We start from the raw sequence: 224,716 nt of genomic DNA, 5'->3' as shown, positions 1-224,716 counted from the left end.
TTTGTTGTGATGTTTTGTCCTAGTTTTGCATAAGTTGTTACTAGCAACATTGGTGCCTTCAACTAACCCTGCAATATCTATGCATATCTTGCTGCATTTATATTTGAAGGATTAATATTTATATATCAAGTATTATCATGGTTTTTTTTTCATACCTATACAAATTCTTGACTGCTGTGGAGCTGCTAGAGCCAAACTAGAGACTGATGGGAGTAGGAGTGGGTCAGTTAAGGGCATGAGCGTTTTGAAAAGCTTTCCTTCACCAAAATGACAGACAAATTGCTGGTGTTCCTGCATTAAAGTGTGCAGCTCCATGAAGTAAAAAGTGACGGAGCACTGCCTATTGCCCAAATATTGCCCCATATTGCCAGTCAGCTTGACGAAAGATGACTTAAATTGAGCCAAGTGCTGACTGGCTACCTGGAAAGATAACCCAGCCAATTAAACATCTAATATCAGCTGGACTTCAACACATAAGGTTAGACTGTGAGGAGAAAAACATTGTAAAAAAAGGAAAGTCTTCAAAGTTACCATGTCCAACATCCAAATACCTCAGTAAGAGTATGCTCTTACTTAGCAAGTCTTTTCTCTGTAAATGGTTATTAAATATTTATGGGATGAGAATACAATCACAGTGAGGGTATGAGAAAGTTGAAAGAAATAATATTACTAAATTTAGTCAAAGTCAAGAATCCATAACATATTTTTTTCACCCCACTGTGGTCCTAACTCGAAGCTCAGTAGGAACACTCCAAATGTCCCGATCAGACATCGGGGAGTCTGAGGGGTTGTTCTGTCGCAAAGTCAGTCTCTGAAACCACACACACACACAAAAACTTGCAAAAGCGCACACAGGGTCAGTGCAACCCCGCGCGGACTGCGCACAGGGTCAAAAATGTGTGGGGTCCTAATGAAACCATCTCTATTTTTTCACAACATACTTCTCTCCTTGTGTGACTTCATTCCATCACAAACTAAACCTGCAAGGATATTAAGAGAAGATGCGCTAAGATGTCACATTCATCTGCTCAAACAATTAAATCCACATATAAACTACATGGGAATGTCCATTGAAATACTGTTCAGTCACAGAATTTCAGTGGAATAATTATCAGCAGGCTACAATTTCATCAAATTGTTATGAAACGTTTGTGAGAGGAAACCCAAAATGATTTAATTAAGTTATATAATTTTTTCAAATCGTATCAAATTTACAAATGAAAATTAAATGCTTTTAAATATTAATTATACAAAGGAGTGCTTGTGTCCACAGGATGCTTCAGGATGATACAAGCTGAGCAGGTGTTTTCATACTTTTTTTGAACAGTAGCTGAACTCCACCCAACTTTCCTCTAGAAGAAAGGAGCTGGGAAATGAACAGGAGGCAGGACAACACCTCCTGTTGAGCTCTAAAGAAACACACAGCTTGGACTTAAGAGGGGTGACATGGAAGATGCAGAGCTGCATATTAGATTGAGTTTTAGTAGATGTGCAGTTTTGTGTTTAGGGGGAAGCAAAGGCGCGTGTTCTTGGTTGGAGGCCTATAGACACAGTTATATACATTTCTATGAAGAAAATTAAGTAAAACATGTTTCCTGGAATGCTTAGGGCTCTGTGTAATGTACAGGACAAAAACCAATTCAAAAGTAAATAAGTAGTGTGACGTCTGACGAATGTGAAAAGAAAAACAAAGACGATTCAAACAAGGGGTCATGGAGTGGAAGTCTATGCATTTATGTTACCTTTTGTAAGCTCCTCGTTATGAAGTCAGCTTTGAGCTAATTTAAAAGGTGGCCCTGAAGATATGGGCTACTTTATGTTATCAATACCAAGATTTTAAATAGCACAGCTTCAAATATTTTTTTAATAAGGCGCCAGATAAATGTTGTAGTGACAAGAGGTTTTTGTTGTTAAAGCACAGAGACAAACGCTCCACTACAAGCAGCATTTCTCCCCATCTGCCAACAAAGACAGTCATGTCTGTAACGCAGGCAGCTGCAAAATTTACTGAGAGGAAATTTGACTAATTAACCAGATAATATAACCTTGTTATATTCCCAGTGTAACTCTTTAATGAGCATTGCTGAAAGAAGTAATATTCTGCGCTGTAAGCATGCTTACCTTTCATTAACTTGATTATTGTTTCAAACATCACAAAATAAATGCAAACATGGAGACGTCCAGAGTGAACAGAAGGCAGTTAAAGCAGAAACAAAGGGTATAATATAATATAATATAATATAATATAATATAATATAATATAATATAATATAATATAATATAATATAATATAATATAATATAATATAATATAATATAATATATTAAAGTGACCTTGGGTGTTTTGAAAGGCACTAATAAATAAAATTTAATTATTAACATATGAAATGTATTAAAATTAATACAGTAATACTGCATGTTAATGACATAAAATAATGTGATGACTAAGTTTCCTTTAAAAGATAACATGTTCTTTACTAGATTAGTAAATAAAAGAATAATCTAAAATTTAATAAAACCTTGAAATAAATAAGGTCAAAAGGGATGAGTTGATGTCAGAAGTGCTGATATGTTACTTTTTGATTTTGAAAATGTATTATTTGTTTTGAAACGTGCCAATAACAATGGAGATTATACTTCTCTACGTTTTTAATCAGAGTTTAAAACAGATGCTCAGGGGTTGTGACTGACCCAGGAGGGTCCGCTCTGTTTAACAAGATTTTTTTCTATCCAACAAAGAGTGCTAATGCTAACCCAAAATAAACAAATTAGGAAAGAAAATAACATTTACGTCAATAACTTTTCTCTAAACTGGTTCATATGTCTGAACCACTTTAGGCACTTTTTTTTACCCGAAATTCTTGGTTATTAATGTAACTCTGGAGCGTGTGCATTCGTGCACCACTGTCCCCCTCAGACTTCAAGGACTTGGCCTTGTCCACCAATCTATTTCTATTCAACCTCATTCAGGTGTTTTAAATCTGAATTATTCTAGTCCAGTTTCCCCCCTCAGTTTTCTAGCAAATATAACCTTTGGGTCAGCTTTCCAACTTGACTTAAGGTACATCTTAGGAGAGCAGGAAGCTGTCAGGAAAATGAGATGGAATTTCTTGGCACTGTCCAAATATTGAACAAAACTGAATAAAGAATTTCAACACTGGCCAGGAGAGTTAAGTGTCTCTACTAAAATATGTCCTGTGTATGAGTCTGACTTCCAGTATTGATTTTGAGGTGAAGAATATCCCTCTCACATGAGAACATCCTCATGTGAAAAATCCAGGGACCCTTTTGAAGCCAAGACGGCCAAAGGAAGAGGAATTTATTACTCAAGGTTAGGTTCAAATGAAAAGGCCCATTAGATATGAATAGTATGTAACTAACTCCCCAAGGTGACCATAGGGAGTATTTTCAGAAGAAAATAGCAAACTGAGATCAGATGTGTAGTAGTGTAGTATATTCAGGAAAACCAGAACACCAGTGAACTTCTAGAAGCTTCTGGAGTCAAAAATAAACAACATTGTTCTGGACATTATAAAACCAGTTGGTATGCGAAGGCTTCAAATGTTGATAGAGGAGAGCAGACAGCCACTATGTCCTTGTTGCTGGATGCAGGGTCACCTGCTGTCTCAGCAGAAGCCTACACCGCAAGCCACCTCTCTCTTCACTGCCTGAATTATTCACAAGCGCTGTGTACACTTTGGGGACATGAAGCCCGAGTTTGTTTTGCGTGTATTTTCCTCTTTGAGTCCTTGTTTGAACTTTCTAATGCTAATTTATTTCTAGAATTTCCAGAAGATATAGGAGAAGTTGTGTACACAGGTGTGTGGGTGACTGAAATACAAAGTGCATCCATGTATTTCCACAGATATGTTGCTTGCGCACTGAGTTAGACTTGGTTTCAGAGGTGGCTCTATTATGCAGTCGTCAGAGGAGAAGCTCTGAGTTTCATTGATGCTAACTTGTACAGACAGGGGGCGCTGAATTATTCAGTAGACACTCAGCTTTGCCTCCCGTTCATCCCCCTCGCCCCAGTAAATCTCTCTTCCTCTCCATCTCCACTAACTAACTACGCCATTCCCTTTAAATTTCCTATTTTCGTCCACAGTCGTCCAAACCTGGCTCCCGCTGCACTTCCCTCAGCTGAGCCCCTCGCCTTGTAAATACTGCGTCAAGAAAGGTTAGGTCCAAGACATTTGAGCAACAACATCTATATTTAGAAATCTCCCCCTAAATAAAGCATAACAATGGAAATCAATGCAGTACAACGTAGTTTTCTTTTGGGGAATTCTGGAAAGGGGATGATTCTACAGACAAACAAAAAGTAGAGCAGAGTGAAAAGCGTGAGTGCACCTGAATTCAGACACTTTGGACATTGTGTTGCAAAATTACCTCTTGCTGCAATTGCAATCTGGTAGAGACCAAAATGTCTGGTAGAGAGTTTGGTCTCTACCAACTAGAAACTAGATGTCAATTTCTAGATTTACCCATCTAGAAACTGATATCTATTACCATTCTTCTTTGCAACATAGCCCAAGCTCAGAGAGATTGACAGCAGAACATCTGTGAACAGACTTGAGTGAGCCATGCTACCCAGTGAATGTGATTTGATCTAATCTCTTTCACTGAATATTTGCCTACATGTTTGGGGTCATTGTTCTAGAAGCTGAACTTCGACCCCAAACACAAGTCTTTTTGCAGTTTAACAGTTTCAATAGTTTAATAGTCCAATTCAGAGAGAAGAAAAAGATACTGGATTTGAATCCCAGTGTGTCACATTTTTCAGATTTTTAACTGCAAAACATTTTGAATCCCATGTATCATAGTTAGGTTTTATACTTTGTGCTGGCTCAGCATGCAAACTGTTAATAAAATGCATTGAAGTTTATGATTTTTATGTGACAACAGTTCAAGGCGTTTAAATACTTTTCGCAGATTTTGCATTTAAAAGAATCCCATCGCTTGCTTAAAGATGAAGCCAGATACAAATCATTTAGAATGACTTTATTGCCTCCAGGTGTTACTATATTGAAGGCTAATAAGGATCTTTACTGTGCACAGCTTTGACAGCTGATATAAGCAGGGCGGCATTCAAACACTTATTTAATTGCCGTTTTTATGGTGCATTTCAGAGTGCCACCATAACTTTTGATTAGCTGAGTTTATTGGGGGTGGGGATAGGAAAAAAAATCCTGTTTGAGGTACCATCGCAGCAGTTTGATTATCTTTTCATTCCTATCTGCGGAGGTATAAAAACATGATGGATGACCAAGGAGAAGCAGGCACAACAGTGAGAGTGAGCTCCGTCACCCCCTCTGGGTGTAAGATGGCTTAATAACTTGCATCAAAGGCAAAAGAGCAGACTTTATATTGTGAGACAGAAACATCATAAACGATGCAGAAGAAAAGATCAGGCCTGCAGACTTCCTGAAAACGTTCTGATTTGAGGTTTAAGCAGTCTTGCAAATCCGGTAAAAGCAGACATCGCTTGTAACAAGTTAAAGCTACTCTCACTTTTCCTCTCAGGTAGAGGACATAAAAATAGAGAGCAGCATCTTAGGAAAATGAAAGCTGATGAGAGCACCTCCTTCTGTGAAATAAACAGGGATGGAGGTTTCATAACATAATAAAACCCTCTGAATAGAAAATGCAACAAATCCCGAATAAAACCCATTTACCTGACTTCTTAAAAGAAAAGAAGTGTTACACACTTGAAATTAAAACGATAAATCCAAATCTTTTCAAACAAATTCACACAGTGTCTAATTCTCAAGACTAATAAGTAAAAAAAATGACACAAAGAAGTAAACCAAACTGGAGACATAGAAAAACTGAACTCAGAAAAGCAGAAAATTGTATATTTTTGCCAGCCTCAAGCAATTAGCTTCAATGAGCATTATTTTTACAATATACAAGTAAATATGTTTAAATTATCCAATAATAGCAAATAAAGATGATTATACTTTTGCAAACTAATCTCTTTTTTTCATATTAAGCAGGGCTTTCACTGTGTGTCTTGTTTATACAGTATTTTTGTTTCAGCTGTATATAAAATAACTATAGAGAAAGAAAATCAAATACTGACTAGAAATTGCCATCTTTTCCTTATAGTTTTTGGACAAACACGTGCATTTTTTTTTTTTTTTACATCTAAAATGCACACAAGCATCTGTGTGAAGACAGTGTGATCAATACCAATAATAGTACTTGTGTTTTATTTATACTAGCCTGCAGCGTAGCCAGAACATCAGGATAACTTGCTGCAGAGAGGATTCAGTCGAGTTGTGTTTACGTCCACAAAATTGGTTAAAGTAAAACAAGACCTCAGCACTTCGCATCAAAAAAATACCGACAAAAAAAAAATAAGTCGAAGGAAGCAGGAACGTGAACTGCATAAAAATTGTTTTCCTTCATTACTTTCTCTCAATATTAAAAATAAAAAAAATAAACATTAAGTGGAATCTGTGATTGAATTCTTACCAAATCTCCTTCAGTTGTAGCCTGAAGAAAATTTTAGTGTTGAACTAAAACACAGTCTGGCAAAGCGAAGGCTGAGAAGGAAGCAAGAAGCCGAGGACAATGAGGCTTACATATAGTTGGCTGGATTTGGTTCATTCTTCTCATTCAGACAGACTTTGGCATTCTGCATGGCTTTGTTTAGCACGTCCCCATTCTCCACTCTGTGTAACGGACACATAACTTGCACCAGCATCAAAACTATGGAAACTATCGACAAAAACATTCAGATGAAAAATGTTCCTTCTATTTAGATTATATTTGTGAAATGTTACGCTCTCTTTGAACTGAAACAGACTCCAGAGCATTCATGTTTATACATGATTGTTGATTTCTTTATTTCATTGCTTCCAGCAGTTTGACTTCCATCACTGGAAGTTAGATTTCTCTATTTCTGAAGAACTAAAGCCATAAAAATAAAAAATAAAAAACAGTTAATACTCAACTGATAACAAATAGAGATTGCTTAGAAGAGGCAAATTAGCTTGAAGCAAATGAGAAATTTGTTTCCTGGGCAAGACAGAGTAAGACAAGAATGTGATGGATCTGAGTCACGAGGCAAAAGCCTTTTGATACCCTCAGACGGGTGCATTACCCCAGCACAGGCAATGAGAGCTACATATGTGTGTATGTATCTTAACTTGAACATTTGTCAATGCGTGTGTCTGCATAAAGACCCTGAAATGAGACCAATGACTCCACTGAGGCACGGTACTCAATATACACATTTCATTAATTACAAGACCAGTTTGAAATGATCTGTACTGGCTCACAGATAGACAAGAGCCAATCAATAGCTGTGTGATTAGAGGAGTTGGTTTACATTTTCACCAATCAAGAGACTCCATTTCCATCGGCTTGATGAACAGAGCCCAGCCTACATTGAGACAGAAAAGCATTCAAGAGCACAAGATGGACTGAGGCTAATGAGTGTGGCTCATGGGTTCTAATTAACATTCTACTGATTCGGAGAAAAGCAATATGCAGAATAGAAGGAATGATTTGGTGACTGAAAATAGCTATCCCTAAAATAGGATGTAACTCAACAAAACAGGTTTTATTACTACTCTATTCAGTAGTAATACCCAAGTTCAACCCCACTCAGTTATGCAAAACAGAGTAGGGTTTTGTTGATCAGAGAACTGTCTCCGATCACCATGCATTTCTAATTAAAACCCAGACGATCTCTAAGGAACGCAACAGGCTTGAGTGTAATGATACATGAGATCTGATAATCAGGATCCGTAAAGCTTCATCATGTCAGAGAGCTGGGAGAAGAGACACGCTGGAGACTCCCGATTATACAGTGTGGATGTTTGAGTGCGAGCTTGCGTGTCTACATCAGAGCAGGTGGTCTAGCAGTCACACTTCAAGGTGGGATCGATAACCTTCCCCCTGCCGTGCAACCAAAGCATCCAGTTTGCTCTGGGCTGTGGAGCCCTGTGAGAGGTCCTGCAACAGGTCTGGGGAGAAGAAATAAATGTTCTGCTGCAGAGCAGAATGTAATTTTATGCTTTCCTTCGTGAAGAGTGGGAACAATTCCAGCATAAAGAACATTCAGTCGACAGGCAGGCTTGACTTGAATTGCAAATTGTATTACGGAAATTACAAAAAGTAAGCTTAACTATGGATTTTACATTTATGGTGCTGCAAAGCATTTTTAAAGCTAACAGTATAAAATGTCTTGTGAAAGTAATACTTGAACTTTCCTGTAATTGATCATGTCACAACTGAAGACTTTACAGATCTAATGTGATTTTATGCAAAGTAATAAAATACTTTCAAATAAAGAAGATCTGTGTGTGTGTTTGAAGTTTTTGCAAATAAAATTAATCTTCCACCCCCTTGTTGATCCTAAATAAAATGAATTGCCTTCAGAAGTACTCTATTAGAACATACAGTTCACCTGTGTGTAATTAAATCCTGGTAGAAAAAAGGCCTCAGAGGTTTGATAGTGAACATTAACAAACAAACAGCATCATTAAACCAGGGAACATAAAGTTCTATTTTTTTGTGTGTGGGACAAATTTTGACAAAAGCTTCTCTGACCTGTCTAAAGTATCCAACCTCTCACCCAGCTGGTTGTTATTTTGCAATCAGAAGGTTGTAGGTTTGATTCCAGCTTCTTCCTGTCACATGTTAAAGGCTCTTAAAGTGATTTACATGTGAGTCCAAACTGGTGAATGTTATGTAGCATAAAGCACTTTGTGTGGTCAACATACCTGGAAGGTTCAGTCCCCTAACCCTAACCCCTAACCCTAATCTAACCCCTAACCCTAACCCTAACCCTACCCTAAACCTAACCCAGTCCCTTTATCTTTCCACTTGAAAACCACTACTTTATTTTGTCAAATAAAATCCCTCTAAAATCCACAGAGGTTTGTGGCTGAAGCATGAAAAAATGGGAAAGACGTCAAGAGATAGGACTCCCTTGGCAGCACGCTGCATGTTAAGCAGCATGTAAACAATGGAGCACAGAGTGCTGCCGCCATTTCCTTGCAGTACAAACTCTACAGGGTTGCTGACAGCAGACCGAGAACAGCTGGGGATCAATAGGGTAAGACACACTTTCTGAAGCCTCTTATCGCCACTCTCAAAAGACGGCAGGTGTATCAGCTTCACATCTAAGCCGTGTACACATACAGTGAAAAGTTTACCAGAACTACCAGTGACGCACACTCATAGACACGCACATTGCTTTGCTTTCATTCTGTTCAAAATGTTCCGCGATATTTCTGTTTGAAATAGCATGCCAAAGGGTATCTTTTCCAGTTATGAAAAAGTCTCACCTTGGACTCCTTCCTCTTTATTAACTGGAGTGCATCCTCAGCCAACAATATTTACATGCAGCTGAGATTTCAGCAGACTGTCGGGTTTAGTCTGTGCTTATGCTGTACGATATACACAACACAAAGGTCTCTGGGAATTTATTGCCATCATTCTTTTTTTTTCATTAAAAAAATCAGATATTCCCTTTGTAGTCGTGTACTAGGCATGTTCCTGTGTTCAAATAGAAGATAAAGAAAAAAGACTGCCATTCAAAAACCATAAAAAGTGTTCTCCCTCTTAGTTTTTCATACACATCACAATCTTTGTCTCTTTTTCCAGTTTTGTGTCTTACACTCTTTGCAGCCTTTGGTGGGGACAATGTGTTTAAGCCCCTCGCTTTGAACATTTGTGGAGTCGCTTAAAAAAAACTAAATTGGTTGGGTGTTATATGGGTCTCTTTGCATTTTTGTGCAATGACGAAGGCTTGCAATGAGGGCAGAGATGCTCTCCTTCGTGGAACGACTGCAATTCAAGAAATTACAATATCAATATCATCAAAAACTTATCAGTTATCAGTTCACAATCCCTCACAAACAGTAATATATTTCAGGCACGTATTTCTCTTAATTATAATGATCCTTGCTCACAGTTAAGGAAAAAATAAAATTCTGTTTCTTTGAAAATTTTTATTATAAAAGGAGATCACAAATAAGATGTTTAAAACTGAAATGTTATGTTTTGGTCATGTTAATAACTACATCATGGAGAAGACGTTGTAAGCCACAAAACATCACTGCTAAAGCAGAAAATGACCGTAGACGGAGTGTTTCATCCAAGCATTTTAATGAGAAGTTAAGTGGACTGAAAACTGTGGTTTCAAAAAAAGGCACAGAAAGAACAGAGATAACTGGAGCCTTGAGAGGACAAAGAGGCAAACCTCATTAATGTGTTTACTGGAAACTCTTAAGGCATAGACTCGATGCTCCAAGAGTCACCACACACAAACAACAGTCTGTGGAGTATTAAAAGGAACATGAGGCTCCAGAGCCAACAGTGAAAATGAGCTTCAAGCTGACCACCTCCACGCTGTGCTGCGTCAATGAAGAAGTTCATGCGAAATTAAACCTGAAGAAGTAATGAGAGCATATACTGTGCAGTACATGGACTTTTTAGCAGTCAAAAACGCCAGCATTAAAAATTCTTCGTCCATTCAAATGAACTTTTGATAATATTCTAATTTATTGAGATCCACATGTAAGGTCTGATTAAAACGCATAAAATCTGAGACGAGCCTGTAAGAAGGACAGATGATTAAGGTGGCAGTGGTGTTGAAATTCTATGTGATTTAATCTTGTTTTTTGTGATGTGTTGCTCTACGTTTATGATTAAACTCTCAAATCTTTCCCAGTCAGACAGCTTTTTATGGCTCAGAGGGAAGTACAGACATGTTAGTAGAAAGGACAAATAAATTATTTATGTCTAAGAAAACTAATCTCAGTTGCCAAAGTCTTTTCACCAAGGTGAAATCACAAATACTAAATAAAACTGATAGAAAGCTTAAAAAAAAAAAACTTAACAGAGAGAAAACTCTTTCTTGTCCCAAAGGAGGTTTGTGGGAAGCAACTCAGCTTTTAGCTTGGCTTGGAATGCAAGTTTTTCCCAACAGTGGGGTTTCTGGCAAGAAGCTCTGACCCTCCAGTAACCTAATCGATTCACTAAAGAGAAGCCTGTATTCCCCAGCAAACTTTGGACTTCATCAAGACGGGAAATGAAGGAGAGGAAGAACAAGAAGCGCAGATTAGAGGAGACCTCAATGGAAGGATGGGGGAAAAAAAACAAGGGTAGAGATGGGAGAAAGAGGAAGGCACCCATCACAGACAATAAAAGTTTGTCAAATTGATTTAATAGAAATAACTGGTACAAAATCAATTTATAAACCCACTCACACACAGAATACACATCATTTGTCCCAACAGGTGACCTTTACAGTCCGATCGCTGGATGAGATGAGCTGCTGATTAAATCTGTACACAGAAGGAGGATTTACACCCAACTGAAGCAGCCTTGTGGTGTTGCACACCCTGCAACCCACACATGCATACACATACACATAGTGGTCCAATTGGTTGTCATTGGGGCACCAAGTCCATAAAACATTTGGTGGCACCACAAGGAAAATCCTTGGCTTCAGAAATATATCTGGGAACGGTTTCGGTCCTCTTGGTGTATATATGCTTTAAGTGCAATCTTGTTTACGAACAGAAGTGAAAGAAACAATGCTTGTGATTTCTATTTCAAGTATCCTCTGCCCTGCTGCACCTCAGTGTGCTGACCTATGCATAAAGAAATAGGTTGATAGACATCGTCAAGTTGCTTTTTATGCTTTTCTATATGTTATTTTGGTTTTAAACCCATTAATATGAAACTTTGAAATATGTATGACCTTTTAATTGTTTTTTAACTGCAATTTTTGTAGCCACATCTCAAAAAGTCAGTACTATATAAGGAAGATGGTGTGGAATGTAGGTCTGCAGAGTCCTGTACATAGAATGAAGACTAGATTTTAAAAAAAAATCAACCAGATATTTTCAGCTGGATAAGGGGATGATTCTTAGCAACACCACAAAATTAAGGGCTTTTTTGGTACCTTTAAGAATCTAAGCATTATTTAATCCTTTTACTGATTTCATTTGTCAGCAAAATTATTTAAAAAGCTCTGTCAACAATTAAATGGCTAGTTTAAATCCGTTAGGGTGCCAGTTTGTTAGATCTCTAAGCTACTTCTTCATTTAGTGTTTATGCTGACTTCTTCCTCTTCACTGGACAAACTGCTATGCAAAGTTTTACTGCATAATCTCAAATTTGAGTTGTGTTGCATGCAATTGTTCTCAACTTTAACATTTGAAAACACGCACTCTTCTGTAACTCTGAGCTGCATTCTTGGCTAAGTGGATTTCTCCATTCTCATGCTTTGACTATTCTGAGGTATCTGTCTGAAACATCTGAAAATGTTAGATGGGAGAAAGTCATGATGCCAACCTTTTAAATACTGTTTCCGCTGTTCCCCAGGAATAACCTTTCCACCACCTTAACTTCTTCTGTAATCTCCTTTCTCTGTCATCTTTTGACACAGCATGGGCGTCACAGAGTTTGATGGAGGGGAGGCACGTTTTATCATTTGTCTCCACTGTCAAATAAAAGGTACTGCTAATTGGTTTTCTGACATTTTTAGAGCACAATAGAGGGAAAAAGTGTGTTTTTATATGGCATTGTTTGCAGTAAAATAACTATATTATGAAAAAAAATGGCTACTATAAACTTCAACGGATTCATGCTTCCTCAGTTCTTTTTTCTAGACTCAAATTTCTTTATTTTGTTCAAATGATTCAAGTAGAAGTTTCAATATAAATTTATGGACTCTTTTTGGGACATTTAAGAAAAAAAATATTTACCTTGAATTTGACTGTATTGTAATGTGTAACTTAGACAAGCTCTATTTAAAAATCTTTAACACTAATATTGGTTAAATCACAGACAGGTTACTCTTCAAAGCAAAGTTTGTGAACCTTTTAAACTTCTTCTTTCTAATACTTCGAGAAACACTGCATGTCTTCTGTGCTATCCTATTTTTAAGTCTGCTGTTGGCATAATGCACATCTGGTTGATAAGAAGGCAAGATTGTTCCTTGGCTGCAGAAGATGACACAGATAGTAGCTCAAGGGTGCCCTGTCATAACCTCATTGCTGCTACTTAATTAAACCTGGGAGGAAGCTTGAGTTATGTCTTTACCTCTCCTTTACGATTATCTCTCTCCCCTTTTTTTCTCTTCATGTCTGCGCTCTCGCTCCCTCGGCACCGTTCGCTGCAGGAGGGTTGAAGGGCACAAGTCGCATTACAGGCAGATGGTGTTCCATGGCAGCAACAGCTTGCCACATCCTCACCGCTGGGCTAATAGGCTGAAAAGCCAGAATGCTTCTAGGGGTTCATGCTGCAGCCAAGGAATTAGCAAGCACTTAATATTCATTCCATAAGCCCCAAATTTCATTTTCGCAAAGGTCAATTTCCCAGACAGGTTGTGGCAATCCACTTGTCCTCCCTCTTGCCCCCTTCACAACCCCAAATTCCACTTGCTCTTTTCCAGGGTTTGAACCTTTGAGTGTGGGAAAATCTCCAGTCACCTAGCTGCCAGGCAACAGAGTCCCACTGGGAGGAACTGCCTAAAGTAAACATGCCAACTCTGTTTTGTCAGTTTTTTATTCAGGTGTCACGCATCAAAGCCAACACAGATTTTCTCTCAAAGAAAATACCTTAACCATCTGAAGAACAAATGAACTTATCCAGAAGTGAGATACATTTGATCAATAGGACTACATTGAAATTCAGCCTGGATTTAAGTAGAGGATTTAAACAAGGACTGAAACAAGAAACATTCATCATTACGTTTTGCAAAGTTCAACCACAGTACTAAGTTTTTAAAGACTAGATGACTAAATCTTTGTGCTTTGTCCACACCCAATTAACTACAACTGAAGACAAAAGTGTCTGAATGGTCAGCAAGTCATGTGAAAACCAAATAAATATGCTAGTTTTTGCTTAGGACTTCAATGAACTGTTCCACACAAAAACATTCTTATCCAGAGTAAGTGAACTAGTGACGACAGTTGTATGTGTTGAATTGCCTTATCACACATATTGTGCCAAAAACATTAATGTAATGCTAAGATACTTAGCATTGATTCATTTAATTTTTGTTTTGAATGCAAAGTGAATATTTTTTTCATCCATAAGTACAGCTTAACTTGATGTCAGGAAGAAGAAACATGTAGTTTTCTATTTCTTACTCAATTACCCTTCGTTATCATGTTATTTAGGAATGGATACTCGATGCACTTAAAATAGAAAAATTCAGTGAACCTGTGACTACCACATGCAACTTTAAAGTTGATTTTTAAAAGGACAGAAGCTAGGTGATGTCATATGTCATATTTTATGTGTTTGCCTTACTAAATTTTACATCATCAGTCCAGTTATTTCCACCCTCCCCAAAATTTAGACCTCATTTTCTCTTGTCATTGTGACCAAATGTGCTTGAGGCATCCAAGTCTATATATAGCTTTTTTTCATCTTACCTCTTTTCCAATATCCCCGTGTGACCCCGTTTTTATTGTCGACCTTTTCTCTCTCACTCACCCCTTCTCTCTCTGTCAAGGTTGAACTTTATAGAAGCCAGAGGTGTAAAAGATGGCGAGTGGGCATTCTAAAGACCGCCTCATTGTGTTCACGCTTTATTGTCTGGCAAGACGGATGCAGAGTAACGACCTGCCACCAACACATGGGGAGACCTATTCATTCCAACCGAGGCCATATTTCACCAGGCAACAGTGCAAGTGTGCATGCGTGTGCATGCATGAACTGCATGGCCAACGACTTTCTGAATGTTAACGTGTCTTTTGTGTTTATGCCTTCACTGAAGATGAAAGTATTTTGTCTGTCATCTAAGTGCAAAGTCGACATCACTTACTGAAACTGTTCACCCGGAACACAGTAGCTCTGTATTCTGAGCATGTTTTCATCTTCAGCTAGAACATTAGAGAACTAGCCCCAAAAGGCCCTCCTCTGTCTATAGATTCTTTCTTTATGGAGTGTTAAATGTGGGGTGAAAATACATGCCAATCTCCCCCAGAGGATACCTCTTGATTTAAGTAGCAACTTAAACCTCCGATGTCTAATAGCTGGTTCACAGCCCTGCAGGGAATCTGCCTTTTTACGACACAGAAATAACCACACTGGCTGTAGGACATATATATATACATACACTCCCTTCTTATCCTGGCATGTTGATTTAATGGTAACTCAATAAGTATAGTTTTATTCAGTGTAGGTGTGCTGGTGTGTTTTTGTAGAATAGAATAGAATAGAATAGAATAGAATAGAATAGAATAGAATAGAATAGAATAGAATAGAATAGAAATATCCTTTATCATCACACAATGTGGAAGCTCTGAGCAACAGCAGCAAAGTAACAGACAATAATACCAAATAGACTCACACAAAGATAGAATATAATATGAAAACAGAATAAAGGATCAAATGCAGTGCAGTAAGGGAAACATTTTAACATGTTATATCAGCTTTTATAATCTGCAAGATGCATTAAAAGACTTCATATCATTATATTTCAGAATCGTTCTTCCAAACATTAGTCCTCCCTAATTGTGAACGGAACAGAGAAATAAAGCAGAACAAAAAGAAAATGTGCAAAACAATTGAAGAAATTAGTTTGCCTTGTGAATGTCAAATATTTTTAAGCATTTTGATATAAACTATAATAGTATAATGAACATACCAGGATAATATAAAATACACTGAAATATCTTCAAAATATTCCATCATACTTTACAATGATTTGATTTAGGTAAAAGTATTTTTATAAACTTGTTCACAACTCCTGAACTTCTGTTGTTTTCTTTTAACGTAGCACTGCAACAAAATTCACCGTTCACTATTCGCCGAGTAAGACAATCAGTCATAATGTCCTCTAGCAGTTCCTGATTTGTGCAGAAAGAAAATAATTCAGGATAGCTTGAAGGATGACAGAGTAATCTGAGGATCCTACAAATACTAATTATTTGTGCGAGTGATGACGCATCTGTATATCATCATTACTCAGAATCTAACGATCCAAGCAAAAAAAAAACACAGAAAATGATCTTAGTTAGAACAGGGAATGTCTGTCAGAAATTTACTCTGGTCAGTTTTTTTAATCTATGCCATTAAAAACAGATGATAACACCAAATGACAAGAGAAGATAGTTCAAAACATTTAGCAAGAAAAACAAGAGAAGAGACTCTGAAAACCATCATAACTGATGGTGATTTAATTTTGTGAAGATAATGTAATTAGATCACGGGTTTAATTTCCTCGTGATTAAAAGTTCACTTGATCCCTAATTAGAGCTAATCTTTGCCCTCATTTGCCTCCTTCGCTCTGTCATTTGCTGCGTTCGCGATGGATTGGCGTAAAATCAAAGGGGCCGAGCACATTAACAGCATCAGGCGCAATAAAAATGATATGTCAAATAATTATGAGTCACAGCAATATAACAAGTATAATGTACGTCAGTCTAGAATTCATTTTTATCATGACAAATACTTCTGTGTTGTGTGCACATATGCACAAATGGCAGTACTGGTGTTCTTTTATTTCTGTTCATCCTCCGGTTTTGGTGTTTAAATTGTCATTTTTACTGGGTTTTCTTCTTTTCACTGATTCCTCTGTTTCCCTCCATGTTCCCCGAATCAGTTCGTCTTTTCCCCACAGCTCCTCCATCCGTGTTCCCCAAACAGCAGCAGAAAGTTAATTACGCCTCACCTGTTCCTCGTTCGTTTCATCATTGTCTCCTTATTTAAACTGTTTTCATTCAGTTTAAAAAAAATCTCTGTTGAAAATCTCTGTTGTTTAGCTTCCCATGAAGCAGAATTAGTAGTTTATTGGGGTAACCGTAGCGTCATTAACCTCTTCTTATCAGGGTCTGTCAGCCCAGCAACATATGCTCCAGAGCAGAAACAACCCCATTTTCCCATCTTTTCCACCCCAAATAAGATTTTTCACTCCAAATCCTTTGTGTCCAAACTGCTGTGTATTCAAAAGCCCATTTGAAGTCAAAACCTGTACACTGAGTCTGGACAGCAGAAAACCAATTTCAGCCTGCTGTAGATAATCCTTTTATGTTTGTGCATAATGCTGTACGAAGTGTACTTAAAGCAGTCGAGTTATCTTTATCTGCTGTCCAGCAGGTGATGTTTGCAGTATTTATTAATATAAAATTTGCTCTCATAATTGGTAAAGGCTTTGGTCTGTTTGCTCAGATACGAATAAGTGGATTCATTTGAGTATTCACTTCTTTTTTTTATTTATTTGAGCTATTCTGTCTTCGTCCCGTTATTGTAATCCTTTTTCTTCAACATGAAAGAGTGCAACAGAGTCCAGACTGTGTCAAGCATCAGACTTGTTATTGAGCTGACAACCAGCTGTGTAGTGCAGGTGTTTTCTTTGATGTTAGGGTAAGATAAGCTGAAGAAAACGCAGTTATATTGAACTTTCACCATATTTCAGGATCCCTTGTCCTCATGTTTTATCATCATTCCTGTTTTTTTCCCCTCATATTTTGTTTGGGTCCCATCAATGAAACTAGACTTTAAGAACAAAATTAGGGTTGTTAATTATTTTTTCTTCAGGTTAAGATCTTTGTTTCGAAAACAAATAAAGAATTAAACTAGACGTGACCAAAGAAGACACTAATAAAATCAAACTTTGTGTTTTTGATTCAGACAGAGGACAAGCCATTCGTCAACATCCAGTCGGTTTTGTGTTTTGTTACTGAGTCTTAATTGATAATTGATCTAATACTGCACCAGAGATATAGTTTAAAACAGCCTGCAAGTTCTCTGGTGTTTCAGTTGGCAGTAAGTGTCATGTCCTTACCGATTACTTGGAGTTTAATCTGGAAAATTAACCGTGGAAAACATTAATTTAAGTGACTGCATTAATTTTATTAATATTGCTGACACTAATTTTAAACAGTAACTGTTAATATGGTCGTCTATGTTCTAGCATCCCTCTTATGTGTATATGTGCATCAAAATCTAGCTATAAAATGAAATTAAAACATTTTCACAGTAATAGCAAATTGTTGTTTATTGTTTTAGCAGAATGATAGTTTGATCTATTTTACCTTAAAGCTACACCAGGTAGATTACATGTTTATTTAAACTCACAAACTAGTTCTTTTATTGACAGCTATCATCTCAGAGCACCATTCCTGTCCTTTTCTAGATACCAGTCTCATAAACAGTCATTTTTCATGGATTTCCTTCATTGAAACATTAAAGCAGAGCTCTAAAAAAGGTAGTCTGCTTTAATTCTTAAAATACACCTAAAACATATTTCCTGTCCATACAGCTTAAATCTGACTCTCCATTTTAGGGAACAAAATATGGAAGAGACTGCAAAAGCATGTAGCGTATCATGTCATGATTAAAAGAGCAGATGCCTTCCTTCTGTGAGTATGCTGTTTATTCACTACACAGTGCAAATGCAAAGGAAAAGGTTTTTCTGTGTGTGTGTCCAATGGGCACGAAGGGAAAAAAAAAATCTCTTTACGTTACCGCAGAGGAGCAAACAAAAGGTGGAAATGAGATTCATGCATTTCTGGAAGCGTGAAACCACATTAATTAAATGATTATGTACATGCAGCGAGGCTATTACAAGCGTGGTCACCTCCTGTGTTATTTTCGCCAGAAAACTTGCTCCGTACGACAACCCTGAAACCAGAGACACTGCTGTTCCCTTATCACAACAAATCATGGCAAACTGTTCACTGGGTTCCAGCCAAATGCACACAGTGCATCCCCTAAAGGGCAGGACAAACAGACAGATGTGCTTGCAGGTACATGCACACGCACACACGTACGCATTCACACGCACGCACACAGGGGGACAGAAATATATGTGTCCATGTGATAGAGCTTATCTTAAATTGAATAAACACAGGCATATAACATTAGGAGTTGCCTTTATGGCCTCTTAGGTTTACAATTCTAGGCATTTCCGCAGAAGGTCTTCAAGATAAGCCCTTAGGAGACAAACGATCACTGTACAAAACAAACCCCAGAGGAGGTCCAGACAGCTGGGTCCATAGAGGCCAAACTGTAGCAGGTCACATGCAATGAATCATAAACAGCCGTTTGAATAAAAATACTGAGATTTCTTTAGCTACATGCCTTACACCAGATATTTTCACCAAGCAGCCACCCTGCAGGGTTTCACCAGACGGGAGAACAGAAAATTCTCTGAAATGAATAAAACAAAATCTGTCCTCGAACGGCAATGTGCTGGGGCTCATGTTGAGAGTGTGTGTGTTTTTGTCACTAGCATTCAATTTTTCAACAATGAACACTGACTGATGCAGTCAAACAAATTCCTAGTGCTAGACTGAACCTAGATACAGTTGCCAGTTTATTTTTTTTCTTGCTTTCACAATGTTCTGCCTCAGTGAACCCACTGCACTGTAATCTAACATGGACAGGTGAAGAAATTGTCTTTAATTTAGGTTACACATTCCCTTTTCAACTAAAATGCTCAGTCCTTCCAGTAATTAAATATCTGCTGAGGCGTACTAGTCGTAGATTTTGTTTGCTTCTGGTCAAGGACAAAAGAGTCTATCGTGCTATAAACACCAGCAAAACACAGTGGTCCAAAAAGGCTCTTTTTACAAAGAGACAGCAGCGGCCACAGTCAGTCTGTAAAGTCTGGCAGTCCAGCTGGACATTTTGAACAATAAAGCATAAACTCTCTACAGTAACCAGAAGAAGGAAGAGAGAAACAAAGAGATAGAAATGAATAGAGACTTTCATTGTTTGCGCAATTAAATTTCAAATGGAAAAGACTCTTAAAATTGAGTCTATACAGCTGCGTGGAGGAGTCTAAGTCTAGGGAAAAGAGCAACTAATGAGATTCAAACCTTGACATTGTCATCTGCCTCTAATTCAGTGATTAAGGACCTTGTTCATCAAGCAGGAAAAAGTGATTCATACATCATTATTTTTGTATAAATGGATGATAATAGTAACAAGCCAGTACTTTTAGGCCCTAAGATGACGTAACCAGCAACCTTTGTAATGTGTAGATAGGAGTAATACTCACAAGATCAATAAATGGTCATTAGCATTTGCTCTGTATGTTTTCTGCTGCTGAAGCACTTCTTCTTGATCTCAACTCAATTTTGGATCAGTCACTAGAAGCATGACGTGTAATGTGTGTGTGTGAGTGTATCTCAGCATTCCTTACCTGGTGAGGCCCATTTTTCATCAAATACTACATTGTGAGGAGCCACAATGTAGGATCTGGGGCACAAAACTTGGAACCCATAAAAATAAGTGCTGTTTTGGGACTAATTTCTTTCAGGTTTAAGATTAAGATGTCAATTGAGTCTAGGTTAGGTTAGGGTGTGGCATGTATTAATAATGGTTTGGTTTGGGTACAGAAACAAATAAAAAAAATGAATGGAGGTCAATTCAAAGTCCTTGTAAAGATACAAAGACATATTATGTGTGTACGTGTGTGTACATTTACTGTAGTTGTGACTGCCACTGCGGGGGATCATGTCATCATTTAATCAATTTACATAGCAGAACTTTCTAACGAAAAGAAGAGTAAAGCTTGCCCTTCAGGTTGTCTTATTTTAAAATAATGTGTGACCAAGCAGAAAACATAATAAATATAACCCATCTGGCAGAAAATACATTTTGAGGTGTTCCTATAACACTACAACATATGATAAATTTACTAAAAAAGGTAGTTAAAAATCTCTCATAAATGGCTAGTAATATCAATTTACATTTTGCCAAATTAATTCAGAATTGTGTGAAACAAAAAAACAAAAGTACCTCAGATGTGAATGTGAACCTACATAACTTCCAAGTCACGCAAATGTCCATTCCAAGCAAACAACCATCGGTGTTTGTGGTGGCCCAGGATAAGAAATAGTGCGAAGTTTCGCTTAGAAATTTAAGAATGTTTAAAATAATTAAGATTTAAGTTTAAATTGAAATGCTGCTCACTTGCTGGATGCTCTTTGTTAAAATTAAGCGATCACACACTTGAGATTACCGTGAGCTATTTTTATTCCTGGTTGGTAAATGTGAACCTTACACATTCTATAAATCCACATCTGATTGATTAAGTCATATCCCTCCTGACTAATCAACCATAAAATCTGAGCAAATGGGTGACAGAAAGATCACCATCCAGTGAGCATGGCTCCAGACTGAGAACAGGAGCTTCTTGACTTCTCGTCTAGCAAAGTGTTGTAAGTTCCACCTATTTAGATTGTGTGAAGTTTCCCCAATAATATTTTTCTGTTTCATAATAGAAACAGAAAATAACAAAAAAAATGACGCTATTTCTCTCTATGGTGTAAATAGAGAAAAATGAGAGAGAAAAATTATAGTCCAATTTTGGGGACCGTTCACAAAGTCAACACCATGTGCCACCAGGACCAGCACTGCTTCCCACGTTTAGCTTCTCTACTCTCTGATTGGACAGCTGTTTGTGCCAAGGCCAGAACATCGTCCAAGCAGAACATCGTCCAGGTTTCAGGACTCTATGTGCCCAGATCAAATCTAGCACATTCCAACTAAGGTACTCCATTTTGTTCTATCGAGGCTGTTGTCAACTTTTAGACTTTTAAGGAATTTTAATGACTTTCAGAATCAAATATATCTTCTGTTGTTAGGTATTTGCTTTTGTTTTGTTTTACCTAATTAGTGACAATAAAATTATGTTCACTCTTCAGACTGATTTTAGAAGGTTTTGGACTTCGGCACCTTAATTCCACTACATGTTACAATAACATTTCAAAGCTCTTTTGACAAAAATTATATATATATTTTTTAGGAACTGAGTTTTGCGAGGTAATTAATTTCACATGCACACTGAAAAACCGGTCTCGAGTTTAACAAACTTTTCTTTCAACGAGCAAAATAGAAAATCCTGATGAGAAAATATATATATTCTCAAATATGATATTCTCAAATAAAGGTGAAGGATTAAGGGGAAGACTTTACAATTCTGATAAAGTCCATCCATTAAGACAAGATTGTGGCGCAGGTAATTAGGAATACTCTATGTGATCTGCAGAAACTGAGGAATAAGTAGATCAAGTTAATCCGAGTTCAGTGGATGAATTTCAAATGTGAAAGAAAACCTTCATGCCATTGAGGGTGTTCCTGCTACCTGACCTCTCTATCCACTGACATCACATCAAATCGATTTCCTCTCCTCCTGCAGTGGCAGTTGGCTCACTTCCCTCCCCTTATCAACATGATGATTACACACCCCTGTGACTTCAGTCACCCAGACCCCACCCTAATACCAGTAAAGAGATTATGGGCAAAATTGATTTGTAGCTTCATACATTTCCCCCTGGTCAGTCAAGCATTTTTTTGTCCCTTCCACATGCCCTTCATCAATCTATCCACATTCAATTCAGCCTGTCAAATAACTGCAGCAAAGCAATTAATTATCATTTGAAATGGTGATTCATTCTGTTAGGAATCAAATAGGTTTAACTCGCAAGCTGGGGTGTCTAACTAAATCAATAGAAGAAGTAATAAGAGCATTGTGAGTCCGGAACACACAAAATCCACAAAATGGGGATCATTTTTATACAAACGTAGGTCAAGGAGTTTTGTCAAAAATCACCGCAGACTAAGTGCTTCCAACTGCAGACACCTGAGGGAGACAGATCCAAAGACCCTCCCACCCCCAAGCACGAATCCCCTGGAGCACCACAGGGACAACAGGAGGACATGCAGAACAGAACAGAGATGAGCATCTACAAACTTAAGAACCATGAAAATATTGCCTTAGTCCATTTACATACATTTACTGAAAAATTAGACAGTAACTGAATTTGATCATTTCTGGCAGGCTGGGCACTGACTTACTGCAGTGTGCCCTACAGGTGAGCTGTTAGATAATAGATAAGACTCAAAAGAAGCTCTGTTTGCATCACTATCTGCTCTTTCACATATTGATTTTTATGTCCATGGGATTTTTAGAAAAGACATATAGCATTTCCTTTTTTATATAAACTCCAGATTTTTGTAGTAGTTTCAAAGTATTTTGTTGTTTAATGATGTGTAATTTTGCATGGCTTCAGTTAGTATTAGTTGTAGCACATTAGCTCAGTTGTATCCTGTCTTTCAATGCTATCAAACAGGAGACAGCATTCTTCTTCCCAGGAATTTTTATAGCGAAACTGTATGATATTTAGCAAATGCAGGAAATAATCTACTTAATTAAAGAAGTAGGGCTCCTGGAAATATTTTCATCACAAATTGTATGCTTTGGTGTTTGAAGGTAAAATATCATCCCAGTGATGCTACTATGCTGTATAAAGCTAAACATTCATCCCACCAGCCTTTTCCTCAGTGACCTGGCTGCTTTGCTTGTTCAGATTACATAGCTTACACTCCGGCTCAGCATAGTAATCACTATGTGGGACGGGATGAATCAAACAAACAGCTTCTTCCCATTTCTGTATGCAGACTACAGCAGGGAAAGACCCTCAGTGGAAATACTCTGCAGCACCATAAAACAGCAAACTGCCTGCTCCCAAAGCGTGTATTACACATGGACTCAGTTTTCATTTGTAGCTTTTAGAGTTTTTGTGAAAGTTTTGAGTGGATGACATGATTTGATTTGTCCTCATTTAACTTCTTTGGGGCGTAAGGAACAGACAATTACCATTTTTATTTTTGCCTTTCAATAATGAAATGGCATGAATGGGCAATTTCAGGAGATAAATCTGCATTGTCTGTTCCTATGGTGCCATGTCAAGTTTCTTGCAGTAAACCCGAGGGCAAGAGAGTAAGTCCTGAAAAATGAGCGCCCTCTACTGTAAGGTTTGGCTATTGTGGCAAAATCTCAAATGACAGCAGTCGACATTTTTCTTCCTCTTGAATAACAAGGAGCTTGTTGTGCTTTTCATGGCATTTCCTGTAGCTGGGAATCAAAGCAATAGTGAAACAAGAGAAATTACTAATACTTATGACAGAATCCTAGATACTTTAGTGAATGTGTCCATGTTTTGAAATTTAACTTTTAGTCTTCATCAGAGTTAGAATTTTCACAATTACACTGGCAAAAATCACCTCTACAAAAGTGGAAATTTTTACAGTTTGCTTGTCTGAAGTACGAGTGTTAACAAAATGTCGAAACAGAAAGGCATGTTGCTGCTCATTGATCTGCAAAGGGTTTTAATGATTGCAAATAATTTCAACTCACACTAAAGAAGACTGACACAAAACAGCTAAAATAGTGAGGAATAAATTTAAATCAAGGTCAGATTGTAGATTGCTCAGAGAAAGTGTCAAAAATGTAAATAGCTGAAGTTAAGACTTCAGAGCCCTCAATTAGCATTTAAACTGTTGAAGTTCATAAAAATATATTTTTTTAAAAATCCTGGACAATTCTACTTGTATGATTGCCAGCATAAAGCCTCTTTAAAAAAGCGGGCATCATGGCTTATGGTTACAAAGTTATAAACCACAAGAGTTCTGGAGCAAATGCTCTTTGGACCACTGAAGCCATGGAAAACATATTTAAAACACACAGAAAACACATTTTATGAAGAAAACAGCAGGAGAATACAAAAATAAACATACTGTAGTTTTGTTAAGCTTTAGTCTGGTGCCTCCAAACTTTTAAAACCTCCTATGCTCTTTATAAAGCTATTTCAAAATCCCATCATTCCCTCTGTCCTCAAGCCCTTTATTTATTTTTTTTAATCCTTGTCCTGCCTTGGATTCATGTTTGCATACACAGACAAACACACCAACGCCAACACATTTAAAGGACTTCCAAAGTTTAAGGTGGGGGCTGGGGTGGATTTAAAGGAAAGGGGTGTAAGAGTGTACACTTTGTGTTGCATAATTGATGCTCCCTATTGCCTTACGTCCTCACCGCTGTGCTGGCAGAGCAGCAAACAAAGCTTGCTCATTAACTATTCACTGGATAATTTGAACAGAAAAATGATTCTGTGGATCAGCAGCACCTCGTAGCCCTGAGGCATCTGATTTCTGAGTTGTTAATAAGACATGTGCTGTCTCCACTGGTCATATTTTAACTTGACAGCAGATCCACCCACGTGCGCTCAGTCAGTGATTAGATGATGACAAACTATGATTGTGTCGACACAGACACTGCATGCCAAAAAGCATGCTGGACTCTATTGCTTGGGAAAATAAAATATGAATAAGTCTAAAGGAATATATCAATATATTGTTTTCATAAACAGGCTATATTGTGAAGCTGGAGAAGAATAGCAAAGAATTTAATTAATTTAATATCCACAAAACAGAAGTTCTACAAAGTATTTATTTTTCCAAATCTGGATAAGTATTTTCAATAAAAGACAGTTTAAAAAATACATTTGTACCAACATAGATATAATAAAACTCAGAAAGACTAAAAATCGCTAAGAAGATTAAAAGCTGATTAATGTCTCGAAATGTGTGGCTTCTTCCCTCAGCATCACTATTGCGATACTCAGAGGTAATCAATGACAGAAATTTATGTTTTCACCCACCTGCCGGCATCGCCATCACGCTTTCTGCATTAAAAATAAATCATCCTATAAGCTCAGAAATCAGGGCTTTGATTTCTGAGACAATGAGAAAATTAAGCAGTGATCCTAACATAACAAGCTGAAAAACCTTACCTCAAATTAATGAGATGTTGAAAGTTTATTTGCAACAAAGAGCTTCAGATCACAGAATTCAGAGATGGATATAATTGTATAGTTGCAACAGCAAAGTGAACTGAAAATTTCATTTGGGATCCCCTGATGAGTTTCCTTTTTACTTCAACCTTTTATTTCTGTTTTATTTTGATTATTTTTTACAGCTGAACAAAAACTCAAAATTTTGTCACCCAGAAAATTTTTATGTTACAAATTTCAATGTGATTTTTTGATGCAGAAATATCATGTTATAGGCATCACAGTCATAGAAAACCCTGACAACTTCACAGTTGTGTAGTAGAGAGCTGAAGGTTTTATTCCTTATGAAAACAGATGTTCAGAGTTTGCGTCATGGAAAGTTGAGTGGAAGGAAAAATATAGCAGAAAAGCCGAACACATCAGTGATAGTAAAAGCATTGACAGTTGTTAATTCAACATTTTTCTTGTTGATGTATTGCTTATTATTGACAGAGAACAAATTTTCTCTGCCATTTTCTGTCTTTTTCATCAATATTCCATCCCTATAAATCAACTCCCACACATTTATAACAGCAAATGTTTACCATGATATGGTCTTATCATCAGTTTGCGTCAGACCAGAGAGCATTCATTGGGTCAGATTTCCAACCACATAGGGTTGGTCATTTCGCCTTGCCAATTACAAGAATGCTCATAAGGAAAACCATGACGAAGAAAATCCACATGAAGAACCTGTCCATCACCTTCGCAATCTTCTTCCACTCTGCCCCCTTGGCACATGTGGCCTTCTGCTCTCGGAAACAATTAGCAATGTACTCCACGTTGCGGACCAGCTTGCTGTCCACGTTAGGAAACCCGCTGCCAAAGCTGCAAAACACACAGGGCCCAAAGGTCACGGTGGGACCCTGAGGTGGAGGCTTTTTGTCTTCAAGACAGCATGGAAACTTTTGGTCCTCCAGATGACACGAAGGCTTCTGGTCTTCCATGCAGCAGTCGCTCATTGTGATTTTACCATTGGAGCCTTCATACCTTCCAGGTGCGGATCTGGAGAGATGGCTGCTCTCTTCTCTCGTAATGTGGTGCTGCACTTTCACTCTGTGCTGCTGGTGCTGCTTGGAGGGTTGGAGCCGGGGGTATCTGTGTTGCTTCCGGTCCTCTTGGCTGCCGGGGCCCCGGGGTTTCCCATTCGCTTGAATGTGGGAGTTAACCTGAGGGTGGCAAAAGTCATCCTGGAGGTAGTGAGAAGATGAGGAAGAAGAGCCAGAAGCACAGTTCTCGCCCACTTCATACACAAAGAAAATCTTGGACATGTAGTCTATGATAAGCACTTTGGCCCAGTGTGGGACTGGTTTGGCCTCTACACCACAGAAGTGAATGTTCATGATGAAAATGGTGAGCGCTGTGGAGGCCGTGACCATGGTCATGGTGGCAATGTAGTACTTCCCTGTGGAACAAGTACAAACATGAACAGAATGATACTTTATTCAGCGTACACAATAATAACAATACGCTCTCACCGATGAGAGGCACACTTTCTGATGGTGGCATGCTCTCAGCCACCATGAGCTGGAACACAGTGAGAGCCAAGAGAACCGTCACCCCGAGGGAAACCTTCTCCCCAGAGTCTGCAGGCAAGTAGAATCCCAGTGGAGCCAAGAAGGAGATCAGGAAGCATGGCAGGAGGAGGTTAAAGATGTAGAAGGAGGAGCGGCGCTGCAGGAGCACTGTGTAGGTGATGTCTGGGTATGGATCGGAACAGCAGCCGTACATTATCACGTTCTTCGTGGCCGGCATACCGTGGCATTCCCACTCCACATTTTCCACAAAATCAGAGAGGTCACCGCTATCCATGCCCATAATGATATCTACCTGGAAGCGGAGAGATGGATGACAAAGCAGAAGTGGTGCACTGAAATTTGAGAAAATAAATATCTACAAATGTGTCACTACAGAAAATAAATCCCACACAAAATCCCCATGTTTCTTTACCTGGTTGCCATTGTACGTCCAAGAACCGAAGGTGAGGTTACATTCCTGGCTGTCAAATGGAAAATAAGAGACGTCCACAACACAGGAGCTTTTAGTGATGGCCGGAGCATCCCAAGTTATCTCTCCGTTGTAGCGCAGCCTGACATTGGTGTCCATCGGTCCTGAGAAATCATCATCAGCTCTGAAGGTAGAAAGAAAAGTTGACTCAAACAAAATAACTAAAAATGGATGACGCGTTCAATGTGTAGTTTTGATGATATTTCATCCAAACGGGCGACCAAGAACATTTTCACAATTTTTCTCAGATGGATATCTGGCGTGAACATGTCTTTGCGTTGGACGACGTACTGGCGTACTTGTTATAGAGGACGAGGTCGGGCCGCCACACCAGACTGCTGGGAATGTGGATGACGTCCAGACCATCGTAGTCTTCTGTGTTCCATCTCAGGTAGGCATCGTGCCACGTCTGCCTAATCCACAGGTAGGCAATCAGCACCTGGTTCCTCTCATCCTTCACACACACAAAGGCACAAAGATGAGACAAGCCGTTTAAAAACACAGTGAAAAAGCACTTGGGTAGAGCAAAACATTTAAAGTTAGATCTAATATCTGTGTAAGAAGTTATATCTAATCTGAGTAGAAGGAATCTTCCATCCCGTCCACTTCACATGGAAGTGCATGTTAGAGAACATTAGTGAAAAGTGTGCCATTAAGGCCAAGGAACACAACAGCCAGATCAGAAATAAAGCTGTGGAGAAGAATAAAGCACCCTTAGGCTATTAAACAATACCACACCTTTTGAACATCTCAAAAAGAACTATTCAAGTCATTCTTCAAAAGTGGAAAGTGCGTCTTATAATTGCAAACCAACTGAGACAAGCTTGTCCCCCTAAACTGATAGGCCAGGCCATGCATGGTAACTCTGGAGGAGCTGCAATGATGCACAGATCAGGTGGTTAAATCTTTTTTGAAGACTTCTGTCTGTCTATTGTCCATTTGTTGTTAGATACTGTATTTTTAAACCTGATAAGAACCAACTGTGTAAAAATGATTATAAATTTGCTCATTTTGATTTGAAGATGAAACTAAATGTCTCTAAAAGACTTGAGACTGGGGTGAAGTTTCACCTTCCAGCAGGACAGCGAGTGGCTTAGATAAGCAGATTTGTGTGTTGGAATGGCCCAGTCAAAGTCCACTCCTAAATCCAGCCGAGAATGTATGGAGAGACTGAAAAATCTATGGTCACATTCTGCTCATTCAGTCTGACTGATGTGCAAAACTGATAGAGACAAACCTTAAAACAGTTCTAGCTATAAATTGCAATAAAGGGGATTTGATTTGCAAAGTGTTGACTCAGGAATGGAGTGTGAGAGTTAGAAAGATTGTATGCAAATTCAATCCAAATGTTGCGGATTTTATACTTATAAGACGCAATGTAAGCTAAGCAAATTTTTGCTTCCACTTTCACAAATTCAAGAGCATTAATACTTTATGGTCTGGGGGCTGTCAGGGTAGGACTTGGATTACATTCCCTGCAGGAGCCTGCAGTAGATTCCAATATGCTTTGTATAATCTATTTTGATTCAAAGAACATCATAATCAAGAATGGAAGTGCCCTAAACATCCTGCAGAAGCTGCAAAAAGACATGACCCCTTAATTTCTTTCCACTTGGCAAGAGACACTGCAATGTTCAAGACAACAGAAGTCCAGAGTCATCTATCAATATCAGGTGAAAGAGGGCCCATAAGCAAAGAACAGAGAGCCGCATCGAGTAACAAAACACCCTCACTCAGAGTTTTGCACAGCTCTCTTTCATGTGTACTCTGATATAACAAGCCAACAGCAACACACAGCTCGGTAGATAGATTACAATAAGGTGGTGCGCAGTCTCTCTAAACGCATTCACAATTCAGCTGGTGATTCACCGAGGGGTGACACGTCACTGAACCTGAACGGGAATCTGAACCAGTTGTATACAAGTAGGCCATACAGGGAGGTTTTAACAGTTACAGGTCTGCCTCGCATTTATTACCGTCAGCGGTTAGAGTTCCGAGGGATCTGCTGCATCAATACGCAGTGACAATAATTCAGGGAAAACTCACACTCTGGAACACTCAGCACAAGTAATCCGTTTTATTTCCATGTGATTCATCTCAACTTGTTGTGTTTTCTCTTGTTTTAACAAATGAACTTAATCAGAACTATTATGTTGTGCAGCAATGGGACTAATATCCTGGCATTGTTATCTTGTCATGCTACTGAAAAACATTCTGCCCAGAATCATCACTTAACACAACCACATTTTGGACACAAAACTGTGTTTGAAGATAGATCATTTGGGATTTTTAAACACTTTACGTGCTTCAGAGTGAAAATGTTTGATATGTTTGAACGCTTTAATATGTGCAAAGGCAGGCAGAGCAGACAAAAATTGTACTCATGTAAGAGTACCACAACTTCAAAACATTTCTACTCAAGACTAGAAAGCATTGGGTAACTGATAAAAGCATCAATCATTTAACATATAAAACCTACATAATAATCAGATGGACCAAAACATAAAGTTATATGAAAATGTTGGAAATTTCAGGGCAAAAATAAAAATTACAAAATTAGGTAAAAAAATAAAAATAAATAAACTTTGCTTTATTTTTAATAAAGCAAAATTTCTGAAACTTTCCATATAAAACTTATGAAACTTGAATAAAATGTGGACGTGTCCTGAATTTTTGAATTGAACAAGCTTGTTCTTCATTCTATTAAGTATTCAGAAGTGTGTACTTCTTAATGAAATTTCAAGTAAAAGCAGAAAGCGCAGCATATTGCACAGCGGCAGCACAGGGTTAAAGCCTGCAATTCATGAACAGAGGCCTCAGGCCTTCAATTGGCTGTCCCGCTGCAGCACAATAAAAATAGATAGTACATAGTTGTTGTTTTTTCCAAAAGTAACTCAAGTAAGTGTTAGTTAATGCGGTTAGTTATTACCCAGCTGTGTATATGTGGCATTTTAGTGTACAGTATGAGACATGCTTGTAACCCACTACCCACCATGTCTTTGATCTGAGAGAGGGTGATCTGTAAGGTAACGTTGAGCGCTCTGTCTGTGTCCTCCACAGGCCGCAGGGCGCTGGAGTAATTCTCCATCAGGTCGTTCAGGAGCTTCTGGGCATAGTGGCCTTGAGCGCAGTAAACCACTGAAGGGGCAAAATAAGATGAGGTTCTGATTTAGAAGAGATGATTACAATTGTCTTTTTTCCAAGCTGTAGACCTTGGGTTGTTATTATTTCATAAAGCTGGAAAATCGATTTTTTTATTGTTGCCAACTTCTATATTCAAATTGTATTTTCAACAACATGTGATTGAAACAAATGGTGTAAAGGCAATATGCACCTATTAAACTAAACCTATTTGATGATAAAAACTACTGAAAAAATGTAACTAAAATAAGAAAAGCCAAATGTGTAGGAGAAAAACACAATGTTCCCAACTTACCTTCAGGAAGCAGCACTGTCAAATAGATCACCTGGATCATCTCAAACATCTTTAGATATCTCCCAGATCTAAGTTAAGGTGACTTAAAGAAGAAATCCAACAGCTTCCTTCCCCTAAAAGGCTTACATGACGCCCGTTCAACCCCAGTTGAACTCAGTTGTAGATAGCAGGGCACCGTTTCATCTGGCCGTCCCTGCAGCTCTCACTGCTTGGCGGGGGAGGCAGCATGTCTGGCTGACGGGGACACGGAAACAAACTCTGGCTATCATATAGCAGCAGCAGAGCGAGGGAAACAGGATGCCCACAAATCATCGCCTCACTACACATACAGAATTTTTTTCTCCTTTCAACTACGCTGTACATCCAGCTGGGCCGCAGCTCTGCGCATGCAACACTATTAAACCCTGCAAGAAAAAAAATGTGAAATGCGTTACTTTCTAAGTGACCTCATTTGGTATAATTGTTTTCCAGGGGCTTCATCATAAGGCTATTCCATTTGGACCTCAAATTTAGCAGAAAGATTGTTGTAAGAGTCATTTGCAGCAGCATTTCTTTCTAAGGCCATCATAAATGTCATACATGGCTGAAACTGATGTTTGTCAGAGATCACTGCCCTGTTGAAACACCCAATCTTCATGTTTCACCAGCATAGATGTTGATTTGAGCAGACTTTAGAGGTAGTGTTTCTTCTTCATAATTCCATCTGCGCAGTATGAATGTATATATATTCCTGAGCCTGCAGGTATAATTTGGAAAAAATCCACAATAAGTGTAAAATTAGAGTAAAAAACAGAAAATCATTCTCACCTATAAATAAATAAAATGATCATTAACACTGAATTCAATGCAGCAATAATCAGTGTATATGCAATTCTAGACAGATTTTTTTATGGACAAGATGAATTCAAAGGTAATAGTTGCAATTCAGTAACTTCAGATTTTACAACATAGCAATCAATATTGAGCCTTAAAGCTAAATTTTGAGAAGTCATGAGATGCCTACATCTAGTATGCAACAGAAGAAAGCGCCTGGGGGCAGATGAATTTTGCAGAGCAGTAAAATTAAATCCAAACATCTCATCACTTTGTTGTGCGATATTTGGAGCAAGCAAGGTGAAAAAAGTTCTTTTAACTAGCGGGATTTGTGGATGGATTCAGAAGCACAAGTTGGTATTGAACAAGTCATCTGTTTGTACCTACTTTGTATCCAAAGAGGCAAAAACCTGAAAACTGGATTCAGCTCACAGACAAGTTCTTAAAAAGGATACTGTACATGATCTGAATGCAAAAGCAATTTTATGACTCCAAACAATTTAGGGTATGCTTAGCCACTGGATGTTTTTAAATTGAGGGGTCTGCACCATTTTTACTGCAAAGTAAACCCCTGCAGGTTGAATCCTGGAGTTAATGTAGTGCGTCAGCCTGGTTTTTTTATTCAAATGCATGCAGAAGCAATTAAATGTATAAACCAAGGTTGCCTTGAGCATAAATAAATCCTCTGTTTATCAACAGTTAAGGTTAACCTTTTAAGGAAATGCATACATCAAGAATAGGTTATCGTATACTTTAAATATCGTCCCAATAAACAGATCAATGACTTTTGAGATATTGAGGTTCACCTTCTAGAATCAATAGGATCTGATGCCGTCAAAATTCCAAATCTAAATCCAAAACATTTGCAGAAAGACTTGAAAATTGCACTGATGTGCCTGAGTTTGAGACATTTTGCAAAGGGTGCAAAACAATCAAGAAATATCCCAAATGACTTTTTTTGTCTGTAGTTGCAGCAAATAGTAATTCTGCACAGTAATGACTCAGGATGCTGAGTATACACAATGTTTGAGGTTTAAATATTTTTGCACAGCATTGTATAACCAGACAACAAACAACATTTTCAACAGAAAAGAAACAGCAAAGCACAGACTAATTTACACAGACTTTAATCTTTTTATTTACAGATGAGTCATTGACATTTATTTGTTGATGCAATTAATTCTAGACTTGTCACAGGTCGTGTTGAACATCAATTTTGTTTGCTTTTCTCTCCGATTAAAAACAAGAAATCAAATGCATCCATGTTCCTAAATAAAAGTGTTTTAAAAAGAAAAGGAGAAGGCCAGATGAAGAAAAAATATTTCAAGCTATGTGGCAAAAGTGGAGGAGAGGAATCTCCAACAGGAGCTGCCAGATGTTGACGGATGGGCGGGGGGGAAACTTGGCATGAGGATGGCTACTGTGAGAACACCTGCAAGACGCTTAATGAGTTGTTTTCAGGAACGCAGAATAAGCCCACCTACACGGTGTACTACAGTCAGTGCTGAACTCCTCTGTGACAGAACAAAAATGTGATGGTTTACTCTGATGCTCATCTTTTCTTCAAATTAAATATACTGACACTGCAATATATCATTAGCCAGATGCTCTGTTTTCTGCACACTGTTGATGTCAGAAAACTGATTGTTTTAATAGTCCAGAGACACTAAACCGAATGTTGGGAGCAAGAATTTTTAAAACTGAGATTTCGTTTTTTGTTTTTTTTTTCTTCTTTTTTTTTTTAGAAAACAAGCCAAACGTTTATTAAATAAGAATCAGGAGCAAAAACTAAAACAAAGCTGCTTTAAATGGCCTGACCCTCTACAACAAAAAGGTTAGCATGAATGAAAATAAATGCACTGCATAGGCAAGGATAAGCCGCTGACAGCCGCTTTTTGGACAGAGCCAGAAAACTGGGACAGAATGACAGATGTAGGTGGAGTTTGGTTTCTATTTTGTTTCAAAGTGGATGTCGATTTGATTGTATCACTAAGTGGAATGTTGGGTGGCCTTAAAGAAACCAGAGGTAAGATCTGACAGAGCAGATGATTGGACAGAGGAGATGTCACACGGTGAGGATAGAGAGGAGAAGAAGGGGAATGTGTCCGATGTAAAAACAGAGGGGAGGATCGAGCAGGATTCGCCTTCAGACAGCAGGAGTTTGGAGGAAAGAGGGTGTGTACGGTTGAAGACAGACGTGTGGATCAGGAGGAACACGAAGGGCGTCGAAATTCAGTTACTGAGGAGGAGCTCTGTTGCCGTCTCCACGTCCCAGGATTTTGACGACAACGCCACTATTACTGCATTCTGGAGACATAAACAAAGGCTGGTTTTAATCTGCAGCATCATGCAGCACTGTGACACACACAGTGCTGCATGATGAAACTTAAAGTTTACTACAGCAAGCTCACTTTTTCAAAGCCCATGGCACAGAGTTTGTCTATTTTGCGTGTGTACTCCGGACTGGTGACGGGAGCTCCTGCGTAGATGTGAGACCAGAGTTTTGCTGTCTGTTTAAACATCTCTGGATTCTGCTTGTACTGAGGGGTGAACAAACAAACAAAGAGTTTATGGAAGGGGGCTCAGCAGACAGATTGTCAACAACTCAAAGGCTTCTTGTTTTGTCTGTTTGGATCATTGGGGAAAAATGGTCAGCTTTCTCATTTTATGCCACCAAATTCATGAAGTTTACAAACAGATACATGTTTTACATCCTACAAAAAAAAGAAAGCAAATGTTCGACACAATACAACTGTAATGTCCTTTTATTAAAGATTTTCTAAACGCTTGAGTACTTCTACATTATTGACACATTATTAAAGTAATTGCATCTTGCTCAGTTCCAAAGTGTAGTAGTTCTTTACTTAAATGACCCAGTTCATTATTCAAATAGCATTTATAGCAGCTAATAGTTTTCAAATATACAAAGGATAAAGTCTTCAGTTCAAAATAAAGCAGGCATAAAGCCAGATCTGCTCTTTTAAAGTTTCAGTTGCTTTACTGCTGAATAACAGATTAATTTGTGTCCTTTACCGACATCAAAAAAGTGCACTAAAAAAATTATTTTTATTTTTTGTAAACTTAGAATCATTATTGGTGCTGAGAGTCCTCAACATTTATTTGCAAATTAATTAATACGGTGTCATGTTGTAAAAGAAAGCTTGTTATGACATTTCTGAACAATGTCAGAAATGTTGCAAAAAAAAACAAAAAAAAACGTGTTGCTCCAAAAGCCAAAAATACCTGAAAAGATGCATTTAAAGTCTGTTGTTGACTCGTAATAAATTTTTAATCTATCTATTTGTATCCAATGGCATGCCAGAGATATTTAGCCAGAAACCTTTTGAAAGGCAATAAGAGCAACATTAAAGTTGACACTTGAACACCTAATGCATCCAAAGAGTCTGGTGAAAAGTTCATATCTTTACCTTTGTCGGAAAGAATTCAACAAGACCTTTAAAAATTAAAGTTCAGCTAATACATTTAAAACCTACACTATAGTAAAGGAAACCTCGGATTACAGTTTTGTGCACCTTACTTGAATAATGTGCTGCATACATGAACTGATAAACGAGATGTAGCAGCTCCAACTGTTTTTCTTTTACATTCTAGCATAAACATTTCCAAGTCATTCTGTAAGTAATGAGGTCAAACAAAAAGATGAAGGTTAAATGGTAAGGTTTAATAGTTTGCGCTGAAAGAAGCCACACAAATAATAAGTGAAAAAAACTTTGACCTGAAAAAGTTTTCAGTACAAATACAAACAAGGCTAGTTCATGTCTTGATATGACCAAACAGTGAATTTTAGACAACTCCAGAGTCATACATAAAACTGAAAAACAAATACACACACCTGATTGGCTACCACAGCATCCTGTGGATCATCTGGTTCTGCTGCTGCCAGTAAGGCTTGTAATGACAAGAGGACCGTCCTCAGTGTCATGGCTGCTGCCCTGAAACATCATCACAATGAGCACAAACTGAATGAGCTCCGAAATGACATACAAGTGCTTATACACAAGTGCACTCAACAGTATGACTAACCATTCATTCAAGCTAGAGTGGTGCATTTGAATCTACGCAAGATGAAGCAGAAACTATGGTACATTTGAATCAGCTCCATTATTCTAACAAAATATTGAAAACTGCCAATAATTAAGGCATTACCAATAGCAACACTTCATTATATAGATCATCTGAGGAGCATAAGCAAATCAGCAGTGCAAATGCATGGACACACAAAGGAAATAAACACGTCAGGCCCCCGTCCTGTTATGGTGGGGATTGGTTCGCTCTATTCACTATGGGAAGCATTTTGTTGGCATGGCTCTAGTCCATCTGTTCCCTTAAGGTTTTGATATATTCCACCAGTGTTAGAAAGTGAGCTGCAATGTATGACGGGAACCTCGGCATGGATACATTAATTTCCACAGGATATTTTTACTTAAAAGGCGAGCTTATGTTGCTGTAAGGTACATGGTACAATCAATCATGTTCTCTTTCAAAAATTATGAACAGCTGCTCATTCTTTAAGCAGCTCTAAGTGTTTCCTTCACTCAGATTTTTACATTTAGGATGCATCTTAGAACTAATGGGCTAAAGATGTGAAATAGCCACAATCAACTTATTTAGCCCTAATTCTTTACTCTATCTTACATAGTTGGAAAAATATTTAAAAAAAACAATTTAAATCTTGGCAATGATTTACTCACCACTGATCTTTAAGGATGTCCAGACATATTGCACCTGTGACTGAGCTGATATTGGGATGCCAGATCTTTGTGATAAACCGCACCTTAGGTATTGAAAAAAGCAAGGAGACATACACAGACAAGCAGAGTGATGGGAATTTCTTTATGCACCAGGAAGATCATTAGTTGCAGCAAAACAAATGAAACCTTACCTTGGGTGGATTGAATGGATACGTCTCTGGAATTTTAATTTCTAGTTGATATCTACCGCCTGTCAAAAATAGAACCAGTAACACAATAAAGGAAAGAGGTTGGAATATCTAGAAAATTTAAAACAGAGATGAAAAATGTTAAAATTAATTTAGTAAAGAGTAGTGCTACAAAACTATCCATAAAGGTCAGGAACGTTGCAATAGCGATACTGGTTCCAGTAAATCCACATTTTATTCACCAGTCTCTTCTTTTCCATCATCAAGGAATAGTTATTTATTTTTCCAAAGTGGAAAAATTCAAGTGTGACAGCAGCAAATTATGTTAAGTGGAGAATGTATAGTCACTCAAAGGTAAAAAGACTAAAAACTCTAAAATACTCAACAGTAAAAATATATTCTCAAAACAGAAAAACAATACCGTGTTATTTAAAAAATTTATACGCTTTGTAGGTTAATTCAGAGAAGATAAATGTACAACATATCCCTGGGTATATAAGAACAAAGACAACAGCAACAAGAAACATGTCTCCGTAACTCTGATCCCGTTATGGATCAGACAGCATTAGGGTCATTAGAGTCTTGTCATCTGTTCGAAATTATAATTGACGTGTACAGCAATAATGCAATTACTTTTGCAATTCAATTTTACACGCAGATCTTGCAAAAATGCTTGCAATTCAATAAATTCTGCCATTTTAGTTCACAGTAGAGCTGCACATGCACATTTTCTTAACACACACATTAACATGACACTGCAGTATAATTATCTTATATTCCAAAATGGATTCTGATTGCAATTCAAGGAAATGTGGCACAGCAACAATGAATTTTTGGCAAGCAGTTTTAATGTTCAGCCCTTGAAATGCTGCAGTCTTTCAACAATGTTATCAAAGCAGTTGCTTGACATCATGATGACAATCATGATAGGGATTAAATACAGTTCTTTGCACCTAATAAATTGTTCAAAAATTACAAATTTTGATGCTTAATTTATATTGGCATGTCTTAAAGTGCATCAAATTAGAATGTAAAGAAGAACAGTAATTAGCAGATGCATCACTCTGGGAGGAATGAATTCACACAACGCCTATGCCAACTGAACCCTTCCACCCTTAATACCAACCCTCATTCCAACCGTCCTTCCAACTTTTCTTCCAACCCTCATTTGAAACCCTAATAATTACCAACCCTCCTGCCAAAGTTAATTCCAGCCGCCCTTTGAACCATAGTTAAAACTCTCCTTCCAACCCTCTTTGCAACCCTAATCCCAATTTGCCTCAAGCCCAAAACCAACCCTTCTCCAAACCTGCATACTTTTAGAACTTTTCTCCCATTAGTTTTTAAGGTATTTGCTGTGTTAAAGGCAAATGTTTCGAAACAAATAGAGTGAATCAATGTTGACCAACTTGACAATTATCTGTTGAGGCAACAACAGTATTTTAGTTTACAATCTATAGCTCCCATTCTAGAATGAGCACATTGTCAATATACTAGTGATAGCCCTCTTGCTAAAGTTATCATTTTAGAAAAGTAGATTTGCTTTTCATATACTTTAAACCAAAATATTGCTTCTTGCATATTCAATTAATTAATTTACTTAGTCAACAAGCTAAAAGAGTGACAGCAAGAGAGCTGAAATTTTAGCTAAAATACTTTTGACTACATTTTATAAAAACCTAATAAATTTAGTCAATGTTAGATAGCATGCTACTAAACATTGCTGCTACCACACTAGTTTGAACAGTTTAATGCCATCAAACATGGTATGTGACCCACAATCATTAGCATAATAAGCTTCAGTTTCTAGTTGTCCTTTATTCTAACAATTAAAAGAACCTTGAAAAATGATTTATGGCAATACCCAAAATCAATCCATAGATTTCAGCTTTTGCTAAAAAAAAAAAAAAAAAAAAAAAAAAGCTTTTCAAAATATCAATTTAATGTAGCCTTACTGTCGAGAAAGTTGTGCAATTTGATTTTTTTTTATTTATTATTATCCAGAAAAGTTGACAGTGTCTCTTAAAAATGACCTCACCTTCATATGGCGTGTCAGGAGGCCCTGCTATTTCTCCTTTGAGTTCTGTGAAGTTCTCATCAACCAGGTCTACCTTTATTTGGTTTTTGCTTGTCTGGAAGAGTAAAAAAGAGCAAACACTGGCAGTTAACCATCCACGCTGTCATAAGAAATCCCTCTTTAATTGCCAACTCATGCAACATCAGGATTATGAGAGGTTGCCCACAACTTGTTGCACACTCACAGCTCTATGAGTAAGAGTGATTTCAAATGTTGTGTATTGGGGTAAAGATAACACGTGGGTGATGTAAGCTTTAATTATTACAACTCTCAAACAACATTTGCATGGATTTCCCCGGCTAGCTTAGCGACCACAGAAGGTACCCTACTTAATAATATCCTCAAGAAACTTGGTAAGCTAACATATGCTGGGAACATTTTAAAGCAATCGTTACTCTCTACACTTACGATCACTGAGGCACATTATGGTGAGCTGACGTTTGTCGCCACTTATTATCATAGCCGAGACAGTTAGCTTACAGCTAGCCACTTTAGTGAGCAAGCGTCACTCATTCAGCCACAGAAAGTGAAATAAAATCAGGTCCGACTCAGAGTGGCAAACACGACAACCAACCTCTTCGCTCTTCAGGACCTCCTTGAACTCCCGTTTTATCCTCTGAACAGCAATATTGGCCATGGTTCCCCCAGTGTTCCTGTCCGTTTGGTTGGTTGGGGCCTCGTCGCCAGTCCGACCAGTCAGCTAGCGCTAGCTGCTTCTACCGACAACAGCTCCTGACTTTTTCCTTTTAAAATGCACGGACTCAAAAATAACAGCTGGAACGTTGTTCGCCTCCTGTCACGTCGGTCCCCGGAGTTGGTGGGAAGCTTAATCTGGGGGAAGTAGCTCAATGTGAGTCTGTCATCTCAAATATGAAGCAACAACACAATGGTTGGTAGAACAGAAAACATTTTAATACCAAAACTGCATGCAGTCTAGAGGAGACAGGGTCATGTGATCAACACCGTCAACGCTCCCTCCCATTGGTCGATCAGTTTACAATGAAAACCTATTTATTATCATTATTATTATTATTATTATTATTATTATTATTATTATTATTATTATTATTATTATTATTTACCTTTTAAATTTCCCCCAAAAAACCTCAATTTAAAAAGCTGTTATATAACAAATAATGAAGTGAGATACAAATAGGAAATAACGTTTTCAACAGTTTGCATGTTATTTATTTGAAAAAGCCAAACTGTGGATTTTTTTAAAATCACTGTTTATTTATTAATAATTAAAAATAAATTAAATGAAATAACAGGTAGGTAAAATAACAATGTAGATTACAATAATTTACATGGAAGGCTAAATGTTTTTTCTACTTTTGGTCCCACAGACTTTAAAAGAATGTACACCATCTTGTTGGGAAAAGCAAGCTATTTTATGTAAGTCAAATTTTCTTTCATCACATTTTTTTTTCCACTGTACAGTTTAGCAGCACTTCATATCTGAAGTTTCAAAGTGACAAAAACTAACAAAAACTCTGCAAACACAACAGGGTCATGTCTTTCATGCATAGTTTCCTTCTGGCAACTTCTTTGTCTATAAAAGGCCTTAACTCTTGACTGACACCGGTGCAGTTCCATTAAATCCTTCAAAGATCTGCTGTGGCCTTGCAATTTATGCTTCTTCTTTGTTTTCTGAAAGCAGACTTCCAGACTGACTGTTTCATCTCAGAGTCACGTAATAACACCAGATGGCGCTGTTGTTCCATCCCAGGAGAATTACACAGCGTGACGAACGCTTGACAAAGGACGACCAGACATCTTCGTATAAAAACTAGAACTACACACAATTCAATAAAAAATTATATCAGAATAACACACACACAAACAAAATTGTAATTAATGTACAATTCTCATGAAGTTATTTCATGTTGTTTTCAGTACTGAATGGCAGGTTTAGAAATTGCCAATATAGTAATCTGTAAAGGCATAAATAATCACACACTTGAAGTAGACTAATATTTTTTTTAGAACCTGGTTAAAAGACAGCCTTTTTCAGTGATTTTATGTTTGGGTCATTTCACAAGCACAAACTTGAATGTACTCTGGATGTGAAGCAACATGCCAATAAAAAAACTGATATCTTCATGGTGAAACACGTTACTGGCATCATAATGTTGTGAGGACACTTTTCCTCATAAATGACAGGGAAGCAGGCGAGATTTAGTAGGAAGATGAATTAAGCTAAATTTGGGGCGATCCTGTGAAAAGTCGACGTAAGGGTTCTGTTTGCAGAAAGATCACAACTCAAAGTGACAACGAGATGGTCAGGATAAAAACATATCAATGTGCAACTCAAGGTTTCTGCTTTAAGAAAAAATAATAATAATTGTCCTCCTTCTATGACACCACTATGCATTTGTCTATCAAGTAGAACAAAAACACAGTACATTCAAGTCTATGTCTGCAAAGTGACAAAATATAAAAAAGTTAAAACAATGTATATTTTCCTTTTGCCATGACTGTCTAAAACTAATTGTTTTGACATGTTTTGTGACATACATTGCAAGTGAACTCATTTGTCACTGCAAGATGAACACACAGGTAGATTTTGTGGTTCTTCTCTGCATTTTTTCTAGTACAAATTCAGGTCCTTACTACAGTTAATATCTAACATCAGGACAAAAACAATATGCTGATGCTTTATTTCTTCTCCTTCCGTTCTCTCTCCTCTTCTTCCTCCCTCTGCCTTGTTTTTTATTCCTCTTGCTAATAACAATGAAGATGATGAGTGCAGCCAGCATGGCAGACGTTATCAGAAGGCAGCCCCCAAAAACCAGCATTGGCTTGTTCTTCAACATCCACTCACAAGTCAAACATTTTTCCTGCTGCTCAGGGGATCTACACAGTTGTGCTGTGCTATTGTTAGAAGAACCACCATTAGCGATGATTTCTCTGTACAATGCGACAGAGGCCTTGGCTTTGGATTGGTGCTGGGTTGAGGTAAAAAGACCAAACAGAGGGGCATGTCGATCTTGGAGCTTCCACACATAGAAACCATGCAAGTTGACTCCATCAAGATGATAAGCTGAGAGTAAAAAAAAAGAGAAAGTAAAAATTAATTGTATTTTTATTTTTTAATTCTGAAGGGTTTCTTCATTAGCCAACATGGGAACAAAATACTTAAAACACATAACTGTATGGCTCACCATCAGCAAAATGTGGAACAATAATCAGAGCTGTAGTCTCAGCAACTGCCTCTCCCTTTCTTTATGGTTTGATTATTTTCATGCCAACTCATTAAGTCTGACTTTTATGGTAGGAACCAATACGGTCATTAAAGCAATATTACCTATGGGGACAGATCTCTGTTTCAACATCTGCAACATAAGACTGTTCATGTGTTTGTTATACCCAATAATTCCACAAGACATGAAGATAATTTACCTTTGAGAGCTTCCTGTATATAACTCCTGAGGTAATGCTGCCTGAGGTTATCCTCAACTGAAGCTTGGTCATCAATCCCACTGGCTGTGACAATGATAGGCAGAGTTCTGCCATACCTCTGATTCACCCATTTCAGCATCTTCCGTAAACCCCAGGGTACCAGAGCTTGCCCCAAGCTGGAGGACGGCCAGGTAGGGTCCGAGAAAGTCACACAATCATGCTCAGGTGCTGGTTTCTTTTGGAGGATGTCCTGCTTGTGAGGATTTGGAGAAACTAAACGTGTTGTAAAATGATTCAAGGCAATAAAACTCAATGCCCCATTCAGCTCCTGTCTCTCAGCTGTGGTAAAATGAAGAAGAGGTGATTTGGGAAGTCCAAACACCCTTGTTCTTTCATCCAGGTATTCCCTCATTTCATAGGGGTATTTCCCCTTTTTCTTCTCATCTTTTGCTTCAAGCAATGGGTCCAAGAAGAATCCAAGTTCAAACAGCAGAAATCTTTCCGTTGCCACTGTATGTGACTCTAGAAAAGGGTTACCGGGGCTGGCCCAATCAGCATGTAGAGCGAGAGACACCAGTGATCTCTGTTCACCAAAATACTCCCTCTCATGTAACCTCCAGGCTTTGGCATGGGCTATCAGCAAATTATGAGCAGCTTGATGCCTCTCTGTGACATTGGAATAAACATCTATGAGTCTGTTTGGCTCATTGATGGTGATCCAGTAGTGAACCCAGGTACCCAGCTCCTGGTAACAAAGTGCTACATATTCTTGAAAAGCTCCTACTGTCGTGTAATTCAGCCAACCGCCAGACGCATGCAGTGGCCCTGGCAAACCCAAGTTCGGAGCTCTGTGTGTTGGGTGGTACAGGATGACCATAGCTTCCAGGTTTAGCTTCTTGATCTCTGTCAGCACACAGCGGTAGTACCTTTTGGAAGTACAGAGGAAGATGTTATTTTTTGCACTCTGGATGACAAATCAAGTAAAAGGAAGGTCAATTAATTACTGGGAAATGCAGTTTCTTACAAAGATTCTCATATCCCTTAAAGTGGTTTCCATTTAGACATATTGCAACCACACATTTCAATGTATTTCTTGCAGGTTTATACACTAGACTAACAAAAATGTAAATGTAAAACAAACCATTCCATATTGATATGTAGTTGTGGTAACAATATGTTGTCAGCATGCTCTTCTACAGTGGAAACTGGTAAGTTGATCAGAATTAATGTGAAGGAACAGGAAAATATTATATCAACTATCCTATACTAAAATAAAACTAAAAATTGTGCTGCTCATTTGTATCCTTGACACCTGAAAAAATACTTTGATGAACCACCTGTTGATGCAAGTATAGCTGCAAGTTTGTTATGGTATGTCTCTACCTGCTGTGGACCTCCAGAGACTGGAATATTTGCTCAGTCTTCTGAAAACATAACTTGCTTGAAAACTGATCTTCATAGATACTTTCAACCTAACCCTTATGAGGCCTATCATTCATTTTGATGGATTGAACAGTGCAACTGATAACATTGAATTGTATTTTTGAGCATAATAGTAAACAGGACTGAATAAAAATGCAAGCCATGCAAGACATTTTGAAAAAAAAAATACTCAGGCGTTTCAGAATGTAATGTGACAAAATCTCAAAACTTAATGTAATATTAATATTCTGTAAGACACTTAAAATTTCAACAATAAAAATGTTTCCATTAAAATGTATTAAATTAAAGTAAGCAGAATCTTTCCACACTCAGAGGTTAGTGTGTTTGTTGAGCTCTACCTCAGGGCTTCGGTGTTTACATTTGAGCGGCTTCCCTCGGGTAAAATGAGAGACCAATTAAGAGCGAAGCGGTAATGAGATGCCCCAGTGGATGCAAACAAGCGGAGATGGTTGCGGATAGCCAGATAATCTGTGCACTGGGCAGTTCTGGTGTTAAGCTTCACCCCTGGGAGTCGCTGCAGCGATCCGTCCCCTGTGAGGTTCCAGCTGTATACGTGAGGGTCAGAAAACTGTGGGGAGAAAGGGTGGAACCGGACCTGCAAAACAGCAAAAAAAATAAGAAAAAATAAATGAATGATCTACCAAAGTTTGTTTTGCTTTCTTTAATTATAACTCGTAAAACAATGCATTTTACCTGCAGTGTGGAGTCTGCTATCCCCCAATGAAATTTACAAGGAAAATGGCCTTTAACATCTGTTGATAAGTTTTCATCAGCTGGAAAACCATTGTCATTGACAATTTGCTTGAAGTATTGAGCGGTGGTCTTGGGAACCCTGGTTCTGTTTGGTTGATTGAAGTCAATGTAGAAAAGACCTCTTCTTACACTATAGCCATAATTCCACTCAAATCCATCCAACAATGACCAGGCTGAGTAGCCAAATACCTGCACACCATCAAACTTGATGGCTAAAATAAAAATAAAAAGACGTCAGTATTTATTTTCTAAGAACGATACGTGCTATTTAAGAGTTTAGATCCAAGAGATTTTCTATTTACCCTGTAGGACTTGGTTGATAAAACTTTTCATCAGATATATGGCAACTGTGTCTTCCCTTCCAACGCTGGCATCAGAGAACCACCCCCCTTCTGCCACCAGTACCCTCAGGTTCCCGTATTCTAGTTTTATCCAGCCCAGGAGGCGTCGTAGGTCTGGGGTGATGCTCTGCCCATTGTGTAACAGGTTCTGGCCAAGACGGAAATTGTTTGGCCCAAACGACAAAGCAAAAAAGTCAGCTGTTTTCTGCACCCAGAGCTTCTCTTCAGGGGTGAACATGGGCATGAGACCGGCATATTTTATTTTGAGAGAGACTGGATAGTCCCCGGCACCAAAGATGGGATCAGCAAACCAACCAAGAATGGCCTCCATGGACTGCTGACAGAGAGCAACGTTGGCAGCTGTGGGCTGGCCTCTGTGGGGTTCAACCCAGTGGGAACCTAAAACAATGGATACTTTACCCCTCTGAGTTGGGCGGAAGTGAGTGTCGTATGTCTGCCATGCTTTGGCGTGCGCCTAAAAACAACAAAGACTCAGTAAGGATGTTGTCAATTTGTTGGCAAAACAAGAAAACAGTACAAAAGTAGTTCAACAAATAAAATTAATCCTAGCCTTCATGTGACAGCCTGAATATATTTTACGGTATTTTGTAAAACTCCCACAATATTATGCACTTTGTATTCAAAGCATTAATACAAAGGTAATGCTGAGGTTAGTCATGCTAGCTTTAACTTTTAACATGTGCGCTTGCTGCGTTCGGAGTATTCCGGTTCAATTAACACAACAATAAGGCGACCCACATACATTTTCTGACAGGTAATCAGAAGTGCAGGTGTTTAAGATGGCAACTCAACCAACGTAATCTCTGCTCTGCGCTCCCGAGGCTGTTTATTGGCTGCCATGGCAAGGACCCTGCGTGTGACGTTAAACTGACTGTTTGGGAGCAACAAAAAAAAAACAGAACAACCATCTGTTTTCTACATTTTTCCCAGAAAAAAAATTGCATGATTTGTTCGTAGAACGTGGCAATATTCAGAGGAGAGTGTTCAGTGTTTTTTGTCACCAACTGGGTGTGTGACGTGTTTCGTGCGCTTAGGAGCGATCAGAAACGGCAGAGAACAGATTCGAGGTGACGCAAGCAGTTCTCCGGCCTCGCGGCAGGGGGCGCTCATGATCCCAGACATTGTGACTCCACAACTGCAGAATAAGAGACAGTAACAGCTAGCCCGCCATAGAGTAACGTCAAAATGCAGCGATATATTTATTGTTTCTGCGCTGATACAGAAAGACGTGGTTTTGAGTTGTACTTTAACGTTTTTCCCTTTGCGATATTATTAATTTCGCGCATCGCGAAATTAATAATATGGTAATATTAATACATGTCCAAGTTTGATTGAGTTCACGGAATTATACTACATATAAATTACAGAATAATCTTTTTGCCCTGCAACGCATGCGCGAAATTTTCTTATGTAAACAATAACATGCAGGGGGTCTATATTTGTAAATCTGATTATGATTTAAATCAGTGCCTCACCAACTATGAATCTCACCGCATCACTGCTTGCAACACAAAGTTGCATCCTTGAACCACAAACTTCAGTGTATTTTACTAGGTGTTTTTGAGTTAGACTGATACAAATCATTACATAATTGTAAAGTGGAAAAAATATATTTCATGCATCTTAAAATATTGCACGCATTTGTATTTAGCCTCCTTTGCTCTGACCAAATAACGTTCAAGAGGAATACTTTTGCAGGGCTCTCTACACAAGACTCTACATCAAATTCTTTATTTAAAAAAAATAAGTGGTTTGACATTCATACATATTCTGCTACCATATGATTGTTAAGATGTCATGCTAATATATCAAATAATTCTTTTTTAAAAGGGAAAAAAGAGAGAGATACATTTGTAACAGCATAAAAATCAGTATGAGGAAGTGGAAAATTGCTATTTACTTATTCTATCTACTTGGTGTTAGCTGGGAGCAGACCAGCTGTGCTCGACTGCATAAACGTAAGTGAGTATTAATGAGGCGTATCTCCGTGACTTCCTGACACACACGCAGATTCCCTCCACCACAAAAGTGCTGATGTGGTGGACTTTGACCCCAGTGTCTCTTTAAGTGTCCTGTTTACTTATCACAAAACCTGTCAATATGAATATAGCCTACCAATCATCAGGCAGATAAAACCGCCAGTGAGTGGGGATGTTTCGTGAATTATTGCCTTAATTATATGCAGTAGTCATGTTGGATTAAGAGACTTGTTAAAGTCAGAAACAGAGCAGTGATCAAGTCTGTGTTTGCTACTCTGTCCTGTGACCTCACAGTCATTCTGGAGATATTCATTGACTATCATAAAATGATAAAGCTGTAAGAGTTCAAAGTTTGCTCAGACTGTGTGTAATCTTATAAACTGTACAAAGAAAGTTGTTGAGTAACCCTGCACGACTCACCCTGATCAGGTTATGGGCTACAGTGAGAGAGCTGGAGACCCCCCTTTTTCTCCAGGAGCGTGCACGCCTGTCCCATATCCTTGCACCGCCACCAGGTATGGGTTGTGCATTGTGAGCCAGTATTTCACACGGCTCCCAAAAGTACTGAAACAAAACGCTGCATACTGCTCAAAATGCTCCACTAACGTGTTATTTTTCCAGCCTCCATATTGATCCTGGAACACCTGTGGTAAGTCCCAATGGTAGAGAGTCACAATAGGCTCAATTTTCTTTTCCAGGAGCCTCTCTATGAGGCAACTGTAGTGATCCACAGCAGCTGCATTGGGCTCACCAGTGGCATTGCCTTCAGGGAAAAGTCTGGGCCAGGAGAGGGAGAAAGTGTATGATGTTACGCCGAGATATCCCAGTGCCTCGACATCTTCTTCCCAGCAGTTGTAGCTGTCACTTGTCACATCTGCAGTCTCTCTTGGAAAATCATCACTGGTAGAGGAGTGGGTGAAATGGTCCCAAATTGAGACGCCTTTCCCATCCTGATTCCAGGCGCCTTCATTTTGGAAGGCCGATGTACCTGAACCCCAGATGAAGCCCGGGGGGAAGGTGTCCTGAAGAAAAGACTGGTCTTTGCTAATGGGGCTCGGTTTAGGTTGCTGCCAGATACTCTTGCCTTCCCCAGGAGAACAGACCGCCCGGTCCCAAGGAAACGTCAACAACAGAAGGGAAACCAAAAGGTGTGTGTGACAGGAAGGATGGCTCAGCATACTGAAGGAGTCCACTTTGTCTTTAAAATCCACTTTGAAGACAGCAGGTGTCAGTCAGTTTTACCGTGATAAATCCTTTTCTAGCTGAACGTAGATCCATGGTAAGTGAAAGACAAGCAGAGAAACAAAGAGAGAGGGACATTGGAAGCCTCAAGGTGCTGCTGTGTCCATCTGACAACCTGGTTAGCCTGCAATATCTGTCTCTCCCTCTGTGTACTTCTGCTCCCACTCAGCCCCTCCCTGCAACATAGATTCACACATACAAAGGTTGACTCATACCCACGCAAGCTGCTATTATTGTCTTACAAGATTAATTTTTACTTAAGTAAAGCAGTAGAAAAGTTTTGTTATATCATGAAATGTAAAAGCAAAGAGTAAGACCTCATTACACTTTGTGACTGTATTAATGACTTGTTTTTCTTTGGGGTATTTTTCTACACAGAACATCTCCGTGTCAATAATTAGCTTGTACTCTGCTCCTGAAGAAATGCTCCTAGAGCTGGAAACCCCGTCTTCGTGATGAGGTTTCAATTAATAGTTGCCAAATGTTCATGACGAATAGACAAATTAAGTTCATTTTTTGCCAATTTACAAGAGCTGATCCAAGTTGTTTTCCTTTTTCATTGTTTTTCTTATTGTAAGAGGTGGTAAGGACATTTGCTGTGTTCCCATCCAGATCTGATCTAATGGTGACAACGGACACACCGCGTTATGTGACTTTATTGGATTTAGCTCTCCTTTCTGTATATGTGCCAGTCAGTCACCCAAGGCAAAAACGCACAGGGTGGCAGAGGAAATTGCTGGGATATGTGTGTCTTAAAAATAAAAACAGCCTTTCCATCACAGTTAAAGCACATCAAAAAATTATTTCACCTTGTCCAGAGGAAGAGATTGTAGTAAGGCAAACAACACAGTCACTCTGCTTCAAGGGATCGAGGCGTAAGCAAATTAAAAAGTGATAAATGTCTATTTACTATCCCCACTGACATTATTGGGTGACCATGACGCTAAAGGATGGAACTGCTGAAACTGAGTTGATCTGTCATTTGTGGAACTTATGTTGCAACACTTCTCTTGGAAATGAACCAAAGCTTTCAATCTTATACCATTAACAATTAAGAAGGAAGATATCTTAAATTAATTATTTTAATAATTAAAGAAAATAGAACTGAATGTTGAAATGCACTAAAATAATCAGATTCCAGTATCTTTACCGTCTTGTCAAGAGGCAGAAATTTATGTCTGTAAATGAAACAGGAAGTGAAAACGGGATGTGGATGTGAGAGAAGAAGCACAGCGGATTAGGGGAGCTTTCATTTCTGTTTCCCATCACTGTGGCTATTTAGTGCAACACTTTTACAAAGAGCAGAAGCCAATCTGACAGTAGAGTTGATGCTTGACTTTTGAGAAAACGTTTTTGTTTTTGCACCCATTTTGTGAAAAAAACAACATTGTTTTGAGTAAATTGCACTTTTTCCCCATCTTGGAGAATTCAATCTTCTGTGACTAAGTTTTGGATTAAAAAAATACATCTGAAGCTGGCTGAGGTTTGTGCACTCTTTCCTCTGTTTTTACAATTTTATGTTTGTCAAAGCTGTATAAAATGCTTTTAATTTGAACTGTTTAGCATATTAGCTTTATTACCAGGAAGATATTGAAAACGCACAGAAAAGGATTAGGATTATTAAACCACTATGACTTGCAGAAGTTTTCACATGCTTTGAACTTTTTCAATGTAGAAGCAAACCTCATTTTGGCTATAATCTAAACCATTCCATTAAAGCCCTTACTGTAATTTTAGGGTTCTTATCCAAAACTCACTGTAGTCAGTATGAAGAAAATCATGAAAAACTGTTATATGGTTACATGTATAGCTATATGGTTTAGAAGATTTTGGTCAGTACCAACAATGTTTCCTTCAGAAGAACTTACTATGATGTCGTAACTGCAAATAATTTCCTGTAATGATCATAGTATATAGCCCTGATACAAGTCTATATATAAAAAAATTATGTTAAGTCAATGATGCATTTCTTTGACTGTATTTGACTGATGTCATGATAGTTTCTTTAAGAACAATTCTGAGTGTTTCCTTTTTATTCATTAATTAGTGTTAGTTTTCTATGGGTGAAACAATAGCATCCTCTAGTGCAGAGGTGTTAAACTCCAGTCCTCAAGGGCCGGTGTCCTGCAACTTTTAGACGGGCCTCTGCTGCACCACACCCGAATAGAATAATTAGGTCATTAACAAGGTTCTGGAGAACTGATCTACACAAGGAGGAGGAAATTAAGCCATTTTATTCCAGCTGCAGGACAGTCTCACACACAACACCACTGCTCTATGTTTCTAGATCTTATATACATATATATATATATAGTATTGTTTTACATTTACTTGAGTATCTATCTGCTCTTACTTGGGTAATATTCTGCTGTTTGGTTTTGAGAGTTCTGGTATATAATCTTGTTATTTTTTTCAGTACTGTTAAAATTTATATTACATATTCAGTATTACAGTATTTTCTGAAACAAGAATAATAATAATTAAGACCATACATTACTTTCCTTCCACTTCACAATTAAGGATGCCTTTGTTTTGATCTACAGGAGAACCAATAGGATACACTAATTGTAACATGGCAATATTTGAAAAAGTTCAAGTATTGGGAGGCTTTTTGTTAATTTCAAAAAGTATTTAGTAAAAGCAGGATACATTGAACATTTCTTCTACAATAAAAACTTGAATCAAGGTGAAGTAAGCAGGAAATGTTGCAGGAACACTGTCACAGTGGTATTAATCCACATCTCCCATTTATCCAGACAGGCAATGGGGTCCTGGACTGCATTCCTCTGGGCAGCGGCTGTATTGGTGGTGCTGCAGATGTGTACTTCATCCCATGACAGCATCATAGACCGATCGTCTAGAAACCTCTCCTCCGTCCCGACAGACCTGCCTCTTGATGCCGAATATATCGACCTGTCATGCAACCACATACATCAGCTCCACAAAGGGGAATTTAAAAACACAACCCTCCTTCGGTTCCTGAACATGTCGTGGAATGGTTTGGAGCTCATTGACACAGAGACGTTTCATGACACGCCACTTTTAGAAAATCTGGATCTGTCACACAATGTGCTGAGGAACCTGTCAGACCAACATTACTTGTCATTCACAGGAAATCTCAGAGTGCTGAACATGGCATGGAACAAGTTTGAGAACATGACTTTGGGAAGAGAGTTCAGTTTCCTAAGAAAACTGGAGAGTTTGACACTTGGAGCAAAAGTCATCAGCTTGGGGGATTTTAAGAACATCGGTAACGTGACGTTATACTGCTTCACCCTGTCTCTGGAGGAGGGACTTGATTATGAAGCAAACAGCTTGATGGATATTCATGCTGAAAAAATTCAAGTAGATCTAAATGGCAGAGAAATAACCCAGAATGATTTGCTTGCTGACATGTTGTCATTTTTTGTAGAAGTAGAAGTCAGAAATATAAGTGGGGGCTATGAATATGTAAAAACACAGCTTAGTAAAAGAGCCATAATTTCCACTCGCACTCTTTCCATAAACAACATTGTAATTGATTGGAATAGTTTAACTCAATTAGTAAATGCCACTCTGTACACATCCATTGCCCATCTGAGCGCCTCTGATGTGGCAATAAATCAACCCCCATTTAAAGACACCCCTGTGACAGAGACATCTTCATTGCAGTCCTTCACAGTCTCACGAGTAGCTGTAACCTCCTTTTTTTTCTCTCAGGAGGCCTTGTACAACTTTTTCATCAATCTGCCAGTAGAGCACTGTGCAATCGTAGAGACTTCACTGATTCACATGACATGTCCAAAAAAACAGAGCCCCATCCTTGAGTTGGATTTCTCTTTCTGTGCGCTGTCTGATTCCATCTTCTCCAGATTCGAAGGTCAAGAAGGTCAAGTCAATTGCAAGACTCTGGGCAATGTACAAAATCTCTTTCTGGTAGGCAATAATCTTAAGGATCTTAAAGTAGTGAGTCAAAGGTTGCAGTACATGAAATCTCTGCAACACCTGGACCTCAGTATCAACTCTTTTGTGTATGACGGTTCCAATGGATGTGTGTGGCCACCGAGCATCACTGTTATGAATCTTTCTTCTGGGGGTCTAACAGATAATGTTTTTAATTGTCTACCAGAAGGGGTAGAAACTCTGGACTTACAGAACAACCAAATTTCTGTAATATCACAGTCAATCCTCAAACTGCAAAATCTCTCTTCTCTGAATCTGAATGCCAACAGGCTCCGTGACCTGCCGGGATGTGGCGACTTGCCAAAAATGACTGAGCTTCTGCTGAAGTCAAACTCCCTCCATGCACCTTCATTGACAAACCTGAAAAGCTTCCCTAATCTGAAAATCCTGGACGCAAGTGACAACCCGTTCACCTGCACCTGCCCTCTGAGGCACTTCATTCGCCTTGGCATTCAGACTGAATATGAGAGTGGCCACTCAGGTCTTGAACTGTTAAACTGGCCAGAGAGTTATCACTGCATCTACCCTGAAGCAGTCAGGAATTCCACGTTAGAAAGCGTCCAGATTCCTGAGATCTCCTGCAGCGCCAGCCTCCTGGCAGCCACCATCCTGGTTCCTTCAGTGGTACTGATCGTCACAGTTTTCTTTCTGTGCCGACGTCTGGATGTGCCTTGGTACGTGGGCATGATCTGGCAGTGGACCAGAGCCAAACATCGAGCAAGAATGCAGCAGCTTCGACCCGAAGACATGGTGGGTATTGAGTTCCATGCGTTTGTGTCCTACAGCCAGCACGATGCAGACTGGGTGAAGAATTTCCTGCTTTTGAACATCGAAGCTCCTGCAGGAGGGCTCAGAATCTGCCACCATGAAAAAGACTTTGTGCCAGGGAAAACAATTATGGAGAACATCATCACATGCGTGGAGAAAAGTCGCCGCTCAGTGTTTGTGCTCTCCCCTCACTTTGTCAAGAGTGAATGGTGCCATTATGAGCTCTACTTTGCCAGCCACCAACGTCTTTCTCAGGGGTCGGACAGCATTGTGCTGGTGCTGCTTGAGCCTCTGCCCCAGTATCTGATCCCATCCAAGTACTACCAGCTTAAGTCTATGATGAACCGCTACACGTACCTGGAATGGCCTCAGGACAAAGCCAAACACAAGCTGTTCTGGGCTAATCTGAGGGCTGCTCTGCAGACTGACCTGCCAAGTAAACTAGTGGCAGAAACAGAAGAGTAAGTCCGTAATTACCAAGATGAGTTTCACTGATTGTTACAGTGAGATACAAAAGACCACAATAAATGTCTGGCAAATATATCCACTTTGGTCAGATTTTACATAAAGAAAAAAAAAGTCAGACAGTGGAACTAAATGAACAAATTAATGGATGGATGGGCAGATTGATTCAAGGAACTTGTAAATAATGGGACAGGGAATAAGGGATGGAGCTACAAATGTTTCCCCAAATTACGCTTTCTTTTTCCAGCCAATCCTACAAAATACAATATATTGATCAGATTTTGTACTTTTCCAGAGTGCATATGTGCACTAAAGGAAGTGTGAACCATAGAGCGTAATAAAAAGATTGTTAGACTACAACAGTGCTTTCCAAGGTGAGCACCAGGACCAAACTTAAACCCATGAATCAAAACAGCAGTGAGGTCTTCAGGTGATAATGGAAAAACATATTTATCCTGAAAATGTCAGAAGAGATAAAAGAAAAAGTCCAGTGTTGCTTTTGCACCCCTCTTTAATTGATTTAATAGAAATGCTTGCTGGTTGTGATTGTGAAAAGTCTTTTCTTGTTATTTGTGATAGTAGAAAAGTTTGGGAATGACTATGCTTAAGCATTGGTAAAAATGTGCAGGTTTTATTTTCTGCTCTTTTTTTCACGTTGAAGAATTACTTTTTTTATATAAATACACTTGCATGACATGAAATAATGTATTATCTGAATGTTGACCAGTCAGACATTTAATGGCAACATCAATATACGCATACAGTCTGATCAAAACAATAAAGAGTATCAAAAAGCATTTGAGTCTTTACTTGACATAAACACCTACACAAAATGTGGGAAGGTTGTGGACGTTACAGTTCTCTAAAAATGACAAAAGCACAACAGACACCCAAATTCATCCCAAACAGACTGTGAGAAGAGAACAGTTCAACTGTTTGAGTTCTAATATAAGCCCAACTGCACTAAATTTGTGCAAAAAGAGTCAGGCCAGGTGTTAAGGAAGAGACTGGATGATGATTATTTTCTCATTAATGCAGAAACGGTGAAGCACACTGAGTAGATTTTCGCCACAACGTGACACCTGCCTCTCCATGGCCAGGCGAAAATCCTCCTTCACTCCCTTGGTGATCCCTCGAGTCACAGTATGGTGTCTGCAGGAGGAAAATGAGAAAGATAAACATACAAATGGTCAAAAATATACTGATGGACAAAACGGACATTAATATGAAAAACACAACAAAAACACAGTCATGGTAACATCATGTTGCTTCTTTCCTTCCACACACAAATAAGACAATTTACTTTAAACCACTTATGTTGAATATTATAAATAAAAATGCTATAAAACATGTCCACAAATGGGATGAGATTGCTATGAACTGTAAAAAACTAAACTGACTGTGCAAAAACAGAGACATCATCCTCAGATAACAACATTGATGACCACAGAAAAAAGGGGAAATGAATTAAATTAACAAACAGCAACAGAAAATCAAAAAAACAACCAACTCTTGATGCAAAATGTCCCAAATTAAAACTGGGGAGGGGATGACGAGCCTTAAAGCTGGGAATGGAGGAAGGGTGACTGGTGTGGGCGGGATGGGGACTGTGGGAGGAGGGGCCTGGGGTACCTGTCCATTGTCTGCACCCCTTGGAGCAGAAGGGTATTTAACTCCACCCCCAGGGCGGGGCTAGGGTTCCTGAGGGACAGCAACATTCAACAACTCTGTCAGTGAGAGTTAACTTAAGAATCTACAACTGCTACAGCAAAGAACCAGAGAGTTTAAATACTGCTTTATAGTTTAGCACATACAGTCACTTACAAAAATATTAACAGCTGAACATTTTCATATTTTGTTTGGTCACTATTTCAAACATCAATGTATGTTTCTGATAGACCGGAGTAAATGTGAAATGTAGGAAAAAGATGATGAGTCTCAAGTCTTTTGCCGCCTCTAACAAAGTCTTGTACTGAGCTCAATGCATCTTCTTATTAATTTTGACCAGCTGTCCTTTCACTGCTAAAGAAAAACAGCATAATTTCCTCAGTGAAATGGTGTGTGCAGGGTGAGGTGTAATGTTAGTTTTCTTCCACATATAGCATTCTGCAAGTAAACCAAAAAGCACAACTTCCTTTAACTCCACTTGTATTTGGTTTTAATGAGAAAAAACACGAAAAGGTTAAACATGTATGAATATTTTTGCAAGGAACTGTTCTCCTTTCTATAAGGTGGCTCCAATTAACAGTTAATTTCGTCCAAAGCAACAATTTTCCCCACAGGCCAAGTCTATGCAGCTAATCTGCTTTCTTTAAAAACATCAACAGAAAGGGGAAGTGGAAAGTCACCATGCAAACTGGAAAACTTCCCTATGGTTGCCTCTTACTTAATCAGCATTCCCTGATTAGGAAGCAGCTCCAACTGAATCCTCCCTCCCTCTGGAGTCCGCAAGTAAGCAAACTCCTCCAGCATGTCGATGTCTGAGTGTAATAATGAGTTTAAGTAAACCAACACACCGGACATGACAGAAAAGCTGATGAACAAACAGGCCACGCAAATGTGTCCTTATCAACTTTGACCGTATTGTGTTTGCAGTGACAGATAAGGATACTGGTGACATAGTTGAAGAAGTTCTCATATTGGAAACTCCCTTGTTGACAGATTTTATCAACAGCCTTTAAAAATAGCATCTCTCCCTGTGGCCAGTCATGCTGCAGCAGCACCACCACGTGGCCGAGAGACAGGTCGTCACGGCTGTCTGTGAAGGCTCTGAGCTGGTAGATCGAAGAAAAAGAGGAAAATGGATCAAAGGATCACATCTGAAAGAGATCAGTGGCTGTCAATGATTTCAATAATTCATTTAAAAGATTCTACAAGTACCTTAAAGCAAGCAAGCATCAGCTGGAGACAGAAAGGTAGCACAGCTCTGCTGGTGCAGGGAAGCAACCGAAGGTCATTACCTAGTTTAGGCAGATATAGAAGAATTATTTGGATGAATAATTAACTAATTAAACATTTTCATCATACATTTAGTACTTTCTACATTAGAATCATTCTTTTAGTTTACTTATGAAATTCAATATTCTACTCTTAAATGTTGTGTTTTGATGAGCTGAAACAAATTAATCTTTACAATGTGTTCTACTAACTCAGTGAATTGAGTTACTGAAATAAATGTACTTTTCTATCACCTAATTTGTCAAAAGATTGTAATAGTACAGAATTTGAACAGGATATAAATTCATATTCAAAAAGGCATAAACTGTTCACAACAATGAAAGTATATCAAGGTTCTACAAACTTCAGGTTAAAACTTCCTATAATATCATCCCTTATCCTCTCAGTGCACACTGTAGATTAGCTCAAAAGATGAGTATGTTAGTTTTTTTTCCATTCTTACAGAAAATAATATTAACAATTGTAAAAACCACTGATATTCATGGGGTGGAAACAAAAATAAGCCGTACTCTTAAAAATAGTCTTAGTAACCTACGGGATGGGTAGGAAGTTGTTTTAAACACATTATATGTTTTTGTTGAAAATATTGGTTGTAATACTGAAAACCTGCATTATTTTTAGTCAGAAAGATTACACCAATAAAACGATGGCCTAAACTCTAATAGAAATTCAGATTGAAACCCACTAATAAACATAATATGATAAAACTATAATGCTTACCTTTCCTGGTCTTGGATTTAATTCTGCTCAGATCTTCTTGTGCTTTGGTCAATTCTTGGTTTGGGGGGACCAGCCCACTCACCACATCTAGGAGCTTTTCACAAGCCATCTGATCAACAAAATACAACACAATTTATATAAAGATGCAAAGGCTCATTAAATTAAACAGGAAAAAATATTTTTTCATCCATCCATTATATAACAAGGTTATCCTTGTGAGGTTGTGAGGGGAGCTGGTGTCTATTGCCAGCAGTCAACAGGCGAAATTACTAATATTATTGCCACTACATAATTTTCTACTATTGTACAAGCAAAAGTGACATTAATACATGTTTAGCACAAAGGTGATATGCTGAGCCACTTAGGCTACATCCACACAGCAGGGAAATGTGACCTATATCTTACTTTTTCATACTCTTTCAAATGCTAAAGTTGGTCTCCTTTTGTGACTGCACTTCAAATAGGTCACAAAATGTGGACAAATCAAAAACTACTTGAAATATAATGCTCTATTAATTTACAGGAAAATTAAAAAGTTAAGTTCCAAAAAAAAAGTGCATAAACAGGAAGATTTTTACCAAATGGATGACGATTCCCATTATAATCCCTGATTGTTACGCTTGTAATGTAATTGTGCATTATGTTTCTCAACCAAAATTTTATCAGTTAAACATGACCTGAAAGATGCAGTTTTGACCTGTACTGCCACCTTCAGGTCAAGTGTAGGTAGTTTTCTTTCTAGGACAAAGTACATGGCACTTTGCTGATAAATTATTGTGACATTAAACCGGTTACACATTAGCTCATTATCCCTAAAATACACAAAGTTACACAATTAGCTAAATCAAACTGGAAAAAAAAAAAACTTTCATCCAGAGCTTTGGGCTAAAAGATGGTAAGACTAAAGACTGAAATGCATTTTGTGTCAAATTTTTTGAACTAACCCATGTATGCGAACCAACATGCACCTGAAACAGTAGTCGAGTGAAATGGTGTGCATATGTTTACCCTGTACTCTCCCAGTGCATAGTGGCAGGATGCCTGCTGTATCAGGGCCCTGTGGTGCTCCAGGCTGGCCTGGCCTGTGGGGCTCTGCTGTGCAGGTTGAGGCTGCTGCACTGACGCCATCTGATGCAGACTGGAGACGGCCTTGCGATAGTGTCCCTGGAAGCAACAACCATATGCAAACAAAATTAGTACAGACAAATAAATCTGCTAAGGCAGACATGGAAAAGGATAAACAGATATATAATGAAGCAAATATGTTTATCTACTTAGTGTAATAAGCCCTCATAGTTTATTACATTTGCTCTAGTGAATAAACAATATTAACATTTAAATATATGTCTTAGTTGCTAGTTAAATGTCCCTTAAATTCAATCTGTCAAAGGATTTCTGCCACAATTGGCAAGCTAAATTCAGGATCTAAGATCTTTTTTAAAGAGTTGACTTACATTAAGACTTACATAAAATTTGAAAAATAATAACTTAATCACCAAATAACAATTTATTTATTTCACTTGTCACTGAGTACTTAAGTTAAATAAGCCCTAATACAGTTAAATCACTGTTTCCTTGGCATGTGTCATAAGTATTTTTTTTTAATTCATGACTTAATATCTACAGTAGTTAGGAAACTGTTCTTTTCCAGGGTTCATTGCTTCCCTACATTGTGGGACTTGTAGTTTTGTCACTGTAAAACAACAAATTCTTCAGCAAGAACTACAAATTATTCAACAAAACAATGCTACCAGAACATATCTCAACCACCTCCAAAGAATAAACATACCATATATAAAGTATAATGATAAACAAGCACACACAACTAAGACTTAAACATATTTAATTTAACTAAGACTTAAACACATTTAATTGTTTTCTATATAAACACAAAATATTTCATATTTTTGAAGGCCTAAAATGTAGATTGAATTATTAAATTAATTAATTTTAGGAGGTTGCATAAATCTTGATATTAAATCAATACATCTGCATCTGAAAGTAACAGAAGACTGTCAGCAAATATGTTGTGAGTAAGTTCAGATCAGCTGACAAAGTAAGAGAACAAGGTTTTGAGCAAGATCCTTGCCTGGTGTATAATCATGTCAGAGAGGAAAATTCTGAACCAGAGCCAGCTTTCTGTCTTCCATGCTGCACAGATCTTCTTGAACTCTAAAAGACATCAAGAAACAGTCAGTTTAAATAAGTAGTGATTCAACTGTCTGATCTTATGAGCAATCTCGGTGAAGAGAATAAGAAACCCCAAAAACTACAGGAATCCATTAGTGCTGCTTACCAGCTTCCAGACCATCGTGAGAATGAAGCAGGTCCCAACTTTCCCTCGCTGTTCGGAAACTCTCCAGTGTTTCTGACCAGTTGGGCATCTCTGCCTTGTTGACCAGAATGTGTCGGCCGCGGCCTTTCCCCAAACCTTCTTCATCATCGGAGCTCTACAACAATATGTACAGAGAAAAAAGGAAATCACACTCCGAGTGTGTTTATGTGCTCCTTTCAGTGCTAAAATAGCATTTTAAAGAAATATACCAAATTCTTTATTTTCTAAGAGAATCTCAAATCTGTTCTGACCATTGTTTTCTCTCTCCCGTCAGCCAGTTTCCGTTTCTTATGTGCATGCTTCAAAGTTGCTCTGTCCACCTCCACATCACTGTACACCGAACTCAAGTCCTCCACCAGGATCCATGGTCCTGAAGTCATTGCACCAACCCCTTCAAAAAAGACATGTGCATATAAACTTATATGATGATAAAGAAACACAGCAAACTTTAAGTGATTTTAGTGCAGAGACTGACCCTGGAATAATGACGGTTGTACAGCAGAGACATAGAGGAAGGCACTGCGGAAAAGGACGAGTGCAGCACAAATGACCACCTGACTGCAGTAGCGGGACCTGGTTTCTCCTTCAAGACCAGGCAGATAGCGACACAGCTCTTTCACCCTTTGCAGCATGTCGATATAACTCCTAGCACACACAAACACGAGGACCACATATTTTATCACTTACATAAAAACTTTCATCTCAAAATTTGTTTTCTATATAAACACACCACAAGAGTCTATAAAAGAGTGAAAAATTTTATAAATTCGACATTTACTGAATATTTTTCATGACTTTCCCTGAGTAAGTCAAAGGGAGTTTACCTCTGTCCTTTGTCTCCCTGCCACTCGCAGCGAGCACCAACGACAGTGACGATATCAAGCAGCCTCTCCCAAGGTTCTGCTACGACTGACGATTTCTCAGACAGGCCATCAATCACAAACCGCTGGGAGCCACGAGACACTCCAGGAGACTTTAGAGTTGCTCCATCTTGGCTACCTAAAGAATACAAGCCAAATAAAGGTGTAAGAACATCGAAAGTTTGATAGATCTGCTAAATTTTGGCAGGAAGGTGTACCTTGTAACTGCACATCAGATGAAGGTCCACGGGTAACATAACCAATATAGAATTCAGCTGCTTTTAGGATATATTTCTGCATCAGGCTTGCAGGCAGACGCATGTCCATGTTGTTTATGACCAAGGGAAGCACATCACATACTACAAAAAAAAAAAAAAAATTGTGTTAAATTTTTTTTTTGATGATTCTCCCTCAAATGGCTTGGATTTCAATCACAACAATAACTGACCAAAAAGCTTTCTGAAGCAGTTGACAGGAGACTCGACATTTTCTGATGCCTCTGCCTCCAACAAAGTCTCTCCTAAATTAACCTAACAACACAGAGCAGACCGCTAAACAGGTTACACTGGATTCACATCTCAAAACATCAAGAGTTGCTGGAAGGTGTTATTACACACCCCGTGCTGGACGACAGACTCTGGAAAGCGCTTCAGAAGGAGCAGCAGCATCTCTGCCTTCTCCAAAGTGTTGAAGCATTGCTCTGTGGCTTTCAGCAGCATCTCACACTGCACACGGCCTGGCAGCGTCTCAAAAAGAGCTGGGCGAGGGACAAGGACAAGCACATATGGTTAACAGTGCTAAATCTTAATAAGAATCTGTGAAATAACTTTTAAAAAATGATGTACACAATGAGCTTAAGTAATTGTGCAAAGAAGAATAGAAAACAATCCTCAACTTTCCATAAGCTGGTAGGTACTTACCCCCAAATTACAAAAGCTACAAATGCCACAATAGGCAGTTCTATAAAGTACTGATAGACTGCTTAACAGGTTCTTAGGACACTTTTCAGTATGTCAGTGCGAAATACATAAAAAAGGGAAAACTTAAAAGCATCTATTATTTTTGTTCCACTCTTCAATTCTTTACTACTTAAAAGAAAAGTCCCAATGAAAGCAATTTATTGTTGTGGTGTGACAAGCTGTGATAAAAGTTCAATAAGTATTTCTATTTTGCAAGGCATTGTTCTCTCACCTCTTAGAAATTGTGCATGTTTGTCCTGAGAGTCACTGCGGAGGGCGGCTGTGATGACACTGATCTCACGCCACACAATCGGCTGATCTGGAAAGTTTATGAACCTATTGGGGGAGCACATGGTTGCCAACTTTAAGCACAGACTGGACATAAGGTGGCAAATGAATGCCGTGCTGTAACTCACATGTCATACAGCAGTCTCCCAGCCGAAGCTGTCCTCTCTGCATTGCGTTCAATGATGTACATTTCATACTGGAAAAGCAGCAAGCGAACTGAGCTTCTAAGCAAACATGACAGATGTACGTTTTGATAGAAATGGATGCTTGATGTTACCTGTATGTTGAAATCTGTTGGGTACAGGGTTCTGGCTGTTATTAGCCAGGCTTTGGCCGCGCAGGGATCATCAGAAACCAACTCCCGGGCTCTTTTAACCAGAAATTCACAGTCTTTTTGCGCCGACATTTTAGTAATCTATTTTTTTGTATTAAATTATACTAATAAACAAATAAACCACACCAGCAGTCAAGACTGAGGCGTAAGACATGGATTCTCCACATGCGCAAATACCGGTACATTAAGGGCTGTATTAAAGACTAATAACGACAGATAGCCGCTCTCTGCAAAATAGAAATAAGATGCTAGCAAAAAAAAAAACGTTATTTAGCTAACTATAGCTACCCGACTTTAAGTTGATGTCTATGCAATAACCAGCCATACAGAAATCCTAAATTATAAATATGTCTTGCATAAATATAGAAAGCAAATACTACACTTAGAAAATAATAAAACATTAAAAACCACCGTGAGTTAGCCAAACAGAGCTAACTCTTCTATTTAGCCTAGCTAAATAGAAGAAAGCTAACATCTTCTTCTATTTGTTTAAAGACAGTTGGAATTGATACTGAAGGTGTCCCACCGCCACCTTCTGTCCATTGCACAATTCGCAGACTGTTCAAGTGATTTACACACATAAATATAAAATAATTTAAATAGAAATATTTAGAAACAAGTGTAAAAAGTTAAGGTATTAATATATAAAATCACACAAAGAGTTATTTATAGTGAAAACAATTGAAATAATAAATTGATCTTTAAATTAGGAACTCCAAATCTCCAAGTAAAAATAATTGCAGTTGAACTGGAACTACCAATTTAAGCCATTTTCTGTTTCCTTTTGAGCGAATGGACAAAACAATAGTTCTGCTGAAGTGTCTTTTTAAGTTACAAACCCATCAGTGCCGCGGCTGCAACGTTTCTATGGTAACAGTAATCTTGCTTTACGGCACACTGCTGTCAAGCAGGTCAACCGAGTTAGCACAGTGAGTTAGCTAGTGTCTCCGAACAGCGCGAAAAATGTGTATATGTGCGTCGAACTCATATAGATAGATTGATAAAGCCATTCTACTCATTATCTATGTCAAAAAGCTTAATTAAATGAGTTTCAAAAGGATAACATTTGATCTTAAATCTGTGTGAGCCCCAACGGTAGATTCAATTTCGCAGCAATGCGCATGCTCAGAAGCTTTCTTGGCGTCACGACACGTACTTCTACAGTAACTCCAGACGCGACCTACACAGCGTTGGCCTGTTTACCTTGCAAAACCGACCCACCTGTCCAGGTACAGGACAGCAACCGATCAGCGCATATAGCAAGTAAGCACTCATTTATAAGCTTAACTTATAAGCGGGAAGAGACCACTTCACTGCTTGGCACTGAGTAGCTGTCATTAGGGTTTTCAAAGCAGCCGTCAGTCAGCACCTGACCATTTGGACTGTGCCAAACCTAACATGCTTAGCAGACAGGTATTTTATCTGTGGATTGTAGCTTGTTTTCTGAGCGTTGTCCCAATATTTTCTGAGCATGTATTGACTGAAAATCACTATATGCGAAGAGGTAAGAAAGAGCAGGGTTGAACTAGCTTATGTTGCTAAGTTCTCTAGCCTTCTGTGTGCTCATTGGGATAAGCATGATAGCTGCTAATAATTTTTGTTATTGTTATTGGCATACAGACACGCCAAAGTTACAAATACGCCAAAGTTGGTTAGATAGGCCAGTCTTCTCACTACGTATGTAAAAGGAAAACAGGCGTGACTGGACATGTTTATGAACTCTTGAGGAATAATGCTTGCCGCATAGAGTGGAGAATAAAGATCCAAGTGTGACACAATATCTGAATGTGGGTTTGTCTCAGTATAAAACGGGTTTTCTGTGTAATTTTACCACAGTTGGCAAAATCCCTGTAGTTCTATTCTTCAATCAGCAAGCATATAAAGAAGTATTTTTGCCAATTGTGACAAAGTTACAGGTCAAGGTCGGATATTCAAAAGATGATCATTTTCAAAACCAGCAGAGCAAGAATTGCAGCATCAGATGTGCGCATGTAACTATTGGTCTGAAATTGAAATTGGCCTATATTTATTCATGCAAAGTAGAAATCATCAGGGCAAAACACCTGTGTGAAAACTACTGTGTTATGGTGACTAGTACCTGCATGTTGTTCTGAGCTGAAACTGTCTAAAGATTTTTGGCTTGATATTTTGGTCAAGCCAAAATCTTCATTATCTTCATAATCTGTTTTTAGATAACGTAAATATATTTTGCCTCTTGTACTCTACTACATAAAAACATGTTTTAAGCAAGTAACTAAATTCTCCACTCTTCTAGATATTTATTTTGAAATGTGTTTTTGTTTGTTTGTTTTTTTTTTATTTAGTGGAGCTGATTTGTTGCTTCTGGTAGGAAGAGACATATGTTTAAAAATAGTGTTAAATGTTAATGATTCATTTAATACTGTACATGCACGGTGCTTTTAGCTCTGTACTTGTGGTGTTGCTTTCATAGTTGTCCTGGCTCTTCCTATGACTTTGGCCCTAACTTATCAGTCCGTTGTGCAATAATCCTTATCAGTGGGCTGTTGAGGCTGCTTGTTTGTACAGGCGCTAGTCTGGTTGTAAGAGTTTAATTTCTGTCTGATGATGGTTGTCATGAAAGAATTTTATTATCAACAGGTATGCAAAACGAAACTCGTGAAATAAACCACCTCAGATACAATGAAGCGATACCACTGTTGAAATGTTTTTAAAACAGGTTAGAGATTTTTTTTTCCAGAGTTGGTCTATATTGTTAAGTCCCAGTTTATGTTGTAAAAAATGAGCTTTTTAAAAGATTGTGTTGATACTCCTTACATTTTTGTAAAATGACAAACTTGTTGGTTTATATTGCAGATGTGACTGGATATGGTAGGCAGCCTGTTGCTTTGTTTTATTGCACAAAGTAATGTGCAGCTGTGAAGTGGAAGGAGCAGAATATATGAATTTCAGAAAATGCTTTTTTTTTCTCTCTCTCTCCCTCTTTTGGTGAAAAAAGCATGATGCTGCCACCACCACGTTCAATCATTAATGCTGCTCAAAGCTTGGGAAATTGTTTTATAGCAAGACTTTTCTTCCTATAGCTTTATCCCTAGGTGTTCCGCTGTGCACATTGGGTTTTATTATTGTAAATTATTTATAATAATTTATTTTGTACCCATAATTTGTTTTGTACATAAAAATACAAAATAAAAACAATACATCACAGTTGTGTGCTTCTTTGTTGTGATTAATGACATAAAATCACAGTAAAATGCTTATGTTTGAAGTTATAATGTGTGTAGAAAAACAATGGTTTAATTAAAATGTTTTTGTAGTTCCACATAAATGTACTTGTTGTAAACATGTTGTAATGTGTGTTTCTAACATATTGTTTCAGTGCTGTACAGAGTTGATGTGATGCCGGAGGATCAGGCCGTGCACTGAGCCTCTCATGGCTGTCAGCACCATGGACTCCGAGACGACCCGAACACCTAAACCCGGGGACGCCCTGAAAAAAGGAGGCTCCTCCCTGTTGCCTGATGGGATTCTCGGTGCCACCTTGGGTTCTCATGGAAAGCACTATGTCTGTGGCTCAATGGCAGCTTTTACCAACATTTTGCTGACCTTCCCGGTTCAGAAAGTGTTGTTCCGCCAGCAGCTGCACGGTGTGCTGGTGACCGAGGCGGTGCAGCAGCTGCAGAGGGATGGGCTGAGGAATCTGTACCGGGGCCTGCTCCCGCCACTGCTCCAGAAGAGCACCACAGTGGCCATCATGTTTGGCCTGTATGAGGACTTCTCCAGAGTACTGCAAAACCACGTTTGCAGCAGCGGCATGCCAGAGCTCGTCACACGAAGCTTTGCCGCGGCGCTGGCGGGAACCACAGAAGCCATCTTCACGCCGTTTGAGCGCGTTCAGACTCTCCTGCAGGATCACCGGCACCATGGGCGCTTCAACAACACGGCGCACACCTTCCGGACACTTCTGACCGAGTACGGCGTCCGAGAGTGTTACCGCGGCCTCGTGCCCGTACTCCTCCGTAACGGTCCCAGCAATGTGCTGTTCTTCGGCTTGCGGGGGCCCATCAAGGAGCTGTTGCCAGAAGCTAATAACAAGGCAAGTCATTTGGTAAATGATTTTGTGTGTGGAGGGGTGTTGGGAGCAGCTCTCGGCATTATGTTTTACCCGCTAAACGTGGTCAAGGCGCGGGCTCAGTCTCAAGTCGGTGGAGCCTTCCAGCCGTGCCGGAAGGTGCTGTTAACGGTGTGGAGAGAGAGGGGGGGGAGCGTGGTCATGCTCTTCAGAGGAGCCCATCTCAACTACCACCGCTCACTGATCTCCTGGGGGATCATCAACGCCACCTACGAGCTGCTACTGAAGCTCTTATGAAAGGAGGAATCGACGTGATGAAATGGAAGATGTATTCAAAGGGAACGCCGACATGAAGAGGTGGGAGGTGTGTGGAAGGAGAATTGATGACGTAAAGTCTGTGTGGTTGATGTCTGACAGTGTTATTCCAGGACTGAGAGAAGAGAGGGGCCAGCTAAGAGTATAAGATAACCACCTGCCATTGTTACTTTTCAATGTTGTAATCATAATAAAATCAAGATGCACACTTCAGCCTTCACATAATTTGTGTCAGGGTCCAAATGGTAAGCCCTGGTTTGGTCTGAGGAGTGTTTTTTTTTTACAGCATCGCTTGATTTCCTTCACTGTTTTGTAGAAAAATGTATTTCTCTGTATATGCTGTGTGCTGTGGAGTTTTGAAAGTGACATCCCTCGGTTCTGTCGACCAAAAGCACTTTCTATGTCAAGCTAAATTTCTGCCACTTAAACACTTTTGTGCTTTTGACCATTGAAATGTCCAGAGACATGTCCAGAGTCCAGAGATTTGTCAAGAGGAGATTCTTAGACTTTTGCCTGTTTGTTTCTTTCTATCCACTTATTACAAGCTTATGCTGAAAATATTAAATTATTAAAGCCTATGAAATTTCTCACTTATTTTTGGAATAAGACACAAAATATGAAAATGTCATATTTTGCATCCCTAGTTGATATGCGTCCCATATCAACTAGGGATGCACTAATTGGTGCAATTGGCTTGTTCTGATCAGCCATTTCTCTTGATCAACTGATCAGTCATCACCAGGGCAAAATATTCTACTTTTGTTCATTAAGTGTGTCAAAACTAATCAGATTTTTCAGTCTTTAACTAGCAAATTACACTGATATACAATTCTGATTAAAGATTTTTAAAAAAGTGCTTTAAGGCATTAATCTTGTAATTTGTTTTCTGTTGGATTCAAACCTACTTTTTGTTGTTTTTTGTGTGATTGTCTTCTGGGAAAACAAAATCAAACTCAATTGACATGTCAGGTTTCAATGACGATACCGCTAAAGATCAAGTTGAGACTGATCGGTGTGTCAGTAGTTAATCTGTGGTTTGTTTTTACTTGTTTTCTGAAGAGCTACAGCCAAAGGTTCTTTGAATTTAAACAATCCATACCCATATTTTCAAAAAAAAATTTATTTGAAAGTAATAAAATTATATCTAGACTTTGTGAGCAACATGAAAATATACCCAATAATAATCTTGATGTGCACCTTTCCTCCTTTTAAAAGTTTTGGACCCTTTCTGCAATACTAAATATTGAAATAAGTACCATTGAATGTACATTCTCCCCAACTGGATTCTGAAACCTCCCTTGTTTTGTCCGGCCGATACGTTTTCCTCTCATGGTTGCTCTCCTCCCTGTCTGTAACATCTGTTGACATAATGGGCTCAGATTTCAAGCTTGAGTAGTTTCAGCCACCACACCACGGTTCTGAGCGTGCCCGACAGCCCAAAGAGGAAAGGCACGTTGCTTGGCCATTTGAGAGACTGAAGATTAATGGCGGAGAGTGAAGACAGGGGCAGAGGGTAATGCTCAACGGCACAAAAAGCTCAAGCTGCCACATAAAATGGACCGTTTGGCCTAATTTTTCAAATGTTTTGCTTCTCCTTTCACTCCTCCCCTCAATGTTCAAGCTTACATGAGGTTTTTTTTTTTTTCTCGTTTCAAACAAAAGCTTTTTTATTTCAGTTTTACAGAAGAGTTCTCCCTGCCGGTTTTCAGTGACTTTGCTTGTAATTGTTCTGAAAGTCAGTACATTACTTTGAAACTGTAAAGTTATTCATTGCAGATAAATCAAGTCTTTGATATAAATAAAAACGGATCTGTGTAGTGTTTCAGGACAAATGGGGTAAGTGTTACATTTTTTTGAAAAAAAAAAAAAGTGCCACCTCTTTATTGTTTACTTTAGAAGTTTTGCATCTTTTTTTAATGTTTTATAATCTAATCTTGATTTATTTTTCTACAAATCTACTGTCAGCTGTGTTTCTTCTTCTTAAAGGAATTTGTTCACCAATGTTTTCTAACAAACCCCAGAGGGGCCAGAACTAATTAGATGACTTGTGAAGTCTTCTAAAGAATTGTTTTGAGAGGAATCGGAGCAAAGTCGGCTAAATACATGAGAGTACCACAGTTTCCTTAACGTTTTACAAATACTTTTTCAGGAAAACATTTGGTGGAACCATCTTTTGTCGTTTCACCTCACGTTTTTGCTCGTAACAAAATCTTAGTAATACCTTATAAAAGAGTTCAGTTGGCAGGTGAAAAAGGTCAAAGGGCTTATGAATGCTTTTGCAAGGCACTGTAATGGGCTAGTTATGGAACGCTATCAGACATGCATTGTGAAACTAAATGAAAGATTTTTGTTTATTTGTGACATCTATCCCAAATCCTTTGTATCCACTGAGCCTCACTGTAAAATACATCACCTGTCTAACCTGCCCTTTGCCTGAGATGCACTCTAATCCCTGCTTTCTGATCACTCACACAACCTGCAACTGTGTGCTACCGAAAAGATGAGACTTGGCACTCACTCCCAACACAATGACTAAAATAGTGTCAATGTGATCATATATTTTATGTTTTTTAATCACCGAAGAAGTTCTGGCAGTAGTCCACGCTATTGATTGTCACTCTTCAGGTGGCTGCATCAATGAGTCAGACAACAGATAAAAATCAGATTAAGGACAATCTGATGTGAGGACTTTGACTCGATAAGGTTTGAGCGCCTGAAGCTCCAAAGCCTTTCAGCTCCTGGTTGCTGTTCCCGCTGACATGGTCATCAAGGGGTCACTTGAATTTGAAGGGATAACATTTTTGCCTTCGATGTCATGAGTGTTTTTAATGATAGAGGCTAAAATGCTTGCCTGGATTTCTTCGAATAAGGAGTGAGAGATGAGAAGGATGTCAAGGATAAAGAGAGACGCTTCAGTTCACAGATAAACGCTGCCTTAGCAGACGGGAAAGCGCGTTAACACCGGGAAAGAAATCCAACAGTAATCCTCATTTACTGCATTAGAGGTTCAGACATGTCAATGCAGACAGTGAAGCTCGGGTTCACGCTCGCATGCGTTCCTCTTCTTATTTTCACTTCAAATGACCGCAGTTTGCTTGCCAATTTAACATTTACAAAGGCTTCCATAAATAAGGCATATTATGAATAGATCAGGGGAACTTGAATTCTCTGATAAAAACATCAACAGAGTCAAACACTGAGTAAACAAACAACATTAAGGTCAGTGTGTATTTTATTCCCAAACAGTACAATTCTTGTTACATTGACTTTGTTGGAAGTAAATATGGAAAAGGGACAGTGTGTGTAGAAACACATAAATGTTTCATATGAAACTCTGTGCGTACAAACGAAAGAGTGTAGCAGACTCTTCTTGCTCTTTGAGTCTGATGAACAAAAAACAAAAAAAGAAGAGACAAAACACAGTTGGGGCATCATAGAATGGCTTGTTTGTGCAGTGATTGATAAAACTACCAGAAAAAATGGCAGCTGGATTTAGGAGATTTGCCTTCATACCCTTAACGTTTTCCTTCGTCACCTTGCAAAAAAAGACATGCCTCTCTTCACCAGCGGACTGAATGCTTAAGCAGCCTTCGTTTTGTCAAATCCCCTTGCCATATTTACAGGAGCGGCTACTGACTGATTAGTCTTAAGTGCCTTCCTGTTGTCAAAAGTGGCTCAAGTAAATCCTTCATGGTGGATAGCTCATCAAGAGAGCTGGCTATGTCTTGTGAAATGGCGAGCTGATTAGCGAACACTTCACATGAACAAACTGATCAGGCAATGTAATCCTTTTAACGGCGATTCACAGAGATCAGTAGAAAACAGTCTTTACATTGGCAAATGTCATGCAAATCTTGCAAGTTGTTGCAACTCATGATGCAGAGCGTTTTTCCAAAGCGAGACCAAAAGCCAACATTCCAAGCAAAGTAAAACTCCCAATATGTTTACACAAGTATAATGCATCTGGTGATGGTTTTAATGTTAGAATGGAAATAAATTTTAAAAAATGGCACACATCGTGCGGGGCCCGAGGGGTTTATGATTGCATAGGCGTAAACTAAGGTGGGACACAAATGTATATCTACAATTCTGACCTCAATCACTTCATCTGTCAGTGTTTCATTGATAAAGTGGTGTACAAAGAAGAGCAACCCAAAGCAAGGAATATTTGTGGCTCAGTGTTTTTAAGACTTTGGATCTTTGCTACATCTGGACAGAGTTTAACAGTCACCCATGTGCCATCTACATAAATAAGGTCCACTGTTTCACTGCCTAAGCCCCCATCCCAACATACCCAGACAACATACATAGATGGAGGCGTTTGGGTGAAAACAAGAATGTTCTAATACTGCATATATTTGGGTAATGGGAATATCACAAAGAAACTACACAGCATAATTCTGGATGGGGGGGAAAGACAGGAAAAAAAAACCCACTTCATACAAGGTTATGTCTTACAAAAGGTGCAATCTGTAACAGTCAAAAGTGCTCTCCCTGCTGTTATAAGAGTTTTGTACCACATCTATTTGCGATTGTGAGATTTAAAACCAAACCCTTAAAAAAGGTGTAAACCTTACACACATAAAAATAAAACAGCTATTTATTGAAGTTCAAAACTGTAATAAAGTATATTTTCTAAGTCTTGTAACCGCACTGCAATAATAAACGTATTAAAATGACAATTTACAGATTACACCTTGAAGAGTGAAGAGTTTGTTCAAAAGCAACAAAAGATAGCATAATACTGTCTCAAAGATGAAGGAAAATAAAAAATGAAAAAAAGAAGAAGAAAGAATTCCAGTGACATCCATATTTTTTTTAAGTTTCACTCACCAGAGATCTGTACAGGGCAGATAATGGTGCAAACATTGTAAAAATAAATACATAAATACGTACATTGATAACCAGTACATACATACACATATCGTTTAATAAAATAAGAATAAAGTAATTATAAAATTCATATGTACAAATGCATAGTCCATGTGTTACAAAGAGAGGCAGACTTCTCTCTAGCATTATGTGAGGTGTCAGTGTGTGTATGTAATTTGTTGTGGTGTGCATGGCACTTGTACAAAAATACTGGAGTTGCAAACCAATTTGCTATGTGCAGATTTCTCTTGTCTCACCTCAGGAGTCCATTGTTTTGGAGACTGAAGGTTTGGGTCAAAAATTGAGAGGCACACGGCCAGGTGTGTCCGTGGTTTCCAGCGTGCATGTCCGGAAGAGTTGTGTGAGTGCAAACACTGATGATATGAGCAAAGTGCAGCGTTTGGCAAGCAACCTCACTCCATCTTCCTCTCCTTGACTCTGCCCCGACCCCACACTCCTACCACCATTCACACCACCGGTCCCAGCTGTTTCAACAGCCCCAACAAACTCTCGGTACAGACCAACTATCTCCTTCAACTTGTCCATAGGCTGCTGCCCATCGTCATCCTCATCCTTGTTGACAAGTCTTGCTTTATGGCAGAGATCACAACCAGGACAGGGGTTTGTTTTCAGGCAGGCAGCTGACAGCTGAACCAGTGCGCTGAAGCTAGTGGTTAAAGAACGAAGAGCCTCATCTGGAGCCCAGCCAACACGTGTGGCTCGCTGACATCCCGATGCTAGTCGACGAGCCTCTGCCTGGAGAAGACTCCTTTCAGGCTCTGTCATGATGATAGGACTTATTCCAGTACAGCTCTGTCCTACAGCAGTATTGTCTTCTGTTCCATTGTGATTTAGGTCTGTGCTCTCCAGTTTTGAGAATGGTTGAGGCTGGTCAAACGCTCCTCTTTCTAATACAAGAAGAAGTTGATCTATGTCTTCACGGAGCAAGGCAAAGCCACCCCTTAGTCCTCCATAGTTCTTGTTGGTAAGAGAACGAAGACGACCACTGAGTGAAACTGTAGGTGAAACTGGACATGAAACCAGAGGACTCAGTTCAGAGGATGCAGTAGAGAAAGTAGAGAGTGGCCGAGGGTTGTCCCTCAGAAGTGACAGAATGTTGGGTTTTGGAGAGGGTGTTGTTGGAGAAGATGCCTGAGCAGGTTTGGGGCGTATGCGGCGAGAGAACTCATAAACCGTGAGTTCCTCATCAAAGCTAACCCCGTCTTCAGTGTCTCCACTGAAACAGTTGGCGTAGACAGTGCGACAGCCGCAAGACTCCCGATGTTGTTGTGGAGGAGTAGTGTCTGCTCCAGAGGAGGTCGGTGAGTCCCCTCCAATCTGCATGCTTGTCACTCCTCCCAGGCCAACAGCTGAATGAGGCCGTGACTGTGGCTGCTCTGAAGAAACACTGCCACTGTGTGGACTGTTATCTCTAAAACTTAGATTAGGATGTGAGCCATTTGCTCCACTGGCCTTTTTCATATGTGAACTTACTTCTGGAGCCTCTTTGATGGTTGCGATGACAACCTCTGCTCCGTCATCTAAGATGCTTCCTTTACTTCCTGATTTTGAGGCTATTGACTCTTTGTCCTTTACAGGGGTTTTGTTTAAGTCTGACAGACCACTTGCTACAGACAAACCGGAACCAAAGCCAGATGTGTCTCCGTTGATAGTACTTGTGGAGGGGTAGTCCAGATTTCCTAAAATCTCCTGGGAACGAGTCATGTACCATGGTAAAGACTGGATCTTTCCTCTCAGAGCAGAAGCTGGTAGTCTACCTCCAAGGCTGGAGGAGCTAGTTCTCAGATCAGATCCTGAACCAGATCGACCAGGTTCTCTGCTGTCAAGGCCTCCAACACCTTTACAATCGACTGAGGTGGGTGAGGTGCTAATAGTGAGCGGTGCATCTGTATTTTTTGGTGAAAGGCTCTCATGGCTCAGAGAAACCCTCCTAGGTCCTGACTGGATGCTGCCGTTGCAATTGTTCCATGGGTGGATCCCATTGGGTGTACTGATAGCATCCTTAAACATCCCTTTATTTGGATCGGTGGGAGACACAGGAGAGCTAGCAGGTAAAGATAATGGATGAAAATTGATGGAAGAAGTAGGTTTGGGGGGAACCGGTGGAGGAACAGCTAGCTTTGTGCCCGAATTGGAGCGAGGGATAGAGTGTAAGCTTGGTGGACTTTTTGTTAGAATGTTTGATCCATTGACTTTATCATCAGTTCTTGGTGTTTCCTTTTTATCCGAAATTAATGTTTTGTCACCAGTAAGAACATGCGATCCATTCTCGCACAGCAGATTTTTGTTTAGTTGCGAGTTGTTTTCCTGTTTGTTAGTCTTTTCCTCTGATTGTAGTGTTGTGTTGGTTACTGCCTGTTTTTTACATCTCACTGCTGTAATCATTGATGAAGGAAGAGGCAATCCACCTAATGTGACAGACTTGTACTCCATTGTGTCTGGCTCCATTTCCAAAAGCTCAGAAGACAAATGTCCAGAGGCATCTCCATTGCACTGGGCATATGATCTTCCATGTTGGGGTGACTTGGGAGCCATCATCTGAGGTTTGGGAAGCAACTGGGGTTTAGGTGCCAGTGGTGGTTTGACTTTCGTTTCAGGTTTCTGGCATGACTTCGAAGCACTCGGTTGTGGGTGAACAAGTTGGTTTGTGGAATCTTTTAGCAACTGAGAATCCTTCTTTATTTTAGGTGACTGAGGTTTACTGGCGAGGGGGGATGATGGTTCTTTTCCTTGGACAGGTGGAAGACTATTCCAGGTTCCACTCAAACGATTGGCATTTCGCCGATCAGCCAGTTCAGTATCTGTAAGAGACAGAGAAAAAGAGCAAACAAAATAGACAGACTGTTATTATGTAGCTCAAAGATGTCTTTGAAAGAAATTATTCTTGTGTTTTCAAATATTATAGTCGCTTAAAAAGACTGTGCCTCTATCAATTGACCTTTGCGAAGAATTAAATAAAATTTGTCTTATTGTGAAAATGACTTCTAGAACAAACCTGAAATATCTGGAACTGGTGGGGTAAATCTATCCTGTGCATCAAAAAACTCATCTTCTGATTCTGAGACGTTGTCCTTTAACAAAAGAGCTGGTTTTGGATTTGGCGAAGGAGTAAGAAAGAGACTGTCCTCATCTTTAGACAGGCGGTGCTCAACTTGTGCAGATTTACTTCCAGGAATTGAACTTGTTCTTACTGGGACTTTGGGAGGAGTCTTTTTCTTTCTTTTAATGGGCAATCGTTCAAAAGGTGTGCTGTCAATCATTCTCAGATCTCTTGAACTAGGGATCTTAGATATGCGTCTCAGTTTGTGGATACCCAGGTCCTCTTCCTCCTCCTCGTCATCATCGTCATCGTCATCACTTGTAGCTCCTGCTGGGCTGGGTAAGAAATCATCCTTGGAGAGCTCTGCAAAGCAGAGGAAAGAATTATCATTGCCACTGTAGTTTAGGTTTGTGGGTCGCAGAGGCCCTTGACGCTTTGGCTCAAGGAGGTAAGGGTGGTGCACATCCAGGTTTGAAGGATCTTCACCCGGGCTTGAGCCACGAAGAGCATCCAGGCGAGAAGGGGCTTTGGCAGCAGCATTGCTTTCATCCAACGCAGTGCTCAAGGAACTGCTGGACAAGCTGGAGAAGCTGCTGGTAACTCTTGGATCGGTGTGATACCAGCTGGTCTCCAGGTTCATTTCTTCATCCACAACCTTAAATTTACGTAGACCACTTCCTGTTGCACCTACTTCCTCTTCACTCTCGTTTTCCTTGCCTTCTGTTGTAACTATTATTTTCACTTCCTGTTTGCCTTTGTCCTCTTCTCTTTCTTTTCTTTCTTCCGCTTTTCTCTTTTCTTCCTCGCCTCTTCTCCTCTGTTCCCAGTCTGTACTTGCGGGGTCTGAGCCTTTGTAACTCTGAGAATCCATTGGGTCATCATCATCTGTGGAGTCATCTGAATCACTGCAGCAGCGGGACACATAACCTAATGCACAAACCGAAGACAAGCATAACATAAAGTTTTATGGAAGCACAGGGTTGAAGAAAATGATGTTCAATTATAACATGATATCACAACAATTATCTTTATCCATACATGTATTGCCTAATGATATACCCTTCTGAAACCCGGAAGAAATGCTCTTATTTTTAAATGTGAGAAATTTACAACTAAAGTATATTTTGTTTGTTTCTTGATGATCATGAGGCCTCGATTGTTCTAAAAATACAATTCTGTGAGATTACCGATCACTTTGCGCTCTGGACAAAATTTACTGTGACATCTTTGCTTTTCCTTCAAACATATTTGTATGTTTTTCGCTGATTTGCAGGGGATAAATGTCACATTTACAAAAAGGTTTGTCTGATTATATTTTTTACATAACAAACACCAGCCCTTTTAACATGTGTTTGCACCCCTTTCTTAGGATTTTAGAGTTTAGACACATTAAAGTTGTACTTCTCAGGACAGTGGCCTCTACAGAGGAGAAAAACAACTCTGTGGGTCTCAGGAGGCTATCGTATATTTACATCTGATATGGAAAATGCCAAAAAGGCCAAAGCCAGAAAGTGATAGATTTAAGTGAAACAGGGTTTTTTTGCTCACTTGTTAGGGATTCATAGCACACTCCCTCTATTACGGCGAACCTCCCACACACACCTTCTTCAGCAGGAATCCGGTGCACCCTGACTTTCGGGCGCCCCAGACGGAAGACATTAACACTTGGATCCACCAGGAGTTTGCAGTAGCCTCCCAGCAGACACCCTAAGTCTTTGGCAGCCATAGAATCCATCAGTAAGGCAAATGGCTGAGAGAGGGGAGGGCATTGGAGAACATTAGGTGAAGAAGGCAATTAAAGCCAAAGGGTAAGAAAAGAAAGGCGGAGAAGTGGGAGAAAGAAGGAGACACCGTCACCTTTGTGTTAGAGAATTATGTACATTAGCTCCCAAAGCTTATGCATTCCTGAACTCGAGGAAGCGTACTTGACCTATATTTATTCTAGCATGAAATTTGGCACAAAAATAGAACCTAAGTGCATATGCATGTTTTTATCAATGTCAGTGCCAACATGTTTATGAATTATACAGTATCTGGATGAACAGGTTCACTCGTGACTTTCCTACCTTCATATCATGCAGTGAAATGCGTAGCAGACTGACTTTGTCTGACTCAGACAGCAGCTCCACTTTGCTGATGCTGCTGAACTCAACCAATGTGGATATCATGTTGATCTTGTGGTTAATGACTTGACTCAATCCATACTTGGCACCTACTAGCAAGCTGACCATCACTTCCCTGTCCTGAAGCTGAACACAGGTGAAAGCACACAAAAATACAATAAAAGGATATCACAGTTATAAGGCATATCAAGAAGCCAGGTGCTTAAAAGTACACCTGTTTATTTGAACATGATAGCAAATCACTTCATTTAGACATCTAAATGGAAAGAGGACAACTTGTTGAAGCTTAAACCAAATATCACGATTGGTAAGAAACTGGATTAGGAGACAGACTGGTTTGAGTATATCAGAAACTGTTGAGCTTCTGGGATTTTCATACAAAACTATTTTTGGCTTTACAGAGCTTTGCTTAAATGCTACAACCTACATAAACGTTGCTGGCCACGTCTATCCCTTTATGATCATAGAGTACCCAGCTTCTGATGAATACTTCCTGTTGCACAGTGTACCATCTGGTGACAAATCTCCTTTGTCACTCGATGTAAATCATCCAGAGCACATTTTGGTGAAAATGGGAGATTCTTAGCCTTGATGTGTACTAACAAATCTGTTGGTACAGATTTGTACTAACAAATGTTATTATTTGACAGCATAGACCAAAATCTCTGACATTTGGTTACCTTACCTTACCTTACCTTACCTTACCTTACCTTACCTTACCTTACCTTACCTTACCTTACCAAAAATAAGTATGGTTGTTAAGCGAAAGTCAGAGGCTGAATAAGGGTCTAACACAGAACTACCATGATTTATCTAGTGAATTGTATAATGCTTATATTTTAGCAATTGGACTCACCCAACTTAAAATAGGTTCTTACCATCATTGTGGCCGTGTAAGACCGTCCACCATAAGAAATTAGTTCTCCAAGCTGAGTAAGGTAGGCCACTCTAGCCTGCGTAGCCGATATTACCTGGAACACAAAAGTAAAAAAGAAAAAAAAAGAAAACATAGAAAAATCAAATCAGAAATGTGATTTCTTCCTTATCTGCTTAGATAAGCTCTGTCTTATCTTACTTAATTACTCCGTTGCCCACTATTTATCATTTTCTAACGCCTTTACTTTATAGGATATTTACAGCTAAAATTCTCCCAAAACCTTCACAATACAGGCACTTTAATCTTTAATGGCTTTCTGTCTTTTTCTGTCACTCATCTGTTGTTCCTTGTCTACCTTCTGTCGCGGCTCAAGCAGGGACTGGATTTTTTTGAGGTGGTAGCTAATCGCCTTCCTCAGGTCCTTCTCCCTCATGTTGCTCAGCAGCGTGGGTGAGATAAAGCTGTCCAGGCCAAACTCCTTCCTGCCAACAACACATACACAGGACTGAAAATCAAACTTATAAAAAATTGCTCTGGTTGCCAGCACTATTTGTCTTATTACCATGAATAAATTATAACTATAAGAAGATGTCATTGTAAAGGCAACTATGAAGCACTTTTATAATTGAAAACAACATCAACATACTAAAATATTGATTTATTTAATAAAAACTATAACTGTCTTCTTACATGGAAAAACAAAACCCTTTGTCAGTAGCCTGCTTTCTGAAGCTAACATTACCATTGTTAGTAATTTAACTGGATTTTGTTTGACAAGCGCAGCCTTAAAGGTAAGAAAGTTTGCATGAATTCCAGTATGTGTACAGTTTGTGCTGTTAAACCTTTCCATGCATGTCAGTAAATGTAAAGCATGTTGTTTTGCTTGCATAATTGCATAGAAAACTATAAAAATGGACAGAATCCAGGATGTTGTGCAAACAATTTGTCCAGGTTTCTGAAGTTTCACTGCTGTTCACCACAAAGAGAGAAATTCATTGATGCTATATTGTAAATAATTTTCCATAAATAATAATTAGAAAGACCACATAAACAAGATAATCGACACAGTGACGCTACTTACAAGAAAATGTAAAATTCTGTTTTAATTCTAAATACAAACATCATATTAAGAAGATGGTAAAATTCCTGATAAGATAGTTAACAGTAATAATTTGGATTTTTATTTATTTATTTTTTATTATTTGGACAGACCTGTCAGATTCTCCTTTATCATTATAACCTCATCACGTCATCACGGAAAAAAAGTTTTGCTTTAAATCTGCAATACTAATGAAAGAATACAAATAATACTAGAATTTGTATCAGACATTTAACAATCCCCCTTAACCTCCCGCCCTTTCCTTAAACCCAAAATCAGGCCATGACCTTCTTTACCAGTTAAAAAGCACAATTACATCTTCACACGCCAGCTTTAGATCCCTAGAGCGGGTGTGTATTTAGGCTGTTGTCCTCAATATGTTCCATCTCATTACTAAATGACGTATCAATAAATTAGTATCTTCAGTCTGGACTAATCATAATCCTGAAAGCAGCGGAGGACCTCACTTTTTAGATCATCAAAATCATACACGCTTCAAAAAGACAGCCAGCAGTGACCTTCATGTTGTTAACCTTAAACTGACCCAGACTCACACATAAGACTCACGTAATGCTCTTGATAGATGTCCGGGTCTGTCCACAACTATCAAGTCTTTCATGCATGTGCAAGGCAGCCAGACGGAGCGCCGTGTTGCACTTCATCTCCACAGCAAAACGTTCCTGTAGCACATCTCCAACACTCTGAAATCATCAACAACCACAGTGAAATGCGTACAGACACTGCATCACACATGCATGTGAAAGCATGGCACATTGCTGTTTCTGCTCTAATGTACCGCTGGCATCTACTTTACGGCAAAGGTTTGAAAAAAAAAATAATAGGCAACTCTAGAAGTCTTTCTAAGTAAAACCAACAGTGGGAACTCCAAACTGTCAGGGAAAACAAGCACAGCAGGATGTAAAGACTGTTTTTAAAACATTAAATCAGCATGACATAAGTGGCACTCCTGTGGCTTTTATTGTGCAATGAAAATATGCACAGACTGTGTATGGCTTTGCATATGTTGGTTTTACAAAGAAGCCTAAGAGCTTCGCATCATCAAAGTGGCAACTGCTTAGAACACCAAATATGAAGATTGCTAGAGATTCAAAGAGGTGCAGGAATAGAGTTAAGCAATTGTTACACAACAGAAGAGAATCATAAGAGACTGGGACCATCTTGAAATGATCAGAGATTCACAGTGCAGCTTCACAGTTCTAACAAATCCTTCCACTTTGATGATTATATTTCTTAGTTTTGGGGGATTATTGAAATAAAGCCCGTTGATTGAAGTTGTGAACTAAACAAAGTACACATAATTTTTTCTTTAACTTTATGAGGTATGAAGGTTTCTCCAAGTTAGTCACTAAAGCTGAATAAAAAAATATAAGTAGTGCTGTTGACAGGTTTCTCTGACCTGCAAAAAGAGATACTCAAAGGCTAAGGAGTCCTCCTGTAGCATGTCTGTGGGGTCTCTGGGAATGAAGCAAACCCTGAACAGACATCTATAATCATGTGAGTCTTTTTTCTGCACCACCTGGTGGAGACAAAACATAGCATGTCCTAAATGCATTAAACTGACACTCAGCTAGAGTGAGCGTTCTTCTCTGCTCACCCAGGATGCATATAGGTTTGTCAGCAGTGCAGATCCCTTACCTTTTGTATGAGCTCATCTTCATGCAGTAGCAATAGTTTTGTGATGCTATACTGTTGCTCTAGTACCAGACCAAAGTATTCAATCACCCGGATGGACAGTTTTTCCTTCAGAGTGAGAACAATGTCCTGGAAAGATGGAAAAACAAAATGTCAACCAACTAAAGCAAACTTGCTTTTTTCCCCCCCAGTCTGCTGATGCCAGATGGACGATCTCAGCCCTCTCCTCACTTTTCCCCTGGCTGGGAATTTTAAAAAAGTGAAAACCAAGCAGGAGAGACGTTGTAAAGTGAAAATAAGCTTAATCCCACTGGTGGTGAGTTTTGGAAACAATTATCCTAACATGCAACCTCTTCCGGACACATTTAGTAATTATCATTCCATAATCAAGAGAGTTTGTGGCAACTGCAGCCAGTGAACACACTACAAATTACAAAACACACCCACATTCCCTTAGAAACCTGTTCACTGCAGAGACCCGCTCTTGCTGGTTTCCATACAAAACCCTTCACCAGATTTTCTCAAAAGAAAAAAAAAAGAAAGACGTGCTTTTTCAGAAAACCAAAGCTGTACCAATCATTGGACTTTCAGCAGGATAATAATCCAAGAATATGGCTAAATAATCACAGAATTGATTCCCAAGACTCTGAACCTTTGTAATGGGTTTCATGATGTACAACATCAATGTTCAAGATGTCTGACTTGTATTAAGATTGACATTCATCTTGGTCTTTTGAGCAACAACATGGATCTAATTTTTACCACTAGCTGATGTCTAAATATTTTCTGACAATGCTTCATTGAGCTCAGAGGGATATAATGATGGTGAAAACAAAAACCCCTACCTTGACCGAGGTTGTATTGTCAAACTTAAAGGCCTTAGTCTGGCCATTCTCGAGATAGACTTTCAGGACATTAGGAAGGAAGAGAAGAGAGTTTCCCTTTTGGAAAAAAAGAAAGAGGAAGCATTTAGACATGTAATTAAACAAATAGCAAAATGCATAATTAAAAACTAAATGCATTTCAAACGTGAGAATGAACTATCCAGAAAAAGATGTATTCATTAATTCCTTTTTGGAAGGGTTTTTTTTTTATTTGTTTTGTTTTGTTTTGTTTTGTTTTTGTCAGAGAAACAGTTTTTACCTGAGTGTGCCCATTGACCACCACCTCCTCTGCAAAGCGCACTTTAACTGGATTACTCCTCAGACGAGCTCTCTTCTCTGCTGACATTATGGATGACTTTGGATTCTGCAAAACAAGAGCTGTCAATGAAACAAGCTCGTCTCATAGCCAGCAGTGAAATAAGAAAATGCAGCCTGAGAACACAAATTGTTTTAAAAAAATCATCATTTTCACATTGTAATTCAGTTTAAAGAATGAGGGACTTTGCAAACTTACTATCTATCACATGTTAGGAAAAAAAGACTTGTTTTAAATGTCAAATGTGGTCTTATGACTTTATGTGACATTGCTAACGCGTTGAGGTTTTTCTTTGTACTCACTGTCATGTGCCGCAGAATAGTCACATTGATGCAATCCTCCAATTCCCTGTGTGGACAAAACCAACAAATAATAACACGGATGCACATACGTCTTTCCACACCTTTCTACATATTTAACTTTTCCACATTTTTGTCAAAGTACAACCACAGGCTTGTAATAAGCTGTTTTTTGTTTTTTTTTATAATTAATAATCTGAAATCGTACCTTCTGGTTCTAGAAGGGTGCTGTCTTAAACTACCTTCCAACACCTGGCATATCTTGGGATTGAAATTTACGCTTATTCTTTGCAAAAGAGTTCAAATGCAGTCAGAATAAATTAAGTTTTGAAGGCTCAACAAAGATTCTCAATCAGATGTAGGCCTGCACTTTGACTTGGCTATTCAGACACATGAATATGCTTTGCTCAAATCTTAGCTCTGGCTGTATGTCTAGTGATGCTCCAAAGGTTCTGTTTGAAGTTGAGACCTCTTTCCCCTTTTTACAAACGTTTGTATATTTGAACAGGTTTTCCTCCTGAACTGCCCTGCGTGTTGCTTCACCCATGTCTTCCACAGAGTTATCTCTGACCTATCTGGTGTGCTCCTTCATGATGCTGTTTGCATTCTAATGTTCTCCAACATTAGAGCTTCTGAGGCCTTCACAGAACCCCTACATTTATACACTGCTCAAAAAAATAATAACACTGTGTTCCCTTTATTTTTTAGATGACAAACAGGTGGACTGAATTGACTCTTCAATGAACTTCTTAAGGCCACTGTTTGGGCTGGATTTTATTTATTGGTATTACAGAATAAAACGTTGAATACAGGTGTTAGATTTTCATTCTATTAAAAAAAAACATGTTTTCTGTGAATTTTCTTGAAATTAAATATTGCAGCGTGGTGAAATGTAGAAAAGTACAAGGGATGTGAACTATTGTCCAAAGAGGTCTTCCACGTAAACATGAATTCTTAGAAAGCGTAACCATGAAACAGCTCAGATGGTGGATTTAGTCATCGTTACATCAATAGTCTCACCTCAAGATGTTCTCCACCTGCTCTGCACTCAAATCCTCCATCACTTTATCATTTATCTGCAGCACCTGGTCTCCTGGGAATAGGATCCCATCTGCAGGGCTCCCTGTGGTACACACACACACACACATGCTGAACACAAACCCTGGCTGCACACACAGCAACATGCACAAGAAGCACACGTCACAGATTGGTACACATGCTCACTGAACAGGGCTGACTCAACAGTGTTGGGCTGAGCTCTCCAGGACGTGAGGGGTTACAGTTATTCTGGGTTTCTTCCAGTTCGCCTCTGCTCTGCCTACTCTGGTTATTTATACTCATTTGTCTTCAGGCAAGAGAGAGGCACAGCAGTTTCATCTCACTCTGTAGCAAACGCACAGTCACTTGCAAGCCTACAGAACATATGGGATTGTCGACACACAGGCACATAGCTTCGCAAAGCTCTGCCTACCAGTCATTTTATAGCCCCTGAAGGAATGCTGCGACCGTTCACACAAACACACTGCAGCTCCACCCTCCTCTCCTGACATCGCAATCTATATCCTCATTCATCTGCTTTCTTCCTCTTTATTTTTTAAGTCACTCTTCCTCATAATTTCCTCTGGGCTTCACTCTTTTTCTGACTCCTCCCATCTCAAAGGCCACACGCATCTCTCTCCTCTGCCTTCCTTTACATTTTCGCGCACTTTTTTTTTATATGTCTGTGTCGTGTTTGCACTTAATCCGTTCACTGCTGACAAATCCTGCTCTCTGTTGGATGTCCCCAGTTATCACCTCCCTTTCACCTTCTTGCCATCTTTCTTTGGCAGCAGACAGCAATTACAGAGATGAGGGCAAGGTGGGAGTCTCCTCTGGGCTTTTTATCAGCTTATTTTACAAGATCGACATCAGAGCGATGGATCAGCATCTCCGCGTCTTACCTGCTCCTGATACCTCCAATCAGAGAGGTTTAAATGAAAAGTGATTGAATTTGGGAAGGATGAGCAGGTGGCTCTGCTGTTTCTGTGGCCTGCTCTGGCACAATGCCGAACACGATGGGCGAAGGCCAAGAGAGACTCACCGCGTGTGTGTATGCGTGCATTTGTGAGTGCAGAAACACACAAAAATGTGCAAAAATATGACTCGCTGCAGGCAGAACACAGTTTCATAAAACTGGTGGCTAATTTGGAGAGAAGAATTTGAAAACAGATGACACTCACCCACATAAACAGACATGTGACACACACGCAATCACTCAGTCTGTACCTGGGGCAACATCCCTGACCAGCAGGGGGCTGTCCGTGGTGAGAGTGAAGCCATGCCCGGTGCTCCGGTCCAGGACAGGGTCTCTGGTGATCTGCAGAGTCAGTTTAGCCTGGAAGCTCTGACTGGTCAAACTGTTGGAACGTTGCGACCGGCCATCGCCGAGGAGACGCTCTCTGAGGAGGTCAGAAAGGAGGACAGGTCACCTGGCTGAAGGTGGCAATACTCATCCACAGACATTAAGTATCAGGATTCCTTCTAAAGCAAATTGCAGAAAGCAGCCTGAGCCTTGGTATGGGTGAATATGTGTTCTGGGAGCTCTTGTTTTAAATTTAATGCCAACAGCTTCTTCCAAAATAACTCAGGGAAACATGTGAAGGAAGATATTATTGGTTATCTTTCTTTAGCAAATCAGTAACGTCAGAAAATCTAATAGAGGCTATGTCTTCAGGAAACAAGAACAAGAACACATCTTTTGCGTTAAAAGGCATAGTTTAGGGATTTTATTGTGATCAGTCGTATCAGTAAAAGAAAAAAAAAAGTTACTCTGTACAAAAGCAGTAAATGGGCAAAGATTTCATGGCCGCAGGTAAAAACTAAACATAGCTTTGTAATGTGTGTTAATGCTGAGCAACAGAAACAGGACTTTCGAGCAACATGTTGTTATCCAGAAAGGCAAGTCTTGCTTTCTTTTTTTCCTTTGGTAAAATGTTGCTAAACCACATTCTAAATGTGTTACAGCAGAATGACTCCATGCACAAAGACTGTCTACAATGAGCCGCCCTCTAGTCAACAGATTATCTCACATCAACACTTCAGTCAACAATAGAAAGAAACTTCAGAAGAAGAATTTTGTTACATAGAAAGAGGGAATTTAATTTTTAGGGAAGAAAATCAATAGAGTCTGATGTATGTTATGTTTTCCGTGAAAAAGTTTGAGTTGACTGTTTGCGTATTTAAATTTCATAAATCGTGTTGCAGTTCATAGAGTCCTGCAGTCACCTCAGCAGAATGAAGTTTGCATTCACATAAAGGCAAATAAACACCTTCATTCAAATTGAACAGTGTCATCCTCTCTTTGGGCCTTATTTTTCTGGTCAATTGATCTCAACATGGCAAAGTTTTCCCAGGAGCATCTACCGGGAGGAGTTCCTGGTATCTGCTTCCCTTCCTCCTTCACTGAGAAAGAGAAAGCACTTCGCCGACTACAAGAGGATGGCGAGTGTTTAAGCGCATATTTGTGGTTTACTGAGGGATGTGTGTGAGAGGGACAGTCAGAGATTGAATATGTACTCGGCAATGTACATATTATGTGTCTTTTGTATGGGCGTGGGAAGAGATCTACTCTGTGCGTACACCAGGCTAAGAAACGAACCTTTAAATTTCCCAGCTTTATGTCACCAGTCTCTGCATTTTCTGCATTGTAAGGAAAGTTTTACAAAACTGAATAAAGTTGCGCTAAGAAGCATCTGTAAGGAGCAACAATTTTACGCATTTTTTTTGAGGATAGATTAGTTTGTGATGGATTTCACCTCAGTTTACTTTACATTATCGTTTGGTTAGAATTTGGGGGATTTGTTCATTATTTATTGGCCTATTTTGCACCACCATGTTTGACAGTTGGGTGTTTGTACTGAAATGCTGAGTTGGTTTTTACCAAACTGCTCTGTGGCCAGGTTGATTAGTCTCTTTACATTGCCCCAATGTTAGAGTGTGTGCGTGCATCATTGGCTGTTGCGTGTGTCCCAGTTGTAACGCACCAGACATTTTTACTACATCTGTCCAAAGGACATTATTCCAAATGTCTTATTGTTCATTTGGATGCAATCTTGCAAGCCTATGGCTAACTCTCATATTAATTAGATAAAAGAGTCTTTCAACAGGCACTCTTCCAAGCAAGCCCTACGTACTCAGTCTTTTTCTAATTGTACTCACAAACTAAGCCTTGTAAGGGCTGAGATGTGGCTCCTCCCGGGTGATTTGAAATTTCTGAATTTACTGATACGTCCCTTCCTGGGAAGACAGGCCTCTTTCTAAAATGCTTTCCGCTTATGGATTCTTTTCCCACTGTGGAATTGGGAAGTTTGATTTGTTTATGAAACAACAAGGGCCACATCTGTTGTCTTTCATTCATTGCATTGCAACACACACAAAGCAGCAAACTGTCAAAGATAGACATCTGCAAATGATGCAAAGACTGACAATTTGAAGCTTCTCGTATTTTTTGAACACGTAAAAGATTTCTTTCTTTAACCACAGACACGTGTGATGTGTTGGTGTTTGCTCTTCTGCAAACACAACCATCACACAGTTTTTTCCACAGCTATTTTCTCTTTTTTTATTGTCCTGGTTTCTAGAAACTTTCTCAGGTTTGAAAAACCCATTTTTAAACAATCTTCTCTGCCTCCTGTTCTTCCTGTTACCTGCTCAGAGATTCCCGAGTGCGTCGAATTATTGTTCCCACCACCTGCTGCACCCGATTGGTCCTCCGAGCTGGAGACCTGCTCCTGCATCGCTCATTCTCCTCCATTTATCTGAAACAAAAAAGAAAAGAGTGAAGGGAGATGCTTGAGAGTTGCTGACATGACCACAAAGAAGCAAAGCAGAAGTGGAAAAAGGATGAAAGAATCTGGAAGGTTCAAATCAATTAGAAGCCACTCATTGGGTTTGTATCTGAGTCAGTGACTGGGTTGTCTTTCGGTTAAATTTCAATTTCCATGCTCCTTCATATGCAGCACACGTTGTCTGGCTTGAAAGCAATACACAAACAGATATAAACAAAAGAGAGTCCGATCAGGAGAATCGAGTGGAGCTTATTTAGCATGAGCAACAGCACACGACTCGCTCAACAGCAACTGAACCGTCACACAATGGTAGGATTTGCATTAGAAATGTCAACAAATATGCCAAACTCTGCATGTTTGCTGCAGCTCAGCAGCTGTGCAATTTTATGCTTAGCTTGCCCTTTGAAGCGGCGAGCTGTGGTGACATGGTGAATGATGCAGGGGCTCGTTTTGGCCCTCAGGGCGGAAAGCTGTTTAGCGCTGACTTCAGTTCAAAAGTCAACTCTGTTCCTTCAACTGCTTTTCTCTCCTGTAGGCCATTTGATACACATTTATTTATTTTATTTTTTTGCAAATAAAAATCTGCTGATACGCTTCAGTAAAGTTAACAAATTGCTTTCAGAAGTTGCCTTTTGAGTAAATAAAGTCCCCCTGCAATTTAGTCTCCTCACAAAACCAACCAAAACATGGTCACCAACAAGATGAACAAGAGAGGACAACGGTAACTGGAGGAGCTGCAGAGATCCACAGTTCATGTGGAAGAATCTGTTGACAGCATGACTGTTTGAGGGTTTGAGAAGGTGTTTTCTCTAATGTGAACTTTATGGTAAGCATGCATAACAATATAAGTGTTGCAGAGGACTAACACATTATGCTCAGAGTGAAACCTTTTGATGGCTACATGTTGCTATGAGGATTTTTTTTTTTCTTTAGCAAGAACAGAAACACTGGTCTGAGTTGATGGGCAAAAAATGGGCGGAGCTAATTAAAGAAAATAAACCCAGAATATTTGGCCAGAATGGTAAGAGACTCAACCCAGACCTGATCAATGTGGCTAACGATGATGGATGTGTTCCTGAAACCTAACCATCCTTGGAGAAACTCAGCCAAGACATTTTGATCAGCTTTCATAAATGTGCAAGCCGGCTTCTTCAAGCCAAGCCTTTTAGTTCAGATCTTGAAAGTCTCACACCAAACTTCTGGCAGCCTGCCGCTTTTGTTCGCAGCATTTCAAAAATGTGCCTTTTCAAATAAACGAGTAAAGCTCGGGGTATTTCAGTGAAATTACCCTACTGTGCTTTGAGGTCTAAGAAAAGAGTAGACACTGCAGAGCAGTCAATAGTTGATGCAAAGAAGTGCTGCTGTGAGTCCAAACAGCAGGGTTTACGCTAATTTCGCTGGTTGTAGGCCAATGCTGACTAACTGTTCTCCCTGCGTTAGCAGCAGTAGTAGTCCTGTCCCATAAGAGGATTAAACGCCCTCGTAGGCCACAGGCCTGAACTGGTCAGGGTGTCACTTTGGCACACTGAAGCATATTGATGTGGATGTGGAGGACTGGGTGAGACAGGATGACAAACAGATGGCCGTGTGGGGCCGAGTGTAATCACGGTCACTTGTGCCGGTTTCAATCAGGCAAGAGGCACGAAATAATGGCTTCTGCATCACAAACAGCTGATCACAGAACACTTTCTGGCTTCTGCTGAAGACATTCAGATGGTATGTAACTGTTACAAAAACATCAGCACAAAGCGGCTGCAGAAATGTTCTAACTTCTTTAAAATAGTACACTCAGGTTTGTGACAAGACTTTGAGAAGGTGCTACTCACAGAGACTCCATCTAATCTCACGAAGCTTGAGGAATTCTGCAAAACGTAGTGTCTTAGATGAGCAAACCTAGTAGACATATTCCAAAAGTCTTGGAGCTGGAATCACAGCAAAATGTCATTCTGTTATTCAAAGTATGGTCACGGAAGGACTAACTCCACACTTTTTAAATTTTATTTTTTGAATGAAAACAAATCTTTGACCTTAGAGTCGTGCATTCCTTTCTGTTGGTCTTGTTAAATACACTATTTTGGTTTGTATGCTTAAAAGTATGAAGAAGTGAACACATAAATATCCAATATTAATATAAACTAACTGATCATGAGCAGTTAATTAGCAGTGACCTAATGGATGCTCCTCTGACCAATGCTCTGTTTCAGTGGCCTGTGTTTTTTGGTGGACAACCAAGTTTTGTCTGTGGTTGACCCAGACTTTTTCTATTGTCACATGATGAACAGAACAGAAGAGAACAGAACAGAACAGTACGCTGTGAAACCAGCAAAATATTTTTTTACAACCTAACTGCTTTAAACCTGCACACAACTTTGAACCTGACCTGTCTGGAGTGTTCTTTGCAAAACAATTTTGCCCGTGTTGCTTTCCACTTTACATTTATGTGACAGTTTGAGTTTGTCTATCACGTAAAAGGGCTGTAAAATATGTTAAAATGTGATCAATTCTGAAAATGTTCAAGAAAGACATTTCAAAGGTGATCCATACAAGAGGCTTTGTGGTGTTTAAATGCAACAGTCATTGTTGAGCAAGACTGTTATTTTTTCTGCTGCTTCTTCACCCATGTCTTTCATTTTCTCCTTTTGCTCTATAACCTTCTTCGTCCTTGCAGAGTCAGGTAGTCGTCTCCGATGTCAGTCTCTGTGGAGCAGCAGCAGCAGCTGAGGCGGCCGGCCTTTTCTTATGTGCATGCTCTCCAGCAGTGGCTCCACTGCTTTTGTTCTCAGAAACTACCAGCCTTACCAAAGCAGCTAGTTAGCACTTGCAGTGATAAGAAAAGCATGCTGACCCAGCATTTCAGCCTGCATGTTCCTGAAAGTAATTGTGATAAATTACAAGAGCAACCTAAAGGTTATGAAGTGTGGTTTGGGACTTTTAATCACAAATATTCTCTCAAAAGCTTCTAATTTTTCTACATATCTCACCAAAGAGCTTGATGGTTAAAACATAGTGAAAGCGTCACTCACTGAGATGTAGCTAGCCTCTTCAGGACTCCAAAACATGCATGCCCCCTTGTCTTCTGAGACGTCAGCCCTGTGACCCCTCCGGGACTGGCTGGAAAAGGGTGGACAGGGGTCCTTGCAATCATCGGGGCCCAATCTTATTCTGGCGCTGCCACCTGTGCAGGACAAAAAGGCTGTCAGGAAAACACGGCAAAATCTATCAATGGAGCGTGTGTCCAAGCTTATATTTGGAACTAGACAAGGTGTATCTGATTTATATTTGAATCCTATTTATAAGTAACAAAGCTACATTCCAGTTGTTGATGTTTTCAATGGTGAAATGCAAGTATGTCAAGCCAAAGCAGATGTGAGCCCAAAGCAGCTATGTGGCTGTGGTTTTCCAGGAGGCCCCTCCTCTAAGTCCCAAAGGCTTCCCTTGCTTGCTCTCTCTCTCTCTCTCTCTCTCTCTCTCTCTCTGTCTCTCTCTCTCTCACTCTTTTACCCTCCTCTCTGTCTTTCTCTATGCACAGCGCTGTAGAAACAAGGCACTCCGTCTTACATTGTCTGGATGCTTAAATTAAATTTTCATACAACCCAGTTTAAGTCAACAGATTTTACTGGGAGTGTTCTGGAAAGCCAAAAAAGATGCAGTTTAGAGAGAAGAGACCTGGCAGGCAAAGAGAAATCTTGGCTGGGGGTGAAAGAAGACAAGTCTTTCATGTAAGCATCAGAGCAGATATGGCTGAAGCCTCAGCTAGCCTCTGGTCTGGGGAAACAAGCACGCCTAGGGAATGCTTTGCAGCCAAATAAAAATAAATACGCTGAAAACTGTCAATTTTGTCCTTTGATATTGACCGGTGAAGTCAACTTTTGGTGCAAAAAGAGGGTGCAAATCAAGAAATGACTGCCTCGTCCATGTAACTCTTCAATCAGTCCCACACACAGCTCCTTTAGGAGGCCCATGTGTCCCACTAGAAAAGCCAGTGCAGGACCAAGGCGCACAGAGAGCAGAGCACATGAATAATACATGGACCTAATGCAGCTAGCTCAGCCTCCAAACGCCTCCTCCTGCCCCTCTTCCAAGACAGGCAACAAGGACAGTGGCCTGAAGTAGGAGAAAAGCGATGGAGAGGTGGAGACTGAAGAGGGGCTGAGGAAAGGGGCAGCAGCACAGAAAGAAGAATTAGCTAGGGGAACTAAAAGGAGAAAAAGGGCAGGATATTGAGCGAGAAAGGGAAAGGGGGGAGAATTTTAAAGAGGGTGAAAAGGGCATGGCAAAGAATTGAGAGAGCAAAGCTGCAGGAGATTGTGAGGGAAAGAACAAAAGTTTCTGCAGTGAGAGGCAAAGGAGGACTGGAGGAAAAAAGGGGGTTGTGAAAGGGAGGACTGCTCCAACATCTGTGAACAAACAGCGCCTGTCAAGAGAAACTAATAAATCAGCATCTGGTCAGTAAATAAACATTGAAAACGCAGCTGAGACACTGTCACTTTGTTCCTCTGAACTTGCAGAAACGAAAGATATGTTTCCAGTGTCGAGATAGCGTTCTTATATTTCAAACCTGACTCATGTATATTTGTGCATCCAGAAAGCATATGATGAGTTTGCTTCTCATCTGAATCGATACGTATTCTTAACATAGTCCTCTGTTGACAGGACTTAACGTTCCCAGGCTCCCAGTCGTTCTCCCTGTAACTTCACGTGGAGGTTGAAAACTGGATCTGCCCTCAGCAATCAGAGCTTGTCTGAGTCCTCTTGTTTCTATGTCTGTGCCTCGTTTCTCTGAGACAACCAACCCCCCACTCTTACTGCTCGTTTTCCCACACAATGTGTCTCTGTCTGTGGCGAAAACAGTCCGTGATTCAGCCCCCGGTATGAGCCCACATGCACTTCACAGAAGTAACTCCACTCTCTCCTCGGGGGATTCAGAAGTGGTACTAAAAGTGTAGTTTCTGTAGAACAGAAAACTGTTCTAAACTCAATTAGTGCTGCCGGGTCGTTCAGGGTCACAGCGGGCTAGAAAACCCTGCACGGACGCTGTCTTTGCAAGTAAAATTAGGCCATTAAAATGAGCAAAAGCATTAAGAAATTGCTCTTAAACAAAGCCTTAGCCAACTCCCATAACTGGCTAAATGAATTTGCTGCAATAAAAGAAATATAGCTGAAAACAAACAGACATGCTTAATGAAACGTACATGTAGAGTAAAAATAATTGAATAATCTCATTTTTTGACCTCAGAAATTGTATTACTTCAGATTCAACAGTAAGATTTTTTTCTCTCTTTTTTAATTTGATTTTCAAATCTCGCTTTTATTGTTGTTTTTATTACTGTTGTAGCTGTACAGCATTTTATAAACCAGTGTTGGGTTTGCGCATAATAACTTATCAGTGTCCAATTTCATACCAGCAAAAAGCCCATTAGTTGTTGTTTGCTCAGTAGAGTCTAGTAAAGGCGCTCCTTTATGTTGATGAGGTGACCTTTTTCCAAGAAAATTATTCTTGCCAGTTTTGCTACTGTAAACAAATATTGCTATCAGCCAACGACGTAAATAAACATCACAGTCTCTGAATGTTTCATTTATTTATCAAAGAAAAAGAGCCATACAAAACAACCTGGCGCTACCTGAGAAAAAAATATTTCCCACCTTGCTTAATCTGGGATTCATTGGAATTGGCAGTGTTTTGTTCATTTGGGGAAGTTGTGTTCAGTCTTACATAGATACTTCCTGCAGATGCTTTTCATCAGATTTCAAAGTCTTGCAATCATTAAGGTTAGTGATCATGATTCAACAGTGAGAAAGAGACTGGGCATGAAAGGCATCCATGGGAGAGTTTTAAGGTAAAAACCATTCCTAACAAAAACATTTGACAAAACACATTTTGGTGAGCCCCAAGACTTTTGGAAAAAATGCCCTGTAGACAGGACGAGGCAAAAGTGACACTGACTAAAAGTTGTGTTTCTTGATATAATAGTGTGTAACTATTTCAAAAAGAACATCAATGCCGACAGTGAAAGCTGGTGGTGGTAATGTTAATCTTGGTTTGCTTTGCTTCAGGATCTGGAATTGATGAAACCATAAATCTGGCTCTCAACCAGAAAATCCCAAAGGAGAATGTCGAGCCACTAGTTTAAGCTCAAGCACAATATGGTGGGAAAATTCTTCAAAGCACTTCTGCAAGTTCACCTCTGAATTTGTAAAAGCAAATAAATAATGTTTTGACAAATGAAGTTTTTGGATTGGCCTATTCAAAGCCTGTATTTCAATTTAAGAGGGATATTTGCGTAGTCATGATAAGACAACCATACCTTTGACACAAACTTCAGAAGAAGTAAAGGTCATTCAAACTGTTCCTTACAGAAATCCTTGTGTTGACATGTCTGAGAGGACACCCCATAGTATAATCCATTCCTCATCTCCTTTAACACCAAAACAAATTCACGACCCTCAAACCCTAATTTAAACTTGTAGGACATTTTTTTTCAGGCTCCACAAACCTGACGGACCCCAACGGTGACATAAATCTTGGACTTCAGGTCCCACAAATCACAAACAGGCGTATACATGTAAACTCCCTCCCCGGTGGAACACAACACACCGGACACAGCTGCGCCACAGGGGACTCAGGGCTGGAGCAGCAGGGGTTGGTTTAGCAATTCAACAATTCATTTAAGCTCACAGTTGTTGCCAATAAAGTTGGACACAGACTTCTGGGAACACTGAGTCCTGAAGCAGCACACTTGGCCCAAAATACGTGTGAATATGCGTATCGCAAGAGGTGAATTGGGGAATTTGAATTTATGTGAAGCAGCTGAGCTGTTTCAAATTTCATAAGTGGGACAACAAGAAGGCGGCATGGAAAATAACTCATCGAGGAAGGAGAAATCCACCTTTTCTACTTTTCATTCAAGGCTTATTGCTGTGAGTAAGTTAGCATTGTGCCGAATAAGTTGCAAAACAAAAAGAAGCACAAATATTGTCAAATTTTCAACATGAAACAGTAGTTTAATTCCAAAAAAAGGTTTCAGAGTTGATAGGAAAATAGCGAAATGCATGACAATTACAGAAAAAAACTATTAGAGACCACAAAAATCATTAGTCTCAGATCAAACCATGTTCATGTCTTGTAATGGCTCAGTCAAAGTCCAGATTTCATTTCAATTGAGAATGTGTGGCGAGGCTTGAAGACTGATGTCCATAGATTGTCTATAATTTATTTTTATTTGCTAAATAGCATAACATTTCACTATAGATTCACAAAGCAACTGAAGACATCCAGCAAAAGACTTCAAATATGTCTTACAAACAATTAGCCTAGGGATGCTAAACATGAATACATGTTTAGCATCCCCAGTGTGTAAAATGTTTTTTACAAATTTTGGGTTGTAAAAAACTTTCAATAATAAGTTTATATATATATATATATATATATATATATATATATATATATATATATATATATATATATATATATATATCAGTTCGCGCTGCTATAAATTTTGTTGGCGCCGATTATCTTTATCAGAAGGACATATTTTTGTCTTTTCCAGGGAAAATGTTAAATCCCCCAAAACTATCCCAAGCATACTAATCTGCAAAAAGCTCTATTTATTTTATGAGCTTGGTTTTATGTATCTTCATTGATGAAAAGATTGCCACCATTGCTTTGCTGAACTCTGCAGCGTATTTCCCTGTCTGTTGCTTTCCAGACATAATCACATCTCCTCTTTGTTCAGTCCGTCAGCTCGCTCCATTAGACGGATGAAGACGGCGAGCTTTCTGTATGCCAGTTGTTTCATTTCCCCTTTTCATTGGCAGCCTGGCAAGACTTGTGCTTCCCCAGCTAACTATTAAATAATGCGTTGTTTAATGCGATGCATATCATTACAGATTCTTGTCAGCGGTTCTGGGTGTTTATGAAAAGACATAAAAAAGACCCACACTGAGAACATCTTGATGTCTGAGGTCCTTGGATGCAAGTCTAAAGAATCTGGCTTAATTTGAGTCAGTGTCAATTTCCTTCAAGTCTGGGGATCCTTAAAAAGCAGCACAATAAAGGCTTATCTTTAAGAAAATAAAATATGAGTGCCATTGAGTTTGCAGGAGGCAGCTTAAAATCTATGGGCCCTGGAACATTAAAGTATAAAGACCAGAAAGTAATTTTTAATTTGTATGAACCTTCTGTGTTTGGTCTGCTTTGTTATCTTTATTATTTCTCTTTATTTTGTTACATTCCAATATTGTAATGAATTTGTTTAATAACTGAAGTCTTCATATCCAATTTTACTAAGTTGTCTTTCACTAATCAAATTGATTTCCATCAAATGTTGTGTTCCTTACACTAACATTATGTGACTACAGGACTATGTTTTCAACCGGCTTCCTTAGCAATGTCCTTTCGTTGCTTATTTTGTGGAGAGTGCCGATGACTGTTTACTGGAAAAGTGTCAACTCAGCGATCTTTTCCGTTGTCATAGATATACCCACATTGTTATTACATCTTATCTTATGTAATAACAAAATTTTTTGATTAACTGAATTTTGTTGGTTGAGAGTTGGTGATCAAGATAAACATAAACGAGTCAAAGTCAAGTCAATACTTGAGATACAAGTCTGTGTGAAAAATATCTGATATTCATTTCTTGATTAAATTAACTTTAAATGTCATTGTACTTTTAAAAAAAATGTAATTCCTCTTTCAGGTATCCTTGTAGCCGTTGTGTACAATATTGACACCGATTTACACTTTGCAATCCATGCATCTAGAACAATTTAGTGAATTCGTATTTTCACCTGTCTTATCTGAATGTTTGCAGTATAAGTGAACGCTCTTCTCTTTCATCCAGAGTTGGCCTACATTGTGGCACCACTGCTGCCAGTCAACTCAGCAATCACAATGAAGCTGCAACATCAATGAGGTCATCTCCCCGTTTTTCCTTCACATGTGTCAAAGTGCCACAGTTTGGGCCACAGATTCAATCCAATGATTTAACCCTGCATAAAGTAGATCAACAAATTACTTTAAACAACAACCAGTTCCTAATGTTCATGAGTATGGAGTGTTTATCGGGCTGATCTACCTCTGAGTAGACTGGAGCAGCAATCATCATCCCTGCTTCACAGTCTGGCCTGCAGACATGGAGGGAGACGGGGGTCGGTGGGGGTGAGGGGGTGGGGGAGCTGCAAAAAGTGGGACAGAGCTGGCGCTCGCAGATTGAGGCATAACGCTGCCGTGAAAGCATCAAGTCTGTCCTGATGTGCGAGTTCTGTCCGTCGTGATTTTCCTTCGGCACAGTGACCTCCCATCACACGCTGTGTATGGCGCACATTCCTGAATCACACCACTCACACAAAGCCCGCAGCATGTTGGGAGCGCGCACGCGCTCAAACGCACGGGAGCGCAAGAGCGAAAGCAAAACACCGAGCATCCATTTTTTTTGTGTGTGTGTGTGAGAGAGAGAGACAGAACCAAAACAGCATGCGGATCTGATTAATTTATTTTAAGAGCACCGGCGTGCATGCACTGATGATGAGGATGATGATGAGGATGGGGGCTGGTGGTGAGGTATGGGGGGGGGGGCAGAACTCTGAACCGCTGTGAGCTCTCACATTGTATCATGTCATGCATTAAATGAAGCCCCCCACCCTCCCAGAACAGCAAAACGCATCGTTCCGGTCTAGTTGTGTTGCACAAGAAGAACAAAATGTGACTAGATGGACTCGACTGCAAAAACACGGAGGGAGAGAAAAGACGGGGACCACCGTTCTTACTATGGCTGTGCGTCGCCTACGCCCATTCAAAAAGAGTTTTACAACCCAAGATCCTGACATCACCTCCACTCTCCCCACAGCGTGTGATCCGGCAGGATTTAGTCAGTGCCGTGCGTTTCCAATGGTTTCCCTGCGCAGAGCAGAGCGTGTGTTTCCATTCCTGCTGCACCAACCATGTGTTGGCGAAATGTGGCGATTTAAATATGGTTGATCGGTCAGTTCAATGCTGCCCGTACTTCTGACTCATATTTAAGACCTTACTGACTCAAGATGTCAGAACGAGTTCATCCATAAATGCTTTATGATGCTCTTAGAATGACCGATATGTTTCCCGTCACACTGACCAAACATTAATTTAGACAGGTGGGCGCAACCGTGGCCCCAATGTGGGCAGAACAAAGAAAGAGAGAGGGGGAAAAAAGGGTCAGTGTTTCGTTGGCTAGTTTGTAATCTTAATCGGATTTAAATCTCTCATAACCCCGAGACACACCGGATGGAACCCGCAGTCGGCGCTGATGTGGACCGTCAGTCGTGATCCGGTTCCACGGCGTGGAACGTTAACGCGAACGGCGAGGATTGGAGGCGATCGGTGCCGCCGGTGCGTCACATCCAGCCGAGCGCTCCCCTCCATCAGAAAACAACACCGGGAAACACCGAGAAAGACTCACCTCGTGGTCTGAGGAGGACCCAGACAGACGGACCGGGGTATGCGGAGGGGGGGCTTAATCCCCTCCCGAAAAGATCCGGAGAATTTCAAAAAGCTGGGGGGGGGAGAGAGGAAGGACGGTGGTTGATTGCGAGAAATCCAGCCGGAGCGGAGGATGATCCTGGCGGCGGCGGCTATACGCTGGATGCTGTCATCGCGCTGGGACTCTCCTCTCTCTCGGCTTTAATCCGCGGCCCTGAGCTCAGAAACAACCCACCCCCTCCCTCTGTCAGCGTCTCTCCTCCCTGCCTCCATCCCTGTCTGTCCGGAGGACCCGCGCCCCTCCTTCACTAGAAATAACCCCCCCCCCCCCAAAAAAAAAACATTGTCATGCTTTTATTGTCAAAAACATGACAATAAAATTCATGCTGTTAAGAGAACTTAATACCTTTTAAACTGTAATGCTTATCTATGCCATATATTTCCCTCATATCTCCACCTTTTTTTTGTTTTTAGTAAACAGTCTTTAAATGTAGTGAATAAATATAAATAAGTTGTACATTAAATAAAAATAAACGCTTCGTTAAATTCAATTAGCTCTCTTTTTCATTAACGCGGCATTAATGTGTAATTGATAAATAAATAATGGCCCATTATTTGTCAGTCATATATCTTATAACCTACAAGATTAACTCAAATTGCGGGATTTGCTTTTACTGTGCATACTGGAACCAGATATTGGCATATAATATGAAAACCGCACAGACTTTTTTTTCTCAGTGTCAATACCTGCTATAAGAACAAGCTAAATCTTCGAACGAAATATAATATGCAGAAGAGTACATGTGCATGAGACACTGACAGTAACAGATGAATTGGAAAAAATACATTTAGAAAAAAAGATGAAGACAATGTCAGCAAAAATACAAATTTGACTAGTTCCTCACATTGGCTTATTTTTCCACCTCCATGTAACAATTTAACTTTAGTTCACACAATAATTCAGTAAAGAATTTACCCCATACATATTTCTCATAACTGCTATTTCCAATTAATAGCCTATACAGTTTTTATATGTTGATTTTACTCATTACAAAACGACAAACAAACAAAAAGTTTTCCAAACTAATCCCAGCCAAGCTAACCTATGAAAACTGTACTCGGTTAAGTCGAAAAAGGCCAAATAGTCAAAAAGACCTTATCCAATTCGTGTACGATTCAAACTTGTTGAGAAAATATATTATTAATATACTGGTTTCACCGCAAGAGGGCAGTGACGCTTCTCAGAAAAAGAAAACGGGAACAGATTTGTCCCTCCGTGCGCACCGTACCGCTCGGTGTCCTTGTTTCCCGTTGCGCATTTCCGTTTCACGTGAAGGCAGAAGAAGGTGAAATTTTCAACCAGACAATACATCTGAGGCCAAACCACAACAACAATGTTCAAACTCGAAGGACTCGGGCCTAAAATGGACCCAGAGGAGATGAAGACCAAAATGCGGGAAGACGTCATCTTCTCGTTACGAAACTTCCTCATTTACGTCTTTCTGCTCAGAGCCAGTGAGTACAGACAAAAATGGCATCGAGGATCCGTCTATTTCCGTTTCTAAGTAATATTTAAGTAAAAAGCAGCTTTGTGCATTTAATATTTGAACAGAATTTTATCATTATTCTTGTTTTATTTTGAAACAAACGCTGAATCAAAATGCACAATATGTTCATTTTAGGCAGAATAGTATATGCAGATAAATTACTAATGTTTTCAGCATTTGTTGCTGTTATGATTTTACATTCACAGCTAATGAAAACATGTCATTTAAGATTAAAATATTAAATCAAGCAACTGTTAAAGTGCTAAAAGAAATTAACACAGAAATATTTAATACCAGATTAAAAGTTGTTTTCAAAAAGGCACTTTAAATCTAACAAATGAGCCTCATCAGAACAAATATCTGGTTTCTTGAATATAATTTGGTGTGGGCATTTTTTTTTTCATGTGTACTATTCGTAAACGTAATTTGAATGCATTGCATCAGAAATATAAGAAGTTTCCTAATGTTGCTTTCAAGCAGTCCTTTGCAATTGTGAAATTACACACTTAACTTGGAATTTGTTATATTGTGCAGGTGTGTTTCCATCATTCTGATATTTGTAGACCAACACAACTGATATTTTTTTTTCTTGACTAAAATACGTCAAATAAGGCAAATCTATTATTCTCATGAGCAAAGAACCACTTTCGTACTTTTTCGGCTGCCAATTGGTTGGCAGGGTGCAGCATCAGGTGGGATTGGGGTCGCCTCACATTACTCTTTGCTGCACAAAGCTGGTAAAGCTCTCTTCATTCTCCTCCTGTTATCTCATTACAAAGGTTTTAAGCCACAGGAGCAGCAGTTTTGAAACTAACATTTTAATAGCTTTGTGTTTTTGACAGCAGTAACCAACCCAACCTAAATCCAGAGAAGCACTATTCCTGCCAGATATCTTTCATTAATGATGGATGGAGTCTGTGTGCTGCGTAGTTCTTCTCCAGAGTATGTCATGCTTTTATATTTTGTCGTTTTTGTTTATGCTTTATGCTTCTTGTGTTCACAGCCCCATATGTGTTAAAGAAACTGGACAGCATATGAGTCAAGTTCCCTGGTCCATGCATCCATCCACAGTTTTCTACATCAGAGACGGTGAGGACCTCCTCATGAAGCCAGCTCGGCCTGATCCTGGATCTCTGGAAAACCACCAATATTTTTCCTTGGCTTCATCTGAGACTCTTGCTGTTTTCATGTTCAGTTTGTGAACTTTAGTCTTATTTTTTAAGTTTAAACAATATGTAGGCTTTGTCTTTTAGTCATGTGTCTACCAGTGTGATTATTCAACAAATAAATTATTTCTTTATTTGATTTTGTCAGTTTAAAAGTGTGAAATTAATTATTGCAGTTATGTAATACTGAATAGAATTTACTCTTTCTTGGACTGAATTTACACTGTGCTTTCCTTGTTTTACTGACCGGGCATACATTTTCATAATGTCCCCTAGGAAGTTGCATTTGCAGTGCACACTAAATAGCCACCAAACTGATTCCGGTTGGATATTAAACACTGTTTCTGTTAGGTTTAGTAGAGTTCATTTAAATTAGATTGGGGGTTTTTCCACACACCCAGTTTCAAAGCATAGATCATGAAGTAAGGATCATTCTACAAGCTCAGTTTTGTGTAATCCATTTAATAAACTTCTGTGTGTTTGCGATCATTTGCCCATTGGTGTGAAAGGTTCACCACTCTAACCTAAATTGTCATCTTCATAAGAAAGAGCATTGTTTAGGATGTTCAGAAAGTACCAGAGCTCAAGTCTGACAAACTGGAAGATCCCAAAATATTGGCACCCACAGTTAACCAACCCAGTTTATTAGAAACATGGATTGAGAAGGTGCCAAACAAGAAAAAAAAAACACCTACTTCAAGATTGACATTTGCCGATGCCCATATAGACAACCAAATATCTGCTGATGAAGTTTTATGGTGAAATAAATTATTCTTCCATTTATTTGATAGCAAAACTGGCACCATAAAACTGGTTTTATGGTTCAATCATTTCTCATAAAGACAACCTATTTATGGCCAGATTTACTCCTCGTTGGAAGATACACAAATCTGCTGACTTCTTTGAAACTTATAAAGGGTCATATATTCAAATATTACTGTAGATTTTTGCAAATATATTGTGCTTGAACACACAAGTTTAAGAATTTCACAGTTTTATCATTTTATATTTCTTGAGTTTGATCTTGTTTCTTCTACTTGTCGATTTTTAATCTTATTTATTTTTACTTTTTTGGGGGGCCATTTGAAAGTTGATTTCTTTTACCCGATGTTGCACTTCCCCACGTTCACCACTTGGTGGCGGTGTTAGCTGAAAGTCAATGAGTGAGACCGCAAAGGGACTGGAGGCTCAGACAATGGATGCGATCATCTGAGCGCTCAGATTAAGTAGCGATGTAATCACAAAGAGGCATGGGACTGGACATAAACCGAATGTTTCGGCAGCAGCGACAGAAAGAAATGTGCTGACATTGACTTTTTCCGTATTTTTTATTTTTTGGGGGAGGTAAAACTCGCGCCCGCACCGCATCCCTCCGTGTGATTGTTGATCCAGGCCCGCCCATACGCCACAGCATCTCCGGGAAAACCGAGGACAATCCTCACCTATTTATTACAAGACAGGAAGGTGAGTCTGCTGAGGAAGCAGCATCAAGATGAGAGGTGGACAATATTAGTAACCTGTGTGCAAATATGGTTTCTATAACGCAACGGATGCTCGAATATTCGTAATTAAGAAGCTCCACTTGCTGTGATGGACTTTCCGGGACATTTCCAGCATCTTTTCAAACAGCTCAACCACCAGCGCCTGCACGGCCAACTATGTGACTGTGTGGTGGTGGTTGGAGGTCAGAGCTTCCATGCCCACTGCTCCATCCTGGCTGCCAGCAGCTCTCACTTCAGGGCTCTCCTCAGCTCCATTGATGAGGGCTCGGGGGCTCAGGGAGAAAGATCCCGCCATGTGATGGAGCTGGATCCCGAGGTTGTGACACCAGAGGCCTTCTCCACCCTCCTGGACATGATCTACACCTCCACCCTCTCCTTAGGAGCCTCCAATGAGATGGACGTGTTGTTGGCTGCATCCCATCTCCACCTCAACGCCGTGGTCAAAGCCTGCAAACTGCACTTGTCCAGGAAAAACTTTCCTGCCTCAGCACCTAAAGGCTGGAGGTCAGTGCAGCAGCAGCAGCTGCAGCAAAGTCTGTGCTCCCAGGTGGCGACCGTGCCACAGCATCTTGTAACCTCAGCCACAGAGGAAGACTCTGAGATGGAAGACATGGGAATGGAGGTGAGTCAGTCTGGAGAGGATGAAAGCCAAGGCATGGAGAAGAGTGAACAATTCACAGCTCCGTCTTTAAGGCAAAAACGCAAGTCAGATGAGGAGCTCCTTGGTGTCAAGAAGAGGATGTTTAACTACAAAGAGTGTTCACCTACTGTGACCAGGAGCACAGAGGAAGGAGGAGAAGATCTGTCATCATCAGGCTGCCAGAAGACGATCGGCAGGCAATGGGACAACCGAGGTGATGATGAAGACGAGGAGGAAGAGAAATATGAGGCAACCAAGGGGGAGTTGGAAGAAATCCAGCTGCCGACTCAGTCAGACAGCAGCACAGGAGGGGCAGGAGTGTGGAAAAAGGCTGAAGATACAGATGGAGACACTGGGGTTAAAGTTCAAGTTGGAGAAGAGGAGCAGGATGAACCAAAGATACTGATTGAGGTGAAAATGGAAAATATGGGCTCCTACTCCAACGACTTAGAGACAATGCCAAACAACTCTCCTCCATCGCCACTAGAGGCGCAAATTGGTGATGAAAAGATTAACATGACCGACCCAGCAGAGGCTGATGGCGTAACGTTATCATCACAGCTGTGCACAGATGTTCACACAGATACGTTGACGGGGTCTGGGGACCTGGGTGGGGACACAGTGGACGGTGAAGGCCTGGACAGCTTCTCTGAACTAGCCTTTTCCTGCTTTCTCAATCCCAGCAGTGAAAGTGTAATGGGCGCTTTGGGAGAAGAAGATACTCTAGCTAGTCTGACAGCTGCTGCTACTGCTGCTGCTGCTGCTGCCAGTGATGCTCCCACAGTTCCCGAAGATGCAACGACACAGAATCAAATGCCAGACGAAGCAAGTACGTCTTCTGTCCAGCCTTCTGACTCTTCGTCATCTCTTGTTTTTCCAGTAACTCCTGTCCCTTTGCAGCAGATTCTCCCAACTCAGAGCTCTGGATTCAGTGATACAATCATCCTCCAACCCAATCAGAACTCCTTGGCAGGGTTCTTGAGCGGCATCAGACCTAGTCTCAGTCTGGACGCATCGCTCGTCCAACCCTCGAGGGCCGGGAAAAGCTCTGGGGCTCCGACTTTCCGTCGCATCGCCCCCAAAGTATTGCCTGGATCGGAGTCTTGCACAGACACTCCCTCTGGAACAGCAGGTGATGGTGCAGATAGGCCAAGCCTGACTAGAGCTTCTGAGGATGTACTCTCGAAGTGCAAGAAAGCAGCTGCCGAGGACCACGTGCTGCTGGTGGAAGGTGAAAAGAAATATGCCTGCAAGATCTGCTGCAAGACCTTCATGAACCTGACGGACTGTAAGAAGCACATTCGCGTCCACACTGGAGAGAAGCCCTATCCCTGTCCAAAGTGCGGCAAGCGCTTCAGCCAGTCCTCCCACCTCTATAAACACTCAAAAAACACCTGCGTGAACTTTAAGGATGATCAGGCCTTCTCAGACTCTCTGCTTTAATCTGTGCAAAAAACACAACCTGGTCGAAATCATGAACAATCATAAAATTCTTAAATTTATAAATTCATGTATTTTCCTGTCCTACACTGTATGATTTCCTATTGTGGTTCATATAAATTAAGGCAATGATGTAAAAATGCTATGAAGACATTATAACTCAGGCCAGAAGAAGTGAAAAAAAAAGAAACTGAAAGTAGAAATGTTGTATTTGGTCTTCTTTTAATTCTATGACTCAATTAGATGGTAAAGCACCAATTTTGTACATCTAAATGACAGTTAAGTTCTTTTCTTCACTCTTAATGCAGAGCAGAAGTGTTTTTCTGTGTAGTAAGTGCAGATCTGCAACATCAATGTCTGAATAAAGTACTGATCACCATGTACAATGCTCATTTTTGTAAGAAACTCATTTTAACAAGAGAGTAAAACATCTTTTCTATATTATTTCAGATGGTGTTTTGAAAGATCTGTACTATTAAAAAAAAAAGAATAGTAAGACTCTGACTAGACACAGAGGGTGTGGTTAATCTTCTTTCGAAGAACTTTACTACATGTACTACTAGGATGATCAAATCCAACTCTCAAGGTGCTAGAACATGTCGAGACTGCATTAGCACTCCCACAACTATTTTCTACCTCACTGTACTGTTTTCATTTCATCTTCCTGAAGCAGCAGTAGGCACAGCGGTTCCTCTTCAAAAGCGGAGTTCGCTCGGCATGTCCGAGTCCTGCAAACCTCCCAGCAGGTTCTGAGCAGTCAGTGCTGACATGACGCCTCTGGTGGAGTAAGTGGCGCTGCCTATGTGAGGTAACACAACTGCGCAAAGAAAAGGGGACAGAAAAATGAAGGCCAATCATTTGCATTTTTGCTTATAAATGTAGGACACAACTGCAAACCATAAACTCCAGTGCATTTTGTGGAGATTTTATTTGACTGACCAACACAAAGTAGTGCAGAATTGTGAAGTGGAAATAAAATTATTTATTTATGCCAATTTAAAAAATCTTTACAATAAAAATCTGAAAAGTGTAGCAGATATGCATTCAGCCTGCCTGATTCAATAACTAAATAGAAGCGCCTTTGCTGCAATTACGGCTGCAGGCCTTACAGCTCAAACTCAGGCAGACTGTACAAAGCATTTACGCAAATCAATTTTTAAATAAGATATATTTAGATTTAGGTCAAGGTGATGTGCAGTGTTCATTTTTCCCACATAAGAGTGTGCAATCCCTTGTGCTGCTGTATCACCTTAAAACCCATAAAAATGCATTGAAATTTGTGGTGACAAAATGTGAAAAAGTTCCCGTGGCATAAATACTGTTGTACTTACCACAGTTTTTCAGGGTAAGAAGCGGGTGGTTTGTTGGGAGAGGCTCAGGTGTTGTAACATCCAGTCCGGCTGCAGCTATCTGTCCGCTCTTTAGAGCCTCATGCAGGTCTTCCTGGTTCACCACAGCTCCTCTAGAACAAAAAAGTCATTACTTCGCCATCCTAATGTATCAAAGCAGCAGCAAAGATAACAGAGGGCGGTCTGCATCTACAAGCCTGGCCCTCCTGTACAGTCTTTAAATGTCTACCTGCTTGAGTTGATGAACACTGCAGTTTTTTTCATCTTGCTGAAAAATGCCTTGTCACACAGGCCCTGAGTTTCTGGTGTCAGTGAGCAGGAAACCACAACGAAATCACTCTCTGACACAAGCGTGTCCAGGGGAACTGCTCAACAAAGAGGAGACGGAAATAAATGTAAAACGCAGATGATCGAATGCACACTTTCACTATGTATCGTTTCCAGTGGTTTTCTTACCAAACTCTCCATTCACTTCTGCGGCGTGGGCTTTGGCCGTCCTTCCGGTATACAACAGTCTCTTAACCCCAAAAGAAAGGAGTCTCTTAGCTATGGCCATACCTGGTCACAAATATTCAAGGAAAAGTCTCACGTTTACAAGATCAAGTCATACAACACCATGTTATTTGGATCGCACGGAATCTGTCACGTAGATCTCGAGCTTCCAAGCAGCAACAGGAAAACAAACCAATGCGTCCCAGTCCAATGACTCCCACAGTGCTGCCCGACAGGCCGTAACCGCACAACCAGAGAGGTTTCCATGAGCTCCAGCCACCACTAAGACAAGAAAAAAAACACCTCGATGTAGTGAGAATGTAAATTCAAACAGTTGCTGCCATTTTGGGTTAAATAGTAACAGAATCACTAATAAGAAAAGCAATTAGTATAAATGAGTAACCCAGTGAGGCTAACTTTTTGACCTCCTCCACTCCCTCTGGTAACCGGCGAGCAGTGGCCAGGAGGAGAGCCACGGTCAACTCTGCGGTGGCGTCAGTCAGGACATCCGGAGTGTATCCGACACGTATGCCGCTGTTAAAAAGGGGTGGGGGGGAAAGTTTTATAGCTGTGAAAGCATGAAACATTTCCTATCAGTATATCGGTTTCATTTACTGAAGCTCACCGCTTTTTGATCTCATCTAGAGCCAAGTGGTCGAAGCCCACAGACATTGTGCTGATTACTTTCAGGTTTGGTCCTAAAATCAGAGAGGGAGCGACTGAAATGTTGTGCAGACTTTGTTTTAACACTCGATCAGAGAAAAAAAAAAGACTAAATTCTTCAAGAAGTTACAGTGTCTTGTGGGTGTACTCATAGCCCTATATGGCTTTTTTGGGGGGAGGTCTGAAATGAAGCAGCGCACAACTGTGAAGTGGAAGGAAGAGAAAACATGATTTCAAAAGTTTTTTTGTTTCTAATCTAAAAAAGTGTCATGCATTTGCATAGATCTGCTCGGATGCCGCCGAATAAAACACAGCGCAACCAGTTCCTACACGGCTGGAAACTAACGCTGCACATCGCTGTGAAAACATCGCCCACACTGTGAAACATGGAAGTGGCAGAATCATGCAATGGGAATGTTTTTCTTAAACATTCACACCACATTTTTGTTTGGAAATCCTGGTAAAAAACAAGTTTCTTTTTCCTGCCACTTTGTGTTGCTCAGTACTTATAATTCATTTAAGTACGTTGGGGTTTGCGGCTGTAACATGGTGAATAGTTTGAACTGTATGGACACTTTTTCAAGGCAATGTAAATGAAACAGAGTTACTGACATCCGGCACTGTGATAAACTAACCAAAAGAGTTTAAGGAAATGAACAATGCAGTTTTATTTTTGAAGAAAAAAAATCTATAAGTTGTTGTATATCAGAAACATTAAATCTTTTTTTTTTTTTTTGCATTGATTGTTCTCTTAATGTTTTAGTCAGATTTTTTCACCAATTCTCAGCAACAACCACATGGGTCACTCTCAGTTTAGTCATATTTAGCTATGTCCAGGTGCACTAGTTTTGCTTTCGAGTAAAAGCAAAAAACATATAATAGCAATAAAAGACATCTTTTGTGGTTTAAAACATTTAAAGAGCTACAAAGAATCCGTAGGAGGTACTGTGGGTATCATGCCACACAAATGCATTATTCTAAGATGCATGTGGACAGTTGCTTAGATCAGGTAAAAGAGGAGGACTGCATGGTCTTGCCGTCAGAGCGACGCCTACCTGCAGCATCCAGAACCTCAGCATCGATCTTGTCTGACAGCAAACACAGAAGACCATGAGCTCCCTGGACTGCTTTAAGAAGCTCTGCCCTCGGGACAGGCTCATCTGAGTCCCACTGGGACACCTCACATCTGTTTGCGTGGAGACAGATAAAGAAAAAAAATGACAATGGGATTTGTTTGTCACTATCATAAACTAAAAGAGCACAATGAGTTGTCAGTGGAGGATCGTATGACAGCACTGCAAACTTGTTGACCTTTCATGTGACTTGGGGTCAAATGATCTCAACGCACATGAGCGCTGGCTAGCAGGTTTTGAGTTTATTATGCTGCTTATTCATCGAGACTGCTGTAAAACTCTTCTTACACTCCGGTCGCTCCTGAAAGGATCTTCATTCCCTCCTGAGGGATGCGCCTCGTTATGAAAACCTTCATCACTTCCCTCACTGCTCTCATCACAGTTCAGCGACACGGGCTGTCTGAACTCTCCGTCGGGTAGAAAACGACCGACTGTTGCAGCTTTAAAACCATTCAACCTTCAGTCAGCTGCGCCACTTCTTCTGTAAGAGGCACGACACAGGAAGTGCCTAATTTTATGCCGAGTGCGCATGCGCAGAGTCTTTGACCCCTATCCCCCGTGGCAGCAAATCGCTTCCACTTCAGATCAGTGTGTGAAGTTTGTGAGAAGAAGAAGAAGACGAAGAAAAAAGACAGAACCTCTTGATTATTATAGAAAATGCTGCTAATGTTTTATGAGCTCAAAATGTTCTGTCTTGCACAGAAACATAACATCCAAACAGAAATCAAACATAGACACTCAGTAGGCTTAGGCTACCTGTAGATTACAGCAAGTTAAAGGCGTTGTTTCATATAAACATAATTGGCTATTTTATACTTATAGATAGTTGGAATGAAAAGTACATATTTATGTCTTTCTTACTTTTAAATATGCCTTTGATTGTTTGATCGTTTTTTTAAAATTATTATTTCATATTGCAGATTTCTGCATTAGTTCCCATTGGTCACCAGGTTTTTTAAAAAATAATTCTGTACCTTTTATTTTTTGGAATAATAATAATAATAATAATAATAATAATAATAATAATAATAATAATAATAATAATAATAATAATACGGGTCATCTGCGTTAATATAAATGCTATATCGTTCTTGTGTACTTTTGCTGTTAGTAAGTTCCTTATTATTCACGCCTTTTCCTATATGAAGCACAATGGTGGCAGCATCATGCTGAGGATATATCGCTATCAAATCTGGCAGATTGCAAAGCACCGACACAAAGCAGTCAGAGGGACACTGACCACAATATTTGCGGCTATGACAGATGGTCCCATTGGGCTAAATAATACAACCTAAATCACGTTGGATTTTTATTTCCAGGAAAGACATTTTGAAAAACACATTTTTTCCCCCCAATGTCTGAAACATAAAAATGCCATCAAGATAGATGGGAGTTTGTTCATGAGGGCTTGAAAGATTCCTTCCACTCAACATCTGAATCGTCTGTGTGAATAAAGTGACTGTCAAAAGGGTTAATTATTTTTAAAGGCTTCCTGTGAGTGGCGTCACCTCCTCCTCCTCCTCCTCCTCCTCCGTCTCCTCCTCCTCCTGCCCGGCGGAGCAGCGGCCGCTCGCTCGGCTGTAAATGGTCTGTCGACGGCAGCAGAGGGCGGAATAAGGAGCTCTGGGTACGGAAGACGCACCCAGACGCCCAAAACAGGAAATTAGAGCGGAGGGCCCAGTCTGGAAAGGTAAGGATATCGACGTATTTCTCGCCACGGGTTCCCATTGCCGCTGCCTTTGGAAGAGCGCGCGCAGCCCCGGCAGCAGGAAAGCCTGGTTCTGGGTCGGCTCGGTCCGCTTGCAGCTGGTTCACGGATTCCGCTGCGTGTTTGTTCTGCTGCTGCGACGAACCCCGGAGTTCCTTGGAGCGCACCTGTTCACCAAAGTGTTGACTTGCGAAATGTCAGCAATACAAAATGAGTATATTTATCAGCAGGACCGGGACTTTAAAAACCCCGTAATTTCTGCCGTGCGTTGCAGGCGCTGCTGCTGTTCATGCAGTGATGGGCAGCAGACCACAGTACACACTGTGCTTTGCATGAATAACGGGGACAGCTGGCCAGGAACTTCTGTATTTATTGTCATCTGTTGATATAGCTGCCCAGTTATTGTCATCCTCCGATATTACTCACTCTTCTTCTTATCCAGACTACTTTAAGTGAACTTAAAGTAGTCTGTAGTCTTAAAGTAGTAGTAATCATTTATTTCTACTTCCCTTTACTTGTAAAATGTTATTCTTAGGCTATTGTTAACCTTTCGCCCATTGGTTGAAAAGTTGTATATAAGTGAATTAGTTGCATTGCAATCATCATTGCACTGGACTGCAGCATTTGCAGTGCATTATATTAGGTGCAAATATTATGCTTTAGTGGCTCATAGCAACTGGTAAAATTGCAGATGTTTAACAATACTTTAGCAATCATTTGTTTTTCTAAAGGTACAGCTCCAAATTGATCAAACTATTCATTTTCTTATTTAAAAGCTGATCCTAAACCCATCAAACCTTTTCTGGACACTCAGCCAGAAAGGTCCAGTGAGCATAAAGGTTTTTGTTTTTTTTGCTGATACCAACTTCTGATTTTCTTTCACCTACCAATTCTGATTTTGACTGATTCTTATCAGTATTTAAGCTATAGAGAAGCTATTCTCTTGACAGGCTCTCTGTCAAGAGAAGCTACCTTTTCTTGATAGAGAAGGTAACTTTCAGTCTAACACAAATGTAAAGATTCACAAAATTATCCCCATTTGTGAGTCAAGCTAAAAAGAAACAGTTCTAATCATCACTGACTGATTGATTGTATCTTCATTATCCTCTCTTAGCAAGTAAAGCCTGGTGGCCCGCCAGACTTATAATACACTGCGGGAAACCCTGAAAGATCATCCTCAGGTCAGTTCTGCTAACTTATAATGTCCCTTCTGTCACAGCTGTTACACAACCCCAAAGCATCAAAGAACCAACACCATGCTCGTACAATCAGTGTCATCAAACGGGTAGTTTTTATTTCTCATAATATAGAAATGCTTATTTAACCCTTTTTTTTTCAAACTCAATTAGGACTTTTGATATATTAATCTGCAAACATCTGCAGTATTTGGGAAACTGCTCTGTAGTAGAAAAGTCCTCCAACATTTCCAAAGTCTGATAAATCAGCCAGATATCATAGTCTGGAAATGTTCCCCAGAACAGAGGACGTGCAGATAAAATATTGACAAGCTGAATATTTTAATAAGAACTTCCACCATTTTCAGTTCAGAAAAACATGTACTTTACTGTACTTTTTTCTGACCTTAAAAAATGTCAGACATTAGAACATCTGCTCTTTGCTTAAATGGGAATGATTTTATAATTTCTTGAATTTCTGTTGAAGTCCTTGTCTATATCAAACACACTATGACATGCTCATTTGTTTCTTTGTTCTAGTCAAAGAAATTTACAGGTCAGGTATCAAAGAAACATAATAATCCGGTTCAGCCCAGATTCAGCATATTTCTGGTTATAGCATCTTGAAGAAACTCATGGCTGCATATTATGAAAGGAGGTTTTAAGTGTAAGAGATGTGTGAAGCAAATTTGCATCGTCTGAACTTTCAAAATAATGTTTCATAGCCTTACCACATTAATTATTCTGGATTATTATTATTTTTTTTGCCTTGCATGAAATCACTTCTGATGACTCATGTTATGTACTGGCTTTTAGTTCATGTTGACCCAAAAGTTATTCCGTATGGCTGTTTAGTTGTTGTTATTGCTCTTTACTTACTTCATTGCACCACTGCCAAGTATTTTATCGCTGTTGCATCTAACTTGTGAAATACTTTGTGTGGCATGAGCTGTTTGAAATGCCCTTTATAAATAAATTTGGCATCGACATTAAAAGCTATTTAATTCCAATTGCTCTCATCTTACTTACAATAGATAAATTTTTTCTTGAGCAGCTTTGTGCATTTTTTTCGACATCAGTTCTTCTAAAGCGGCTTCCTCTTTACAGTGACAGAAGTGTTGTTTCCCCAGATATTTTTGTTAAACCATTTCTTATAAGGTTAGACCTTTAGCCATGCTGAAAGATACAAAGATTTAACTCATTTTTAAGCTCTGGATAGTGTAGTATTATCATCAAAAATGCAGTAAACAAAAGCATATGTTTGACCAAGAATGTTATTTAATGTATCTAACCTAATCTTATTATCTGCTTGCAGTTTCAGAAAAAAAAAAAGAAGAAGTGCCCTAGCACCAACGGCTTGCTGTTGGCTGAGGAACCTGCAGAACCTGTCCGGGCCTGCCAGAAACCACTGGCCCGCCGGAGTAAGACTTGTACTGTGCAATGGCTCTGTTGACCTTGCACAGGATCCCATCCATCTCCACCTCCCCTGTGAGTCTCTACCCATCTCCATGTTTACAGTCTCCTCAGATATTCAGTTGTTTACTTTATCTGCATATAGATCAGAGCGTGTGTGTGTGGGTGTGTGGGTGTGGGTGTGTGTGTGGAGGGAGGGGGTGGGGGGGCTTTGTGTTGGGGGGCAGATGAAAGAAAAAACAACCCCCTGAATGTGTCTCTTTGTGTATACCCCCACAAAGTTTGCCTAGAGGATGATGAGCCCTTTGTTTATTCATTAACCAGAGATTTGATTTTGCTGATAGATCTTACCTCAGGAAACATTAATAGAGGCAAATGAATAGCGTTATTTCTGTCTGAATGCTTTTTTGAAGCTGTTAAACACATGCACATAATCATGTAAAGACATTATCATTGACTATTGTTTTTCCCTATCTTCTCTCTTTCACTCTCTGTCACACAGTCATGGAAATAATGTCAAAAGTCTGACTGTTCTGTTCTTTGTCATCGCCCACTAAACCATAAATGACTTAACTCTGGCTCCAAGTCTCATTCCTTGCATATTTTGTCACAGAGTCTAATCACCAATTATCTTAACTTGTTTTCTCCTTTTTTTTTCTTCTTCAACCCCTCCTCATCGTTCCCCTCCTGGCTCCTGCCCACTTCTCTTTAATTTTCTTTTCTTGACTCTGTCTGGACTTGTCAGTTGCGTAAAAGGTAACGTTACTGTCTCATGTTTCTTTCCATGTAAACTCGTTTTCTCCAGTGCTACTACTATTTCTCTCTTGTTTCTCACCCCTTCTCTTTTCTTGCTACATGTTTCATCTTTATATTTCTTCTTCTTCTATGATTTGGCTGTTTAGTTAAACCCCACCTCCAGCTTCCATTTTAACAACGTTTACGTATAAGTAACATGTTTCTCTTTAATGTTCACGATGGGAAAAAAAAAACAAAAAACAACAGAATTAGTGTAATATTTGTTTGCCTTTAATCAGAAAAATATGATGGGAGGTCACTTGAAGCAGTGTGCATCAATGTGTAATGTTTTTATATATGGTAACTATAAAAATGAGAATGCAGTATATGAAAATATGTATTGCAAGAACTAATATCTGTAAAAGACAGAAAAATGTTGGTGCATTCATTGCAATGGGCTCCGTCCTTGAAATATACAAATTACCAGATAGGATTAGAAAAAAGGATTTGAAATTATTTTTATTTCAGAAGTCCTTTTATTCTGACTGAATAACTGAATTCTACTTTCTTCAAAGTCAACAGTTTACATGCACTAAGATTTGCTTGGTTTTAACAGTTTTGGAAGGTTTTGTCAGCTTTTAATAACTTAATTTACAACATTTGTGTTAATTGTAGCAGATCTGTGGATGTGTGTTAAGGCATGACTCAGACTATTTCCCTGTGAGGCAGCATGGAAAATTCAGAATCAATCAGAAAATACGTGTGCCTCCACAAATCTGGTTTCCAGATTCCTGAAGGTGCCACATTGATCTGTTCAGACAAGAGTAAACTGTGTGAAAATGTCCTGCCATCTTACAGTTCCACAAGGAAACTGGTTTTGTGCAAAGACCTGTCAGGCCTGTGTGTGCGTGCGCATGTGTGCGTGCGTGTGGGGGGAGGGAGGGAGACAACGAAAGAAAAAACAACCAGTGTCTTTACCCACAGTGAAACAAGTCCAATACCGGCACGCGCTGAAAGGCCTCTCAAAGAGAAAGAGGCCATTACTCCAAAAGCAAGATTTTAAAATCCAGATTGCAGTTTGCAAATGCAAGTACCGATACTACTTTTTGGAGACATGTCCTTTGGTTTGATAAAACCAAATAAAAGGGCATGTCCATAATGCCCACTCTTACATTTGGAGGAATAAGAAAGAAGCTTGAAAGCCTGAGAGCATCACTCCAGCTGTGATGTACAGAGGTGGCAGAATCATGATGGATGGGCAATTAGCTGCAGAATGAACTGCATTGACCGAATCATGAAGAAATCAAATTAAATAAAAATATTAAGGTGGTATGAAAAGCATCATTCATGAAGTTAAAACATGGGCTCAAACAAGTCTTTAGTGTCCATGTGGGAGAGTGGCAGTATCACTGTGCACAGCATGTTTATCCTAAAGAACTTAAACATTTGTTTAATGCAGCAGTAAAAAGTTTTAGAAGGTGGGAAACATCATGAAAAAAAATGTAAGTTGTTTTAGTTCCCAAATCGGCCAGAAGCAACTTTTTCAGTAAAATCCTGTTTTAGAGATAGAAATATTAAACTCTTTTTATTAAGTGTTCTTTTAGGCCGCTCATTATCTCGCATCTTATGTTTGCTATAAGCCCAAAGCAGGAAGACGTAAACTCTGTTGAATTGATTCGTTGTTATATTGGTACTGCATTATTCACCAGTAGCATTTCATATAGCATGTATATAGTCTTGCAGCCCCGGTGAAGGACAAAGAATGTTTTGGTGTGGCCATCACAAAGCCCTGATCTATAATAGAAAATATGTAGGTAGAGCTGAATGAAGGTGTGTGCGAATGAGTTGGCCTGCAAAACTCACTGCAGTAAAGTATGATATATAGCACATATATTGGAAGGAGCTGTTTGCCCTTAGTGACGCAGATTAAAGGTAATTAAATCAAATATTGTAAACCTTTGAGTTTGAAGGAAGAAATTTAAAAACTTGCAGAAGAAAAGTATTATTCTTGAATTTTGTCACGATAAAATGAAAGAGGGGAAAGCTTACCACATATGTACATTCATCCACGAACCCTGGCTGAAAACGACTCCAGCATGCACAAGCATGATAAATGCTATACGTACAGATCCATTCACTAAATTAGACTATTACTGCAAAGCCCATTTATTTCATGGTCATCGCATTATATAGATTAATTAAACACAGATGCATGTTTGAAGCCTTTCTTCCTGTTAATTATGATGATTTTCCACTTACAGTTAATGAAAACATGACATTTACAATTAAAAAATTTATCAAAGCAACAAGCTATTTTAAAAGACAATTTTATACCTGTCTAGAGGTTATTCAATTTTTTTTTATTCTGACAAATGAGTCTCATCATAATTTATTTTCTAATTTGCTGAATTTGACTATATTACTCTGCCACCTTTCTTATGTTTTCTTTCCAATGTATTTACTCTGAAGGATGAAAGCTTCCAAAGAAGAGGACGACTTCAGAAAAGGTAAATATCTTCTAATTTTCCAATAACCCTAACAAGGTTGTTTGAATATTGTCATATAAAACTAATCACTTTGTGTCTTGTCTGTTTCCAGAGAGAGCTTTGCTCTCATTAAAGGCGCTGTCCTTCTGCTGGAAGATGACGATGCTCGGGGTTTCAAAGATGACTCTTCTTCCCATGACGTGACTCCTGTGAAAAAAGGCAGTGGAGCGTCAGAGACACGACACAGACACCTCTATGCCATGCTCGAACAGCTCAGACCGGAAGACACCATCAAGCTGGTGAGCCACGGTGTTGAAACGCATGTTACGTACAGCTCTAGAAAAATTACGAGACCACTTAAAATGATCAGTTTCTCTAATTTTACTCTTTAAAGGTATAGGTTTGAGTGAAACGAACATTGTTCTTTCAGTCTATGACAACATGCCTGTGAAATTCCAAGCAAAAATTTCCGTGTTTATTTGCAGAAAACAAGAAATGGTCAAAATGATAAAAAAAAAAAAGACACAGTGCTTTCAGACCTCAAATAATGCAAAGAAAACAAGTTAATATTAATTTAGAAACAACAGTACTAATGTTTCAACTCTGGAAGAGTTCAGAAATCAATATTTGGTAGAATAACCTGGAGGTTTTCAAAGGGGTTCAGTGCAGTGGTCTCTTATTTTTTTCCAGAGCTATATATGGAATTAGTAAAGCCTAAAACTTGAGGTGTGGGAAGAATTTGGCTTATTTCTTTGTATTAAATAAGCTACAAGGTTGGTGGTTAGATTAAAAAAAAAAAAAAAAAACCTTTTGCTGATGCTAATTTAACTGTTCTGGAAAATTGCTATATTATTTTTTAGCTATGTTTCAGACAGCCTCTTCCTTGTTCCTTTATCCTGGTGTTTTTCTACATTATCTCTGTTTTAAGGAGAGAAGTCGGCTCATGTTACTTTGTATCATGTAGAGCCAGATAAATATTTTTGGATCTGTCAGGCGTCATGCTGCCTAGAAAGCATATTTATTTTTCCGCATTGACTCGTCCTGTGGCTCTGTCCTCCTGACTACTTTTGTCACCCAGGCGGTGGAGCTGGAGTCGGTCAGCCCGGTCAGAGTCAGGTATCTGATCGTCGTCTCCACGCTGGCAAGCAAACAGGAGAGCATTCTGCTGGGCATGGATTTCCCCAGCTCAGAGAGGTGAGGGTAACTTAGATGTTGGTGTACTGTTCCACAGACAGTGCACAGACTAACAAAGTTTGCTTTAACCCTGTCAAATCCAAATTCCTTACCTGCACCGTGTCTCATTGCAGCACTCATTGCACTGTCGGCTTGGTCCTGCCAATATGGAACAACACACAAGTGTATGTGGACGGAGATGGGTAAGAGACATTTATAAAAAATATAGGACTAAAGGATTTGAAGTGAAGCCAGTCTGCAGTCTGGTATTTGGGATTCCTTCCAGAGACATGTTATTTATAGAGTTGACTCACTTGCTATGAACTACACTTGCTCACTCTCTCAAAAACTCTTACATAAACATGAAGCTCATGTGTTCACGGAGAGTTCAGCAGCTGAAAGCTTTAGTGGTTCTGCCGTTGTATTAAAAGCATCAAGTGTTCAAATGTCTGTGGAGGAGCGTTGTGAAACGGGCTCCAGGCTCACATGGTGTGAGAACTCTCTGCTGTGTATTAACTGATCCACCATCACATCCTGAGTGTCACACAAGATGCTTTGATCGGTTGCCATGTCGCACCAGCGTGTTCATCCCTTATAAGGCCAGATCACACCTCTCACTCTGGCGGCTTTTCTTCTTTCTCGCTGCCTTCACATTTTCATTTTTCACTTTGTTCACCAGAAACGTCACTAATTTGCACCGAAAACGTCTTTCTGCCTTTTCTCGCTGCCTGCGTTTTTCCAGTATTTGTTTCTTATCAGATTTTTCTTCCTCCTTATCAACGTCTTCTCTGGAGTTTATCAGAATTCATATCTGTTTGTTTTTTTTTTGTTTGCTTTCTTTCTGCAGTGGTTTTAGTGTGACATCAGCAGAAGACACCAGAAATTTTAAACCAGTTTCAATGCAGACCATGTGGTGAGTTCTCATGCTGACACAACATAAGTAAAAACTACAATAACAAGGAGTTTTAGGGAGAGGCCAGGATGAGCTCCAATTTCATTTTTAACCCCCAGGCATTTCATCGCTTTTTATTTCATGCCAATTCTCAGAAAACTGAGTCAAACTGGAATAACAAAAACACATGGGAAAGAGCCATCAAGTGCCTACCTGTTACCCCAACTACACTCTTAACCTCGTTTGGTGGTGTTTTCACTCCTCACAGAGACCACTGGTCTGGGGTAACAACACATTGGTCTCAAGCTACCACATTCTACAGAAAAAAACATTTAGTTTTGATCTATGTCATTTTTTTGAAGAAATTAAAAGTATGGGTAAGCTCCCTACTTTCAAAGGAGCTTACCCATTTTGCCAATTGTTTCTGCAATCCTTTCAATTGATTGCAGCCCAATGAGCGATTTTCCTGACGTTCTGAGGATTAGCTATTCAGTTCCAGCATCCCAATCCTCACTTGGTCCTGACCGAATGTGAAAAACTTTAATGGTGTGAATGCATTTGCCTTAATGTGACAGTAAAGGACAGGCACAACCATGCAGTCATAGATTGTACTATAGTCTTTTTATAGGTGAGCATCTGTATTTAGAGCGACCTGCTTGCACTCACGACTGATTTAAATTCTCCACCCATTTCTTCTCCTTCAAGGTCAATCCTGCAGGTGCTGCATGGCTGCTGCGAGCGGGCAGTCAAAGCGGCCTTAATCCCAGGCTGTGGCCTAGAGTGGGCCCAGCACTACACCCAACACATTGAGTCCGATCGGTTCTGCCTGAACGAGTGGGAGGCTATGAACGACCTAGAGTCAGTGCGCAGGGACAGTAATGGACAGAGGTTAGAGGGCTGTTTTTTTTACTTTAATTTTATATTAGATTAGTGATCTGAAACACTCCAGCCTGAGGTGAAACAGGAAACTGTCTTCATGTTATTTACTTAGTTAAAGGTTGAAATACAGCCATTTTAAACGGCTCCACAATGTGTCATGCATGAAAGATCTTATCTGAATAGAAAGTGCATTTAGGCACAAAGAGGCATTTATAAACAATTCTTACTCTGCAGATTCAGTAAATGATGATTACATTTGCAACTGTTCTTAAATATATCTGAACTGACCTATTTGCATAGAAGTTGATCAACGTTTAGTTGTAATTGTGCTTTGTAACTGATTTCTAGTTTGACATGTTTCACCTCTCCATGCAGCTATAAATTTGAAATGAGTTGTACCGTTTGTCCTCTGTTCCTGTTGTTCAATGCAAATATGTCACAGTGTGTTAAAGCTTCTCTTTCCTTGTTTGAAAAGCTCTGCAGACAGAGTTTCCAATGAAAGGCTCATCAAAGAGCACCTGAGAGACATCATGAGGACCGAAGACCTGGACAACCTCACGTCTAAAATGGTAGGACATGTGAGCGAAGGACCGAGAAGAAGTTCATCCTGAAACAGCAGCTTCTCAGACCAGCAAGAGGTTAAATAATTAATGAATGAGCAATTTTTATTTTTTATTATTTTTTTTGTGGTTTCTGCAGGTGCACACTGCTTTGGAGACCAGGATAGGGTTTGATATGAGAATCTACAAGGAGTACATTGATAATGAGATCTTGGTTACCATGGCTCAGATGGACAAACCCTCAAAAATATTTGATTACCTTTACCTGGTAAGTGTTTGTGTACCATAAGGCTGTAGTAAAGCTTACCACCATAAAGAGGGCTTTATGGTGCTACAGAGGTCAACAAACTGATAGGCGAAATAAGCTTTCGCCAGGATGTTGTCACATGACCTTAACTTCCCCTTTGTGGGAGATTGTGTGTCGACAGCGATAGGGAAGACAGCTCTGCAGGCCCTTTCCGCTTTCTTGTCTGTTTCACTAACTTTCCTTTTTAAATTATTGTTGTTTCAGGGCTCTGAGTGGAACGCTGCTGACTTTGAGGAGCTACAGAAAAACAAGTTGGTGTTTGTTCTTGCTACCAACTATCCCTACAGATCTGTCTAAATGGATCTGTGTCAGATTGTTTAATGATGTGTTTAACTCAGAGCTATGCATTTTGTTTTTGGTGAGTCAGTAATCGGCTGCTTCTTGTTTTCAGTGTCGGCTACATTCTGAACGTCACAAGGGAGATTGACAACTTCTTCCCAGAATCGTTCTCTTACATGAACATCAGAGTGTATGATGTGGAGGCTACTGACCTGCTCTCTCATTGGCCGAACACATACAACTTCATCAAGTCTGCAAGGTGGAGCTCATTCACCAAACACAGTTTAAAACTGATAAGTCATTAGGATACCTTGACTATATCCACAAATCTGGTGGAAAAGTGTCTCCCATGCAAGTGTGCTCTCTCTCAAAATACAAACCAAAGACAACTATTTAGCAAAAAATAAAAACTACTAATGCTTTAAAATGGCAAGTACAAAACCAAATTATATGTTCTAGCTAGCCAGTGGATCTGGCCTTTATTTGTACTTCCATAAATTTCCAAAACCCTTTGATAATTCTCATTGAGAAGCTCCATCACCAGATAAAACCAGATAAGTTGGCCTGTTTGATGTTTACAACATTTAGGTGAGATATGTTGCATTTTGGACTTTGTCCTGGATTTGTTTGAACCCTCGACACAAATAGATAATCTCTGAGACAAACATTGACATAAGTACGTTGATGGTATGAAGTTCTTTTTTTTTTTATCTAGGCCACCTCTTCAATTTGAACTGAATAGAACTCTCTGTCGTTTGACCTAAAATTTCACCTGACAGACATCAGTAAGTCTGTCGCAATAAGCAATTAATCAGTTAATCATCTGATAAACTAAAATGAGCTCAATAATTTCCCTTCTGATAGAAATTAGAAAACAAAATTGAAGGGCGATTTTGTTTAGACATTATAGTCCATTTTATTTATGGTTTATACTGCGTGTGCTTTTTATTTTTGTTTAATTTATTGTTTTTGTTTGTTGTGTTTAACTTTGGATATTTAAAATATTTTCCAGTTCCAGAAAGTGGCATCATTGTAATTTCTGTGACAATTTATTGTTCAGTAAAATTTATTGTTGTAACAGGCCTACGCATCAGCACTAAAAGAGACAAAGACAACTTCTCTATTTTTTAGGTTGATTCAATTTTAGAGTGTCTGATTTTTGAAACTCTGAGTTCACTTTAGCAGACTCGTCTGAAGTTTGCCCCTGTAAGCGGCGTCTCACATTGGACCGTGTTGCATTGTAGTTCTGCCTCAGTTTCTGCAACGCTCTCAACCTCTTGATTGATTGCCCCTCCTCTGTGTGTCACAGGAAGAGCGGACAGGCGGTGTTGGTGCACTGCAAGATGGGAGTGTCTCGTTCTGCATCCACGGTGATCGCCTACGCTATGAAGCAGCAGCACTGGTCTCTGGATGAGGCGCTGTCTTACGTTAGGGACCGGCGGTCCATCGTCAAGCCCAATGACGGTTTTCTGAAGCAGCTGCAGACCTACAGCGGTATCCTCAACGCAAGGTGGGATCCGACTCTGTGTGAAACGCCATGTTCTCTCAAAAGAAGGGCTGATATAAATGTTTGTCCATTCTGATTTAATGAAAGTAAGGAGCTGTGATGTGTTCGTCTTTGCAGCCAGCAGCGTCACAACTCTCTCTGGAAGCCAAGACAGAAGTCAATCCGAAAGGACAAGGGAGAGCAGGTCGACAAACCAGGAGGGGAGGACAATGATGAGGACGAGAATGATGAGGACGAGGAGGATGAAGACGAGGAGGATGATGTAGACAGCCCAGATGAGAAAAATAATTCAGAGGAAGAAGAGGTCATTTTATCTTTATCAAAAAAAACTATTCAGCATTTTAAAACCGACTGAATGATCTCTTTTGATTCTCAAATACATTCAGGTGTTTGAAGAACCAAGTCCACAATCAGACAATCTCCAGCTTCCCTGGCAGGAAGGAGCAAGTCCTGTTATCACCATAAACGAACCAGACAAGGTGAGCCGATTACAGTTTTTCCACTTATGGCGCAGCTGCAGACATCATTTTTCTACTACGTCTCTTTATTCCACAGGTTGTACCAAGTGTGAGCCGCAGTGGCAGGATGAACCTCTTCTCTCTCATGCAGTCCATAAGCGAATTAGATGACATGGATAATGAACACAAACCGGTAAACAAGATGCTTATTCTCATCCTGACTACAGTTTAGTTTCAGTAAAACAATTTCCTAAAATAGTGTTTTGGGACCAAATTTTGTTGGAATTTTCTGCAAACATGCAGATTCAGTTTGTCTACTGATGGGTAAATTTTATCCTTCATGGCATCATGTCTCTTATGTAAAATTATTGTTAAAGAGAACCTACAATGCTTGAACTTTGTGTAGGAACAAAGCAAAAGAAAAGTTGTTTTAGTATTGAATTAGAAACAGGTTTCTGTTTTACATTCAGAAACAGAAGTAAGAACTTTCAGGAACGGCTGTGGAAATGTAACTTGGTGACAAATGCCCCACAAAATATTATTGTGTTCCTCATAGTTACCAGAGTTTGTCTGGTATAGATATTTTGAATTTGGAATAATTTTTTCACTTTGAAAATCACACCACTACATATTAAGAACTATTTAAATAGACCAACACAAAATATCTTATCATTCTGAAAGGGGAAAGAAAATATAGTTTTCATTTTTTGTAAGTAAAAGGACTCCTTTCCTCCAATATTCCTAAATGAAATCCAGTTCATTACCTTGAAAATAGTAAACAGTCTGTGTGATAAAATATCATCATAGGTCTGTGGGGAAGTTTGAAGCAGGATTAGTTTATAAAACATGAAATGTTTCTGCTGCCTGATCATTAATATGTCATTTTAAAATGTCCAAGTAGAGCATTTCCATATTTTGTTTATAAATTCAAAGACTATATAAAAATATATAGTCTGCAAACATACAGATTCATACCGACGGGTAGAAAAATTCTACTAAAAGAATGACCTTCATGGGTTTGAGCTACTAGATTTCCCACATAATTAAATATAGAAATTCACAACAAACTGTTTATTCTGTCCAAAGCTTCCTGGCAGTCCGAGACGCTCTCCGAAGCAGCGGAGGCGCAGCCAGGGCCGACGGGGGCTCGTACACCAAAAAGCTTGCTTTGACGTGTCACCAGAGCCGCGCTCCCTGCCAGACAGCGGTCAGAGCAAGAACTGAAGCCAACAAGGAGCGGGACTATCAGAGGGACACGAGAGGGACAGGGATCAATAAAGGAAATCCCAACAGTGATGAATCCGGGAAACATGCCAAGGAAGCTATGATTTGTTTCACCAGCCCATCATTGCACATCTGAGCTCCTACTAATACCTGGTTCGTTTTGATGAGGTTCTCTCTGCAGTATTGCTGTACCTGTGGCAGTGGTGTTACGGTTATAAAGTGTTGTCATTCTGACTCACAAGAGCCTCCTTCTGCCCTAATGGAGCTCTCCCTTCAACACTGCAGAGAGCTCTATGCAATACGTGTAATCTCTCGTTCTCTGGCAAACATCGGGTTTCAAACTGCCACTTCTTCACATCTTTTTCTTTCCAAAAGATATTTCTTGATCTCTGATGGAAGGATTTTACTGTATCTAAGCTGTGCATTACGGACCACGTTAAAAGGCCAGTTTTATGGCGCATGCCTGATTGCCAAACTGTTTTTCTACATACCAGTGAATATATTTAAATGAAAAACTAATGTAAGGAACAATTGTAAACCATTTTATTTTTATTCTAACGTGTACACCAGGACTGCATGAGTGCCTTTAACCTGAGAATGACATATTTGCTGGTGTTTTTATGTTTTTACTATGAGGAAATTGTCCCATCTTGTATTTTTCCTACAGTGTCTCACTCGGCTTCATCAATGACTTCCAGAGGTTGTGCTCATTTACAATACATATATAATTGCTGGTGATCTGGGTGCATGTTTGTGATTATGTACCAGCCTGTGAGACCAAATTGTTCAGGTTTTTTTGTATTTATATGGACTATATTATCAGTTTATTATCCACCAGATGCTGATGTGGAATGTTATTTCATGCTGGTGTTCTTGAGTACAACCAAGCCAAGGCTTAATTAATTAAACCTGCATGTGCACAAATGTAAAGCATTTACATGCACTTTATATTCCCACACTGTTCACACTGCCTGAGGCAACCCTGCACTGTACCGTGATTGGTAACTTTAAGTTGCACCCAAAGCTGGTCTGTTGTAAGTTCTTGGCTTTCTCCACCTTCACTCTTGTTTACAAAACATTCAGAGTGACAAATAAAAAAATCACACTCCAAACATTTATTCTCTTTATTAAACCACAAGAGCTCAGGTAAAAGACATTATTTTTCAAATTCTCATAATTTTGCCATTTACCATTGTCTTTCTGATGTAAGTATTTGTACAGTAATAACAGAACTTGTTTTAGATACAATAACATTTATAATACCCATATAACTGACAAATGATGCTCAAATTTAGGTCCCAACATATTTTCTTCTGGGTTCACTGAGGATGACTCCTCCCTGCTTCATTGCAGCTCTGAAGGCTTGAACCTGCAAGAAGGATATGCATTTACTTTGAAACAGTGTGAATTAGTGACTAGCTAATAATGCAGAGTCATGAAACGTTTGGACACATTGAAAAAAAACTGATACTGTGTCACTGAATACTGACCCCTGCTGGACCTTAAAAATACCTGCAGGCAAATTAGTTGACGCTGTCAACCAACACTGATTTGATGACCTAGTATATACAATAAGTCATTATATTTTAGATTCCATTATTTTATATCTTCATTTTAATTTGAAATATTTTTAGATACAGTTAAATAATGTGAACATGTATCATGTGAAAATCCGAGTACACAAGTTGTGAATATGGATGCATGCAGACAGATTTTTTTCCTACAGACTAATTTTAAAAAATACATTTTTCCAACATTTTGAAATCGAGTCTGTTACACTTTTTTGATAGAACTTCTCCAGCAGTAGAAAATATTCGCTCACGCGGAGCAGATGAAGCTGGATTCTAAAGTGCAAAGAAATTGTATGGAAAGGAGAAAGAAGTTCAGTAAGTGATTCCATCAGCTTTAGATGGCAAAATAGCTTTTCAACAAAAAGTTTGGAGAAGAAAACAAAGTGTGGTCCATTTATTTACTGCCCGTGTATTAGAAGAACTAAAATAATGATTACTCTTCAGTTGGGAAATTCAAGTTTTAGCCATTTAAAGTTGTAATCTTAGTCCTAGAAAACATGGATAGCTACTCTGAAAGTTTGACCCATCTATTTTCAATTCAAATCATTTTTACAAATAAAAAACACAATTGTATTTAAAACTAAAGGTCATCCATCTCCTAGAAATAGTAAAATTCATTGCACAATGTCAGTGGAAGTAGTTAGTACACAACGAAATGCAACAAAGAAAAAAAACAAAAACATGAGGCCTTCAACGCAAAGTAATCCACCAGATTCTGCAATACTCACTCCCTCGGATCGGTACGTCCAGGGAATGGCCCGGTACACCATCCTCATGATGCCCGCCTGCTGGCATCGATGCGCCAGCACCTCGCCCACAGCCTGACATGCCGCCACGCAGTTTGTGGACGCCAGCTCCTTCTTCACGGCCCACTCTTTGGTCGAACAGGTCAGCACTGGGACGGGTGAAGTGCAGGAGAACACTTCTGCTGTGACGTGATGCTGACTGCGAGAAAACATCAACCTTGAAAAGATGAAGAAAACAGAAGTAGATGGTGTAAAGATTATTTTTATTTAAAATGTTATTCTTTCAAGATGAAAAAACATACTTTGGTCATTGAAAAGAATGAATTTGGGTATGCACGTTTACTTTATTATGGGTGTTTCTAATCCAAACACAAACAAAATATCCAATCCTTCACCAGGAAAATGAACAGTTCAGCTAAATCAGGAAGAGTCCAAAATTAATATTATGCTCAAGTTCACAGTGAGTGGATAAAAGCTAGAAATGCCCTAGAAATGAACACAAACATGCAATACAAGCTTACAAATATGTTTATATATATATTTTAAAGGTGCGTACCTTTTGTTTCAATATGTCTGATACTTTGTTTTAATTACACAGACAATTAATGTATTAATAATAATATCACCAGTCAGGAATCAAAATTGCCTGATCAGCAAGTCAAATACTGACGAATATTTTCTTTCCTCTGTTCTGAATAGTTGTTGTCGTTTCATACTGTAGCTGGAGATTTCTTTACATAAATTGTAAGGAATAAGGTGTCCAATACACATTATTATTATAGACATCTAATATTTTATTTCGATGTCACTTCTAATGCCATTCAGGTAGTTTCATGTGGCGTCAACATCACACACTGGGGCCCCACTTTAAAAGGGGGATCCACAGATCTCTTTCTACCTGTGGTAGAACTCCTGGTGAGGCCAGGTGGTCTTCCAGCCCCGGTCCTTCACAGCCAGCGCCATCTGCTCCAGGTTCCGCGGGTTTCTGTTCACGAAGGTCGGGTTGACGGCTTCGTTTTCATTCGGGGTGGGCTCGGGCCGAGCTGCAGCCTGACTCAAACGCCGAGCTGGCACCAGGAACAGCTAACCAGTCAGTAACAGCAGCGACTCGATGGCAGCAGGGCTGTTTGTTGACTTACCCGAGTGCGTAGAAGCGACACCAGAACCACACCGCTGACTTTGACCCATCAACAGCCGAACACTCCGATTAATTTCCCTCAAAGCCATCTCTGTTTGACCTCTGTTAGACAGTCAAATTCAGTTTTTCCGTGGACATCAAGGCACACTTTGTGCCCTTAGATACTTTTAAACCAACTCCCCTTTTCCTACACACTATTTTATAAGTTTTCACCGTGACAGAGGGAGCGCCATCTTTGAGACTCCAATCATATCCGGTTCACTTGACTGGGTGTTACTTGAAAAGAAGCACGGGGAGAAACAATCGATTATTCCGAAAAATAGAAACGTGGGAGGGATAACTGTGTGACACGTCTATTTTTATGCCTAATTGTTTATAAACCAGTGGGGGGAAAAAAACATTTAAATTTACTCTTTCTTAAAATTTATCTTCAAACAATAAGGAAGCCCCTTTGGTTAGATTAACACCGAATTTATTTATTTGGACTCAAGAGGCTGTCCCCATGAACACCATCATTATCCTGAAACATGGTGGTGAGGGCATCATGGTTGTAGATGCTCTCAATTCAATCTGATTAAGTGTACTTTGTCAAGGACACCGGCGAAAATGTGTACAATGCTGGTAGCAGGATACCGCAAAAGATTTGCAGCTTGAATGGCAACAAAATCTGAAGGCACCATTTAGCATTTTATTTTGGGCTTTTGGTCCAAATGGTATTGAATACAAATGCATACCAAGTTTTTCTTTTTTTTTTTTTTAGGATTTGACTTGAAATATGTTTATATACCTGAGTAAAAAAAAAAGTGAAATTTAAAGCATTTTAGAAATAACAGGAAAGAAAACAAGAATAATTTAACCTCTAACTTTGTCATCAACTTCATTGAAAGCTTTAAGAAATAGCTTTAAATGTTTACAGAGTATTTAATTTAGGAACAAGATGATTTTCAATGCCGACTTATTTGTTTTAATGGTCACAGTAACCAGACTTGCGGACTTCCCGCATTTTTGATCACTTTATAAAACCAACATTTTACAACAGAAAGAGTGAATTAGCAGCAAGTCTAGTCGCTTGAAAAAAGAAAGTAATCAGAAAACAAACTTTTATTTAATTTTCAGTTTATTCAAATGTATACAGTTAAATGGCAAAAACAAACCAAAAAAAAGACAACATGTCAACTGAATGGTTTTGTAGTGGCGTGACAACAGCAGCGGTGATCTAAACATAACGCCTACATAAACAACTCCAATAAGGCACTAAACATGTTGGGACATGATCATGAGGGAAAAGAGTTTTTGGTTTATGAATATCATTCAGACTGAAACATTCATCAAGTCATCAGTGTCAGATTCCCTTAAACAGCAAAACAGACTCATTTGCAGATGTGCTTTCCCTTTTCTTTTCATAATTCATGTTTGTAATCAATTTAATTTGAGAGTATTGTGTAACACTGTTTAAAATATTACAAAGGGGATCCGAAAGAATATTTTCATACAACAATGTCATAATCAAGTGGACACATTTTGTTTTTCTATTGATGTAAAAATAACAGTCAGCATTATTCATCATGATTATTGTGCAAATTAATTTAACCATTTCATGGCATACAGGCAAAAGAATACCATTAAGATTCACTTATATTTCTGTTAATTGAACTGATTTGTACTTTTTGGCCCATCATATAGCAGCTGAAGCGTGGATAAGAGAGTTGAAAGAGAATGGGCTGAGTTTATAGCCCGTCCCGCTGTAGAACTTATTCTGAAACTCCACCCTGCAAAAGAGACGATGTAAGGATTAAAAAGAACAAAGCCGCGCAACACATGGCTCTGATTTTACTGTTAAATCATCACCAGAACTATCTGTGAAAAATAAATTCAGTGAAACATTTTTCTCTTCCTTCCACACGTCCTTACCAGTGCAGACGAAGCGCGTGCAGGAAAGCCGAGAGCCCCTCCATGACCAGGAGGATGGAGACGGTCAACACGGCGAAGGCGGCGAAAATCACAAAAAGCAGAGCAGATCCGACGTAGCCCTCCCACTTCAGCGCCAGACGCATGACCATGACCCACAGCACCTCGGACAGCTCTGTGGAGACAACAGCAGTGACTCACAGTCACAGAGCCACGACTGCTTGGAAAAAACAGATGAATACCAGACTGGGCAGGTTTGACTCCAAAGAGGAAGTCGTGTGTGTGTTAGTACTAACGTGCATGAGCCAAGCTAAGGGCCCAGAGCCGTAGGTAGGAGGCCGTGTTGGAGATGCAGCCCAAGCAGTACTCGATGGTGTGGATGGCCTGATGCATGAACACATCTGCAGCATCAAACTCCTGCAGGAGACGCGGTTCGGATCGTCAAATTAGAAGCATGAGTGCAGCAAAGAAAATTCAATCTGCTTCATAAATTCAATCAGTTACCTCCTCGTCAGCCGGGCCGCCCTCCACCTCCCCCTGCCGAGTGTTGACCGAGCCTTCGTCATCCACCAGCGGCTGTCGTTCCTCGTCCTGATATCACAAAGAGTCCAAATCTAGCAAACCGTCCACTTCACAGTCTAAAGATAGATAAAGCTGGCTGAACCCTTAAGACTTACGATGCGTCGCCGCCGTTTGGATTTGAATGCGACATATTCACACAGGGGTTTCCCCAGCAGGAGGACAGGGACTGAACACAGGGCCAGCACCACCAGGACCTTCTGAACTATAAGCTGCACAGGGAGAACAAAAACATGTTCAACAACACAGCAGCCAATGCAAGAAATCTACTCATATTAGTTTATACAAATACCTTGGGAAAGTAGTAAACATGTTTTGTCTCATAAACTGAGCAACAACTGCAGCACTGTTTGCTATTATGGATGAGTACATAATTGGATTCATGTGCTTGTAATAAACTTGGAATCTGATCTCGGACAGTGATCTGATTAAGAGCATGACGTTTACAGAAAAAAAACCAAAAAAAAAACTAAAAAAAAAAAAAAAAAAAAAAAAACAAGCATATAGTTAAAAAAAAAAAAAACCATTTTGTACATTTCCAGCAAAATGATCCAAATTTTCAAATAATTTCATTGCATTACAACCTCAAACAAAACAAAGAAATGCACAAAGTGGAACGACAATGATAAACATCCAAGACATTCTATGAAAATGTCCAATTAAATGTGGTAAAGACACAGCCTAGATGCTACATACATCCATCTGGCTACATCATTCCTCCTGGTCCTACAGCATATTGACTCCAGGCAGCAGAACATGAATCCACAGAATTTAGTGGTAGAAAAATGTTGAAAAACATATATTATTTTGCTTCATTTTCAAAATGATGTACCTTGTTGTGTTATTCTATCACATAAAGCCTCAACACATTGTAGTTTGTGGTTGTAAAGTGATCTAAATAGTTTTTGGAAAGCAAAACTCCGCATGTATATTTAAAAAAAAAACATATGCAATATTTTCACCTTGAAGATCATAAGCAGAACCTTTATATTAAACAGGGAAACAAATAAATTCAGCATCTTCCGGAGTGCTGAGTAAATGAGCACACTGGCCTCCATTACATACAGTATGTGGCTGTTGTGTTGGAGCACACACCTGACCCGTGTACAGCTGGGGGTTCTCTGGGTTGTCTGTGAACAGGAACATGTCTATGAAGTGGATCAGTATGCTGGGAGCGATTCTGGACTTAGCAGGCGTGTAGACGATCCACTTAAAGACCACCATGAAGACAAGGTACCCGAAGAGGCACAGCATAAAGAACAGCTCTGGGATCAGCACAAAGAAGATGCTGCTGATTTTGCCAAAGTGCCTGAAGAGAAACAGCGAGACGGAAGTGAAAATTAACTCTGCAGGAAACAGAAACCGGGGCAGACAGATATGAGAGGAGGAGACAGGTTTTTTCTTTTTAGAACAGAGAAATAATCCAGATCACTGACCAGTAGTTAAAGAACGACAAGCAGACTCCAAATGTCATGTGAATGATGCCGATGATGACAGACATCTTCATCTTGTACGAGTTTAGGAAGGTTAGCTTGTTATTAGCCAGACCCCAGACCTGACAACAATAACAAAAAGGCAAAATAAGACTGGCTTCAATTCGGTATTTAATTAAAAAGGAATGATTAAGGATCTGACGGCTGTACAGGGTCGATCCCAAAGGGATATGGGCTGGTGAAAACCCCGGTCACGTTAGGATCCATGGACAAGAACTGGTTCCCCTCCAGCACCGACGAGCTGAAGCAGATAACATGAATGTAAGGAATACGGTGGGTTAGTGATAAAACAAAGAAAAACTGGGTGGTTCAACAATTTTATGACTTGTCCTCACTTCCAGATGTTGTTGTCAAACATTGGGCCGACGTGCCACCCCGAGTTGAAAGTTTTCATGCCTCGGCTGAAACATTCGTTGTAAATGGCTCCTGTGTAGATGGAGAAGAGGCCCATCAGCAGAATCAGATAACGTCCTCCAAACATCATCCTCCATATCTGGAAACAGAAACACGTTTCGCTTACAGCCAAAACCTGGGAATGCCCCACTCCAAATGTCTTAAACTTAATTAAAACCACTTTCAGAAGAGCAATGTTTCATTGGATGTATGCGTCACTTGACTAATCTCCATTTTATTAGGAAATACGAATAAAACACAGACAGGATATAAGCTCTAACTGGAGGTGAATTCAGAAAAAAACTTTTCTTTGAAATATTGAATTCAATAACTATAGCTTAGCAATGATTTTTAATTTATTGTTCTAGTTTCCATGAAAAGTTAAACAACTAAATCATTTAATCTGATTTTTAGATAAAATCTAAAACTGTTTAAGAACCTATTAAAGCAGAAATAGACTTGGTTAATTCACATTCATATCTTGTTTTCCAACTATGACTCTACGAACATCAAGTAAAAAAATGTAATTTCTGAATTAAAAGTTGAATTATGCTCTAAAGGCATACGTTTAGATGCATCTAAACGTATGCTATAGGCGAGCTAATCTAAAGAATGAAGTGTACCTCATTGTTGTTGTTTTTGAGTTTGGGGTCTTTCTCCTCCAGGACCATCCAGAGGGCAGCCAAAGACATGAGTAATCCATGACCCACATCCCCAAACATCACAGCGAACAGGAAGGGGAACGTGATTATGGTGTACACCGCTGCAGAGGCACAGGGAGGGGAAAAAAAGAAAACCATTGAACAAACTGGTTGCTTTTGATCTAATTTAACAGTCATTTATTTGATGGATAAAATGACAGACAGACCTGGATTGACCTCCCGGTAACTGGCCACACCGTAAGCGTCAACAATGTTCTGGAAACCAGCTGTGAAGGAGTTGAGGGGGAACAGAGTGGGAGGAGGGGTGGAGCAGGGCAGGCGGTTGTAGAAGGAGTCCACGCCGCTGCCACTCTTCCTCTGAAGAAGGAAGAAGAACCAGAACATCAGTTTTTTTTTTCTTTTTACTAAATCTAACTTCCAGCAGCGCTGCATGTCTCTAATTTGCTGCTGCGTCCATCTCACCCCTCCTTCTCTGAGGGCGCTCTGCAGCTCCGGCAGCTTGGCGGTGGGACACCAGGCCTCGGCGATCAGGCACTTATCAGTCACAGAGGGGCTGCAGAGGTTCAGCACCAGCTGGATGGCCTTGCACTTCTGGACCCGGACCTTCCACTGAGGCAGGAGAGCCACGGCTCGCTGCAGCAGCTGCTGCAGAAAGGCTTCGGTCTGAGACAGCACCTGAAAACGCGACGAGGAAGTGAAAACAGGGAGTTTAGCAACATGCTGCCCAGAGAAGACATAAAAAAAGGAACATTACCGCACAGTGTAAACACATTTGGCACTTTCGGGGTTTTCAAAAAGAGGAAATGCTGGTATTGATGCTGCAACAAAAAAAAAAGAAAAAAAAAGCACTCACTGATTTGATGTCTTCAATCCGACCTTGAAGGCCCTCCAAAATTTCTTCTCTCTCTGTTGTGCTCTCTGGATATGCAAATGTCTGCGTGTGGAAGCTGCTCGATGTAAAAAAATAAAAAATTCAGCCTGATCCGAAATGAGAGAATACTTTAACTAGAAAGTAAATAAATAATCCGATAGATGCACAGGTTTCCTCACCAATCACAAATCTTCTTCACTTTCTGTCCGATCTGATCTCCCCAAAACGAGATCAGGAAAACGGTCCACTGCACCATTTCCCCCTGAAGACCGAGAGGCAGAAAAAAAAGGTCCAGTGGGAAAACAGAAACATGTTACGTTTAAATGAAACTAAATCAGAGCTCCTGTCCCCAAGCTCTTACCGTGTCTGGGTGCTCAAGTCGGTCATCCATTTCTCTAAAATCCACGATGATGTAACCGCGACATGCCCGCCACAGCAACCGTTCAAACGAGGGGACCTTCCAAGGATGGACCACTCCTGCAACAAAGCTGAGGCACAGAGGAAGATGGGATTCAAAAAAAAAATCTAAATCTTCGAGGAAAAACTAGAGGAACCCATCAAGGTTTTCTTACTTGACGTTAATATCCAAAGCAGAAGAAAATATCAATGATCAGATAAAATAAGTGGAAAAATTGGTCGATTGATCTGTGCATCGCTAAAAGAAGAAGAAGAAGAAAAAGCAGAGATCTACCTAAGGCGGATATCTTGGCGGTGATCAAACAGGCCGTGGCTTTCCAAAACAGGTGGTGGTCCCTGTCAACGAAAGGTGGAAATTGTTTTTTTTTTTTTTTTTTTTACCTTTTGCTCCATCATTTTAAAGAAGCTCTAATAGCAATGTCTAGATATCAGGTGTGGAAAGACCTGCGTGGCTGTGAGCGAGTGCGTTTGCGTCAGGACTCCTTTGTACTGGGAGAGCTGCGTGAGCTGAGCCCGGAGGCTGTCTCTGTTCCTGGACACCTGGAGGCAAACAAACGGGACATGCCCCACCAAAACGTTACATCACAACGCCGCTACAGAAGCTCGTCAGCACGAACTCGCAGTGGTGTTTTTGTTTTCACCTCTCTGAGCTCTCTCGCCAGCCTCTCACTTTCCTCCTCGATGGTGATGAGTTCACGCGGCTGAGGGGCCGAAGGCACCGGAATCGGAGGGGGCAAGGGGCGCTGCAGGGGCGGTTTCAGGGAGCGATTGATCTCCTGCTCCAGAAAGGCTGAGGGACAATGCCAAAACACAAAATGATGCAAATAGACTAAAAATATACAACTCCCAAAACATCACGCTACATCTTTTCAGGATTCATAGCTGAGGGCTGAGACAGCCACTGAGAAGCATTGGTCTTGTGGTAGGTGAACTATTTCTGCCTTTGCATGGCCAATATCCAACTGATGTCGGATCATTATCCTGCTGAACGGCCCTGTGATCAGTTTTTTTGTAATTCACTACTCGAGCCCTTTTTATTTAAAAAGTCAGCATGCTTCAAAGATTTCTTGATTTCTTGCACATGCCTGAGCCTTTGGAAGAGAACCAGATCCTGACATTTTGTTACAGAAAAGCAAAGCTCAGTTTTAATCTGACCAAAGAACACATTTCCAGTTAAAAGTCCCAGTAGATTTTTACTTCCTCTCCACTGTGAGTGGTGGCAAGACAGACTTCGGTCCTCACCAGCGATCTCGCAGTTCCAGTTGTTTTTAAGGTATTGATTATTACTCTCACTGTTTGTATGTGTATCTATAGGTCAGGCAGGTTATTATGTCTTACCTATTCAGTCTTTTGAAGAATGGTTGAGAGAGGAATCACAATATATATTTCACTACAGAAAGTCAGAAATGAATAACTCAACTTCTGACAATGCTTAAATTGCAATTATTTAATACTAACCGGGGTTTCAAAAATGATTACTTATTTTCTAACATGGCACTTTTTCCCCCTCACTCAGTGATTGTCCTCAGGTTATTTTTCTTTGAGATTATGTTCCCGTTGTACTATACGAATCTATTTTAAGGCTTCTGACGCATCTCTATCACGGTGTGCCTGTATAACGTAGACGGGGGAAATGAGTCGATCCTTACAAAAAGTCTTCTCGAGCTCTTCACATCGCCTGACCTCGCTGACAAACTTCCTCTGGAAGGCATTCACGTTAGGATTCAACTGGAAAGATAGAAAAAAAAAGAGGAAGACGGCAAGAGGGGTTATTTGTATTCACCTTGTCACAAAGAAGGAAATAAAATGTCGGTGTGTCTAGCAAACCATTCAACTTAGAGTAACTGAAAGGAAGGCAATTCTTTTAACAGTGATATTACTCAATTGTTTTAATAGAAGACAATATAATGAAAATAAAGACAAAATCAATCAGCAACTTGCAGATAAGAAAACATTTTTTTTTTAACTCAGATCCTATATCACGTCGACGCAAAAGTACAAATGATCACTGTATTTGACTTACATCTCTAAACTCCACCAATCCCAGCTCTCCCAGTTCGCTCACACAGTTATAAGCCGAGCCGGACTGGAGGAAAAGCTGCACCAGGCACACCTCCTCACTTCGAAACAGGGACCCCATAACTGCAAACAAGAGAGAAAACCAGTAGCACCTCCACTTTCAAATCGCAACACGAAACAAAATACTGTTGTTTGGGCAAAGAAATATGAACACTTTTTGTTTACTTTCTGTCCTTTATTTAGCACAGGACAGAAAGGCATTGATTTGTCAAAAAGAAAGTCCAAAAAGAGGATATGACTTTGGCTGGTGCACTAAAAGATCAACTGACAAAGCAGCAATTTATGGGTGGAAGCTTACAAAAGGGAAGTAGCAGGTTCTGCTGTGGAGATCATCAGGTGGAATTTCCAGTTTTGCAAATGTATGTCAATAACATGATGAGTGTAATTCCACTATTTATTTATTCTCCAAAAATGAAAAAATAAAATAAAAAAATCATGTACTTGATGAATATATATATATATATAGAGTATATTATTCTATTCAACTGGATTGAGATGTTTGAGAGACATATGTATTTTTTACCAAGAGATATTTGGTCTCTTTAATTATACTTTCTATGTATTTTTGAAGGGTCTGGTTTTGTTCTGCTCGACTAACAGAAATCACCTGACAGAAATCGATTTCAACAACTCAGTGTGATGAATAACAAATGCATTAAGGGTGAAAAAAAAGTTTATTATTCTTAATAGAAACTTTTTTCTGGGGACAAAGATCTTGTTGATAGGTTGATTTTTTTCCCCCTCCACATTTTCTTTCACAAATGACAGTTTTGAGTTTCGTTTTCACCAAATTCAGTTCCAGAGAAACAAAGCAATGAAACAACAGCTTCAAATGAATAAACTTACCGCATTTTTATCGTCCTGAGAAAACGGGAATACAAATCTACAGTATGTTGGTTTTCAAAGCGACAGTAACAGCAGTGAAGGTGGGGAAAGTAGCTCCAGGTTAGCGGTAAACAAAGCTAAATCAGAGCTGCCTCACCTGTCTTCCTCCTGGACACCTCTGTGTCTCCCGAGGACACTCTCTGCGGCCGTCCTGGACGGTACCGATGGACAAACCTGGACAAAGTGGAGACGTGTTTCTAGGTTCCGAGGTGAGTTATGTTCTCTCGGCTCCCATTTCCCGTTCATGAGAGTCACGTTACCCCAGTTCTCACGTGATCCAGGACTTTCCAGAGCTTCCCTGGTTTCACCACTAGGGGGCGACGTTTTGTGCCGCAGTGATGTAATATTCTTCATCCTGCACTTTTATGTAGGATATAATTTTTAGTCATTGAAGGGAAATACGTTATTTTAATTAATTTTATATTGACATGCACAGGCACTGAAAACACACTTAAGATCAAATTGTTTTAGACCAATAACATGTTAAATACATGGATATGGGCTCTAACACCTGCTTAAAACGTGTTATTTTCAAAAGCTCGATTAATGGAATATGTTTTTAAAAAAAGGGAAGATGATACCCCTTTTTGCAAGCATAATACATAAGTTTATTCCAGACAATGAAAAAAAACACAATTTTAGCAACATACAAGTAATTCCTCTCGTTTAATTAACCAAAAAGACATGTTCATCAAACTCGTGGTCACTTTTATTTTTCATGTAATGAGCTTTTTTGTTCCCCTTTCATCTCATCTATACTTATTTTCAACACCACACGGAATGTGTAGATATTTAGCACTGCAAGAACAATTCATATTACAGTTTTGTGGGTGGGAGGGGCTTGGTTTGCAATTAATAACAGGCTGGTTTGAATGACCCATGTTGACCCCTCAGGTCATCCTATCTAATCTCAGTGATCTTAGGACCAGAACTAAACAGCAGGAGGCCATCTTTCTCTTTCTCACCTCTGGAAATAACTTAAACATGATATGTGCAAAACTTTCTAGCTCCTTGCAAAAATTAAGACTGAAAATATTAGTAAAAAAGCAGATATTGCTGCTTAAATTCAGAAAGTTTTTTTTTTAATTATTTTAAATTCATTGAAGTTCTTTGAATGCAATTGTTTTTCTTGTAACGCACTTTTAACATGTACCGTACATATAAACTTATTTGTACAGATTTAAAGGCATGAACAGTTTCTCCCCTTTTCTAGATTTTTTGTTTTGTCTTTTTGTGTTTCAGATCAGCAAGACAAAAATATCAGAATCATTTCAAAATGTATTTTCAAACAATTTAACAGGAGATAAAAAAAAACCTACCCAAACCAGCTTGTCTGAATTTAAAAAAGTACACTTACAAGTAATAAAGTCACCGATTCATGTACATCAAATTAAAATGTAGACAACATAACTTGAAAAAGATATTTTATTTTAGCATCAAAGGCAGAGATGTATCAGGTACAACAGTAGGGAATGGAAAATGTACAACTGAAAAAAATGTTAAAAATGGAACAAAAAAATAATGACAAATCAAACAAGAGGGAAGGCTAAAAATAAATGAGTCTTCTACATCTGTTGGTATTGTTTTACTGTGAATCACTAGATTTAATTTGATCTTTCCCTACAGATACAGCGATGAAGCTGGTCTACATTTAAAAGCAAAGCTGATCATCACCAGATATAGTTGTTGAAAAAGCACATTGAACTGTTTCACAATCAAATTAAAACCTCCCTAAAAACAAAAATAAGAAATAAGAAAATCAATAAAACCAGCAGGCAAATAGGACAGAAATTTCTTGTTCGCCTCTGTTCTGAAAACCAACAAACAAGTTACGTTATACTCATCCTATTGTATTTCTATGTGCCTGCTTTCCTGGATATGAAGACAAACACAACATCAGAAGTATAGTTAACATTGACTTTTTTTTAAAATGACTGTGCTTGGAAATGTTACTCAGTTATAAGTCTCAACTGTTGTTCATCCTGAATTTATTTTCTTTCTACAAACTGTAAAATCTGAGACTTCTGTCCATTCCTGCAGACGTCAGGAACTTGGCATTTTCTCCGAAGGAAACTCCGGTCACCAAACCAGTATGGTCTGAAAGGCAAACAGAAAAATTAATGGCTATTTGAATAGATAGATTTACTGTTACAAACAACAGATGATTGGCATTTCGTCTCCTCACCTGTGAAGTTGAGCACTTCAGACCACTGCTTGCAGATGTAGACGCGGATGTCAGACCCGCCTACGGCCAGGTAGGTCCCGCTCTGATCAAAGACCAGAGACTTCACCTGAAAGAGAAACAAAAACTAATCAGTTTCAGAAACAGAAAACTACAAACAGTCGAGTGCGTCAGCGCCGAAATGCGTTTTCACTTGGTTACCGGCAGCCGGAGAGGACAGAGGTTTTCTAAGCATCTTTATTGTAAACACTGGGCTAAAGGCAGAGTGTGTGGAGCTTAAAATAAAAATGTGACTTAGTGGAAAAGAGCTGGATCATTTCAGAACTGGAAGCAGTCCACTCAGTCTCGCAACTGATTAAAATGCTTCCGCCAAAGAAACTTTAAAATGCCTCAGTACCCAATTTAGAGATTTCACTGACAGTACTATTTTTACATCGTGTACTTATGAAGTGTTGAAATATTTCACGGTTTTTACTGAATTAAGTAAACTAAAGAAGAAAAAAACTAAACAAGAAAAAAACCTCTAACAATAAATGTATTCATTAATAAACAGAGAAAAACACAAATAATGTTTAATTGCAGCTCCTTTTACTTTTAATATGCTCTACTCTCTCAACTTGCTTAGAATCAGGTTTAAACCATCTATCTCTCTTTCTGTGACAGTGCCTTGTAAAAGTATTCACACCCCTTGAGTTTCTCCTTGTTTGGTCACATTACATTGGAAAGAAGAATTTCCACTGCAGAACTGACTGTGTGTTCAGGGTGCCAAGAGAACCGCTGCTCCAGTTCCAAGCTTTTTACAGACGCCGACAGCTTCTCTTCTTGAACCAGCTTCCCTTTCTCTGCATCATCCCCACCACCATGTGGGGAATTGATTTATACAGTGTTAGTGACTTGTTGCAAACTAACAGCCTGGCTAATCTTTTCATAAAGCAGCTATATTTTAGTGGGACTAAAACATAGTCAGGTCTAACTTCTTACAAATGTTTGTAATTAGGTTAGTTTCAAGGTTATTGGTGAAAAATGGTAATACCCAACTTAAAGACTTCATTTCTAATATAGAAAACCCACACAGTTTTTCTTCCAAGTCACAATTATGAAAGATGGGTACTTTTGTAAGCAACCAAAATGTCCTATTTTGTGGGTGAGAAATGAATATTGCTCCAGACAAAGTCTAGAAATACTTCACTTCAAACATAGCAATTTCTTAACACTGACATGTTTAAGAAAAGAGAAATATTAGCCATTTTTACCTCATAGTTGTTGTCCAGAGATATAGTCTTAAAGTTCTTCAGTTTCCTCAGATCCCACAGTTTCACAGAGCTATCCTGGGCACCTGAATAAAATACAGAAAGAAAAAAAAGATCATTTTCAAATAAAAAGTGCAAAAATTCAGAGAGCGTTCAAAGACATATAGGTACTTTGTTACAATGTATGGGAGTAAACATTCACTGTGAAACTTGTTTTTTTCCTAAAAGAAATGTAGGTAATCTTTACATAAAAATGAATCACAAAGTACACACTCTGCAAGATTTTAGCCAAATACTTGATTGGGTGGATATGGCATAGTTATGTTACTTTAAATAAGATTTATCAAAAGCAGATACACTTACAGCTAGATTGTTTATATTTTGCATTTAATCTTTTTAAACTAATATCAAATGTCATGCAGACAACCTTCAAGTCTTCACTGCTTAGATGCTGCATCTAAGGCATTGTGTTGTGTTGAGTATGTCCTGATATCTAGAAACTTTCCAGTTCTAATACAGAGTCAACACAAATTTAAAAAAAAGAAGATCAATAAAGTGCTAAGCGGAACCTGTGGCCAGATAGTATCCGTTCTCAGAGAAAGCAATGGAGGTCACTGGTCCGGAGTGGCCCGGGAAGTTGGCCACGTTGGTGCGCTCCTTAAGATCCCAAATCTTGATCTGGGAGTCGGCCGTACCGGTGCCAAAAATGAGACCATCAGGGTGGAACTGGGCACAGGTGAGAGCTGTAGAACCAAGAGCAGAATAATCAGTGCCCACCTGGAGACTTGACACATACAACCATCCACATAGACGCTTACCACAGCCAGCACTCTCATCGGTTACTTTGGTGAGGACTCGACCAGTTTGGATGTCAGAAAAGGCCCAGTACTGAAACGTAAAAACACAACCAGGTCAATACGGTGAAGCAGTAGAACTTTGAGGTCTGTTCATGCATCAAAACCCACCTGATCCTCAGAGGAGCTGAGCAGGTAGTCTCCTGTAGCATGCAGAGACAGCCCGGTGACTCCGGCTTCGTGGGCTCGCACCACCTGAATGCAGTTGCCGCCGGTAACCGACCACACACGGATGGTGGCGTCAGGAGAGGCAGAGAAGACCACAGACTGGAGAGGAAAACAGGTTTGAATAAAATGCTCAGACATCTCTAAAGATCCAACTATTCTTTTAAATAAAAGTCATAAACTCATAAAGTTTAGAGTCACCTGGGATGGATGGTAAATGACAGAGGTGACCTTTTTGGCATGACCTTTCAGAGTTGCCACAATCTGCTCGTCGTTCTTGTCAAACACAACCACGTTCTTATCGGCGCCACCTGGGAACAAAACCGGTTTATGTCAGAGTCTTCAGAAAATTAAAAATGTGTCCTAAAATTACTGTTTAAATAATAAATCAAGCAAAACAACGACGGATGCTTTCAGCGTACCAGTCAGCACTTTGTTAGTGTCTGAGGGACACACATCCAGGGACAAGATACCAGGAACGCTGGCGCTGTGAAGGCCCTGCAGTAGAACCAGAAGGAGATTGTGGTTATCAAAGACACTAAATAATCCAGAGAAGGCGCCAAGTTTCATGACCAGACCAAATCCACACTTACAGCATGCGAGGCCACTTGGCGGTACTTGCTGAGGTCTTCAGCTCTGACCAGCTCTTCTGGGACCGTTTTTCCTCTCTAGTGAGACAGAAGGAAATAGAAAGATAAAGTATAGAGCTTACACAACATGGAGCGCTGACTGCACCTCCACTGGAGAAGAAAATGCTACAGAAGAAGAAGCAAAAATACCTTCTTTCTCTCTGTGGTGAGAATAGTAGCTTTGTCTTGAAGCTGTGAATGAAAATACGATTAAAACATTTTAAAAAATTAAAAACTGTAATGAAATCTGAACTGAAGTGAGAAAGATCTTACCTTCTGGATGATCTCTGGGGTCATTCCCACCTGCTCGCTGATCTCCATCGGCTCTCCACCACCCTAAAAATTGAAGGAATAATTCAACCCAATGATAAATAAATCATGGAGATGAGGGGGCTATTATTAAGACAATTTACAAGTAAACTCCAAGCTACTCACAGCAGCAGCTGGCTGGGAGGCCGGCACAGCCTGAGGAGCCACCAGTCCAGCTTGTGGTTTAAGCGTAGCAAGAGCTGTGAATTAGAAAAGAAAAATAGTTTCTAAGACAACCTTCATAAGCAAAACAAGAAGTTTATCACACTTATCAAACATATGTTGCACAAAATACAAAGCTGGTTAAAAACAACAACAACAACCCTGCTGCCATCTATAAGCAGACCTTCTCTTGCAGCAGTGACCTCCTTGTTGAGTCGAGCGATGACTCTGCAGGCTGCGTCGTGCTGATACAGGGCATGCGAGAGTTCCTGGCGAGTCGTCTGCAGCTGCTGCCGCAGAGTGAAGCTATGCAGCATCACAGCATCCTACAACAACACAAGGCAGGATTGAGTCAGTTTTTACGTTGGTACTGAAGATACTAGTTAGCATAGGCTGCTGATAAACAGGAAATGCTAACATGACTTTCAGAAATTACTGAAGTAACATGTACTGTTTACAAAGGGCATGGATTAAATTACTTGCATTTCCGGTTCCATTTAAAACTTTATAGATGCAAAATAATCATTGGTGATGAAAAGCAATATCTGAACCATACGTAAGTGTAAGTAGATTTTCTGACTGCAGCACTCACCCACTCATCTTGAAGTGACTTGAGAATGGCAGGGATGCTTGTAGCTGATGGAGCCTTTGGTCTGATTGGATGAGTCACTGAAACAAAAATAAATCAGTTTTCATTTGACATATTTGCTTATAAACAATTTTAGACATTTAACATCATTCAATCATCATTCGTTATGAGGTATTTGTTTCATTTGTATTTGTAAGGTGGCAATATAGCGCCAAGTTGATAATCTATGTGCTGTTCTCAAGAGAAAGATGAGACCAGAAACAACTTTGCACATTAACTCAAGTCCACCGCAATACCTCAGCACATCTCACTGATGCAAACGCAGCCTTAAGACAGTTCAGTAGGTTTCCATTTATTATAAATCATTGTAATACATTCCTACGTGTAATGAATCAACATATCAATTCGGTTGTTTCAATTTAACCATATAAAAAATATAAACTTTATGCGGTATTTTGATTCATCGTGGTACACGGATTGGATGAGTAGCATTGATTTGATTATATATTTTCATATAATTGAGAATTAATTCAGAGTTACATTTGTTATGAGAATGTAGGAACCCTCCGAACCCAAACTACGGCTCATGTTTTTCACCTTTGATGTCCACCAGCTGCTCCTCGGACAGCGGCTGTCCGTTCATCGGGTCCGTCCCATTCTCAGCGATGTACTTCTCGATTAGCCTCCGCTCGAACACATGATTGGACACCGGGGAGATGCACGGGTGCTCCGGTACCTCGTTGCAGACTGGGGGGGGGGAAAGTGCATTTACTCAAACTACAGCAAAAATACGGCATAAAACGCGTGTGAGAAAACTCTGAGGTGGAAGGCGGTCTGCATGGCGGCTAACGTTAGCCACATTAGCTGCTAGCGTAAGCTAACATACTGAATCCGTCTCACGAACGGGTCCGGGTTTACTTACTTGCACAAACCAGAGACATCTTCTCAACACAGCACTGATACTCTCCTTCTAGTGGTGAAATGTGCTTGCTGAGAACCTGATAGCTTTAATTCGGTAACGTATGCCTAAGTTATGTTTTGCTAAAATCGTAAGTGGCACGCTGTCCTTTCATTGCCGCTATAAAAGGAACTGATGTTAAGTCTTCTACACTGGTTTCCTCATACGTTAAAACTCCAACATCTGTTTCTGCACTGCCCTCTACTGTCAGATGAATGTAATTGTTTCGACACTTAGAGTGGAATCAACATAAACCAAAATATAACAGGAATTTATTTAACTCAGTTAAGATGTGACTATGACTGGAATTTATTTCACTCAATTAAAGTGTGAAATATTGTTCTATTTTAGATTCATAGCATACAGACTTACATATTTAGCATAAATATTTTAGCTAGCGTTAATGATTATAGAAAATCACTAAACTCGGTTTTTCAGAAAATTTAAACATATAGTAGATTGATAAAAAAAGGATTGCTTCACATAGATGTGTAAGCAGTATATGCACTCATCAATCTATGTGCAGTGGGAATAAAGTTGACCAAAAGCAGCACAAATCTCTGCTTCTTAATTTTTTTCTAAATTTTAAAAATTAAGTGCAAAATTTACTTCAGTCTGGGCTTTAAACTTTCACAAACTGAGCAACAATTCAGGGCTGTTTTCATTTGGCTGTCAGATGCTTTTGATGTTTCTGGACGTTAAGGTTTAAGGAGTGGTTTAACAGACAAGTCAAAAGTGCTTCCCAGGATTGTGTAGGCCACAACATTTTGTATTTTCATTAGTTGTAGATCTTATTCACCATAATGTGCAGAAATAAACACCAAAAATACATCACTTTCCATCATAGATTGCTAGTGAAATAAATTATAGCAATACATTTACCATTCCATGAAAGAATTTATTGAAATACACATGCACAAAAATAACTGAATATCTTTAGATATGTTTGTTAAAGATACATTTTATTTTAGAGATAAGACTTTATTGGATAAAGGATTACTTAAAGACTTGGTTATTTTTCCAGTATACAAGGTTCAAAGATTAACTGCTTGATTTGCTGTTACAATATTTGGAGATACATGCCATGAGTCTATACTACAGTTTTCTCAAAGATAAAACCACTACACCTGCAAACATACATAAACTGCAGGACATACGGGATATCTATAAGGACGATTACTGTAGCAACAATAGGGAAAGAGTCGGTACGATGAGCAAGCACTGCAGTTCATACTATATTGATGTGAAGTGATATGAATTCTCTCTTTCAACTTTAGAGTTACACTTTTGATATCATAGCCCTGGAGATGACAGAACACAAACACTCAGTAAATACAGTGCAGATCATATCTGTCCTGAGGATTTAGAGGTAGATAACAGTAGGGTATTTTAAGAGCACCATTAACCAGTGCAAAGTGAGACAGGAAACTCAACACTTCCCTCATGGTTCAGAAATCAGTTCAAACCAAAGAATCAAAACTGTGCAAATAGTGTCATGATGTCTTCTTTGAATCAATTAATGGAATTTCATGTTTACTTTGCATCTTTAACTCCTGGTCTTTGTCCCCGTTTTATAAAAAGTCCAGTTTCTTCGAGATGTAAACACTGCAGGATTCTGAGCTGTCCTCGTCTAGTGGCAACGTGGAAAAGAAGTCTTTTGATTCGCTACTTCTTTGCTCGTCTCTGTCTTTCTTGATCTGGAACTGGACGCAGTCCTCAGATGAGTGGAGGCAGTCTGAGCCCCCAGGCATAGAAAAGGAAATCTTCTCGTCTTCCTCGTTGGATTCATCCAACTAGGGAAGAATAAAGACCCATTTTTAAAAATAATAATATGTAGACGACACAACTAAAACTTGTCTTTACCTCAGTGGTCAAATTATGATGGGGTGAACTTCCAGGTGTTTGTCTTTGTACATCCTGATTGTCTGCTCTTGGACTCCCTGACCCAACGGGAATATAACCCTGTAAGTACAAACATTTAATGTCCACATTAAATGCTCAATATTCATTCAGATTCAAGAGTTGAATAACATTATTTGCCTTACAGCATGAACCGGACTGGGCCTCGGGGTCCATTTTCTTGGTGTTGGAGGCTGTTCGCAGTGACTATAGTAGGATGGGGGTTGTGGAAGGGGCTGACTGTACTCCTGCAATAAGAAACACAGACAAGTATGAACTCATGACATTTAAATTGGTCAGACAGAAGAACAACTTCTCTTCTCTTTTGTGCATTAGTTCTAGTTTAGATCTGATTTCACTTTGTAACAATTTCAAAAATTTTGTCCAGATCACGAGTTCATTCCGCATTTTAATTAGCTGTGTTGGTTGTTTTACAGCTTTATCACAAGAGCAAATTTGAAAACAGCAGTTTTGATTAATATGGATTAATATAATATTTAAGTCTCACCGATAATCGAGTAGTAAATACTTGAGAAGTGAGTGAGTGAGCAAATGAAGGAAAGAAAATAAAGAAGGAAGAAAGAAAAACATGATGGATAGAAATTGGAAATGTGTGGCACGCATTTGAAGTCAAACCGCTTTACTCAGATACCTGTAAATAAAATCCAGTACTATTAAATTCAGCCATCCTGTGTATAATTTAATCTCAGCATAAATCCAGCTGTTCTCTGAAGGCCTCAAATTTATGAGGGAAAAGGGACACAGCACATGAGTCATTGATAATACTGTGGAGACATTCAAAGCAGTAAACAATTCCCCAAGCTAAATGCTAAAATAGGTTGGTGAGGCATCTAATGTTGGCACGACTCCATACCAACATTCAAGATTATCTGAAAAGCTAAATAGACCATACGCTATTTGAAATGTACGTCACTAAATATATTCTTACACCATAAATCGAGAACATGTACGTTCCATAATGATGTGGGGTCAGTGCGGTCACAGTGATAATAAGCAGATTTTAGTGTTGGGTCTGAATCGCCTACCTGGATGTTAACTCTTGGCGGATTAGCTGGAGGTGTGCGGTTTGTCCTGATGCCAGTAATGATCTGTGAGACGCTGCAGTTTGGGTAGCGTTTCATGAACAAGATGAAACCGGCCAGGGACACAAACATGCCAGAAGGGACACTGATGGATTTGAAGAGAGCTCGCCAAGTGGCCCTTTTTTCTGGAAGCATCACAAAAATAGAAAAATTAGGAAAAAAGCTTAAACTTAAATATCTAAATGGGGAAAACACTCAATGCTCACCGATGATATGCAAGTAGGTGGAGGACACAATGTTTCCATCCCCATCTCTGATTTCATACAGCCCATCATTCCTTGGCGTAAGCCTGGTGATAACGACATCGTGTACTGATCCGTTCCGGATGAGAGAGATGATACCTCGGTAACGCAGGTCGTGGTCCATTATCTGGCCCTCGCGAAGCAGCTGGATGGGGCCACGAGGAGGTTTGGGGTCGAAGGGACCCAGAGAGGATTCATCTGGATTTCGACTTGGGATAAAAATGAGATGGGCATGATGGATAGGGAGAAACAAGGGTAGGTTGAGAGACTCCTTGGTGAAACGTGTAATGTTGAAGGAGTACCCTGGAAAGGTATGCAGAGTAAAAGAAGAATGAATGGATGACAAATGAATAGATGGGAGAACATTAGGGTTAGGGTGGAAGAACAAAGACAAAACATGATTATTACCACACACACACACACAAAACAAGAAAAACAGGAAAAACCAATTATGTTTGGTTTTGTCCTCTCACCGCGAACAGAGAGGGTGCTGCGAGACAGGACGTTCCCGTCATCGTCTTTTATGGTGTAGTTGCCTTGATCTGCTTGCGTCACTCTCTCTGCCACCCAGACCTTGCCCCCACGCAGCAGTCGTCCCCGTCCGGCGTTCAACGTTTCAGGGTTTGTTCGGTTCCACAGCACGATGGGCCTGGCCTCCGGCGGCGCACCCCGAGGGGAGAACTCCAACACAGAGCCGTTTTCAGGGATGCTGTGCTCAAAGGTCTCCCCGTAGTTCCTGCGGTACGGCTTAATGCATTCTGAAGATATGAGGTAGAAAGCACGTCAGCTTAAAGAACAACTGTAGCTCAATGAAAAAACACCTGTTTTACTAAAATACAGAAATACATATAGATCTGGTGATAAGTATATCACATCAAATCAATCCAACATTTTAATATATCAATCCAAAGAACTAGTGACTGATAATTAATGAGTCTTGTACCAGATGAAATATATATGAATTCATTTAGCCCGAGGCTAAGAGTTGTCGCACCTGAAACAATCAGATGAACGGTCTCATAGGTGAAGCCAACAGACAGTTTATTGGCATAAAGTCCCTGATCTCTCAGAGTCGCTTCTTTCAGGACTAACGTCTTATCTCTGGTCCACTCAAAACGTGGATCCTTCACCTGAAGATAAAGAGAGACAAAACAGTCCTGGTCAAAAACACTCTGCTCCTCTACATCTCTCAGACGGGAAAGTAAATTAAAAAAAATAAAATAATATTTAATTTATTAAAATAATTAACTATAATAACTTTGATTGTTGGAGAAATTGAAGAGTTAATCACACTTAATTTGTTAACTGGGCTTTTGGGAATGGAGTCCTTCTGTTTAGAAATTACAAAATCTCCGTAGTAAGGAGAAGCAGAACCACAGAGGATTGTTAACCATGTAAGATAGACCGGCAGAATATAGCAACGAGTATGAGCACAGCTCTGATATGGAGAAAAAGCGATCAACTTTTTGGCTGTACTTTAACCTGCTTGTATCTTAAGCTCAGGGAAAAGCAGGGACACACTTCCACTCACTGTGGTTTTCTCCAGCAGGACTTGTCTCGGCCCCTCAGAGTCCGGTGTAAACGTCACAATTCTGGATGTGGAGTCCACCGGCAGTCGAAACTCCTTCCCAACACACACAGTCTGAACTTTCTCCCTTTCACCTGTGAAAGAAAAAAAAAACAAAAAACTACAAGAATGAGAATGCATTCAGCAGGTGAAAATTTTCAGCAACAAAAATACTCACTTACCTAATAAATCCCACCCTGTAGGGAGTATTATTAACACTATTAGTTATGTCATCAATAACAAAGTGAAGACTTCATACAAAACACATAGATTAGGGATGCTATTTATAGCCATAATTTGGCCTTGAGGTCAGAGGCAATTCTTAGACAGTCTTTATTTTCTAAGCTCTGGTTTTGGAAAAAGACCAAAATCATCTTTTAGATTAGGTTAAATACATTTATTAAAACATTTCATTAAAAATTCACAGTTTATCTATGTTAAACTGCAACTTAAAGCTTTTGGACTAAACTTGCAAACATAATGAAAATGACTCCAAGTGTAGAACAATTAGTTGTCATTTCATTTGTTTTAAATAACTATTCAGAAAAAAAAGTGTCTTTCATATGAAAATTTTCATATCTATCTATCTATCTATCTATCTATCTATCTATCTATCTATCTATCTATCTATCTATCTATCTATCTATCTATCTATCTATCTATCTATCTATCTATCTATCTATTTTTCATTTTCTAAAACGACCATCTACAGTATTTTATCAATAATGCACACTGACTGGGATGAATAATTGTTAGTTGGCTACTTAGTTCTAAAACATAATATCCTAAATGCACAACATGCAGCATTATGGTGAGATTATCCAAAAACATCCCTTCTAATCCTGACCACACTCTGAGTCATTAATACGCACTGTTACCAGCAGGCTAAATATACAGAGTTCCACAGTTTAATATAGTTAAGTTGCGTACATCAGTTAATCCTGAAAATAAGCATGTAATATTAATAATTATGGGATCTGGTCATCTGATTACCTTACTTATACAACGTGTGCTTGTTTGATTCTGATTATTTGTGTTTGTGTATTGTCGACAATACTGCCATGATACAGGACAAATTTCAGACTCGTCCTGACAATAAAGAAATATATTATTGTAACACAGTTAAGTACTATGGAGGGAAGGCCTGACTGCAGAGGATGTTGTTGTTGATGCTGTTTCTACATTGTCTGTGGTTAAGTGAATTGTGGAGACGGTCATCATCACTTTTTCTGTTTCGTTTTGTTTATCATGTGTTCACGAGCAAAATTCCACTGTGTAACAACAAAATTCCTATTCTTTTCATTTACACATGGTGGATTTGTGGTGGCTTTAAATCAGGTTCTGATTTGGGCCCCATTCACTTTGAGCCAGCCCTGCATTTCAATGCACATTTTTTTAGATCGGTTCAAATAAAAAAAAACCTACACTGACATGATAAATGGACAACGGTCATTCTTTATTTTATTTTCAAGGGTCAAATCGAAAACTGGTCTTCAGTCACCACGACGAAAACGCAGCGTTACCTGAAGCAGGAGGAAGGGCAAACAGCAGGATGGAGAAGACGCAAGGGTGCATTTTGTCCTGCGAAACACAAGCGAAAGGCGGGTTGTTCCGGTGGTAAACATGATTGTCATTCATGCCCATGCGCTCGCCGCTCTGAAAACAAGCGACCAGTCTGAACACCGCATGCCTTCATCAATCAACAAGCTGCCTGAGGAGGGGGGCTGACAGACAAGCTCTGTGGATTTCTCTGCGCACACAATCTCCCCCCGTGAAACAAACAACAGAAAAATAAAATAAAACAAATTCACAGAGCATCTCCCTGCTCTGTCACTCATCGGGTTCCATCATCTGTTAGGAGACACGGGCACTCAGGTGTCAAACATGTCCCCCCCCCCTCCCCTCATCCAAACATCAGTCACAGCGAAGCAACGCACCGATTACTGACGGTCAACAAATGATCTCTGTGTCTCAGCGCTCACCTGCAGCCTGGATGGATGCAAACGCCTACGCAGAAATATTCCAGCGTTAATATGGATGAGGAGAAGAGGACGGGTATAGCCTTGGTCTGCAGAGAGCGCACGCGCACTGGCCGCCCTCCCCCTGATGGCGCTCGACGCCGCGCTGCTACACAAAAGCACCACGTGATCTCCGTTTCTTTCACGCGTCACCGCCAGCGTAAAAAAGTGCGTGCGTTCAGCGCGCTGCACGCCCTGAAGCTGAATCTACGCGGTTTGGAGTCGAGGCGAAAGGGAATTTTATAGAACATATAAAGCGAAAGATTCAGCCCTGAACGAAAATGTAACCGCTGGGAACAGTGATGATGAACTCTGCGTTTCCCAGACGATCCATTTTATGACACGGAAAGCTCTCCAGAATATTAAAATTAGACACAAATGAAGATTCTTGCCCGATAACATTAAAAGCCTAGAAAAAATCAAAGCACTGTGCAAAATAAAGCACCTGCAAGAGAATATTTAAAATCATTTACAAAACAACAACAAAAACACCTATGTCTGTTCAATTTGTATTGGATAATAAACATGTATAACTTTAACAAAAGAAGACAGTCAACAAATATATATAAACAAATCCGAAAAAAGTCAATAATGAATCAATCTAATCTAATCTAATCTATAAATAAATAATTAAATAACGAAACTGTTTAACTGTTTTCAGAAAATGACACAACCACCGCCCGTCATAAAAACATATTGTTATTTTCCCAGATGGAGTCTGATCTTGTGATGGTGAACACTGGCCCGGTTCTTCTGCCATAAATATTGTCCCACACACTTTCTTGACAATTAGCGGGAAGAGATTCACTCACAATAACCCACTGTAGGCGATTTTAGATTGGGAATAATTGTAGTTTGCACCATTTTTTCGCTCAATTGTACTGATTCATATAGGCTAAGTGACTTTGTCCTCTTTCAACTTCCGCAGGGCGTGGCCGCATCTAAAACTGGGCATCTGACGTATTTTTATTTTTTTTCCAAGATTAACGTTTTTCATTTTAGTTCACTGAAAAATCTGCCACCATATGAAGGTTGGCTGAAAATAACTATGTCCAATTTAGACATTAAGGTTTTCCTGAAAAGTGGACATTCTTTATTTTTATGTTTTACATTACTTGTTATGTTGACCCTAACATGAATAATATTCAGTTGTGCGCTAATTATAAACGGATTGTTCTTCTTCCAAAGAAGAAGAAAAAAAAAACGAGGCTCAAAATTGGGACTAGATCAGGACCATGCGGGCGAGTTTTGGCGGAGGGATATGTGTTGGAGTGACATGTTCTCCGATGTTTTTGCTCGTCTGTCTCGCTCGGCGCTTCTGGACTCCTGTTGAAGATCTGGCCATCTGAAAAGACACCACGAAATGGTTGTTAAGGCTTATTTGTTGTGTTACAAAACTTGCCTCGGGGCATGTAAATAAACTAGTTGAGTGCACTCTGAATCTCGTTTTCCCGTCTTTCTCTCCAGGACGAGTTGATACTGTTGGTTACAGTCTTCTGTGCGCTCTGGGGTGAGAAAACGCTTACTTATCCATCCGCATTGTTATATACTTTTATTTGAGACAAATTTAATTCACCGGCCAAGAGTTATTCACGCAAAGTTCTTTGAACAGTTCATAATAATTCTGAAAATCATCCATTTAACATTTTAAAAAGTACTTGGATCAGGACATTGTGTCCTGCTAACCTGCCTGTGCGCCATCTAGTGGTAGGAAAAAAGGCAATTATTTTATTGGTGGAACTTCCAATTAACAGGGGAATTTATAATGAGTAAAGACATTAGTAAAGATATTATAAAGTGTCATTTTTAAGATAATTTTTCAGAATATTTTGAGATTAAAAAAAAAGAAAAATCCACTGATGACTCAGCAAAAATAATTTTTCTGCAGTGTCTGTAGTGGGTGTGTCAGGAAGGTTGTATATAACCATTATGATAAATAAATAAAAATATTTAACGTGTTTTAGTTTACAATGTATTCAGAAAAATGTATCAAACGTTCTTGAACTAATTCTCATAATTGTTTTTTGTTTTATTAACCTTGCTTGTTTTGTTTTTTTTTTAACCACGAGACTCATAATTTCCTCTTTCTGTTCTCGTTTTTTTCCTTCATCAGGTCCCTCCGCTACTTTAGATGAGAAAGAAATTTGCTATGGCAGGGAACTTAAATTTTCCTCGGACATTCAACAAAAGATTAAAGAAGGGCCGCTGTATTTCACGCCAAGCGATGGAGGCGGGAGGAAAATACTGATGGAGAATGGGAAGGTGAACCACCTGTTGCTGTTCTGGTGTAGGCTGGGAATAATTGTGCATGCAGATGATGAGGTTGTTCAGTGAACTCAATGCTCACATTGTTATTAGTTGTATTAAAAGATCAAAACCATTGCTGCTCGATTGTGTGTAGACTGACTGAACCTGAGCTATTTTACAATGAAGGAACGAGCGCAAATGGGAAAAATTCTGGTTGTAGCGTGACAAGATGGGAAAGATTTAGGGGCTATAAATACTTTGAATGGCAATGTTTGTGTTCTTTCTCCCAAGTACCCTTTTTGTGTTTTCTGTCTTTCAGGCAAAGGACCCACGACTGAAAATTGGCAGGTTTTCTACCACCTTGACAGATTTAACCAAAAAAGATGAAGGATTTTATGCAGTGACACATGACAATACGATTATTGATGTGGTGCAATTGAAAATAAAAGGTGAGAACCTCATTCTATTCTTTGCATTGCCAAATGATGACTCAGCTCATAATTTTATTATTCTGCTGTGTTCTTTTATATAAACTAGATATAAAAAAAAAAGCTGGTTAGTTGCTTTGATCACCCAGAATCATTTAAAAAAATCTTTCTGCCTCTCTGTATTTGAGGAATTGCCTGGTGTCTGCTATTCTTTTGCAAGCTCTACACTGGTGGGAGCCTGATCCCGTTAGTTCGGTATATTAGACTTAATGGACCTTTTAGATTCTTAAAGTTTTATTTGATATAATTTAACCTCTTTGGCTCATTAATTTAGTTTTTAATTACATTTCATCTAGAAGTTTATAAACAGTCAATAGAAATTGCCACCACAAAAAACCTCAGCATGTGATTCTCCTGTTTATGATTAGCTTTCACTTGCAATAAAACCTAAATCTTAGTTGACAGTTGACCAGTCAGGCACATACACTTTTATCTGTGTGTGAAGATGTATTGTTTTAAGTTATGCAAGACCCTGTGTTTTTTTTCTTAAATGTTTTAAAATCCTAGTCGCTACATTTTGAACGGCCTTGGTGAGTCTTAAATGCATCATATGTACCTAATTTGGATTGTTGAATAGCAGTAGTTTAAAAAGTAACTCAGAGATGTCTAATTTATACTGATCTGTACATTACAAGAGTGCTGGTGGAATTTCATTTGTAATAGCTGCCCCTACTGTAGAACATACCTAACCAGGCAAAAACTATCCAGTCGTGAGATCTTTTTATTGAGGACAGAACGTCATTTCAGGTGTGAAGGCGCTTGTATGATGTTGTCCGTTCATTAGTGAATCAGTTGTGATGCATGTTACTGTTGGGTTTTAACCAGAAATGGACATTTACTCGAATCCATCTGCAGTTACGCATCGAATTAGTCCTTTTTTGATTATTGTTATGTCTGACTAGTTTTTGCACACAGTCTTGTGCCAGTCATTCATTCTTTGCTTCAAGCATTAGAGGTTTCGACCATCATCTTGAAACCATCATCTGTCACCAAATGTTTTTTAACAAGATCATTTAAAATTAGTACACTGATTGAGATTTCCAAACAGAATAACCTTCTAAAAAAAAACTCATGGCATTCTAGAAATGTTTTTTGTATGTTTGGTTGAACTTATTAATTTTTATTTTCAGATTGTGCTGAAGAGATTATCAAGAATTACATGGATGAATGGTCTTATCAACTAACTCTGACAACTCACTATGTGGAATACACTTCACCTGACAATGAAGATAAGAGATTAATCCTGTGGAATTTAACCAATCCTCTGAGTAAGCCAAAAAAAGGAGACATCAAGAACAATTACTGGGAAATCTCTGGTGTCACTCAGGCAGACAACGGCTACTACAACTTCAGAAAAAAAGAAGGCACTCTTCATTCAAGGGTACTTCTCACCGTAAAAGGTAAAACTAGAATCTTTGTCGCAGAATCCTGAAAGATCTTTCCATCTTACTTGCACAAACTACATACTACTCTGTCTGCACTCTAATCTGTCAAACAGAGAACACTCATGCCTATGACTCAAAAGTGGACGAGAATCTTCTTATTAGAAATCCATGGAAAGGAGGACCCTGGACTGTGACGTTTAAAGAAGATGAAGAACATAAAGAAGCTAAAGAAGCTCAACAAGTAACAATAATAAAAAATGGCAATTTGGTCTGGGATGCTAACAGGTTCTCTGAGAGAATTATTATTCAAAGTGTTGGCTTTAAAATTAGCCCTGTAGAAGCTTCGGATTCTGGTACTTATGAGTTCCGAGACCCACAAGGCAACCTGGCGTTATCTGCTCATGTGGACGTTGAGCATGGTGAGGCATAACACCTTTACATTTTTCATATTGAAAAAAAATAAATCAGTCATCATTCCAACTAATGTCTGCCTTCATATCTCTGTTCCCACAGTCTCACATCACAAGGTCACATATATTGTTGTTGCTGTTGTTGCTGTTGTTTTGGGGCTGTGTTGCTGTTTCTGTTGCAAAAGGAAATGTTGCTGTAAAAAGAACAAATCTGCAGCTGCAGAAGGATCTGCTGTTACTTATCATGTATGTATTTATTTATCTAAATTGACTCTTAAAATTAGGTGTTTAACGTCATGATTACAACTTTTATAAAATTTCCCTAAAAAGGACAAGTCTGATTCAGCTACTCCACCACCTACAGTGTATTATCATGTAAGCATTTCTTTTTTCTTTTTTTTTTGCTTGAACAGCTTTATTTTAAATGCATACACTTTGTAACACAAATAGTTCTAAAAATTTATAAATTTCCATAAAATGCTTAGTTTTATTTTAATATTCTCCTTTCAATTGCAGGGTACAAGTCAGCCAACAGGACCAAGTTACCCAATTCAAACACCTTCAAGTTACACTCCTCATCCAGCACACCCTCCAGCCTACACAGGAACTGTAGCTGTTTCCATTGAACAACCGGTAGGTTTGATACCGAAGAGCTTCTGATAATATTCCAAGTTTAAATCCCCTAATTAATGAATTAAAATAGAATAACATCCAAAAAACTGGTGCCATTTCCAGTAGATGTACATCATTACCATTGCTCTAATTAATTTAATTAATTGAAAATGGACAAAAATCCCTGTTGTTGTTTATAGATATTTATTCTATTATTTTTATCTTTGCATATCTTTCTTATCTTTGCAGTAGTGACTCGTTATTTATTTATTTTTTGTTCTGCAGCCTTCACAGCCTAACACCGCTGTGTACCCTCCACAACCTGCCAGTATCTATCCTCCACAACCTGCCAGTGTCTATCCTCCACAACCTGCCAGTGTCTATCCTCCACAACCTGCCAGTGTCTATCCTCCACAACCTGCCAGTGTCTATCCTCCACAACCTGCCAGTGTCTATCCTCCACAACCTGCCAGTGTCTATCCTCCACAACCTGCCAGTGTCTATCCTCCACAACCTGCCAGTGTAAACCCACCACAGCCTGAACCTAGTCTATATTCTCCCCTTTCTGAGGTACATATACACAGTTGCAAATCTAAGGTTAGTTTTTGGTATTTCACACTAAATTGTTTTCCTGCTTTATCTTTTCGATAATACTGCTGTTTTCAGTTTGGACCTCCAGCGTCTCAGGGACCTGCAGGAGCTCCTACGTTCAGCTCCGACGTGATCTCCCCTGACGCTGAGCCCAGATTCCAGCTGAAAGGACTGGCTTTTCCCTCAGCTCCCCCTCTCAGTTCAGACGCTCCAACCTGTAATGTCTACACGTCGGACAAGCTGAACTTTTCGTGAACACTTTTCTGAACACCGTGTTGACGGAGCTGTTTCAGCCTTTACTAGACTTTTCTGCTTAAGTTCTCCAGAGGCCTTCTAAGTATCCTGGGACCACGCTGCCTAGAATGAAAAGACATAAATCACATATATTCATGTATATGCAAAGGCGGACTGGGACAATAATCCACCCCGGGAATTTGGTGCAATCGTTTAAGATGTTTAAGATGGGTTAAGGAGCTACATTGTTTCAAGTAGTTAAATAAAATTAAGCAGAGAAAGATAGCAGCTAAAAAACAATGAGAATATTTCTCCAAGTTTAGTAGTTTTACCATCTACCCTATACAATTTTAAAATTGCATGCTACAGCTGCAACAGATGGCGCCACCAAGACTGCATCAAGAACCCACTAGAAATTTATTTTGTTGTGCATTTAGTTTTTGCATTTGAAAGGTAAAAGTTAACAGGGTGAAGGTGTTCCAATCAAAGTGTAGTCAGATTTTAGTAAAATGATTTGTGCTTTCTTTTTGTATGTTGTTACGTGATGAATGTATGAGATCACATAATCCACTGAAGCAGGATGGAGAAGATAAATATCGGCATCATCCATTTCTCTCTCTTGTCAGAAAATGCATGTCGCGCAATCTCACATTTTGATGTCACTCACAGATGTTTACATGTTATTTTACATGGCATATCATATTTTGCAGAATAACACGGGTCTGCTGGTGCGACCGTCTTACTTGTGACATTTATTTTAGGGTTAAAGGAGATGGGACTCTATAAATAGTCAATTTAGAGTTTTTGAAGTGGATTGCATACACAAGCACAACCGGGGTGGCGTTATTTTTGTTCCCTATTGAGAATTAATTTCATGTCAAAGGGAAAAAAAGGCAACCAGAAAATGTTTTGGTGCACCCGATGGACAGTCCGCCCCTGAAGCGTGCACTGACACCAGACTCTGTTTACATATTGTTATTTTTAGTAGAAATCTCACAAGGCAAGTCCAGAGAATTAAAAAAAAAACAATGTAATCAACTTTATATCATCTGTAAAGTGTTTCAAGTGCAAATCTGATTCACTGCGAACACAATGAATCACTACAATTAGGGTAGCCAGTAGATGCAGCATCAGTTTGTGTGCTGGAAAAACACAATCAGAGAAAATGTCAAACATGGAGCTTTTTACCTTAGATTAGAAAAAAATTGCTAGCATTGGGTATGATCTTTAAAGACAAGAACAGGACTTTCAGAAAAAAAAGGTTGTAAATCGCTAATATAATTGATGCATGAGCTATGAAATAGTTTAGATATTTATATATATATATATATATATATGTGCACTGATAAATGTAATGAAATTGCATTGAATTTTTACTTTTAAATTGTATTTTCTCAGGTAAAAAAAAACAAAAACATTATCTTTAAACTGCCATATTAACAGTTACATAAATGCATCTCAAAGACTATTTAAAAGAAAACATTATATCACAAATGCTCCTAAAGGAGGGGAGATGCTGATTTTTACTCTTGTTACAGATTTTCTATTTGTTTTTGGGTCTTTTTGTTTTTTTTTTTTTTGCTGCAGACACCACTTTCTCTGAGACTTTTTGATGTTAGGATTAATTGGCGCTGTTTATTTTTCTTACCATACTCTGTTTTCTTGTACAACACCAACCCAATTCATGTCTGTACATTATTGTTCTTTGAAACTTGTTGCTACGTTAAATGACTTCATTTTCACTTTCAACAAAGTGAAAATCACCATTAAAGATTTTAGAGTTTGTGTGAATATAGAAATGTATCTACTTACAAAATGATTATGAAATTATTGAGTGGTTCAACTTAAAAACTTAAGTGATTCAATTGCTGCCTTAAAAAAAAGTATTGGAATTTAGGAAAGAAAGTTTCCTAAGTTCTGACTGAAATACAAACACATCAATGATTGATTTATTGCGATATTAGAGACACTTTATTGCCTATTGGAATAGTCCCTCCCTGTTATTGTCCTTAAACGTTTAGCCAAATAAAAGCACCACATTTAATAATTTTTATAAGAAAGAATCCAAAACTTTCTGTTCAATTTGTAGATTGTATGTCTATGTAGATTTGTAAACGTTTCAATTTGATCCAACACATATTTATCTAACTTAATTAAACCAAATAAAAAAAAAAGGTAAATCTACAGAAGGATGAACTCTGCTGCTAAGATGTGAGTGTAACACAGCTGTGATTACATTGTTATTACTATTTAAATAAACATTATTAAATGCAATATTTGCTATTTTCCAGCGAGTCTTTGATCCAACCTGAAAGCATCACTTTAATTTGACTATTTACGTATTTTTTCGTCATTGGGCAAGTTACTTTGGCATTGTTCCATACAAGCACTTAAATGCAACACAGAGATGGCCTCTCAGTTTATTTACTTATTTTACAAGCATGGAGTATGGAGTAGCTGGATTCCCTGTCTTTATTGTAGTAAGCATTTTGATGCAGCACTCAACATAAATTTAAATCAGGATTGTCAAAGTAGTTCTTGCGTATTTTCTTAAAACACTTGGCCATTTGTTTCCTCATGCACACTGATATGTCTCAAGTATAAAAACTAGAGAGAATATTGTGTTTTTTGACAATCGAACAAAAATGTTTATTCAAAAAGTCATTTTCCCCCAAGAAAGTTTGAAAAATAAATTTACAAAGTGACAGGTTTTGACTAAAATGACTGACTTTAATGTGACAAACAATGAAAATATTGTATGCAAACTCTTTATTTTAATTGCTAAATTTTTACTGAATGTTACCTCAAACTTTTTCAAACCTTTCTTTTCCATCATCGCCCCTCCCTCATCTTAGTCACCGAAAAACAACAAGTTGTGGGGATCAGAACGAATGGCAGTATTTACACAATATGAATGTGGAAGATTTGAAAAGTAATATGTGATTAAAAATGTTAAAGCAGTCTGCTGCGGTTGCAGTATTTAATATTGAGATGATTATTGCGATTCCTTTAAAAATTAGAGCTTTACTTTGTTAAACCCTAGAATTACATGTGAAATGCAGACAAATTCCAAATTACATATTTGATCTCATGTCTCTAAAAGCTTTATTTTGTGGAACATTTTTAATTATTTTAATACAAAATATAAATAAGATCTTATGAACTGCTACTCAGTTCTTTTAGCAGATACTAAAACACATTGTGCTCCTTCTTGAGTAATTCATTGAATGACTGTGTTTTACTTTTGGTTAAGTGAAAATATGAAGTTTTAACTATGTCTACTTGAGTACAATCTTTTGCTACTCTCACCACCTCTCCTTAGTCAGAGCTGGAGATTTCAACAACACCTAAATATGCATGTAGGAGTGACCAGATTTCACCTATTTTCTATTTAAATCTGGCTTAACATTAAATAGGACCAAAGAGAAATACTGTATCAAAAAGATAAAGTACTATTTTTGCATTAAGGTGTCTTGTTGTATAGTTAATAGAAAGAAAGTAAACTTCATATATCAATTTTCCACCTCTTGTACTTTGTGTACTTTATTCATGAACATCCTATCATTAATACGAATTACAATATAAAAACTTTATAACAAAACAATGTGCACTTGACTGAAATTATGTTCAAATAAGTACCGTCTAGTAAAATGAGTTGATGCTAATTAAAACTAGTCAGAAAGCAGCACAGTGTTCTTTGCAGTAACTTCAGGCGCTCCTACATGTTGCTCTGCTCCAGGGAAACCACCAGACTGCCTCCAACATTTTAAACTGTACCAATGATGGCCTCTAATGCAAAAGTAGCAAACTGTGCCTCTGCAGATGAGCCTCCTCCACCCAAGCACCAACCCAGTTCTGAGCAACACCCCACCCTCTCTGGTCATCCCACCAGTACCACAACTGACACAGGCATGCACGCAAACTAGGTCACAGTTGAGGCCAAACGTTTTAAGCCTTAAACGAAGGGAAGACACTTAGCTTTTTGTGAACCACCTAGTTTACAGGGGTTCTGTTGTAAACTGGCAGCAGAAGCTCTCAGACATACTACTGATTTTTCTAAGCTGCAAGACATTATTGCATCTCAACACACTATGTACATTTCACTTTACTGAATTAAATGCCATTCAAACATGCTACTTGGCACTATATTGCAGGACATGTCAAAAGATGTGAGTTATCACACCGACATGAAGAACAAACAAAACATAAACCTTTCCACCAGCCCTTATGGGTCCCTTTCATTTCAAGCTCCAACTGTGTCATCATAAAAAATGACGTCTATGAACATATTTGTTCCAGTTTCTTATGCAAAAGTCTGAAATCCAAATCTCCCAATATGTAGCACATACTCATGTTTATTTATGTTATATCCCTTCAGCGCCAGCCTCAACAGTTAAAACAATCGTTTAGTTTTGTCATGTAAAAATCAAAACATAATTAGCTGATAAGAATCCATGCAAGTTTTCGGTAGAATTCTGGAGGATTTCATGCAGTTTCCCTCAACATGAACTTTGCCTAGTGACGTCTGTGCCTGATTAGTTTCTTCAAAGTCTGCATGTGAATTCATTCCCTCTATAATCAATGTTCAACACTTTCTTGTCTAAATACAAAATGGTAACTATTTGTCTTTAGAATCTTTTAGTATATTAATGATTTGATTATCAGACATTTTTTCTCATCTTGCTGAGATCTCGTTGGTTTGGATACTTTTGGCACTTTTAAAATGATCTTAAATTGTCCCATTTTTTTCTTGCTTGAAAGCTTTGATGGAAATCTCACATATTTTCTACTTGTTTTGGTCACGAACAATCAACTTGGACATAAATATATATATTAAATTTTGACTCCCAATAATAAAACCTAACCGTTTGATGAGATGGGATAAAAGATAATTTAACACATCCATCCATACAAGAAAAATATTTAAATTATTCAAGGTGAGGTTTTTAAACCTAAGAATGCTGTAGCAACAGATAAGCATGCTGTGGGACTCTTTTCATAGCTGTGGCACTTCCTCATTTCACACAGCTGAGATCCACATTCTTCAGCTTTATTTCAACACATCTACAAGGAAGTTAAACGTGACGTTCCAACTGGGGAAAAATCCGACGCATGTCAAAACTTTTAGATTTGATGAAAAAGGTAAGCAATAAGCCTCTGAAAGGGAAAACCTCGAGGAAGTTGTCGACTTCTAGCGGACGCTGCACAAAGTTTGAGTTTTTCTTTCGCTTTATAGTTCTTTATCTCTGCACATATTTTCAACAAACTGTGGAGTCTGAACACAGCAGTACCTATTTGCTGCACTCTGTGTTAAAGCTGTGTCATGAGTGCATTAAAAAAGATTAAAAGGTCTTTGCAACGTTTCCTGACCGGAGTGCAGTATTTAACCCAACAATCAAGTTATTTTAAGACGTTTGAGTTGCATTCGCAGATATTTAAATTTGTCAGTTTATTGTGTAAAAAAAAATTAAAAAATCTTCTGAAACTAGTAAGTGTTGTTTCTTCAGGCTAAATGAAACCCTGAGAAGTTTTTATTTGATCCATTGTGTCTATTTCTCGCAAAACTGTGAAAGCAAATGTATCTACATCTATAAGATTGCTTACATTTCATTTTAGTTTTCTAATTTAATATGAAAGATACATTTTATTCTGGAAGATGTAGCAGGGAAAGGTATGCTGTTGATTGGTTGCTTTGGACAAAACTGAGGCCAGTAAAATTGTAACCTTTGCATCTGACTCAGACGGAGAGAAAGAAAGCGGTACACTCATCGCATCTCAACTGACTGCTTTGCGTGCATCACATTTTAGTTAAACAAAAGTTTAAAAATGTAACATATAATGCATGTTAATAAATCTGCACACCACTTCCTCGAAAACATTACCAGACACATTACTCCTTTAATCTGCTGGCGCTGGTCTTGGAATGGACTTCCTGAAAAGCTGAAGGATCTTTAAGTTTTGACTGAATACATTTCTATTTACTGCAGGTTTCTGCTAAAAGTCCAGGATTACCCTTTCATTTCATTCTATTGTCTTTATTTTTTGTGGTTTGCATTTTACCATATCTCTAAAATGCACAATTATGTTTATAAGTTATATTTTTCTTTTCAACTCATATAGCCCTTTGAATCATGGTTTATGACTTAGTGTACAGTGCAAATTTGTCAACTTTCTGTACTCAATAACATGCAAAGTACTTTAATCTGTGAAACTATCATTGCTGCAGTTCACTTGTAGTTTAGCTTTGTAAGAATGCGGTTGGGCTTTATCTTTAAGTTACCTGTTACTTTGAGACATGAATAGGTTCAATGATCTCCACATTTACAATATGTTTTAAATTCAATTTCTTATCTGAAAGTGGAAAAAGGGACATTTCTGATTAAAAATCTCAGAGATAACTTTATTTTTCAAAGTTGTCACAAATGTAGAAATCGTTAAATGTTGCCACTTCTCCCCACCAGCATGAACGCCACCTTCGCCCCACTCTACTCCTCTTTCCTCCTCTCCACTGCCCTCAGCCGCCCCTCCAGTTTGTTAAGCCGGCTCTCCAAACCGGAAGTCTTCTCGGAGCTTGAAGTGAACAGAGTCAGCAGGACGACCACCAGCACCAGGACTCCCACTCGAATCGCTGTCGTCTCTGCGGAGGCGTGCTTGTCAGTGACGATCAGGCCGAAAAGCCAGAGAGCCAAAACCGTTTTCACGACCCAGAACAGCTGCTTGAAGACGCCAATCAGCAAACGGAGAAGGATGGTCAGAATCCAGTAGGCGATGAGGCCCACCAGACCCCACTGGGCAACGGTGGTCACGCCCTCTGGGGTGAAGCGTGGCAACGTTGCAACTGTGAAGACAAGCAATCCGTTTTAGGGTTTGATATTTATTTGTTCTGGAAAAAGCAGGACCGACACTCACACCTAAAAAGGTGTGGCAGCCGGACTGCCCACAGGTCCAGCTGCAGACTTTCTCTTAAGATCTACTCTGATTGGCGCAAACACTTATCACACTGCAGCATGCAAAATGTAATCAGCGACACACCGAAGCTGAGAAAGCAGCAAAGTGTAAACACAGACTCAGTGTCTCAGCTGCAAACAATCCTGGTACCCACCATCAAATCCTGTGACTCTGAGGATCTCGGTGACGTAAACGGCGATGACGTTCAGGCCGCTGGCCGCTCCCTCAGCCAAGAATCGGATTGCGGTCGACAGAAACTATGGCGGAGACGGGAAGGAGAGAGAAGGGGAAGAGTGAGAGGCATGCTTCACGTTGTTCTTGCAGCAAAGAGGATGGACAGCATTCTGATCAAGTAGGGGCAAAACAAAGAGGCGATACAGCCAGCCACAGAGACGTTAATCACGCCGAGACAGAGATTTACAGCAGCAGTTGGCACAAGCCCATAAAGCAAGAGGCCTTGAGGTGCTGCTCCTCATGATAGGAGAGACAGCTGGGAGGAATCCCTCTCTATTCATATACAGTGTCTCCTCACACCAGAATCAGATGCAGCACAGTGTGACCCTGTAAGCTCAAGGGTATCCTGGTCAGATGGACTGAGGGTGGGATGGGGGAGGGGGGCTCTTATCTGCACCTGTTGCACTGCACAGTAACACATGGACCGTCTGCAGTGTTAGCACAAGTCCTAACATCTGACACTTAATGTCACAGTGTGGCTTTACAGTGGGTTGCATGGGAGGATGGATGGCACTGTAGCCATAATGTTGGAGGAATGCTTGTGCAAACTCCAGAGGAAGGCTTTATATCAACAAAAGGACACAACGTATGATACTAATAATATATCAAAAGCTGATGTGAGGCAGAGCAGAAAGGCTTGAATTGAATACAGTAACTTTATCTGTCAGACCTTGAAGTGGCTCTGCTACATTATGTTTACTTGCGCTGAGTCAGAGCTGCATGCAGAGCTGTTGTGTTTGCTATTATTACTCAAAAACCTTCGCTTATCCAGGTTCAGTTGGAGAGATGTTGTTTTGCTTTTTTGTTGTTGTTGTTGTTCTTGGTTGCATAACGAGGCTGTTTTCCTGCCAGGGATTGGGTGCGCGTACACCCTGGATTTTTACATTCTGAGATCTGCCAACTGAGTCAGAGTGAGCAACTTATTATCTCGCAACACATAAAAACAAAAAAATTGTATCTTCACAAGCTCACAGCAGGGAGAGAGGCTGCAGGCTCACATGCAAATATCGCAAATGAGGTGGCGATGACTTCACAGAGGCCATTTTGCTTCCACTACAGGTGTTGCTTGGGCTAAGCTCCAAAGTTTCAGTGGCAACCCCAGAGTCATGTGAAAGGTTGCCATGGACTGAAACTCCCTGACAGAGCTTTAGTCGTTTTATTAAAACAGGCTGCTGCGGCAGAACTTGAAATTTAAAGAAAAACAAAAATCTCGATGCCCACAAACATATGTGTGGCTAAATACTCTAAATCTTTCTATTTCAGCCCTAACTATGAGATCATATTTCATATGAAAGAGTAGTCAGAAGTAAGTAATAGATTTTTAAAAATGGATCCATGAAAAAATATATATATTGCAAGTTAGCAAAGCTTACACTTCCCTCTCTTAAATAGACAACTGGATATCAGCAAGTTCACAGGATTGACCTTTGCCACTTGACCTCCCCCTTCCTCCCTTGGTGGCACCACTTACAAAGTTGGAACCAGAGTGTTTAGGAGTTTTCTTACCATAGCCAAGGTTTGGACGTTCTCCTGACCCATCACTGATTCAAGATACAACACAGCACTCTGAAGAGAAGGGAGCCACAGCATGGTGGGTGAAGGGTCATGGTGTGGGAATTTATGTGTGTGCATGGGTGAATGGGTCACATGGAGGTTGAGGGGATCAGGAGAAGGATTAGGAAGTTGAGGGAGCATGGAGAGAGGGATGAGCGTGAAGGATGAAGAGAAGAAGTGACAGCTGAAAATTAGTAAATCAGTTTTGTTTTTTGTTTTTTATCAAGAATATTACAGCTGAGTTATTAAGAATGAAAGAAAAAGCAAGCATTTGCGAAGAGACAAAAAGATAGAGAGAGAGAGTGTATAATGGTGTGCTGCGGCTCCTCCTGTACCTCAGCAGCTGAGCGGATCACTCCTGCTCCCACCAGCGACTCCGCGTACCGCTGGATCTCCTGGCAGGTCCCCGTGATGATGGTGCGCAGGGTGACCACCGACGGGCTCTCCGCCTTGGCCTGCTGGCCCCCGGCCCAGCACAGCGACGCGCCGAGAGCCAGCGCAGCGACGGACAACCAAACCCGAGCCATGGCCCTGTCGGAGAACAATGGGGATGGGTGTGGACGCGGCGTGCCAAGATGTGCGCGCACAGGTTTTTGCGCTGCAGCCTGGAGCAGCTCGGGGAGCTTCAGGCAGGCTCGGAAATCAAAAACGTTTAATCAAAAATGGCTTCTGTGAGGAGCAGTCGGAGCGGGCTTCAGACGTGCGTCTCAAAGCGGGAGAACGTGAGAAAACCCGGTCCCGATCATCAAGTGATCGGCGAAATTAGACGAAATCCCCTCAAATTAAATCAAATTATCCAGAACCTGATCCACAGAGACCCTGCATTAACAGCGGCTATATTTGGTGTTGAAAGGCTTTTCCAGCAGGGGGTCCAAGCGCACGATCTGCAGTCAGGACGCAGCGGTTCACACAGGAGAAAAAATTGAATGAAAAAAAAATGCAGCGGAAATACGTGAAAGGGCTTCCTCTCGCTGGGAGATTTATGAGAAAAACGGGAGCGACGCGGCGAACCCGTGTGAACCTAAAGCTTCTTATTTGGGCTCCGGCGAGGCTTCGCGGCTCCTTGTGTCCCCGTTTCCTGCGTCAAACGGGTCAACTGCGATGGATTATGTCGCTCGATCGCTCACGGATAAAAGAGAAACACCTTCCCGAGCTCCACTCCCTTCCTTCAAGCGATTCTAACCACCGTTTCCAACGAGAAAACACGCCTGGATCTTCAGGGAGGAGGAGGCAGGAGAGGGGGAGGAGAGCGCTGCAGCGCAGGGATAAATAGAGATTTGCACACTGGGACTTGTGGTTTAACGCACACAAAGTCAAACGTGAGGACTGCTCGTCGATCTGGGCTCCAGCTCTTTCTTGTGTGATCAGGAAGTGTGAGCTCCACGATCTTCCTTTGAAGTCCTGTTGCCACGTGCTGCAAAAAGCCACGATAGATTATAGACAGTGAGAGTGATCTATTCATTCACCAACAAGGATGTTTTTTTTTTTTTGCTACAAAGTAGTCATAACGTATAATAAACGTTTTAACTTGTCAAATAAGAGTCAATCCAACAACTAACTCATTACAGGGTTGATCATTTTGCGACCCAACACTGATTGGCCAGTAGAGGACAGTGTCTGAACTAACGCTTACAGCGCCCATTTTCCAGGACAAACAAGTAACTACTTCACCTTCCGTCTGTTTTTAACATAACTTAGAAGAAAATTGGCACCTTGAAATTGGGCCTCTGTCTCTTTAAGAAGCTCCTACCCTTGTCAGCCTTCAGAGTATCCTCACAAGACTTCTCATTATGCCGTTTACAGCCGTTCTTCTTAGCTTTGCACTGAGAAGTAGTTCACATGATGACACCAGATGTGCAGTTCCACCAGGTGTTTGCTAACTGCTGCTGCTGCTAGTCTGGAGGAGCTCAAGAGGGAGATTAGCAGCACATTTAGGCAGCCCCAGACAGCTGCCATGGGAGATGTGAGCGAGGACTTCTCACACATGCAGGAATACTATCGTAAAAGATACAAAAACAATTTCACGATAGCCATCGCCCTTGATAAAATGGCTTCTATGCAAGCACACATCAACACCTACAGTCTGCTTTGGATAATCTGCCCACTGTAGAGTGTAAGCTACGCCGTGGAAGGTTAGGAGCTGGAATCACAAGCACACATTTGATCAGTTTAATAAGTAGCTGAACATCAAAATACATCACAGCAACAGGGAAATGTTAAAGAATTCAGAGGCAAGAAGATGATCATTTCTAATACAAAAAAGAAGAAATGTACAAGAAAAAGAGACACTTCATATAAACAACACTAAGAGAAATGATTTTTTTTCACTGCAGTTTTTCATCCACTGCTTTCACATGCTGTTTTTAGAAGCAAGCAAACAAACACGCGACACTCAGTATAAAACCATTCCTTCTGCACCAGAGAACATCAGCGTAGTAGTGGATATTGGATGGGAATGTTTCAGTCATTGTGGGGGAATAAAACCTTTTCATAAAGTCTCCCACTTGGAGCATCACTGAATTCATCCTGTGGCTGCACTTAATACCCGTTGAAAGGCTGGACCACATGATTGCAGAGCTGACTCTTGCTTCAGGCAATGGCTCCTACTCATCCCGACTGGAGGAGGGCAGAGTTGGTGGATTCAGCCGATGTAAATGCGATGGAAGTCATTCGCCCCGAAGGCGGCGTTGCACTTGGGGCACTTCCTCTGCCGAGTGTCGTAGCGCGTCTTGACGCACTCGAAGCAGAAGACGTGGAAGCATTTTGTCAGGACGGCGTCCTTCACCCGGGAGTTGCAGCACGGGCACGTTAGACGAGCCTGGAGGAGGAAGGGGAAGAAGAGGAGGAAATGTCTTCAATAGTGAACATGGAGGCCATTAAGGTTCTTGGCTGAGTGGTTTAAAAATGAAGGCAACCAGCTAGGGCTTTGTTGTTTTAGCTGACTAATAAATCTTGTAAACAAGGCTTTGACAAATCATTCAGACTTGTCATAATTACACAAAACTACTGACTCATTTACAGGGAAATGTTAGGAAAATCTGACCATCAAAATATTAAAGTATTTCAAAATGTGGCTGGTGTTATGAAGAAAAAGAAATTTGACTTGAAGGCTATTCATCTGTATTTATGTCACATGTTTTATTCAAGCGCAAGATTGTAATAAATATAAGCTTTCCATTTTTTATGCCCCATTTACATACCTTGTACTCATTAATTTCTTCGTTCAGGATTTCATCTCCATTGCTGATCTTCTCAGCTGGTTTCTTGGCTTTTTCAATCTTTCTCCTTAGCTTGGAGATATCCTCCTGAAAAACAATCGACTGTGAGGGGGGAAAAAAAAATCTACTGAAAAGCCAGGCGCAGAATGACCTGCATCTTCTGGTATAAAAGAAGAGCTTACACTCCTAGCAGTACAAATACAATAATCACTGATTAGAAGATAAAATAACAGGATGAGATGATAAATGATAATAAATAAATAAAATTAAAATTGAATAAATAATTAAATGAAATAGACATGCTTAGGAATTGGGACATTTAGGATTAAACCATTTGAATAAAAAAAAAACTATTTTAAAATAATTTCAGATGTCATAAAAAAAATAAAAAAAATCATATTGCACACAAAAAAAAAAGGATTACGTGACTAATAAAAAAAAAAAAAAAAAAAAAAAAAAACTTGCCAAGAAAGGTGGAAGACATGCAGCAAAAAGATCCTGGTTAAAATTGTTTGTCCAACACCAAAACACAGATGACTGCTCCTGATCTGGGCCACGTGGCGCCCAAGCGTCTCATTTTATGAATAGCTATTATAAAATCCCTCGCTTCTCGACGTGTTAGTATTTCGGTTTTGCGCAAAACTGAGAAAATTTAGACAGCAAAGAATCTGCAGAACAGTCTTCCCAAAACTGAAAAGGATTTTACATCTGAAACATAAAATACTGTATATGTGTCTCCCTTGAAAACAGTTCACACAATGTCTTCTTTTAAATTGAAAGATTAATAGTAGTTATCCAGCAGTGCTGATAACCTGTGTTGATGTTTGCAAACTCTACAGATGGGCGATATATCAGGGAGCGCTGCGCTGAGCTGAGCGCATCAGTAACAGCTGTGTTTACATTTCAGAAACTGATTGCACCAATTAACTCAGCTGGTGCAGTGAAGTAGCTCCTTTCATCATCTGTCATTTTCAGGCTCAACCTGAAACAGACTTAGATCTATAGTCAAATATAGGGATTTTTTTTTATACTTCTTTTTTTTTTACATTGTTAAATTAAATAGAGGCTATTTAATTTAAACCATGTTATCCTACCCCAACAAAAGCTTCTCATTATAATCAGCAACAGCGAATTGATGCTGGAATTTATTTTTGAAACAATCTACAGTTACTTGTCATCATTTATTTCAAGTAGCGACAAAATTAAAATAAAAACTTCATGTTATTGTTATTAAATTCATAATTTGTAATGAAGACAATGACAGACTTGAGTGCAGGTTTAGCCTTGTGTGTGTTGCTACCTGCGCTCGCCGGGCGTTGAAGGACTCTTTCTCTCTGGAGATGCTGTTCTCGACCACCTCCTCTCTGACCAGCTTCAGCTTCTGCTGAACCTGCTCCAGCTGCGCTCGCAGCTCCTCTGACAGCAGCGCAGACTCCTGAGCCTGCAGCCCCGACACACGTCGTTCCAACTTAAAACTCGTGTGTTGTTTTTTTTTAAACCAGGATTTATTCGATCAGTTTCTGATCAACATATTACCTTTCGTTTGTTCATGTCCAAAGCTTGTGTTCGAAGTGTCAGCTCCCTTTCTGCGGTACTAATTGTGCCCTGCAGGAGGCGCTCCTTCTCCTCCAGCTTCCTGACCACCTGCAGCTGTGCATCCACCTGTCAATCACAACCATAACAAATAAGTCCGAAAGAATCTAATAACCCTCAAACATAATTTAAGTTAAAACCAAATGAAAACGATGACAGTAAATTGATCTCACAAAAATTTGTCAATAGTAGACTATTAGGGACCAACAAGGCCTTGACTGCGTTACTATAAAGTGCTCAATAAATATAAATAAAAGCATCTTTTTATTTGAGATGAGATAAAAAGGTTCATGCTGAACCTGAGTTTTCAAGGTGAGGAGTTGGTCGGCCAGCTCTTCCTTTTCCTCCTTCAGAAGCTTGTGGATCTGGTTGGACTTGATCCGCTCGCTCATCAGCTTGAAGTTGGCGTCATCTTTTTCTCGGAGCTGCTGCATGAGGCGGATATTTTGTTCCTGCATGTCCTCAAAGGCTTGGCCCGTCACGTCCATCTCGCTCAGCAGCGCGTCTTCCTCCTGAAGGGTTTTGCAGAGAAATGTGAGATAGACAAAAAGAGAACCGGGCAGAAAGCTCGCGAACGGCCTGGAGGAGGTCGGACCTGTTTGGCGATGGACAGCTTCTTGTTGAGGATATCTATCTGTTCTTCTACTGAACGTATTTTTCTCAGAGCTTCTTCATCCGCCATTTTCTTGCCTTCTCTTCTCTCCCTCTCCTCCAGCTCCCGCAGCCTCTGTCGAAGCTCCTCTGCCTGCAATAAAGAGGAGATGTATTCAACAAACGCTTCTTTTTTTTGCATAACTAAGAAAAATATCCAGACTAACTGGTACACATGTTTTACAACAATTAAAACAGATCAAGGATTATGATCACCTCTGACTTGGTCTTTTTCTCTGCAGCCATGAGCTGGACTTTGTCTCTCTGCTCCTTCGGTGCAGATCGATACATGTCCAGTAGGAGCTTCATCTCTCTCTGGGACTCCTGGGCTTTCCTACAAAGTTACAGATGCATATTGGGAAGAAATTTTAAGTTTCACTAAAAATCCAGCTACAGTCAGAATTCTGCATGCAGACTGTACATACAACACAAGACTGATGATGAATACAACTTTCCAAACGTACTTTAGTTCTGTTCGGACGATCTTCAGCTGCTCCATCTCTTTCCTCTTGGATCCTCCAATCACAGCGAGCCGATCTCCGCCCGTCTCCTCCGGCTGGCTGCTGACACCCGGCTTCTCCCTTTCCTCCTTCACTCCGCTGCTGCTGCTGCTCCGGGTCGGCCGCTCTCTCTCCTTCTCCTTTTCTCTCTCTCTGTCTTTCTCCTCTTTCTTTATAATGTCCTTTTCTTTCTTTTCCTCCTTCTCTTTTTTCTCATCTTTTTCCTCTTCCTTTATGTTTGCATCCGGTTCAATGCCGGGCTCTGTTTTCAGTGAAATTCCTTTCAGGAGGACAAAGTGGAGCCAAATGATAATGACAATCCAGTAAAATGAAAGTACTGTGACTGTAAAAATAAACTAAGGTTGTTGTTTTTTTTTACCAGTGCTGCTGGGTGTGGACGAGCCGTTATCTGGCTCCGTTTTGACCACAGGTTCTCCAGAAACAGCCGGGGTCGAAGGAGAGGTCATCTCATCTTTCACATCCATCTCTGTGCTTGACTGCGACTGGAGGATGGCGCTGCCCTTTGAGGCGCGGATCTACACAACAAGAAGACATCTTTAGTTTGTATGTTTCCCCTCAGCTTCTAACTCTCTGTCCCGTTCTGACCTACCTGGTGGAGCTCAGCTTGCGTCTCTCTGAGTCTCAACTTGTACTTCACCACCTCTCCTTTCAGCTGCTGGTTGTGTGTTTGCAGCGTGCTTATAAGGTGACGCATCTCCCTGTTGATGGGACCTAAGAGAAAAGCTGCGATTTAAAATGAGGAGATGAACCGGTGGAGCTGAAACGAGTAATCAGGTTAATAGTGATGAAGCGCTTATTGAAATAATTGTCAACTAATTTAGTAATCAGTTAATCGTTAACTGGAGAGTGCAGAATTATAAAAGACAATTTGCTCAAAGAACAACACACTCCTCCTGGCTCTGATTGGCTGTTTCTGACCGGGAGCAGCGGGTTTCTTCAGATGGCAGTAGGATCACATGGAGGATGTGATCTTACAGATCATCTGTCTCATATTACACTGTCATGGTGACACTTTTAAAGAAATATGTAAAAAAAAAAAAAAACATATTTTTGTAAAAGTTAATTACTGCAGCGAGTATTTATTTATTTTTTTTAAACTTCTAATCAAAAAACTATTTCTCGAGATTTTGCCATCAGCTGCTTCGTAGCAACCCCCAACAGGATCTGCCTCTGTACGTCTGTTCAGATTTTTTTAAAACAGGGAAGTTAGGGCTGAAAACATCTTGCTCATCTCACCTATTTATTGATGATTTAAATCATCCTATTTAACTCAGCACTTTACTCCAACTTTTCAGCTGTTAAGAGCTTGTTATAGTTTACTGTTTTCACCTTTATTTATAGATTAATGGGAAAAATAGCTTTAAATACTCAATCTGTGTGAGTCTTTGTCCTTTAGCTCCAGAAAAGCTCGCTTGTCTTTGTAACTACCACCAGCACACCATCATCAGTCTTTAGCCAACTGTGAATTGTCTTTGCTGACTCCAAATGAGCATTATGTATAACCAGAACACCAATATATTGCAATATATTGTTCCGGGTGCAGAGTGATTTAATAATGGATTTAAAACTTGAGGTCCATTTGTTGAGGTGGATTACCTGCTTGCTCATTGGCTGCTAGAGTCTGTTCAAATTCAATGCGCAGCATCTCGTACTCCTTCTTGACCTGAGCCAACGTGTCTTCCAGCTGAAACACTTCAGTGCGGACCTTCCTCTGCAGGGCCACCTCATCATTCTGCACAAAGACATGATGAAAGTGAGCAGAAGTTGAGACAGAGATGCATGAACACACAGGCCAACTTGACCCACCTCCATGTGCTCCAGCTGCCGAAGGCGCGCTGTCCTGGTAGTGTTGAGGCGAGCCCGGGTTTCGTCTAACTGGGCCTTGAGGGTCAGGGACTCGTTGTAGAGCACAGAGAACTGAGACTGCAGACAGCGGTACTCTGAGGACTCTCTGACCAAACCTTCAGCTCGACTCAGCAGCTCCGTCTGGAAGCAAAGAAAAAATTTTAATAAACAACAAGGCCAAAGAAAATAAGTTGAAATGACACCGAAAAATTTAAGTTCTTTGAATATCTTGTCAGGCTACAAATTTAAACAAAAATAATGCAACACTGACGTTAAAGGAACAAAACGCTTTACGCCAACATCTCAATAAAACTCAGTGCAACTGAATCTACTATGAAATAACATGAAGTACAAAGACAAAGTGAGTACTTTAGTCTCAGTGATTGTTCTTTTAAGACCTCAGGGGTTTGTTAGAGAAAAATAGCAGCACAAAGACCAAGGAGAACAGTAGAGTGTGCAGGAATATTGTTATGGAGAAATTTAAAACACAGATATGTTTTGTAACAATATCTCAAGGCTTGAGACTTTTCTGACACAAGGTGGCAGCATCAGAATAAATACTGACTAACACTGGAGGTGACACTGCAAGAGGCTGTAATAGACTTGAGATTCAGGAAAAGGTTTACCAATCCTAAACATGCAGCCAGAGCTACACTCATAGGGTTTGAATCGAAGCATATTCATGTGTTAGCTTGGTCTAGTCAAAGTCTAAACCTGGATCTAGTTGAGATTCTACAGTGAAACCTAAACACTGATGTTTGCAGCTGCTTTCCATCCAGTCTGGACCTCTTTTGCAAAGAATGAGAAAAAATTTCGAACTATGTTGTGGAAAGCAGAATAAAAACACAAGACTGATTTTAAATAAATTAAGAATTTTGTACAATTTCCTTTCACGTCACAATTGTGTCCTTTTTGGTAGCCTGTCAGCCAAATGTTGAAAAATATATTTTTGCGGTTATAATTTGAGATTGTAACGTGCAAAAATTGAAAAAACTTAAGTACGAATACTTTTTCAAGGCAATGTAGACTGGATAAAAATGTCACCCAGAGGTGACTTGAGCATCATAAAGTGCTTGAGTTGATGCAGTTGCTGGGTTTTGTTCAGCTTTAAATGAGGAGCCAAAGGTCTGCTGTTAAAACACAGAAGTCTGAATTGAAATGTTGCTGCAACAAGGGAAATACCTTCATGCTGTTGTTCTCCTGCTGGACGTTTTGAAGGTCCTGCTGGAGCTTCTGCAGTTCAACAAGGCGATTTTCTGCAAGTTCTGTGTTTTCCTCCAACTCACTGTTCATCTCCTCAAACTATTTAAAGAAATTAAATGTGAACCAATCTGAGAAACTGAAAAAATGAAGAAGAAAATGAAAGAGGAAAAGAAACCAACCTTTCTTTTGTTAATAGTGATTGTTCCACACACGCTGCTGGCCTCACCACACACTTTGTAGCCTTTGCTGTTAACCTGGACAGTACAAGTGTTTTACTTTAACACAAACTACAACACGCATCTTAATCCAGTTACTGACAAATTCAGTCTCACCCTCTCCAGTATTTCGCTCAGGTGGGCATTCAGCCTGTTCTCTCGACGGCGGATCTTTTCCATGTCCCACTGGAGCTCTTCAATCCGAGCCTGCAACTCACTGACGCGCTGATCCGCCTTGTTAGCCGCGCGACCCAAAGACCGAGACTGCAAAGGACACGGAGAGCAAAGACTGATGAGGAGATCCCACAGGCCTCTCCGTACAAGAGAGGATTCAAGCTCCAGTCATCAGGGACCAGTGTCCTGCAACTTTTCCATGTGTTTGTGCTTTCACAAACCCAAATTAAATAATCAATCTCTCGTCAGGACTCTGTGGAGCCTGACTGGAGGCTGCATTGGATCAGATAACTGTGTAAAAGTTGCAGGACTGACCTCTGCAGTACAAGCATCCAACTGTTTAAGATTGCTCTCCAAGGTTTTAAGGAGTTGCAGTTTATAAAACAGCAAATATTATTCATCATACCGTCTTATGTCTTTCTAGTGAGATGCCCCACATTTTTTTTACAGGCAACTAATTTCAAGATTTGTAAAATGAACATAAATTTTCACTATAAATATTATCAAAGAAGTTGATAGATTTTTCTTGATCTGCACTCATCAAGAAAAAATTAAAACACTAAATACTTCTTTTAAAGTTGAATAAAAATCAGATAAATAATAATACGTATAGATGCCCATGTACAAGAATATAAATGGTTCTGATCCTATAATTCCATCAAAAGTGTCATCTCTGTGAAATAATCTCAACTGTATTGGTCAACTCGAAAAAGCAGGATTGATGCATCTCAATTTGAGAACAACCACTAAGAACGAAGTCTGTACCTCGCTGGTCATGTGACTGTGTTTCTGCTTCAGGTTCTCGGTCAGCTGCTGAAGCAGCTCATTCTCCCTGCTCAGGAGAGAGTTCAGCTTGACTGCGACTTGCTTCAGACCACCGTCTGTAAAACCACAATTTTTTTCAGATTAAGTTTCATTCTCTTGAACTACCATCATTGCCTTGTTTTTATTTTTTGGAGAAACTCCTGCATGTTTCCCCTCACCGCCCCCAGAGTCAAGCTCTGTTTTCAGTTGGTCCAAGGAGCTCTTCAAGTTCTTGTAGATCTCCACCAAACGACTGGCCTGCTTCTGGCTCGACTCCACCCTCTCCTGGAGCTCAGCCTCCATCTCCTCACTGGTGCTGCTTGCCAGCGTCGCCAAAAAGGAGTTAGACGTCTCTCCTTGATGCCCTGGGTGAAAAAAGGGAAAGAAATTGTTGGTTTAGTATTTATTTAGTATATTCAAGCTGTGACTTTTTCTGTTCCTGTGCCCGATCCATATCTACCTCTGTCTTTGGCCCGCTCCTGGTTTGAATCTCCGTCAGGTTCTGGAGTTTCCGGTTTTAGGCTCCGTCCCTCGCCTGTTGGAGATTTCTCCGGTTCGCTGCTTGTTTGGTCATAGCGCCTGATGAGGAGTCGGATGTTCTCATCAAACTGAAAGAGGGTAGGTTGTTACTAGATGTAAAAGAAATTAACATTAAAGCCATTCCCCTTTAATGTTCCTTCTCTGAATGTTCACCTGGTTCCAATATCTATTGAGAATCAGCAAACTGGCATCATCTGTGGCCTGCCGAGTCTCCAGTCTCTCAATTCGCTCTCGCAGCTCGTCCTCAATCACCTGCATGGCAATGGGCCAACACATGAAACACAGTACAGCTCTGTGTCTAGAGTTGTAAATGTTCACTGAAGTAAATGAGCTTACCTGTCTTTGATCGAGAGATTCTCCCAACTTTCGGTTCTTAGCTTGGAGCGCTTTGATGTCTTGTTCCTCCTGGAAAACATTTCATTCGGATTGGAAAATAATGATAACTTCACACTTTTCTGATGCATCCTATTTGCAGATGAAGACAAAAGAGAGGCTCACAGAGTTGGACACTCCTCCCAGTTTGATGACCGTCTCCACCGCCGTGCTCCCTCCGGCTCCGGCGCTCACACCGGGACCTCCGTCCTCTCCATCCCGCTCCCTTCGCTTCTCCGGGGGGGCACCGGAGGAAGAGGGCCCGCTGGGGTCAGCAGGACGTTTCTGCCCTGACATCTTCTTGCTCCTGCAACAACAAAAAAGAAGAGAAACAAACAAATTACCGGAGATGCAATTTAACAATACTGCTTTAATTTATATTTTTAAGCCAAATATTCCACAGTGATAATGATATATATTTAGAAAAACGATGCTGTTTTAACATTCAGATTCTGGAGAAGCTGCCTGAAACTCTCTCTGCATGTTAGCTAGTTGCTAACGGCAGATGCAATAAAAACTGAAGAGATTTAAAGCTGAACAGACGATTTCCTGGGACCGTCTGATAACACGTTCTGTATCAAATGTTATCACTAAACCCTTACCTATTTAAATGCTAACAGTTACTGACTGAATCTGTTAGGAAATGTTGATGTTACGACTCCTTCCCTCACGGAAACGGAAGTGTTAACGTACGAGAGGGAGGGCGGGGCCACCGTCACCCGTCATCAGCTCTCTATCGCCACCTTAAGTACAGGAAGGCGCTCTAAACGAGTTCAATCTCAATATTTTCTGACACTGCGCCTCCTGCCCTGTAACACAGCTCCTTAAAATGGGTTTTAACGATAAGGATGTATTCTAAAGGACAAAAAACGTTAACATTTTGTTAATCTGTCAAGTTCTTTACAATTACTGATTGAGCCACCCACCCGGTGCCTCAAGGATCCTTACTTGGGCCTGTTTTCTTTTTTATATATTTCTTTGGTGATACAGTGATGTCATCAAATATAGCACTATATCTGTGATTTGGTGATATCACAGTCTTTCTGTGACTGTAATTAGAACTTATTATTATTATAACAACCTTTTTCATTAACAATTGGTTCAAAACATTACAGTACTGCCAGACGGTTCACGACATAATTTCTGTTTTTTAGGTACCATGGGATATTGCAAAAGTTCTTATGTTAAAATTTTGGTTTCCAGAGGACACTTTTTGCTCTGGTCATTTATGTATGCACAGTATTTATTTTATTTTATTTCATTTTTTATTTCCTTTATTTAACCAGGTAAGCCCCATTGCGATCTGGATCTCATTTTCAAGAGGGACCTGGGCAGAAGTCTGCAATAGACAGTTACTGGGTAACAAAATAAAACCAATTAGTGCATGGCATTCTATGGCATTTCCTCAAAATGCCATAGAAAATTGCAGGGACTATTATGAGCTTCAGTCAGTTCTTCAGGGATCCATACTTGGACCAGTTTACCTTTTATATCCATCTTCAGTAAAGATTAAACTATGTATTTTTGAGCAAGGGTCAAAATAAAACTAATAAAACTAATCAGTCTGCTCATTTGCACAACAAACTCACTGATGCTTCTTTCACAACATGATCATTTTTAATGAGCATCCAATTAAAAACATTAGGATTCAGCAAATTGTTTTCAATTTTCTGAAAATAAATATTTTATGTCTGACTTGTCCAAGCAGATATTTTTCTCATTATATTTTCTTTTGTGTCAGCATGTGTGAAAAACTTAGTTTCAGACGGCCCAGACAGAAGGCCCATGAGACAGTACATGACGAAATAGTTCTGTTTTTGAAACACACTTAGATAACAATCTCTATCTCACTAGTTAGTTTATCTAAAGCCTTTGCTTGTTTCAAAGTCTACCAAAGTCCAGAATTCTTCAGCAAGATCAGACCATGAGAGCACATGACAGAATTAAAGGCATTTTGAGCCTCAGTGGCATAGATTCCTCAAATAATTGCCTGAGAATTTGGGATCTTTTCTTTTCTTTTCTTTCTTTTTTTTTTTTACAGATTTTTTAAAGATATGTTGTTGCTCTGCAGTTTTAATTGTTTTCCCTGACGAAAACAACATTATTCTGGTTATGTGTACATATTATACAAATAATGTTCTTATTAAACATTATATATATATCAAGAAATATGCTGTTTTTCAGCTCTGAAAGGCATATTCAGGATTTCCCACCATTATGACATACCAGAGAAAGGTTTTACAACAAAACATCCAAACCAGCAATTGTCCCCTGCAATCTGTTTTAATTACCATCTTATGGACATCCACTGGGACAAACAAGATTCTTTGAATGACTTTTCAGAATTACAAAGTATGTGAAAATAAAATCACCCACAAAGGCTGAACTCTGAACTGCAATTAGAAAGAGGACATTGCACCCGGTGCAGAGTCCAGGTTGTGCAAAAGCTGTCTCATCAATCTCAGTCTCTGGGTGCAAATGTCCCCATCTTTTAGAATTAGATAAAAAGTTATATTAAAAATAATAGTGGTGTAAAAATATATGCATGCAATGTACAGCAAACGGCATGAAGATACAAGTTTTAAAAAGCTGTTTTTCTCAGAATGTGGCAACAAGCATACTTTTGGTGTGTGCAGAAAAAGTTACCTCTGATTATGGATTGCATATTTGAAGTGAAATTTCAACCCAGTCAAAATATAACATGCAAAAGACAATAGTAACGATCTGCATGTCTGATTTGTTTTCTGTGAAGTGATGAAAACAGAATTTGACACGCGGCTCCTGATTGTCCTTTGTCTTTATTTGAACAAACTTCCTTTTGAGAATCCTTAAAATACATCTACAAGACATAAATCTTTGCTTGTGAATGTTTACAATCCCTGAAGGATCCAAAACCTGAATTGCAAGATTGCAGCAGAGCTCTCCAGTTACATTTCTGCAAAGCGAGAGAAGGAGGAGCTCTCCCTCCTCTGTTTGATTTCGTCGCTCATGCAGACTTTGACTATACACTCACACAATGCTCTTCTTCACGTTTTCCCCCCAAACTCAATCCCAGGCTCCGCGATGAACTGTAAAGTCCACAGAAGCAGATCGACATCATCATGAATCCCGCCTTTATGGGTTTTTAGCGGGGGCCAATTGGGTCTCCACTGTGACACCCTCCTCCCCCGGCCCGCCCGCCGCCACATCATGAGCACCCCCCCCCCACACCCACCCTCAACAGGAATAAATACAACTCTTCACCCACTTTCTGCCTTCTTCATCACCATCGTGATCATCCCTGGGAGGAGAAAGGAGGCCGCCTGTCACTTCAGCTGTCGTCGCAGTTTGACAAAACACTCAAGTGAGATTCGTTTTTATTCGGTCGAATGAGAAATTTGTGAGGATTGTTCAGAACGTGACTAGTTTCTGCAGCGAGGCTACATAAAAGTGGGTTTGGTCTGCATGCGACTTTGCACATGTTTACAGGCTGGTAGAGGTGGGATGTTGTTGACTAGTTTCAACTGCTAATAAACAGAAATGTTTTTATTTCTTTTCAAATCTAAATTTGCATCGATGTTTTTTTTTTCTGACATGGTGTTAAATGAAAGTAAATCAAGTGCAAACGTATTTGCGCAAATGTAATTTGGCGGAAGCTATTGTACTCCGTGTAAATTATCATCAAGATCCTAGTTGTGGTGCCTTGTTTTTCTTTCATTGCGCTGCAGAAAAAGCGTTGCTCAACCTGGTGCAAAGTGAACTATGACCTCAGGTTGCACGTCTGAACAGAATAACGTATCTGTTTTGAAGGCCTAAGTTCAACCATGCAGACCAAATATTTAACTGGAGAGGTGGGGCAAGAAAAACAGGATGTGAAATAGCAGGCATTTGCCATAATATTTGAAAATGCAGGGCATTTTCCTCTCTCGTTGTAAAAATTTCAGTTGATTTTAATAATCCGATATGGTTCTTCAAGGATGACTCATCAGTTCCCAGCCCTCTCTCCGGAGCAGAAGAAGGAGCTCTCTGACATTGCTCAGAGGATCGTCGCTCCAGGAAAGGGAATCCTGGCTGCGGACGAATCAACAGGTTAGTCTCGGTCTCGGTTGTTGTTCTGCCACAGGGAGCGACTGCGAGTTGGTCATGTGCGACTGAAAATATACCCTCTTTTCCTCAAGGCACCATGGCGAAGAGGCTGCAGAAAATCAATGTGGAGAACACAGAGGAGAACCGCCGCTGCTTCCGGGAGATCCTTTTCTCAACCGACCCCTCCATTGCCAACAGCATCGGTGGGGTCATCTTCTTCCACGAGACGCTCTACCAGAAGTCAGACAGCGGCAAGCTCTTCCCCCAGGTTGTCAAGGAGAAGGGGATTGTTGTCGGGATCAAGGTGAAAAGACCTTCATGCAAACTTCTAAGACTGTTAATAAGAGTGTTGACAGTTTTTAGACATACTTACTCTTTGGTGATTGATTGGTATAGGTAGACAAAGGCACAGCTGGTCTGAATGGAACAGATGGAGAGACCACCACCCAAGGTGACTGCCATTAACACATATGTAAAATATTCTTTGCGTATTTCTAAAAAACGATTCAGAGTGAGATGTTTTGTGTCTTTTTAGGTCTTGATGGCCTCTCAGAACGGTGCGCCCAGTACAAGAAGGACGGCTGCGACTTCGCCAAGTGGAGGTGTGTGCTGAAGATCTCAGATGGCTGCCCGTCAGCTCTCGCCATTGCAGAGAATGCCAATGTTCTTGCCAGATATGCCAGCATATGCCAACAGGTCTGTGTCACAGTTTTAGCCGCAGTAACGGACAGCAGATGAAGAAACTAGATGTCATTAGTTTTGACCCTGTCTTCTCCAGAATGGCCTGGTGCCCATCGTGGAGCCAGAGATCCTGCCTGATGGTGACCATGACCTGCAACGCTGCCAGTATGTCTCAGAGAAGGTTAGTATAATACAAAGCACACCAACTTTATAATAATTAAATGCTATCAATGCCCATTCTTGTTTATGTGTATGCATTTATCTGCAGGTCCTGGCTGCTGTGTACAAGGCTCTCAATGACCACCATGTGTATTTGGAAGGAACTCTGCTGAAACCCAACATGGTCACCGCTGGACACTCCTGCACTAAGAAATACACCCCTCAGGATGTCGCGTTGGCAACAGTAACCACCCTGAGGCGCACTGTACCCGCTGCTGTGCCAGGTAAGCCTTGTGCTGCCGATTCCTGCAACCACAAGGAATCAGGTTAAAGGAATATTTTAGGATTTATGAAGTGAGGTTCTAGTAAACAGTTAGGAGCAAGAGATGTCTCTTTCTCTCTGATTTGGTCTAAATCCAGATTAGTTGAAACTAGTTGTTAGGTTTAGATTACATTTTTATTTATAGAGAAGAAAATTATTATTTTCACCTTGTAGGTAGATAGAAATAGGTGCACCACCAAGGGTTTTCTCATAGAAATAACTGATGGAAGTAAAACAACAGGCTCCTGATGGAGAGTTGCCTTCTCCTGGAAAAATATTAACTGTTTGTAACATTTAAATAAACCTCACTTTAAAAATGTAACTGTAAATTGTGCTTCTTTTGTGCAACCTTTTCAGGCATCTGCTTCCTTTCTGGAGGCCAGAGTGAGGAGGAGGCCTCTCTCAACCTGAACGCAATCAACCAAGTTCCCCTCCACCGCCCCTGGAAGCTGACCTTCTCTTACGGCCGAGCACTCCAGGCCTCTGCTCTTGCAGCCTGGGTGGGCAAAGATGCCAACAAGAAAGCTGCGCAGGAGGCTTTCTTCACCAGGGCCAAGGTGAGCCTCAGACAGACAGGAAGCCATTGATAAGTTCACAATCATCAATTAGCCATCCTGGACTTGAAATATTTCTTATCAGGAATTACTCAATTTTACAGTTTTGTAAATGATTGATTTCTCAAAGCTTTTTGTCCGTTCAGTCTTGCACTCAGGTGACGCATGCAACTTGGCTGATCATTAACGCTACTGTTTGACTTTGCCCTTTCTCCTCTCCTCTGCTCCCTTTAGATCAATGGCCTGGCCTCCAAAGGAGAGTACAAGCCTGCCACCCCAGCCAGCCAGGCTGCCATGCAGTCCCTTTACACTGCCAGCTACGTCTACTAAATACTACAAACACACACACACACAAAAAAAATACACCTGGCCCAAATGTTGATGTCCCCCTGCATCACCTATAACATGAGAGGATCTCCAGCCTCATGTTGAGCTATTGTTGATAAAAGTTGATTACATCTAAGGGAAATAAACAGAAAATTTCAAAATATGTGGCTTTTTGACTATCTTTTTGGTTCTCCAAATTTTAGACCCAGAACTATTACTCGATAAAGTTAGATACTATTATATTTCTTTTTTTTTTTCGAAGGTATGACGACTGTTAGGGATATCTACTGTAAATTTACATTGCACAATACAGATGCAAAAATGATGCAAAAACATGCTGATGCATATTTTATTTCATTTATTTATTTTTTATACATTTGTGTACTTGTAAGCCAAATTTATTTAAGCAAAAATTTCAAAGTCAGTTAATGCAATAAAGTTAATTCACAGTTAAAACAAAAATAATCTGATTAAAAATGTGAGGCTGGTCACCATACCAGTTGTTCAAATTTTTGCATGATTAAAAACTAAAGCAAGTGGTTAACAGCAGTGAATAAACACTTAACTAATAATATTTAATAAAAGAAAATATATTGTTAATCTGATATTACTGACATGATAATTTTGCAGGTTAAATTTTGATACAATGAAAAAGTTTCATTTTTCTAACTTGGTGCAGGTGCTGTAAAAATCTCATCTGGGATTAACTTCCTCTTCCAAGAGTATTTATACCCCTTGAACCTTCTTAGGTTTTTGGCATGTTACAACCATAAGCCTCTGTTTATTTTGTATTATTTGTGATATATCAACATACCGTACCAACTTTATTCATGAAGCACTTAATACACCGACAGGACCAAAGTGCTATGTACAATCAGAAAATACAATGCAATTATAAAATAGAAAAGATTGAATATAAAATCAATATACAAACACAATAAAACAAAGTGAAACATCTCAGATTGTGCCAAAAGCCAAAGAAAAAAGATGGTAGCCATGATGGTAGCAAAAAGAATGGCCAACATAACACAATGCTATGCATAATTAGAATGTGGAAGAAGATACCCGACTTTTAAACCTTCAATAAAATCCAAAAGAACTAGCTTTTTTCAGAAATGACCTAATTTTCAATGAGTCCACCTTCATATCCCTAAAAATGGAAAGAAAGCAACCAAAATATGGCTGTCCATCAAAACTGGTAACTATGAAGAAGATTCAGATATCTACAGCTCAAGTTCAAAAGACAACTAGTAGTCAGGGAAGATGATAAAAGTTGATGGTAATATTGATGTAATTAAATACGAAGCCACCTTCCCTTCCAACACCCACTCTAATATACAGCTATGGCTACAATAGAATGGATTTTACCAAAAGATATTGATGTGCAAGAACGGCCAAATGTTCTGACCTAATCCAACTAGGAATCTGAAGTAAAACTTGACAATCTATGTTCACAGACAGTCAGTTAATTCACCTTCTTCATAGACTGAGATGGTGTCTTTTTACACAAAGTATGCAACTCTGGCTCTAAATGTACAACGCTGGTTCCGTTCAGAGTTGTGTGTTACTTTGTTTATGTTCATTTAAAAAAGAAAACCCAATTCAGTACATTGGATGTTGAATTTTTAGTGTGACTTATTACAGAAATGTTTAAGGAGTATGAATACTCGATATACATCACATTAAATGAGGAGTAAGGAGTTTGTCACTTTTTATTTAAAAACTGATTTGCACCATGTGACCTCTTCAGCAATTAAAATATAACGCTCAGAAGATATTTATCTCATGTTGCCTAGCAGTTTGAAATACGTGTGAAACATATACAGTGTATGACATAATTGATGAAAACATCTAAAATGAACAAAACAGTGTTGGGTGATTGTAGAATAGTATTGAAGAACATTGGTCCTAGTTCGATTTTTGTTCACTCTGAGGATGCATCACAAAGTGCTGGACAATAATCTGAAAACAAAAACATGAATGAATGAGAGATAAAAACTCAATAGCTGACAGAAAGCATTGTGACAAACTATGTTATCACAATTCTGTTAAGTTTGTTCTTTCTTTTATTTGCGATAGTCTAATAAATGTCAGTAATTTTTTTTGACAAATTGTTTACATCATTGTGTACAGATGGAAATTGTACTTCCCTATTAATTGAAATAAAATATATATAATTTTCCAAAATGTAGACTGTAGACTCTAAGGGCTGTAATTTAGACATTTGGCAGATTTAAAAATCATTTTAGGGTTTATTTTATACAAAATCCAGTTCATGTAATTCAATATTCTAGAAGATGCCACTGTAAAAATAAAAATAAATCTCTTGCAAAATGCATACGGTTTCTTATTTGTGAATTGATAAATTGTTGTGATGCAAATTGTTTACTGCTTAAAAAAGATGCAAAACGTTTTCATATTAGGTTGCACAGAATCAGAAAATGGTGCATTTACATTAGAATGAATGTACATAATTGCACAGGCAAATAAATCCATTGCATTAGAATGTATTTTCATAAACCAAGGTACAAATAAAATAAATAAAAGGTTTTCTCTTTATATAAGAAGATGTAAATTGTTCTCTACTAAAAAGTAATGGTGTGTATTTTAAATACTACAAAATTTGACTGGATTGGATTAACTGAGTTCAGCAATAACTCAAAATGGATCATTTAAAATGGAATCACATAATCACAATACTGACTGTTAAACAATTTACTAACTAGTAACTTATAGTGTGATGTAGTTGGTCTTCTTGTACTTTAAATTAAGCTACAGTGAAAACATTTTCAGTGCACACAAAGTATTTCCTTCCACTGCCTCAGATGGATATTCTATCTCGTTTTAGTGGTTTTGAGCTGTTATAAGGTTAACTAGACGTCTGTCATGTTAAAGCTTTTTGTTTAAACTTTGATTAGAGCCAAATACTCTCTTTCATAATTACTCTCAGTTTAAATCTGAACTCAGGCCATGGTGCTTCAAATTGTCAGTATCTTGTGCAAGTGACCATTATGACTAATTTTCATTTTCCAAAAGGTTATCATCTTTTGAAGTATTACACTCCACTCGTTGTTAGCTACTCCGCAGAGGCTCAGCAATAAAAGAAAGAACATTAATTTCAACTTTTCATTTTTGAAATGACACATTGAAGAACATATTACCTGACTTCTCGTAGATCTTAATGCATAACCTGCGATGGCGCTCAAGAAGATGAGAAATGCTAATACAAGTAGAGAAGATGCAAACAAGATTCCTTCCACCCAAAGAAATAGCACCTACGGTTAAAAAAATAGCTGTGAAATACGAAATGGGAGTTTTATCCACACAGACAAACATTATAGCAAAGAGAAAGGAAGAAGAAAGTAAAAATGACTCTCACCACTTGGTAGTGGGTTAAATGCCATGTGTAGAAAACGATTAAGCCTATCCTTCGTATAATGCTGACAATAATGCCCAACAGAGAGACCACATACATGGCCAGGGATACGGTCACCTGTGCAGTCAGATTACAAAGATAATATAAGAAAAGTTTAATTAAGAACGATTGCATGGTCTGTAATAAAGTTGGACAAAAGTGTTTTTAGATCTCAAGACGAGGGATTTAAAGAAATCAACAGGCTTACCATCTTCTTGGACGGACGTAACTCAGTGTAGATAGACAGGACTCCACATGTAATGAACTTCAAATACAAACATCCACTTCAATCAAAAGATCCAATCATTTTCAGCTCAAATGTATTAATACACAATTATTTCTCCAGTCACATCCATAACCATGTTATGTAATGATAGATGCTTTTGCACTAAACAGGTGAGTTACATCTATGGTTTCCTGAAGTAGTTGGGTCATGCAGCAGCTGTGCTGTGCACATTTACTTTAACTGGACAAGAGGTTTCTTTCTTACTTTGCATCTCAAGGAGGAAATTTCGCTTTAAGGATTTTTTTCTTTTGTGTTTTTTCAAAGTATGAGGTAATGATGAGCTCATGTCTACAGATGTATTGTAGATAATTCAATATTAAAGCGCAACGTGTCTGTTTATATGTCAAGGGCGCCATCTGCTGGATCAAAAGTTGACATAGCCCATTAAATAAATAAATAAATAAATAAATAAATAAATAAATAAATAAATCACTTTAAGAACTTCCTTTGAGAACATTTGTAACTGATGCTGCAAATACACCTGAGTTTCCCCTTTGCTGGACAATAAGGGCTGTTTCTATTTTCTATTGTATTCTATTAATTCAATCAAATGGTATTTGAACACAAAGGGACTAAAATTACAAATGTACAAAATGATGAAGGCACTAAATAGTAAGTAGCGTTTCTAGACACATATTTGTCCTAAAATGACATTCATGAAAAGCTTGCATGGATGTGAAGGTTTAAGGCACCTCAAAAATCTGATGCCATTTATTTTTCTTGCCACAATACTACAGCTGAAATTTGTACATCCATTAAGCATTTATTTCAATTAAAAAATTAATTCAAAATTGCTTCGTTTAAAAATAAGGTGCACAATTTTTGCTTTGATTTCTGATTTTTCCAAGCTCCTCTCCAAAATGGGCAACCCTGTATCACAGTGGACTTTATATATATGTACCACAAAGAATGTAAAAAAGTGCTAATTTTGAAATGCTGGTTGGCTAACCTGTTTGAGCACGACACAAAAAAATATATTTATCAGAAAATTCAGGTAAAAAAAAAAAAGAAGAAGAATGAACTGATTATTAAATACTTCAAAACAAAACAAAGAAAGTATTTCAAAACAATGCCAGATTTTGTGACATCATGTTTGACATATTACTCCTTTGCTGTCATGTAACTGTCAGATCCAAAATAAAAACATTTCCCCCATTTTGTATTCTATGAAAAATGCATAAAATGGAAGTAGCAACGGTAATTGCTCAATACATGAGGTCCAAATTATATGTTTTGCTGAGTTAGCAGTGAACAAAGCTTGGTCAGGAGTTTCCTTCTATTTTCTTTGTCTATGGTAAGGTAAACTAGAAACAGGGAATTAGTTTTTTTTTTTAATTGAATGTTCTAGAAACAACTAAGAGTCTTGAGTTTTAGCATTTAAAAACATACATACCAGAGTTCCTTGCCAGAAGGGAATATATATTTTGAATGAGTTTTCCATGACATTATCAGCCATTGCACATCCCATCACAACCTCAGCAAAACCAAACATCAGAATCACAATCTGAAAAATTCCAAACAAAAATATATTCATTGTGTGCATTTGAACATGAATTTACACCCTCCCTGTTTCTTCATGAGTTGAATTTACCCCAAAGCTTCTGGGTTGTTTTCGGACAAAACGGTGCAGAGGTTTGCTGGACAACAACAGAGACTCATCTAACTTCTGATTCTCATTTTCTCCTGTTGGTTTCTCTGCCACAGTTGACCCGATTTCCTCCATTACCAAGCTATTACGCAACTGTGCTGCACTGTAGCGGAAAGAGAGCAAGAATTTGTTGTACACTGGTCTTGTGCATACTCCTCCAGCGTGGAAATACTGTAAAGGCAGGAAAACGAAATCCGACACCCACTACGCACAGAACAGTGATAAAAAGCCACAAAGAATGCATGAATTGTGATACAAAACACAAAGTAACTCACCAAGAGTTTCATGTAAGACGTGGTGCGTAAGACGACAGGAAGGGGATGTTGTTGGTCACCAGAGGAAATCAAGAAATTTGATTTCTTCTCCTTTTGTTTTCCAACAAGAGGAGGGGCTTAATACCGTTCACTGCAAAGGGAGTTGCACAGCCTGAACAGTATGTGAGATCACAACAGTCAAAATTACAACCCAGTAAATAAATACATTTTGTTTAATTTTCTTATATTTTGTGTGGATTAAACAAGTAAAACAAAAAAACTTTACATCATGAGAGACTAAAAACATGTTTGTAACATTACAATATGGTGATTACTAGATAATCTATAGTATCTTAATTTTGTGACTAAAATATTAATTCAAGGCCGATGCTGTCAAACAGATAGTTGCAGTGGATTTGTTTTAGCTGTGCAGAAAAATATACTGTACAACAAAAGGAGAAAAAAAAAAGCACCAATGTTTTCTTTTTATTTAAGGGAAAAAAAAGAATTTTGTGCTTGCTGGAATGAAGAGAAAGAATCTATTGCAAAATAAAATCAAGAAAGAATGAAAGGGAACACACAAGTTACTCTGACAAATTACTAACTGTAAGTCTACATGCTGGAAAAAAACACATCCTGATTATATCACAGCTTGTTAAGGCTTTTATCCAGTAAACATTGATAATTTTAAATTAGATTAACATGGCTCACTACCTGGGTGGCAAAAAACAAACTGAGAAAAACCCCCAACGGTATTATTATAGTTGAGCCCAAATTAAGTTTGTAGCTAATTCACATGTGAAGTCAATGTTTTTGAGTGCTCCAAGAAAAACATGGCTATGTTGTACATGGGTTATTGCTCTGAAATTGGTATCTGATGCACACTACACCAAAGTAAAAGGCCTTACAGATTTATGTAGAAATTGCCTTTATACACAGTTTTCTTACTCTTACTCATTCTTCTGGTATTTAGAAAATATAACTAATTCTGGTATAACTGTGAGACAGCGAGGAAAAAAAGTTACATGTATTTTTATACAGCTTGTGTGAATGTTCGGTTTCTGCTACTGGAAAAGATTGAAAACTGTCTCATAGATATGAGAGCAATGCAGATACTAACTCAAAGTTTTTTGTGTGTGTGAATTAGTAACATGAAACTACAAGAAGGAATTCTTGTGAATAAAAAGAGGAAGAGTGAAATTCTGGTGTATTTTTCTCTAAGGGCTAACAAACTAAAACTCTGAAACTCTAAAGGCAGACATCACTTTTGATTTTTTTGCGTGTGTGAAAATGTCGTTTTTTTTATTTTGTTGACGCCAAAGGTTTTACAAAATGAAATACAAATGCAGTCAGATTAAAGATCCCTATGCACACAAAACTATTTTAAAAGTCCTTAATGATGTGCTTAAACCACAGTTTTTGCAGTTTTCTCTTACACAAATCACTTAAAATGGGAGCTCATTGAAAAGCTTTTCAGGAATTTCTTGAGATCACGCAACAGTTCAGTCCCTGTTCTCCTTTGGGCAACTCGTTATTTTATAATCTGGAGTGGAATAACAGAAGGAATACCGCAGTTGTATCCAGGGCCGGCCCAATACATAAGCAAACTAAGCCAAAGCCACTGAAGGGCCCCCTAATTTTTATATTACAATATATATAAAAAAAACAAATTTCACTATGAAAGGATTTATTTTTACAATAATATATATTTGATAATGTATGCAGAAATCATTATTTTATGGACAAAAAGAAAAGAAAAAAAAAAGCTTTTGGAGGCCCCTGGTGGCTGTGGTAGATACTGCACGCTTTACCGGTAACATGAGCTGCCATACAATGTCCAGAGCATCCAAAGCTCAGACCAGAAGCAACGTAATGTCTCAAAAAGGACTTATCCTTCAGGGAGGGAGAAAAGAAAGAGGAAGAATAGAAAAAGCCAAGATAAAGGTTTATTTATCTTGGCTTGGCAATGAAATGTAAAAGATTTGTAAAGCTTCTAATAGAAAACTAGCTTGAACGGTCCAGTTCAACAGCCAAACATTTATGCTATGGTCTTTGTGTTTATGTGAAATTGAATGTAAACTTGAAATGAGTTAATTCTCATGGTTGGCTCTGTAAATTTCTGAGGTATTTTTGGCTTCAAAACGCAGGACACCTTTACTGACGAAGATAAGATGGGCTTCACATGTAAATATTGGTCGATCACGATCCCCCAAAATCAAGAAAATCGGCGCCCAGATATCAGTTGGCCAGTAAATGTGTACTATATTTTACATGTATATAATTTAAACAGCACTGCCAGAGATGTAGGTGTGTGAATGATCTAATGTTCGGACTGCTGATTCCAGCCAGTCCACATTGTTAGCAGAACTAGAGGGCCCCAAAACCAAATCTTGCTTAGGGCCCCGTGGAGGCTTGGGCCGGCCCTGCTTGTATCTGAGATCTTGGAAATCTGTGTGGTTGTGCATAAAGATCTGATTTGAGTCGTACACACAGTGTGAATTTCCCTCAAAATCTTTTGCTTATTAAACTCTTTATAGCCCAGTTGTCTGTCCACCTCTTTTTAACTACACTTTTACCTTCTACTCAATTTTCCAAACTTCTTTAATAATGCACTTTTGTGGCTTGGCTGCCTGATGGAGGAAGCCAATGACTGCTCACAGTGTCCAAGCAGCCATTTTCCTCCATGAGCACAAACACAGTGATATGTCCATCACAAAACATTTCAATATTAAAAATTGTTGGTCTTGTGTAATATTCTGAGAAACCGGATGTGGGGTTTTCATAAGCTGTAAACCACAGTTAACAAAATTAACAGATATAAATTATAGAAACATATCAGTTTGGGAGCAATAAATCAATAGAAAAAGTTTAGTTTCACTTTTATTACAATTTACTCAAATATTTTATCTTTTTTATGATATGAAAATATAATGGTTGGTACATTGCTAACTGGGCATGTAGACACATTACACTGAGTATACTGTACCAGCACAGAAACCCATAGTAGAAAAAGCTAATTTCATAAACTACGTATGAGATTTTGTCAAATCTTCATGGATTTGACAAATTGTGCAGAACAAAAAAGCAAGTGTGTACAATTCATCATTTAGAAAAAAATACATTAAAAATCTACACTTAAAATGTAAGTGCAACCATTTGATAGCATTATAGAGGTTGTAGAATATAAAACAAGCCTTCCTTTTCTTTAAGTTGTCCTAGGATTGGGTCCGGTGAACCAGTAACGTTTTTTCATCTGCAACACAAAAGCTTATATTGTTATGATGTAATTCCTAAAGTCAACAAATATAAGCAAGTCAAAGTAAATAAGGTCATTTCATACTATTTTTCGTTGAATACGTGCTGCTCCAGGAGGTATGCTGCCCTTCGCCTCACCTCTCCATCGCTGTTGTACTGAATGGCTTCTAAAACTGAAAGTCCACCTTGGCTGACAAACTGCTCTGCTATCTGGAAGGAATAACAGGGTTATTTAACAAAGGCAAACACTGTTATAGCAGCTTAGCAAATGTGAATTGTTTTAGCATCTTATTAGGCCCTGCATACCTGCGGAGAGCTAACAATCATCATGAACAAGACTTCCAGACTCAGAGTCACCATGTCTTGGTCGGCCATTTTTAGAGTAGCAGTGAGGGCAGACAGCAGTCCAAGCTCTGCCAGCTGGATGCAGAATTCCTTTTTCTTGTGGGCAACATTTGCTAAAACCCTTAGAACCTAAATGTAACACACACAATGTATGATATGTGTTAGACATAAAGGAGAAGGCACAATAAATATCAGCTATAGGTATAGAGGAGAGCTGTAGTTTTTGCTGACCATAGTGTTAATGCCTTTAGAAAAAGATAGAAGCTCCAACAGTCTAGGCACCAAGTTTAAAGTTAAGAGAGCAGAACAAGATTCTGTGGAGTGGGCTGGAACAGAGAGGAGAGAAAAACACAGATTAAAACTGATTAACAATTACAGGAGTTCCTGCTTCTGAACCATTCCAAGCATTTATAATAATTTCTTGCTCACAATGCAAGTGATTAAATACATTCAGATGTGTGAAGTATAATAGGACACATTTCTTCTCTTTCACAACATCCGGTGCTTGGTTATTTACAACTACTTAGATCTTAGGAAATATGGATTTTTTTGCTTAGTCTACTGTTTTTGCAAAGGTTTTGCACATTGTCACATTACAATCTCAAGCTCAAATGTATTTTGTATGGATTTCAACTAAGTAACTAAGAAAATAAAACATCACAATGATAGGTGCATTTCATTTTCTTTACAATTAAAAATCTGTAAAGTGTGGCATGTATGACTTTGGTGGACCCCGACTATGACTCCTGTCCCTTGTGATGAAAATTTCCTCACCGCATGATGTTGACACCCTCATGTTTCTACATTAAGGATGATGCAAGGGGTGAGTGTTATTTTTCGTGTGAAACTGAATACTGAACTTTCTGTGGCTTTTTAAATAACAGATTTCTTCTTTCCTTACTCTCGTAAAGGCCAGATTTGAGGTGTGGACAATTCACAGTTGTCATATCAACAGACTCTCCTACATGATATGTAGAGCTGGGCAGCTCCTTTACACATCTGACTGCATCGCTAATGTTCTCCCTGTCAGGCTTCTCATTTTATGAGGATGACCATGTCTTGATAGGATCACAGTCAGGCCATTCTCCTTCCATTTTTGTAGATGATTAAACAATGCTCCCAGAGATGTTAAAGCTTAGAAAAAAGTAAAATAGCAAACCCATGCTTTAAAGTTCTCCACCACTTCATCTCCGACCTGTCTGCTGTGTTACTTTGTCTTCGTGAAGCTGTTTATTCAACAACATCTGAAGCCTACTGTAATTATACTGTGATGATATTAACCTCAGATGAACTTAGAAACTTGCAGAAAATATTTTGTTAAAGACAATTTGTTCCTGCTCAAAACTTAACCAGTTACAAGAACTTAACTTGTAGTCACAGTGGTTGAGATTGGAGACGACTCATACCTGTGAGGTTGTTGAGGACCCAGGCTATCTCTCTGGCCAGGGCCGGCAGAGTGTGGATAAGGCCAACAACAAGTTCACATAGCGGCGCCACCAGATCAGCACCAACCAGCTGAGAGTGGAGAGCTTCTGCAGGGCAGGACGACAAGAGGTTTCCAACGCACCTCAGCAAGGGACACACGAGCTACGAAGGATATTTTTTGACTCATCAGTTATCATGGCACAAACTTGAATACACTTGAATATGATAAAAAAAAAAATACTTTAAATCTGTTTTTTAACTGACATGCAAGAAAGACCATGATGCACATTTTCAATTAAACTAATAGGATAAAAGGTAAAAAATAACATTCAAAGAAACCAATATAAAGTGACAAGCATAAAAGCCTAAAAGTAAGAATTTACACACCAGCTCCATGCCTTGGTGAGTGTTTCCAGCAGCCACAGCACCACCTAGTGACACTAACAAGGAACCGCACTGCCTCAAGGCCCCTAGCGCCAACAGCTCTCTGTGATCCTCAGAGCTGCTAAATGCAATTTTGAGAAAAGACAGAAAACAAATATTACCACAAGTAAGAACAAATATGCAAAGATAAAAAACAAACAAACAAAACAACAGTGTCTGAATATCAAAGCTTTCACCTGGATGTGAGGGAGTGCAGACACCATGCACACTCTATAGCTGGAGCCAGACCAAAATCAGGATCAGGGGTCAGAACTGATAGCAGCTGTGAAGGTAAACTGGAGGCCAAAACTGCCCTGCAAACACACAGTAAAGTTACTCAGAACTTACAGATGTGTTAAAGATACTGTTGTTCAGAACATGTAATTTTCCAAGAGGAAACTGATGCCCTGAGTGTACTGACGGGATAACTTTCAGCGCTGCATCTTTGCTCTGCAGAAGCTGAAAGAGGGCGAAGCCTGCAGCTTCCATCACTGCCAGGTTATGTCTGTGGTTCTGAAATGCAAAATAAAAACAGATTTTTTATTACACATTCAAATTTAAATTTCAGAGATTTTACAGAACTTTAAATATTAAAACATTTACCTATTAAATTTGAAACAACGTGATCAATTTTGCAAAGAAAACTGGTTTATTTATGGCAACATTAAAATATATACCACTTCTATTTGCCTACTCCAGACTACATTAGGAAACTCTAAATGCTTATTCTTTAAATCTCACACTGCAATTGTTTACACTTTAACTCTGTTTGAAAAACAAAAAACAAACATTATTATTACTTTTAGAGGGTTTTGAAAACCTATTTTCTTCTTCATTGGAGAAAAATATATTATTTTGAAATTTATTTGCAAGTCATACAATTAAGAAAAAAATGAATGAAGGAAATTTTTTTAAAAAAAAGTAAATGTTGCCTCGCTTTTCCAGAGTTGGAAAGTTAAACGATAAAAGCAAGTTCCAGACTTTTCCAAAGTCTCTAATTATGTCACTGATCCAAAATCTAACAAAAATAACACCTGAATAGTTATTGATGCAAAGCAATAACTATCGATTTCAAAATTATGTATTGTAAAGCTCTTTCTTGTTCAATCGCAGATAGAATTTTTCATATTATTCTTTTTGTTCTTTTTTTTTCCCCAAATGTGGTTTGATGCTCTTAAAGTTTTTGCACAAACATATAAACAGAAATTACTCCAGATGCAGTTACTTTTCCATCGCAAGTTATAGCTTACCTGTATACAGCTGGCCAGTGCTGGGATGATTCCCTGGGCCAGAAGCCTCTCTTTTACCCTCTCGCTGTCCGGGCATATATTCCCCAGTGTGTACAGACACAGCTCCTGTGCAGATAGAAACATTCACAAACTCTAAGCTAAAAACTGTCTCTTTAATAACATGATGCTACTAATAATGAACATGTGAGATGAGTGAAGACCCACTGTGAACTTGGTGCTCTGCCCTGATAGGTATGTGAGCAGGTAGGGAGTGGCGGGCAGACAGGCGGATGCAACGCTGGTGTGGGTGGAGTGAGAGAGCTCATGAAGACAGCGAACGGCTTGCAGACGGCAGCGGGCGTCAGAGCCGGTGAGGAGGCCGACCAGCAGGTGCATGCTGTTCTCCAGCCTGATAGGACACATCCGCACACACAGTTCATCACAGGTGAAATCGACTGAACTCACTTTTTATGGTGATGGACGTTAAAACCATACTTAATGAAGGTGAGTTGAGCTGATGGATTACGCAGAGCTTTACTCAAGGGTCTTAAGAAGGCCTCTTTTTCTGTGCCCCCATGTTGAAGTTTTTGGAACAAGTTGACCAAATCCTGGGGAGGAAGAAAATCTGTATGTTGTTATATTGTCAAACTAGGGGAAAATAATCAATCAGATCTAATGAAACTTACCTGTTCCCCAGGTGTAACCTCCATGGTGTCCTGTTCTTCATCTTCATTAAGAAGGAGCCTCTTGCTCACAAGTTGTCTGTCTCTGCGAGCTTGCCTCAGTGCTGAAGCAGAAAGGACAGCAAGACCCCCACAATGCTTTAAAACTCAAGTTATTTGAGTTTTAAAGCCGTTTTCAGATGCTTTAAAACTGAAAACTGCTATCAGTTTTCAGATGCTTACCACATTTTACATGAATTAAAACAAAAGCTAAAAAACATTGAGGTTAACAAAATTTTCAATGAAGTTCGTGTTTGGACTTTGACTAAGCCACTGCAACACCTTCATTATTTTCTGTTCAGTGTTAAGGATTTTTGTCCAGTGTAGGGGCATGTTTGTAACAACATTTATCTTTCACAGCATCATAGTATCGTCGATTATTGCAAGGTGCGACAGATAATGAAGCCGTGCAGAGCCTGAGATTGAGCTCTTAGGCTTTTTGTAATTTCTCAACATTGCTTTGATATTGGTGGGATGGTATTTACTTGGAGTGGCAAGATTAGCCACTGTTCAAATGTTGCTACTTGTAAGCAATTCTTTCCACTGCGGAATTATGGACTCGTTTGAAAATTGCTTCAAACCCTCCTCAGGTCAATCAATCTTTAGTTATTAAGTACCACACAAGAAGGAAGCACATGAAGATAACATGTTCAACAATGAGCAACACAAGACTGAAGATGCATGGAAACAAACACAGAAAAGAGAAGTTAAAGTGGTGTTTCTATATGAAGAACTGTAGAAACGCATTTGTGTTTATGACATAATCATGACGAGCAACACGAGTTATCTTTAATGCTATTGATAGCTTTCCTTCCTGGTATCTTATAGCCTGCGAAGATCAGCAAACTCTCCAAATATCTCCATTAATAAGGAGGCCAAACCTGCTGACGAGCACTTTGTTAGGTGTAGCGGCTTCTCTTCTTAAATCAAATTGAGTATGTTTGGTTGTACTGGGGTTTCCATGCACCCACTGACAGCTGGGTTACCCACTTCCTAAAGTCTTACCTCTTTCTTTTTCTCTCCTCTTCGTCCTGAGCTCCTCCTGGTTGTTAGCATGCCCACCGGCTTTATGGCGAACTTTATTTAATCTCCACATTTCACAGGCAGCAAAACACAATTTAGCATAAAACTACAAAAAACAAACTTTCCGTCAGATGCTCAGTTCATTTCAGCGTAACCAGAAACTGTAACCATGGCAGTCATGACATCCGGGACTCTTGCTTGCTGCTGTCGCTTCACCTCCCTTTACGGGCTGCGTCGCCCCCTAGCGGACGCACATAATACAACGCTTGAAATTTTTGGAAGCTGTTGAATTGCTACAAACGGATTTGTTGACACGAATGGCAAAGAAAAACAAGGTAAAAGACCAATCTTATGCAAAAAAGTATTTTTTATTGTATAAAACTAATCTTTTGATGCACAAAGGGAATATTTGATTTGAGAAAATATGATTATGTGGCTAAAATGCACTAACATTTTCATAGTTCGTTGGATTTTTAAAGAATGCTGCAGTATTTCAGGGTTCATGATGCTGTGCACCCCGACAGTTCCAAGGGCCTTTGGCAGAGAGACAAATTTATACAATATTCCTGACATACCAGAACAAAATACAGGATAATTTTCACATATACTGTAGCAATTAAATGTTAAAACAATTTACTATGTGCATGCTCTACATAGGACTAGAAGGAAGATTATAGATACAAAACTATGTTTATTTTGCAGTAAAACATTTATGTGCAATGTACACCAAAACTTGCAACAAAATAATATTTTTTGACAAAGTTAAAAAAAAAAAAAACAAAACAGTAAAATGTATGAATACAAAGAGGGGAAAAATAATTGAGATGTTTTCTTGGCCACAAAATCCTAGTGGCAGAGGAGTGAATAAAACCAACAGATGAGTAAAAATGTACAGGGATGCATTTTTTTCAATTGCAGTCCTTGAACCAACATATGAAGTTATCTCTGAGATCAGAAATTTAATGTAGACGTCTCCCAGGTGAAATATCAGACACTAAACACGACATGTAGAAAATACACACCTTTATGTGCTACAGAGTGCCTAAAAACTATTTAAAAAAGTACAAATAGTACCAAAATTAAAATGTCCATTTTATTTACAAGTTTTTTATGCTGACTTTTTAACCCATGTAGTTCTGGTTAGAAATGATGCGTAGCTTCATTCTGAGCTTCTACTGGGTTAAGGAGTCAATTCATGACTCTGTCCTCTTGGATTTCTTTTTCTGTGGAAGATTAATAGCAGATAATTAGTCACTGTACATGCATGACTGAACAGTAAAGAAACTGAGCATTTTAGAGTTCATCAATGTGCTCATCTTGAGTGCTATTTGTACCTTTCTGTGGACGTCAGCAGAGTTAGGTTGTGTTGTCGAGGAATTTTGTGTAGAAATGTCAGCTTCCTCTGGAGCCTCGTCAGATTTTAATTTGTTTTTCTCTGAAAGAAAATGAAGCTCAAGGTGAACAAACCCAGAAAACCTGCACACTGCCATAATCACATTCTGCTTATGACTCACTTTTCTTTTTTTTCAGAGGACTTGCGATTTCCAGACTCCCCTCGTCTGTCTCTAAAGTAGATTTATTGTTCGTATGATCGTCGTCATCTTTTGGTTTCTCTTCTTCGACTAAATCATTTTCGTCAGACTTCTGATTCTTCTTTTTTGCTTTCTTTTCTAGAGCTACTTCCTCTGGGAATTCTTTGCAGCCAAGAGACTCTCTTTTCTTCTTCTTTGATTTCTTTTCCCCAACCATTTGCTCTGAATTGTATTTGTCTTCAACATTTTCTTCTGCTGCCATCGTTTCATGCTCTAAATTTTTCTCCGTAACGCTTTTGTCTTTCTTTTTCTTTGCTTTCTTCCCCTGATCGTTTTGCTCGCATTTCTTGTTGCCTCCAGCTTCATCTATACTTATGATTTGCTCTGGATTTGCTTTCAAATCTAGCAGTTCTGAGTACCCTTCATTGTTAAGTACTTTTTTCTTCTTTTCTTTCTTTTTATGCATTTCAGCCAAATATTTCTCACTACTGGTTTTCTCTTTTGTTACCATTTTCTTAGAATTCTCTATTTCTTCAATGTTTTGCTCACCACTTTCTTCCTCTGCCTCATTTATATGGTCTAAATTACCCTTCATATTGTTATTTTCTTTTTTCTTTGGTTTTGGTGTACCAGGTTTTATTTTTTTATCTGGTTGTTTAAAATTTTCTTCACCAACAACCATCGTTTTCTTCTTTTCGTCTATTTGAGCCAAGCCTTCCTCGCTGCTGGATTTGTCCTTTTTCTTCTTTTTCGCTTTCTTTTTCTGTACGCTTAACTCAGAAAAGTTCTCATTGTCGCTGCCTCCCTCTTCCATCTTTCCCTCTTTAGCTATTCTCTTTTCTCCTTCTGTCTGACCATCATCATCCTCCTGCTCCGTGATTTCTCTCCTTTTTTGTTTTTTGTCTTTTCCATCACTATTTGTCTCATTTGCACTCCCCTCTGTCTTGTCCTCATTTTCCTCCTTTGCTTTCTTTTTTTTCTTCTTTATCTTGGTTTCACTTGCCATTTCCTCGTTGGCATTCACAGGGATCAACATTTCTTGTAAATGTGTTTGTTTTTCAAATTTCTCAGGAAGTCCGGACGAAGCCTGCTCGTCCTCTACACTTTTCACTCTTTTATTTGGACTCTGCTTGCTCGGGGAGGACACAGGCGATGGACTTTCTTTCTTGCTCCTTTTTGCTGCATTCTTCTTTGTTGGCGTTTGTGTCCCAACTTTCTCTTCGTCCTGTTCATTCTGTCCAATCGTCTCACCATTTTGCTGGACGGGAGCGTCAGCTTTGGACAGAGGTTTGGCCGGCGGCTTTCGGCTTCTCTTTTTCTTGGGCTGCGATTCAGAGGTCAGTTCGTTGATGGCTTCCATCTTGGCAAAGTCGGCCTCTGCAGAGACACAGCAAACAGAAATTTGGCTGAGTGATTCAAACACCAGCCGGAGTTGCATTTACTTTTTCAGATTTTGTAGTGCTACAACCACAAATACACTTTGACATTTTATGACAACAAGATTAAGATTCATGGACGCACATTCATGTCTTCAGACATCCAATCTGACTGAAGTTGAATTACTTAGCAGAAAAGAAATTGATAAACTCATCTCCCGATGCTCAAAGCTGGCAGTCACATTAAACTCTACAGTTGTAATCACCGCAAGTTGTATTTCTGCAATGCATTGACCCAGAGAGGCTGAACATAAATGCATGCCACACTTTTCATATTCTTACTTGTAAAAAGTTTTATTCCTCCCATTTCACAGTTTAATCAAAATGAAGATGTGACGAGACAAAATGGGAAACTTTTCAACAGGGAGGAATACTTTCGCACAGCAAAAATATTCACATTGCCAAAACGTTCTAAACTTCACAAACACTCTCCCACCTGTCATCTGGTGGGATAATTTCTTCCACTTCTCTAAATCCAGACTGCTGTCAGAGTCTGATCCGTCACTGGTGGCGTTCTCTGTTGTGTTAGGCTTAGATTTCTTTGCTTTAACACTTTGACTTGGCTTTTCGTCACTTTTTTTTCTTTTTGCTGAAACAGACTGAAAAAAAAAAAAAAAAACAGAAAAAAAAAGATTGAAAATATTGAAGAGGTGACACAGGAGGAGATGGAAGCTTTACCTTCTTTGGTGAAGCTGAGGTTTTAGCTGGTTTATCCATCTTCCTCGCTGGTGAGGCAGACTTGCCTTAATATGACAAGCAGGCAAAATGTTAAAAAGGATCTGAATACTTAATAATAGCATCAATACTAGCCACATTTAATTTCCAAAATAGGAATGCCAGTAAGAAAAAACTAACAGTTGCACCTTTAGAGGGAGACTTTTTTCCTGATTTCGAGCATTTTTCTGATTTCCTTTTCTTTTTTGGGTTCCTGTCAGGAGTAAAAACAGTTTGAGTTCATGTCAAAACAGGAAAAATCTCCTGAGATAATCGTTTTGTTTATTTGATCAAAAAAGGCTCACTTTAACCATGATTTGTAGATGTCTAATAAAGAGACTGATGATTTTGACTCCCCCTGTAGGAAATAAAAAAAAAAGTTAAACATCAAATTTAATGCAGTTGAACAAAATGCATTTCAAACTTGGTATTTCAATAAAACAGTTCTCGCAGTACTCCGTTTTCTTAATTCATTAATTATGTGTAATATTATAATGTTCTAAACCGCCAGGCTCAACTGCAGCTCCATTTTGACAAAATTAATCTTTTATATTAGCTTTACTGTATTAAATAGATTAAAAATCGAAACAAACACTAGAAGATCTCAAATAACCAAGAAATCTTTTTTTAATTTTATTGCTTATGACAGAACTCAATCATGGCACTGTGTCAAAATGTTGCAGTTCTGGCCTTTTAAATGCCACATTTTCCGTTTTAGTATGAACTTTACCTAATTTAGAGAACATTCACTGGCATGTTAAGATTTTTATGTTCATCAGACTGTCTGGGAAACAATTTCCATTCTTTCTGGGTAATGAATGAATGAATATTTCTCAACACAAGAAAGAGAAAATAACATTTCATTCAAGCGAGGCATGGGGTTGAAAGTCAGGAAACAGAAAAATAGCTACTCATCTCGGATTTTCAATGTCAATGGATCAGAATAATCATGAATTATAAATTCAGAACAAAAGAGCTGAACAAGAACAAGGTTTCCTCAATGAGGAAGACAATAATGACGGTAAAAGACTCTTCATAACTGCAGCGTTATTATTTTAGTGTGTGATAATGCCATTTCAATGACAAACATATTTTTCTGGGGTACCAACAATTAGGGGCCGGCACTGCATGTCAGTAACTTTACTGTAAATGCACACAGCTATTTAACGTTAGTAGGAAGCTGCCCAAAAATGTGCACAGTGCAGATCCGATTGAAACAAGATTACATGAAGGATTTCCTTTGTTCACATGTCTTATACAACTGCAAGTACACTTTTATCAGAAGAAAAATATTGGATGAAAGGGACCTTTAAAAATTAAACTGAAGTTTTTATGAGAATTAGCCTCAAAAACATTCAAACATTTCCCTAAGTATCTGAATGACACAGTTTTAAGTTTTAGTTCTTTAATACTAAAGCAAAGAAAACACTTTTTGGGAATCAACTTGTTTAGCGGGAACAATTCTTTGAAAAAGCTTCAATTAATAAAAACTATACAATTTCACGTTAAAGTTGCCAGAAAACACTGGCTCTCGGAGTTCATGGGGGATGTTATGTTTTTTCACTCTGTTGCAGAGTGATGATGACTCCTTAACCCTCCAATCCGAGGACTGACCGACAACAAGGACCATCTAGATCACAGCACAGATCACAGCATCCCAACCAGCGCTCCTGCAAATCACTGTACATTTTATCTGTGCAGAATATCCCATGATCATTGCAGAACACCCAAAAGGCTGCATTTACGCGACCGATGATGCACAACTTTTGTGAACCGGCGTCGTTCAGCTGGTAAGACATTATTACGACACCCGCTAATGCCAGAAAGCATTTTTTTTTTTAAATAAAGCAACTATTTCTTCTGAAACATCGGAGGGCTGAGTTTGAACAGGTCTCTGCAGGGCGCCAAAGACAAAAACCTCACGAATCGCCTTCCGATTAGCGTTCCGTGAGTTCGCAGCGTTGTGCGGAGTTTGGCGCACTTTTTGCCCATAGTAACGTTACTCGTCCATGCAGCATTGTGACTGTGTGCACCGTGTTGACCTGTGGGCTGTGCCTCTGAAGCTCCTCCGCAGCTGAAAGGAAACCATGCTCCTTCAAGTGGCGGTGGATGAGCTGGTTCAGCTCCAGTTGTGATGCGTTCACGGACATGATCAGAACGAAAACACGAGCAGAAAGCTACAGGGACGAGGGTTTGGTCGCTAAAACTAGCCACATGGTACGCAGACTCGTTTAAACCGAAACATCCTGTACCTGAACTCTGGTACAGGATGCATTTCCCCGTCAACCGCTGCGGTGCATCATGGGAGATGTAGTTCGTGGTGTTGGCGTTTCCTCCTGTTGGTTAACGTTGTTATTCAACCACATTTTAAAGGAAACCAAATTTCTTTCTGTTTAGATCAGAATTTATGCGTTTTAAATTGATTTCAAATCCAGATAAAAAACAGAATTAACTGAATAATACAGCTAATTCTAAGTTTTTATGTTTGAATCAATGTTAAACAATCTTCAGTCTGTTTTTAGGAAGCACCACAACGCTGTCATTTGGTCTGTGACTGACCTTAGTGTGTTTTGGAGCTGGCCTTTGACCTCTCCAGGGTGTATCCTGCCTTTTGGCCGATGACTGCTCAAAACATCGCTCCCAGCCTCTCCACAATTCTTCAAGAATAGCTGGCTATTTAGAAAATGGAGGGATACTCTTAAGTCTGAGGGAAAGTTTAGGACAGAGTGAGAAATTCAATAGAGGAGGGTCCAGACTACCACCTGGAGAAGGAGCATCTCCGGCTTGGTCAAACCCTAAACATTTACTGCCTCAGAAAGCTTCAGACTTCTGGTCTGGGTTCCATCAGCTTTGTCTCTTGCCTGAAAAACAAAACAAAAACTAATCAACTTTGGTTAAAAAACATTGGTACTTTGGACCTGGAAAATTGATCTTTCTGAAAGAGAGCATTGCATCAACAAACACAAGGCGGAAGAATTTCTAAAAGGTGTACCGCACTTTGGAAAAGAATTGGATCAACATTTGAAGTCAGAGGAGTTTGTTACCACATCCAATTGGTTAGCCATTAGGGAAAAAATATTTCACTTTTCAGAACCCAAAACTTACTTTGCAAAATTAACAATAAAACATCTAATGTCAGGGTCTCAGGGGAGACTGAGGTCAAGTCCACAGACTGATTAAAGCCACCTGGAGTAGTTTTCAGGCTTTGGTTAAAAAAAAAAAGAAAAAAAAAAAAAAGAGAGAAGCGCATGCATGAGTTTGTTCAAGAACATATTACAATATCACCCCACAAACTAAGAATAAGCTTACTCTTGTTATCCTATAGGTACATTTTCAGCTTTGTGGAGTTTTGCTAACCATTTCTGCTCTTGCTAAATATATATATATATAAAAAAAAATCTCCTACTCCTGAGCCAGACAATCAACAAACCGCCCAGTCAAACAATCCAATCAGAGCTGCCGGGAAAGCTGGTCTCCTCTCAGGTGTGTTTGGATAAACATGTGACCCTTACTTCTGATTAGTTTGGGGAGAAAATAAAGCTGTCTGGGCTAGAAGACATGCCAGGCTGGGAGAGGTGGTTGTGAGACCTTAGGTCAAATTAAAGGGGAGAATGCAGAAGGCTGCAAAGTGAAAGAGCCCCATTCATCAGAACAGCAGGAAAGGCAAACAGACTGGATTCCAAATTCAATGTCAGTGCTCTGCAGGTCTCACCAAGATTGATTTCAACACCTTCCACAATCCTTTTTTTTTTTAACCTCACTAACGCATGCAATTATAATCAGCTCAGCCAGACAAGATGGATGAATTAGCTCCTATTTTCAGTGTCAAAAGGACAGATTGAGGAACAACTATTTATACAATTTGCTGCACATTGTATAAATAGTTATTCACATTTTAGCTCAAATTTATTCAAGCATCGATGCAAAACAGGTAGTTAATCTAACAAAGCAGAAGCAACAAAAAAGAAGTTGAAAATTTCCCTTTGCTTTAATAGCAAGAGGCCACAAAATAAAAGATAAATTTGTACAGGTTAGCCCAGGAAATAAACCTGAATTCCAGGTGTTTAGCATCGCTCTTCTGTGGTCTCTTTGCAGGTAATTACTTGCTCCTCCCACCAGTGAAATCTACTTACCACAGCCTGCCATTCCTGCCACCTGAGTAAATTTATAAAACAGGTTTTAGTAAAATACTTGCACAGATGTGTGAACACTTAGATCATTTCATAACAGAACCAAAGGACAAAAAGCACACAAACGTCTGATTTCACTGTGGGATCCTTGTAGTATTTAATCCAGATGACTGGAAAGAAGGTTGTAATGAAGTGTTGCCGCTGGCCAGGTGCAGCTTCGACTCCATGAGAGCCAAGTCAAACATATGCACGGAGTCCTCGAGGTCTGGATCTGAGAGAGCATCACCGCTGAGCTCCAACCCGGAAGCAGCTGTTGAGTGGATGGTGAAATATCGAGACAGGGTAAACTCTTTATGATCTTTCAACTCTGATTAAAAGATAAGCATGAATGTTTGTTTCTGAACTGCTAATTTTCTGACATTAAAGGATGTCTATAGATAGTAAATCACACACCATTATCTCATAACCACACAAAGGCTTTTTTCTAATTAAACTCTAAGAATACATTATATTATTTTTATCCAGATGTTAGGAGGATACACCATTCTCAAATACAGAGACAATTAGCACTTGCCAGAAAGTTCAACATCTAGTTCACTGTGCTGTCAGGATGCTGGAAGCCTTCATGACTAGTTTTCGTCTGGTCTTATTATTGGTTTTTAAGAAATTTACATTTTTCTCATTTCAAGGGATTCCTATTTTTTCAGTTTTTTTCATGACTGCCCTTTTGCCATTTTGCCACATTGCAAATTTACAGAGGGCAAACAGACTCAGAGTGGAGTCATTGAGTCTGTTTGCCCTTTGTACACAGCAACAGTTATTACTATTGATTGGATGGTTTAATGAATTTTCAAGCTATTCTTACCAGTAAGTGAAATTCTTAACATGGTTTCCTTGAGCTGGAACGTGGGTCCGGGAGAAATGGCTCTGTGATGCATCAGGTTTGCCGGTTTCTCAGCCCATTCATCAGAGGAGAACTGTGCCCTTCATTCAGTAGGGGTACTCCAACCTCTATTCTTCTATCTCTGCTGCAGGTCTGGCATCACCTGCTTTCCTCTGCTCCAAAACATGCAGTCTCTCCTGCTTGGAGGGACTTTATGTTGAGTTGAGATACGGTGCCATATGCACGGTGATTCCTTGTTTGGTCCGAAACCTTGGAACTCACACCTCTTGCAGTGGCATCTACAACAAAGTGCTTTTTTCTTAGGCACAGTTTTGAAAAACAAATTATATTTTTTATTAGATTCTTCTGTAGTATGCTTGACAAAAATAAGAAATAACTCCCAATAATTGAAACAAGACTCTACACTGTACATAACATGGAGACAACAAGTCGAATAGAAATGAGGGAAAGCTTCTGATTCTATGCTGAGAAATAAAAATGAAAAAGAAGCACTTCCATCCAGACTCATTCAGATTAGTAGAGAGGAGGAATCATGCTCAGGCTTACCGGCAGGGCTCTCTTGATTAGAAAGGGGTCAGTGTTCACAGTGCAGCCGTATTCAGTTACACTAATGATTTCTTTTGCCAAGACTAACATCTGATGAAGACTAACACAGAACAACAGCAGGAGCTGCAGGCAGATATAAAGATTATATTAGAAACATGTTGACTTTATGAAGCACGTCTACGTTCTTTTGAGTCTATAGAGGAAGACTTTTGAACTAAACTTGGAGACTCCATAAGGATTTTGAAGATTTCTTCACCTTTAATTTTCTGTACATTTTGACTTTTACATTTTGACTCTAAACCACTCAAAGCTTTTTAGAGCAAAACCCACTCAATTTTACTAACATTCTTTATTCTCTAGCTACTTGAAAAGACCTGTACATGTGAACTAACAGGCTTTCTATCAGACTAACTAACTGTACAATGGATCAAAAGTTAAAAAATGAGTCAGTTTAATCTAACCTTTGCCCACTGTTCTCATTAGAGACATCAATGAGACCAAGTGACATGACCGCTGACTTCCTTTGAGTCATGCTGTTTCCCGTACGTATACTACTGAGGTTTTCAAGAATATCTGTCACTTCCCACATTTTAGTCTTGCATCAGACAAACAAATATTTGTTGAAATAAATGACATAAAACCCCCAAACTTTTTATATATTTAGCATTTGTTTTTTCAGTCTCCCAGAAGGTATAAGAATAAGGTTGTTTTTTTCTAAGAATACTTATATTACAACATTCTTGGTAAATGCTTGAGTCCTTAGTGGTCTAAGGCTATTTTGGAGATATGTTTAATGTGCAACAGGACAAAAAAATACTGAATGTGAGTGAGTACATGCTTGAGGTCAGTATTTTTGCGTTTGTGGTGTTAGAGATGAGTGAGGTTATTGCTCACATACCAAAAACAGACACAGCTGCTAAAGACTGAGACATAATTTCTTACTTCAAAACTTTCCACATCATATTTTCAGGTAAAAAGTCGAGAAGGAATGAAAAATCCCAACCAATCTCTCCTTTATTGTTAAAATGTATAGAACATTTTGAAACAAATCTTTTTGACACAAATGCTCATGTTGGAGTCACATCTTCCAAACAGGAAGCACTCCATTCATGTACAACGATTAGTGTGATTGTCAATAGGATTGGAATCCTATTGACTTCATAAATAGTGATACAAGTACAAGTCATTTACCATTTTATGAATGACATACAGTACGAAGCAACACATGTATTTCAAAGTAATCACAGATTTTTTTTTTCTAAAAAAAAAACAAAAAAATTTTTGTAGAGGATGTCAGATTGATGTGTGGCTGATTTCTGCTTAATACAAAAACTACTGCAAAGATGGATTATGTAAGAACCATAATATTTAGCTGACATAAAATGCAAGTGCTGTGTTTTGCCTTGATTTTTGCAACTGTGTTCAGAGTGTCTCAGTCTAGAAAAAAAAAAGCATAACTAAACAAAATGGTATAAAACATAAAGTGTACAATTATCACTTTTGTTTTGCTCTTTTCAGGTTTGACATGCCTCAGACTTGGACACTCCACACCAAAGATGCTGCCGCAACTGCTGAAAAACATGTCCAACCGCAGCTGTGCTCTCGTTGGGCCCATACCTCCTCTGGTTTCCAAACAACCTCCATACCCACAGGTCCTAATATCAACATTTGCACGGGATGATGTTTTACCTTCCAGTGTGTTTACCAAATGCTATCTTCAACAGATCAATCATTATGTGGGCATAAGCGATGTATCATTTCATTAACCCTGAGATTTCCAGAAACCCTTTAAATTTTCTGGACCATAAATGTCTCACAGTGTAACGGATGTCAAGCTAAATACTAAATTCACTTTTTTAAGCTCATATGAAGGTCTTATTTAAGTGTAAATGTGACCATTAGCTTCATCCATCAAACACTACAAAAATTTGTTTTGCTCAGGCTTTTGAAGGCAAATGTTAGAAAACAAGGACAAATGAAAGCACCTGTGAAATGTTTAATATAATGTGCAAACTACAAAGTGTAGTTACAATAAATCCAACATTAATTCTTCAAAGTTTTGGATTTACATGTAATCCATATAGATTTACTTCTATATTTTCTGTCTTTAAAGCAACGTGTGCATTCATGTTGGCTATTATTCTGACGTTTTTTTCTAGTTTTGTTTATTCCTTATTTGAGCTAGTTTGACAGGACCTGCTGTGTGTGATGCTCTTGTGAGTAATGATTTTCCTCAGTTCCTCTCCGGGTTTGACCACTGTCTCATTTCTCGCAAAACCTAAAACCTGTCCAGAAAAGTCTTGCTTCCTTTGTTTTTTGTTTTTTTGTTTATTTGCTTTATGTCAAATGTCCCATTACAAATGTATTATAAATTCAAGAACATATTAAAATAGCATAAATTAGTCTCTCAAAGTTTGTGAGTTCTACTGGAACAAATTCCCTCCTTCTCAGTCAAAATCAATCTGCAGCGCTAGGAAGGGCTACACAGTGGAGATGCTGTGGAGCAATACCTCCACTCATGAGCTGCAGCTGAAGCTCTGCAGTCCCGCTGTGCTCTGTGGACCCTCGGGGTGATTTGTAAAGTGCTTCTTTTACGCCTGCTCAGAGATGTTATCAGAGGTCGGGGAGTCTGCTCTGTCTCTCCGCTCAGGTCTGCCACCCCCGTAAAACAGCAGGAATAGTAGGAACGTGTTTGTGACTGCTGCGGAGCAAAGTGGGGAACAGTGTTCGGGATTGTGGCTTTGGGGCCCAACAACCACCCGGAGAACCAACTTTCCCCCGGCAGGCATTTTGTGAGTGGAGGTCTTTTTCTGTAGATTCTCTGTCTGACACGGATACACCCAAGAGGGAAACATTTCTAATGCAATTTGTGAAGATTGGACTGAATTTTTTTAAAACATGACCTTGAAGGAGCATAGGTGGGACAAAATGTTTAAATGCTCAAATTCTAAAGGCAATAAAAACTGTTTATACACGAAACAGAGCAAAATGTTGAAATATCCACATTGCTTAATTGTGTATAACTTTAAACACTTGATGTAAAGTCTGAATGAACACCTGGATACAGCAGCAATGTGTGTGTGTTTGATTATTTTTGAGGCAGGGGGGCCTCATGTTTTTTCAGTGGGCCAGCCAGGCAGATGGGCGGGGTTGATTGGAAAAGTGAAACGCTTTCATTTAACCTGGCACAGTTTGGAGAGCCAGCGAGGATGAAGGTGTATTTTTGTCTTTAGGAAGGTTATGACTTGCTCAGCCCCAACTCAGGTGTAACAAGAGACGATCGCAGCATCTAATGAGAGGATATTTTCTTACAGCAGGAATGGTTTACTGACGACATACAAAATATCGGCAAGCTTCATTGATTTAAACCATGGCGACAACAACCCTGACTGGTTTCTCGGTGATGAGCCTGCTGAGCCTTGGCTACCTGAGCTGGGATCTAATGAGCCCCAATCAGGTGGAAAACGAGCCTGACCAGACTTTCAATGACAGGACTCCTGTCCAGCAACCTCCTCATATAATCTTTATCATGACAGATGACCAGGGCTTCAATGACATTGGCTATCACGGCTCTGACATTAGGACACCCGTACTGGATAAACTGGCTGCAGATGGTGTGAAGCTGGAGAATTATTATGTTCAGCCCATCTGTACACCGTCCCGAAGTCAACTCATCACTGGCAGGTAGAGTATTTTATTAGTTCTTTAATTTTTATTCACCTGAAGGAAACAGAGACATTTGTGTTACATGTTTTTTACTTTCAAATGTCATGCTAAAAAATAAAGTAGTTCAAATTAATATTAAAATATATGAATGTGTGTTTCAAATAGAATGCATAGATTTGCACTTGCATGTTTTTCTATGAGAGTAAAAGCTGTTTTTTTGAAAATTGAAGACAATAATAACCTCAATTCTTGTCAACTACAGCTCAGTGATATCTTCAATATATTGTCATGGTTTCCACAAATGTCCACTGAGCAAAGAGATTTCCTTACAACTATAAATTACTAATATCTGTGCACTAGTTGATGAATCTTTCAAAAATGATTAAGGCTTCTTTTCTTAAAATGCTAAAATGGCAGCTGTGTTTGTAATATACGACTAAATGTACCATTTCTTTGGAGCTCTTTATATAGAAGCAATGATTATGTCATTATATCAGCTCTGGTCTGTTTCCATTCTGATAAATTGTTTGTTTCATTGTTTTATTGTTTCGTATAGATTTAACACTGCATCTGAAAGATTTTGTCAGTTGTTTAGGGTTGTAAACAGATTACATTGGTTTAAAATGCAAAAAACAAAACAAAAAAAAAAACAATGAAAAGCAGGAACCTTTTCATGTTTTCTTGAAGTGAAAAGATAAAGTCCAGTAGCTTTGTGAAGTGACAGAGCAACACACCACACACACAATTACTGACCTACTGTTAAACCTATCAGAAAATAATTATCCGTTTCACCGAATATGAAGCATAATGCATTTACCTCTTTCAGTGCCAAAAAAGAGAATAATTTTTTTTTGCTTTTGATTGGTGTGATGCTAACAAAGCATCCACTGCACCTACAGAAAAGCAAAAATGTGCATAGTGTATTTCTTACACCTTGAGCTGCCGGTTCTTAACTCTCTCCCTGAGAACTTCTCGGCCTGAACTTAATGTAACTACATAAAATGGTCGAGGTCGGAATCTGGGAGCTCTGAACTATATTTTCTGTCTCCTTCTCTCTCTACAGGTACCAAATTCATACTGGCCTTCAGCACTCCATCATCCGTCCACGCCAACCCAACTGCCTGCCCTTCGACCAGATCACCCTCCCTCAGAGACTTCAGCAGCTCGGCTACTCAACCCACATGGTTGGCAAGTGGCACCTGGGCTTCTACAAGAAGGAGTGCTTGCCCACAAGACGAGGCTTTGACACATATTTGGGCTCTCTGACGGGCAGCACGAACTACTACACATATGAGTCCTGTGATGGCCCCAGGCTTTGTGGTTTTGATCTCCATGAGGGCGAGTTGGTTGCCTGGAGACACAGGGGCAAATACTCCACACATCTGTACACTCAGAGAGTTCGCAAGATCCTCGCGGCCCATGATCCTCTGTCCCAGCCACTCTTCATCTTCCTGTCCTTTCAAGCTGTTCACACACCTTTGCAGTGTCCTCAGGAGTACATCCGCCCGTATAAGGAGCTGGAGAACGTTGCACGTAGAAAGTACGCCGCAATGGTCTCCATTGTAGATGAAGCTGTTCGCAACATAACGTATGCCCTCCGCAAGTATGGATACTATCAAAACAGCGTCCTAATTTTTTCCACTGATAATGGAGGCCAGCCTTTGTCTGGGGGCAGCAATTGGCCACTTCGAGGACGTAAAGGTACTTACTGGGAGGGTGGTGTCCGAGGTTTAGGGTTTGTACATAGCCCTCTCTTGAGGAAGAAAAGGAGGGTTAGTAAAGCACTGGTACACATTACTGACTGGTATCCCACTTTGGTCGGGTTGGCAGGTGGCAATGAGTCCCTGACTGAGGGGGTTGATGGGTACAATGTCTGGGAGGCCATCAGTGAAGGAAAAGAGTCACCCAGACTTGAGATACTCCACAATATCGACCCTTTATACAACTATGCACGCACTGGGTCCCTGCAGAAAGGATTTGGGATTTGGAATACCGCAATTCAGGCCTCCATTCGAGCAGGAGACTGGAAACTTCTGACCGGAAACCCTGGTTATGGAGATTGGATTCCACCTCCTATTCTTCCAGGTTTTCCTCGGGAATATTGGAACCTGGAGAGACACATTAAACCTCGCAAATCTGTGTGGCTCTTTAATGTTTCCGGAGATCCCTACGAACATTTTGACCTGTCTGAACAGAGGCCAGATGTTGTGAAGGAGCTCTTAGCCAGACTGGTGTTCTACAACAGGACGGCAGTACCCGTAAGGTTTCCCTCAGAGGACCCACAAGCAGACCCCCAACTAAATGGTGAAGCCTGGGGTCCCTGGATGGGAGATGAAGAGGAGAAGAACTGGGATACTGTTTACGAGAAAGAAAACATGGAATGGAAAAGAAAGTTTAAGATGTTCAAGAGCAGGTCATTTTTTAGAAGACTAAACACAAGGATGATGTCTAACAAAATATAGAAGCAAAAAGCTGAAGTGAAAAACTGAAAATATAACTGAAATCAACAAGGATGATGTCTAATAAAGTATAATAAAATAGATCAAGACATTTTAAATGCGGATTCACAATAAGAGAAGATACTGCTGCAGTGGACCGGATCTTCCGATTCAATTAAATACATTTGGGTTTAAACATAAACCTACAATATGCACTTATCAGAGACTAAGACTTAAAACTGAGGCATGAAACTTTAATAAACATTTTTTTCCATGCATATTTATTAAAATTATCACCATGTGCTGACAGTATGAGAGATAACCTATGAAAGAAACAAGCTCTTCCATCTCTTCCTAGAGATATTATTTCCACTCTTATTCAGAAACAACCAAACAAAGCAAAGAGAAGCATCTTGGTGCTGTCAGTCAAGCTTGTGTATGTGCTGCTTAATGTGCTAATGGCATCAGCGGTGGCCATGCTAAGGGCATGACATGTTATGGCCTGTTCTGCTGATGGGGAGGAGCTGTCACATAACAGAGAGAAAGGGGGAGACTGTGAGCAGCACATACACAAGCCTGATTGCCAGTGCCAAGACTCTCTTCCTGGCTGTGATTGGTTGTTTCTGATTGACAGGTGTATTTCTGTAGTTAGCACTGGAAGCTTTGGGAGAAGGCAGAGGAAGTTGATTTTTTTTTCCACATATTATTTGTCTTGCATGACATTCGACAGCTTTAACAAATGTGAAAAACTTTTTAAAAATAGAATTTAGATTCCCCAGCTTCAAGTCAGTGTTTCAGTGAGCCAAATGTAAAGAAGGAGCTATGTGCAATATGACTTCTATTATATGTAAGAGAGTTCTGCTACAATCTTCACATGGTGCCAGATATTATTTTTAAAACAACCTGTTCTGTGCCTAAATGACAACAGTATAATGTGGATATTACCGACAGAGGCAGGTTCTGTATGTAATCAGAAATATCACATTCTCATTTGATAAAACAAGTGTTTTGTTATAGCAATTAGCTTTTTGCAATTTGTTTTTAATATTTAACAAATTGTAGCAATTTGTTTAAAAAAATATTTAAAAAAAATATATTTTTAAAAATATTTAACCACTTATTCAGTTTCCCTGAACCTCAAATGGCTGCGAGCTGATAAGCGTATAAGTTTCTGATTCAGGGAATTAGAAACCATCACTTCTTAACTGAATCAGAAGTGAAAACTCTTCTGATTCAGTTAAGATACTTGTCTTCTCATTTACAGCGTGTACTTTTTTGAGGTATACAAAAAAGTACTATTTTTGAGGTAATAGTAAATTTTAACCAGTTTCTGTTACACAATACATGTCATGAAGGGTCCTTGTTTTTTCACCCACATACAGACCATCACCAGGAGAACAAATAATAAAGTTTACTTTAACAATGATGAAAGGGTGAGATTGTGTGATTCTTGTCCTTGTGGATGGAAACCAGGGTCATCTGTAGTGAGAAAGATGGTGAGTTTGAGGTTTTCGGAAAGTGGGACTTTAGGAAAAATTCGACTGGTCATACTGGAAATGAGGAATAACTTCCGTCAGGAGGGTAGTACAGTGGGTTCTGGGATATGGTCTCTTTGTAGGTTTCCTTGAAGTGATCCGGGTTCCAGTGTGAGGTCTTGACTGAGAGAGATCTTGGGAGGTAGACGTAGAGGCTGTCATGGAGGGCGGAGAGAAGACGAACAAGGAGACGAACGAGGAGCGAACCCACTGTCAACTGAGAATCCAGGAATGGTTGATGGTAAATCTGCAGAGGCGAAGAAGGGACTTGGGCAACCAGTGGGTAACAATCCACATTGTCATGAGGGAAGAAATCCAGAAAGCCAGGAATTCGGGCTTCACAGGGTTTATTGCCAAGCCGTCACAAGAAAACACCTGAGAGAGAGGCAGCGAGAATACAATTACTGACTTAATTAACTACAAAATAGTTACATTTGCAATAAGTTTGATCGCTCAGGTTAAACATTCAGAGTCTTACTTGTACAGAAAGACCAAGCTTCTGCTTATTCTCCACAGGGCTGAAAATGTTGAACAGGCCATGTTTTTGATCCAGCTTCCAATATTGAAGTTACAACACTGTGCAATGAAATACAGCAGACTGACCCCAAACCTCTACGAGTACTTCCACTGATCGACTGTAACTCTCACTTCCATTATTTTTGGGGGTTAAATATGCATGAAATGAAAACCCTAGTTGGTTTGGCATTTAGTGGCTGAAACATTTTGTAAAATCATGGTCACGCTATGTTTGCATTGATTCATATATAGTAGAGATCTCCTGACAACAGCTAAAAGCCAAGCAGAATTGAAAACTAAGTTACTTCCTTTTTTGGACATAGAAAAATGCTCCTGGATATTTGTCGGTACCTGCCAGTGTTCAGCACAAGCAAACAGCACTGGGTCATCTCAAATGTGTTTCTGTGTTTATCTTGATTATTCTATTTCTTTGTATTTCTGATGTTAAACTAGCACCATGGAAAAAACTTGTCTTCTTCTGATGTTAGTTGGAGGAACTTATGGTAAGATCATTATCACACTGACGAATTAACATTGGGAATAAGTCATTTTGTCTTTATCTGTGTTTTTTTTTTCCAGGTCTAGCCACAGTTTCTAAGACATGTGATGCCACCCAGATCATAGCCCCCTGCAGTTCTGTTTCTGGAGAAACTGTCTACATCAAGCTGATGAACAGCGCCATTGGCTACATGCTGGTGCTTTTCAAGGGTGAAGACCTGGTGTTTACTGTGAAGAAAGGGAAGGTTGAAATACAACAGGAATATAGAACGAGGACAGAATTTTTCGTCGACACGGGGACGATGAAGATCACTGATCTGGAGGAGGACGATGCAGGCCTGTACACTCTAGATATCTACACTCCGAGGAAAACCCTTGTGAAAATTCTTAGTTTTACACTTCAAGTAAAAGGTGAATTTAACGGACCTCCTCTTTTTTTCATCATATTTAGTTTCTCATGTCCCCTTTCTTTGTTGCTGAACTTTAAAATGTAATTATTATGTGCAAGTAAGAGGAGAGATGACATGATGACAACCTTTGAACCTGCAGCTCCTTGATAAAAGCTTGAAAAATTACTTATCGATACAAATAAGATAAATAATGGATACTTTACAGTATCTAATTACCTAATTTGTGTTCTCTTCAGAAAGAAAAGTTTATTTCAGGACCACCATTACAGCTTCAGGACTTTTTCTACTTGTGATTATCGTCTGCATTGTGATTTGGATGTGTAAGCCCTGCAAAAGGACAGGTAATTATTTCATTATCTGCTTCTGATTACAAAGAAAGCTCACAAATAAGGATTTAGAGAATTTTCTATCATTAAATGTAGAATTATGTGTTAAGTCTTATGTCTTTGTAATTAGTTGTTGTGTTTTTTTTCTTTATTATTTATCCAGGTTATGTGATTGTTGCCTGACTGCAAAGATCTTTGCAAAGAGTTTGGATGGACAAACTGATTTTGGAAAAACCCTTTGCTGTGGATTCCGACAAATTAACAGCAAACACATTTTTTTTTTTCTTTTAGGGAAGCTCATTTATAATATTTACTATCATAATTTTATTGCTCTCTATTGTTTTTTCTTCTACCTTAATATTATTTTGACTTGACATCAATAATAAAAATGTTTTTGTGTAAATCTTTGTACATGCACTGCTCCTCCGAAACAAAGATCTTTTGCATATCATAAAGTTTTTTTTATTAAGCAGATTTTGAATTAACATTTGATAAAGCATAAGGTTTGAAATAAAAGAGCTTTTTGTAAACAGTTGTAAAGTTAAATGTTTGTGCTGCACTTCTGAAGAATAAAATTATAAAACAATCTCTGAAATGAGACAACAGAATTGTCTCATTTTCTATTGTTAAAAATATGGACCCCTGTCAGGCATATCCTCAAGATGTTTTTGAAAAAACTAGCAACATTAAAAGTTGATTTAATAAATTTAGATTACTCAGTGTTTGATAAGCAAAAATAACTTGCTATGTTTTAAACAATGAGATGATATGTAAAGGTTTTCATCAGAAAAATAAATGCATTTGTCAATTTTTGTCACTTGCTCTAATGTTTTAAGCAAAATCTAAAGCAAAACACTTTGAAATAGTTTGCAATTACTTTAAAGTAATCAAAAGTAATTGCAAACGTTGCAAGGCTTTACAATGTTTGAGTTGCTTATTTCTATGTCGTTAAGCTGCTGATGTTACATAAGCTCATGATCCCATAAGAGGATTGGTTGGCAAATAAGCTCTGGTGTGTGTTTCAGTTTAATTCAAAAATACTGTTTTTATCCCAACGTGAAAAAAAATATTTTCATAACTAAGCTCACCCAAGTGTTTTTAAAGACACGTCATGGAGGATACCATGACGTGTGGTGCATTTCCATATAAAGGTCAATTCTCTTCTTCATTTCCACATTTTCTTGTCCTTTGCACCAAAGCCTTATAGAGATGTAATGATACAGGTCTTGCCAGCAAAAGTCTTTGTGCAGTCTTTTTCACTTAGCAAGTTCAGGAGTGCCATTTTTTTCTGTCTTTTACATGTGTAGAATATTTATGAGCTCAACAATGTGCTCCACCATAAAATAACAAATAAGAAAACAGAACCAATCCCGCAGCTACTGCTAGTTTCTCCTGTCTGAGAACATGAAGGTGTCACACTTAGCTAGAATGATGAAAATAAAAAAGAAAGATTGACTGAATCACGCTAGTATATGATAGAACTCAATTAACTAATTAGTCTGGATATTTTCTCTTGTTGTCTTCACTACGGCCTGAACTTGGATTCACTGAAAGAAGAACAGAAACTGTAGACTTTATTTCCTTCCTTTATATGCATGTCATAGTATTAGATTATGTGGAACTTTTGAGTTTCACAGCCAAACTTTTTGACAGATAATTGCCTGAAGCTTGTTTGCAATTTCTCAGACGTTTTAGAGGTCAAACCAGATGACAGAGGAGTATGGAGCAATTTCTTCTTCTTCTTGTGTTGGCCGGAGAAACTCATGGTAAGACCCTGATCTTATTCAGACAAATGTGATAGCATTGTAATGTTACTGTTACCAATCAACTCACGTGTTATTTAAATGTTTCCAGCATTATTTCAGGTTGCTGGTGAAACAGAATGTAATTTCACTCAAGCTACATCCTCATGCTGTCCCACAGTCGGTGGATCAGCCTACATCATTCTATTGAGAAACGCAACTGGATATAAGCTACGTTTTTACAAATCCGATCTTAAAGTGTTTTCCTTGAAGAGAGGAAAACTGAGAATTGAAGAGGAATATAGAGACAAAGTTGAGTTCTTGATCGACACAGGGACGCTCAAGATCGGCAATGTGCAGAGGACTGACACAGGTCAATACAGAGTGGAGAGTTTTGATCCTGATGGAATATATAAAGGCATCCTCTTTAACCTCCAAGTTAAAGGCAAGCTCAGATTTGTCTGTGGTTATCTGTGTGCTGACTCAATTTGTTAGAGTGCATATTTTCTTCAGCATATACTTTACTAACAAGATTTTAGTTACCAAGTTTTAGACTTTTACTGGAGATCTATCTGTCTCTGTAAACAAATGGTCATTGTAAAATCAGTAGCAGAAACTGGCTGTGGTTCAAAATATTCTTTTTGTAAATGTCACTTTGAGTGACCTTTTTTACTTTTACTTTCACTTTGTATTCACATTATTATGCCAAAATGTCTGTCTCTTAAACTCTATAGTTTAAGACTGTAGCTCCTTGATAATTGAAAACCCTAAATGTCAAAGAAAATGCTCAAAGTTTACCTTTCATAAATCAAAGTTAAACTAATCATATTTAAAAGCCTCCATTTGTATTTTCTGAAATAAATAGTTAATAACAATGAATATTTATGAATACATTCCAGCCAAGATATTTGGGAATGCGCTTTCTTCTTTGTGCCAATGATTGTGAAGTCTACATTCCTCTGATAAAAATGATGCTCATTCTGTTTTTGTTTTTTTTTTTTTGTTGTAGGGATAATGTTAAAAAAAAAGTTTAGGGTTATATTAGTCCACCCAAGTGGACCTTGTCACATCTGATATGCGAATCATTAGAGGTGTCCGGTATTATACAGGACATACTAATTAGATTTCAATTTCTTTCCTCAGAAAATATTTGGCTTATCCTGAATTCAGTGCGATTTGCAGTGGCCTTCCTCCTGACTGTGGTCTTATGTTACTGCATGTGCAGCAAATGGAAGCCATGCAAAGCCTCGAGTGGAAGTCAGGTACTTAAGCATCATGACCAACAGCTATAGTTTCCCAATAAAAATTTAGGAAAATCTCAGAGTGATACTTCTTTTGTTAAAATGGTTTCTGTATTTCTCTTTTTGTAGGCTAATGAACAAAATCTATTGAAGATGGAGAAAACTGCACAATGGGATTAATCTGGCATTGTGCTGAGTGGGGACACAAAATCAGGAGGACTCTAAATAAGTTAAAAGACAACTAAGATCAGAGAAAGTAGAGACACTGATTGGATGGTGTTGGATGTTAAGGAATATGTTCTAGTTGTTGTTACTCCAGGACATTTGATTTACCCTAGGAATGCTGTAAAGATTTGGTCATCCTACCTGCTAAAAGGTTGCAATTGTAGTGACATAGAATAAAAGGAGGAGAAAGCAGAGTGGCATGTGGAGGATGTGAATCAATGATAATACAATTTGAAGATTGTTTTTGCATTTGTATAATGCTGTCAGAGAAGGTTTCACTGCAACAAAACAATGTCATGGATTTTATGATGAGGCTATAACTTATTGTCAGTCTCATTAGTTGTTCTGAAAACTTTGTCACATCCCTGATGTCTTTGTATGAACTGTATTCACCTCTTCACCTCCACAGTTGATTAGCTGAGCATGAAGTAAAAGACCTCAAGAAAAGCTTACATCCTCCTCTCTACATTTGCCCGCCCGTCACACAAAAACATTTCACCGCACGGTGAACCGTGTGGTTGAACTCACGATTATTATCTGGCTTCGCTGGTTGAGCTGGGAGTCACCAGCTGTTTTGCTTCCAGTTTTTATTTTAGTAGTTTGACTAGGTAGAGTATAGCACTTACATTCTGATATAATGTATACATAATGTATTATTAAAATAACATCAACTCTCCAGGATTCTCTTCTAGCTGACGAGGTGAAAGAAATGCAGCTGGTGCAAATGCGTCTGTGCCAAAGCCTTCTAAACAAGGTTAGGCAAAATTATTTTAAGGTTTGTTACAGATACATTTTTCCTTAAGATCTGGTGTGACTCCACATAGGACCTATGGGAAAATCACAAAATAATCAACTAAAGGTTTATTGCTGACAGTTTAAACTTGTATAACTTTGTTTTGCTGTCCTGCTTATTCAGAAGTGAGAATCAGTGGAGTTGATTTCAAATCTGTTCCTGTTAGATGTTTCCACAACATTTTGAGTACCATTTTGACCATTATTGCTACAAAGCAGTAAGAGATTAATGCCATATTACTGATTTTATCCACCAAAATATTTTAGGTTCCTGAGATATCTACTTTTGCCCATATAAAGCGTGGATAATAACTCACCACCAACTGCTTTATTTTAGTAGATCTTCTTTTTGTGAACTGTATCACTGTGAATTTTGAGACATTTCTACTTTATGTATCAAAGTAACAGGTGAAAAAAAAAAAACTTTTAAAGTTTGCTTTCCGTCTACAAGAAACATTTTACAATAATTATGTAAAATATAATAATTAACATGGTTAAAGTATTATTGGTTAATTATTTTTGTATTTAAGTGAACTTTGTACTATGCACAATTTTATGTGCACATCATTTTTCAACCCCATAAAGAGAAATATGTTCTGATTTAAATGTCTTTGTTCAGATGACAGTGTTGTACTTCTCCTTTTTTTTCTATTTTGAAGTTGAGAATGCCATTATTCAAACGAGTTTGCTGAAGAAAGGAAGATTTTAGTGTTTTAGCTGTTTAAAAAGGCCTTATTGAAAGATTAGGAGTTCAATAATAATAGATGGAAGGAAAATTTACAAAAATTTTTGACCACTTATTATGAGAAATACTATTGTTCATGATTTTGTGATGTTACGTAGATGAGTATAAAATTATCTCTTTGCAGCAATTTATAATTCTGTCTTCCATTTTTTGACATAAGTGCACCAAAAACAGCCCCAAACTGGTTCTGTGTTGGGCAAAATTGTCTATTGATTTAATTCTGTCATTCTTAATCAACAGAGTGGGACAAAGTTACTTTACATGTCATAGAGTAGAACTACCAACAGCATCCACATACTGAGCATAGAGAAAGTATAGAGGAAGAAGTGCGTTAACTTAGTTTACTTCCTTCTTCCAAATATAAGAGTCCTCCCTATCGTTTATGTTCCCTGTCAGCATCTATTAAAGGTTGACAGCAGAGATTGTTGCTGATCTGTTTCAGTAGTTCACTGTGACTTGCAGCATAATATGGAACAATTACTACTTCTCATGATATTAGCTGGAACAACCCACGGTAAGTTAAACATCATCACGAAGACTACAGATATAATCATAACTATAAGTACCTGTACATTTTCTTAATCTTTTTCAGCATTATCTGTGCCTCGTGAAACAAAATGTGATGCCAGGCAGTTTATGTTGTCATGCATTACTGTTCCTGGAGACACTTTGTACCTCAGACTGATGACCAACGCCACTGGTTATGTGCTGGTGTTTTCAAAGATTCTTCCTGGTGAGCATTTAAAAGTGTTCATTGTGAAAAATGGAACGGTGAAAATACGTGAGTCCTACAGGAACAGGGTCGAGTTTTCCATCGACAACGGCACACTCAAGATCACTGACGTACAGGTGGACGATGGAGGCCAGTACAGTTTTGATGTCTACACTCCGATTGGCATGTTTGTGAAAATGCTCAGTTTCACCCTCATTGTCGCAGGTAACTTACTCCAACTTTTTAATCTGATAAGTTTGCTTTTTACTCTTTTTTTAAACTTATATTTTCCATTTTTCTTAATTTCCATTTTTATGTAAAAATAGACACCCGCAGCTTCTCAATAAATTTAGTTTTTACATTTTTTATTATAAAAGCTTTCAAAGGCAACTGTAATTTTACTACAATGCTGTAAAGGGAAGTAAAAATGTATTTTTTTTTTACAAAATGTTATGTTCCTTTTTTTTTCACATTGTTTCAGGGAAAGAATCCAGAAATATATCCATCAGCATATCAATCTTTCCAGTGGTGGGTGTTATCATTTTGATTTTGGTTGTCTGTGTGGTTTGGAAGAAAAAGCCCTGCAGAAAGAGAGGTAATTTTTAATTTTTTGCTCATTGTTGCAAGCATTACAAATGAGATACTCTGTTCGGTAAAGTTGTGTTCAGTTGTTTTCGGATGGTTATGGCCAACTTCAGTTTTGTGACTATTTTGAAGCCGTTAACACTGAAAGAACAGCTTGATAATGTGAAATAAAGCAGTTTTTTTAATGCCGTACAAGCTTGATTTTGTTTTCCAAAAGTTATAGTATTTTTTTAAGCAAAAGTCTTATCCAAACCCTCTTGACCCTGGAAAGTAACTGTTCTTTAACACTAATAACTGCTTTGTTGTTCATGATTTCTTTAGATTGGAGCATGATGTATTTTTTCCATATTTTTTTAACCTCTTCTTTGATATTGCGGCAGTGAAAAGTTCACTATTCAAGATCTGTGAATATAATTTTCTGGAGAACGAGCATTCCTCACAAACATCCCATCGTTGTTTGACTTTTAAACTTTTGGCCTGATCTGCTTTCACTGCTTGAGATTACAGAGGAAAGTCTATTAATAGATTTATTTTTTGAACTGTCAAATGTTGTGACGAACGTGAAGTTATTTCTTTAACTAATCATTGTTTTTTGTCATTTTGTCTTATTTGTTAAGGTTACCAGACGTTACGCTGAGAACTGGGACCCTATTCAGATCCTCAAGAGAGATTGTTTTTTTGCCAACCAATGAAAACCAAAATCATTTATTGTTTGAAATCTGATAATCTAGTACAACTAATCTGTCTAACTTTTTTGCTTTATGGTGTGTTTTTAAGATCGCTGATACAAATGTTATTGTGTAACTATTAATTAATGTACTCCTCTTTTCTCATTTTATTTCTAACAACTGTTGCTTATTCATTTTTTAGTTTTCATTTTACACAGACAATTATTTCATTTCTCACATTTTATTTTATTAATTTGCATTTCAAATCATTCAAAAATAATAAAGAGATCATATGTAATTGCAAAGCAGAGTGAAATGATTTATATAATTCAAAATTTTAATAAGCTATTGAGTTTTTGATTAAACAGGATGGCTGTGTGGATTCATCAAGCAGCATGCTGAACACCACCGCTTCAGAGCGAATCATAGTGAAAGTTGCCAAAGGTTTATTTTAAGAGGCATTTTTAGGAAGTGATGATGTTTCCTTATTCTTTGTTTTTTGAGAATTTGCCTAATATATGAGAAATGCTTTATTTCAGGCAATTATTCTAAAATGTTTGATTACAAGTCAATCATGGAAAATTCTAAAGTATTTTCTGAAATTTCAGCTATTTTTTTCTTGGGCACTGGTTACCTGTATGTTTTTTTTCCCCCCATGAGCAGGAAAACAAATTGGTTTATTATTTTTCTTAATACTACCCACTTGCTTATAAATCTTATTGAAAAGATTTTTAATCTCAAGAAATAAACTGATGGTTTGTTGACGAGTTAAAACTGTTCACAGTTCACACAGCTCTGAGTTGCTGCAAAGCCTTCGGGGTTTTACTGGACTTACTTAGTGTCATTTGCATTACATTTACATAATTTAAGTTGATGATTCAGTGATTTTGAATCTGAGAAGCACATGAAGTGTCTTGATGCATAACAAAGAAGGTCAAAAAATATTCAGAAAACTTCCTCTTTCCTCATCTTTACTGCATCAACCTGAAACAGTTTTCTTGTTCCTGTTCATTGAACTATTAGAGTGATGCAGCCACCACCATGTTTTGCAGTGAATAAAATTAACTCTGTGACATCTAATGAAATCACCCGTGGACGCCCTCTATTTAGATGACTTCAGAAGGTTTGGTTGCACAAGAGTTAATAAGAATTATCAAAGTAAATGGAGTTGAATACACACGTCACACTTTTACTATTTGTAAAAGGAGGTACACAACTTTTAATCTTTTTCTTTCTGTTTCACAATTGTGTGTTGCTTTGACTTGATCCATGAATGAAATGTAAAAGCTTAAATAATATGAATACTTTGATGAGACCCTGTAGATCAACTTACTAAAATAGAAAAGCATAACCTTGGTGAAATGCTACTGAAGTCATCCAATGTAATGCCACCCATGCTGTCTGCTTTAGCAAAAAGAACAAATACATCGGAAAGCAAGTATAAACATTTCATATATCCACTTTAATTTTATATTTTTTGTTTTAAAAAACCCAAACCAAACCAAAAAACACTGTGAACTTTTCAAAAACATTCTCATAGCACACACAAAACCATAAATACAAAGTTTTTTTAATAGTGAAAAACACACAAAAACTTTTGTGTCTTCAATGTGAAAAGAAAGGCATCCGTCTTATACTGTAAAGAGTCAGACGATCAGACAGAGAACTGTGGTTTTAAAATAAAACATGGCTCACTTGATGGGGCTGCACAGTGGCACAGTTGGTAGCAAGAAGGTCCTGGGTACGATTCCCGGCCCGGGGTCTTTCTGCACAGAATCTTTCTGCGTGGAGTTTGCATGTTCTCCCTGTGCATGTGTGGGTTCTCTCCGGATACTCCGGCTTCTTCCCACAGTCCAAAAACATAACTGTTAGGTTAATTGGTCTTTCCAAATTATCCTTAGGTGAGTGTGCGTGTGTGCGTGGGTGTGTGTGTGTGTGTGTGTGTGTGTGTGTGTGTGTGTGTGTGTGTGTGTGTGTGTGTGTGTGTGTGTGTGTGTGTGTGTGCATGGTTTTTTGTCCTGTTTCTGTGTCCAGGGTGACGCTGCAGCTGGACAACCAGCAACTTCCAACCCCGCTTGGGACAAGGGTGAACAGATAATGAACGGATGGGGACTGTGGCTGTATGGTAGTCTTGCTATCGGAGGGTTGTAGGTTTGATTCCAGCTTCCTCCTCCCACATATTAATATGGCCAAAATGACTGGAAAAGCACATTTACTGTTTCACTCACTTGTTGGAGGAAGGTTTCCCTCTGCTGGGTTGCAGAAGCTCACACACACATGACCTTTTCACCTCACACTCTGATGCACATGAATCTTCATCTCTCTTGGCTTCCAACATGTAACTGAAAATATATAATCTTGACTAAAAAATTTAAAAAAGGTCCTGGATGGTCTATTTTTAAGCACTGTCCTCCCCTCCGCATTTATGGTCAGTAAAAATTAAAACCCCATTTTTGCATCATTCTCTAAAGAGTAATGCAAGATAAAGTTTTGTAACATTTGTCTAGTCTCACAACAGGAAGTGGTCTTTACTGTAGGTTGTCGAGAACTAAAACAGTTTCTCTGCTGATGAGGGTTAAAATCACTTAGTGCCACATTGATTGCAACATCTTTTTTTTGGCACTTCTTAGTTCTTATCTGAGAAGTGCCAGACTCAGGTCTAAAGACAAGAAGCCTTCAGGCCTCACTTGGAGCAAGGGCAGTTTGTTGGAGCAAGGGCAGACAAGACTAATCTCCACTCATTCTGGTGCCAATAGTACATTTTTTCAGTTCCTCAGAGGCTCTGCCAACATTCAGAGGTTCCTTTTTCACTAAGGTAGAGTATTCCTCTTTCAGTTGACAGTGAGATGTCACTTCATGTGCAGATCTTTGAAGCTCTACATATAAGTCTCCCCAGACACAACATAAAATGATATTCAACTGTTTTGACGTCTTGTGATGCTTCCCTGACTAGATCCAGATGTCTGCTGCACTCCTTGTGCCCAAAGGACACTTTCTCACTTGTCTGATTACACTTATATGAGGGAATTTTTCTGATATAATTCCAGAGCACACATTTTCAATCTGAAAACAGGATTACATGTCTTTTGTTCTCAAAACGTTTAATACTTGTGCTTACATTTTCAGGCACACCCACCAGAAGGGAACTAGTGGGTGTGCCATTATCAAAAATCCTTTTGATAGTGTTTTTGAGAAACACTATCAAAAACACTGGGAGGTTGCCAGACCACAGTACATTTTTGTTCCAAGCGAGAGCAAAAACTGCAAGCAAAGAGCTTTGCGAGCGAAGATTTGATCTTCGCTCGCGGGCGGAGTGGAGATTTGAGCATGAGACAAAAGTTTTGAGGAAGCACAGTGAATATTTGAAAGAGAGCAGAAGTTTAAAGTACAAGTATTTAAAGTTTTGAGAACGAAAGACATGAAATCCTGGTTGTAGATTGAAAATGGCAGAAAAATTTCCCCAAACAGAACCCCTCTGATAGGTCAATACAAAAAGATACGATGCGAGAAAATGTTTAGTTTTCTTGTGTGAGATTATGGAACAATCAAAAGAAATCAGGAAGAGAATACTGGACCTCCAAAAATCTGGTTCATTCTTAAATAAAACTTCCAGAGCTCTGAAGGTGCCATTAGCAGGCACGGCTATACAAGTATAAGCACCTTGGTAACATCCAGCAATAAGCCTCCCTCACCTCAGTACTCTTTCGAAGGGTTTTGTTCCATATTAGATGTTAAACAGCAGAAATCCATCTAACATTCTTTGAAAATATATTTCTACTTAAACAGGAATTTACCTGGCTGCACCCTGCACCAACACAGACAAAAAGGCCTCTCACAGAGGAAGAAGCCATTATTCCCAAAGGAAATACAAAAAGCCAGATCACAATCTCCAAACTGCCTGAGGGACAAATATCTCAAATCTCAAGCTAGGGGAATATTTTTACAACAATGTCACACATATTTCAAAGTTAACTGTAAAGTTTGGACGATGTAGCTTCCACAGCTATTTTCACTTGTTTTACTATGTTACTAAACATTATAATGTGGTATAAAAGCAACAAGCCCCCACCTCACCTACCCACACTCTCCAGCCTCTGAACTTAGGCCTGCTCCATTTCCCCCAACCCTAACCACCAACAAACCACACACTCTCACACTGCTCAAAGGTTTTTAACACTTTGAGCAGCCTATGTGGCTGTGCTTTTATTTTTCCACACATCTGCTGTGAACTGTAGTGCCTTAAATGTCAATGCCCTTTATTTGGATTTAAGAGGCAACTTAACCCAGAGCAGACAAGAGAAGATACACACTTTTCAAAATTGTGAATTCCTAAAAATGTATGGTGTGGCACTCATTAGCCTCAGTTACTTTGATACCCTGATAGAAAATCTATACCAACTTATTGATTTCAATAGCAACCATTTTAGTAATTTTTAAAATTTTTTATCTTAGTATGCTACATTTGATTGTTACAGAACATTAGTTATTTTTACAACAATCTCACACAAAATCGTCATGAAAATGAGGGAACACAACGAACACAGATATAACAATTTGCATAAAAATTTTTTTGAGAAAGAAGAGAGACAGCCAAGAGAAAAGTTACCTAATAGTTGTACAATCTAAAACTCTGTCCAACAAGAAAAGTAATTGTTGAATTGCCACAAAGAGTGTAGAGAACACAACATGCATACAGGTTTGAGGCACTCTGAGATGTCTGGCAAACCTTTAAAACTATGTGAAGAAAAAGATTGACTTAGTATTTTTCATAACTAAACACACCATACCCATTGTGAAACATGGTGGTGGCAGGATCATGCTGTGGGATATATATTTTTTTCTTGATTTTAACAGACCCAATTAGTTAATTAGACCTCCATTAATTTTGAGAAGTTGTGCATCTTTGAGATTAATGCCACATTGCATGAGTTCAAAGAAAAAGAGCTCAATCAATGTGCATTGTGTTGTGCTGTGGTCAAGTGTCTCAGTTAGATATGAGAGTAACAACCACAGGCTCAAATGCTAGGCTAGTACTGACTTTCATAAGTCTATTTTTTACCCACAGTAAGATTCTGTATCATGCACAGTAGAGTATTTTATTTCACTATAAGGTCTCATCTCATCAGATATATATATAAACAGTTTCCTTTGTCTTTCTTCCTCTTTTTGGTACATACACAAAATGAAAATCCAAGATGCATTGGCAACATGTAGTTAAAATATTATCACTCTGGTGGCTCCAGGTTCAATAATATGTATGATGTAATATGTAAAGTGGGAAGAGAGACTTTGTCATATGTAAGACATATTTCTCAAGATGATGGAGCAATGGCATGAGCCCAAGCAGCTTTTTTTTTTCTTTTCAAGAAGTGAGACCGTTAAAAATTCATTTCCTTCCTTGTTGTAAATATCAGCAACACCCCACCTTTTGTAGCTCCTGTGAGTATCTGGCACTCTCTGACAGCTGAGCTCAACGGAAGGTTGATAGCATCTGTGTTTGCAACA

At 39.1% G+C, this 224,716-nt stretch overlaps 23 protein-coding genes across 33 annotated transcripts; 8 read left to right on the top strand and 15 right to left on the bottom strand.

Annotated features, from left to right (window-relative positions):
- Positions 1–25,850: 25,850 nt before the first annotated feature.
- On the bottom strand, positions 25,851–31,437 carry LOC129362716 (neuronal acetylcholine receptor subunit alpha-9-II). Its single transcript, XM_055034425.1, is given in 7 exon segments — positions 25,851–27,011; positions 27,085–27,436; positions 27,557–27,737; positions 27,913–28,067; positions 30,606–30,751; positions 31,050–31,242; positions 31,411–31,437. Coding segments are annotated over 7 exon segments (1,836 nt in total). The 3' UTR covers positions 25,851–26,229.
- A 1,536-nt stretch (positions 31,438–32,973) lies between these two features.
- Positions 32,974–39,778, bottom strand: ube2ka (ubiquitin-conjugating enzyme E2Ka (UBC1 homolog, yeast)). Its single transcript, XM_055034717.1, has 7 exons — positions 39,414–39,778; positions 38,801–38,894; positions 36,766–36,824; positions 36,575–36,657; positions 35,716–35,815; positions 34,274–34,402; positions 32,974–34,169 (listed from the first exon to the last, which is right to left on the bottom strand). Exons 1-7 carry the CDS (start codon positions 39,474–39,476, stop codon positions 34,095–34,097), a joined length of 603 nt encoding a protein of 200 aa, XP_054890692.1. The 5' UTR covers positions 39,477–39,778; the 3' UTR covers positions 32,974–34,094.
- A 273-nt stretch (positions 39,779–40,051) lies between these two features.
- On the bottom strand, positions 40,052–48,120 carry klb (klotho beta). The gene is given in 7 exon segments (XM_055034133.1): positions 40,052–41,882; positions 42,242–43,167; positions 44,023–44,279; positions 44,378–44,649; positions 44,740–45,253; positions 47,199–47,224; positions 47,227–48,120. Coding segments are annotated over 7 exon segments (3,150 nt in total). The 5' UTR covers positions 47,957–48,120; the 3' UTR covers positions 40,052–41,457.
- A 1,201-nt stretch (positions 48,121–49,321) lies between these two features.
- On the top strand, positions 49,322–53,747 carry tlr1 (toll-like receptor 1). Its single transcript, XM_055034130.1, has 2 exons — positions 49,322–49,503; positions 50,777–53,747. Exon 2 carries the CDS (start codon positions 50,784–50,786, stop codon positions 53,193–53,195), a length of 2,412 nt encoding a protein of 803 aa, XP_054890105.1. The 5' UTR covers positions 49,322–49,503; positions 50,777–50,783; the 3' UTR covers positions 53,196–53,747.
- A 63-nt stretch (positions 53,748–53,810) lies between these two features.
- Positions 53,811–62,205, bottom strand: ints10 (integrator complex subunit 10). Of its 2 annotated transcripts, XM_055034131.1 has the most exons (18): positions 61,593–62,205; positions 61,444–61,511; positions 61,260–61,363; positions 60,686–60,825; positions 60,517–60,598; positions 60,287–60,427; positions 60,033–60,207; positions 59,684–59,853; positions 59,460–59,599; positions 59,170–59,323; positions 58,963–59,045; positions 57,882–58,037; positions 56,874–56,982; positions 56,076–56,155; positions 55,807–55,969; positions 55,582–55,675; positions 54,828–54,896; positions 53,811–54,347 (listed from the first exon to the last, which is right to left on the bottom strand). In XM_055034131.1, exons 1-18 carry the CDS (start codon positions 61,719–61,721, stop codon positions 54,191–54,193), a joined length of 2,214 nt encoding a protein of 737 aa, XP_054890106.1. In that variant the 5' UTR covers positions 61,722–62,205; the 3' UTR covers positions 53,811–54,190. The 2 variants fall into 2 exon arrangements, with proteins under 2 accessions (XP_054890106.1, XP_054890107.1); XM_055034132.1 differs by lacking the exon at positions 54,828–54,896 and having other exon boundaries at positions 61,593–62,204.
- Positions 62,206–62,574: 369 nt separating this feature from the next.
- Positions 62,575–67,589, top strand: slc25a51b (solute carrier family 25 member 51b). Its single transcript, XM_055034129.1, has 2 exons — positions 62,575–62,912; positions 65,008–67,589. The coding sequence occupies exon 2, from the start codon at positions 65,062–65,064 to the stop codon at positions 65,995–65,997; it is 936 nt and encodes a 311-aa protein (XP_054890104.1). The 5' UTR covers positions 62,575–62,912; positions 65,008–65,061; the 3' UTR covers positions 65,998–67,589.
- A 1,640-nt stretch (positions 67,590–69,229) lies between these two features.
- frmpd1b (FERM and PDZ domain containing 1b) lies at positions 69,230–96,760 on the bottom strand. 4 transcript variants are annotated; one of them, XM_055034299.1, is made up of 17 exons: positions 96,462–96,760; positions 89,049–89,200; positions 85,885–85,995; positions 83,465–83,637; positions 82,220–82,322; positions 81,203–81,248; positions 80,844–80,948; positions 80,546–80,641; positions 79,704–79,829; positions 79,465–79,584; positions 78,615–78,748; positions 77,304–77,430; positions 76,950–77,042; positions 76,015–76,197; positions 75,497–75,698; positions 73,904–74,875; positions 69,230–73,709 (listed from the first exon to the last, which is right to left on the bottom strand). In XM_055034299.1, exons 3-17 carry the CDS (start codon positions 85,989–85,991, stop codon positions 71,182–71,184), a joined length of 5,115 nt encoding a protein of 1,704 aa, XP_054890274.1. In that variant the 5' UTR covers positions 85,992–85,995; positions 89,049–89,200; positions 96,462–96,760; the 3' UTR covers positions 69,230–71,181. The 4 variants fall into 4 exon arrangements, with proteins under 4 accessions (XP_054890274.1, XP_054890277.1, XP_054890275.1 ...); XM_055034302.1 differs by having other exon boundaries at positions 75,551–75,698; XM_055034300.1 differs by lacking the exon at positions 96,462–96,760 and adding an exon at positions 96,284–96,366.
- Positions 96,761–97,782: 1,022 nt separating this feature from the next.
- On the top strand, positions 97,783–99,333 carry tomm5 (translocase of outer mitochondrial membrane 5 homolog (yeast)). Its single transcript, XM_055034467.1, has 2 exons — positions 97,783–97,996; positions 99,032–99,333. Exons 1-2 carry the CDS (start codon positions 97,876–97,878, stop codon positions 99,064–99,066), a joined length of 156 nt encoding a protein of 51 aa, XP_054890442.1. The 5' UTR covers positions 97,783–97,875; the 3' UTR covers positions 99,067–99,333.
- A 1,037-nt stretch (positions 99,334–100,370) lies between these two features.
- On the top strand, positions 100,371–103,007 carry LOC129362890 (zinc finger and BTB domain-containing protein 5). Its single transcript, XM_055034695.1, has one exon. The coding sequence runs from the start codon at positions 100,785–100,787 to the stop codon at positions 102,777–102,779; it is 1,995 nt and encodes a 664-aa protein (XP_054890670.1). The 5' UTR covers positions 100,371–100,784; the 3' UTR covers positions 102,780–103,007.
- On the bottom strand, positions 102,968–106,909 carry grhpra (glyoxylate reductase/hydroxypyruvate reductase a). The gene is made up of 9 exons (XM_055034696.1): positions 106,702–106,909; positions 106,336–106,466; positions 105,243–105,315; positions 105,035–105,151; positions 104,811–104,899; positions 104,582–104,683; positions 104,355–104,490; positions 104,108–104,238; positions 102,968–103,593 (listed from the first exon to the last, which is right to left on the bottom strand). Exons 1-9 carry the CDS (start codon positions 106,788–106,790, stop codon positions 103,472–103,474), a joined length of 990 nt encoding a protein of 329 aa, XP_054890671.1. The 5' UTR covers positions 106,791–106,909; the 3' UTR covers positions 102,968–103,471.
- Positions 106,910–107,957: 1,048 nt separating this feature from the next.
- On the top strand, positions 107,958–122,321 carry si:ch211-203d1.3 (protein phosphatase Slingshot homolog 3). 2 transcript variants are annotated; one of them, XM_055034081.1, is made up of 18 exons: positions 107,958–108,103; positions 109,236–109,302; positions 110,612–110,784; positions 113,914–113,951; positions 114,043–114,229; positions 115,009–115,124; positions 115,238–115,306; positions 115,951–116,016; positions 116,701–116,883; positions 117,350–117,443; positions 117,574–117,702; positions 117,946–117,992; positions 118,133–118,279; positions 119,330–119,530; positions 119,645–119,831; positions 119,914–120,006; positions 120,083–120,178; positions 121,072–122,321. In XM_055034081.1, the coding sequence occupies exons 3-18, from the start codon at positions 110,737–110,739 to the stop codon at positions 121,207–121,209; spliced, it is 1,839 nt and encodes a 612-aa protein (XP_054890056.1). In that variant the 5' UTR covers positions 107,958–108,103; positions 109,236–109,302; positions 110,612–110,736; the 3' UTR covers positions 121,210–122,321. The 2 variants fall into 2 exon arrangements, with proteins under 2 accessions (XP_054890056.1, XP_054890057.1); XM_055034082.1 differs by lacking the exon at positions 109,236–109,302.
- Positions 122,320–124,921, bottom strand: mrpl18 (mitochondrial ribosomal protein L18). Its single transcript, XM_055034083.1, has 4 exons — positions 124,666–124,921; positions 124,425–124,593; positions 123,509–123,743; positions 122,320–122,578 (listed from the first exon to the last, which is right to left on the bottom strand). The coding sequence occupies exons 1-4, from the start codon at positions 124,751–124,753 to the stop codon at positions 122,501–122,503; spliced, it is 570 nt and encodes a 189-aa protein (XP_054890058.1). The 5' UTR covers positions 124,754–124,921; the 3' UTR covers positions 122,320–122,500.
- Positions 124,922–125,763: 842 nt separating this feature from the next.
- tcirg1b (T cell immune regulator 1, ATPase H+ transporting V0 subunit a3b) lies at positions 125,764–134,210 on the bottom strand. Its single transcript, XM_055034080.1, has 21 exons — positions 134,049–134,210; positions 133,011–133,129; positions 132,637–132,715; positions 131,629–131,777; positions 131,432–131,527; positions 131,262–131,323; positions 130,932–131,058; positions 130,750–130,832; positions 130,553–130,646; positions 130,162–130,374; positions 129,906–130,056; positions 129,661–129,800; positions 128,980–129,137; positions 128,795–128,885; positions 128,588–128,706; positions 128,247–128,460; positions 127,250–127,363; positions 127,077–127,163; positions 126,869–126,989; positions 126,576–126,747; positions 125,764–126,433 (listed from the first exon to the last, which is right to left on the bottom strand). The coding sequence occupies exons 2-21, from the start codon at positions 133,125–133,127 to the stop codon at positions 126,340–126,342; spliced, it is 2,481 nt and encodes an 826-aa protein (XP_054890055.1). The 5' UTR covers positions 133,128–133,129; positions 134,049–134,210; the 3' UTR covers positions 125,764–126,339.
- A 1,148-nt stretch (positions 134,211–135,358) lies between these two features.
- Positions 135,359–141,186, bottom strand: prpf19 (pre-mRNA processing factor 19). Its single transcript, XM_055034733.1, has 16 exons — positions 141,014–141,186; positions 140,689–140,838; positions 140,095–140,171; positions 139,687–139,828; positions 139,467–139,540; positions 139,305–139,367; positions 139,182–139,223; positions 138,996–139,070; positions 138,825–138,900; positions 138,604–138,713; positions 138,349–138,504; positions 138,202–138,271; positions 137,953–138,126; positions 137,387–137,469; positions 136,137–136,242; positions 135,359–136,048 (listed from the first exon to the last, which is right to left on the bottom strand). The coding sequence occupies exons 1-16, from the start codon at positions 141,030–141,032 to the stop codon at positions 135,951–135,953; spliced, it is 1,515 nt and encodes a 504-aa protein (XP_054890708.1). The 5' UTR covers positions 141,033–141,186; the 3' UTR covers positions 135,359–135,950.
- Positions 141,187–141,992: 806 nt separating this feature from the next.
- LOC129363033 (uncharacterized) lies at positions 141,993–147,950 on the bottom strand. The gene is made up of 11 exons (XM_055034930.1): positions 147,843–147,950; positions 147,384–147,441; positions 146,043–146,057; positions 145,825–145,955; positions 145,288–145,423; positions 144,767–145,051; positions 144,258–144,596; positions 143,995–144,176; positions 143,095–143,196; positions 142,913–143,011; positions 141,993–142,842 (listed from the first exon to the last, which is right to left on the bottom strand). The coding sequence occupies exons 2-11, from the start codon at positions 147,433–147,435 to the stop codon at positions 142,621–142,623; spliced, it is 1,563 nt and encodes a 520-aa protein (XP_054890905.1). The 5' UTR covers positions 147,436–147,441; positions 147,843–147,950; the 3' UTR covers positions 141,993–142,620.
- A 1,205-nt stretch (positions 147,951–149,155) lies between these two features.
- On the top strand, positions 149,156–156,119 carry LOC129362886 (uncharacterized). Its single transcript, XM_055034691.1, has 11 exons — positions 149,156–149,244; positions 149,346–149,388; positions 149,992–150,140; positions 150,445–150,574; positions 151,744–152,013; positions 152,112–152,417; positions 152,512–152,654; positions 152,739–152,783; positions 152,925–153,041; positions 153,306–153,590; positions 153,687–156,119. The coding sequence occupies exons 1-11, from the start codon at positions 149,242–149,244 to the stop codon at positions 153,864–153,866; spliced, it is 1,671 nt and encodes a 556-aa protein (XP_054890666.1). The 5' UTR covers positions 149,156–149,241; the 3' UTR covers positions 153,867–156,119.
- Positions 156,120–160,224: 4,105 nt separating this feature from the next.
- Positions 160,225–163,842, bottom strand: LOC129362668 (uncharacterized). Of its 2 annotated transcripts, XM_055034350.1 has the most exons (4): positions 162,917–163,842; positions 162,534–162,593; positions 160,948–161,050; positions 160,225–160,683 (listed from the first exon to the last, which is right to left on the bottom strand). In XM_055034350.1, the coding sequence occupies exons 1-4, from the start codon at positions 163,106–163,108 to the stop codon at positions 160,331–160,333; spliced, it is 708 nt and encodes a 235-aa protein (XP_054890325.1). In that variant the 5' UTR covers positions 163,109–163,842; the 3' UTR covers positions 160,225–160,330. The 2 variants fall into 2 exon arrangements, with proteins under 2 accessions (XP_054890325.1, XP_054890326.1); XM_055034351.1 differs by lacking the exon at positions 162,534–162,593 and having other exon boundaries at positions 162,917–163,833.
- An 894-nt stretch (positions 163,843–164,736) lies between these two features.
- On the bottom strand, positions 164,737–174,407 carry rnf20 (ring finger protein 20, E3 ubiquitin protein ligase). Of its 2 annotated transcripts, none has more exons than XM_055034348.1 (22): positions 174,320–174,407; positions 173,844–174,024; positions 173,682–173,750; positions 173,499–173,597; positions 173,266–173,413; positions 172,985–173,170; positions 172,767–172,882; positions 171,945–172,091; positions 171,792–171,866; positions 171,592–171,711; positions 170,371–170,550; positions 170,161–170,296; positions 169,154–169,287; positions 168,923–169,079; positions 168,508–168,823; positions 168,260–168,377; positions 167,988–168,137; positions 167,692–167,904; positions 167,336–167,461; positions 167,100–167,240; positions 165,782–165,886; positions 164,737–165,399 (listed from the first exon to the last, which is right to left on the bottom strand). In XM_055034348.1, exons 2-22 carry the CDS (start codon positions 174,012–174,014, stop codon positions 165,223–165,225), a joined length of 3,084 nt encoding a protein of 1,027 aa, XP_054890323.1. In that variant the 5' UTR covers positions 174,015–174,024; positions 174,320–174,407; the 3' UTR covers positions 164,737–165,222. The 2 variants fall into 2 exon arrangements, with proteins under 2 accessions (XP_054890323.1, XP_054890324.1); XM_055034349.1 differs by having other exon boundaries at positions 169,154–169,275.
- Positions 174,408–176,928: 2,521 nt separating this feature from the next.
- On the top strand, positions 176,929–179,988 carry aldob (aldolase b, fructose-bisphosphate). Its single transcript, XM_055034464.1, has 9 exons — positions 176,929–177,060; positions 177,673–177,785; positions 177,875–178,086; positions 178,179–178,233; positions 178,318–178,478; positions 178,561–178,644; positions 178,732–178,906; positions 179,302–179,501; positions 179,733–179,988. Exons 2-9 carry the CDS (start codon positions 177,674–177,676, stop codon positions 179,826–179,828), a joined length of 1,095 nt encoding a protein of 364 aa, XP_054890439.1. The 5' UTR covers positions 176,929–177,060; position 177,673; the 3' UTR covers positions 179,829–179,988.
- A 180-nt stretch (positions 179,989–180,168) lies between these two features.
- LOC129362748 (membrane-spanning 4-domains subfamily A member 4D-like) lies at positions 180,169–185,674 on the bottom strand. The gene is made up of 7 exons (XM_055034465.1): positions 185,450–185,674; positions 185,118–185,277; positions 184,920–185,030; positions 183,449–183,505; positions 183,205–183,318; positions 182,987–183,100; positions 180,169–181,787 (listed from the first exon to the last, which is right to left on the bottom strand). Exons 2-7 carry the CDS (start codon positions 185,247–185,249, stop codon positions 181,734–181,736), a joined length of 582 nt encoding a protein of 193 aa, XP_054890440.1. The 5' UTR covers positions 185,250–185,277; positions 185,450–185,674; the 3' UTR covers positions 180,169–181,733.
- A 2,182-nt stretch (positions 185,675–187,856) lies between these two features.
- On the bottom strand, positions 187,857–194,034 carry tmco6 (transmembrane and coiled-coil domains 6). 3 transcript variants are annotated; one of them, XM_055034415.1, is made up of 13 exons: positions 193,833–193,945; positions 192,792–192,892; positions 192,601–192,713; positions 192,331–192,514; positions 192,127–192,231; positions 191,298–191,389; positions 191,074–191,190; positions 190,841–190,958; positions 190,435–190,615; positions 189,260–189,354; positions 188,990–189,157; positions 188,769–188,893; positions 187,857–188,681 (listed from the first exon to the last, which is right to left on the bottom strand). In XM_055034415.1, coding segments are annotated over exons 1-13 (1,491 nt in total). In that variant the 5' UTR covers positions 193,924–193,945; the 3' UTR covers positions 187,857–188,680. The 3 variants fall into 3 exon arrangements, with proteins under 3 accessions (XP_054890390.1, XP_054890389.1, XP_054890388.1); XM_055034414.1 differs by having other exon boundaries at positions 187,858–188,681; positions 190,841–190,955; positions 193,833–194,034; XM_055034413.1 differs by lacking the exon at positions 187,857–188,681 and having other exon boundaries at positions 188,768–188,893; positions 193,833–194,034.
- Positions 194,035–194,199: 165 nt separating this feature from the next.
- tcof1 (treacle ribosome biogenesis factor 1) lies at positions 194,200–200,393 on the bottom strand. 2 transcript variants are annotated; one of them, XM_055034735.1, is made up of 9 exons: positions 200,295–200,393; positions 200,092–200,205; positions 197,838–197,890; positions 197,682–197,746; positions 197,497–197,561; positions 197,255–197,417; positions 195,365–196,759; positions 195,185–195,285; positions 194,200–195,073 (listed from the first exon to the last, which is right to left on the bottom strand). In XM_055034735.1, the coding sequence occupies exons 1-9, from the start codon at positions 200,307–200,309 to the stop codon at positions 195,044–195,046; spliced, it is 2,001 nt and encodes a 666-aa protein (XP_054890710.1). In that variant the 5' UTR covers positions 200,310–200,393; the 3' UTR covers positions 194,200–195,043. The 2 variants fall into 2 exon arrangements, with proteins under 2 accessions (XP_054890710.1, XP_054890711.1); XM_055034736.1 differs by lacking the exons at positions 200,092–200,205; positions 200,295–200,393 and adding an exon at positions 199,575–199,775.
- Positions 200,394–206,482: 6,089 nt separating this feature from the next.
- arsia (arylsulfatase family, member Ia) lies at positions 206,483–209,995 on the top strand. The gene is made up of 2 exons (XM_055034494.1): positions 206,483–206,796; positions 207,842–209,995. Exons 1-2 carry the CDS (start codon positions 206,483–206,485, stop codon positions 209,238–209,240), a joined length of 1,713 nt encoding a protein of 570 aa, XP_054890469.1. The 3' UTR covers positions 209,241–209,995.
- Positions 209,996–224,716: the final 14,721 nt, after the last annotated feature.

This window comes from Poeciliopsis prolifica, unplaced genomic scaffold (genome assembly GCF_027474105.1).
Source record: "Poeciliopsis prolifica strain line A6 unplaced genomic scaffold, Auburn_PproV2 SCAFFOLD009, whole genome shotgun sequence".
In the NCBI taxonomy this organism is placed as follows: Eukaryota; Metazoa; Chordata; class Actinopteri; order Cyprinodontiformes; family Poeciliidae; genus Poeciliopsis; species Poeciliopsis prolifica.
The sequence above is the reverse complement of the archived record's forward strand: the minus strand, read 5'-3'. Positions and strand labels throughout refer to the sequence as shown.

What these genes read in the sequence shown, in the direction of transcription:
- tlr1 (XM_055034130.1), top strand. Translation starts at nt 50,784, where the DNA reads ATGGGGTCCTGGACTGCATTCCTCTGGGCAGCGGCTGTATTGGTGGTG.
- LOC129362668 (XM_055034350.1), bottom strand. Translation starts at nt 163,108, where the DNA reads ATGGCTCGGGTTTGGTTGTCCGTCGCTGCGCTGGCTCTCGGCGCGTCG. An exon ending in TGATCCGCTCAGCTGCTGAG is followed by an intron (nt 162,594 to 162,916) that starts GTACAGGAGGAG and finishes CCTTCTCTTCAG; the next exon opens with AGTGCTGTGTTGTATCTTGA. An exon ending in ACGTCCAAACCTTGGCTATG is followed by an intron (nt 161,051 to 162,533) that starts GTAAGAAAACTC and finishes TCTCCGCCATAG; the next exon opens with TTTCTGTCGACCGCAATCCG.
- si:ch211-203d1.3 (XM_055034082.1), top strand. Translation starts at nt 110,737, where the DNA reads ATGGCTCTGTTGACCTTGCACAGGATCCCATCCATCTCCACCTCCCCT. An exon ending in ACAACCTCACGTCTAAAATG is followed by an intron (nt 117,444 to 117,573) that starts GTAGGACATGTG and finishes TGGTTTCTGCAG; the next exon opens with GTGCACACTGCTTTGGAGAC. An exon ending in ATAATTCAGAGGAAGAAGAG is followed by an intron (nt 119,832 to 119,913) that starts GTCATTTTATCT and finishes AAATACATTCAG; the next exon opens with GTGTTTGAAGAACCAAGTCC.
- rnf20 (XM_055034348.1), bottom strand. Translation starts at nt 174,014, where the DNA reads ATGTCAGGGCAGAAACGTCCTGCTGACCCCAGCGGGCCCTCTTCCTCC. An exon ending in GTCCACACCCAGCAGCACTG is followed by an intron (nt 168,824 to 168,922) that starts GTAAAAAAAAAC and finishes TCCTCCTGAAAG; the next exon opens with GAATTTCACTGAAAACAGAG. An exon ending in TCAACGCCCGGCGAGCGCAG is followed by an intron (nt 165,887 to 167,099) that starts GTAGCAACACAC and finishes ATTGTTTTTCAG; the next exon opens with GAGGATATCTCCAAGCTAAG.
- LOC129362886 (XM_055034691.1), top strand. An exon ending in TACTGATGGAGAATGGGAAG is followed by an intron (nt 150,141 to 150,444) that starts GTGAACCACCTG and finishes TCTGTCTTTCAG; the next exon opens with GCAAAGGACCCACGACTGAA. An exon ending in CACCTACAGTGTATTATCAT is followed by an intron (nt 152,784 to 152,924) that starts GTAAGCATTTCT and finishes TTTCAATTGCAG; the next exon opens with GGTACAAGTCAGCCAACAGG.
- ube2ka (XM_055034717.1), bottom strand. Translation starts at nt 39,476, where the DNA reads ATGGCCAATATTGCTGTTCAGAGGATAAAACGGGAGTTCAAGGAGGTC. An exon ending in TCCTGACACGCCATATGAAG is followed by an intron (nt 36,825 to 38,800) that starts GTGAGGTCATTT and finishes TATTTTTGACAG; the next exon opens with GCGGTAGATATCAACTAGAA. An exon ending in ATGCTGTGGTAGCCAATCAG is followed by an intron (nt 34,403 to 35,715) that starts GTGTGTGTATTT and finishes TTCACCCCTCAG; the next exon opens with TACAAGCAGAATCCAGAGAT.
- aldob (XM_055034464.1), top strand. Translation starts at nt 177,674, where the DNA reads ATGACTCATCAGTTCCCAGCCCTCTCTCCGGAGCAGAAGAAGGAGCTC. An exon ending in TGGAGAGACCACCACCCAAG is followed by an intron (nt 178,234 to 178,317) that starts GTGACTGCCATT and finishes GTGTCTTTTTAG; the next exon opens with GTCTTGATGGCCTCTCAGAA. An exon ending in TGTACCCGCTGCTGTGCCAG is followed by an intron (nt 178,907 to 179,301) that starts GTAAGCCTTGTG and finishes CAACCTTTTCAG; the next exon opens with GCATCTGCTTCCTTTCTGGA.
- ints10 (XM_055034131.1), bottom strand. Translation starts at nt 61,721, where the DNA reads ATGTCGGCGCAAAAAGACTGTGAATTTCTGGTTAAAAGAGCCCGGGAG. An exon ending in ATCTGATGTGCAGTTACAAG is followed by an intron (nt 60,208 to 60,286) that starts GTACACCTTCCT and finishes TGTATTCTTTAG; the next exon opens with GTAGCCAAGATGGAGCAACT. An exon ending in GGGGTGCAGACAATGGACAG is followed by an intron (nt 54,348 to 54,827) that starts GTACCCCAGGCC and finishes TTCCTCCTGCAG; the next exon opens with ACACCATACTGTGACTCGAG.
- tcof1 (XM_055034735.1), bottom strand. An exon ending in AAAAAAGTCTCCCTCTAAAG is followed by an intron (nt 197,562 to 197,681) that starts GTGCAACTGTTA and finishes TGTCATATTAAG; the next exon opens with GCAAGTCTGCCTCACCAGCG. An exon ending in CTGCTGACGTCCACAGAAAG is followed by an intron (nt 195,074 to 195,184) that starts GTACAAATAGCA and finishes AATCTTCCACAG; the next exon opens with AAAAAGAAATCCAAGAGGAC.
- grhpra (XM_055034696.1), bottom strand. Translation starts at nt 106,790, where the DNA reads ATGAGAGCAGTGAGGGAAGTGATGAAGGTTTTCATAACGAGGCGCATC. An exon ending in GGAGTGGAGGAGGTCAAAAA is followed by an intron (nt 104,900 to 105,034) that starts GTTAGCCTCACT and finishes TTCTTGTCTTAG; the next exon opens with TGGTGGCTGGAGCTCATGGA. An exon ending in TCTTACCCTGAAAAACTGTG is followed by an intron (nt 103,594 to 104,107) that starts GTAAGTACAACA and finishes TTCTTTGCGCAG; the next exon opens with TTGTGTTACCTCACATAGGC.
- tmco6 (XM_055034413.1), bottom strand. Translation starts at nt 193,923, where the DNA reads ATGTGGAGATTAAATAAAGTTCGCCATAAAGCCGGTGGGCATGCTAAC. An exon ending in GGCAGAGCACCAAGTTCACA is followed by an intron (nt 192,232 to 192,330) that starts GTGGGTCTTCAC and finishes CTATCTGCACAG; the next exon opens with GAGCTGTGTCTGTACACACT. An exon ending in CACTGGCCAGCTGTATACAG is followed by an intron (nt 191,390 to 192,126) that starts GTAAGCTATAAC and finishes TTTGCATTTCAG; the next exon opens with AACCACAGACATAACCTGGC.
- frmpd1b (XM_055034299.1), bottom strand. Translation starts at nt 85,991, where the DNA reads ATGGAGGAGAATGAGCGATGCAGGAGCAGGTCTCCAGCTCGGAGGACC. An exon ending in TGGTCAATGGGCACACTCAG is followed by an intron (nt 80,642 to 80,843) that starts GTAAAAACTGTT and finishes TTTTTCCAAAAG; the next exon opens with GGAAACTCTCTTCTCTTCCT. An exon ending in ACAATACAACCTCGGTCAAG is followed by an intron (nt 79,830 to 80,545) that starts GTAGGGGTTTTT and finishes CCATCTTTCCAG; the next exon opens with GACATTGTTCTCACTCTGAA.
- prpf19 (XM_055034733.1), bottom strand. An exon ending in GGTCACTGCTGCAAGAGAAG is followed by an intron (nt 139,541 to 139,686) that starts GTCTGCTTATAG and finishes TCTAATTCACAG; the next exon opens with CTCTTGCTACGCTTAAACCA. An exon ending in TGAAGTGCTCAACTTCACAG is followed by an intron (nt 136,049 to 136,136) that starts GTGAGGAGACGA and finishes TTTGCCTTTCAG; the next exon opens with ACCATACTGGTTTGGTGACC.
- arsia (XM_055034494.1), top strand. Translation starts at nt 206,483, where the DNA reads ATGGCGACAACAACCCTGACTGGTTTCTCGGTGATGAGCCTGCTGAGC. An exon ending in AGTCAACTCATCACTGGCAG is followed by an intron (nt 206,797 to 207,841) that starts GTAGAGTATTTT and finishes CTCTCTCTACAG; the next exon opens with GTACCAAATTCATACTGGCC.
- LOC129363033 (XM_055034930.1), bottom strand. Translation starts at nt 147,435, where the DNA reads ATGCACCCTTGCGTCTTCTCCATCCTGCTGTTTGCCCTTCCTCCTGCT. An exon ending in CACCTACTTGCATATCATCG is followed by an intron (nt 144,177 to 144,257) that starts GTGAGCATTGAG and finishes TGATGCTTCCAG; the next exon opens with AAAAAAGGGCCACTTGGCGA. An exon ending in CGCCAAGAGTTAACATCCAG is followed by an intron (nt 143,197 to 143,994) that starts GTAGGCGATTCA and finishes TTCTTATTGCAG; the next exon opens with GAGTACAGTCAGCCCCTTCC.
- slc25a51b (XM_055034129.1), top strand. Translation starts at nt 65,062, where the DNA reads ATGGCTGTCAGCACCATGGACTCCGAGACGACCCGAACACCTAAACCC.
- tcirg1b (XM_055034080.1), bottom strand. Translation starts at nt 133,127, where the DNA reads ATGGGGTCCCTGTTTCGAAGTGAGGAGGTGTGCCTGGTGCAGCTTTTC. An exon ending in AGAGCTCGAGAAGACTTTTT is followed by an intron (nt 131,778 to 132,636) that starts GTAAGGATCGAC and finishes ATTGTCCCTCAG; the next exon opens with CCTTTCTGGAGCAGGAGATC. An exon ending in TGGCGAGAGAGCTCAGAGAG is followed by an intron (nt 131,528 to 131,628) that starts GTGAAAACAAAA and finishes GTTTGCCTCCAG; the next exon opens with GTGTCCAGGAACAGAGACAG.
- mrpl18 (XM_055034083.1), bottom strand. Translation starts at nt 124,753, where the DNA reads ATGGCTTTGAGGGAAATTAATCGGAGTGTTCGGCTGTTGATGGGTCAA. An exon ending in CACCAGGAGTTCTACCACAG is followed by an intron (nt 123,744 to 124,424) that starts GTAGAAAGAGAT and finishes CATCTTTTCAAG; the next exon opens with GTTGATGTTTTCTCGCAGTC. An exon ending in GGACGTACCGATCCGAGGGA is followed by an intron (nt 122,579 to 123,508) that starts GTGAGTATTGCA and finishes TCCTTCTTGCAG; the next exon opens with GTTCAAGCCTTCAGAGCTGC.
- LOC129362748 (XM_055034465.1), bottom strand. Translation starts at nt 185,249, where the DNA reads ATGGAGGAAATCGGGTCAACTGTGGCAGAGAAACCAACAGGAGAAAAT. An exon ending in TACGTCCGTCCAAGAAGATG is followed by an intron (nt 183,319 to 183,448) that starts GTAAGCCTGTTG and finishes CTGACTGCACAG; the next exon opens with GTGACCGTATCCCTGGCCAT. An exon ending in TAAGATCTACGAGAAGTCAG is followed by an intron (nt 181,788 to 182,986) that starts GTAATATGTTCT and finishes TTTTGTTTTCAG; the next exon opens with ATTATTGTCCAGCACTTTGT.
- tomm5 (XM_055034467.1), top strand. Translation starts at nt 97,876, where the DNA reads ATGTTCAAACTCGAAGGACTCGGGCCTAAAATGGACCCAGAGGAGATG. An exon ending in CGTCTTTCTGCTCAGAGCCA is followed by an intron (nt 97,997 to 99,031) that starts GTGAGTACAGAC and finishes TTGTGTTCACAG; the next exon opens with CCCCATATGTGTTAAAGAAA.
- LOC129362890 (XM_055034695.1), top strand. Translation starts at nt 100,785, where the DNA reads ATGGACTTTCCGGGACATTTCCAGCATCTTTTCAAACAGCTCAACCAC.